The 288358-nt window shown below is 38.1% G+C and overlaps 1 protein-coding gene and 1 non-coding gene across 4 annotated transcripts; both read left to right on the forward strand.

Moving 5' to 3' along the window:
- The first annotated feature begins 34911 nt into the window (after positions 1-34911).
- On the forward strand, positions 34912-224633 carry PARP8 (poly(ADP-ribose) polymerase family member 8). Of its 3 annotated transcripts, XM_049863559.1 has the most exons (28): positions 34912-35475; positions 35562-35663; positions 36613-36667; positions 129126-129233; positions 137860-137897; positions 144535-144624; positions 145142-145212; positions 146718-146795; positions 148316-148410; positions 161283-161343; positions 161787-161877; positions 169590-169656; positions 171444-171569; positions 172146-172710; positions 174072-174122; positions 174220-174315; positions 198203-198295; positions 202965-203090; positions 204290-204355; positions 206685-206752; positions 209764-209812; positions 210990-211102; positions 211304-211376; positions 212827-212896; positions 216739-216812; positions 217925-217994; positions 219200-219284; positions 224258-224633. In XM_049863559.1, exons 1-28 carry the CDS (start codon positions 35373-35375, stop codon positions 224358-224360), a joined length of 2787 nt encoding a protein of 928 aa, XP_049719516.1. In that variant the 5' UTR covers positions 34912-35372; the 3' UTR covers positions 224361-224633. The 3 variants fall into 3 exon arrangements, with proteins under 3 accessions (XP_049719516.1, XP_049719525.1, XP_049719509.1); XM_049863568.1 differs by lacking the exon at positions 129126-129233 and having other exon boundaries at positions 34915-35475; XM_049863552.1 differs by lacking the exons at positions 34912-35475; positions 35562-35663; positions 36613-36667 and adding an exon at positions 121417-122440.
- On the forward strand, positions 79947-80018 carry TRNAH-GUG (transfer RNA histidin (anticodon GUG)). Its single transcript has one exon. It is a non-coding gene; the product is annotated as a tRNA-His (tRNA).
- Positions 224634-288358: the final 63725 nt, after the last annotated feature.

The raw sequence follows: 288358 nt of genomic DNA on the forward strand, positions 1-288358 counted from the left end.
ACAGTCTTATTACCCAGAGGTAGCTGCCATTAAGTTCTTGTTTATCCTTTTATGTGTTGTGCTTTCTTTTTTAAAAACAACACTACAATGAACACCCTTTCATGTATATTATTGCAAGTACATCATAGCAGTTTCTCTCTCAAAGAGAAAATACACTGCTAATTTTGATACCACTAAACTGCACGACAAAAAATATTTCATCAATGTACATGCTCTTCAAGGATGTGTGAGCATAGCCCTTGTTCTCAAGCTATTGAGCAAAGCGGATTCCATCGAGTTCAAACTATACCACCAGTTTATTAGTCGAAAAATGGTAGCTCGGTACTATTTGGACTTGCATGCCTTCAGCTATCAATGAAGTTGAGCATCTTTTCCTACACAGATAGTCCCCAACTTACGACATATTCAAGTTATGACGAACTGCACTCATGACCGTCTTTTTTTTTTTTGGTACATATTATTGTTAGCAATATGTACTACATACAATGTTGCAGTGTATAATTTGCTGATAATTTAGTTCTGAGATGTAATGTTTCCAACTTTCAAGGACAAATAAAGATTGGATTTACAAAGATACTAATAATAAAAGGCAACAATAATGAAAACTAAAAAAAAAAAAAGATGTTTAGCTTGCAACGGAACAGACTTATGACAGAGTAGTCATTGGAAGGGAAACCCATGGAAAATCAGGGACTACCTATGTTCATCTGCAATATATTTTTTTCTGTATAATATTAGTCCATATCATTTACACTTTCATATATTGAGTTTTTTGTTGTTTTCTTAGCAATTTATAACAAACCAGCTCTTTATCTGTTGTATATAATTCTAATAATTTTCCTCAATTTCTTTTTCTTTTAGCAATGATTGTGATACTTATTGTTATATATAAAGATTTTTTAATTTTATGTGAACAAATTTTTATTCTTTGCCATTAAGACTTCTAAGTTTGGAATCTTGCTTAGAAAGTCCATTTCCACTTGAAGAGCATAAGAAATGTCCCCACTCCTAGTGTTCAGCTTTGCAATGTTATCCATAATATGTTATGATCCACACAGTCAAATACCTTTGCATAGTCAATAAAACATAGGTAAACATCCTTCTGGTATTCTCTGCCTTCAGCCAGGATCCATCTGACATCAGCAATGATATCCCCGGTTCCATGTCCTCTTCTGAAACTGGCCTGAATTTCTGGCGGTTCCCTGTTGATATACTGCTGCAGCCGTTTTTGAATGATCTTCAGCAAAATTTGGCTTGTGTGTGATATTAATGATATTGTTATATAATTTCCACATTCAGTTGGATTGCTTTTCTTGGGAATAGGCATAAATATGGCTCTCTTCCAGTCAGTTGGCCAGGAAGCTGTCTTCCATATTTCTTGGCATAGATGAGTGAGCACTTCCAGCGCTGCATCTGTTTGTTGAAACATCTCAGATGATACTCTGTCAATGCCTGGAGCCTTGTGTTTTTGCCAATGTCTTCAGAGCAGCTTGGATTTCTTCCTTCAGTACCATCGGTTCCTGATCATATGCCACCTCTTGAAATGGTTGAACGTCGACATTGCGAAGAATGGGAATTCCAGAACACTTAATTGTGCTCATGAGGAACTTTACATAGATCAAGAGGCAGATGTTCGGACAGAACAAGGGGATACTGATTGGCTTAAAGTCAGGAAAGGTGTACATTAGGGTTATATTCTTTCACCATACCTATTCAATCTGTATGCTGAGCAAATAATCCGAGAAGCTGGACTATATGAAGAAGAACTGGGCATCAGGATTAGAGGAAGACTCATTAACAACCTGCATTATGCAGATGACACAACTTTCCTTGCTGAAAGTGAAGAAGACTTGAAGCACTTACTAATGAAGATCAAAGACCACAGCCTTCAGTATGGATTGCACCTTAACATAAAGAAAACAGAAATCCTCACAACTGGACCAATGGGCAACATCATGATAAACGGAGAAAAGGTTGAAGTTGTCAAGGATTTCATTTTACTTGGATCCACCATCAATAGCCATGGAAGGAGCAGTCAAGAAATCAAAAGATGCATTGCATTGGGTAAATCTGCTGCAAAGGACCTCTTCAAAGTTTTGAAGAGCAAAGATGTCATCTTGAAGACTAAGGTGCGCCTGACCCAAGCCATGGTATTTTCAATCACATCGTATGCATGTGAAAGCTGGACAATGAATAAGGAAGACAGAAGAAGAATTGATGCCTTTGAATTGTGGTGTTGGCGAAGAATATTGAATATACCATGGACTGCCAAAAGAATGAACAAATCTGTCTTAGAAGAAGTACAACCAGAATGCTCCTTAGAAACAAGGATGGCTAGACTGTGTCTTTCATACTTTAGACATGTTGTCAGGAGGGATCAGTCCCTGGAGAAGGACATTATGCTTGGCAAAGTACAGGGTCAGCGGAAAAGAGGAAGACCCTCAACGAGGTGGATTGACACAGTGGCTGCAACAATGAGCTCAAGCATGACGATTGTAAGGATGGCTCAGGACTGGGCAGTGTTTTGTTCTGTTGTACGTAGCATCTCTATGAGTCAGAACCTACTCGATGGCACCTAACAACAACAACAAGAGTGCTCAGCTATTAGTGTTGAATTTTAATGTTAAATTCAAATTACATTAAAAATTGTGTATGCCCCTTTGAGATATATTGAGCCACTCTATATAATCAGCTTTAGGGTGATAATTCAGTAGTGTCTTTTTGAATAGATTCATATAAGAACTATTCTAGGCACTCTGCTCAGGACTTTCCATGTAGCATCGTGTTGAATCCATACAATACTTTTCAAGTGTTACTATATGCTTAATTTAAGCACTATAGAAGTGTTCATATTTTGTTATATCATTATCCCTATTTTACAGATAGAAAAATTGAAGTTCAGAGAGCTTTAATTGGCATGTCTATGCACACATGTTGAGGTCACCTCAACATAAAGAAAACAAAAATCCCCACAACTGAACCAATAAGCAATAGCGTGAAAAACTGAGAAAAGATTGAAGTTGTCAAGGATTTCATTTTATTGGATCTACAATCAACACCCGTGGAAGGAGCAGTCAAGAAATCAACAGATGCACTGCATTAGGCAAATCTGCTGCAAAAGACTTCTTTAAAGTGTTGAAAAGCAAAGATGTCACCTTGAGGACTAAGGTGCGCCTGACCTGAGCCATGGTGTTTTCAGTCACCTCATATGTGTGCAAAAGCTTGACAATGCATAAAGAAGACTGAAGAAGAATTAACATCTTTGAATTGTGGTATTAGCAAAGAATATTGAATATACCACGGACTGCCAAAAGAACAAACAAATCTGTCTTGGAAGAAATACAACCAGAATGCTCCTTAGAAGCAACTGTGGCAAGACTACATGTCACATACTTTGGACATATCATCAAGAGGGATCAGTCCCTGGAGAAGGACATTATGCTTGGTAAAGTAGAGCATCAGCAAAAGAGGAAGACCCTCAACAAAATGGATTGACATAGTGGCTACAACAATGGGCTCAAGCATGGCAAAAATTGTGAGGATGGCACAGGACTTGGCAGTGTTTGGTTCTGTTGTGCATAGGGTCGCTTTGAGCCGGAACCAACTAGACAGCACCTAACAACAACGACATGAACACATGTCTACTAAAACAATTACACTTGGAGTACAATCCAGGCTTTTTTACTCCTAATTCTACTCTTTCACCAAATACTGAAGACGATTCAAGTGCATGTTCAATACCTGTCCAGAAACAGCTAATCTTCTCCTTAACCACTTGAGTAGAACACTGAGTCATTCAAGTCTCTAAGCTTGGAGCATGGAACTGAGCATAACAAATATCTCTGTCCTCCCTGCAGACCACTGCTGGGAAATTCTCTTCAGAGAATTTTTTTTTCCCATTTAATTGTTGAGTAAAGATTAAAATTGGCAACGTCTTCAGACCTTTGAGAACTTTAAGTATTCAACTACTAACCCAAAGGTTGGCAGTTTGAATGTACTCAGAGGAACCTCAGAAGAAAGGCCTGGTGATCTACTTCTGAAAGGTCACAGACACTAAAAACCTCCTGGAGCATTATTCCACTCGGCACACATGGGGGTGCGCCATGGGTTAGAATGGACTCAAGGACAACTGATTTTATTTTGTTTTGTTTTTAAGCCTTTGAGACAAAGGGGACTCTCAAACAGTGCAGGCCTTACCCTGAGGACAGTCAAACCAACCACACCTGTCATTATCTTCCTTAGTTTCAGGCCCCAACACAAGCTCTCTCCTTGGCGGTTTACCATACAGAAGTATTCTCTGCTCCTTCCTTCTACAGACCCTCCCTCCTGATCTGTTCTACTTGACTCTCTAAGACCCACCTTCAGATGTAAATAAAATCTCCTAAACTCGTGGCCCCTCACAGAACTCTCTGGATCTACTTGTCTTAACTAAAACTTGGCTTTCTCCCTGGAGACCAATATCCCCATCATTGTCTCTAACATTAAAACAGTGCGTCTGTTTTTTTTTTTAATCATGAAAATGAGATAATTGGGAGTTCAAATTTTACTTTCTAGGTTTTCCCTGTCTGCGTATATAGTACATTTAAAACATGGTGGGTTCGAGAATTTTGACCAAGCCCCATGCTCAATTAGACATGCCGGAAGTCCTTAAAGGGGCAGCTTTGGACAGAGTTAAAAACAAAAACAAAAAAATTCTGTCCTCCTCTTCTCTGTTCTCACCTCCAACTTATTTTCATGACATCATTGTAATCTGGTTTCTACTTTCACCAGATGGGGCGAAGGGGGGATTAACCAGTAAGCAAGGTAAGCTTATAGTAAGCAAGGTACACACAGACTTAATTGTGTTTATTTACTAATCTGTAGTGCACAATTTCACCAGTTTTTGTGGAAAACAGATAAAGTTGTGCACTACAGATTATTAAGTAAGCCTGTGTGTACCTTGCTTATCAGTCCCTGCTCTTGCCACTCAACTGAAGCCATAGTAGCAGAAATTACCAATTATCTGATTAACAAATACAGTACATTTTAAGTTTTCATCTTACTTGACTTTCTGCGACATGTAAGCAATAAACAATTTCTTTCTTGAAAACCTGTAATTTGTGTTGATTAAGGACACCACTTTCTCCTTGTTTTCTTTGTACTTCTCCCATTGCGCCACCTTAGCATTCTTGGCTGACTCCTGGTTCATTGATAAACCTTTGTTATAGAGCAACATCACTGATACTGTTTAAAGTAAAAGCAAAAGAGATTTATTGAGGAACAGAGTGATTTGCGAACTGGGGTAGCAGAGAGCAACCAGGCAGTTACAAAGTGCTCCGTTTTGCTGGAGCTGAGAAGAGAGATTTATAGTCGAATAGTAGCAACATTTTTTAGGGAGACAGTCTAAAGCCCAGGTGGACTAAGGCATGAGACCTCCTGAATGACCAAAACAGAAGAAAAACATTCAGATAAGGGTTGTGAAAGATACATGATTAGCAGGATAATACGGGATGGACCTCTCCTGTTGGGGGTCTTCAGTTTGTCTATTTAAAACATATTAAGTGTTCTTCCCGCAAAATTCAATCAGCGAGATCTCCGGCTTGAACGCAATGCCGTTCCTCTTCAAGTTGTCATTTAGGGCACAGTGAACCATATGATTGTCCGATTCAAAATGATTAATACCAGTCCATTTCAGCTTACTAATGCCTAGGATATCTATCTTTATGTGTTCCGTTTCATTTTTGATGATTTCCAATTTTCCTGGATTCATATTTCATACATTTCAGGTTCCAATTATTAATGGATGCTTGCAGCTGTTTCTTCTCATTTTGAGTAGTGCCACATCAGCAAATGAAGGTACTGAAAGCTTGACTGCATCCATGTCATTAAAGTTGACTGTACTTTGAGGAAGCAGCTCTACCCTGGTTGTATTTTGAGCACCTTCTAACCTGGGGGGCTCATCTTCCAGCACTATATTAGACAATGTTCCACTGCTATTCATAAGGTTTTCACTGGCTAATTCCTTTCAGAAGTAGACTGCTGGGTCCTTTTTCCTAGTCTGTTTTAGTCTGGAAGCTCAGCTGAAACCTGTCCTCCATGGGTGACCCTGCTAGTATTTGAATACCCGTGGCATAGCTTCCAGCATCACAGCAACACACAAGCCCCCACAGTACTACAAACTGACAGATGTATGGGGGCACACACAATCAACGTCCGTGGAAGCTAGAGTCAAGAAATCAAAAGACACATTGCATTGAGCAAATCGGCTGCAAAAGACCTCTTTAATATGTTGAAAAGCAAAGACGTCACCTTGAGGACTAAGGTGTGCCTGACCCAAGCCATGGCGTTCTCAGTTGTCTCATATGCACGCAAAAGCTGAACAATGAGTAAGGAGGACCGAAGAAAAATTGATGCTTTTGAATTGTGGTGTTGGCAAAGAATATTGAATTTACTATGGACTGCCAAAAGAACGAACAATTCTATCTCGGAAGGACAGCCAGAACGCTCCTTAGAAGCGAGGATGGTGAGACTACACCTCACATTCTTTGGACATGTTATCAGGAGGGAACAGTCCCTGGAGAAGGACATCATGCTTGGTAAAGTAGAGGATCAGTGAAAAAGAGGAAGCCCCTCAACCAGAGGGATTGACATAGTGGCTGCAAGAATGGGCTCAAGCATAGCAACAATTGTGATGATGGTGCAGGACCAGGCAGTGTTTCGTTCTGTTGTACATAGGTTGCTATGAGTCAGAACCAACCGACAGCATCTAAGAACAACAACAAGTGTTCTTCCTAAGAGCAAGCTACCCCTCCATTGTTTATCCTCAGTCATTTGCTTTCTCAGAAACAAAAGTGGAGCCTAAGACAAAATGAAGTCCAAGCCAGGCTTTGTGCCAGGCATTTTAGTCAAACCAAATCGCTCAGTTTTAGGGTGCCCTCACACAATATCCAGTGAGAGAGGAGGAGAGCCAAGGTGTCCTATCCTTGGCTCTCCTCCTCTCTCATTGGATATTAGTGTCTTCTGTGGTCTTACCAATTCTTGTTGCTTTTTTTCACCATAACCAGATGACTCTTAAATTCAAGATCCATGGAGAATCTGCACCTCAATCTCAACATTTCCAATACTCAACTCTTTAACTTTATTCTTTCTCTCCAAAATTATTCCTCTTTCTGAGTTTCTATTTACCTGAATGGCATCAACATCCAGTCATCCAAGTCAAATGTGGAAATTCTTCTGGACTTCTCTCTTTCCTTCACACCCCATTTCTATTTGGCTAACAAGTTATCAGATTCTTGTTTTTAACTTTTCTCCTGTCCATCTTCCACTATTTTAGATAAAGTTGCAGGTACTTACACACTATCTCCTTGGAGCCCTCATGGCATAGTGATTAAGAGCTCTGCTACTAACCAAAAGGCCAGCAGTTCCAATCCACCAGCTTCTCCTTGGAAACCCTTATGAGGTAATTCTAATCTGTCCTATTCATCCTATCCTACACGGTCGCTGTGAATCAGAATGGACTTAATGGCAGACAACAACAACTTACACTATCTCCCAGGAGAGAATGGATATCTTCTTTGGTGCTTCTTTTATAAACTAATTTACAGTCTTTGAGTATTAACTTAATGCAATGTGGGTAAACTTATTCACTGGATAATGGCATATAATCCTTATCACAATCCTATGAGATAAGTGCTGTTTATTATCCCTATCATACAGATAAGAAAACTGCTGCTCAAAGACTTTAAGTAATTTGCTCAAAGTCACAAAGGCCAGAATTCAAATCTAGGCAATCTGAATCTGAGCCTGAGCACTTAGCCGCTACAGTAACTACCTTCTGTTTAGATTTATATCACAATATCTACAACATTTTAGGATCTTTATGTTTATTTTATTTTTTTTATGTCCCTCTCCAAGAACTCTTTTGGAGGTTAAGGAGTTCAACATCACCTTTGCATTTCTCTACGAATAGCGTAGGGCCTGAAAAATAGAAAAATGATGGAAATATTCACTAAAATAATTTTTTTTTTCTATGATAGTTGTTATAAACATTTGACTGATTGTTAGTGCTTGAGCGGTTACTGCAGAGGAACACAAACGAAGTAGAAAGCAGAGAGCTTTGCTCAGAGAAATTATAGCTTACTTAGAAAGGTAAACGATAAATACTTATGAAAGACAGGACTATTAACAAAATTATCTACTTAAACCCAAAAAGACCCTTTTAATAATAAAGGAAATCAAGTTTATTCCTAAATGACTGAGTAAATAAATGGTTTTTCTACTCATGCCTTTTTTTTTTTTTTTTTAAGTGTCAAAACAAATTTCTAACAAGAGAAAACTCAATGTGAGCCTTAGATTTGGAAACAAGATATTATGAGAGGAAATTCAGGATTAAGGTCCAGTTTTTCTTGCAATTACACTGACATAGAAAAGCCAGATTTGCAGCTCAGTTCTCTTACTAAGTGTTAGATTTTATCCTAAGCGTTTAGGGTATGAAAAAATGAGACATATCTAATATGTTACTATTCCATGCCAAAGTGGGTATGCCATATTTCACCCCTGGGGGAAAAATGATAACATCATACAAAAGCTTGACTTTTTCATATTATTCCCTAAATTGATTTCTCTCTACTCCATTGTTGTGTCAAACCACCAAAAAACAAACCCACTGCCGTCGAGTCGATTCTGACTCGTAATGACCCTATAAGACAGAGTAGAACTGCCCAACAGAGTTTCCAAAGAGCACCCGGCAGATTCAAACTGCCGGGCTCTTGGTTAGCAGCTGTAGCACTTAACTACTATGCCACCAGGGTTTCCAGGGCAGTCACAATTCTTACTCATGTAAAAGGGATAGTGACCTGACGGTTTTCCTTCAATTCTCATTTTCCCTATAGTGAGAAAGTTAATCAAGGGATTAAAATTATATATCTGTATCACTTCTACAGATATATATATAAGGCCAACAAGAGGAAAAAAATCTCAAATCTCTTTTCCTTCCTGCTCATTTTGGATGGTATCCTCTTCTCTCATAAATATAAAAAGTAATACTGTTGACAGATTAAACAAACAAAAAAATATTTTTTTTTTCTCTTAGTGTTTTCTAAAATTACTGAAATGTGGCTTTTTATTTAAATTGAAATGTTGATGTTTGGCATGTTTACTAACATAGAAGAACCCACTTCTACTCCAGCCACATAGAAATAATAGCCCAACTATGACAGAGAATTCTTTTTAAACAAAAATCATTTGCTGTCCAGTTAATTTCGACTCCTAGGGACCCCAAGTGTACCAGAGTAGACTGAACCATAGGGTTTTCAATGGCTGATTTTTTTAAAGTACATTTCCAGACCTTTCTTCAGAGGTGCCTCTAGGTAGACTTGAACATCTAAACTTCCAGTTAACTGCCAAGTATGTTAACCATTTGTACCATTTTTAAATACAGAGATGAATTAGAATAATAGAAAATAACCCCTGCCCCCCACCAAGTGAAAACCAAGCATTAAGATGGGGCCAAAGAGGCCCAGGTTGCTATTAGATCTAGGTCAAAAAGCTGAAAATTAGGATATATACTGAGAGAGAGAAAGAGGAAATGAGACAAATGATAATAATAGTTGAATCAGCATAAAGGACGTAGGGGTGTTACTTGTACTTTTTTTTTCCTTTTTTAATTCCAAATTTTATCTGTAAATTTGAAATTATATCCAATTAAAACTGTTTTTACAATTAGAAAAAAAAAAGATGTTTCGTGGGAACATTTCTTTGTCAGATTGAGGAAGTATTCCAAGCTCTGAGCAAGATCAGTAAAAGAAATCCATACCTAGACATGCCGCGGTAAAATTGCAAGATACTGAAGGCAAAAAGATATCTCAGAACCAACCAGAAAGGATAGGCAGATTTACATGCAAAGGAAGGACAACTACATTACCCTAGATTATTGCAGACTTCTCTTCATCAACAATGAGAACAGGGTAAGAGGAATAGTATCTTGCAAGTTGTGAGTAAAAACAACTGTCTACCTAGAATTCTATAACCAAATTAACTATCATTCAATGGAGAGGGATTAAAGATATAACCAGACATATACAGCGAGATTTAACTCAGACTTCACTGTAAATTTGATTGTTGAGATGTGGTAAGTGGGCATCTGATAAGCTTGGGAATTAATTAAAAGTTTGTCAAAGCCGAGGTCATCGTCCTCAGCAAACACATGACATTTTGACTTTATGTAGAAGGATCTCTGCTTCTTCTCCAAAGAAATTGCTGCAACCTGAGTCCTTCAAGGGTAAGAACATATCTTCCAGTTCTGTTCTTGGTCTCCATCCCCTACTTAGGTATATGCATATGTGCATAACACAAGGGCTTCTCTTTTATTTAATTCTAGAAACTGAAACTGTCTCTTTAAAAAATCATTATATTCTCACTGACCACAACCTGATAGATGGCTGCATTGACTGAATTCCAGCTGTTTGGTGGGTACATTTTTTTTTTTTTTTATTAACTTTTATTAAGCTTCAAGTGAACGTTTACAAATCCAATCAGTCTGTCACATAGAAGTTTACATACATCTCACTCCCTACTCCTACTTGCTCTCCCCTTCTTGAGTCAGCCCTTTCAGTCTCTCCTTTCCTGACAATTTTGCTGGCTTCTCTCTCTATCCTCCCATCCCCCCTCCAGACAAGAGTTGCCAACACAATCTCAAGTGTCCACCTGATATAATTAGCTCACTCTTCATCAGCGTCTCTCTCCCACCCGCTGACCAGTCCCTTTCATGTCTGATGAGTTGTCTTTGGGGATGGTTCCTGTCCTGTGCCAACAGAAGGTCTGGGGACCATGGCTGCCGGGATTCCTCCAGCCTCAGTCAGACCACTAAGTCTGGTCTTTTTATGAGAATTTGGGGTCTGTATCCCACTGATTTCCTGCTCCCTCAGGGGTCCTCTGCTGTGCTCCCTGTCAGGGCAGTCATCTATTGTGGCCGGGCACCAACTAGTTCTTCTGGTCTCAGGATGATGTAGGTCTCTGGTTCATGTGGCCCTTTCTGTCTCTTGGGCTCTTAGTTGTCGTGTGGCCTTGGTGTTCTTCATTTTCCTTTGCTCCAGGTGGGTGGAGACCAATTGATGCATCTTAGATGGCCGATTGTTAGCATTTAAGACCCCAGACACCACATTTCAAAGTGGGATGCAGAATGATTTCATAATAGAATTATTTTGCCAATTGACTTAGAAGTCCCCGCAAACCATGTTCCCCAGACCCCCGCCCTTGCTCCGCTGACCTTTGAAGCATTCATTTTATCCCGGAAACTTCTTTGCTTTTGGTCCAGTCCAATTGAGCTGAACTTCCATGTATTGAGTGTTGTCTTTCCCTTCACCTAAAGCATTTCTTATCTACTGATTAATCAATAAAAAGCTGTCTCCCACCCTCCCTCCCTCCCCCCCTCATAACCACAAAAGTATGTGTTCTTCTCAGGTTTACTATTACTCAAGATCTTATAATAGTGGTCTTATACAATATTTGTCCTTTTGCCTCTGACTAATTTCGCTCAGCATAATGCCTTCCAGGTTCCTCCATGTTATGAAATGTTTCAGAGATTCGTCACTGTTCTTTATCGATGCGTAGTATTCCATTGTGTGAATATACCACAATTTATTTACCCATTCATCCGTTGATGGACACCTTGGTTGCTTCCAAATTTTTGCTATTGTAAACAGAGCTGCAATAAACATGGGTGTGCATATATCTGTTTGTCTGAAGGCTCTTGTATCTCTAGGGTATATTCCCAGGAGTGGGATTTCTGGGTTGTATGGTAGTTCTATTTCTAACTGTTTAAGATAACGCCAGATAGATTTCCAAAGTGGTTGTACCATTTTACATTCCCACCAGCAGTGTATAAGAGTTCCAATCTCTCCGCAGCCTCTCCAACATTTATTATTTTGTGTTTTTTGGATTAATGCCAGCCTTGCTGGTGTGAGATGGAATCTCATCGTAGTTTTAATTTGCATTTCTCTAATGGCTAATGATCGTGAGCATTTTCTCATGTATCTGTTGGCTGCCTGAATATCTTCTTTAGTGAAATGTCTGTTCATATCCTTTGCCCACTTCTTGATTGGGTTGTTTGTCTTTTTGTGGTTGAGTTTTGACAGAATCATGTAGATTTTAGAGATCAGGCGCTGGTCGGAGATGTCATAGCTGAAAATTCTTTCCCAGTCTGTAGGTGGTCTTTTTACTCTTTTGGTGAAGTCTTTAGATGAGCATAGGTGTTTGATTTTTAGGAGCTCCCAGTTATCGGGTTTCTCTTCATCATTTTTGGTACTGTTTTGTATTCTGTTTATGCCTTGTATTAGGGCTCCTAGGGTTGCCCCAATTTTTTCTTCCATGATCTTTATCGTTTTAGTCTTTATGTTTAGGTCTTTGATCCACTTGGAGTTAGTTTTTGTGCATGGTGTGACGTATGGGTCCTGTTACATTTTTTTGCAAATGAATATCCAGTTATGCCAGCACCATTTGTTAAAAAGGCTTTCTTTTCCCCAATTAATTGACACTGGTCCTTTGTCAAATATCAGCTGCTCATACATGGATGGATCTATGTCTGGGTTCTCAATTCTGTTCCATTGGTCTATGTGCCTGTTGTTGTACCAGTACCAGGCTGTTTTGACTACTGTGGCTGTATAATAGGTTCTGAAATCAGGTAAAGTGAGGCCTCCCACTTTCTTCTTCTTTTTCAGTAGTGCTTTGCTTATCCGGGGCTTCTTTCCCTTCCATATGAAATTGGTGATTTGTTTCTCTATCCCCTTAAAATATGACATTGGAATTTGGATCGGAAGTGCGTTAAATGTATAGATGGCTTTTGGTAGAATAGACATTTTTACTATGTTAAGTCTTCCTATCCATGAGCAAGGTATGTTTTTCCACTTAAGTATGTCCTTTTATTTCTTGTAGCAGAGCTTTGTAGTTTTCTTTGTATAGCTCTTTTACATCCTTGGTAAGATTTATTCCTAAGTATCTTATCTTCTTGGGGGCTACTGTGAATGGTATTGATTTGGTTATTTCCTCTTCGGTGTTCTTTTTGTTGATGTAGAGGAATCCAAGTGATTTTTGTATGTTTATTTTATAACCTGAGACTCCGCCAAACTCTTCTATTAGTTTCAGTAGTTTTCTGGAGGATTCCTTAGGTTTTTCTGTGTATATAATCATGTCATCTGCAAATAGTGATAACTTTACTTCTTCCTTGCCAATCCGGATACCTTTTATTTCTTTGTCTAGCCTAATTGCCCTGGCTAGGACTTCCAGCACGATGTTGAATAAGAGCGGTGATAAAGGGCATCCTTGTCTGGTTCCCGTTCTCAAGGGAAATGCTTTCAGGTTCTCTCCATTTAGAGTGATATTGGCTGTTGGCTTTGCATAGATGCCCTTTATTATGTTGAGGAATTTTCCTTCAATTCCTATTTTGGTAAGAGTTTTTATCATAAATGGGTGTTGGACTTTGTCAAATGCCTTTTCTGCATCAATTGATAAGATCATGTGGTTTTTGTCTTTTGTTTTATTTATGTGATGGATTACATTAATGGTTTTTCTGATATTAAACCAGCCTTGCATACCTGGTATAAATCCCACTTGATCAGGGTGAATTATTTTTTTGATGTGTTGTTGGATTCTATTGGCTAGAATTTTGTTGAGGATTTTTGCATCTATGTTCATGAGGGATATAGGTCTATAATTTTCTTTTTTTGTAATGTCTTTACCTGGTTTTGGTATCAGGGAGATGGTGGCTTCATAGAATGAGTTGGGTAGTATTCCGTCATTTTCTATGCTTTGGAATACCTTCAGAAGTAGTGGTGTTAACTCTTCTCTGAAAGTTTGGTAGAACTCTGCAGTGAAGCCGTCCGGGCCAGGGCTTTTTTTTGTTGGGAGTTTTTTGATTACCATTTCAATCTCTTTTTTTGTTATGGGTCTATTTAGTTGTTCTACTTCTGAATGTGTTAGTTTAGGTAGGTAGCGTTTTTCCAGGAATTCATCCATTTCTTCTCGGTTTTCAAATTTGTTAGAGTACAATTTTTCATAATAATCTGAAATGATTCTTTTAATATCATTTGGTTCTGTTGTGATGTGGTCCTTCTCGTTTCTTATTCGGGTTATTTGTTTCCTTTCCTGTATTTCTTTAGTCAGTCTAGCCAATGGTTCATCAATTTTGTTAATTTTTTCAAAGAACCAGCTTTTGGCTTTGTTAATTCTTTCGTTTGTTTTTCTGTTCTCTAATTCATTTAGTTCAGCTCTAATTTTTATTATTTGTTTTCTTCTGGTACCTGATGGATTCTTTTGTTGCTCAGTTTCTATTTGTTCAAGTTGTAGGGACAGTTCTCTGATTTTGGCTCTTTCTTCTTTATGTATGTGTGCATTTATCGATATAAATTGGCCTCTGAGCACTGCCTTTGCTGTGTCCCAGAGGTTTTGATAGGAAGTATTTTCATTCTCGTTGCTTTCTAAGAATTTCCTTATTCCCTCCTTGATGTCTTCTAAAACCCAGTCTTTTTTCAGGAGGGTATTGTTCATTTTCCAAGTATTTGATTTCTTTTCCCTAGTTTTTCTGTTATTGATCTCTAGTTTTATTGCCTTGTGGTCTGAGAAGATGCTTTGTAATATTTCGATGTTTTGGACTCTGCAAAGGTTTGTTTTATGACCTAATATGTGGTCTATTCTAGAGAATGTTCCATGCGCGCTAGAAAAAAAAGTATATTTTGCAGCAGTTGGGTGGAGAGTTCTGTATAAGTCAATGAGGTCAAGTTGATTGATTGCTGTAATTAGATCTTCCGTGTCTCTATTGAGCTTCTTACTGGATGTCCTGTCCTTCTCCGAAAGTGGTGTGTTGAAGTCTCCTACTATAATTGTGGAGGTATCTATCTCACTTTTCAATTCTGTTAAAATTTGATTTATGTATCTTGCAGCCCTGTCATTGGGTGCATAAATATTTAATATGGTTATGTCTTCCTGATCAATTGTCCCTTTTATCATTATATAGTGTCCTTCTTTATCCTTTGTGGTGGATTTAAGTCTAAAGTCTATTTTTTCAGAAATTAATATTGCTACTCCTCTTCTTTTTTGCTTATTGTTTGCTTGATATATTTTTTTCCATCCTTTGAGTTTTAGTTTGTTTGTGTCTCTAAGTCTAAGGTGTGTCTCTTGTAGGCAGCATATAGATGGATCGTGTTTCTTTATCCAGTCTGTGACTCTCTGTCTCTTTATTGGTGCATTTAGTCCATTTACATTCAGGGTAATTATAGATAAATAAGTTTTTAGTGCTGTCATTTTGATGCCTTTTTATGTGTGTTGTTGACAATTTCATTTTTCCACATACTTTTTTGTGCTGAGACGTTTTTCTTAGTAAATTGTAAGATCCTCATTTTCATAGTGTTTGACTTTATGTTAGTTGAGTCGTTACGTTTTTCTTGGCTTTTACCTTGAGTTATGGAGTTGTTATACCTTTTTGTGGTTACCTTATTATTTACCCCTATTTTTCTAAGTAAAAACCTAACTTGTATCGTTCTATATAGCCTTGTATCACTCTCCATCTGGCAGTTCAATGCCTCCTGTATTTAGTCCCTCTTTTTGATTATTGTGATCTTTTACCTATTGACTTCCAGGATTCCCTGTTATGTGTATTTTTTTTTAATTAATCTTAATTTGTTTGTTTTTGTGATTTCCCTATTTGAGTTGATATCAGGACGTTCTCTTTTATGACCTTGTGTTGTGCTGATATCTGATATTATTGGTTCTCTGACCAAACAATATCCTTTAGTATTTCTTGTAGCTTTGGTTTGGTTTTTGCAAATTCTCTAAACTTGTGTTTATCTGTAAATATCTTAATTTCGCCTTCATATTTCAGAGAGAGTTTTGCTGGATATATGATCCTTGGCTGGCAGTTTTTCTCCTTCAGTGTTCTGTATATGCCGTCCCATTCCCTTCTTGCCTGCATGGTTTCTGCTGAGTAGTCAGAACATATTCTTATTGATTCTCCCTTGAAGGAAACCTTTCTTTTCTCCCTGGCTGCTTTTAAAATTTTCTGTTTATCTTTGGTTTTGGCAAGTTTGATGATAATATGTCTTGGTGTTTTTCTTTTTGTATCAATCTTAAATGGGGTTCGATGAGCATCTTGGATAGATATCCTTTCGTCTTTCATGATGTCAGGGAAGTTTTGTGTCAGGAGTTCTTCAAATATTTTCTCTGTGTTTTCTGTCCCCCCTCCCTGTTCTGGGACTCCAATCACCCGCAGGTTATCCTTATTGATAGAGTCCCACATGATTCTTAGGGTTTCTTCATTTTTTTAAATTCTTTTATCTGATTTTTTTCCAGCTATGTTGGTGTTGATTCCCTGGTCCTCCAGATGTCCCAGTCTGCATTCTAATTGATCGAGTCTGCTCCTCTGACTTCCTATTGCTTTGTCTAATTCTGTAATTTTATTGTTAATCTTTTGGATTTCTACATGCTGTCTCTCTATGGATTCTTGCAACTTATTAATTTTTCCACTATGTTCTTGAATAATCTTTTTGAGTTCTTCAACAGTTTTATCAGTGTGTTCCTTGGCTTTTTCTGCAGTTTGCCTTATTTCATTTGTGATGTCTTGAAGCATTCTGTAAATTATTTTTTTATATTCTGTATCTGATAATTCCAGGATTGTATCTTCATTTGGGAAAGATTTTGATTCTTTTGTTTGGGGGGTTGGAGAAGCTGTCATGGTCTGCTTCTTTAAGTGGTTTGATATGGATTGTTGTCTCCGAGCCATCACTGGGAAACTAGTTTTTCCAGAAAATCCGCTAAAAAAAAAAAATGCAGTCAGATCCCTATCAGAGTTCTCCCTCTGGCTCAGGCTATTCGGATGTTAATGAAGCCGCCTGCGTCCAGTCCTAATCCCGGCGGGATGGTTCCCCGGCTGGGACAATGCTCTCCCTGTTCCAAGACCAGTCACTGCCTCCCGGGGACTTCTTCTATAGGCTGCGTCCCATGCCGCCCGTGGAACTGGCTGGTCCCCCTTCTGGGGTTAGTTCAGGGGGGTGGAGCAGCTCTCTGTGCTTGTGCCGTACCTGACTGGTACGCTGGCTCCAGGCTCTGAAAACAATCGCTGCTTCCCCGTATTAGTTCGTTCTCCGTCTCTAAATCTGTGTTTGTTGTTCAGGGTTCGTAGATTGATATGTATGTGATCGAGTCACTTGTTTTTCCATGTCTTTGGTGTAAGAGGGATCCGAGGTAGGGTCTGCCTAGTCCACCATCTTGGCTCCGCCTCCGTGGTGGGTACATTTTTACTTTATAAAAAAAAAAAGTGAAAACTTAAGACTTAGATGGAGAACAGCAGATAAATTCAGCTAGGGACTATTCCCCCTTGCCAGTCTCTGGAAACTTTTAGACACAATCCATCTTCAATAAACAAACAAAAGAAAAAGTATCCATAAATGTAATTATTTTGATCACGCTTTTTTTTTTTTTCAGATGGTATATGAGGTAGCCAACAGGAGGCAAATAATATTCAGGAATAAAAGGTTATTTCTTCAAATTGGTGCTGGAAAATAGCAATGAGTGAAGCGTGAGGAAGTATGTGGGAAAACCCTGAGCACCGATAGATTTACGTTTTTATTAAAAATCTGTCAGCTAAGCATTCTCTAATTGAGTAGTGGGTAGGACATCACACACTGTCTTCCTTAGAGTGTCTGACGCAACTGCAATGGCTCATTGCCTAAAGTAAAAGTTATGTGAAAGGGCAAAACAAGACTCCAAGAAGCTGGGGTTTTTAGATGGGGGTTAACACTGTCGGTCTGAAAGCAGCAGGAAAATGAAGTGGGCTCAGAGTACAGGGCGTTTATGGTGCTGCAGAAGGGCTTGTGGTGTCCTTCTGGGGACAGCTGGATTTTGGTTAAGACAAAGGAAAAGAATAAACTTTCAGTGGAGAAACTGAAAATACAAGAAGGTTTCTTAATTATAGAAGGATAGAGAGACCACTGTGAAACATTTGGGAGAGAGGAAAACCGTGAGAGGAAGGGGTCAGGGAAGAAAATGATGAGCCATGAGATACTGAGAGTACACAAGAAGGTAGATGCTTTGTTCAATTTAAGGATGCAGTGAAATCCAAGGCTGTGAGGCTTGATGATATTAGTTGGCTGCATATTTTTCAAAATGGTTAACCCCAGCAGACCCTTCCTTGGACGCTGAGGAAATGAGTCTTGTGCCACCAGGGCTCCTAAAAAGTAGTACCACCCCAAACCAAACCCACTGCCTTCCAGTCAATTCGGATTCATAGCGACCTATAGGACAGAGTAGAACTGCCCCACAGGGTTTCCAAGGAGAGCTCAGTGGAATTGAACTGCTGACCTTATGGTTAGCAGCCATAGCTCTTAACCACTACAGCCACCAGGTTTCCAAAAAGTAAACCAAAACCAAACCAAACCCATTGCCATTGAGTCGATTCTGACTCGTAGTGATCCTACAGGACAGAGTAGAACTGCTGCATAGGGTTTCCAAGGAGCACCTGGTAGATTTGAACTGCCAACCTTTTCATTAGCAGCCATAGCTCTTAACCACTACACCACCAGGGGTTCCCGCCAAAAAGTAGTACAGGTAAACAAAAATTATGAAGGTATAATGTTTTGAGAAACGAAACTATGTTTTATATATAAATATAAAAGCATATATATATATATATGACAAGATACTATACCCGTTGCCTTTGAGTTGATTCCTACTCATAGCAACTCCGTAAAACAGCGTAGCACTGCCCCATAGGGTTTCTAATGAGCCACTGGTTGATTCGAACTGCCGACCTTTGGTTAGCAGCTGAACTCTTTACCACCGCCACCACGGCTCCATAACAATATAGATATACTTATTAAATTATGACTGGACCCATGGTGGCACCATGGTTAAAGTGGTCGGCTGCTAACTAAAATACCAACAGTTTGAAACCACCAGCTGCTCTGAGGGAGAAAGATGTGGCAGTCCGCTTCCATAGGGATTTATAGCTTTGGAAACCCTGTGGAGCAATTCTACTCTATCCTATAGAGTTGCTATGAGTTGAAATCGACAGTGGATTCTTGGGTTATTAAATTACAGGAGTTCCTGGGTGGCACAAATGGTTATGTGCTCACTCAACTAATAATGGAAAGGTTGATGGTTCAGGCGCACTCAGACTCCTCAGAAGAAAGGCTTGGCAATCTGCTTCTGAAAGGTCACAGCTATGAAAAGCATATGGAGCACAGTTCTAGTCTTCAACATATGCAGTTGCCACGAGTCAGAATCAACTCCGTAGTAACTGGTTTGTTATTTTATTAAATTATTAAACATACATCTTTGTCTATCTACTCGTTGCTCTAACTATATTTTCTTTAATTTATTTCACTTTTTTCACTCTCCTTCCACCCATTCCTATGAGTTATCTTCTAGACCACCCAGTGTTCCATGTCTCTGAGGAGGGATGCGATAAGAAGAAGCAGAGAAAAATGTTTTTCTGGTTTTGGTTTCTAAAGTTCTAAGCTTTTGGGAAACTGACAATTGAATTTTATCCAGAGTGAGGGCTGTGACAGCAAAGATCGGAGTAAGAGGTATTGTTGAGGGCCCAAGGGAGCTGAACCTGAGTCACAGTCAGACAGCCTTCACTTGCATAAGCAGAATATGTTGCCTAACCACATGGGTGATGCTAGCTGAACTTCCCTCTCTGAGCTATAAAGATCTGCCTTCAGGAGGAGGCAGCATTGTGCCTGAGGATCAGAGGTGGCCTATGTCAGTGCTCCAAGACCTGCTCCACAATTGAGGGTAATGACACTCCCTAAATGCCCTAGATAAAAAGGTTGTGGGGAAGGAGTGACATGGAAGAGAGCCACGAACCCTGGGAAAGCACACCCCAATTACAGAGCCTTCCACTAATGTCAGAGAAACAATATCCAAGTGTGCCCTTAGAGACAGTGTTTTGCAGAAGTTCCTTTAAAAAGAAATTCTTCTTTTAGAATAAAAAAAAAAAAAAAATGGAGTAAAAATAAAATAATTGACTTATTTAGTGAAGTATAGCAATGTTAACTTTCCTTTTTTTCTTTTTGTTAGTTATGAAATTCCCAGTATGGGGAAGTAAGTGATAATTTAAAACTCTATGATTTGAAAATCTCCCACGTGTCTGTCAGTTTGTCGTACTGTGGGGGCTTGCTTGTTGCTGTGAAGCTGGAAGCTATGCTACTGGTATTCAGATACCAGCAGGGTCACCCATGGAGGGCAGGTTTCAGCTGAGCTTCCACACTAAGACAGACTAGGAAAAAGGATCCAGCAGTCTACTTCTGAAAGGAATTAGCCAGTGAAAACCTTATGAATAGCAACGGAACATTGTCTGATATAGTGCTGGGAGAGGAGCCCCCCAGGTTGGACGGCACTCAAAAGATGACTGGGGAAGAGCTGCCTCCTCAAAGTAGAGTCGACCTTAATGACATGGATGGAGTAAAGCTTTCAGGACCTTCATTTGCTGATGTGGCACGACTCAAAGTGAGAAGAAACAGCTGCAAACATCCTAATTATGGATAACATTGTGAAGAATGGGAATTCCAGAACACTTACTTGTGCTCATGAGGAACCTTTACATAGATCAAGAGGCAGGTGTTCGGACAGAACAAGGGGGTACTGATTGGTTTAAAGTCAGGAAAGCTGTGCGTCAGGGTTGTGTTCTTTCACCATACCTATTCAATCTGTATGCTGAGCAAATAATCCAAGAAGCTGGACTATATGAAGAAGAACAGGGCATCAGGATTGGAGGAAGACTCATTAACAACCTGCGTTATGCAGATGACACAACCTTCCTTGCTGAAAGTGAAGATGATTTGAAGCACTTACTAATAAAGATCAAAGACCACAGCCTTCAATTTGGATTGCCCCTCAACATAAGGAAAATAAAAATCCTCACAACTGGACCAATGAGCAACATCATGATAAACGGAGAAAAGATTGAAGTAGTCAAGGATTTCATTTTACTTGGATCGACCATCAACAGCCATGGAAGCAGCAGTCAAGAAATCAAAAGATGCATTGCATTGGGTAAATCTTCTGCAAAGGACCTCTTTAAAGTTTTGAAAGGCAAAGATGTCACCTTGAAGACTAAGGTGCGCCTGACCCAAGCCATGGTATTTTCAATTGCATGTGAAAGCTGGACAATGAATAAGGAAGACCAAAGAAGAACTGACGCCTTTGAATTGTGGACTTGGTGAAGAATATTGAATATACCACAGACTGCCAAAAGAAAGAAAAATCTGTCCTGGAAGAAGTACAACCAGAATGCTCCTTAGAAGCAAGGATGGCGAGACTGCGTCTTACATACTTTGGACATGTTGTCAGGAGGGATCAGTCCCTGGAGAAGGACATCATGCTTGGAAGAGTACAGAGTCAGTGGAAAAAGGAAAACCCTCAACGAGGTGGATTGATACAGTGGCTGCAACAATAAGCTCAAGCATAACAACAATTGTAAGGATGGCTCAGGACTGGGCAGTGTTTCATTCTGTTGTGCATAGAGTCGCTATGAGTCAGAACCAACTCGACAGCACCTAACAACAACAACAACAATTTGAAAATCAGGCTAATTTGTTTCATTTAAAATAAACCAAAATATTTTGAAATTATGCCAGTAATTCGTGTCATTATTGAAAAACTCCTAATAAATAAAAATGTCCATAATGCCACCATCCAGACATAACTACTCGTAACATTTTGGTATAAATGCTTTCCAGACACATTGTGAAATATAGCCATTCATATTTCAATAATCTGATTTTACAAAAGTTTGATTTCAGGCTCTCCCTTCACCTCACAAGGCCTGGACTGAACATCACAAAATGGGAGCAATTTTAGAAGACTCATGCAGAGCACACAATGGGTAAATCAGGGAAACCTTAGATATCACCAAACACCTTGCGGGATGAAGTTCCTAGGCTAGAAGACAAAGAACCATAGACCCGGGGGACATCTACATCAATTGGCACAACATATCACATGAAGTCAACGTTCTGTATCCTACTTTGGTGAGTAGCGTCTAGGATCTTAAAAGCTTATGAATGGCCATCTAAGATAAAACTATTGATCTCTTCCCATCTGTAGCAAGGGAGAGTGAAGGAGACCAAAGACTCAAAGGAGTAATTACTCCAAAGGACTAATGGACTATATGAAACACAGACTACATGACCCCAAGAACAGAAAAACTAGGTGGTGCCAGGATACCATTACCCATTGCCCTGACTGAGATCACAACAGAGGGTACTAGACAGAGTGGGAGAAAATTATAGAACAAAAAAATCAAATTCAAGATAAAGACTGGACTTGCTGGTCTGACAGAGACTGGAGGAACCCCCAAGACTATGGTCCTAACATACTCTTTGACCTGGAAATGAAGCCATTCCAGGAGGCCACGTCCCAGCCAAACAATAGACAAGCCAATAAGATAAACAATAACACCGGAGAGGAACGTACTCCTTAGAATAATCAATTATAAGTTGAGAAGGCAGGACAGGGTAGATAATCAGGACAAAAGAAAATTGAGAAACCAGGGCAGAAATGGGGAGAGTGCTGACACATTGTGGGGAATGAAACCAGGGTCATGAAACACTATCGAATGGGAAACTAATTTGCTCTGTAAACTTTCTTCTAAACCATAATTAAAAAAAAAAAAAAAAACTGGGGATGAGTTTCTGGAGTTGAGGATGTGCCCCAAATATGGGTGCAGCCAGTGATGGTCAGATGTCCTCCAAAGCCAGAGTTCTAAGCAACAGGGCAGGGAACACAAGTGGTGTTAGGAAAGGGGATGAAAGTGTGTGTGTAGAAATACAGTTCTCATTAAAAAACATTTGCTCCCTTCAAAAAAAAGCAAAAGAAGAAAATGAGTTATAATGATATGAATAAATTTGATATCTATTAAAAAGAGAAAGAAAAAAGAAAGTATCTCTGCAGTTGTAAAGCTGGTGATTATCACATCAGAGTTTCTTTTAGAGAAACTCACAGTTTTCTAGTTTATACAGAGGTGTTCTGGGAACCATTTGCCTAATTTTGGTTGACTTGTTTTGTCTTTGTTTTTTTTTTTTGTCTTTACTGTTTGTACCAGACGGTAACTGCCACGAGAGTGCTGAGTAACAAATACACTCCAAACGTAGTGGTTTAAAACAATAATCACTTATTCTCATTCTTTGTCTGTGGCCGATCTAGGCTGGGCTAGGCTGGGCTAGGCTGGGCTTGGCTCCAAGTTGCAAGCTGAATCCAGGTCTGTCCTACATGTTTCTCACTCTTCTGAAAACTAGCAGATTACCTAGTATTTTAGTTACCTGGTGCTGCCATAACAGAAATAACACAAGCAGGTGGCTTTAAAGAACAGAATTTTATTTTTTCACGGTTTTGGAGGCTAAAAGTCCAAATCAGGGTCTCTGCCATGATGACTTCTTCTGGGGCTTTTCTGTTAGTGTCTACCAACAAGTTTGGTGTTCTTTTGCTTGTAGATGGGTACTCACATGGCACCTGTCTCCCCTGTGTGTGTCTGTCTATTTTGCTCTTTTTATAAGTCACTTCTCTGAAGTGATTAGTTTTAAGATCCACCCTCCTCTGTTATGATCTAATTAACATAATAGAAAAATTTCTATTCCCAGAGTCACATTCACAGATACAGGTGTCAGAGCTTCAGCAAAACTTTTTGGGGAACACAATTCAACCCATAACACCTCAGTTATATTCTTTTCATGGTAGTGGCAGAAATGCAAGAGAGCAAGTCTAACCGCATGAGCACATTTCAAGCTTCTACTTTTTTCACACCTGTTAACCTACTGGCCAAAACAAGACAATGGTTAAGTCCAAAGTCAAAGGACAGGAGTGTACACCCCACTTGCCATGAGGCCAAAGACAGTCATATATCCAAGTACATATTTCTCCCATGAAGAATTGGAGGCAAAGAGAATTTTTGAGTAATAATTTAATCTATCCAATTAAATTTCAATGGAATACATTGTCTAAAATACATTTGCTTTGTCAATTCTTAAAGTAATTGTATACTATTAATATTAATGTTAATTACATTTTGATTTATAACAATTTGCTCTACAATAATATTTCATGGATGACTCACTTTCAGAAGATGGAAGCAGAAAAATATGTTTTTAATGAGTTTATCCTCATCAGGTTGTTCTGTAACTGGTTTTCCATGACAGTAACTAGAGATAGAAGTAATAATTCTAATTCCTGATTCTGTGACAAATTTTCTTTGTAAACTGTAAGAAGCTTAAAAAGGTAGAAAAGTAATTTGAAAACATGAAGCATTCCCGAGAAACGGTAATATAAAGCCCAAAGGATTCCCATCAGACATCGCAAGAAGAGAGAGGCAGATTTAGACCTTTTAATGGCTCTGTAGGGGAGTCCCTGTGTGGTACCAATGGTTAAGCCACTTGACTTCAGACTGAAAGGTTGCAGGTTCAAGTCCACCTCAGAAGAAAAGCCTGCTGATCTACTTCCGAAAACTCAGCCATTGAGAACCCTATGGTGCACAATTCTGCTCTGACACTCATGGTTGCCGTGAGTTGGAGCTGACTTCAACACAACTTTTTTAAGGTTCTGTGGACTGCTTTTAGGGATCAGAGACTAGACAAAGAAGACGGCGCTTCGATTGTTGTGATGTCAAGGAAGAAGTTTGTGAGCGTCTATCCACTGATTAACACCCAGCATTTCATAAAAGCACTACCCTAAACAGAAAACAACAAAGTCACTTTAAAAAGAGCGCTCCAGTATGCGCAGTTCCTCGTCTCACCCAACTTACATGTGCTGTTGCAGCTTTTACCTTCTCATGAATTTCCATGTCAACGACCTGGAAAAAGCACCGCTCCTTTTTCCAACAGGTGGGATACTTCCTGCTCAAACGTATTGTAATTTTCTTCTGTCTTTCCTTCCTTTTTTATCTTTCTAAACCTTTCTCTATACAGTACTGATTCATAAATTTGGAAGCAATGTGAAACTCAGTTCATACTTCTATTATTAGGTAGGTCCAGACCTCAAATAACCACACCTAAGACAGTGACCGCACTGGGTTTTTTTTTTTAAGACAGGAAAGGAAGCGCTGGGAGTGTAACGGTTAAGTGTTATGGCTGCTAACAAAAACCCGGCAGTTTGAATCTGCCAGGCACTTCTTGGAAGCTCTATTGGGCAGTAGGACTCTGTCTTATAGGGTTTCTATGAGTTGGAATCAACTCGAAGGCAACGGATTTGGTTTTGGTAAGATAGGAAAAAACAAGTATATATATATACATATATGGCTATGGCTGGAAATCTTTTTTTTTGTTCTTAGCTTGCTAAGGTCAGCATTTCAGGAAGCTGGTATGCCAGGTGACCTGAGGAAACTGACCTGTATTAGATGATTATATGGATAATATGAGCTACTGAGTGTTGATTTAAAGTGGTAGTGCTGTTGTGGCCACACCTGGTCCTGATGGAATCAAGCTTAGATTGGGCTTGGCATAGTTCTAGGCTGAGCTATAGACTAAGATTGATTTGCTAAGACAGGCAATGACTTCCCTAAAACTGCAAGTATTTAATAGAGGATGACTACATATGTCAGAGGAACCCTGGTGGCTCAGTAGCTAAAGGGCTTGGCTTCTAACCAAAAGGTTGGTAGTTCTAACTTACCAGCCTCTCTCCAGGAGAAAGATGTGGCAATCTGCTTCTGCAAAGACTGACAGCCTTGGAAACCCTACCAGGCAGTTCTATTCTGTCCTATCTGGTTGCTATGAGTCGGAATCAACTTGATAGCAATAGGTTTTTTTTTTTTTTTTTAATATGTATACATATTCTACCCACTGCCAAGTTTGCCATACAAAACTATTGTTGAAGAATTCTAGCCAGCGGATATTCAGCAAGTTGTATCATGTCATTTCCCTTTCAAAATCTTTCAGTGGCTAAGAAATTCAGATCTCTGTGCTCAACATACAAGTTCCTTCATGATTTGATTCCTGAGTACCTTTGTAGCCTCATCTATAGTTATACTACCACTAGTTTTATGCTACCATACAGTGGTGTAGTACGTGTTTAACAACTGGCTCTCTGATGAAAAAAGAGAAGCCTTTCGTAACAGAAAAAAGAGAAGTTGGCTTTATAATGCTTCTCTCTTTTTTTTTGTTTTTATTTAACTTTAGATGAAGGCTTACAGAACAAACTAGTTTCTCATCAGTTAGTACACACATTGTTGTATGACATTGGTTAACAAGCCCACGACATGTCAACAGTTTCCCTTCTCAACCCTGGGTTCCCTATTACCAGCTTTCCTGTTCCCTCCTACTTTCCATTCCCTGCCCTAGGGCTGGTGCCCCCCTTTAGTCTTGTTTTGTTCCATGGGCGTGTTCAATTTTTGGCTGCAAACTGAACCTCAGGAGTGGCCTCATTATTGAGCTGAAACGGTATCCAGGGGCCATACTCACAGGGTTTCTCCAGTCTCTGTCAGGCTAGCAAGTCTGGTCTTTCTTTTCGGGTTAGAAATTTGTTCTACATTCTTCTGCAGCCCTGTCCGGGACCCTCTATTGTGATCCCTGTCAGAGCAGTCAGTGGTGGTAGCCGGGCACCATCTCGTTGTAGTGGACCCAGTCTGGTGGAGGCCGTGGTAGATGTGGTTCATTAGTCCTTTGAACTAATCTTTCCCTTGCGTCTTTAGTTTTCTTCATTCCTCCTTGCTCCTGAAGGGGTGGTTTTATAATGCTTTTGATTTCTATGATGTAAATACTCCCACAATGGCTACTAACATAAAGTTGCTTATCATGGAGTTGGGAAGAAATGCACAGGATTGGCTCTTGTGAGCTTATGCCAGTCAGCTGTAATGCACCACTGCCTCCGTGACTTCCACTACTAGAATGTCCTTCTCCACTTTCTTCACTCTTACTCGTCTTTTACTTCTTAGCTTTGCTGATATTCCCACAGCTCCCTCCCCCAGCTCAATCTGAATTATATGCCTCTACTCTGTGTTTCTGGTGTAGCCTGTGGAGGGGTACTATGATGGTTTATTTTCTGTGTCAAGTTGGCTAGGCAATGGTGCCCAGTTGTTTGGTCAAACATGAGTCTAGATGTTGCTATGAAGGTAGTTAGATGTGATTAAATTTATAATCAGTTGACTTTCAGTAAAGCAGATTAAACCTGGTTTAATCAATTCTGACTGATATTGACCCTATAGGACAGCATAGAACTGCCCCATAGGGTTTCCAAGGCTGTAATCTTTTCAAAAGCAGACTGCCACATCTTTTCCCTTGGAGTGGCTGGTGGGTTTCAGTTAGCAGTCAAGCACTTAACCACTGTACCACCAGGGCTCCTCTAAAGGATATTTTCCTCTATTAAGTGAGTGTGTCTCATCCAATCAGTTGAAGCCTTTAAGAACAAAAACTAAGTTTACTGAAGAAGGAAGGAATCCTGCCTTAGGAGTGCAACATAGAAATCTCGCTGAGTTTCCATTGTACTGGCTTTTTCTTCGAATTTCAGCCTCAAGACTGCAACATCAATTGTTACTTAAAGTTCCAGCCGTCCAGCCTGCCCTATGAATTTCATACCTGCCAGTCCCCAGCCCCAACCCAGCCAATTTCTTAAAATAAATTTCTCCTTCTCTCTCTAGATACATACATATATGTGTATATACGTATATATCCTATTGGTTCAGTTTCTCTGGAGAACCCAGAATGATACAGGTACTACAGTTCTCTAAAAAAAAAAAAAAAAAATTACTGAGTGCTCTCAGTGCTTCACACATTAGCATAAGTACAGGAGAACCACTGTTGAACAGAACAAATTACTCAGGCTCTGAGCACATTTGCTCAGCCTCTTAGGAAAGGAAGACAATCAGCAAGTGTGGTAAAGTATTATTGCGCTACATACAGAAGAACCAAAACCACCTGCTGTTGAGTTGATTCTAACTCATGGCGACCCCATGTGTATCAAAGTAAGAGGGGCACCAATAAGGAGCGTTGTCTGAAACTGTAATTATTACTACTCTGTGAAAATAAAACTGAAAGAAATCAAAACTGTGAGGAATAAAATAATCCATTTTTAGGCACGATTCACCCACAAAAAGAACAAATGGCCACCCAAGATCTAGAGGAATGCAGTGAACGGATATTAGCAAATGATTTTTTGACAGATCAGCAAGAGACTGGTAAGTGACACATTACCTTCACCTTTTCCCACATGCAGCCATGGCTATAGGAATGGGTACTTGATATGGGCCTGACAAATTGTCTAAAATATAAACCTTAGATCAAAAATGGGCAGCTAATTATAATTTTTTAACCCTTGGATTAATATGTAGATCCTGGGGAAAAGAAGTTATCCTTTCCCCACTGAGTTTATTAAGCTAGAATAGGTTTAGGAATAGCAGCAGACCATTTTCCCTGTTACTGGAAGGTAAGAAGATGCCAAGCAGAAATGGAAATGAGAAGAGAATAAAACTTCTTGTTGAGCTGAGTCACAGGTTTAAATCCTTGAGCCCCTGGTTCCTCCAGCTCCTGCTTTGGTGGGCTAGACCACCCACAAATTCTTGCTACTACAGGAGCTAACAAGTCAGTACTTACCTTTGCTGGTTTGAGTTAGAGTTAGTTCTGTCATACATACAACCAAAGGCTTCCTGACAAATATAGTAACTCTGGATGCTTCAAGGAAGCAAGACTAGACTGTGACTGCAAGTAAGAAATAGTACCTCCAGGAAGGTTCTTGTTTTGCCGTTGCTTCAACTCCTCCACATGTCAGAAATTAAGCCAACAGGAAGCCCTATGACAGATTCTGAGGGAGGCCTGTAGCCTGTAGGCTCTCAAAATAGCCTTTTTTTGGTGGCATTTATATTTCCTTTCTTTGTATTGACCTTCCTTTCCCAAATGGCCCAATCCTTTGTAAAGTCTTGTGAAAGCTTAAAGTTTGACTTTAGCTATTTCATGGGGAATTAAGAAAAGAGGTTTAGCAAAGGGGAGAATAAAAAACCAAAAACCAAACCCATTGCTGTTGATTTGATTCCGACCTCTGTAGCCTCCTGCAAATGCATGATGGTGTTATCAGAAGCAGACGCCCATGCAGTGCCCAGCACACAGAACTTTCTTAAACCTGGAACCACTTTTTTGGGAAACTTCATTAATATAATGTGAAATTAATGTTCCACGGAACACTTGTTGGGAAGTTTTTCTCTGTACTAAGAAACATGTAACGTCGAAGGTCAGTACAAAATAAAATCAGTCAAACTATAAGCTTGTACTGTGTGTATCCAATGTACATAGCCCTGTTCCAAGGGCTATTTAGGGGCAGTAGAAACAAAGAATAAGTAACGAGTGGAATCAAAATTTCAAAGAATTTAAAACAACAGTAAAAGAAAATAATTGACTTCAAGTCAATCTAATAATGTCCATTGATCTACTTCCGTGTATTTTAAAATTGTCATGATCATAAGCTCTGTGGTAGTTAGTAATATGAATAAAAATAGTCTCTTATTTCAAGGAACTTCTTGTTGTTAGGTGCCATGGAGTCGGTTCCAACTCATAGCGACCCTATGCATAACAGAACAAAACACTGCCTGGTCCTGCGCCATCCTCACAGTCAGTGGTATGTTTGAGCTCATTATTGCAGCCACTGTGTCAATCCATCTCATTGAAGGTCTTCCTCTTTTTGACTGACCCTCTACTTAACCAAGCATGATGTCCTTCTCCAGGGACTAAACCCTCCTGATAACATGTCCAAAGTATGTGAGGCATAGCCTTACCATCCTGGCTTCTAAGGACCATTCAACACACTTACAGTCTAGAAACTTACCTGTTCTGGGAAGAAGGAAGATTAATGAGTTGGAGGATTTAGGAAAGATTTTTTGAAGAAGGTAGCATTTGATCTCAAGGAGTTAGCTTTTAATTTATTTATTTTTTTTAATAAATAAAAATTTAAAACTTCTGTATGACTAAAGAGTATCTATCAATAACAGAAAAGGGATTGCTATCCAGAATATTTAAAGGCCTACTACAAAAAAAGAATAAAAACCAGGAAATCTAATAGGAAAATAGAGAAAGAATATAAGCAGGCAATCATAGAAAATATACAAATTGCCAAGAACCACTTGAAAAAATGCTCAACTCGACTAATAATCAAGGGAATACAAATAAAAACAAGATGAATAATTTTCACCCAACTGATTGGAAAGGAATGTAAAGACTGATAGTAGCTATTACTGGAAATCTTACAGAAAATTAGGTATTCTCAAAAACAGGTGGTGGAGTGTAAAATGACAAAGCATTCTGGAGAACAATTTGCTTGTACCTATCCAATTTTTAAATTGTGAGTTTTCTGAGACCCAGTAAATCCACTTCTAACAACCTATCTTAAAGAAACTGCTGAAACCGTGCACAAAGCTGTGCATTTATTGCAAATTGTTTTAACCACAGAACATTTTGAAAAACCCATCATGACTGCAGAGGCATGGTTAAATATATATTATGGTGCATCCATTCAATACAATTTTCTGCAGTGGCTAAAAGGAATGAGCTACATCTCTTTGCACTGATACAGGAAGTTCTCCAAGACAAGTAGCAAAATCAAGTTGCAGAGGAATATGTATTATGTGATTCCATTTAAATTAAAATGCATATGTATAAATCTACGAACATATGTATATTTGTGTGCAGATAAATGAATGAAAGAAAGGAAGGATTCCTTCATAATTATTAATGGTAGTTAATCGTTGGGGTAAGGAGTGAATACGGGTTAGCATGGGAGTGAATTTCCACATTTTACTCTCCACATACTAATGTATGTCTTAAATAGTTTGCAATGAGAATATACGCATGCATTATTTGTATACTTTTAAAAATAAAGAGGTATGGAAACAATGTAGAATTAATGTGAGTACAAGCTGAGAAGAATGAGTTTGTTGGCATGGGATAGTGCGGCACCTAATCTAACTAGGGCTGAGGATGCTTTTATGGTAGAAATAGAAATGAAAGTTTAGTGAGAGAGAAATGGGACTAAATTAAGGAGAACCTTGGAACCAGAAAGGGAAGTTCAGGTTTCTTACAGTAGCTTTGGTATTAGTAAGATTCATTAAAGTTGCTAAAACGGGGCCGTAAAATCCCAATGCGACCACTGTGCTGCCCCATTTTACGTTAGTTTAGAGACCTGGTAAGAACCAAATTGAGATAAATTTTACATCCAACCACCTAAAATTCCCTTTCACTGTGCCCAGTTTGTTCAAGCTTGACTTTGGTTTGCTCATCCTTTGATTTTTATACCTACCAGATGAGGTCGGGATTAGTTTCTCTCAAAACAAAACTACTAACAGCTTTATAAAGAAAGGATTACCCGTCACTTTATTTAGAAGAGGCCAGATGGCCTAGCAGGCATAGAATTTTAAGGATTTCTTTCCACAGCCATCAAAAGGATTTCTATAGAGAAGTAATACAAATCTAAGAACTGAAAAGAACATTTGAGATCATCTTCCATCCAATGGGTTCCTATTTCACTCATAAAATTCCACTTCCTTCCATGGCTTTAAAAAAAAAAAAACCCTTGCCGTTGAGTTGATTCCAACTCACAGGGACCCTATAGGCAGAGAAGAACTGCCCCATAGAGTTTCCAAGGAGCCCCTGGTGGACTTGAACTGCTGACCTTTGATTATCAGCCATAAAACTTAACCACTACACCAGCAGGGTTTTCAAACTTAAAGGCCCTTCATGATTTCTTCCCAAGGCCAACCTGCAGACCCACCCTCACCTTCCTTCACTCTGCTTCTGCCACACAAGTAAACAGTCATAGCTCTGTTTCCATGGCCAACAAAGGCTCTACTGAGCACTCCCACGGGCCTCTGCTACTGATAACACCATCGTGCATTTGAGAGGGGAGTGTTTTTCTCTTTGCTAATGCTCTTTTCTTAATTCCCAGTGGAAAAGCTGAGGTCAAGCTTTTACTTTTCTCAAGACTTTACTAAGGGTTGGGCCATTTGGGAAAGGAAGTCCAAGGCAGGAAGGGAAATATAACTGCCACTAAAAACAAATCAAACGCATTGCTGTCAAGTACATTCAGACTCATAGAAACCTTATAGGACAGAGGAGAACTGCGCTATAGGGTTTCCAGGGCTGTGATCATTATGGAAGCAGACTGCCACATCTTTCTACTGTGGAGGGCCTAGTGGGTTCAAACCACCAACTTTGGGTTAGCAACCGAGTGCTTAACCACTGCTTTACCAGGGCTCCTTAACTGCCACTAGAAAAGGCTATTTTGACAGTGCACAGGCTCCAGTCCTTCCTCAGAAAACATTATAGGGCTTCTTGTTGGCTTAAGTCCTGGTCTGAGGCCATTGGTGGAACCAGTTAACTCCCCAGTGAAACTTCTGCACGTTTATCTTCCTTAGAGTTCATTTCAACTGCCGAAAAGTTTAAGGGGAGGACGTAGTTCATTGCAATCTATGCCCCATCTTGGATGAGTTAATTAGCCCTCCTGTTCCTCAGCTTCCTCTTTTGTGATATACAAATAATAACACTAACAGCTATTGTATAGGATTATTGTGAATATTAAATGAGTTAAAGCATTAAGAATAGTATCTGGCGCTTAATAAGTACTTATCAAGTGTGAGTTATTACCCACCTTACACAGTTGGACTTATTTTACACTTCTTCAGTTTCTTTCAGTGTAGGTGAATTCACATTTTTTCCTCTAATAAATTCCACCTTACTGGTTTGAAATTATGTTTCTAAAGTGGTGGGGGCTTCTGATTCAGCTCTATCATCTACCATATAGATAATTATCTTTAGTTTTCTATGTCATGCCAACTGATTCTTCGCTTGTGTTAATGATGATTAATTTTTGTTTATTTAACAAGCTGATTAAGGATCTACGCATGTGAAGGTGTATGTGCTTGTGCATGTGGGTGTTTAAGGCCAGGATTTCAAAGGCGCATTTAATTTTAATAAGGAGGGAGATTGAGTATAAATAATCTAAAGATTTAAGTGAGAGTGGGAGATGGAGTAGGTAAAGAGGGGCCACTTATACTGGCCAGAGTTTGAAAGAGTCATGTCATTAAGGATGGAGCATGGAACGGTGACGTTTTGGTATAGTTTTTATTAGAGAAACATGTCTTGCAGAAATGCTTACAGGAGAGAAAGCTTAGCTTTTATTTTTTATCTTATTCTTTAATATTTAAAAATGTTTAAACTATCACACCTTAAGGGCATGAACAGAGTAAGGTTATCTTTGCTTAACAAAAACAGGGTAGTCTGTAAAGCTTGGAAAAACCAAATATAGGACAAATCACAGAAATTCCTCTTTTATGGAATGAGTAGTAAACCAAGAGGTGATCCAGACAGAAAACATTTGGTAGCTTTAAAAATATTACAAATGTATTTATAGTAAGGGTTCTACCTTGAGAATGTAAGCCTTGGGATATGAAGAAATTCTTGTGAGTGAAGACTTTGTAAGCACTTTAGGGAAGTTAGAGCACAGAATGGAAGAAGGAAGTACTCATGAGACTTTGCTGGAGTGGAAGAGAAGAAAGTGTTTTTGGTAGCCAAGGGGCCTACGCAAAGCAGTATACCCAGGAAGGACCTGAACCTGCTCTGTATTAGTCAGGAAGAATTTCAGGAGAGGCCTGAGCAGGAGATGTGCTACATTACAACAGTGATTCTACTGCATCAAAGGCTGCAGTGGTCCCTTTGATAACTCACAACGAAGGTGGTGTGTCTGAAGCTGTACAACAAATCACTTCATAATGTTTTCTTCTCTGTAAGTTGGAGCAGATGACTGCTGATCGTTTTCGACGCCCTAGAAACTTAAAAATCCATCAGAGGTGATAGTCATTCCTTCTCTCGTAAACATGACGTTACCACTGTTGGAATCGGAACTGGACTGATTAAGGGTCTGAGCCAGTTTGACAATTTTTGGGCACTTATGCTGAAAAAGAAGCTGATTAAAACTGGGGTGCCTATAAAGAAAAGAGGCTGGAAGGAAAGATCATTCTTTCATTGAGCAAACATTTAGGCCTTCCTCCTGTATTCCAAAGGAGCCCTGGTGGTACAATGGTTAAGCATTCCACCATTAACGGCAAGGACAGCAGTTTGAACCTACCAGCTGGCCCCGGGGAGAAAAGACCTAGTGATCTGCTTCCATAAAGATTACAGCCTAGGAAACCCTGTGAGGCAGTTCTACTCTGTCCTATAGCATGCTATGAGTGGAATCGACCTCATGGCACAACAACAACAATCTGTATTCCAGGCACTACGCAAGGAACTGGGAATGCAAAACCAAATGAGGTATGGTCCGCCCACACAGTTTTGTCAGTGGAGAAATGATCAACAAGAAAACTGCACATATTGTCAACTGAGTTTTCCTGGAGACCTGTCCTAGGGTATGTGGCAACAGAGAAGTGGGGCAGCTACATCAGCCTGAGGTGTATTTTAGGCAGAACTGACACTGAGGATCAGGGCAGTATCTCATTTTTAAATAAGGCAACAGGGTTGGAGCAGTTTTTCCTTGACTTACTGGCACAGGGGTGGCTTCTTAAAAACAGGTCAGATAGACTTTAGGAAAACCTTGGCACGTGCCAGTTGATTCTGCCAATACCTAAGAGGGAAGAACTAGAGAGTTTTTGGAAGTGAAGAAAGTCCCTCAAAAGGGGCCCCGTTTCATGAAGGGCTGAACTACTTTCATCCAGGGAAAAAGATTCAGGCATTAAGGGACAGGAGGGTGCCTGCCTGGAGTAATTTCAAGGCTCTTTTCATCTTGCCTCATGTGACAACAAGAAAAGACTTTTTTAAAAAATATTTATTTATTTTTTTTAACCTCCATTCTCCCTCTCCCAGACACTCCGGTTTGGGTTTTCCATATGACTCATAATTCCTTTCGAAAAGAGGAGTCGAATTCATAAAAGTGGTGGATGAGGTGGAGCGAAGGCTGGGCGCCCCAGGGAGTCTTCATTACCTATACCCTCCCTCAGCCCCGGGGCGAGCGGAGGTCAGGGGTGGGGAAATCCAGTCAGCGCCCGGGATGGCAGATACTATTAAAGCCCTGGCGTCCCGCTGCCGGGCTGGGTGACTGCCTGAGCGGCGGGCGCGGAGGGCGCGGGAGGGTCTGTGGCGGGCGGCGCTGCAGCAGCTTCGGCCCTGCAGCCGCCGCTCTCGGGCGCGAGTGTGCGCGGGTGTGGAAGGCCGGCGTGCGGGCCGCGAGGGGTGTGCGCGCGTGAGCCGGAGAGGGGCTCGCCCCTCGCAGGCGCCCGCCGCCCCGCCGGTGATCGCTCTCCGGCCGTCCCCAGCACCGTCGGCCCCCCACGGCCGTTGGTCCGGGCGGGGGAGGGAGAAAGTGAGACTCCGTGTCATCATCATCCATTGTCAGGAGAGGAAACTGGAATCCAGCAGCGGCGAGCAGCAGCTGGGTGGTCACATCTGGGAATGCAAAGCCGACCTCCCCCCCCTCCGCCTCCTCCACCACCTCCTCTCTCACCCGGGATCACTTCCGAAACCACTTCAGCTTCAGCCCCTGCCTCGGCCAGAGGTTTCATTTTTAACTGAATATTTACAAAAGCTGGAAGCGTGCGAGGGGGTGGGGTGGGGTAGAAATAGCGGCTGCTTCTTTTCCAGGGATTTATTTCATGGGGATGTGTTCAAGGCAAGAGCGAATTCAGAAGGATATCGACGTCGTGATCCAGAAGTCTAGAGCCGAGAAGGACTGCCTGTTTGCAGGTGAGTTTTCGCTTTTCCACAGCCTCGCACCCAGAGCCAGCTTCCTCGGCCCGCCCGTCGCCTCCCTTCCCAGTTTTCTGACCGCGACGTGTGTGATTGGGGTGGGTTGCACGTCCCCATTCCGGGGTTCCTTTGGCAACAGCTGCTGCAACGAGAGCAGGAGCCAAAAGGGGTGGGGGCTCCAGCCTCAGCTCCCCTCACCCTCCCGGCTGGGGCAGCCAGCAGTTTCGGGGCCAGAGCCCGGGTGGCCGGAGTGGGGGTCTAGGCAGAGGGGCAGTGCAACATATTTTTAGTCTCTCCCCGCACGAGTCGGGGAGCGTCCCAGCTCGTCTCCCCGTTTCCAGCAGCAGCGGCCGAGCCAGGCGGGCTGGACTCGCTGGGTTTGCGCAATGGGCTGAGTGGCGGCGGCGACGGCCGCGAATCTGAGCCCTCTGTGTTGCGCGGCGCTCGCCGGCTGCGCTCGGCGCCGAGGCCCCCGGGGGAAAAGCGCTGGGCAAATCTCCGGCCCCTTCGACTCCCTGCAGCCCCCTGCGACTGGAAATGCGTTGCCTCGGAAAGAGAAGGGGTTCCCGGGGTTCCCGAGGCGCCTAGCGCCTTTGCCTGGGGGGTCGCCTTTCGTCCATTTTTCTCCCCCGGGAAAGGGACCTGATCTTGCTTTTGCAGTCGCGAGCCCGGCGGGGGCTGCTTCCGGCCGCCCCGACCGGGAAATTCCCGCCGTTGCCATGGCACCCGGCACTTGTTGCGGGGGGCGGCCTCCCGCGGCACTCGGCTGGGGTGCGCCGCGTCCCCTCCCGCAAAGCGGGGAGAGGGGACCTCGCGGCTGTCTGGCCCCTCGCCACCCGCCCAGCCAGGCCTTCCTTTGGTTCCTGAAAAAAACAGGGGCCCGGATCATGAGCAGAGTTAGAAAATTCACGCAAGGGGTAGCTTTTAACAGGACTTTTTGTTTCAGATTTCAGATACTCAGACTCCACCTTTACTTTCACCTACGTTGGCGGCCCCAAAAGGTATTTCTGTGTATACAGCTGCTTCATTTCCTGTTCACACGCTTGTGTTTCCTTTGTTCTTAGCTTGTTCCGCCTTTGAGTATTTTTTGTTGTTATTGTTGTTCTTCAGCCACGTCCCACGTCCCTCGGTTTTAAATAGCGGAGGGGAAATAAGATCGGTTCAGGTGTTTGTAAGACCACGCCACAGGCAATGAGCAGAACTCTTACACTCTCGATGTGAAAGTGTTCGACCACAGTAGTACTGTGGCTGTTGAGGCGTTTTGGGGTTGATATAGTCAAGTGGGTGCAAAGCTGGAATACTCGGTATGAAGTGAAATGCATAAGGAGATAAGATGTCACAAAATAGTTTGATTTCAAGTAATGATCTTTGTGGGCAGTTGGGGCTGCAAGTTTCTGTGTTTTCTGAAGGTCGACATGTAAACATACAGTTTGCCAGTTTTCCATATATTTTTTTTAAGAAATGGTATTTTGGTAGTCACATTTAGTTGTAGGAAAGAATTTGGAGAGGTATATGTAGCTAGAGTGTATAGCCCTTCTCTTTTGGGGGAAAAATGAGATGCATATTTTAATATTAAATTTGTAACAGTTTGGAAGAAGCCCAAACCCGATTTTGTATTTAGGAAGCTGAATTAAAATGAAAGGTAATCATTAAAATATGCTTGCTGCCTTTAAGTATGAAGTTAGAATTTTCTCCTTTAAGCCTTTGGGGACACAGTGGTTTAAAAGAGCAGTGGCCACATAAGAGGACTGTCAGAGATTGAGCCTCAGAGGACTCCGGTGACCTTCCGCGCTGTTAGGACTTGACATCTAATATTTGCTCACATTCCAAAATATGTCTTAGCTATTGGCAACGTTTAAGAACACATAAATTGCAAAAGAAGCTTTTTTCTGTAAATACGTTTTTAAAAAGCTGGGAATTAATGTGAACCTTTAAAACAGGCAGGATTTGTGTTGCATTCTACTTTTCCTCAAAGAAGCTTTAATTATAAATGGTATCAGGTTATTTTTGTATGTATGTAAAAACTCCTAAACCCCAGGGTTGTTTTATTGATTTGATGATTGAAAATACAACAGTAAATCACTGTACTTACTTACCTTAGTATGTAGTTTATTGGGAGAGAATAAATTACAGTATATCTTCATTTCCTGTTGTACTACTGTACTATTGTCTTTGTAATTAGGAATACAAAAATAATTAAATTAGAGGAGAATCAACTAAATTAATGCTGCTTCTCCGTATAATATCCTCTTGGATAATTTTAACAGTTGAAAAATATGCTACTCCTGAAGTGGCCCATTGAAAATATTCCTCACGCAATCAGGTAGATATCTGCTCTGATTGTTTCACAGTTGTTGCTGTTCATCTGGTGAGAAGTGTGGGGTCATGGAAAGCCCTGTGTGGGCTTTTCAACTAACCTGCTTTCTGATTTAGATAAAATACTTGAGTTCTTTAGGCCTCAGTTTACTTACATGCGCAAAGAAGGGGTTGAACCATATGCCTAAACTGTAAAGTCTGTTAGGTTCTGCGCTAAGATTCTTTATCAGCAAATTATTGAAGCAGTAGTAATATAGCAAGACATGGAGAAGGTCAGAGACCTCCAGGAGCAAGACCTGGGGGTTGGAATGAAAAATTAACTAATTAAGGTAACATCAGTTTTCACTGTAAGAACAAGTATGAGGAAGTACCATGGCTGCTCTTAAAGAGATGCTTCCTTTTCTATGTAATCCTGTTGAGGGATAGTATTTTCTTTTGTTCCTGGTTTAAATTCTTAGAACTTGGCTATCTAATGTGGAACAGTCTGTAAAAGGGGAAAGACAACTGGTACAACTGCTAGCATGATTGCTTTGTCTTCTCAAAAGTCTGTTTCCAGTACAATATATAAAAGGTTTTGTAGTAAAAGGGTCGCTATGAGTCAGAATCGACTCGACGGCAGTGGGTTTTTTTTTTTTTTTTTAGTAAAGATTGGTAATCCATTTGTGGTTTGTAGCTTGTGGTAGTGAAAACATTTTCCTCAAAAAACAAAAACATATATGTGTATGTGTTGTTTTCGTTACCTACATTGGAGTCTGGTATTTATTACCCATTTGCCATTCGGAAATGTCAGACATTTAAAATTAAAATAATCCTCCTCTGTTTTGATTTAATGTTCCTACCAATTTATAATGTTCAATTAATAGTGTCATTGCAGGTAAACTAGACTTACTTTACCATATGAAGAAGGTGAGAGTCCTGTGGAGAGATAATACATGATTATCTTTAAATGTATTTAACTGCCATTTCATCTAAACCATTGAGAACTTATTTTAAGAATAATTTTCAGTTCAAGTTGTAGATAAAAATATATCATTTCCTGTCTGACACTTTTCAAGAGTGAATTATACTTTGTTCTAAACACAAAGGTTGTTCTTATAAGCTGCTATTAAAAACATAATCAGAACCTTTTTTTTTTTTTGTATGTACGTTTCTTTTATTTCTGTGGATGAGAGGAAATACCAAGAGTGTTTTGCCAGCGCTGGCCAGTGGCCTAGTAAATTGATCTCTTATTTGGAGGTCCTCTAAGGGACAAAGTGCTTGCTAAAACCCGTTTTCGTCCAGTTGATTCCGACTCATAGTGTCCCTATAGGACAGAGTAGAACTGACCCACAGAGTTTCCAAGGAGCGCCTGGTGGATTCAAACTGCTGACCTTTTGGTTGGCAGCCATAGCACTTAACCGCTACACCACCACAGTTTCCAAGTGCTTGCTAGTGTCTGCTATTCTGTCTTGATGGACTTCAGGTGAGGAATGAGGGGAAAGAGATGGCCAACTGGAAGACCCATAACCCCATTTTCCCTAATGGGCAAGCTCATGGACTTATTATTTTTGCATGTGCAAACAGGCTCAGAGTTTAAGACTCATGCTCAAATTCACCCAGTTAAGTGATAGACTTACCCGGTAAACCTTGTTCTTGCAGATTGCTGGGACCTGTGCTTTCTCTACATCTGTATTACCAACCTTTCTGAGCAGGCAGATACTTTTTAACATCATAAATTATGCAGATACTTACTTGAGAGTTGTAGTTTCAGTGTCTGTTGATGAGACATACTTAATGAAAAAGAACAACTGTGAATTCCTTAATTACGAATTTGATTATTAATAGCACCTACATATGTTTGAAAAATTATGGCTTTTTTTTTTTTTAATATGGCAAGAGTAATTCTGTCTATCTATGATGCTTTGGAAACCCTGGTGGCATAGTGTTAAGAGCTTTGGCTGCTAAACAAAAGGTTGGCAGTTCCAATCTACCAGGAACTCCTTGGAAACTCTACCTACGGGACAGTTCTACTCTGTCCTGTAGAATCGCTATGAGTCGAAATTGACTCAGACAGCAACAGGTTTGGTTTTGGTTTTATGATGCTTAAAATACCCCTGGTCTGTTTGGGATAACTGCACAACCATCAGTGGTTCAGGGCCTACCACAGGCTCCTACCCTTTGCTGCCTCCCAATTTTAGGGGTGTACCAAGAGCTATAAACCAGAGGCCTTAATTGTACACAACTTGTAAGATTATGCAAAAGCTATTTCTTCCATAAACTGTGTCATTTTTGTCATCTCCTGTCTCTTTTTTCCTTTATTTATTTCTCTACCACTGAGTTTACTGACTCGTTAAAATCAGAAAGATTCTGGATTTGGGTTCTTTATCTCACTTGGAATCAGATGTAGAGTTAGGGATAAAGTAAGTGTGAAGACTACTGGGCTGTTGAGGGGGGATAGGAAAGCAAGTTGAGTCCCTGGGGCCAGTGGTTAACAAAGATAAGGAAAGTGTAAGGAGAACCCAGTAGGCCTGGTAACAGACCATTCTGGGATTCCCTTATTGCAAGCTTGAAACAAGGAAAGTATTGTGAAGATACAACCCTGAGGGTTTAAAAATACATAAATAAAAATTGTTTATTATAAAAAAAATTAGAGAAATAAGCAAAACCAAAACCAAACCTCTATCTTCTATTAACATATTAGAATATTCTTTTAGAATTTCTACTTCTATATGCATATAAGATATATGTATTTCATAGATTTGTTTTTCCAAAGATTCTATTATGCTGTTTGAGACTTCGCTTTTTTTCACTCAAGGACATAACATTAACATCTTTCATACAGAAATGATGTGAGAATAAAGAAAAATGTTTACTAAATTGAGTGCAACTGCGTGATTTCTTGTTTAATCTTTGGCAGAATGGTGAGTCGCATGCACCTGTTGTTGTTAAGCGCTGTCGAGCCCGTTCCAACTCATAGTGACCCTGTGTACGACAGAACGAAACACTGCCCGGTCCTGTGCCAGCTTCACAGTTGTTGCTATGTTTGAGCTCATTGTTGCAGCCACTGTGTTAATGCAGACACTGACTCATCTGTCAGTTTGCTGTACTGTGGTGGCTTTTGTGTTGCTGTGATGCTGGAAGATATGCCCCCAGTATTCAGATACCAGCAGGGTCACCCCATGGTGGACAGGTTTGAGCGGAGCTTCCAGATTCAGACAGACTAGGAAGGAGGACCTGGTGAGCTACTTCTGGAAAAAAAAAAAAAAATTGGCCAGTGAATACCTTATGAATAGCAGTGGAACATTGCCTGCGTATGTAAAGTTCTTATTGTATGAATAGACACTCTTCTGTATAGTCATGGGTAGATGGGAATCTTTTGAAATATGACCCCTTGTTTTAGGGGTTTCTGTCCAAATGTTTCAAAGCATAAAGTGTACAGCTCATAACAGCACTCCAAGGGCACCGTGCTACCTCCTTATTCTCCTGAGCCTTCGCATTTGCTGCCTGGAACACCTGTCTTTATCCTACCTTCCTACATGTCTCCCCACTTCAAAGTTAATCAGCCCTTATCGTTGTGATCTTTGCTAAGCCAAATTCTCCTCTGAGAAGCCTTCCCTGGCATTCTGTTTTCTGGTATGATTCTACTATGTGTTTCTAAACCTGTCACACTGTATTGTCATTGGTGGTTTGTTTACTGGACTGTCTATTTGATTTTGAGCCTCTTGGAAACAGAGACTCTGCCCTATTCATTGTGGATTCTTCAGTCCCTAGCACACTGCCTGTTGTTGGTTGCCATCGAGTCAGTTCTGACTCATAGTGACCCCATGTGACAGAGTAGAACTGCCCTGTAGGATTTCCTTGAAGGAAACAGAAGCAGGTTGCCAAGTCTTTCTTCCAAAGTCACTGGGTGAGTTCGAGCCGTCAACCTTTCAGTTAGCAGCTGAGTGCTTAACAGTTGCACCACCAGCACTCCTAGTACTGCCTAATACAATATAATTCCTCAATAAATATATGTTGAATGAATTACTGAATGAATGGTTAAAGATCTTCTCGCAATTTCCTAACCAAACGACCACGTATTGAGATACTCAAACACTTCAAAGAGCCCCTGATGTGGTGATGTCACTTCCAATGAAAGTTTATATTAATCCAGGATGACAAATTGTCTAGCAAAATTATAGCCCTGTTCACTGGATCACACGCTCAAGTGCTTTCAGGGGAGCGAGATAATACAGTTGTTTAGGATTATAGGGAGCTATGGGGACTGTTTTATTGACTATACAAAGACATTCTACTGTGTGAATCATTACAGATCATGGATAACATTACAAAGAATGGGAATTCCAGAACAATTAATTGCGTGCATGAGGAACCTGTACACAGATCAGGAGGCAGTGTTCGGACAGAACAAGGGAATATTGCGTGGTTTAAAGTCAGGAAAAGTGTGCGTTAGGGTTGTATCACTTCACCATACCTATTCAGTCTGTGGAAACCCTGGTGGCATAGTGGTTAAGAGCTACAGCTGCTAACTGAAAGGTCGGCAGATTGAATCCCCCAGATGCCCCTTGGAAACCCTATGGGGCAGTTCTACTCTGTCCTTTAGGGTCACTGTGAGTTGGAATAGACTCGATGGCAATAGTTTTTTTTTGGTTTATTCAATCTGTATGACCAAAATAATGAGAAGCTGGACTATATGAAGAAGACCGGGGTATCAGGATTGGAGGAAGACTCATTAACAACCTGCATTATGCAGATGATACAAACTTGCTTGCCAGAAGTGAAGAGGACTTGAAGCACTTACTGATGAAGATCAAAGACCCAGCCTTCAGTATGGATTGCACCTCAACATAAAACAAAAATCCTCACAACTAAACCAATAAGCAACATCATGATAAATGGAGAAAAGATTGAAGTAGTCAAGGATTTCATTTTACTTGGATCCACAATAAACAACCATGGAAGCAGCAGTGAAGAAATCAAAAGACACATTGCATTGGGTAAATCTGCTGCAAAGGACCTCTTTAAAGTGTTAAAAAGCAAAGATGTCACCTTGAAGACTAAGGTACGTCTGACCCAAGCCATGATATTTTCAGTCACGTCATATCCATGTGAAAGCTGGACAGTGAATAAGGAAGACTAGAAGAATTGATGCCTTTGAATTGTGGTGTTGGAGAAGAATATTGGATGTACTGCCAAAAGAAGGAACAAATCTGTCTTAGAAGTACAATCAGAATGCTCCTTAGAAGCAAGAACGGCGAGACTGCTTCTTAATGTAATTTGGACATGTTGTCAGAAGGATCAGTACCTGGAGAAACACATCATGCTTAATAAAGTATGGGGTCAGTGAAAAGAGGAAGACCCTCAACAAGATGGATTGACACAGTGGCTGCAACAATGGGCTCAAGCATAACAATGATTGTGAGCATGGTGCAGGACCAGGTATTGTTTCGTTCTGTGGCATATAGGGCTGCTGTGAGTCGGAACTGACTCGATGGCACCTAACAACAACAACATGAGGACTGTGGCAAATTGCAGAGTTAGGACTCGAAAAGTATTTAATTCACTTTAAAAAAATCACGAGCACTCTGGTGATCAGACTTGCTGGGGACCCAATTCCACCTGAGCTCCAGTGTGTAATTTGCTAACTCATGGGATGCCATGGATAGAGACAATCTACCTGATTGCCAAAGTGCGTTTTCTTTTGTTTCAAAAATGAGAAGTGTATGCCTGTGTATATTGGAGGAGGTGGGTTGGAGGAGTAGAGAAGTAATCCCATCATCTTAAAAAGATTAATTACTTTTTATCATGAAAGAAATACACACTCATTTTAGAAATCTTGGAAATATGCAGTTATTTTGAAACCATCAAGTGCTCCTTACAGTGTCAAGGAGAAAAGTGATCATTTTTTTGCATCGAAGATTAGTATATTCCTTTTGGCAGTGGTGACTTGATCAGCATAATTACACATTACATCAATTATTATCCAAAATACTGATTTTTTTTTAATTAAATCAGTCCACATTTACATTGTTAATAATTAGGTATGGTATTCTGATTGCTGAAAGAGGTACTAAAGAAGAGATGTTCTTAGAATGCAGCTGAGTCCCCTTGCATAACTCAAACGTAAAAAATTCAGATTCATAGAAATTGAGGTGTTTGCTGTAACACTATGCATGTTTTAAAATAAATCATTTTATTCTACAAAGTCAGGCACTAAAAACAACAGGGCTTGTGGGAAAAGAAGAATTGGGAGAAAATACTGTTTTTTTTTTTTCTTTTTCTTTAAAGTGTGTTCCTTGGGGCCCTTGGAACCTACCTTAATCCCAGGTGGCAGGGGGCGGGGGTGTGAAGGAAACTGAAGAGGTGAATAATCTGGGCTTTGACATCCCCTTTTTAAATAAAAGCTGCACTTGCTCTTCTCTGTTCTGTATAAAAATTTCTTTGAAAAAGCTTTCATTGTTAAATGAGTTTTAAAACCACTGAACTAAAATTACCACAGTTTTACGCAGGTATAACTTTATTGAAGCTTATATATTAAAGCATATATTGAAACTCCATTGATTTCATGGATTAAGCTAATACTACTAATGACATATATTGAGCCGGTAACAGTCTCTGTGCTTTATTCTTCACAACAAAGACAAAATTGGTATTTTGTCTGCTGTTTTACATTTTACAGTTAAAGAAACTGAGGCTTGGGTAATTTACATGATTTAGAGCTAGGGAGAGGCAGTCCAGGGATATATTTCAGTGTAAGGTAATGTTTATGTAAGGTTTAAGGGGCATTGGTTGAACTGGCATGACTAGAATAGTTGGAAATGTTTGGGGTGGAGAGGAATTGCTAATGGGATGTCTGCCAGGGACAGTACTGAAAATACACTGGTTTTCAAGAGAAGTGCCTGAGCCCAGTGCTGAGCATAATAAATCGGAAAATTATGTACATTGGCTGTGGAATCTTTATGCAAATATTGGGCCAATTCATTTACATTCCTCATCATTTCTCTGTGCAGCATTTAAAAAGATCGTATAAATGGAATTTCATCAATCTCAAAAATATTTTATAATTCTCTGCACAGATTTGCTTTTGTGTAGATTGGGCAGTAGTAGATAAATCTTTGCCTTAAGGTAGCTGCCACTGACTTAGTCTGGAATGTTGGTCAAGCGTTGATGTGTAATCTTCCCTTTTTCACTCCCTGCATTTCTTTTTTCTTCCATGTACCCCGGGAAAGACTAATAAGAACTGTGTTTTTTGTTAGTAAGGCTTGTCTTCCCACTTTCATTGTGACATAGTCAAGGTTTTCTGTTCAGTGATATTTGAATGCTGGACACTTCCAGCTCAGTGTTTACAATCCAATACATCAGCACAACCCATAGTTTCCTCTTTAAAAGAACCATCTCTTCCCAGCCGTTCCTTGTTTTACTATCACATTACTGGAGCCAGGCACCAGGGTCAGAGTCTCAGATTTCACGTGACCAGCCTTCCTCTTCACCTCTCCCGAAGCTCTCCTGATCTTTTCTTTGAAATCAGTGTTGACATTATCATCCCTCCCTGTGTCAACACTGGTTACCTTGACGTTACTAAAACCCAGAGTGTTTCCAAATTCTTGATTAACAGCTCTTACCCATCAAGTCCATTTCTACCTGTATTCTTTAAGCATGAATATAATCATCATCATTTATCTGTCCAGAAGCCTTTAAACGTGGCACTTGTTTTCTCCATGCCAACCTTTAACTTCTGCTCTTGACTTTCAAGAGCCACCTTTCTATTCATATGTATTTACCAGGCTTCCAGACATCAGTTTATACTGTTTCCCAGCCAGGTTCGCTTCCATGCCATTCCAATACTCGGTGAATTCCTGCCTTTTTCCTTCAGCACAAGGAATATCTTCCTTTCTATCTTTGGTCTAAGTAAATCTCTTTAAACTTTCAGGGATCACTTTAAAACATCTCCATGAACAGTTCTCAGAATGGTCCAGTACTCACTGCGCTCCCTCTCCCTGCTTAACAGCAGTTTGTATTAATTTAGTGCATTAAGTGTACACAGCTGTTCCAGGTTTATTACTTGATAACATCTGTTTCATAATACAATTGGTTTGGATATCAAGATCATGGTTTTTATTATGGCAGAGACCAGTTAATTTTATCTTTTCCTTGACCACAGTGCTGTTGCCTTATTTGACTCTTCAGTTCTTAAAACTGTATGAAGTATGTGTGCTCAGGAGGACAGAGTGAGAACATGAGTGGAACAAAGTAATCACGAGAGGTCAGAGTGAAATCTGAGGAGGAAAGGATAGGAATAGAAAAAGATGATCTTCAGTCCATTACAGAATAACAACAACAATAAAAGTCTTGAGCATAGTTTATACATCAGTGATATTCCAATTCGTGACTGATGCCTTGTCAGTATTAAATGGAGGATCACAAGTCATTCAATGTTAAATTTACGAGGGAGACATTCTCTAAAACCTTTGTGTAGATCCATCACCATAACTGCAGACACACAAGAAATTAGCAGAAAGCCTGCTAGCTGACTTCCTCCAGAGTGATTTCTTTTCTGAACATTTTGTAACTTAGACTGCAAAGACCTTACTAATGATCTGACTAGTGTTTTTATGAGTTGTCCATCAAATCTGTAGTTATTTGTATTTCCATCATGGTTATTTTGTTTAAAAACAAACACATGGTGTTATTATTACAGAATCACTTATAGAATATTATATTTGAAGAATAGAATGGAGGCAGAGCCTTATATAACTACCTTTGTTAGGCTTTGACATCTTGCTGGGAAAAAAATACAAGCAGGAATGGGAAACAACAAAATACTGTTAAGCATAAAAAAAAAAAACAGGTTTTGACATCTTGCTAGGAAAAAAATACAAGCAGGAATGGGAAACAACAAAATACTGTTAAGCATAGAGTTGTGTAAAAGACTTGTTATAAATCAAGTTAAAAAAATAGTCATGCAAAAATAAATGAATATTTCATTTAGTAACTAGGAGAGTGCCTGTTGTTGTTGTAGGGTGCCTAGAATATAGTGAATACCTTCTAACATTTCTTAAGCGACAGAGTAACATTTCTCTTATGTTATGTGATAGCATTTCCCAAACTATTTAATTAGATGTTGGGTCTGTGGCCAAATATGTTTGGGAAATGCTTAAACAGTATTAGACAGTTTCAATGGTTGGTTTTTCAAAGCCTTTTATATATTGGTGTTCATTATGCATTTCCAAGAGGTGAATGAAGTATTCAGAATCTTTCAGGCTTATTTAATTACAGATCTGGACTATCTCAAGAGAGTTGTTTTGTGGAAAACACTTTGGCACACTTGCCAAAGTCTTATTCATTAAAAATAGTTTTTGGGTAAACAGCAGTATAATAGAAATGGAAATTATTGATTCACATGGAGCCCTGAAGAATTTATTTTCAGCAATTTTTATAAAAGTTGCTTTTTTTTTTTTTCCATGCCACTGAGTTTTCTACACGAGAGGGAACATTTTCTTCTGGCCCTCTCACCCTTTCTCCGTTGTGTGGAATCCCTTTATGATGAAGACTTTCAACTATTCTTATTCATCAAAGCCCTGAAGTTAGCAGAGCCCTCTTTGGTACATGAGTAGAAGTTAGTCTTACAAGGAAGTGTGTGAGAGATAGATAATGATGCTGTGTAGCAGAAGTACCCACTATGTCCTCTTAAATTCTGTCACTTTGATTGCAGTAAAGCCACTTAGTGAGTAAGCTTTGATGGAGTACACTTCTGAGCTCATGGTGAGGGAAATCTGGAATTTATCTAAGTTTCATTTATTCGATAAATTACATTAAAAAAATCAATGAGGATATCTATTTTATAAAACCATTACCCCCTGAGAAATTTAGTGAAAGATTTCTCAAAATTTTTCAAGATCAGCCAAGAAACAAACTCACTTTTCCTAGGCAGAATCAGTCATTAAACTGTAAGAAGCTACATGTTGCTTTTGGTAAGACATGAGTGGAGAATGAAGCCTGTGCTATCAAGTGCACTCATGTGGACACAGGACACATTCAAACTCATGTTTAAAATGATTGGCCTTAACGGTAGACATATTCTTATATGAATATTCTAGAGTTTGTGAGGCAGTGAAACCAGCGGAATCTCACACTTAGCCAGGAATCTAGTAAATTCTGGGTTTACTTACTTGGGAAGTTAGTGGGCACAATTGTAACTGGGTAATTTCCTTATTGTAACAATGCATTTGTCAGTCTGTATGAATCCGTGTTATTGATCTTCTTAAGAACAGAGTCTTAGATATTGACGTGTGGGGTATCTAAGTAGAATGCTAAAATCAGCTTCTTGGATAAAAGCTGATGCAGTCATCATTTCTCATTAAAATGCACCACGGCTAGATAGGCTGCAAAAAAAAAAAAAGGCTCTCCAGCTGAAAAGCAGTCATTACTTTATTAACACCGCAGAATTTGAAATGATCTCTCTAGTGAACCAATTCATTTTAGCAACTAAGAAAAAAGTTTGACTAGTTCACTGCGAGCCAATTTTTTTTTTTTTTTCCCTTGGTCCTTTCTGGGTTTCAGTACGTTTCAGTCAGGTGATTCCAATGAGAATTGCAAGTGCTTGGCTGGATTTGGCTCCGAAATAATGATAGTTGGGCCGAGAAAAGTTTTAAACTCAATTTTTTAAAGCCACAGTCATTTGATTTAAAATGAGCCTCTGATGTTGACTTCCTATGTCATCGATTTAAAATTTCCAGTATTCTCAAATCTTGGTGTCCAATATAGAATCCTTTCCAACTGTAAGTAATTAGCAGGGAAAAATTTAATTAGGGCAGTAGTTTCACAAAAGGTTTTCAAAATAGAAATATTGACATTTGCAGCTTTTGAAGTGCATTCTGGGAAATGTTACATTTGAACTGAACCTTTTAAATCCAAAGATAGAATCTTGCCAAGACTTCTAGATAAAGAATATAAGAATTCTGATCTACAAAAATACTGTTTTTTTTTTTTTTTGCATTGCACAGGCATATAATCAAGAAATATAAAATTAGATAATTATTTCTACTAAGTAAAGAAGTGCCTTAGCACAAAATTAAAAAAAAAAAAATGATACATGGATAACCTGTGGTATGGTCTGTTTCAGCATGTAACTAATTACATGGAGGTAGATCACAATTTTATATTAATAAAAATCTATCAATTTTCAAATATATTATGAAACTGTATTAAGAAACAAGTTATAAGTATTCAAAGAAATATTAATAACATTACAAAATTCATGTGATTAATAATTTTATCATCACCATAAACATAAAGTATTTGATAATGCTGGCTGCCCTTCCCAAATAAAACCAATTAGAAGAATTGAATTACTTTAGAAATGTTTATTTTTGTGGAAGGTGGTAGGTAGGCAAGGAGTCCTGGTGTCACAGTGGTTAAGCATGCAGCTGCTAACTAAAAGATTGGTGGTTTCAACCCATCAGCTGCCCTGCTGGAGAAAGATGTGGCAGCCTGCTTTTGTAAAGATTACAGTCTTGGAAACCCTGTAGGGTAGTTCTGCTCCATCCTATGGGGCCGCTGTGAGTTGAAATCAACTTGATGGCTATGAGTTTGGTTTTTTTTTTTGGCTTTGGCTTTGGCAGGTAGGCAAGGGACAGTGTATGTTTTTAAAAATTTCCTCAGTGATTCTGATACCACATTCCAGCTTTTAGAACACAGATATACCTAAAAATGTTAATGAATTAGGTTGGACTGAGTTTAAAGATTATAGTCTAGATATTTTTAGAGTTTATGAAATTACATTATATGTTTTCCAAAAGAAATGTTGCAAATGTTAGTTAAGTTATATGGTTATTTAAAAAATTCTTTATAACTCACAACATTATAGTATGATGCAGCAGAAAACAGATGGGAATTTTTTCTAACTAGCCAGTCAAATTACTTAACCTTTCTTAGTCTCAGTTTTATCTTCTGTGAAATGGCAGCAATAACTTTGCAGGGTGTCGGGATTGCCATGGATAATATGCCAGACAAGGGAGTCCCCAAGACCACCCTCAGGCTCGATGGTTCACTAGAAGGATTCACAGGACTCGCAAGAAGCTGTTATACTCATGGTTATGGTTATTACAGCTAAAGGGTACAGACTAAAATCAGCAAAGGGAAAAGGCACACGGGGCAAGGCCCAGGAGAAACCAGGCGCTGGCCTCCAGATGTCCTCTCCCAGTGGAGCCAAAGGGACATGCATAATTCTTCCAGCAACAGTGTGTGACAACACTTGCAAAATACTGCCAAGGAAACCTCCCCCAGGTCTTGATGTCCAGGTTTTTTTTGGAGTCAGTTATGTAGGTCTGCAGTGCCTATGTGACTGACCTCAGCTACTCACACTCCAGCTTCCCAGAGCAAAAACAGGCGTTCACCATAAATCACATTTGTTAGCGTAAATTGTCTGATCAAACTGACACTGTGTGGCCCAGGGCCTCAGATACACAAATACGTTTTTATTAGGCAGAGTATTCTAGAGGCTCAGAGCTTATTTTCCAGGAGCTGGCCACGGGCCAGTCCTGAAAACAGACCTTTCTTGGGAACGTGCAGGGTTTGGGCAACTAAGGCCTGCTCAGTGAACCCTTTCTGCACGTACACAGCGTCCATCACAGGCTCTGACAGAGAAGGGCAGTGCCTGTCATCATTCACACCACTGGCCAGCTTCTAGACCCTGGGGACTCTGGAACACATGAGCAAGGAGGATAAGGAAAAAAAAAAAAAAATCTCTTTTATAGTCTCAAAAAAAAAAAAAACCCACCCTAACTGGTTTGGAAATGTGGAATTTTCTGGATTAAAAATGGCATTGATTTGTAAGATGCATTTTATTAAATAACAGCTTTTGATAGAAAATTACATCAAATGTACACATAAGTTAAAAAAGTTATTTAAAGATTAGAATGGATGCTATTATTTTTTCCAGTGTCACAAATTCCAAGCCTATACCTTTGTCATTTTTAGAGCCTAAAGACTTTATACCATTCTTGGCCATTGTTGGATCATCACGGTGTTCTGGTGGCATTGTGTCCCCTCCCCACTATGTGTTCCATGTTCTCCATATTCACCTGTAACCTCTTTAAAATAGACAGCATTTTTTTTAATTTGAAGAATTCTAGGTTTTTGTCCATGCAAATGCTAAGTTTTTGTCTAGTTTTTGTATTTCTTACTTGCTTAAACTTATATTCTTTCCCTTTCTGTAACTGAATTATGTATCATTGAAAAGTGAGTAGTTTCTCTGAAAGTCAGCTGCAATCCGTCACAGGAACTTCAAAGGAGCACTTCTCTTGATAAGCCCCTCGTGTTACACCAGCCTCCCCTCTAACTGAAAAGCCTGGCATACATTCTGGTAGATTTGAAATTTTTACTGGCTTTTCTTGCATTGTCTGACACGTAACAGTCCTCTCCACAGGGGGAAGATCTTTTTACTTCAGGGCTGCATCAACAGACACATGGTGCTTCCAATGACGTGACTCAGGGGTGACAGTCAGATGAAGTGAAATAGTCTGTTTAGGGCTAAGTTCTCACTTTTGTCAACAGTGGCAGATAAACCTCACAACTTCCTCCTGCACGGTGGTTAGAAAGTTCCTTTTGACATATTTTAGACACATAAGTAAAGAACTGTTATAATCAAGAAAATTCACTTAACAAACGCTTACTGAGCACCTCATGTGGGCTAGGTAAAGAAAAAAGAAATGACACTGAATTCCTGATTCCAAATTGCCCACACGTTTTTGTCTCGAGCAAATTTCTCACTCCCTGTAAAGGATATCTGGAAGCTGTTGGAAGGAAATGATGGCTAGGACTGACTTTATACTTACTGATAGCCTTGACCACCTTAATTTTAATATTTTTATTTCAAGTATCTGATAATTTAGAGTCCTTTTAAGTAGCATAATAAAAGAGAAAGGTGCTCAGGTTTTGTGAGAGAGGGTATTGTGGAACCGGATGTTGTCATTACACTTGCAGCCTCTGCCTTCTTCGTCAGCCTAGGACTAAACCACCAACCACTGCCGTCCAGTCGATTCTGACTCATAGTGACCCTATAGGACAGAGTAGAACTGCCCCATAGAGTTTCCAAGCAGCCTAGGACAAAAAAAGGACAGTGCCCTTAAATTACTCTTGTTTTTTTACACTGCTCCCTCCCTTCTACTTCTGATATCCTGTGGGTTCTCTACAAGCTTCTGTTTTTTTGTTTGTTTTTCACAATGAGTTTCCTGGTTTTCTTAGGAGGTGCTGTGATAGGCAAGGCGCTATGACAGGCAAGCCGGGGAAACAGAAAGGATGAATGAGTGTAGAGGCTGTTTGTAAATTACAAAACCGGCTGTATTCTTAATGCGCCTCTGCTCTCTCTGTGTCTGTCTGTCTCTCTCTCTGTATTTACAATATATAAAATATATGCACACATATAGCTCTACAAGTTTTATACAGCAAATATTATCATAGCTAAAGCCTCAGGAAATCTGTTTGTAAGGAAATATGAATTGATTTTTTTCCCCTAAAGCTTGCTTAAGTGTGTTGATGCCATGTACCTAGTAAAGACAAAAACATTATCATTTCATAAAGTATGTTTTATTTTCATATGCTTCAGATATGCCAGTAACTAAAGCTCACCATTTTTTAAAAAATTTTTATTGTGCTTTAAGTGAAAGTTTACAAATCAAGTCAGTCTCTCATACAAAAATTTATATACACCTTGGTATATACTCCTAGTTGCTCTGCCCCTAATGAGACACCACACTCCTTCCCTCCACTCTATTTTCGTGTCCATTCGATCAATTTCTGACCCCCTCTGCCCTCTCCTCTCCCCTCCAGACAGGAGATGCCCACATAGTCTCATGTATCTACTTGATCCTAGAAGTTCACTCTTCACCAGTATCATTTTCTATTCCATAGTCCAGTCCAATCCTTGTCTGAAGAGTTGGCTTTGGGAATGGTTCCTGTCTTGGGCTAACAGAAGGTCTGGGGACCAAGACCACCGGGGTCCTTCTAGTCTCAGTCAGATCATTAAGTCTGGTCTTTTCATGAGAATTTGGGGTCTGCATCCTACTGCTCTCTTACTCCCTCAGGGGCTCTCTGTTGTGTTCCCTGTCAGGGCAGTCATCGGTTGTAGCTGGGCACCATCTAGTTCTTCTGGTCTCAGGTTAATGTTGCCTCTGGTTTATTTGGCCCTTTCTGTCTCTTGGGCTCATAATTACCTTGTGTCTTCAGTGTTCTTCATTTTCCTTTGCTCCAGGTGGGTTGAGACCAATTGGTGCATCTTAGATGGCCGCTTGCTAGCTTTTAAGACCTCAGACGCCACTCTCCAAAGTGGAATGCAGAATGTTTTCTTAATAGATTTTATTATGCCAGTTGACTTAGATGTCCCCTGAAACCATGGTCCCCAAACCTCTGCCCCTGCTGCGCTGGCCTTTGAAACGTTCAGTTTATTCAGGAAAACTTCTTTGCTTTTGGTTTAGTCCAGTTGTGCTGACTTCTCTTGTATTGTGTGTTGTCTTTCCCTTTACCCAAAATAGTTCTTATCTACTATCTAATTAGTGAAAACCTGTCTCCCTCCCTCCCTCCCTCCCTGCCTCCCTCCCTCCCTCCCTCCCCACTTTCGTAGCCATTAAAGAATATTTTCTTCTCTGATTAAACTATTTCTTGAGTTCTTATAATAGTGGTCTCATACAATATTTGACCTTTTGCAGCTGACTAATTTCACTCAGCATAATGCCTTCCAGATTCCTCCATGTTATGAAATGTTTCACGGATTCGTCATTGTTCTTTATCAATGTGTAGTATTCCGTTGTTTGAATATACCGTAATTTATTTATCCATTCATCCATCGATGGGCACCTTGGTTGCTTCCATCTTTTTGCTGTTGTAAACAGTGCTGCAGTGAACATGGGTGTGCGTATATCTGTTCGTGTAAAGGCTCTTATTTCCCTAGGGTGTATTCTAAGGAGTGGGATACCTGTAGCAGCAAGTTTACGTGATTGATTATTCTTATAATAGCTGTGAATTGTATAAGAGCTTCATATTTAACTTTTAATATTTAATTTAAACTAGTTTTGAAGCATTTGATCTAAAATAAAATTAAAATTCTTTCGTCAGTGTTGTAGAGGAGACTCACGAATCAGAACCACCCCATGTTTTTTTAAGCAAGCATCTGTGAGTTGAAGGATTAAGTAAAGAGCATGCCATATAAATGTGATCATAAAGGAGAAATTATTGCCTGTGGCTACTACTGTGACCTGGTTAAGGAACACTCTAAAATTTAATCCCACTTTCTGCCCCCAGTCTCCCCACCCCCTGTTCTAATTTTTTTAATTTGTTATTTATAATATGATGTGAATGGAATCCAAATAACCACGGTCTTAGGAATATGTCTAAAATGACAAGGACTTTGTTTGAGGACCAGAAGGAATGTAAGGATATGGCCTGTGACACATTTTTTTGATATTTAAAACCTTTTTGATTGTTGTGTTTCTCTTCTGTGCTTAACTTTATAGTTACTATTTCGCATCTTCTTAGAATTTGGGCTATAGAGCATTATAAATGTTGTTTAAAGTACCATTTTTTCACATTGGCAGGTGGCAACGTATAGATGTTGCCCCAGGGTGGTGCAAAAGATGGTTAAGGGCTTGACTGCTAGCTGAAAGGTTGGTGGTTCAAACCCACCCAAAGGAGCCTTGGAAGACAAGCCTGGCGATCTACTTCCAAAAGGTCACAGCCTTCAAAACCCCGTGGAGCAGTTAGACTCTGCACACATGGGGCAGCCATGAGTTGGAATTGACTCAATGGCTACTGACTATCTACCAAATCTGTAGCCTTCAAGTTGATTCCAACTCGTAGCGACCCTCCCTATAGGACAGGGTAGAAGTGGCCGATACGGTTCCCAAGGAGCCGCTGGCTGGTGGATTTGACCTGCTGACTTTTTGGTTAGCAGCGGAGCTCTTAACCACTGTGCCATCAGGGCTCCAGGGTTTCGATAGATGGTTAACATTTTGCTGTTTGATCAAGTCTGTGCCACTAGAAACTTGTTATCCCAGATAATCAGAACTTTCTTCACTTTCCTGAATGGAAAACCTAGAACTGAGCTGAGAGTGTAATTGAATACACACCAGGGGGTCTAACATTTGATTCTACTTCTTTTGATTGTAAGCTGTTAATGTCATTCTCTGAATATGAGTGAAAAGGTTTTCTACCAAGAATATGAAACTAACGTTTTACTAAGCTAAATTTTAATGAAATTATTTGGATTTATTTATAGTCAGTATTACCATTTTCAGTTCATGCATTAATATTAATTACAGTTACTGGTAAGAAAGTACAGAAATGGTGTTCAGTATGATAACCACCTTGTCACTGCAGAAATACGGACATTTGGTATTTTAAATATCATGTCTTAAGTTGAAAAAATTATCACAGAGAATCTATGCACTATCTCCTCTTTCTCTTATAAAATTGAGCCTAGAGACCTTGTACTATTTTAAATTTTCAGATTCATGTCATGTAAATGTTGCATTGGGCTTCCAGTTCATGCCTGTTATCCTCACAAGTAGTGACGATAAGGGTGTATTTACGGCCTACCAGTTGTTTAGCTGTGGACTAGAGGTGAATAGAGGACAATAATGGTATTTTCAAATTTTGTTAAGCCATTTTTCTTGATCTCTTATATACAGCTATGATTACCCCTCTCCCCCCCTTTTTTTTGTAACTAATATTGGAACATATGGTCTGATAATTGTGGGTTCATTTGGGGAGGGTAAGATAGAATACTTCAAATCAGTACTGACCTGGAAAAGCATTGGTCTCAGTACTTGTGGACTAGGAAAGAAAGAAGCTAAAAAACAGACATTAGAAGCAAATGAATGGTAAGGCGAATAGATTGGCATCAAAACTCAGAGATGCGCTGTGAAGATATTGAGAAGAATTCCTCATTTAATATAGCAGGAGCTCAAGTTGAAAGCTATCCACCTAGGATGTGATTTAAATATCCTGGTCGTAGCTGGGTTTTGAGGAAACCCTGGTGGCATAGTGGTTAAGTGCTACGGCTGCTAACCAAAAGGTTGGCAGTTCGAATCCTCCAGGCGCTCCTTGGAAACTCTATGGGGCAATACTACCCTGTCCTATAGGGTCGTTATGAGTCGGAATCGACTCAAGGGCATTGGGTTTGGTTTTTTGGGAGCTGGGCTTTGAACGCTTTATTTACTTTGAGGAAGTTGTTTGACCCTTCTCAAAGATGCCATCAATTTCAGAGTAATGTAAATACATTTTCCCTTTGGCTATTTTACAAGGACATTGAGGATTAATTAAATATAAAAGAAAGTAGTGCATGGAGGTCCCTGGGGACCAGGAACTGTTTATCATTTATCTCATCATTCATTTCTTACTTACTCATTTTACAAATATTTGTTGAATACCAATTATAATGAAGGCTCTATGCCAGGTGCCCTAATTGGGAGTACAAAAATGAATGATGAGGGTGGCTTCTGCTCTCATTATATTGTGTGTTCATATTTTATTTAAAAAAATTCCCTTTATGAGTGTGCCCAACCTGTTGCAATTGAGTTGATTCTGACTTGCAGTGACCCTGTAGGACAGAGCAGAACTGCCCCATGGGGTTACGGCTGATACGGCTGCCAACCAAAAGGTTGGCAGTTCAAATTCACCAGCCGCTCCTTGGAAACCCTACGGGGCAGTTCTGTTCTGTTCGCTATGGGTTGGAATCGACTCGACAGCAATGGATTTGGTTTCTTTTTTTTTAATCTTTATGGAAGCAGACTGCCACATCTTTTTCCCAAGGAGTCACTCACTAGTGGGCTCGAACTGCTGACCTTTGGTTGGGTTAGCAGCCTAGAGCTGTAACCATTGCATCCCTGGGGCTCCTTAACATGAGTGTGCAGGGATATAATATTGTCAGTCTCAGAAACAGTTAATCATTGACTAGCATCACTTACACATATTTTTTCTTTATTCATTTTCCACTCTAAATTTAAAACTACTCTTCAATTTTTATTGCAAAAAGTGCACAAAATAATTTCATATTTTTTCTGTCTTGTAGTCGGTGCTATATGAACTATTTTTTCTTGCAATAAAATCATACACAGGTTATAAGAGCAAACCAAAATAAGCCCCGTGCACATTACCTCTTCCATTAAAATATACCTGATCTTATTTTAAATTGACACCTTCAGAATAATTTTGACCTCATATTGTTATTTGTGAAAATATCTTTAAGTAGAAATTTTTGAAAAAGAAAGCCTCTAATATATTCATACCCTAGCAATGAAAAAGCATAAATTAGTCCACAACTTTGAATTAAAATATGATAATTACCAAGGATGTGAGTATGGGATGGTGAACACAGATGTTTTCAATAAGCAATTATAAGTTCTTCTAGCAGAACAGTGCACGTTCTTTTGCAATGAAGCTGGTGAAGGTTTCCTAGCATAGGTGACTTTTCAGCTGGTTTTTTAATAATAAGTATTTAAATGAACAGTTTTGACTACCAGCCTGAACAAGGAGAAAACATGTTAATCTTTAGTTTAAGCCTGAGCAAGTGAAACTAGATACGTTCGTAATAATATCCCTGATTCTCCTTCTGAGTTTGAAAAGAAATACTCTACTTCCTAAATTAATACAGGAAGGAGGAAAATTTCTTACTCTGATTTATTTCTCAATTTGGATGTGTGTTTTTGGAAAAGAATAATAACAGTCCTGGGTTCAGAAACCTTTATCACTGCCAAATAATGTACTTCTTTTTTTGTTGTTGTTCAAACATCTTGTATGAAGCAATACAGTTAGGCATGCACTCTTATATACAAATCTGTAAAGACATATGAATGCTGAACTAACTTGAAAATTATGGGCTGAAAAAATGCTGGGTTAGGAATAATGGTGACAACTAAAGTTGTATATAAATTTTCATATATTCTACTTCTGTTCACCTTACGTGTTATCATAAAAATGATAAAACACCAGCATCCAACTTCTGCTTAAATCACTTGAGCCTATCAGAAACCTTATGGAGTATTTTAGGTCTAAGCTCTAATACATTATTTGTGAATCAGTGTCGGGATTGATTTCCAGGACTCACTTTACTTGACTGTTTATAGCATGGACTTTTAAAAATGATTATCATCAGTATAGCTGCTTCAAAGAATATGTCAAAAATGGCACATATTTGTATTCCTGCCTGCTATTCCTTTCTCGCAAGTGGGGCATGGGATGCCAATGACTTAAGTCTTTTTTGGAGGTGGTGAGCTTGCTGGGCAATCTGGTTGTGCTGTCAAGTCATTTAAAGCCAGTTTTGGCTCAGCCATCCCACTTGTTAAATAATTATTCTATACTTGTATCTATCTGTAAGCTTCTTTTCCAGAAATATAGATTTCATGATATTCCTGAATATTCCCTTTGGAAAAAACCCTGGTGTTGTAGTGGTTAAGTGCTATGGGTGCTAACCAAAAGGTTGGCAGTTCAAATCCACCAGGCACTCCTTGGAAACTCTACGGGGCAGTTCTACTCTGTCCTCTAGGGTCACTATGAGTCTGAATCAACTCGATGGCAGTGGGTTTGGTTTGGTTTTGGATTCCTTTTGCATTTAGTTAAAAAATGTTATTTGTAATTGATTAGAGGATGGGGATAAATAAGCCAATATTTCAGAAACAGGCCACTGTCACTGGGTGTGCAGAACCACATAGGAACTTGTGTGTCTCCACATTTATGTATGTCAGGATGCCCTCATTTGCTAATCACTGAATACCCGACTTAGACTGGTTTAAACAAAAGGTGATTTTCTGGTTTACCTAACTCTGGATTTAATGGCATTGCACTCAAAGCTTGAATTTTTTCTTCAGTTCAGCTTGAGAAATGCTGAGTGTGTTCTTCTGTTTTGGTTTTCTATCTCCAGGTTTTTGTACATGTCATCATAATACTTTACTTTGTCTTCTGGAGCTACCCTTTGAAATTTTCTGTTCAGCTCTTTTGCTTCATCATTTTTTCCTTTTGCTTTAGCAGCTACTCAATGTTTGAGAGCAAATTTCAGAGTCTCTTCTGATATACATTCAGATCTTTTCTTTCTCTCCTGACTTTTTAATGACTTCCTCGATGTCATCCCGTAACTTTTCTGGTCTCTGGTCATTAGTGTTCAATGCCTCAAATCTATTCTTCAGATGGTCTCTAAATTCAGGTGGGATATACTCAAGATCATACTTTGGCTCTTGTGGACTTGTTCTAATTTTCTTCAGTTTCAACTTGAACTTGCATATGGGTAATTGATGGTTTGATCCACAATCGGCCCCTGGCCTTGTTCTAACTGATGATATTGAGCTTTTCCATCATCTCTTTCCACCGAAGTAGTTGATTTGATTCCTCTCTTCCGTCTGGCAAGGTCCATGTGTATAGTAGCTGTTTATGTTGATGAAAAAAGGCATTTGCAATGAAGAGGTCATTGGTCTTGCAAAATTCCATCATGTGATCTCTGGCATTGTTTCTATCACCAAGGCCATATTTTCCAACTACTGATCATTCCCTTCTTTGTTTCCAACTTTTGCATTCCAATCACCAGTAATTATCAATGAGTCTGATTGCATGTTGGATCTATTTCAGACTACAGAAGTTGGTAAAAATCTTCAATTTCTTCATCTTTGGCCTTAGTGGTTGGTGTGTAAATTTGAGTAAAAGTCGTATTAACTGGTCTTCCTTGTAGGCGTATGGATATTATCCTATCACTGGCAGCATTGTACTTCAGGATCGATCTCGAAATGTTCTTTTTGATGATGAATGCAATGCCAATTATTTTCAAGTTGTTCTCGGCATAGAAGGCCATATGATTGTCCAATTCAAAATGGCCAATACCAGTCCATTTCAGCTTACTAATGCCTAGGATATTGATTTTTATGCATTGCCTTTCATTTTTGATGATTTCCAATTTTCCTAGATTTATACTTCATACATTCCAGGTTCCAATTATTAGTGGATGTTTCCAGCTGTTCTCATTTTGAGTCATGCCACATCAGCAAATGAAGGTTCCAAAAGCTTGACTCCCTCCATGCCATTAAGATTGACTACTTTGAGGAGACAGCTCTTCCCCAGTTGTATTTTGAGTGCCTTCCAACCTGGGAGGGCTCATATTCCGGCACTATATCAGACAATGAATGTACTGCTGCTATTCATAAGGTTTTCACTGGCTAATTCTTTTTAGAAGTAGACTGCTGGGTCTTTCTTCCTAGTCTGTTTTAGTCTGGATGTTTAGCTGAAAACTGTCTGCTGTGGGTGACCCTTTGAAATACTGGTGGCATAGATTCCAGCATCACAGCAACACACAAATGGTAAGAAATTTGGAAGACAGTTACCTGGCCAGCCAACTGGAGGATATTCGTATTTTTGCCTATTCCGGAGAAAGATGATCCAGCAGAATTTGGAAACTATCAAATAATATCATTAATATCCCATGCAAGCAAAATTTTGCTGAAGATATTTAAAAGAGGCTGTGGCAGTATATCGACAGGGAACTGTCAGAAATTCAAGCCGGATTTAGAAGAGGATGCAGAACCAGGGGTGTCATTGCTGATGTCAGATAGATCTTGGCTGAAAGTAGAGAATATCAGAAAGATGTTTACCTGTGTTTTATTGACTGTGCAAAGGCATTCGACTGTGTGGACCATAACAAATTATGGATAACATTGAGGAGAATGGGAATTTTGGCACACGTAATCGTGCTCATGCGGAATCTGTACATGGATCAAGAGGCAATCGTTCGAACAGAACAAGAGGATACTGCATAGTTTAAAGTCAAGAAAGGTGAGTATCAGGGTTGTAGCTCTTCACCATACCTATTCGATCGGTATGCTGAGCAGATAATCGGAGGGGCTAGACTGTATGCAGAAGAACGGGGCATTAGGATTGGAGGAAGACTCATTAACAATCTGTGTTATGCAGATGACACAACCTTTCTTACTGAAAGTGAAGAGGAATTGAAGCACTTACTGATGAAGAACAAAGACCACAGCCTTCAGTATGGATTACACCTCAACATAAAGAAAACAAAATTTCTCACAACTTAACCAATAAGCGACATCATTGTAAACGGAGAAAAGATTGAGGTTGTCAAGGATTTCATTTTAGTTGGATCCCCAATAGACAGTCATGGAAGCAGCAGTCAGGAAATCAAAGGATGCATTGCATTGGGCAAATCTGCTGCAAAAGACCCCTTTAAAGTGTTGAAAAGCAAAAAGTCACCTTGAGGACTAAGGTGTGCCTCATGCAAGCCTGTGTGTTTTCAGTCGCCCCACATGCATGCGAAACCTGGAAATAAGGAAGACTGGTGAAGAACTGACACCTTTGAATTCTGTTGTTGGTGAAGAATATTGCATATACCATGGACTGCCGTAGAACGAGGGAAACCCTGGTGACATAGTGGTTAAGAGCTATGGCTGCTAACCAAAAGGTTGGCAGTATGAATTCACCAGGTGCTCCTTCGAAACTCTATGGAGCAGTTCTATCCTGTCCTATAGGGTTGCTATGAGTCGAAATTGGCTCGACGGCAGTGGGTTTGGGGCCATAGAAGTAACAAATCTCTCTTGGAAGAAGTACAACTGGAATGCTCCCTAGAAGCAAGGGTGGCGAGACTGCGTCTCACACACTTTGGACATGTTATCAAGAGGGATCAGTCCTTGGAGGAGGACACCTGGCTTGGTAAAAGTAGAGGGTAAGTGAAAAAGAGGAAGACCCTTAACAAGATGGATTGGCACAGTGGCTGCAACAATGGGCTCAAGCATAAGCAAAAAATGTGAGGATGGCGAAGGACTGGGCAGTGTTTCATTCTGTTGAGCATCAGGTCACTATGAGTCAGAACTGACTTGACAGCACCTAACAACAACAGGAACAGATGTAATGGTAAAGGTTCAGGGCTTAATGATGTCTGCAAGGGCTTGGTGTCTTTTCAAAAGGTTGCTGTTGTCTTCCATAATGTCAGCTAGTGTTATTTGTCCGTGGGTTTGCAAGATACCTGCAAACAACTCCAGTGGGTCTTCCTCTTCGATACGCAGAGGGAGGTGTGGTGCTTTCAGAAGCTGATTATTGTTGTAGCCTAAATTCAGTGCCGCATCTCTAGAGTCAAGGATAAAATTAGCTATTCCGAAATTATTTACACAAGGAGGATGTGGTATAGTAATGAATATCAGGAAAATTTCTAAGAAAAGGTACAGTAGATGCTTAGGTGGCAATCACCAAGGCCACTGGAGAGAGAGTTTTCCATTTTATCCTGTTTTATAATTCATTTTCTCCTTGGCCTCTAAAATCTAGGGAACAATTAGACTTCTCTGAAAAAAATGAACCGTGGTACGTGAGAATAGTTTACTCTGACGCACAGTTGCAACACAAACAAAATCGGCTCCTTGATTTGAGTGTTCCCAAGGCAGGCTTCTGTAACCATTATCGGTATTTCTGCCATGAACTTCAAAGATCCCTAGGGAGCAAGCTTTGCATAAGAAGAGGCCTCACAAGAGATAGAGATTCACTGAGAAATATATCAGAATATGCCTTGATGAACCACCCTGTTCCAGTGTAGATGGAAGGATAATGATAGGTAAATATTTTACTCTTTTAGACAATACTCTAATATTTGTTTTGAACTTGTATTATTGATGTAGGTTTCAAACCCACATATATGATATAAAATATGTATTAATAATTTAAACCAATAAAGATAAAAAAATGATAAATGATAGGAATTAAAAATCAGATCATTCTCATCTCTGAGTAAAATGTAATTATGAAAGTTCTCAATTAATATTTATGTAATGTTTAGAAGGTAATTCTAGCTTGACTGATGAAGTAGCACTTAAATTCTTTATTGAAAGAAAACCACTTATATATGATGAGTGGTTACATACATTTTATTGCTTTTATTATATAGCCTTGGCCGTTAAAAAGTTAAGTAAGTCATGCTGTATTATTGGTTGAGCTGTGGCTCAGGGCGTGCTCAGTCAAGAAAATAATGGCCTAGGTGCACTTGATCTTGGACTGATATCATCATTTAGAACTACTTCCTTGTTTGTGCCAAAGGAATGGGGTGGTTTGGGAAGACATTTAAATATGAATAATTTTTCTTCATGTGTTAGCTCTTCAGTGGATCCTCCATTGCTCCTGGGAGCAGTTATGACCCTCTGGTCTTCTGGGGAAGAGATTTTATAATTCACCAGTTATCTGAGGTATGATTTTGCAGGAGACTGGGCTGTTTTGAAACTTCAAAGTAGCTATTCTGCCCTTTTCTTCAACCCCTGTACTCTTTTTTTTTTTTTTAGTATTTTGTTGTTTGAGTGAAAGTTTACAGAGCAAATTAGCTTCCCATTCAACAATTTATACACAGCTTGTTTCGTGACATTGGCTGCAAATCTCTGAATGTGTCAGCACTCTCCTCCCTTCCTCCCTGGGTTTCCCATGTCCATTCACCCAGCTTTCCTGCCCCTACCATCCTTCTGAACTTTGCTATTAGACAAATGCTGCCCTTTAGTTCTTGTATTGTTGATTGTTCTAAGTTGTATGTTCCTCACTGGTGTTATTGTTCATTTTATAGGCCTACCTATTATATGGCTATAATGTGATCTCTGGAAACCCTGGAGGCCTAGTGGTTAAGTGCTACGGCTGCTAACTGAAGGGTCGGCAGTTCAAATCCACCAGGTCCTCCGTGGAAACTCTATAGGGCAGTTCTACTCTGTGCTATAGGGTCACTGTGAGTCGGAATCGACTCGAAGGCACTGAGTTTTGGGTTTTAATGTTATCTCTAGGAGTGATTTTAGGTCCAAGTCTGAAGGGTTTCTAAGAACCATAGTCTCGGGGGTTCTACCAGTCTCTATCAGACCAGTAACTCTGGTGTTATTTATGAGTTTGAATTTTATTCTACATTTCTGTCCCACTTTGTGCATGACCTTCTATCTGTGGATGACCTACATGTCTACTATCTAGTTAGTGGCCACCTCCCACCCCCACCCCTGGTAACCATTAAAGAATGTTTCCATCTGTATGAAAACCTTTTCTTGACTTTTTATAATAGTGGTCTCATATGATATTTGTCCTTTTGTGATTGACTTATTTCACTTAGCATAACGTCCTCCAGGCTCATCCATGTTGTGAGATACTTTATGGATTTGTCGTTATTTTTTAACATTGTGTAATATTCCACTGGGTGTTTGTGTCACAGTTTGTTTATTCATTCTTCTGCTGATGGGCACTTAGGTTGTTTCCATCTTTTTTCTATTGTAAACATTACTGCAGTGAACATGGGTGTGCATGTGTCTATTCGTGTCATGGCTTTAATTTCTCTAGGATATATACCTAGGAAGTGGAATCGCCAGATCATAAGTATTTCTATTTCTAGCTTTTTGAAGAAGTGCCATATCATTTTCCATAGTGGTTGTACCATTTTACATTTCCACCAGCAGTGTATGAGAGTTCCAATCTCCCTACAAGCTCTCCGGCATTTGCTCAGTGCCATTATTACCTGTGTGAGATGGTATCTCATTGTAGTTTTGATTTGCCTCTTGCTGATGGCTAATGACCATGAGCATCTCTTCATTGGCTGCCTGGATGTTTTCTTTAGTGAAATGTCTATTCATGACCTTTGACCATTTTTTAATTGGGTTGTTTGTCTTTTTGTTGTTGAGTTGTTGGAGTTTTCTATACATTTTAAAGATTAGACTCTTGTCAGATATGTCTAGCCAAAAAAATTTTTTTCCAGTCTATGGATTCTCTTTTTACTCTTTTGGAAAGTCTTTTGATGAAGATGAGTATTTGGTTTTCAGGAGGTCCCAATCACCTAGTTTACCTTCTGCTGTTTGTGCTTTTCTGGTTATGTTTGATAGTCTATTTATGCCATAAATTAGGGCTGCCAGGTTTGCCCCTATTTTTTCTTCTATGATATTTATGGTTTTAGGCTTTACATTTAGGTCTTTGATACATCTTGAGTTAGTTTTTGTGTATGATGTGAGGTATGTAACCTGTTTCATTTTTCTGCAAATGGATATCTAGTTTTGCTAGCACATTTGTTAAAGAGACTACCTTCCCTCCATTTAATAGATTTCGACCCTTTGTCAAAGATTAACTGTCCATAGATGAATGGGTTTATTTCCGGATTTTCAATTCTGTTCCATTGGTCTGTGTCTTTTGTACCAGTACCAGGCTGTATAGTAGGTTCCGAGATCTGGGAGTGTGAGACCTCTTTTCTCCTGCAGAGCTGCTGGTGGGTTCGAACTGCCAATCTTTTGGTTCACAGTCCAGCACTTAACCATTACACCACCAGGGCTCCTTCTGCTTAATTCTACTCAGGTTTCTTTTTGACTCTGTACCTATCTTTGGGTAGTGTCATCCTCTGCTCACTATAGTCACTTGGAAAATCAGATTGAAGGACCTCCGTATTTTATCTGCATTACCTTGAAACACACCCTCCTTGGTCTGTATTTCAGGAGAAGACAGAAACTGGAGAATTCTGCCTGGACCTTTCTTTCAGTGACTCATCCCAGAAATAACACATATTACTTCCTCTCACATTTCATGGGCTTACCTTAGTCATATATGCCTGCCCAACTGTAAGAGTTGCAATGAAGGGGAGCAAAAGGAGTATTTGGTGAGCATTACTATACCTGCTACAACTTTCTGTGATCCAGAAAAAATATTGCAGATTCTGAATATCTGGTTAGATACCTGGGAACTAATGTGTCCCCTTGCCGTCTGCTTCATTTGGTTGAAGAGTCTCTTACAATCCACATAATTTCTCTAAATGAAGCATAGATCCCAGCATGCACATGTATTGTGGGTATTTTCTATTGAAGGATTCCGTTGCAGACACTATCATTCCAGCCCAAGGCTGCTAGTGTTGGCATTTTTGGGAACACTCCAGTACATGTCACATTCATTCTTGGTTCCCGCTCAATATCTAAGGTTCTCTGGTCATCCATCCTTCTTACAGTCTCTCATTCCCTTGCTCTTCTACTTCTCCAGGAACCCAAGCGGACACCACACTATACTTTTGCATTAGGAGTGATTGAAAATCAGGGTTTGGGGGAGCCTGAGGTGGGCAAGGATTACCCATTCCACAGGTGGACTGGGACCACAGACAAAGGAGAAATCCCCAACCTCAGATCACTAACAGTCGCATGTGCTGGACACCCGCCCTCTTATCTTTATCCCTCGCAGGCTCTGTCAGCACCACCAGCAGAGCTCCTATATCAAGTCAGTGCTGAGTGGCCCAGATAAGGATACCATGCAAGAGGCTGAACCCATAGCCTGAGGTCCTGGAAACAGTGTGGATCCTGTTTAGGAGAGAAGAACGACCCTGGTTGGCACCGTGGACTCACTGTAGTAGTAAAATGCTAAGACACTCAGGGGCTTAACCAATAGTATCCCCAAGGATGCTGATGCCCTAAGGCTGTTGTAGTCCTCTGCTTATCACTGTGCTTTACTTTGATGCTAGCCAGGTACGAGTGGAGCCTACATTGGAAGGTGGACTGCAGTGGGAACCTGTGGGAGCCTAAGTGTTGGCTTTTTGGGACTCCTGCTAATGACGCTCTCTTGCTGCAGCCTGTTAACAACCTCATTATGGGGAGAAATTTGTCACTAGTCACCACTGGAACTCCTACTACCTCCCCCAAGATAGGAGACAGCAACCATATCACAGGTAGTTAATCACATGCAACAATACAAAAAAGAACATCCTTTCTTTTTTTTTTTTTTTTTACCTCCTGAAAGGGGTGCCCATATTTTTGCTCCTACTGCTATGCCGAGGCCCAGCAAAATTGTTAAAACATCAGAACTCTTCTAGAGCAGGAAGATCAAGAGGAAGAAAAGGAGAAAAGGGTGTGAGATCGGCAGGTAGAGTGGGAACAGTGAAACCAAGATCTGGCAGTCATTTTTAGACTCTTTTTTTTTTTTTTTTAATGTGCTTTAAGTGAAAGTTTACAAATCAAGTCAGTCACTCATACAAAAACTTATGCATAACTTGCTATGTAATCCTATCCGTTCTCCCCCTAATGTGACAGCACACTTCTCCTCTCCACCCTGTATTTCCCATGTCCATTCAATCAGCTTCTGTCCTCTTCTGCCTTCTAATCTCATCCCCAGATAGGAGCTGCCCACATAGTCTCAAGTGTCTACTTGAGCCAAGAAACTCACTCCTCATCAGTATCATTTTCTGTCTCATAGTCCAGGCAAATTCGCTGTTTGAAGAGTTGGTTTCGGGAATGGCTCCAGTCTTGGGCTAACAGAGGGTTCAGGGGCCAGGACCTCTGAGGTCCCTCTAGTCTCAGTCAGACCGTTAAGTCTGGTCTTTTTATTAGAATGTGAGGTCTGCATCCCACAGTTCTCCTGGTCCATCAGGGATTCTCTGTTGTGTTCCCTGTCAAGGCAGTCATTGGTGGTAGCTGGGCACCATCTAGGTCTTCTGGTCTCAGGCTGATGTAGTCTCTGGGCTTTGTGGCCTTTTCTGTCTCTTGGGCTTATATTCACCTTGTGTCTTTGGTGTTCTTCATTCTCCTTTGCTCCAGGTGGCCTGAGACCAATTGATGCATCTTAGATGGCTACTTGCTAGCGTTTAAGACCCCAGACACCACTCACCAAAGTGGTATGCAGAGTGTTTTCTTAATACATTTTGTTACGCCAGTAGACCTAGATGTTCCCTGAAACCATGGTCCCCAGACCTGAGTCCCTGCTACTCTGGCCTTAGAAGTGTTTGGTTGTATTCAGGAAACTTCTTTGCTTTTGGTTTAGTCCAGTTGTGCTGACCTCCCCTGTGTTGTGTGTTGTCTTTCCCTTCACCTAAATAGTTCTTGTCTATTATTTAATTAGTGAATACCCTTCTCCCTCCTTCCCTACCCTCATAACCATCAAAGAATAATTTCTTCTGTGTTTAAACTTTTTCTTGAGTTGTTATGATAGTGGTCTCATACAGTATTTGTCCTTTTGCTACTAATCTCACTCAGCATAATGACTTCCAAATTCCCCCATGTTATGAGATGTTTCACAGATTCATCTTTGTTCTTTGTTGTTGTATAGTATTCCATTGTGTGAATATACCAAACCGAAACCAAACCCAATGCCGTCGAGACGATTCTGACTCATAGTGACCCTATAGGACAAAGTAGAACTGCCCCATAGAGTTTCCAAGGAGTGCCTGGCGGATTCAAACTGCCGACCCTTTGGTTAGCAGCCGTAGCACTTACTACTACGCCACCAGGATTTCCGTGAATGTACCATAATTTGTTTATCCATTCATCCATTGGTGGGCACCTTGGTTGTTGCTACCTTTTTGCTATTATAAACAGTACTGCAGTGAACATGGGTGTGCATATATCTATTCGTGTGAAGGCTTATTTGTCTAGGATGTATTCTAAGGAGTGGGATTGCTGGATCATATGGCAGTTCTATTTCCAGCTTTTTAAGGAAGTGCCAAATCGATTTCCAAAGTAGTTGTACCATTTTATATCCCACTTTGTGACTCTTGGCCACCTTGTGGGAAGCAGAAGAAGAATGCTACCCTAGCACTAAATGTGCAATTTTACATCTGGCTTAATATAATTGATGGACATGGATTTTGTTATATTGCCTGAGGCCAGACCTGCCCCTACTCACATCGAGTGGGCACAGTAAATTCAAGATAAATTCAAGGCATGGCCAGCAGGGCAACCCACACAAGTGGCCAAAAGGCCTTGGAGGGCTAAAATGGTAAACAGAACATGGAGGCAAGGCTTCAGACACGTTGCTCAACAACCTGAGAACTAGGCTGTCTGGAAATGCATTAAAGACCATTAGATGCGCATGGTCTGGGAATTTTTTCCACAGTCCCCTGAAGTCTTGTTCTGCAGATGGCTGAAAGCTAACCCTGATTGGATTCAGCTGTGAGAGTGTGGGTGCCTTGGTGCAGTTACTCAGTTGTAGAGAAGGCTATCAATTCTAAGCCTTAACCACTGCCCTCAACCCTGACTGACTTGATATGTTTTTCAATGCTTTGAGACCAGAAGCCCAAGCACGGTGTTACAGTATTGTAAAGTTTGCCCAAGGTCAAATTCACTACCCTCTAACTGCACTTAAAAAAAAAAAAAAAGAAAATTTTTTTTTTTTTTTAGCAAATATGTAAGTGCCCAGACTTAACGCACCCTCTCCAGAAGCTGCTTGCAACAACCCAACATCACCACCTGTTGGCCCTGGGATATTACGAGTCTCAGCAAACAGGAGTGTGTGTGGGAGAAGGACAGTGCCACAAAGTGCCTTACCATCCCACCTGGAAGGATATTTACTGGTGCATCTGCCCCTGGGTTGCTTGGAGTAGCTGGAGCACCTACATCATCTGTTCCACCTGGGAAACATCACAATTGTGCATATGGCGAGAAGCCATACAGCACGGGGAGCTGAAGTCACTGTTTTTCTCACCTCCAAAGGATGGCAAGATGGGCAGCTGGGGCCATAGTGACAGCTAACGTAGGGACAGTAATCTTTGTTCTGTTTCCTGATTCAGCTCTTTCTCCTGTTCTTGGAGTTGTTGTTAGGTGCCTTTGAGCTGGTTCCAGTTCATAGCAACCTCATGTACAACAGAATGAAACAGTGCCTGGTCCTGTGGCATCCTCACAATCGTTGCTATGTTAAAGCCCATTGTTGCAGCCACTGTGTCAGTCCATCTCCTTGAGGGTCTTCCTCTTTTTTGCTGACCCTCTAATCATAATGCCGTCCTGCAGGGACTGGTTCCTTCTGATAACATGTACAGAGTACGTGAGACGAAGTCTCGCCATCCTCCTTTCTAAGGAGCATTCCGGCTGAACTTCTTCCAAGACAGATTTGTTCTTTCTTCTGGCAGTCCATGATATAGTCAATATTCTTCATCAACACTGTAATTCAAAGGCATCAGTTCTTCTTCAGTCTTCCTTATTCATCATCCAGCTTTTGGGTGCATATGAAACGATTGAAAACAACATGACTTGGGTCAGGTACACCTTAGTCTTCAAAGTGACATCTTTGCTTTTTAATACTTTAAAGAGGTCTTTTGTAGCAGATTTGCCCAAATATAATGTGTCCTTTAATTTCTTCATAGTTGTTACTTGAAATGTTCTCTGTCCTTCCACCGCCTTCCGTATTTATCCTCCTCAAACTTATTTCTCCACTTCCCTACAGATGACATTACATTAAAATTCACATAAAAATTAGTAACCGACAGATAACAACTGTTTTTATTTTTTGCCAGATGCCTACAACTCTTTGTCTTTGCTCATCCTGTCTTCTTTCATCTTCATTCAATGTCATTGTCAAGGAGTCTGGCGTAACGCCTCCTTTGTGTCACCTGGTGCCTGTCCTTTCCATGATTTATTTCCCTTTCATCACCTTTTCACTAACACCTATCTGTGTTAAAAAAAAAAAAAAAGCAAACAAAAACTCTCTTGTTTGCCCCTTTTTTTTTAATTTGCCCCTGCTTTCCTGTCCTTTAAAGCCAAGCTCTGTAACATTGTGTTGTTCTTTACACCCTTTGCATTCCATTTTCCATTCAGCCCATTGAATCAGACATGACCTCCAGTACTTCACTGAAGCAGCTCTTATTTTACTTGGATGTATGTAGCCCTTGCTGCGATTTCCTGCTTTCGGAAATGCTCTTCGCCCTTGGCCTGTGTGATGGGACTCCTGGTTTGTGCCTCGCATCTCTGACTGCTGTATTCCTTTTATGGACGCCACTTCCTCTTATAATCCCTTAAATGCTAATGTACTTTAATGTTCCTTCCTGTGCTCCCATCTTTACCCACTGGACAAACTCCGAGAAACCTCTGTCACCTTCCTTGTATTCAGATACAAATTGTTATCATGTCTCAGAGATCTCCTGAATTCCTGACCCTTTGTTTTTTAACTCTGTTGTTTTTCTGTAAGGTGGTTCAGCCCAGATCTAGATTTATGTTCTCTATATCTACCTGCTTACTGTACATCACAACCTAGATATTTTAAGAATCCTCAAAGTCATTATATTAAAAATGAAACTCATCTCCTACCCTCCTTCTAAGTTTCTCACCCATATTTAAAAAAAAAAAAAAAAAAAATTTTTTTTTTTTTTTTTTAATTTACCCATGTCAAAAACCTAGGTGGCATCCAAGGCGCCTTTGTCTCTCATATCTACAGTTAGTCACCACATTCTTATTTATTTTACCTTCTTAATATCAATCAAACCTAGTGCCTAATTTCCATCCCATCTGCCTCTACCTTCCTTCTGGTCACCAACATTTCTTACTTTGTTCTAAAAGCCATTTTTCAAATTCGTTTCCCTTCTTTTGGTCCTTATTTGACCCATAGCAAAGTGATCTTTTAGTATAAATCTGATCACATTACTTCCTCCTTTTCAAGCCCTTCCTAGTTTCTCTACTGACCACAGAGTGAAATCTAAACTCTTCACCAAGCCATTCAAAAGTGCCTTGTGATGTAGCATCTCTTGATCTCCCCAGCTGTATCTCACCAATACCCACCACTTTTATTTTTAATGTTAATTTGTACTTTGCATATTTACTCCTGTTTGTTCTTGAGATTTCAGTTTAGATGCCGTTTCCTCTAAAAAATCTTCCTCGGGACCCTCACAATTAGATTGAACGTCTTTCCAAGATGCAACCTTAGCCCTTGATACTTGGTCATATGGGGATAGAGATCACATGATTCAAACTCCCTGTTTATGGCTCTTTGTAGCTCCCTAAAGGCAAGAATAGTGCCTTTTCTACTTTGAATCATGCCTGACTTAAAGAAGGTACTCAATAAACACTTTTGATTGAATGAACGAATGCTCTTGGGACCTAATGAGACAGGCCTACTGATGTAGGGTATTTTCTTTGTCCCCATAATTCCTTTTTTCTTCCTTTGGCTCGTAAGAATTAATACTCTTTATCTCTCTAATTTTAAGACTTAGCTTAAGTTGTCTTTCTTCTTCTTAGTCATTCCCCTATCTTAAATGCCTTTACTGTACCCCCGACACCCTATGTTTATTTGCCATACCACTTAAAGCAATAATTTATAATTACTGATTTTCTTACCTGTATTCACCTCTTGACTTTAAATCATTTGAAGCAGGACTTTATAGTGTTCTTATCTTTGTTTTTATACGCTTCTCCCAAGAAAAGAGGAACTCTTAAAATATTTAATGTAAAGGTGTTGGGGAGTAGCCACAGAATTCTTCGTATAAGTTCAACACAGGGGTTCTTAAAGACAGTTTTCAAACTAAATGCCTTTGGTAGATTATAAGCCAAGTTATCAGTTGATTATAAGAGGATGGAGAATTTTAACTGCTTTTTGACTTGCATTTATTTATTTATTACAACCGACTATAGATTCCCCTAGATTTTTAAATGGCCTGTCTCAAATAAAATTTGAATGAGCATGGGAAGCAGCTGTTATGGTCCAATATTTTCTCATCTTTTATTCCATTCACTTAACAGTAGTCATAGAATGAATTACATTAGCCAGCATTTTGGATCTAAGCCGTGTTCTGAAGCCATTAGGAAATTAAGTCTGTCCAGGTGTTGCTCATCGTGCTGTGATTGTTTTAGGAGACCAGAACTTATTTCAAAGATAGAACAGAAGTACATTTATAGAAGAACACGTTCAAAGTCTAGGGTAATACAGAATTCTAAGCATTTTTGGTTTATTATATTTACATCTACACTGCTCCTGGTTTTTACGAAGCTATGCATTATTGTCGTTAGGTGCCATCAAGTTGATTTCAACTTGTACTGACTGTACACACAACAGAACGAACCACTGCCTGGTCCTGTGTCATCCTCACAGTTGTTGCTATGTTTGAGCCCATTGTTGTAGCCACTGTGTCAGTCCATCTTGTTGAGGGTCTTCTTCTTTTTCACTGACCTTCTATCAAGCATGATGTCCTTTCTGACCCCTCCTGATAACATATTCAAAGTATGTGAGATAAAGTCTCGCCATCCTCACTTCTAAGGAGCCTTTGGGCTTTACGATTTCCAAGACAGATTTGTTCATTCTTTTGGCAGTTCGTGGTATATTCATTTTATTCTTTGCCAGCACCATAATTCAAATGTATGAATTCTTTGGTCTTCCTTATTTATAAGGAAACTATGCACAACTTATTCTAAAAAAAAAATCTTGACAATACAGAAGGGTATGAAGAAGAAAGTAAAAATCACTTATAATTTTCAGAACCCAAAGATAATATATTAATAGTCTGATACACATTTCCTTTCAACCTTTTTTCTGTATCCACATGCGCACATACACATATATGCACACTTGTTCTCTCTCTTACTTTCAAGTTTTTATTTATTATGTAAAAGAAGGATTATGCTAAACTCCTAGATGTGTGTTGCAAGTAGCCTTTCTCCCTTAAAAATATTGTTACAAATGGATAAATTATGGTATATTCACACAATGGAATACTATGCATCTATAAAGAACAATGATGAATCTATGAAACATTTCATAACATGGAGGAACCTGGAAGGCATTATGCTGAGTGAAATTAGTCAGATGCAAAAGGACAAATATTGTATAAGACCACTATTATAAGATCTTGGCTTTCAGCAGGCAAGGTTGTGTCATCTGCCTATCACAGGTTGTTAACGAGCCTTCCTCCAGTCCTGATGCCACATTCTTCTTCATCTAGTCCAGCTTCTCAGATTATTTGCTCAGCATACATATTGAATAAGTACTGCAAAAGGATAACAACCCTGACACACACCTTTCCTAACTTTAAACCACACAGTATCTGTCTTAGTTATCTAGTGCTGCTGTAACAGAAATACCACAAGTGGATGACTTTAAGAAAGAGAAATTTATTTTCTCACAGTCTAGTAGGTTAGAAGTCCAAATTCAGGGCATCAGCTCTAGGGGAAAGCTTTCTCTCTCTGTTGGTTCTGGAGGAAGTCTTTGTCCTCAATCTTCCCCTGGTCAAGGAGCTTCTCAGGCACAGGGACCCCATGTCCAGAGGACGTGCTCTGCTCCTGGTGCTGCTTTCTTGGTGGTTTGAGGTCCCCAACTCTCTACTTGCATCCCTTTCCTTTTATCTCTTGAAAGATAAAAGGTGGTGCAGGCCACATCCCAGGGAAATTCCCTTTACATCGGATCAGATATGCAACCTGGTAAGGGTATTACAATCCTGCCCTAATTCTGTTAACATAAAATTACAATCACAAACTAGAGGACAGCCACAGAATACTGGGAATCATGGCCTAACCAAGTTGATGTACACATTTTTGGGGGGGACATCATTCAATCCATGACAGTATCCCCTTGTTCTGTTCGAATGATTATCTTTTGGTCTGTGTACAGGTTCCGCATGAGCACAATTAAGTGTTCTAGAATTCTCATTCTTCGCAGTGTTATCCATAATTTGTTATGATTCACACAGTGGAATGCCTTTGCATAGTCAGTAAAACACAGGTAAACATCTTTTGGTGGTGTAGTGGTTCTACGGCTGCTGGCTAAAAGGTCGGCAGTTCCAATCTGCCAGGCGCTCCTTGGAAACTCTACAGGGCAGTTCTACTCTGTCCTATAGGGTCGCTATGAGTCGGAATTGACTGGACACAGTGGGAAAACATCTTTCTGATATTCTCTGCTTTCAGCCAATATCCATCTGACATCAACAGTGATGTCACTCATTATACACCCTGTTCTGAATTGGCTTGAATTTCTGGCAGTTCCCTGTGGATGTACTGCTACGGGCATTTCTGAATGATCTTCAGCAAAATTTTATTTGTGTATAATATTAATGATATTGTTCCATAATTTCCCCATTCTGTTGGATCACCTTTCTTTGGAATGGCACAAATATGGATCTCTTCCAGTTGGTTGGCTAGGTAGCTGTCTTCCAAATTTCTTGGCATAGATGAGTGAGCACCTCCAGCGCTGCATCTGTTTGTTGAAACACCTCAGTTGGTATTTCATCAATTCCTGCATCCTTGTTTTTCACCTTCAGTGCAGCTTGGATTTCTTCTTCACAACCATCAGTTCTTTATCATATGCTAATCTCCTGAAATGGTTGAACATAGACCAGTTCTTTTTGGTACAGTGACTCTGTGTATTGCTTCCATCTTCTTTTGATGCTTCCTGCAGTGTTCAGTATTTTCCCCATCGGATCCTTCAGAATTGCAACTTGAGGCTTGAATTTTTTCTTCAGTTTTTGGAGCTTGAGAAATGGCAAGCAAATTCTTCTCTTTCTTCTTGAGCCGTCTTTTGAAATCTCCTGTTCAGCTCTTTTGCTTCATCGTTTCTTCCATTTGCTTTAGCTTATCTACGTTTAAGAGCAAGTTTCAGAGTCTCTTCTGACATCCATTTTGGTCTTTCCTTTCTTTCCTGTCTTTTCAGTGACCTTTTGCTGTCTTCATATGTATTGTCCTTGATGTCATCCCACAGCTTATCTGGTCTTCGGTCATACGTGTTCAGTCTATTAGCGCATCTAGCCTATTCTTGTGGGATACTCTGAAGGTCATATTTTGGCTCTTGCACACTTGTTTTAACTTTGTTCAGCTTCAGCTGAATTTGCATATGAGCAGTTGATGGTCTGTTCACTAGTCAGCCCCTGTCCTTGTTGTGATTCATGATATTGAGCCTTTTCATTGTATTTTTTCCAGAGATGGAGTCGATTTGATTTCTGTGTATTCTATCTGGTGAGGTTCACATGTGTAGTCACCTTTTATGTTGGTGAAAGAAGATGAAATCATTGGTCTTGCAAAACTCTATCATGCAATCTCTGGCATTGTTTCTATCACTAAGGCCATATTTTCCAACTACAGATCCTTCTTTGTTTCCAACTTTTGCATTCCAATCTCCGGTAAAAAAAAGTGCATCTTCCTTATATGTTTGATCAATTTCAGACTGCAGAAGTTGGTAAAAATCTTCAGTTTTCTCACCTTTGCATTTCTCACCTTTGTGTACATTTGAATAATAGTACTAACTGGTCGTCCTTGTAGGCATATGGATATTATCCTATCACTGGCAGTGTTGTATTTAAGGATAGATCTTGAAATGTTGTTTTTCGGGTTTAAAACAACACCATTTCTCTTCAACATTTGTCATTCCCAGCATAGTAGACCATACTATTGTCTGATTCAGAATGGCTTTACCAGTCCATTTCAGCTCACTAATACCTGGGATATCCATCTGTATGTGTTCCATTTCATTTTTGAAGACTTTCAATTTCCCTAGATTCATACTTTGTATATTCTACGTTCCAGTTATTAATGGATGCTTGCAGCTGTTTCTTCTCATTTTGAGTCATGCCACATCAACAAGTGAATGTCCCAAAACCTTGACTCCATCTAAGTCATTAAGGAGCCCATCTTCTAGGGGTATATCAGGCAGTGTTCTGCTGCTATGCATAAGGTTTTCACTTGCTAATTCTTTTCAGAAGTAGACTGCCAGGTCCTTCCTGATCTTAGTCTGGAAGCTCCGCTGAAACCTCCCCACCATGGGTGACCCTGCTGGTATTTGAACTACTGGTGGCATAGCTTCTAGCATCTCAGCAATACGCCAGCAACTACAGCACGACAAACCGTTGCCGTGGTGGCACTTAACAATAGCCATAAATAATTGTCTGTAACTCCTTTGTATGGGTGAACCTGTTTGGGAACATTTCTTTTGCTCCCAGTATCTGTCAGTAAATAAGGATCCTTGTATTTACATTTTTTGCAAGTGTCTATTCGCTCATGGAGCTCTGGTGGTGCAGTGTTTAAGAGCTCAGCAGCTAACCAAGAGGTCTGCAGTTCGAATCCACCAGCCACCCTTTGGAAATCCTATGGGGCAGTTTTACTCTGCCCTATAGATTCTTTATGAGTTGGAATTGACTAGATGGCAGTGTCTTTGGTTTTTCTTTTTCTTTTTGGTTATTTACTCATAATATATTCTTACCCAACCCAGTAACCTAGTGCCCTTGAGTCGATTCCAACTCATAGCAACCTTATGGGACGGAGTAGAACTGCCCCATAGAGTTTCCAAGGAGCGCCTGGCAGATTCGAACTGCCGACACTTTGGTTAGCAGCCGTACTCTTAGACATGAAAGTTCTGAGCCATTTGTCACATGTTGTGAAGTTTCCTCTATGAAAGCAACATCAATTTACACTCCCACGAGCACTTTCATAACTTAGCTCATCCATGATATTAGAATTCTTTTCAGTTTTTGCCAATTTCATGTATACAATGTTGAATCTCATTATAGATTTAATTTGCAATTATTAATAATGAGTTTGAATATCTTTTCATGTTTATTTTATTCTCCTGATATAAATTCGATGATTTATGACATTTTAGGTAGGGTGGGTTCTTCAAGAATATCAGTTTTAACTAAAAGCTTCACAGTATAGCCTGAGATAATACTCCCTCTCTGGAAACTGGAACCACGTATACATGGTTATGTAGACTCTGTGGAGCAAGCAGCACTCAAGTGTAGACTAAAAATGGAATAAGAATATTGCATTGTGGCAACTCCTTTGCCAATAATACTGAGTTGTCATTGCTTATGTGGGCCTGAGCTATAAGTGGGACATGACTTCATGCAGCACCCCCAGTGTGTAGAAAATGGAGAAAGTATCAACCTGGGCCAGGCTCATGCCTGGTTATTTAGGCCTCCTAAAGTAGTGAACTAGGTTGAAAATGATTGTTGGAGTCTGACCAGTTTAGCTAATTGAACGCTTATTGACACATTTCATAAAAGCAAATGGGTAGGTTTTGTAACTTACAGTAATAATGTGCACTAATGAACTAATGATCGTTATTGTCAATAAAAGACTAAACACATTTGTATAAGCCATTCTTTTATTTTTTTAAAAAGAGTCATAAATGTGTTCATTTTTTTCCCTTTGGTCAGTGTTCAAATTTTTTTTTTTAAATTTCTGTATCCTTCTTACACTGTATAGTTTAAAAAAAATAGTAATTGAATATTTCTAAACTTTTTAGGAGATAAGGAATTATTATTTCCCAAATCTCCACAAATTGATTTACTCTTGAGTATTCAAAATTCAGGCTTTAGTGTACTTGAGCAATGTTTTGGTGATTTAGAATTCCTGTGGGAATTACAAATTTCAAAAATTGTGGCTTTGGTGAATCCAAGGTAATGTTCTACTATGACATTACCTTGATCTATGTCAGTTGAATTTAGTATTTAGTTTTGAACAAGAACTTGATTTAGATGAAAGAAATACATGCTCTTTATTGTTATGAATTATGTAAATGTTTTACTTAAGTCTGTAAATCAACACTTAGAATAATTTAATCCTTTATAAAGGAGAGAAGATTGTGTTTAAATGAGGAAATGAGAAACAGTTATTTCTAATTTGTTTCAGATATATAATGTAGTTAGGGTTTGGGGACAGCCAGGTTATACTGTTCCTTCTGTGACTTATTCCTTCCCTAGTTTATAGTTACTTTTTTGGACTGTTGGGTCTGCCTTGTTTTACACAGCAAGAAGGACACAAATTAAATCAGAATTGTTTAAAGCTTTACTGAAACCTGTTGCTGCTGAGTTGATTCTGACTCATGATGACCCCATGTGCACCAGGGTAGAACTGTGCTGCATAGAGTTTTTAATGGATGATTTTTTGGAAGTAGATGGCTAAGCTTTTCTTACAAGGTGCCTCTGGGTGGACTCGAACCACCAAACTTTGAGTTAGCAGCTGAATGCCTTAACCATTGCACCACTCAGGGACTCTTAAGCTTTACCTGGAGGAAAACTTAAAGTTTGATTCTAAGATTGAGTTAAACTTGAGTAACTGAAAAGTTGTCCCACATTTTAAATTAAACTTGTGCATCCAAGGTACCATATCTCCCCTCCCCCTGCAAGCTACCGTATTTTAATGGTTGTGAATATGTACATTAAATTTCTTGATCAGCCTCCTGGAATCTTCAGCTCGAAAGGATGAAAACTATGAGGCAGCTATTATTATATAAAAACAAAGCAGTGACCCTATTTCATCCACTAGTTTCTTTTTGTCTTTTCCTCTATAGCCATGTCTCTACCACTTTATCCCCATTTACTGTTTAACTCACTGAAATTTGTCCTCTGCTCTCACGACTCTAATTGGTCACTTTCTGCTTTGTGTCTTTTGCAGTCTGATTCCCTTGACTCTACTAACATCAGTCTTAGATCTGTTCCCCCCGCCATCACTTCTTTTCAGGAATCTAGATTAGTATTTCTTCATCTTAATTCTGTTGCTCCTTTCTTAATTTACTCTGTATATGGCTTTCTGAATTTTTCTTTTGCCTTCCTAGCTATCAGCCCCTGAGGCTTTAAGCATCTAATCTCTTTACCCTTGGATTTACTGCCCTCGGCTTGGGTGTTCTTATTCTCCTTTATTACAGTATGACACAGGCCTGCCACTGTAACCGTGACTCAGTTAGGGCATTAAGAAGAATGGATCTGAAAACCCGTTCTAGAGTTTTTGGAAAGTTATTGAATAGAATGTCAGAATCTTATCTGGAAATCATTGCTCTTTTTTTATTTCAATTCTTTGCTGACGGTATTTTAAAGAAGAAACTCTGTACTCCAATCAAGATGTTAATACCTAAAGTAAATAAATAAAAAGCCTTGTTGAATTGAGGAGTCGGGGCGGGGGGCGGTGGCAGCAAAGTTATTTGTGTTTTTTTCTTAATATCTATGTTGGTGGTAATGTTGGTGGTAATAGACAGTGAATATTCAAAGCTGTATCTTATTCTCATTTTTCATCAGTGAAGTACTGTATTAGCACATGTGTTCTAATCTTCTGTCTCTTAGGACCAAGGAGCCCTGGTGGCACAGTGGTTAAGAGCTCAGTGGCTACCAGTTTTACTAGTAATGAAAATAATCTCTACATTGGACCAGGGAAACTTCCTTCTTCCTCTCCCTTGTACCCCTCAAGTGTCACTCAGGAGAGCCTTCTCTGTCTCTCTCTCTGACTTTGTGATTAGGCCACATCCCCCGTTAGAGGTTTCTCATCATATTACAACTGCAGTTTTACACATTTACGTGTGACTTTGTGGCATGCCGTGATCGTACAGTGGTTAATACTCTGCATTGTGGCTGCAGCAACCTTGGTTCAAATCCAAGTCATGGCAGTGTCATGGTGCCTACCTTGGCTGAACCTGGTGTATCTTTGGGAAACCCTGGTGGTGTAGTGCTTAAGAGCTACAGCTGCTTAACCAAAAGGTTGACAGTTTGAATCTACCAGGCGCTCCTTGTAAACCCTATGCGTCAGCTCTACGCTGTTCTTTATGGTCACTATGAGTCAGAATTGACTAGATGGCAATGGGTTTTTGTTTTTTTATTGGTTAAAGTCTAATTTCATTCTCTGGATCATGATCTCTAGGAGGACTTTTGGTGTCATGTCTGCATTGGCTCACCATTCTCCAGGGCCTAGCACAATGCCTGGTACACAGTAGGTGTTCAAGGTATATTTCCTGAGTGTAAGTGAATACATGAGTTGGTGCTTCATGCTTAAATTGGAGGTTTATGTAAGAGAACCTCAGAATACATACAAAATGTGTAAAATGTTTACTAATTGTTGTATTCATCCACCACTACAGCAGACATAGGCACTAGGGAAACAAAGACAAGTAAAACATGGCCCTTGCACTTGAAGGATCCATGTTAATCTAAAGCTACTCCTGTTGTTTTCAGGGCTTTCTGAGAATTCTAGAGCATCTGTGAATATTACAATTCAAATTAATTGTCTCCAGCAGGTTCTTAACAGCTCTTCTAACCTTTAACATCTTTTCACTTCCCATTGCTGTGGTGAAATGACCCTTGGCCTTATATGAAGTCAGAAATTATACCTGAGAGTTTTATAAACAGCAGAATCCCTATGTAAATGGGATGATACATTCTTTTTTCCCCCCACAGTGCAGTGATGAGCAGCAAAAAGGCCAGAAACAATTAACCAATCAAAGAATAATCAGTCTCTTATTCTATTGAGACATTCATTTTATCCCTTCTTGAATGGAAGGAAAACCCATTGCAGAAACTAAAAGGAAAATAGAAAGAAACATCTCAAAAGGAAGCTACACAGTCAAGGGTTCCCTGAAAGGAATCAGGAAATGACAAGGATTAGAAGGGAGGTGGTTTGTAAGATGTGTTTGCCAGGGAGATCTTTAACTTCTCACTAGCAAGTTAAAAATGTACCAAGTAAATGTATTCAAGATATGTTACTCCCACCCTGGGGAAGAGTTAAAGCAGGATTTTCCTAAGTTTCACAGGAAACAAATGAACAAAGTTTCTTTGAAAAAAATTCCACCTTTGCCCCAAAGAACTTTGGCGAGAAGACATTTTTCTGCAGTCCTTTGTTCAGGAAACAAGGACATGGTGATGTCTCTGGTTATTGGATGTAGTGCTGGTAGAGGATGGAGCCTGCTTCAGAGCCATACTAATGTAATTTCCATACAGGAAGGGCATGTTTGTCTTACTTTCCTTTGACTCTATCCCTGCCTGTAACATGGCATGGCACAGAGTTAGTGCTGAGTAAGTACGTGTTAAATGACCGACTGAATCAGTGGAAGACTGAGAAGACCCTACAGCACTGGAGCATGGGAAGGATTATGGGGTTTGTTGACCCTTTGATTCCTCCCTTGCTAGTAAGCTTATTACCTAAAGAACTTGGATCTTAGCAGAATTGGAATCTTAGTACTAAGAGTTATTTTAAACTACCATTTTCAAAATGTTTGTACCTACATTATTCATATAATCCCATTTCTTTAGCTGCCTGAGTTTCCCAGCCTGCTCAAGAGCAGATTAGTGTAAAGAGGTATTCAGATCAGAGCAATGTGTATTCAGCCATTTTCATTAAAGCATCCTTACCTGTCTAGGACTACTCCCACATGCTGTTGTAGATAGACTATTGTGGGTCAGCCAAATTATAGTGCCATCTATATTATCAATATGATAAAAAAGAAAAAAGATATTATGTATTAAATCTCAAACCTTAATGGGCATAGGAATCAGTTGGGCATCTGTTGAAATGCAGATTTAGATTTAGTAAGTCTGGGATGGGACAGGATTGTATATCTTTAATATACACCTAGGTGAACTGATGCTGCCAGGTAGACCATATTTTGAGTGGTAGCAAGTTGTTGGAACATTAGAGGTCTTTGGATATAGCTAAGACCTCTCACTGGTTCTTTCTGACTGATTACATATTTGGGAGGATAACATTAGAGGGCAGTGATGGTTCAGTGGTAGAAATCTCACCTCCCAAGCGGGAGACCCAAGTTCAGTTCCCCGCCAATGCATCTCAAGCTCAGTCTGTCATTGGAGGCTTGTGTGTTGCTATGATGCTGAACAGGGTTTAGAGGAACTTCCAGACTAAGACAGACCAGGAAGAAAAGCCTGGCGATCTACTTCTAAAAATCAGTCACTGAAAAACCCCACGAATTGTGCAATGGGCTTACCATGAGTTGGGCTGACTTGAGGGCAGCTAACAACTAGATAACATCGGTCAGTTATGTCTGGCCCTTTTTGTCACCCATTGGATAAATTTAAAATTGCATTCACATGGAGAAAGACAGATAGCATGACTCATTGAAAACCAAACTAAATACAAATCCATTTCTGAAAGTTCAGTTGTAGACATTGTGGTGAGACAAACAAGTGTTTCTTGTTCAAGATCGAGAAAATAGTGAGATTGGGACTTAACACACAAGGTCTTAAGCCATGAACATTTGTCTTCTTTCTACTATACCATGGGCCAGATGTGCCACAATCAGCTTCCAGGAAAAAAAATTGCACTGGCTTATGAGTGAAAAGAGCTGGTTTTTATTATTATTATTTTCTAATCTGTTGCCACTGTGCTGAAAAGAGAACTTTATATGGTTTTCCTCTTTAAAATTCTTCGAGAGGATAAAGCTTTTTTCAAGTTCCACCTATTAACTATTCTGTAGATAACTTCATTCGCAATGGGAGACAAGATAAACTTGCACATAAAAACTTTTTTTCTTAAGTAGCCTGTGGTTCCCAAACATAAATTTCCGTTTTGCTCTTCTTTAATGCAGTGAAATTGGAGACTTAATTTGATGAACTGCAGGAAAATAAACATAATGTCATCTAAATTTACTAAATAACTCTTTAAGGCAGATATTTAAATTAGTGAAAATTGGAATATGTGTTTGATTTTCTCTTATTTTAACTGTTTGCAGCCTCTTGACTATTGCTTATATGCTACAACTGAATATTTAAATCGGGGGGGGGATCGTTTTTCAAAATTATGTTTCCTTCCCCTGAATACAGTGTTAAATTAATGTAGAAATGCTAATTCAGCTACTGTTTCTTAAACTTCTGAGTCTGTTTTTTTTTTTTTTTTTAAATGTGGCAGCAGTCTCTCAGGATAATCATTGGCTTTAGTAATTCTCATACTCATACTTTAAAGTAGCTTCTAGATAACCCTCCAAGTAGCACTCCATATCCATCTGAGTACTCATTAAAACACTTTCTGTTGGTTTTGGAGTTCCTGAATTTCTTTATCTGAGACAATGGAAGTTCCCCAGATTATGCCTTGGGGAATTTCTTATGTTAGAATTTATATGCAAGTCTTACATTATTTGAATAACCACATTCTAATTTAAATATGATTTTTCTATCATTTACTTTTAATGACTAACATGGATGCAAGTGACAGATTTTTAATTTTGGAGTTCATTTAACCTTCCACAGATTGAGCATTTGACAGCCTATGTTGTTGTCCCCTTCCCTGCACTTTTTTTCTTAGGAAAAGGGTGAGATGGAACGTGTTTTATATAGGTATCTTAATAGAAGGCTGTTGTAGTAGTGGCTATAAGGATGGGACTATTTGGATGAATTTAAAAGATATTTAGTGGCTGAATCAGCAGGGTCTGGTGTTGACTGGATGTGTGGGGTATGGATCAAGGGGAAGCCACTGTGAATTTAGTTACCGGGGCATAAAGCTTTTAATCCTGCTAACAAAAAGAATGTGTTTTGTATCTGAGGAAACCCTGGTGGTATAGTGGTTAAGTGCTACGGCTGCTAACCAAAGGGTTGGCAGTTAAAATCGGCCAGGTGCTCCTTGGAAACTCTATGGGGCAGTTCTACTCTGTCCTATAGGGTCGCTATGAGTCAGAATCAACTCGATGGCACTGGGTTTGGTTTTTTTTTTTTTTTTTGTATTTGAATTCCCCTCATAAATATTAATTTGCTTTTTTTTGGCATAGTTTGTGTAAGTGGGGGTATAATATATGTGACATTAACGTTATACAACTACATTTACAGTTTCAATGATCATTTTAGAAGCAACTTTTGTTAATAAGATTCGTTCTTCTAAAATTTTGAAGATTTTTGAGGCTGCCAAAGTGGTAAAGTTAACTTGAAAAAAACCATTTAAAGCCTTTATTCATTAATAACTCCAAAATAAACTGTTCACCCTGATGGACAGATATAACTGCATCCTAGGAAGATCTTGTCTTGCTCAAGGGACTTCAGATAAGGTACATGTGGAGGTTTTTTTTTTTTTGGTTAGTAATATGGTTATGCATAAGGATTTAGAACTTTTTCCTTTCTTATTTAGAAAGCACAAACCTTTTGTGTCATAATTTTATTTTTTAAAAAATTCAAGAATTTGACCTTGTTCTTAAAGCTCTGACTCATGAAAATAATGAGTGTAATTTCAGAGTTGTGATTGTTTTAGTTCGGAAATATAAAACAATATTTTTTTCTTGTTTTGGCAAGTGACCTTTTTAATAAAATGATACGCAGGTTTTCTGCTTTTAGGGACTAATTGAAGAATATGTAATTTGAAACCTGATGACAATATATTCATTGTGCAATTTATGTAAGTGTTCCTAAATTTGGTTCTTTTCTTACTGAACTTTTTTTAAATTGTGCTTTAAGTGAAAGTTTACAGATCAAGTTAGTTTCTCATACAAAAATTTATACACATATTGTTATGTGACCCTAGTTGCTCTCCATGCAATGTGACACCACACTCCTTTCAGCCCCGGGTTTCCTGTGTCCATTCAACCAGCTCCTGTGTCTCTTTTTGCCTTCTCATCTAGCCCCCGGACAGGAGCTGCCCATTTAGTCTCATGTATCTACTTGAACTAAGAAGCACACTCTTCGTGAGTTTCATTTTATATCTCATAGTCCAGTCTAATCTTTGTCTGAAGAGTTGGCTTTGGGAATGGTTTTAGTTCTGGGTTAACAGAGAGTCTGGGGGCCATGTCTTCCGGAGTTCCTCCAGTCTCAGTCAGACCATTAAGTCTGGTGTTTTTATTAGAGTTTGGGTTCTGCACCCCACTTTTCTCCTGCTCCGTCAGGTACTCTCTGTTGTGTTCCCTGGTGGTAGCCTGGCACCATGTAGTTCTTCTGGTCTCAGGCTGATAGAATCTCTTGTTTATGTAGCCCTTTTTGTCTCTTGGGCTAATATTTTCCTTGTGTCTTTGGTGTGCTTGATTGTCTATTACTAAACTTCTTAACTTATGAATTAACATTTAGCTTTAACTAAATCTTATGCAATTTCCCTAGGAAAGAAAAGTAAATTGTGTTTTTTAAAAAGATAGGTATTATACCACATTTGATCATACAATTGTAATAATTTGATCTAGTTTTGAGTAACAAGAAGTAGCTTGAGCAGTGACTGATAAAGTATTAGAAGTAAAGTAATGATGTAACTACCCACTGCCATCGAGTCAATTCTGACTCATAGCGACCCTGTAGGGTAGAGTAGAGTTGCCCCATAGAGTTTCTAAGGCTGTAAATCTTTATGGAAACCAACTGCTACATCTTTCTCTCAGGGAATCACTAGTGGTTTCTAACCACTGACCTTTTGGTTAGCAGCCCAGCACTTGAACCACCACACCACCAGGGATCTTTAGAAGTAAAATAATGATGTAACTAGATAAGTAAATTCCTGCTTTATTGCTGGCTTCTAGAACAAGACCAGCCTTAAACTCATTCCTGCTTGTAGAAAGTATTATGAATGACAATTACCAAGGCTTCTCATTTTGTTACATGATTTTTTCAACATAGTTTTATTTTCTACAGAGTGATTTAAATTCAAAGTCAGAACCCTCTAGTTCATTAAAACTAAGACCTTAGCAGGTGAGACCCTTGCTTTTGACATTTCATTCTTATCTCTATAAAAAATAGGTAATATTCAGGATCCCGTTGCGGCAGCACTGCTTTTCCCTCCACCCAGTTTCTCTCTGAACTTTTTTCAACAAAAGTAGCAGGAATTGTTTCATTTATTAATATGGTATCAGACTCCTTAATCCTACTACAGAAGTAATTAAGGCACCAAACAATGCTAAGTGGAAAAGGATTAAGGAACACATCAGTTGCACAGAAGAGGAAACAAATATGTCTTTCATTCTTGTAGTCATTTCATGGATGCTTCCTACATGCCAGCCAAGGTGAATATAGTGGTGACAGGCTGACTGGGACCCTGCCTACATGCAGCTTACAGTCTAAGTGGAAAACATAGGAAAAAAAAAAAAAGTAGAAAACATAGACAATAGATAAATATACATATAAATAAATCAGATAATTATAGAAGATAGAAGGTGTTGTAGAAGCAGGTTAACAGGAGGATATGTAATCTCTGGGAAATGGCATTTCTGTTTAAGGAAATAATAAATTTTTTGTTCTGTACTATTTAGTCCAACTGGCCAACTCAGTTCATTACTTAAAACACTTCTTGGGAGTTGGATTTATCTCTAGAAAGATTCATGATATTATCACTGAGACAGTTTATCCCTCCCACAAATATTGAGTGCCTGTTGAGGTCACTATAAGTCGGAGTCGATTCAGTAGGTACAAACGGTTAACACACTCAGCTACTAACTGAAAGGCTAGAGGTTCAAGTCCTTGGAAGAAAGACCTGGTCATCTACTTCTGAAAACACCCATTGAAAACCCTGTGGACCACAGTTCTACTCTGACACACATGGGGTTGCTGTGAGCCGGAATTGACATTACAGCAACTGGTTTTGAGTATATTTTAAGCTCTCTCTATGGAGAACAAAACAGTAAAATTTCTCATTGACTTTGCCATTTGTTCTCTACTCCTGACCCATGCCATGGTATTTTCAGTTACCTCCTATGCATGTGAAAGCTGAAAAATTAGTAAGGAATAATGGTGTTGGCAAAGAATATTGAATATACGTACCATGGATTGCTAAAAGAATGAACAAATATGTCTTGGAAGATGTAAAGCCAGAATGCTCCTTAGAAGCCAGGTTGGCAAGACGTTGTCTTGCTTACTTTGAACATGTTATCAGGAGGGACGAGTCCCTGGAGAATGACAGTAGAGCGTCAGCGAAAAAAAGGAAGAAGCTCAATGATATGGATTGACACAGTGGCTGTAACAATGGGCCCAAACATAGCAAGGACTGTGAGGATGGTGCAGGACCAGGCAACGTTTTGTTCTGTTATACATGGGGTTGCTATAATTTGGAACTGATTCGTCGACACTTAAAAACAACAGTGAGAAAACTTGCCCTCAGAAAAACTGTCTGGAAAACTTCTTTTCTCACAGAAGAAAGCCTTCAGGGGAGGAGACTTATGGGCATGGAGTCAGAGCGATCTCACTGTGGAAATTTACGTATACATTTGTACACTTCATCAAGCTTCAGAAACTGTAACAAAAGAAGTGGTCAGAGAGTAAGATTTTGGAATTACTCATGCCTAGGTTCAAAATCTATCATCATATTATCCTAGCTTTCAGACCTTAGCCTATTACTTAATCTCTCAATCCTTAGTTTCCTATTTGGACTGTAAAACGATGGCAATAAAAACTTTTTTATCAGGTTGTTGGGAGGAATAAATGAGTATATGGTAAAAATATGTAATCATTGTGATCATTAATAATGGCAAATAACAGGAATTATGGTTAATATGTTGATCATAAGTGAATAGAGGGAAAAAGACTGGGGGCTGGAAAACTCCCAATCATCTGTCAAGCATTTTGCCATGAAACCATAGAGTTTTTGTATCTTAGGAGCATGGGGCCATTTACTGTAGTATTTCAAACAAAGAAGTCACACGGCCTTGAGAGATGAAGTGGAACCATGAACTGGATTTTTAAATCGATATAATTCAGAAAAGGGTCAAGGAGGATTTCCACAGAAAAATAGCAGAAAAAATGGTTAGCACTTAGTGAACACTCAGATTTACAGGAAGTTACACACATCCACAAACTCATACCTGCAGGCCCAAACACATACATGATTTTAGGGGACATTTTCAATGTTTGTTTTAACTTTAAATGATTCTGCTAATGTTTAATACTAAAACTTTGTAGGGAGTTTCTCTTTCTCTTTACTACCACCTCAGTTGTATCAGAAATGTAATGAAAATGAATTAGTAGGAAAACATGAAAAAGCTATGTTGTAGGAAATTATGTCTAATTAGTGTAATGCAAGGAAATTCCAATTTAATAGCTGTTAGTAAAGAAAAAATGAATGTAAAATTTGGAACTTTTTAAAGACTCTTGGTAGATATTTAAAAATTGTTGGCTTTGTATGTCAGATTACCTATGTCTTAGGCTGGGTTCTCTAGAGAAGCAAAACCAGTGTAGTGCGCACGTGTGTTTGAGTATACATATAGAGAGATACAGAATGAGAGAGACAGAGAGAGAGAGAGATTTATCTCAAGGAAATAGCTCAAATGGTTGTAGAGACTGGCAAGTCCCAAGTCCATGGGTCAGACTTCAGGCTGGAAGCTTCTCCTGACTCACATAGCTGCAAGGGCTGAAGAACCCAAGATCCACACGTCAGACAGGAGGCTGCTGGCTCATGGGCTGCAAAGGCTGATGATTCCAGTATCAGCAGGTAAGATGGTAGGCTGCTGGCTCAAGTCCCAAGAACCAGAGGTCACATGTTGACCAGCCAAATGCAGGATCCAAAGCAGAGCAAAAGCCAGCAAGCTTTGCTAGAAAGTTCACGTATATTGGATGCAAGCTATATGCCCAAAGAAGCTCCCTTTCAACTGATTGGCTATTCACAGCAGATCTCATCATGGAGGTGATTACATTATATCAGCTGTCATCGTGGAGGTGATTGCATTATTACCCATCTGCCAAACTACATCATAATTGCCAAACCTCTGAGAACCATCACCTAGCCTAGTTGACACACAACCTTAACCGTCACAGTCCACCCCTTTTCAACTTGACACCTGTACACATTTCCTTAAACCATACATAATCCGTAAAGACAATTATAAAGTCATACTTGCACCTAACATGGTAGCACTAACACATGTACAACTGAAAATGCACAAGGCTTGCTTACATCTTGTATTTCATAAGTGAAGAAAGCAAAAATATTTGATGCATACATACAAGGAAGAAATACTCATAACAATCAGAACTGGTCACGTGGCCATAATTGGTATTTAGAACTGCCATCTTCCACCATCTATTCTGTATTCCCTTTACCCTCAGCAAGCACCTCAGCCTGGTGGGGTGACCCAAACCTTCATTCCTGAAGAACCTGAACCATTAGTAGTCATGTTAGAATTGGGTTGCTGTAGTTTTCCATTGACTTTAATCACAGGGCATCATAGTACTAAGAGATGACCTAAGGGATCACCTGTATTTCAGACATACTCTCCTTTACCTCCAGCATGTAATATCAGTTTGATTTCTTCTTGGTAATCAGGATCAATCACATCAGCCAATACTGTACTTCCCTTGTTTGCCTGTTGATCCAGAGACATAGGGAGCCCAAAGTGGCTAGGTGGCATTCTTACCTTCCAGTTCAATGGCATCAGTGTTGTGTCTCCTGGTGGGAGCATTCCTCCCTTTGGAACTAAGAATTCTAGACCTGCAGAGCCTAGAGTCTTGGGGTCGGAAGTAAAAATCTTATGAGTGGGTCGCTACAGGTAATGGTGAGTGGTGGCACACTCATTTCCATCCCTTCCTGGACCCATGAATCCTGGCTATGGGAGAAACAGCAGCATATATCGGACATTGGTTTAGAGCATATACTGCCTCTGTGAGAACGTGGCCCCATCCTTGCAAGGTATTGCCACCTAGCTAGTGCAGTAATTGTATCTTCAGAAGGCTGTTCAGCAAGCTAGCTGCACCGATAAGTGCCCAGAGGCACCCCCTTCCACTAGGAAGTCTCCTGCCTGAAGGCACTCACCTCTTTTGCTCCGTGGATTGGCTCCTGTGCCATCTCGTGCCAGTTTTCCTGGTTCTGCTACTGCTGTTTCTCTACTGCTACTTCTTGCCATCTGTGCTGTCTCCAGTGTTACAGCTCTCCTCATTTCCTTCTGATCTGTCAGCAGAACTGTCTTTGATGTTCATAATTCCACCAGCAGTCTCTTCAAGGTAATCTAGGCTTTTGCATTAGGCACTTTAAACTCTTTCAGCCTCTACCCATTACTTGGTTCCAAAACTGCTTTCACATTGTAGGTATTGTTTAGAGCAGCACCCCACTCTTGGTACTAAATTCTGTCTTAGTTAATCTAGTGTTGCTATAACAGAAATACCACAAATGGATGGATTTAACAAACAAATTTATTGTCTAGTAGTTTAGGAGGCTAGAAGTTCAAATTCAGGGCACCAGCCCCAGTGGAAGGCGTTCTCTCTCAGTTCTGGGGGAAGGTAATTGTCATCAGTCTTCCCCTGATCTAGGAACTTCCCAGCACAGAGACCCTGGGTCCAAAGGACACACTTTGCTTCCAGTGCTTCATTCTTGGTGGTATGAGGTCCCTATTCCCTGATTGTCTCTTTTATCTCTCTTTTATATCTAGACAGAGATTGACTTAAGGTGCAGCCTAATCCTGTAGATTGAGTTCTGCCTCATTTAACGTAACTGCCTGTAATCCTGCCTCATTAACATCATAGAGGTTAGGATTTACAGCACAAAGGATACTCACTTCAGATGACAAAAGTGGTGGACAGCAACACAATACAGGGAATCATGGCCTGGGCAAGTTGATAAATGTTTTTGGGGACACAGTTCAATCCATAACAACCTCTAAATTGCTAATTGTTCCAAGTGCTGCTTCTACTTTTCATTTTTAGTTGAAAGTTTAGAATGCTGAGGAAGTAAGGCTTTTCATTACCTCTTCTATACAAATGTTTGTTCTTGGGGAAAAGGCAGACATGTCCTAGATTCAGCATTTGAACAGGAGCAGTTCTCTGCATTAGACAGGCAAGAGCCCTGAGATTCAGAGTGTAGGGGCTTGCCTCAGACCAACTAACCACCTTGTCATACAGGGACCAGAATGGTGTACAAAGCCCCACTGTCTTAGTCACATGAAGACTTTTTCCACTACGCATGTCTTTTTTGTGGGGGAGAAAAACATCTAAGAAACATGGATCCCTTTGATTTTTTTATTTCTATTTTTTTCAGTTTTAGAAACTAAGCAGTCTACTTATTGTAAAAAACAACACTGAATAAAGGAACTTAGGTTTCTTAATTTTTCATTTTGGAAAAGATACAAAATCTGGGAGTAAAATCATGGTCTTTTTTCTCATATTGGTGGAAAGAGTGAAGAAAAAAAACTAAAACTGTAGCAACATTCTGTAGAGGACTTTGAATTTGCTTTATTGTCAGTGATCAAAACGGAAAGTTTATTTAGTTTTGCATTTCAGCTCAGAAAATTTCTTTCCAGTTAATATTGTGCTTGTTTTTAGTCTCTCTAGATTTTATTTTCAAGTTCAAACCTACTAACTGCCCCAGCCTTTAATTTATGGCACATCTTCCATGGCCATCTCAGTCAAACATCGTTTTTTGACATCATCTTTGAAAATCTGGGTTTTTCAGCTCCACTTGTCTAAGAGCATGACCTTGTCAGTGACATTGTCTTGATTCTGCCTGCAGGCATGCCTACCAGTTTTTTAATAATTTGTTTCATCACAGCTCTTATTTATTCTCTCCACATCTTATGTGGATCTATTACAATACTGAAGTTTGGGAAAAATCTACATAAAATTATTTTGAATTACCTGTAGTTTGGTTTTTGAGTTAAGCACTAAATCAAAAGTAATGAAGTCGCAGGAAGGAGAAGATGTAAGATCTGCTGTGGTGGTTGTTAGCTGCCATTGATCCAGCCCCTGACTGATTCCTGGCGACCTTATGTGTTACACAGCAGAACTGCTCCACAGGGTTTTCTTGTCTGTCACCTCTGCGGAAGCAGTTCACCAGGCCTTTCTTCTGTGGAGCCACTGGGTGGGTTCAAACTGCCAACCTTTAGGTTTGCAGCCAATCACAAACCGCGTGTGCCACCTAGGCTCCTGATCCACTGCTACACAGAATTCTTTTCTTTTTTTTTAAAGTCAAATTTGCAAGCATGCTGTCTAGTAGTGGGTAAGCTGACTTGGTGTTGGTTCAGTGCGTGTGTCCAGGTATATCCAAGATTTGGTGTCATAAGAACACTTAACCATTGTCTATAAAATTATAACCCCTATATTACGCAGAGCTCCATGAGAAACAAGAATCCAGTTGTGATAATGGCAGTAAATTTGCTAGTGTCCAGGGATTAGTGCCTCAACATTTCACGACTTCTCTTGTATGAAGGATTCTGTATTAGACACTTAAGGCTTTTCCATCCCACTCAAATTTTATAACAGTCTGAACATTTATTCTATTTCTGATTGCTTTTTTAATGTGACAATTTAGTATTACATATGTGATTTGCAGTATATGTCTTTTGGTCAGTGCTGCTTTAAAATAGCAATGCTTGCAGAGTGTTTCAAAATGGTTTTTGAAACCTAGATTTGTTGATTTGTTTGCAGAGTTACGAGCTTGTGTACAAGGTTGTGTAAATTTAGTGCTAGTTCACGATTAATAATTTATTTTCTCATAAAGTAAAGCTTTAACATTGCATATTGGAGGATGGAAATGACTTCTCACACACCTGGACTTCTGCCAGACTTCACAGGATAAGGGCACAGTCCTCCATAAGAGTGTCTTACTTTAGACACCAACGACAAGATCAGAGGTCCCTAGGCCGGGTTCACTTCTGGCCAAAAAAAAAAAAAATAGCTGGCTACAAATTTGGAAGCTCCCATTACCCATTCAGGTTCAGTCATTTTCTGGAATGATTCATAGAACTGAGGAAGGTGCTATACTTACTGTTACAGTTTTATTATAGTAAAAGGATACAAATCAGAATCAGCCAAAGGGATTAATGCATAGGGCAAGGTCTGGGAGGTTCCCAAACTTAAAGCTCCTGTTCTCCATAGGGACGTGTCACCCTTATGGCACATTGTTGAATGACAGTGTACAGAATATTATCAACCAGAGAAGCTCATCCAAGCCTCAGTGTACAGAGTTTTTATTGGAGTCTCATTACATAGACATGATTGATGGAATCACTGGCCACGTGATTGAACTCTAGTTGAATCTCGAGCCTCCCTCCACTCCTCAGAAGTTAGGCTGATATCACCTGGCTCAGAAATCCAGCCCTCTAAATCATATGGTAATCTTTCTGGCCCAGCCAGACCCTTCCAGAATCATCTTGTTCGCATTAAACTAGCTGGTGTGGTCTGAGGAGCTCACCATGAACAGCAAAGACACTGTAGTCACTCCTGAAATTGCAGAGGCTTAGAGGTTGCATCCCAGGAACTAGGGACAAATTAGCCACATTCTTTATTACACAGACAGATGTGACACTTACGAATGGATGAACTTCAGACTGGCCAAAGCAATGCCTTTACTGCCTTCCCCATCATCTTCTCAACATAGGTGGAGACTATTGTAAACACTGGAAAAGATTTGGTGGAAATTTTAGTCATCTGACTTTAAAAAAAGTATTACTTTAAAATTGGGGTATTGACAAAGTAACATTGTACAGGGGTTTGTTTTGAGTCTCTCTTATGCATTGATGAGCTTCATGATCTGCACTGATGAGCTTTGTGAAGCCAAAGTAAATCAAAAGGGGCTTATTCCTTTGAGTTTTACTGGCTGCCTTAATTATAGGAGAGCAACCACAGTAGCTAATTGGCTGGCTTCTTTTTAAATTGTAATTACCTAAAGTGTCAAGGAGTGAGATAAGGAAAATACTAATTTTATAAAGATATCTGACTTATTTTTAGTTAACTGGGCCCGTTTTAATTTTAAAATCAGTGCTGCAATAAACAAAGCAAGGACTGGGAACAATTGTATAAGAAATTATTTATTGAAAATGACATTTTTAAAGCAAGTACTTTTATTACTTTCAGCAGTAGTTTACTGATTAATACAGTTGCTCAATCTCAGGCAACTTTTCTGAGGAGAATGTGTGATCTTAGAAGTAAAAGATGAAAAGGACATGGTGATGGTGTTTGGTCAAACGTCTAGGCGCTATTTCTGTAATATCTGGCTCAGCTGTGGAAGGTAAGGGGAAGTCAGGTTACTGACAAAAAATTGAAGGAATAAGAAACGTGATTGGAGTACACCAAGGACGAAACCAATGGAAGAACTGAAAACAATTGAAGGTCTGTAAATATAATGTAAACAGTGCAAAGATGATAAATTAAGAAGATATAAATGATAGAGAAATAGCCGCCAGAAGAACTAAAAATATGTTTAAGAGAAGTTGGTGGGATTCAGCTATGACTTGATTTTCGTCATAAACTTGTGTGTAAAATTTAATTTGTCTGTATTTCTTTGATATATATTTTTACTTTGGTCTACGGTAGGGTTTCTTAAAATGTGGTTCAGGGTTCCCCTGCATCAGAATTATTGAAATGCATGCAAGATGCAGATTCCCAAGTTCCACCTCAAAGCAACTGAATCATGTTTTCTGGGCATGTGGCCTGGAAACCTGGTTTTAATTTGCTTCCCCATGGACTCTTAATGAACTGTAAAGCGCAAGAACCTCTAGGAGGTTAAATTTTTTGATGAATGTAATTACTGCACAGTATTCCAGTAAAAAGTTAATAAATGCATGTTGCAGTTGAAGTTTGTTATGATTGGCATCATATACAATTTGAACCAGCCCTGTACAGCATAATATTGGGATTTACAAAATGTTGTTTTGATAGTGGTGATGGGGGACTGCCTATTCCTCTGCCAGGTATTCTGTATCAGTAAGATTATTGGCTCCATACTTCTCAGCTGTTGGGGCTAAGCAAGTCTTTTCTTGGTGTTTTGTAATTGCAGCATTGTGGGCAGCATCTAGAGGTATTAACCCTAAACAAAGTGTTTTTCACTGGGATGGTTGTATCTGCTCTGATCATATCAGGGATGGTATCCTTGTCTTGGAGAACTCGTGGTGCAATGGTTAAGTACTTGGCTGCTAACTGAAAGGCTGGTGGTTTGAACCCACTCAGTGGTTCCATTGGAGAAAGATCAAGCAATCTGTGCGGTAAAGATTACAGCTGAGAAAACCCTATGGGGTAGTTCTTCTCTGTCCCATGGGGATGCTATGAGTTGGAATTGACTGGACAGCACCCAACAACAACATTCTTGTCTCAGCCAGGTTGAGTTACCAAATAGACATACCTTAGACACTGTATCAGCTGTTGTATTTTGACAGCAAATAGCAGAAACCAGGTCTCAAACAGGCTTAAGTGTGAAGGGCATTTATTATCTCATATTACTGGAAGGCCACGGCTACAGTAAGCATCAGTCAGGACAAGTCAGGGGCTAAGTGATGTCATCAAAGAACCTAGTTATGTTGGCTTTGTCCTAAGGCTGGTTTCCCTCCTCATTTCAAGATGGCTACAATTAGCAGTTAGTACCTTGCATGCTTCCTTATTCCGGTTCAGCAGAAAGAGTGGATGAAAAACTTGTCATCCAGGCAAGGCATTTAAGTCCTTTCCTTCATTATGATTGGCCAGTTTGGAGCCAGAATGGGATCATCTTACTGTGAGTGTAAAGGGACGGAGGAATAGATACTTGGAAGAAAAATTTTGTTTTTGCTTTTTGTTTTGTTCTGGTTATTACTTTATTTTTTTTGGAAGGAAGAAAGGACACTCTAGGCAACTAACATGTCCACTATAAAGATATTTTAATGTATTTCATTGAGGGGTATTACTGGCAGTTTATAAATTGAATAATGCAAACTTTGTGAATAAATGATACCCAAACCCAGTGCACATAATAATTGTTGAACTACCTCCTGAAAGGTTGAACATCGACCAGTTCTTTTTGATACAGTGATTCTGTGTATTCCTTCCATCTTCTTTTGATGTTTCCTGCATCATTCAATATTTTGCCAGTAGAATCCTTTGGGATGGCAATCCAAGGCTTGAATTTTTTCTTCAGTTCTTTCAGCTTGAGAAATGCCAAGTGTGCTCTTCCCTTTCGGTTTTCTAACTCCAGGAGTTTGTACATTTCATTATAATATTTTATTCTGTGTTCTTGGGCTGCCCTTTGAAATTCTCTGTTCAGCTCTTTTTTTCTTCATCATTTCTTCCATTAGCTTTAGCTACTCTACATTCAAGAGCAAGTTTCAGTCTCTTCTGAAATCCATTTTGGTCTTTTCTTTCTTTCCTGTCTTTTTAATGACCTCTCACTTCATGTAGATGTCCTTGATGTCATCCCACAACTCTCCTGGTCTTCGGTCAATTGTGTTCAGTGCTTCAAATCTATTCTTGAGACAGCCTCTAAATTCAGATGGGATATATTCAGGGTCATACTTTGAACTTGCATATGAGCAATTGGTGGTCTGTTCTGAGGTTGGCCTCTGAACTTGCTGTGACTGATACTGAGCTTCTTCATAGTCTCTTTCCACAGATGTAGTTGATTTGATTCTTACGTAACCCATCCAGTGAGGTCCATGTGTATAGTCCTTGTTTATGTTGTTGAAAAAAGGTATTTCTGATGAATAAGTCATTGGTCTTGCAGAATTCTACCATGTAATCTCCTGTGTTGTTTCTATCCTCAAGGCCATATTTTCCAACTGCTAATCTTTCTTCTTTTCCAACTTCGCATTCCAGTCACCAGTAATTATCACTGCATCTTGATTTAATGTTTGATCAATTTCAGATGGTGGAAGTTCGTAAGTAAAAGTATTTGATTTCTTCACCTTTGGCATTTCTTCATTCTTTGGATTTCTTCATTTTTGACCACTTTGAATTTTCCTTGATTCATCCTTGATTGATTCCATGTTCCAATTAGCTATTATCGCATGCAAGCAAAATTTTGCTGAAGATAATTAAATTGGCTGCAACAGTACATGGACAGGGAACTGCCAGAAATTCAAGCCAGATTCAGAAGAGGACATGGAACAAGGGATATCATGCTGATGTCATGTGGATTGCAGAGAATACCAGAAAATTGTTTAACTGTGTTTCATTGACTATGCAAAGGCATTTGACTCTCTGAATAATAACAAATTATAGATAACATTGCAAAGAGTGGGAGTTGCAGAACACTTAAATGTGCTCATGTGGAACCTATACAAAAACCAAGAGGCAGTCATTCAAACAGAACAATGGGATACTCTGTAGTTTAAAATTGAAGTACAAGGTTATATCCTTTCACTAGACTTATTCAGTCTGTATGCTTAGCAAATAATCAGAGAAGCTGGACTATATGAAGAAGAATGTGGCATCAGGATTGGAGGAAGACGCATGAACAACCTGCAATATGTGGATGACACAGCCTTGCTTACTGAAAGTGAAGAAGGCTTGCAGCATTTACTGATGACGATCAAAGACTACACGTAGCCTTCAGTATGGATTACACCTCAACATAAAGAAGATAAAAATCCTCACAACTGGACCAATGCAACATCATGATAAATGTAAAAAAATTCTGTATTAGTTGTCAGTGTTTCGTTTTACTTGGTCAGCAGTCAGGGGCCAGGGAAGCAGCAGTCAAGAGAACAGATTTGCATTGGGCAAATCTGGTAAAAAGACCTCTTTAAAATCTTTAAAAGCAAAGATGTCACTTTGATATTTAAGGTGCCCTTGACGCAAGTCATGGCCTTTTCAAATCTGCTTTGGAAGAAGTACAGCCAAAATGCTCTTTAGCACTGGGCAGTCTTTGATCAGGAGGATTAGATAAAGATTTTTGAAGGAAAGTGAAAACCGTATGTAGTGGCACTGAGAACTGAAGATGTGGCCTCTTTGAGATAATATAAGTACTTCATTTTGTCCTGAGAAAAGGACCAAGAGGAAAGTGATAAGAGATTAGGTTAGACAGATACTTTTGGAATGTCTAAATTTTTAAGATTTCTTGAATTTAAGTTTTATATGTATTGATACATGTTCAGGATATACTTGTTTGTGGTGTGGACCAGAGTATTTTTATCCTTTAAAATTTTGAATTTTAGTGTAGATTTAGAATCCTTATTAATTCAAGACCGTTGACTCTAATAATATCTACATTTACTGAAACAGATTCTCATTATTCACATTGCCGTGTCTTCATTGCATCTATGTAAAATAATTCTCTAATGATACTAGCTCTATTCAAAGAAGAGTATGGAATTGGAATAAAATTAGTAATGAATCATTATATTCAAAATGAAGACCCTATATTTTGAGCACAGCATACCAGAAACACCTCTTTTCCATAACACATGGTATGTATCTACTTTTAAACCTTTGAATTACCTGCAGTTCATGTCACTGTAGTGGCATCATCCTGTTTCCACTACTGTATTGTTTCAAGTTGGTCTAGGTACGTGTTCTGTTATTTTCTAACCATGTCTCTCTTATGTTATAACCAAGTCACAGAAAAATAATTAGTGAACATAATAATCTTATCTCTGAGATTAAGTAGATATCAACACTCTTTCCACATTTGTTTTAGATAACTTTTTTTCAAAAGAAATAAAATGTTACAGATACAGCTAAAGCTCTTCATTTCTTTCCAGAGGTAATCACTGTTCTGTAGTTGTTGAAGATCATTTACAAGTATATTTTTATACTTTCATTACACATGTTTCATACATGTATGGTTTTGCAGCATATATATCTCATTGTAAATTGCATTTTTGCTATTTGAGATTTGCCTATAGACAAACATCGATCTAGTTCATTCAGTTTAATGGGTATATTTTTTATTGTGTGAACAAACTACGATTTATGTACTCATTCCTATACTGAGGGATGGTTAGGAGATTTCCACTTTTTAATTATTTTGCACAGTCTTTCAGTGAACATCATTGTACAACTCCTGAGTACTTGTAAGGAGCCTAGTGGCGCAGTGGTTAAGCGCTTGGCTGCTAACCAAAGGCGGTTCTAACCCACCAGCTGCTCTGCGGGAGAAAGATGGGGTAGTTTGCATCCTTAAGGATTACAGTTTGGAAACTCTGTGGGGCAGATTTACCAGGTCCTGTAGGGTTGCTATTTTGTAGGGTTGCTATGAGTTGCTGTCCACTTGAGGGTAGTGGGTTGTATACTTGTGCTGGATTCTTTCTAGGGTAAATTTTAAAAGTGGCATTGTTGGATTAAAATGGGGTATACGCTCAACAATTGCTCCGTAAAGTGGTTTTATCAATTTATACTCCAGGCACAAATGTATGAAAATCACCATTTTCCCCATTCTTGTGAATAACATTGTTAATTTGTATCAATATTATTGTGTTAAATCATACCATTGTTATTTTAATTTGCCTAAACTGATTATTAATGAGTTTTTTTTTTTGAGCATTTTTATGTTTATCAAAAGTTTGGAATGTTACTTCTGTGAATTTTAGTTTCCTTTTTTTGCATATATTTCATTACATTTTTAATATTTTTCCTAGTGATTTTAGGAGTTCTTTATATATTTTGGAAAATTGATTTTATGGGGTGCAAAACTTCTCACTTGGTTTGAGTTTTCACTTTGCTTATATGTCATAGTTTCTTTATTACCAATTTTCTTTCCTTCTACATGCACAATCGTTTAATTCTCATCCTATATGACTATACCTGGGGCTCTTTAATTGTAAACTACTTGTGATGATTAATGTCAGAAGCAAGTCTACTTAATAATTTTAGTGGTTAAGATCAGGGTTTTTAGAGTCCAAAAGTTTCCGTTTGAATACAGGCTTTTCATGATCTTGGGTAATTACATATTTTTCTAACATTAAATAGCAATAATAACTTGCAGTAATACATGTGTGCACCACGCACACACATGTGTGTGTACACAGACAAATAAGGTAATGCTTGGAAGTGTGCCCACAATAAGTTCAAATAATAGAATAAGAATGAGGAAGAGGAGGAGGAGAGAAGTGGAACAGCAGGAACAGTACAAGCAATTTTCCTTTTGTCAAATACTGTATGTTTTCAGAGTGCTATTATTTAAATAAACCTGTTAATCTGAGCATTACGTAATGCAGATTTTAGTAGTCCATTAGGATGCTAACATACAGTGATTGATTTCTGCAATTTTCATATACTGATACATATATATCTTGCTTACGAAATCACTACTCAGGGGTTTCATAATTTATACAAAAATCTATATAGCTTCTTTTTTTATTGGGCCGTCTTGTCTCACTGTCAGATTTGCATATATTTATGTACTTCATTAAATCAATATGTTCTTTGTAAAGTGATGTAAAATATTTTTATGCACGTTTGTAAGATCATTGATTTACTAAATCAGATACTTGTCAGACACGCCTCAGTGTAAATTGTTGTTTATATGTATATAACATAAGCATAGTTCTTTAGACGGCAAACATAATTCATCATTCAATGAATATAAGTATGTCATCAATCAATAGTTTATCTCTCAAGGCCCAGACCTCGTAGAAAAGAAACTTTTGTGTGATACATGGAAATTACAGTTGTTGATCATTTGATCTTCCTGAGGTGTTTCTGCATTTTGTAGGTGTTTTAAATTTAGATTTTCTTATTTAATTGTAAGAACTGAATGGACTGACAGCTGCTAAGAATATGTGATCTTTTTCTCAAAAGCTGTATGGCAAATTATGAAGGTTTGATTAAATTTATGAAGGGTTGATTAAAATTCTTAAGTCATTAAAAATAACCTTTAAAAATCTGATTACAATTATTTGAATGCTGTTCAGGCTTACCCTTTGGAAGGTATCCCAATGGGAGAGAGATCATAAGACTACATTCTGCTAGAGAGAGAGTGAGAGACAGAGAGAATGAGAATATATATTCAGTGATGATTGTGAAATGTACTTAGTGACCCTTCAGTAGAGAAAAGCTTTGTTTAGATTTTGGCCAGAAAAAAAATGACAGAGAGAAAATTCCTATTAATACTTTTCTGGGGTTAATTATTATGTTTTTATTTCATTATACATCATTACTCTCCTGAAATACTCCTTTTTCAGTTATTTAAAGGTGCTAAAATGAAAGCCCTCCACCAGCTCATTAATTATAGGCACATTTCTGCTACTGTTAGCACAGGGAGATTCATTTGCATGCCTGGCTCAGCCTGCAGTAGAAATAGAATTTTTGGAAATTGCAGGTTTCTTTGCTAGGTTTCTCTCTTCTACTGGCTTTTATCTGTGTTTGAGATGATTTATGGTGCAGTGGTTGCTGTTCCTTTAGAACTTTGTCATCAGTAGTAATAGAGAAGTAATCTTTCTCATTTATATTGTATTGAAAAGAAAATCTTTGAGTCAGAAGAACCAGAGATTAGAATGGATTTCATACTCGTATAAAATACCAAAGAGGTATTTTATAAGAGTACCTGGATTTCACTGGGTCCTGCTGATCCTCATTTCTGGTCTACTCTTTTGTTTTGGTAGGAAAGTTTTCAGAGAAAGATAAGGAACAGCTTGCCTTTTTGTGCTCCTTTCTGTGTGCAAATTTTTCTTGGAATTCATTCTCCTTTTGGAAAATTTCAATATTTAAGTGTGACAGATTTAGCAATGTAACTCTGCTATTGACTTTTCAAAAAGAACTCAATTTTGTTGCCATGTCTGCAGTCTACATATGTGATTAAAATTAATTATATCTAATAGGATCTAGGAGCCCTGGTCGCTCAGTAGTTAAGTGCTTGGCTGCTAACCAAAAGGTTGGCGGTATGAACCAGCTGCTCTGCGGGAGGAAGATGTGGCAGTCTGCTTCTGTAAAGATGTACAGCCTTGGAAGCTCTACGGGACAGCTCTGCTCCGTCCTGTAGTGTCGCTATGAGTTGGAATCGACTCGTCAGCCATGGGTTTGGTTTTGGTTTTTAATAGGTTCTGGTTTATAGGGTTGCTATGAGTCAGAATCGACTTGATGGCAACAGGTTTGGTTCGGTTTGGTGGTGTAAATGATTTACCTAGCCTTATCTTTCTCTCTCTTTTCCCCTAACCCCCTCCACAGACTATGTGTGTGTACATTCAAATATATACCTGAATTTCCTAGCCTCAGCATAAATTTACAAAGGTACCTTTTAGAAAGTGAATTGTTACTTATCATCTGTAAAACGACATCTTAATTGTCCTCTGCTAAATACAGCTATGTTATTATGAACCTTTCCTCTCTCATCTTACCTCTGCAAAGCTTGGTCATTTGGCCAATTGTAGAGCTAACTCTTTTGACATCCCACCTTACCCGCATTTCAGACATTGTTGTCTATCAGGTATCCATTCCTGCCTTTTTTCACGCACAGAGAAAAACAGTATTGTTCAAGAAATCACTCCTTAGTGAAAATGGCAAGGTAAAAGTATCTCTTACGTACCTTCCCCTTCCTCCCCCCACCTTGATTGGCTCAGAGCTGGTTATGGGACCCACATCTGGCCACTGAAACGTGAGGAGTCTGCTGTGAGGCATCTGGGACTGACCCCCATGCTCTTAAGAAGGAAACATATAGGAAGCCTCTTGTCCTTCAGAAATTCTTATGTCTGGTTATAATGCTTGCAACCTCAGCAACCAGCTTGCAGCCACACAGGGAGATAACCCAAAGGCGAAACTGGCATCTAAGAAAGATGGGGGGGAAGAAAAAAGGGAGAGAATTTGGGTCCTTGATGACATGGTTGAGCTACTGAATTAAACAATCGTGGAGCATTCCTCTCTCCCCTTCCCAGCACAACAATTTCTGCACTTCAGTGTCTTTATTTTTAAAGTCATTTCAGTTTGGGTTTTTAACAGTTGCAGCAAAAAGCATCCTTGGTGAAACACACCCCTGCTTTACCTTTTATTTCCACTTTCTATAGTGATTTTTAACACTTGTTAACTCTACCTTTGATTTTAAACCAGTGGAGTAAACCAAGTTATTTTTATAGCATTACTGTGATAAGGATAAACCTTCAGAGAAACAAATGCTAAAGGATTTTTCTGCAGAATTGATTTACCTACTTCCCAAAGGATCTCATCACTTCTTGCCAGCCCTGACAAAATATTTATGGTACAATATGATTTCCTTCTTTATCAATTTTAGGAGGAATACCTTCATTAATCTTCATTTTATTCAGGATGGTTTGAGAAAGATTATAAAGTGGAATGGCAGAAACTAAATTATCTTATGTCCAAAATAGTAAGAACACACAGAGCGTGCTGACCTTTGGTTATTGATTACCATTTTGTAGACTTTTCCCACAGTTATTCATATAAAAGTAGATATTTGACATTTTAGGGAAGAAATTCAGGAAGGTGTTCTATTTCTCTAGAGTAAACAGGTACTGTTTTGTGAACCATCTATAAAATGACAAAATGAATTGTTTGTGTTTCTGATGCTTTGGTTACTCTTCTGTTGATTATAGACGCAAAATAAACAGGAATGTGTATTCAGTTCCATATTCATTTTATGCTAATGTCATGCAATATTTTATTGCAAGAAATGTGCAAAATGATATAGTCAATAAAGATTCTTGCTGATACAGTCTGTCAGGTTTTTAAATTATTGTTCATTATTTCTTCACTCATTCAAAAAACACTGAGGACCAAGCTCTATAGGACATCCTAAATATAGGAAGATGAAGTCTCACCCTCAGGGTGCTCACAGGTCAGGGAAAAGCTAAAGAGGCAAACATTATTGTATATTAAGATGTTATCGGTAAGATAAGTATAGGAGTAAAGAAAGTGAGGAGGAGAAGAAAGATATTTTGGTATAAGGACTGTTAATAGAAAGTAGGGGGAAGTAAGGTGTTAGCAGTGAACAAAGCAAGTTGGGCAGGAAAAAGACATATGGGGCATTTTAAGAAATTCGATTTCTAATTATAAGGGAGGCAATTGGAAGATTTTAAGCAGGGAAGTTACATAATTTGTAAATATGTAGTAAATTATGAAATTTGTAAGTAGATCACTCTGGCTTCTCTATACAATGGATTATTTGGATGGGGCAATGTTTTATTCTGTGGTACATGGGGTTGCCATGAGTCAGAGCTTACCCAAAGGCAGTTCTCAACAACAAAGATAGGGAAGTCTGGAGAAGACCAGGTTTAGGTAGAGAATGAGATATCAGTCAACAGTTAGGTCAAATAAAATGTTAGATTTCTAGTCTGGAGTTTAAGGGTAAGGACAGGGTAGGAAGGATAGATTTGGAATTAATTGGATGATGGCAGATAGAGCAAAGAAGGGATCCCAGGACTGAGCCCTGGAACACCCCCATAATTTAAAGGGCAAGCAAGAAGATGGATTCAGAAATGGAGAGCTGGCACCATATGCATGGAAACTGAGAGACAGGATGGCTGGGACAGTGTATTTTTCTTAACTGGGATAGACACACTGGATGCAGATTTGCCTTCCCTGAATGCAATGCTTCTGCCAAAGCTACCATTCGTGGACTGACAGAATGCTTTATTCATTGTCATGGTGTACCACACAGCATTGCTGTGCAGCAGTGAACTCACTTCATCGCAAATGAAGTGTGGCAGTGGGCCCATGGTCATGGAATTCACTGGTTTTCCCATGTTCCCCATCATCTTGAAGGAGCTGGCTTGATAGAACAATGGAATGATATTCTAAAGACAAAATTACAGTGCCAGTTACATGGCAATACCTCACAGGGTTGGGGCAGTGTTCTCACAGAGGTTGTATGTAAACCAGCATCCAACATATGGTGCTCTTTCTCCCATAGCAGGATTCATGGGTCCAGGAATCAAGGGCTGAAAATGAAATTGGCTTCACTCACTAGTGACCCACTTGCAAAATTTTTCTTCCTGCCCCTGCAATCCTATGAGTCTAGAAGTCTTAGTTCCAACAGGAGGAATGTACCTAAGAGGAGATACAACACTGATTACGTTGAACCGGAAGTTAATAATGCTACCTGGCTACTTGGGGCTCCTTATGCCTCTGGAACAACAGGCAAAGAAGGGAGTTACCATACTAGCTGGTGTGATTGATCCTGATTACCAAGGGGAAATCGGATTGATACCACATAATGGAGGTAAAGAAGAGCATGCCTGAAATATAGGAGGTTCTTTAGGATATCTCTTAGTACTACCGTGCCCAGTGATTAAAGTCAGTGGATAAACCATAGCAATCCAATTCTGACGTGAGTACTAATGGCCCAGACCCTTCAGGAATGAAGGTTTGAGTAACCCCACAGGGCAAAGAACCACGACCAGCTGAAGTGCTTGCTGAGGGCAAGGGAAATACAGAATGGGTGGTGGAAGAAGGTAGTTCTTAATACCATTTACAACCATGTGACTAGTTGCAATTGTTCTGAGTATTTCTTCTTTGTTATACGTGTGTGTGTGTGCAAGTCGGAATAAGCTCAACAGCAGTGGGGTTTTTGTTTTTTTTTAAAGATACGCATGTATATGTATACACACCTATACCTCACTCTCGGCCATCTCATTATCCAACGTTTCGTATTTACGACAATAGTAAAAAATCTGCTATTTGACTATTTTGTGCATTAACGACCTCACTGACCTGCACACTGTAGCAGCATGCAGCTGGTCCAGGGTGTGTGGAGGAGTAGCACCCTCCCCTGGGTATTTAAACCTAGCCTGGACACGGGTGCCCAACACTTCAGCTCCTCCCAGCTTGTGCCTCTGCTCCCTCCTCCTGGCTCTCTCTGGGCAAGTCCCACCCTCCACTCTGGGCTTGCTTCTCACGCAGGCACACAGGCATAGGCCAGTGGATGCTAGGAGCAGGGCATGGGCAGTCGCTTGTGGTGCCCAGCTTGCCACACCTTGTGCGTCACGGAGCCCAAGCTCTAGCAGTCTGTAGCATGCCAGTGAGCAGAGCAAGGGCAAGCCTTTGACTGCTGCAGGTACAAGAGGGAGGGCTGGCATTGGGGAGGCAGGGAGTGCTGGGGCCAGGAAGTCAAGAGTACTTGGCATAATACTGATTTTTGCTTAATGACCTGGTCTTTGGAACCTGACCATGTTGTTAAGTGAGGAGTGTGTGTGTGTGTGTACTTGAAAACCAAACCCATTGCAGTCAAGTCAATTCCAACTCTTAGCGACCCTATAAGACAGAGTAGGACTGCCCAATGGAGTTTCCAAGGAGCACCTGATGGATTCAAACTGCCCACCTTTTGGTTAGCAGCCGTAGCGCTTAATCACTATGCCACCAAGGGTTTCCATGTGTATGTATGTACATATATATAGCAAATATCTTTGTTTTCTCCCCTCCCTTATTCCAGTACTTATTATAAAATATGTCAGTTATGCTAGTGTGTTTTCAGTTTTATGCATGTTAGTTGTATTACGTTAGGTGCAAGTATGATTTTATAATTGTCTTTATTTACAGATTATGTATGGTTTAAGGAGATGCATACAGGGGTCAAGTTGACAAGAGTGGACTGTGATAGTTAAGGTTACATGTCAACTTGGCTAGACCATGATTGTCAGTGGTTTGGCATATATGATGTAATCATCCCCCATTTTGTGTCTGATTTAAGCAGCCAATCAGTTGAAAAGGAAGTTTCCTTGGGGATGTGCTTGCATCCAATATATGTGGATGTTCTGGCAAAACTTGCTGTCTCTCGATCCTGCCCCTGACTCGACATCCTCTGATGTCTGTCTGGTTCTTGGGATGTGAGCCAGCAGCTGCTGCCTGACCTGCAGATTTTGGGTTTGTCAGCCTTGCAACCACATGAGTCAAGAGAAGCCTCCACACTGACGCCTGACCCTCAGATTTGGAGCTTGCTAGCCTCCACAACTATGAGAGCCGTTTCCTTGAGATCTAGCTATCTATCTATATATGTACTTCACTGGTTTTGCTGCTCTAGAGAGCTCAGCCTAAGACTTTTGCTTATAGAAGCCAAGAAAATAAAATGGTTCAGAAAGGGGAAGTTGTTAACTGTCCAGTGCTTTTGAGAGGTTAATCATAAAGAGAGAAGTGGCCATTGGATTTGGGAATATGTAGATTCTTATCTCAATAAGATCGAAGCGCAATTTGATTGGTTTGAAGACAAAATGGGAGCTACAAAAGGGGAAATAATGACTATGGGCAATTCTTTCAAGAAATACTCTTAGGAAGTAGAACAGAAATAGGACGGTAGCTTGAAAAAGTTCAATATATATATTACACCAGCTGTTTGGATGCTGATGGAAAGGATTCAAAAGATGGGGAGAATTTGATGATGACAAAGAGACTAATTTCACAAGTGAAGTTGCTGACAGTGAGACTATAATCTTTAATTAATTATGCAATTGTGACCAATTACAAATTCATATTAAATTCTAGGAATTTGACATTCGGTAAAAATTTTGATAAAATCTAGTTAGTCATTGCATACCAAATTTTCAAAGTGATATGGGTAAATTGAGCTTATTACTTCTTTCCCTCGAAGGAGCAATTTTCCTTAATGTCTTCTTGATGAAAATATAATTTACTGAAAAAAAAAAAAAGAAAATGCTTCTAAAACTCTGAAGAAAGCTTATATATATGTGTGTATATATATATATATATTTTTTTTTTTTCTCTGAAAGTGTGCCAATAGGAATTTGGCTATGGTGGTGGTTGTTAGGTGCTGTCTAGTTGATTCCGACTCGTGGTGACCCCATGTGACATTAAAACTATCTAATAGGGTTTTCTCGGCTGTAATCTTCTTTTTTGGTTGTAATCTTTAAGAAAGCAGATTTCCAGGTCTTTCTGCCACGAAGTTGTGTAGTTTGAACCAACAGACTTTCAGTTAGGAGTCGAGCACTTAACCGTTTGCACCACCAGGGCCCATATTAAAATTTGTGCCCTTTCCTCTCAGAAACTTAGTAGTTGAAGAAGAATAAACAAGGAACTGATAAAAAGAAATAATATTTTCACAGCTTCTCCAGAGAAAGAATATCCCTTGGAAACAAAAACATGCAATGCATGTTTAGAAATGCTTTTCATCATGACAAGCCAGGTCTACTCTAGATCAGTTTCAGGCAGGTAAATGAACTTCTAAGAGACTTAACAACACTGTGGTGTCTTGTCAGATGTAACTGTTATAAACTACAAGTTCCTGTGGCAAAATTATTTGAAAATATCTGACCTATTTCTGTCCTTGTTATTAATGTCACCAATAAAAAAAACAGCAATAGAATATATTAATTTTTATTAGTGGAGAACCTTTCCAAAATGATACCTTCAGAAATCTTCCATGTCGGTCCAAATGTGTACTTTGCCCTGTTTGCATGATAAGATACACTTCATTTATCACTGTCAGGGTCCAACCCAGGCAGGAGGTTGCAGTCAGTAGGGATCTAGGTCCTTACTATCCCTTTTTGTGTATTCTTGCCTCAGCTCCTCAAGGTCCAGTTCCTTTCACACAGCAATTTGGCTGTAATTAACAAACAAACAAAAACAAAAACCCCATAATAACATGGCTTAAATGAGAATGAAGATTTTACACTTTCATGTAGGTTTTTTAGGTCTGGTATGATCACTTATCACGTGTATGCGAAAGCTTGACAGTGAATAAGGAAGACTGAAGTAGAATAGATGCCTTTAAATTATGGTGTTGGTGAAGAATATTGAATATACCATGGGCTGCCAGAAGAATGAACAAATCCGTCTGGAAGAAGTACAGCCTCAGTGTTCCTTAGAAGTGCTCCTGAGAAGTGAGGATGGTAAGACTTCATCCTCACATACTTTGGACATGTTTTCAGGAGGGACCAGTCCCTGGAGAAGGATATCATGTTTGGTAGAAGAGAGGGTCAGTGAAAAAGAGGAAGACCCTGAATGAGATGGATTGACACAGTGGTTGCAACAATGGGCTCAAGCTTAACAACAGTTGTGAAGATGGCGCAGGACCAGGCAGTTTTTCTTTCTGTTGTACATAGGGTCACTATGAGTGGTAACCGCCTAAAGAGCATCAAGCAACACCACCCCAGTGTATGGAGATTTTCCAATGGCAGCATCATACCTTTTAAGGGAAGTCTGTCTTAGTTTAGAGTTTTTGATAGCTTGCTGCAGTGGGTAGGCGCCTTTGTTTCAGAAAACAGGTCATGGAAACACCAATGGATACAGGAAATACTAAGGCTTTTGTACAAAGGCAGAGTTAGCTTTGCAGTGTGATTATACCCTGATAGGTGGTTTATTGGAATATGAAAATTGGTCAGGTATTTAGGAAATATGAATTGTGACTTCTGTTACAGTTCATGCATTCAGTAATTTTTGGAACTACTTGAGAGAGAAAATCCAATTCAATGGATCCACCCTTTTTTTTTCCTTAATTGCAAGTCAGGTGTGACTTTTTAAATATTCAGTTGTATTGTCATGTACACTGTCTTGTACGTGAATGTTTAGTTCAGATGGATGGAACATAGTTGGAATAATAAGTAGTAGTATTGGAAGGAGATTGTAATATTCTGTTGCTGAACCTGTCTCTTCCTATAATTGTTTAGCTTTTTTTTTGAAGACGGTCGTGTCCTATTGAGCAAGAAAGGGTAAATGAATTAATGGAAATGTTTTCTTATTAGTGGGGGGAAAAAAAGTTCCTGTTGGTTGGTATGAAATCAGGCCTTTGTATAAAAATGTAATGATAAAACTTGGTAAGATTCTTCTGATGTTTATTTTTTTTTTCCCCAGACAGTTCATCTAACCTACTTTTTTTTTTTTTTTTTTAATGTAGTTTATGTTCTCTGCGTATCTGGATCGTGTAGCTTTGTAATAGTATTAAGAAATGTGACTGGGCAGATGAATCAGATTTGATTTTTCATGCCCAAGCTGCTCCCTTTTTCTTTGTGTCTAATTAAAATATGCTATGGTTTTCTTAGTGTAATATCTAAACAGTGAAGGACAGCTGTACTAAACAGTTATTTTTGAGAAAGAATTTTGGGGGTTATTGAAATTGACTTTAAAATTACCTGTATTTGCTTTCCTCTGCCACTGCCATTAATTTATAATAAATGGCACTATCGTTGAAAGCTCAAGTCCCTGAGTGTTGCAGAAGGTTAAGTGATCGACTAGTAGTCAAAAGGTTGATACATTTGCTTCTAAAAGGCCACAGCCTTGAAAACCCTACAGAGCATTTCTACTCTGCACACATGAGGCCACCACGACTCAGAATCCATTTCAAGGCAACTAACAACAACAATAGTTAATGAAAGAGTTTTAAAATTAGATTTTGCAGTAAGCCAAATGTATCAATAATGTTAAAAGATGTAGTGATACAGGCTTCTACGTGTTCATCAAATCCCTTTTGCCCCTGACACACAGCTAGACTGCATTTTCCCAGCCTCTCTGGCTGTTAGGCTCCGTCATGCACCTTGGTTTCAAGAAATGGAATGTGGAATGTGGATGGAAATGATGTATGCCATTTCTGGGCTTGGCCTGTGAAACCATTCTGCTTGACTTCTGTGTTCTGTATCCTGACCATGTGATGGTTGGACACAGCAGTGTCCTTGTCAGATGGTTGGACTCAAGAGTGAAGAAGTCTAGGTCGTTCAATGACCGTGTGGAGCAGAATCTCCCCTTCCCCCCCACAGACTGTGAAAATGGATGAGAAGTAAACCTCCATTGTGTTAAGCTACTGAAATCTGGACTATTATAGTATTTATCTACCCTAATAAGAGAATTAGACCAAAATGCTAGATAGTATATGCTTCTGTGGAATCCAGCCCTCTTGCAACCATGGAATCCATCTGTGTGTTCAGCAGGAAATGGAAATGGAATTTGGTGAACCCAGAGCATCACCTCTGCCTGAGATAGTTTTGCCATATTTTCTGGGCATGCATGTTTTATGTGCTTAAAATATTCAATGCATCTGATATTATCCAAGACATTTCTTATCCTTGAAAAGTGATAGAAGTTGTATTAAAAAAACAAACAAACCAAGCCTCTTGCTGTTGAGTCGATTCCGACTCATAGCGATCCTATACGACAGAGTAGAGCTGCCCCACAGAGTTTGCAAGGGGCGCCTGGTGGATTCAAACTGCCGTTCTTTTGGTTAGCAGCGGTAGCACTTAACCACAATGCCACCAGTGTTTCCATAAGTTGTATGTTCACCAGGAATGTTTGGGGCAGGCCAGCGTCAAGAAGTCATTTCAGTTCACTCTAAATCATGAATATTTCTGTAGCAGATAATTAACTTTGTTAATTGTACTGTTTTATAGCCAGCTTGAAGCCCTGGTGATGCAGTGGTTAAAGTGCTTGGCTGCTAACCCATAGGTCGGTGCTTTGAACCCACCAGCTGCTCTTCGGGAGAAAGATGTGGCAGTCTGCTTCCATAAGGATTTATAGCCTTGGAAACCCTACGGGGCAGTTCTGCTGTGTCCTATAGAGTCCCTATGAGTCGGAATCTACTTGACAGCAATGAGTTTTGCTTTGGTTTTATAGCCAGCTTACTGGTAAGGTCTGTAATGTGGCGTGGTAGCAGTCAAGAGTTATCTGATAACTGATTAGAGATAAGGGTTATTCTTACCCAGTGGTTTCACCTGTTGAATGCTAAAGTGTATTCTTGTCTCTTAAGTATGGTAATAGCAAATATTGGCAGTAAGCTAAAAATTCCTTTCTCTTCAGAATCAACTTCGGATGCCTTTAATGGTTGGTGACTCTAAAACAAGACAAACAAAATGTTATTTAGTTCTCAAGTGCTTGTTTTAAACTTAAATTTGGAAGTCTGATGCTTTAAAAACTCTCCCTTCAGAGTGCTGGGGTGAAGTCCTGATTTAGGAAGCAACATAGAGACATTAAATTTCTCTGTCTTGTACTCTTGGGCAAGTGTTCAGTCGGTGTATCCTACACTAGGAATAGATTGTTCTCTCTCAGTTCCCAGATCAAATGGTTGCCCTCTTAGGGCAACTATTTGATGATTACAATATTCATATGATTGAATGTTTGGATATCAAATGCCAAGGGGCCTTTCTTTTCTAAAAGAAGTGGTTGCTAGTTCTTGGTTGATTCGTATTTAACTTCTTGCAGGTAGTTTTGGTTCTGGGTCTGCGCTGGTTCTGTTACTCTTTTGTCGGGTGACATCACAGTTAGGAAACCCTTTAAAGTTCTAAGACACTATGATTCATTAAATTTATTATTTTTTTTGGCTATCAATAACGTTTACCCTTGGAGTAGGTAGGTAGTAACCCTACAAACAGAGGAAGGAGTAAGCTGTTGAAGAAAGCATTTAAAAAAAAAAAACTCAGAAAATCAAATGAGAAAAATAGGGAAAGCATAAGAAACAAAATGTGTCAGTGAGGAATATTTTCAGAGTTCCCAAAGCAAGTTTTAATTTTAAGAAAAAAAAAAAAAATCTTTAAGAGGACAGAAGGGGGAATTTTAAAAAAGTTTCCATGTCTTAGTCAAACTTTTAAAACCTTTACATTGAAATATTTCGTAAAACTCATTTATGGGAAATTTAGTCTTCCTTTTGAATTTTAAATAGAGATTTTGAAACCCTCCAGAAGAAATTCTTCTCTTTGGGCCACCATCCATCTCTGTGTTCATATGCCTATAAATATTCTTCACCATCAACTGCAGAAATTCTTGAAAATATTGTTGTCTATTCAGATTACATGCTTTTCCTTTCTGCTTTTGGAGCAAACAAACAAATACAGCTCAGTGAAATTTTATTGTGTGTATGAAAATTGATTCTTTTCTTTTACATACCATATTAAGCATGCCAACTGCTAACTTTTCATTAAAAAAATTATGCATTGAAAATAAATTATAGCTAATCAAAGTGATTTATTTCCTTTTAAATAACACACTGTATGTGCCAGAAGAGCAAAGGGAAAAATAAAAATTAGCTTGGTTATCTTTTAGTGTAAACAGAAGTTCGTAAATGAAGTTATAGCCACATGAATTGATATCAATGTGTAGATGAATAAAGATGACGACTGTGTCAGTCAGAAAGGGCTGCTCATGACAAGGTGAAATGTAAGATAATTCTTCCCTCTAAACCCTGGTGGTGTAGTGGTTAAGTGCTACGGCTGCTAACCAAAAACGGTTGCAGTTTGAATCCACCAGGCACTGCTTGGAAACTCTATGGGGCAGTTCCACTCTGTCTTACAGGGTCGCTATGAGTCGGAATCGACTTGACAGCACCGGGTTTGGTTTTTGGGTTTTTATTATAATCATAAGTTACTTGGTTTTTGTTGTTTTTTTTTGGTTTTTTTTCAAAAAATAATACCTATTACAATTTTGGCTGTTTTGTCATAGTCTTACTTACTGTTTTCTATATTATAACCAGTTAAAATGTCTTTGAACTTTTATGACTGAAGTAGTAGTTTAATACCACTGAAATGGATTTAATTATTTTTTATGTTTGTGTATGTGTCTATTAGAATAGCTGGAGGCAAATGCTAATGTCTGAAGTAAGAAAAGACAACTAGTGAATTACTCACTTATTTGCAGTTTTAATAAGATACATATTATAAACACAGGCTCAAATAAAGTTCTTATATTTGAATCATCATTGTTAATCTGAGAAAGTGTTGGCTAAATATTGCTCCCTAACATGAATTCATCAAGGCATATCTGTGAAATTCAAACATAATTTTATCTATTTGCTGCTGATAATGGCTGTTAATTAAAGCAAAATTAGTAGGCTAACTGACATAGATTAAAGGATAATTTGTTAATTGATTTTTTCCATGACAGATATTTTACATTGTTCATACAGTATATGAAATTGGTGTTAGGGCTAGTGACTAGAATTAATTAACATGCAATAGCAGTAGAAGATCTTCTAGGTATTGAGCCAGTCTTCCTAGAATGTAATCAGTGTGCTCTTCTCTGTTTCTGTATTTCAAAATGCACTCCTAATGTTTGCATCATTAGTTTATAAGCAATAATACATAGATAGTATACTAAATTAGTGTTTCCAATTCTATGTATGTGTGCAAGATTTCCTTCAAATCATGACTGTAGACGCATTCCTTAGAGCCTGAGCTGTTTGTTTACTCCTGTGCCACCTACTCCTATGGTATTTCCATGCCTCTTTTTTAGAAAGTTGCCAATTTGATTGCTCTATATGTGGCTATTCTGTAGCTGTGCCATGTTGCTGCTTCAAGTTGCTCACCAGCCCCAAATCTTTTTTTCTTTTATAAATCTCCTACTTGGCTGTGAACTTGGACTTGAAGCTTCATTTTTTTTTTCTTTCAGTAACACCGTGACTTTGGGAATGTTTCTAAACTTGAGCGCCTCTGTTTCCTCAACTGTAAAATGAGAGCGACTTTACAGTGTTTTATTAAATGACATCGCTAAGTTCCTGGTACAAAATAGGGGTTCGGTAAAAATCTACTGAATGAAGAAAGTTCACGTCATCTGTTTCATAGCTATCTTCCAAGCTTTAGTAATTTTTTTCGCATTTTATAAATACATTTTTATTGATACGAGTACCTCAGATTTTATCTCAAAGTCAGAGAGGCAAATCTACTTTTTCCTTGTTAATCACATTGATTAGCATCACTAATCACTGTAAAGCATACTGTGTATTGCCAATGATGTCTCAATTTAAAAAATTCCCTGGGAACACATCTCCATTTAATAAAGTTGGCTTGGGTGCAGGCGTGATAGAGAAAATTCTCTTTCCCCATGCAGGTGAACCCCCAAGGGAGCTGTTTCACACACTGGCCTCCTGTAGGCTTGCTGTCTCCTGGCAGAGCTACCACGGACTGTGCTGGCTGGACATAGGCACTGCCTGGGTTTGTCACTGTGTGCCTTCTCTGTTCCTGTGCTGTAGACCATTGCCAAGAGGCAGAAGCCAGGCCCCTCTGCTTGGGTCCCTTTGTTTAGAGTAAAAGGGTGGAGTTACGCTGGGAAGGGAGTTTGCATCTTAGAATAATGCATTCCTCTGTCTCCTATATTATTTCCTTCTGTGAAAACCAACCAAAGTGTGTCTTAGAAACTACTCTCTCATTTAAGGAGGAGGTAATCTCATGCTATGTGATACGGATGACATTTGTAGTAATATTTAAAAACCATCTGTCTCAGGCCTTTGAAGCTTTCGAGAAATACACAGGCTACAAGTAGTAGCTGGTATGCCAGTGATGGAACATTGCGCTGGGGATTGTTTTTAGTAATCGTTTTATAGTTTGCTTTCTACCTATAAGCAGGGCTATAGTATTTTATGGGGTTCCCTTCCCCTTTGTAAAAATGAACATATGAGAGATTTCCTTGCACAAAGAGCTGTCGGCACATTTAGAGCCTGCGTGAGTCAGACCCGGCTCTCCCGTGCCAAATACACCCTTCTGTCGTTGGAGTCAGCCCAGTCCTGCGTGGACCGCTCCTGCTTCCCACAGTGTTTGGCTTCCTTCTGAAAAGATGAGCGCTAATCTACTCAGGCTTCACCCCCCTTTTTCATGTTCTTCTTGTTTCGGTTCTGTGTTAAGTGCTGTGATCAGATTTTGAGGTAGATGTGGAATATATTTTTTGAAAGTAAAATACATAAGGTATTCTACATCATACGGAGGCTTGTTTTCAGTTCATTTCAATAAAATGTGTTAAGGGCTATTATGGTTTGCACCTTCCACTGAGCCAGAGACTAAAGGTACATACCAAACCTGTTGCCATCGAGTCAGTTCTGACTCATAGCGACCCTATAGGACAGAGTAGAACTGCCCCATAGAGTTTCCAAGGAGTGCCTGATGGATTTGAACTGCCGACCTTTTGATTAGCAGATGTAGTTCTTAACCACTACGCCACCAGCGTTTCCACAGGTACATAGAGGAATCAAATAAAGTCTGTGCCATGAGGAGGTTTAGATTCTGCATTAAATTTGGAAACCAGGCGGCTAAAAAATGAAAATCTTTAGAAATGAGAGAGATGCATTTGAATTCCTCCTACCCTTTTCTTTCACCCATCTACACATTTCTGCCTGACCATCACTTCCTTAGGAAACTTTTCCCTGTACCCTTTTGCAAGTCATGCCTCCTTGTTTTATGGTGTCGCCTTCCTGCAGTGCATTTATCACAACAATAATGTTCATTTATTTTGGTGTTTTCCCCCCTGGACTAGAAACTTCCTGAGTTCAGGGACCTTATTTTTATTCATCCCCCTTTTGGGGGGCGTAGAGTAGAACTTCAGTAATCATTTGTGAATGGTTGATTGAGTGGATGAATGAATCCTAGCTATTATTGACTGGTGACAACTCATTATTGAATTCAGGTTATATTACTTCTTTTCACTATGAATGTGAATGTCATTTCTGTCAGTGGCTCATTGTCATATTTATAAAAACTCTTGTGTGTCTTTGAAAGTTCTCACTTATTTTGTAGAATTTTTAGTCATCATTGGATGATAACTCCGAATTACTCCCCCAGAGTCGTGTGTGATTATTGGAATGTGTCAGGGTGGTGCATGTTTGAGAAGGAAGGGCTTGGCCCTGGAGCTACCCAGGTAGAAATATTGCCAGCGTTGATTATTAGTTCTGTGTCGTTTTTCTAGGTGGAAAACTTATCCTTTCAACTCTAATGACTTTATTTCTAAGCCATTATCCTGTTCCGGCTACTAAATGACAGCATCCAGTAAAGAAGCTCCATTGATATTTGCGATTTTAGGTATCAGGGTGGGTATAGGTGATGAAATGATGCTGTTGCAATTAGACTGGCATTAAAAATGATGTGACTTTGGATTCAACTGTGAATCAACACATCAAATATGGTAAAAAATGAAACCTTTTTTTTTAACATTTTGAATTTTGAGAAACTTAATGTCATTTTGATATTTTCATTCGGTCTTTTAAAATTGACATTCTCATGTTCTTCTTTCTCTGTAATATTCTGAGTGCAATTTAACTGATGATTACCTTATCTCAGCTTCACCTTTGCTCCTTATCTGTCAACCTTTTGTTGTTTTTGTAGGAATCGCCCTTTCGAAACTCAGGTAGCACAGTTTCCTCAGTCTTAAAGAACTATGCGGACATTTTTTTTTGGGGGGGGAAGGGGGCATCAAGTGTGGGTTGTTTGGGGCAGGGGTCCATGTGAGACACTAGGTTACTGCCATCCTGGAACCAGTTGCCTTTTCTGTCCTGAGACTGCCTAATATAGAAATACTTCTAAAATAGAGAGCAAAACTGATATTTTAATATTTTAAATATTCTAATATCAAGGAAATTAAATATTTTTTGAGTTGAGAGTTTGTCCAACAAAGTTTAAAATGTTGCATAATTTATAAGGTATGCTTTTTATTTTTATTTTATTTTATTTTTTTGATTAAATCAGCCCCGTAGAGTTTCCAAGGAACCCTGGTGGATTTGAACTGCCGACCTTTTGGTTAGTAGCCATAGCACTTAGCCATGACATGACCAGGGTTTCCAAAGTTTAAAATATTGCATAATTTATAAAGGATGATTTTGATTAAATCATTAAAATATTAAGTAGTTTCGAGTTTTTCCATATCATTTTGTTTCAGAAATATGTTTATGTTAACTTTAAAAAATAGTCAGTGTGATGAGACAAACCAGAGATTTTTACTGATGTAGACAAGAGCAAAAAAAATCGCTTAATTTTATTCAACCTGACTGAATTTACTGAGATCCAGTCTTCTGGTGCACATGTTAATATTCAGTTGTTGAAAATTATTCCTCTTCTCAAGTGAAAACCTGGGTCACTTTAAAAAACCTAAAAATTTTGCTGTCCTATTGTTTCGGCAACTCTGAACCAAGCAAAAATACATTTCTAAAAGGGTTACCTCATTATTACAGGAACTCTGCTTTGATAACCAATATCAGTTTGCAAAATTAATGCCAAGTAGAGTTAAACATGCCACATTTCACAGAAGTTGCTTTGCTAAGGGAACAAAAGACAGTGGAAAAAATAACCTTATTTTCTTATTTGGCCTTTAAATACGTTTTGTGATTGGTTTAAATTGATTGATCTCTGACTTGGAGCAAGGGCTGGTGTTCTGTTGCATGTAAGTGTTACTAAATATGCCGCAGGAATTTAATTTATTCAATTGTGGAAATGATAAAAGCTACTGAAAGGCATCTGGACCAAGGAGACCTAGGCCAAGTCCTGGACCCAGTGCTGTGTAACCCAACCAAACAAAAAACCCATTGCCCTCAAGTCGATTCCAATTCACAGTGACCCTCTAGGGCAGAGTAGAGCTGCCCCACAGGGTTTCCAAGGCTGTAACCTTTATGGAAGCAGACTGCCAGAGCTTTCATCTGCAGAGCGGATGGTGGGTTCAAACCACAGACCTTTTTTTGGCTAGCAGCCGAGGGCTTAAGCACTGGGCCACCAGGGATCCTTGCTGTGTAACTTAGGCAAATGAATAGACCTCTCTGAGTAGTTCCTTCCCCGTGAAATGAGAGGACTAGATAGATGGTCCATTTTATGGCTCTAATTCTATGAGTGTTATAGGAGTAAATTTTATTTTTCTTTGCAGTTTAGAACACTAATCCTTTTGAATTACTTCTTTTCTGTTCGGTACGATTATCTCCTGAAGGCATCTTCCATCCATCTTTTCCAGATTAGCTGCCTCAAATGTTTTTCCTTCTCTTTCTTACTGATAAATTTGGACTCCTTCTTGACACTGATGACAACTTTAGTATCCTTCTTGTCATCTTGCAGTCTTTAAACAGAAAAATGCTTATTGGTTTTTAAAGGGGGAAAAATGTATACATAAGGACTGGTGCCTTTTATTAAATGTTCATTACCCGAGCGAATTTGTTTTAGAATGTAGAATAGGAGAAGTAGAAAGGAGCTAAATGCGTTTGAAAATGGAAATGCAGTTGAAATTAACCATTTTAAACATTTTCGTAATGGCATCAGAAAGTGTCTTTGCTTGTCTACTACTAATTAGGGCATGTACCTGGGTATATTTCCTCTTCTGAAACTGAAATCAGTTTATAAAAACGTGATTTTTAGAATCATCAGTACAGAGTGTAGAAGGATTTTAGCCAGATTTTGTTTGGCCTAAGTTTTATCAATTTCTATTTCTGGAAGAAGCCGCTGATTATTAACCAGTACTTTAGTAGCTATGAGTTGTTTTGTTGTTGTTGTTAGTAGCTGAAGTATTTATCCAATGCCCAGACATCATTGATGTATTTTTGTGGTTATCTTTGAAAGTACCTTTTATGCTTTTAGATAAATATCAATAGTTTCTTTGGCTAATAATGACTAAGGGTGAAATACAATAGATGAATTAACTGCATGAATTTAGGCATATTAATTAGAAGCCAAGGCAGTAACTGTGAGGAAAAAGGCAGCCTTTGGAGTTTGGTTCACACCGAGGCAGTCACTTTATATGTTGATTTTATGTTCAGAAATATGTTGAGCAAGAAAGATGAGATCTTGTCACAGAGTAATCAGAAGTTTCTTGCCATAGCAAAGCTCAGCGTGAAAAAGCACAGGCGGCCAACTGACTCAGAGGAAGATGTCAGAAGACTGGCCTGAGACTGGTTTCTCGTGGAATCCAACGAGCCTCTGAGCCTCTATAAGTTTGTTTCTTCATCTGGAAAATGAAGGGTTTGCGCTAGGTAATTTCTGACTTCTGTTACAGTCCAACACTATGAAATCAAGATCATGTTATGTACGTATGTTTTTCCATTTCCAAAGCCTTCTATCCTTTAGTTGGCCTTTCAACAGTGATATCAAAACAAAACTCTCTTCATTTTGATTTTTTTTCCCAATTGATTTATCTTTTACTCTTCAGCCCCAGAGACTGAGTACGTTTGTCTATTGAATTTGAGTCCAATGAAAATGTAAGATAGGTAATACGTTTGCCTGTATAGGGCTGGCTTCAGTGAATCTGGGAAGTCTGTTAGAGTTTTTCAATTTATTTATATGCTAAAGAAGACAGAGATGAGTGAAGAAAGGGTCACTAGACAGCTTTTTGTTTGTTTCTATAGTGAAGATATGATTATTGCAATCCTAGTATGGTAACCAAAAAAAAAAAAAACCCATTGCGGTCGAGTCAATTCCGACTCATAGCGACCCTATGTTTATTATCCTTTTCAGATACAATTTATTTTGGATGGAGTCATTGGGAAAGCATAAGGTATAGTACTCAATGCTTAGGTATTTATGTGCAGATAAAAAAAATCAATTATATGTTTGCTTAATTACAGAACTGGACCTAATGATTTATCCTTTTAGGTATTAAAACTTGAAAATACAGGGTGTGTATAATTCCTTATCTGGTTACATTCTAAATTTAAGAAGGTCTGAAAGTGGAAACAAAATTATTTTTTAAATTTGGCCCACACGTAATTTGGCGGCAAAACTGATCTGAGCTGGCATGAGGTTATTTCTAGGCAGGTAGTAGGAGTACTCCTTACAGATGTATTATTGTGTCTGATGAGGAGGACCCATACTCTGTTCTCTTTTGGGGGTGTTCTGTAAGATATGCACTATGTTACCTTTCTAAAATATAAAAAATTCTGAATTTGGAAACAAATCTGGCAAATAGGGTTTCAGTTCAGAGGCCGAGAGCTGTGTCATCACAAGTATCCCCAAAAGATTAGCGTGTGAGTACAACAGTGGCTTCTTTTTCATTATCGCTGGCAGTTGACATACAATGCAATAAATAAACAATACTTTAGTGATGGCTCCTAATAAAAGTAGGAATTAGTACCTGAAAAAATGAACTACATACGATGTGGAGGAGAACCTTAAAAAACACAAAACATATGGTAGTGCTTATCCACGGAAATTAGTTATTTGTTTAAGTTATAAATGCAAATGGTGTTTCATACAGATTTGCAAAAACTGGTTATGAGAAATTCTGAACAGAGATAGTTGATGTGCAAACTGATATTTGCATTGGAAGCTAATTAAAGCACTGCTTGGAAACATTCAGTATGTTGCTGAGAAATTTGGCGGTGAAAAAGTAGTAGTAGTAGAAATTGTTATTTTAATGACAAATGCAAGTGACACACAATGGCTTTGACTCAGCACCTTGTATCTATTTTCTATTTTTTTGTGAGTAACTATAGGAAATGAAACTGTGAATAGTTTTCACATAACAGTGCTTTTTTTATTTCTGATCTATGGTCTTAGACGACTGATTCAGAACGGGTGTAAAACTTGCTGCCGACATAACAGATGGTGCCTATCTGATCTCTTGTGGGCAACTTGACTTTTAAAAAAGAATGGAAAATTCAAATTGTTAATTTCAGTACTCTAAACAATTTTTTTCCCCTTAACTGGTAGCTCTTTCCAATGTGTAATATCCACCCTGCTCCTAGGAATATACCACAGGAGCAGATATGTAGTATCTTGACGTTAGGTATAGTACCCTTTACTGGGGCTGTGTTCATGGTGGGCAGATGGGAAATAGACATACTGAGTGAATACCAATACATTTTAAATGATACACTCTTTTGCCTAAAAAAATCCTTTTTCACATTTTATAATTCCTGATGAAATAGTTCCCCCCCCCCCCCCCGCCCCAGGCTTGGTCAATAAGCGTATTGTCTTTCCCTGAAAAATCTTCATAGATAATTGTGGTTTGGTTTAGCTCCCAGCAGCCCGCTCTGAGCTCTGAGGAAGATTGCCTTCTTCTGAGCTACCCGATCTTTCTTCTGGGCAAGAGACATTTTGGGATGATTCCACCTCTTCTTTTTAACATCTTACTTAGGTTTCTCATAAACTGGATCCTCTTGTATAACAACATGTCCTTTCTTATACATCTCCTCCATCGTGTCTGGAGTTACGGGGTTCTTTGTATATTTAGAGAATTGTTTCTTGTAAGCATGTTCATCTTCTTCCATTAAGTAACGCATATTATCTGCAGTGTTCTCACCAGTGATGTGTTTGTTTCCAATGTGCCTCTGGACTGAACTGCTTGTTTTCTGAATCATAACCAAGGATTTGTCTGGCATTGTGAGGGATAAACAAATCTCCATCCAGAGCTTCTTCACAGCCCTCAAAATGTTATTTCTATGAGTAGTCCTGGCAAGCCCTGCATCCAAATAGCAGGTGAAGACACCAGGTTGACCATCAGTGCTTTTCCACATTGTGTTCATCTCTGGTTACCTGCACTTGGCCATCATAGATCTTGTCCACGCCAAACCTATTGAGAAGCCTGCAGGCCAGCAGTAGGTCAGTACAATATGCGGCAACATAATTTGTCAGGCCAACTTTCACACCAGACTTTGGGAATTCATGAGCATAAACTGCACAGAGTATCATATTTCCTTCTACAGGGGCATAAGCAATCTGACAAATGGTATCTCTGTTGTTTACATGAACTATCTTGTATTTGGGTACGTTGTACTTATTTTTATCCTGAATTACCAAACATTTCTGAGAATAGTAATCAGTTTTACCCTCTCCTCCTCTTCTAAATTTCACTTGGTATCTCTTGAAGTAGGCCTTGTTCTTGACAACTTTCACAAGCCCCATCCTGCGGAACAGAAGTCAGCATCCATGGCTCGCCACAGACCTACAGGCCCAACAGCTCTCTCTGCAGAGCAGAGGGTGTGGGGTGTAGAGAGGTAATTCCTGGTGAAATAGTTTTAAGACTTTTAAATGATTCCCTGATGATTGACTTTTTAACTTAATATTTTTTTTTAAATGTCATTGCTGTTACATGCCACCTATTAGGTTCCGGCTCACAGAAATCTTATGTACAACAAGACAAAATGCTGCCTGTTCCTGCACCATTCTCACAACGTTGCTATGTTTGAGCCCATTGTTGCAATCATTCAGTCAATCCATCTCATTGAGGGCCTTTCTCTTTTTCCACTGAGTCTCTACTTTACCAAGCATGATGCCCTTTTCCAAGGACTTGTCCCTGCTAATAACATATCCAAAGTATGTGAGACAAAGTCTCGCTGTCCTTGCTTCTAAGGAGTATTCTGGTTGTACTTCTTCCAAGACAGATTTGTTCATTCTTATGGCAGTCCATAGTATATTCAGTGTTCTTCTCCAACACCATAATTCAAAGGATCGATTCTTCTTTGGTCTTCCTTACTCATTGTCCAGCTTTCACATGCATTGAGGCAGTTGAAAATACCATGGCTTGAGTCAGTTGCACATTAGTCCCCAAAGTGATATCTTTGCTTTTTAACACTTTAAAGAGGTCTTTTGCAGCAGATTTGGCCAATGCAATGCTTCATTTGATTTCTTGACTGCTGCTTCCGTGGATGCTGATTTTAGATCCCAGTAAAACGAAATCCTCGACAACTTCAACGTATTCTCCATTTATTGTGTGTGATGTTGCTTAGTGGTCCACTTGTGACTTTAAGGGCTATGGTATGCCAGACCCAAGCTATGGTAATTTCATTCACCTCATATGCATTTGAAAGCTGGACAATGAATAGGAAGACTGAAGAAGAATTGATGCCCTTGAATTGTGGTGTTGGTGAAGCGTAGTGAATATATCATGGACCGCCAGAAGAATGAACAAATCTGTCTTGGGAGAAGTACAGCCAGAATGTTCCTTAGAAGCGAGGTTGGTGAGACTTGGTCTCACTTACTCTGGACACGTTATCAGAAGGGACTGGTCCCTGGAGAAGAACATCATGTTTGGTAAAGTAGAGGGTCAGCGAAAACAAGGAGGACCCTCAATGAGATGGATTGACACAGTGGTTGCAACAATGGGCTTAAACATAGTGACTATTGTGAGGATGGCTCAGGACCAGGCAGTGTTTTGTTCTGTTGTACATAGAGTCATTATAAAATGGTACTGACTCAAAGACACCTAATAAAAACAACATCAACATATTTACTCTGATGTAAAATTAAGTCTCCTGTCCTATTTTATGTTCTTAGAACTTTTTCAAATTGCAAATGTCCTTAGAATGGCTGGTGGCTAATAGTTTTTTCTGTCTCAGACCGACTGAACAAAGACAGTTAAGCTCTCTCTGCTTATCTTTGCATTTTGTACCCTGAGAAATTTTGTCATTGACTTGTTGGGAGCTAGAAGTGTATCTGTTTTTAGATATACTTTCAATGGGTGTTGGAGTTTTTCTTTTTTCTCCAGTGATTCATAGTGCCACAATTCAATGATGCCAAGACACAGTATTCTTTAATGGTGTATTGTTGGGTTGCCTAGAAAGGGAAGCTGAGATTCAGTGGGGATGGGGGAGATGGGGGTGGGAGAATTGTGCCTATTCTAAAATCCAAACCAAAACAGGCAAGATTAAAATATGTAGAATCGAGTGTTAGACAAACTATATTCTAGAATCTCAATATGATTTGCATCTCTACAGCATATTGCTGTAATAGAAATTTATCATGGACAAAAATTATGCAATTACTGGAAGAAAATTTTTATAAGGCACGTTGGTGGTTGCTTCTCTCAAGTGGTAATGCTGTAATAGGATCCCAGTATACATTTATTTGGCTCCTGGTAGCTACCCATATTTTCTGTAACTTAAACATATTTGCATGACCTCCAAATATTGACATTTCAAGACCTTGAAGTGCTCTTTGCTGTTTGTGTAGATTTTAAAATCAATGTTGCAAATATCAAGTGTAACATTTTCGTAGGTTTGGGCATTAACAGCACATGTTAAATTATTGATGAATGTGCTTGAACCCTCCGCACTTAATGTATAAATGGAGACAATGTGACTCCCTTATTCTCACTGTACAACCTTATACAGTATAACAAGATTCCATTATAATGATTTGTTTCATGCCGGGGCATTATAGGCCAAATTAAGTCCATTAATGTCTATGTAAAAATGTGTCCCATGAGTCAAAGGCAAATGTTATGCATCTCTTCCAAAATCAAACATAAACAGTCTTAAGTTGATTGGATTTAGGTTGTATATCTTTGATAAGACATAAAATATTTTCTATTCTACCATATTTTAAGAGTCATTAAATGTACACGGGAAGGGAGCTGTACTTATATTTTGAGCACCTCTTAGTATACAACATGCATATATTTTGAGCACCTGAGACACAGCAGCAAATAAGATAGACATAGTCTCTGACCTTGGAGAAGTTAGATATAATGGGGGGAAAAAAAAGAGCTGTAGTGGTACAGTGTGGTTAAAGCACTCAGCTGTTAACCAAGAAGGTCTTTAGTTTGAATCTACTAGCTGCTCTGAGGGAGAAAGATGTGACAGTCTGCTTACTTAAAGATTACAGACTTGGAAACCCTATGGGGCAGGCCAACTGCATCCTACCGGGTCGCTATGAGTTGGAACCAACCCAATGGCCACAGGTTTGTTTTTGGTTTGGTTTGGGAAAAGAAGCACTAATCTCATAGTCACCCAAGTTACAGAGGTGACAAGGTTTACAAGGGATTAGTAAAGGGCCCTACCAAAGTGATAGGGGGACTTAACCTTGTCTGGTGGTGCAGTGTTCAAGCATTTGGCTGCTAATCACAAAGGTCATTGGTTTGAACCCACTAGCAGCTCTGAAAGAGAAACATGTAGCAGTCTGCTTCCATAAAGATTACAGCCTTTGAAGCCCTATGGAGCAATTCTACTCGATAGGGTCACTATGAGTTGGAATCCACTTGATGGCAGGTTTTTTTTTTTTTTTTTTTTACCTTGTCTGGGTCAGGTGGGACACTGGCGTGGAAGCTGGTAGAGAGAAAACTTGAGAAAGTGAAATTTAAACTAAAGACTGAAGTATGAATAGGATCTAGCCAGGAGTCCACCCCCATTTCATTACTGAATATTATGTTATTTGAAGTATAGAATATAATTTTTACATTAAATCTAGTAACTTTCCCTATTATTTTTTTAATAAATTTTATTCCAGAAAAATAACAGGAAAGCAATCATCATCCAATAATCAGTGAACCAAGTAATCTCCTCCCAAAAAAGCATATTCCGCTCCCCACAATAAGACCCATACAACTGTAAATGCATATAGAGTGGCTTAAGTGCTACGGCTGCTAACCAAAGGGTCGGCAGTTCGAATCCGCCGTTCGAATCCGCCAGGCGCTCCTTGGAAACTCTATGGGGCAGTTCTACTCCGTCCTGTAGGGCCGCTATGAGTCGGAATTGACTCGATGGCACTGGGTTGGGTTTGTTTATACTATTTTTACACACACTTTTCTGTGCATATGTGTGTATTTGTATGTATATTATTTTGAACAAAAATGGGGTTGTAGCATTGATAAGTGTTACATCCCTTTTAATGGCTGCAGCGTTTCTTTGTAATGGGTATGCTATTATGTAGTTATTCTTGAGAGGCTCTATTCTTGAAAGTTATCTCTAACTTTTCAATAGCCCAGAAGTATTTTAAGCCAAGTCTACTGTGTTTATAATATTGATTTAATAACTTTAGCACCTAAATTAATCTGAAATAAGGAGACATTTATCAGTTCCAGAACTTCTTTTCTTAAGTTCACATATTAAAGATGGTTCAAATGAGAATTTGAGGTTCAGACATTAAACTTACTGAGATTTAGATTCCCTGTCAGACAGATTTCATTTGTATCCTGTGAACAGGAATCATTTGCATTCTTAGGGAAGGAAACATTTACATTATTATCAATTTTCTATAACTTCACTTTTATCCCTAGAGAGTGGAAAAAAACAGAGGCAATCAGACAGCCCTTTACTTTAGAATTAGGTATTCACTGGAGGGTCAAATAAACAATTCCTAGCATTTCACTGGTGGAACACCCAGGGTCTTTTTTGCCCACTTTCAAATTCCGGGCACTTTTTCATTACAGTCTCCTTCCTGTGATCATACATAATCTTCAAAGGCAATTCTTCATGACAGAAAGCTGCAGCATGAATGTTAGACATGTAGGCCTCCTTGGGTTTGCGACTGTGGAACGATGCACTGTTGAGGGTTCCCTGGGTGGCACAAATGGTGAAGCGCTTGACTACTAGCCAGAAGGTTGGTGGTTCAAACCCCCCCGGAGAGTCCTTGGGAGACAGGCCTAAGATCTGCTTCCCAAAGTTCACAGCCTTGAAGCTCTGTGGCACAGTTCTAGCCTGCCCGTGTGGGGTCGCCAGGAGTCTGAATTGCCTTGTCAGCAATGGCAACTAACAACAACTAATGTGGTAGTTTTTCTCCATAAATTTTTATAAGAAGTCTTGGATTGGATTCACTTCTCTGAAGCTAGAAAAACAAAACCAAGAAACTTCACCAGATTTCACCTTCAGTGCCTGTGTAATTGCGTGATTCTGTCTAGCCAAGGCTCCAAAAAAATCTGATAATTTTCCTAGCTGGCCAGAAAGCAATCTTTCTCACGATGACCATTACATCTGGGAGCCTATCAGCCAGGAACTAGGGCAGTTTTTCTGGAAGGTGTTTGTAAGTGCTAGTTCCACAAATAAAGTCAGTCCTTGTTCCTTAATGGTTGCTTGTCATTCCTGATTAGATGAGATTCATTTTCAGATATGATACTTCAGATATAACCTTGGTTGCACAATCAGTTTGTCCAGTAACATCCTGGCAGAAAGGGAGGCCACAGTCTTATTGAGCCTGTGAAATTAGTTATAAAGCCAAGAAATGCATGAACACTCAGTTTCTGAGATTCCAGGTTGTGAAATTTTTGAGGGATCTGTGAGGATTAGATGCTGTTTAATTTGGTTTAAAAACCAAAACCAAACCCCTTGCCATCGAGTCGATTCCGACCCCTAGTGACCCTACAGGACAAAGTAGAACCGCCCCACAGGGTTTTTAAGGAGCGGCTGGTGGATTTGAACAGCTGACCCTTTGGTTAGCAGCCATATCACTTAACCACTGTGCTCCAAATTTAGTTTAAGTTTACAAAATTGAAAGTCAAATATAGCTTAAAAAAAAAGACGATAAAGGTTTTCTTTATATGTCTGTCAGAAAATGAAATACTAAAACAGCATCAGCTTTATCCAAACAAAAACCACAATTAAATGTCCCTCATAAAAAAAAAAAAAATTTTTTTTTTTTCTTTTACATTAGTCTTAAGTAATTCTTCTTTCCTTGGATTTTGGGTCAGCAGTCTGCCTTAATGGAGCTGACTGCATCCACACTAAAAATCTACATGCTAACCGTTAGCTGAGACAGACATCTGTTCAAAACTGGTATTGTAATTGTTTTCTTAAACTGCCTTCTTTTTTGGGGTAAAACCATACCATACACATGGCTATCTTTGTGTTGGAGTTCTTGAGGGGTGCAAATGGTTAACACGCTCGGCTGCTAACCAAAAGACTGAAAAAGTTGATAAACAGTGAAAGGCTAATGGATTGTAGTAAACGTTTAGAAATAGGATCCTGTAGTCTAAAAGTGTTGGCACTCTCGTATATTTAGCTGCTGTCTTTCCAGAGGCTGTACTACAAAAAGAAACAAGAAAGCTAATGGATGGGACTGTGGCTTTCCAAATCCAAGTTCATATACATATGCTATTGAAACAAAGTAAACTCAGTGCCTACCTAGGATTGAAAAAGTATTTTAGCCACTAGGGGAAAAAAAAATGGAGCCCTGGTAGCGTAGTGGTTAAGAGCTCAGCTACTAACCAAAGGCTGGCACTTCAAATCCACCAGCCGCTCCTTGGAAACCCTATGGAGCAGTTTTGCTCTATCCTATAGGGTCACTATGAATTGGAATTGACTCGACGGCAAAAAAAAGTTCAACCTTAAAACAAATGACCTTAACTTTGGTGAACAGTAAAATAATAAAACCTGTGCACCTGCAATTTTTGTTGCAAAGTTTATGTATATGTGTCTAATTTATTACAATTGATTTTGGTCATAATTTCTATAAAATTTATGATAATTATTTAAATCCCTAAATAAATCACTAATATATTCTGTACTTTAAAATAATTACACAAAAATTATAAAATTAAATCAAGCCTGTATGTCTACACTTAGTTTTTAATCTTAATAGCTTGTAAAGATTCACATTAAAACGTCTCAAACAGTTTAATGTGTCTGTGAAATTAATTAGGATGATTTCTTTTGCAAGAAACAAAAATACTTGATTCTGGCTTAAACAGTAAAAGGAAACGTATTTGTGCATTTGAAAAGAACTTCACTGATAAATGCAATTTAAGTTCGGTCTGTTGGAGACTGTCTCTCTGAAACTTCCTAAGTTCATTGTCAGTCCAGCTTCCTCATGAGTGTAAGAAGGTTGTTGATTTTGTTAGCTGCCCTCAGGTTGGCACCCAACTCATGGGGACCCCATGCACAATGAGACCAGACCATTGTGATCCATAGGGTTTTCACTGGTTGATTTTCAGAAGTAGATCACCAGACCTTTCTTTCTATTCTGTCTTAGCCTTGTTCAGCATCATAGCAACCAGCAAGCCTCCCTGACAGACTGGTGGTGGCTGTGCTTGTTGAGGCTCATTGGCTGGGAATCGAACTCACGGTTCATGCATGGAAGGTGAGAATTCTTCCACTGAAGCCCCACCGCCCCTGTAAGTAGGTTACCAGCAGAAATTAGGGCTATATGCTTCTTCATTCATATCCAGAAGGGGCTAGTGTCTGTTCCACAACCATTAAATGAAAGTCCCAAGCTTTACTGTGATAAGTCACCCTGAACCAACCCTGAGGCCAAAGTGCAGACCAGCATAGACTTAGACCATGCCCCTTTCCTACCGTAGAAATTGGATGGGTTACTCTGATTGGCTTATCCACTCTCTCAACACTCCCACTTGGGAGAAGGAATTTCTCTGTGCAAACCTAGGAGCTGTTGTGCAAAACCGGGAAGAGAAGGTGTGGAATGTAGAGGCCTTGCAATGTCCATCACAGACTTATTTTGCTTCTGCTTGTTTTTGTTTTTTTTTTTTTTGCGGGGGTAGGGATTTGGGAGAAATCATTCTTAATGATTATTTCCTCTCATTATACAGTTATTTTCTTTCAGTTGTTTCATGTAATCCTCTTGACAATCCCAGGAAGTAGATACTATCTTACAAAATTAATTTCCTTGGGGGCACTTAGCTAGTAAGTTCAAATCTCTCCTGCTCCAAAGCCCGTGCTCTTTCTCCCATGCTCCTCGGGTTATAAACTAATTCATATGTGCATAGTAATTCTGTGATGAAGGATATTCAGAGTTGGAAGATCAAAGAAGTTATGAATTTTTAGTAACTATGGATTCCACCATTATTTTTGTAGTATTCCTACTGTGTGTTAGGCATATGGTACATGCTGGAGATAACAATGATGAAGAAAGCCAGAGGTGCCTTCTACCCTATGGATTTAGTGGGGGAACTAGACATTAATAAATTAATAAGTTTTTTTTATGATGACAAACCGTGTAACTGCTGTATCATAAGAGCTGATCAAATCGGGGAAGGGTGATCAGAAAGTTTTTCCTAACGAGGCCATGTTTGAGTCATCCGAAGGACGGGTATGAGTTAATCAGGCAAAAGGGAGTGGGTGGAAAGTATCGGCAGAGGGAACATGGTGTTGAAGAAGTGAAAGTCCTTTTTGTTGGAGCAGAGAGAGAACGCAGGAGAATGGTGCAAGGTGAGACTGAGACAGGGAGATGGATAGATCCTATAGTGTCCCCAGAATATATTAAGAATTGTTTGATATTCTGTTAAATATTTGAGAAAGTTGCTGGAGTAGTAGTGTACTCTCACAATTATCTCTCTAAATATTTAATAGTATTTTCTGAAAACACATATTCTTGCCTCAGCAAAGCCTTACTTCAGTTAGTTATAAAAGTTTTTTCTATTATAATATGCACTATTATATTCAGTTTTTCTAAGCTGTGTGTATCATTTAAACTTTCTATAACCATTTATAACTTGAACTTAGATATAAAATAGTAAAAGCACTTATGTTTTAGTGAATGTTGAACAAAAGAATATTTAATTGGTTATGGTTGCAAGCTGCAGAGAAGAAAAGTCCAGAGACATCAAACTTTTGGAAAAGAAACATGGAAATAATATTTAGATATAACTGATTTATTGGATGTCAGTTTTCAGTGATTTGACATCATCTAAAAAAAAAAATTTTTTTTTTTTTTTTAAGCACTACGCTTGTCTTGTTGGAATTGATTTCTGTCCTCTTTATTTTTGTTTATAACAAAAAAACTGGGAGAGGCAGAATTCTATTTTAATGTAATGTTGGGTCTTGCATGGGACTAAGACAGTGTATAAAAGAAATATTTCCATCCACTAATTTCCTTAATAGTATAAATAAAGCATGCACCTATGTTACTAATCAAAGTGGAACTTAGGCCTTTCCAGTTCAACCCTGTTGAGAAGATGGCTTACTTGGAAGTCTAAGCATTTGATTGATGGTAAAATATTTAAACATAGAAGGTACTAACTTGGCCATTTTCCTAAAAACAATTAAAACACACACACATATCACTTTTGTTTCTATTACTTTACTTGCTGAAAGTATATAACTTAAAAAAAAACCAAATAAGTTATTAAGATAGGGACACAGACTATTGAGAGGCTAACTTACTGTTTAAGGAGCCCTAGTGGTGCAATGGTTAAGTGCTTGGCTGCTAACCAAAAGGTCGGTGGTTTGAACCCACCCAGGGGCTCCTTGGGAGAAAGACCTGGTGATCTGGTTCCGTAAAGATTACAGCCTAGAAAACCTCATGGGGCAGTTTTCTGTCCTTTAGGGTCTCTATGAGTCAGAATCGACTTGAAAGGTGTCAGGTTTGGTTTTGGTTTTAACTTAGTGTTTACTGGGCAAACATCTTTATCCTTTTACCTCTGTAACAACAACAACAAAAAAAGTAACAGGTAGTGTAAATTGCCCTACATCAACAATTTAGTTCACTGGTGGGTAAGATGTGCTTTCTCTTCTGGAACGAAAACTTTATTCTCTGGTTCCATGTTCAACGGTATTGAAGAAGGGTCTCTTACCCCACTGCCGTTGAGCCAAATCCGACTGAAGAAAGACAGGGGCAGGTATCTGTAGAGTTGATATTAGAGGCCTTCAACGAAACAGGCTTGTTCATTGCAACAAGTTCCTGCTCAGCCTTTTTTCATACCACTCCCCTCTTTTGTCTGGGAGAATCGACCTTCGCCTCCTTACATATACTTTCAAGATAGGCGTAGGTTAAATAACAGGTTTTATGTGTAGTGTTCTTTTGACTAGTAAACTAGTAAGTATTTTGAAATGCTAATATTTTTACTCTTTTGTATTGAAAATAACTGGTTCTTCCCTTTTTTTTGGAGCATCTCAGAGATCTTCTATATTGTCATTGAAGTTCAGCTCATACCATCGAGAGTGCTAAATAATGCCACTGTCACCCCCATAATATAGATTTGAAACTGAAAACTGTAGAGAATCCACAAGACCTGGACACTCAGAACTCATTCTACCTTTGTCTATAACAAAAAACATGAGAATGTGATGAAAGGACCAGAGACTCAACATGCATCATGGTGTGTACCCACAGGGAGAAGTGTTGGCTACCAGCATTTAATCATTTTAATCAGATTTTTGAACACTTGCCCAAGTAGTAGATATTCTGCCAAGGACCGTCATGATATACCCTCAAGTAATTTTGGAAGAAGATATGATTTGTTCATTTATTCAGAAGCTATGTATGGATTTATAAGTCACTGTGTCAGGGCTCTGGGAATATGAGGATGAAAACATTGGTCTGGTCTCTCCCTTCAGTCTAAGAGACAGTTAATGTCAAGATGAGGTGGGTACTTAAGGGAAGGAGCTCTGAGTCTGCCTGGGGAGTTGGAGAAGTTTTGTAGGAATTTGTCTTTGAGATCGAGTCTTGAAGGAGGAGTGGAGAGTGCTCCAGGGAAGGATGTGTAAGAGTAAATAATCATGATGATATTAATGAAGCAGCTGACTGGCAAGTGAACATAAAAATTTCAGGCCTTATAAGCATTTTTGCTAGGGGGGAGGACTGCTTGCCATTAGTAGCAATTTTTTGTTGCTAGTTTCTTCATTTTGCTTTTTCTCATGTAAAGTCTGATCTAACTGGAAGAGATGAGAAATAAGGCTACAATTTATTGGAGGATAAGATAAAAGGACATTGTGCAATAAAATGTTGGTGATTTTTGCTCTGTCACAAATGGGTGTAGTTGAAAAGTATGAGCTTACGATTCAGTAGTGCTGAGTTTCATTACAAGAATAAATGACCTTATGAATCATTTTAAGTTTAGAAAATATGTCAGAAATAAACAAAATATAAGATTAGGTAGCTATTGAACACCTGAGGGTGCCCCTAGGAAACTCCTTGAGGAGCTCTTGGCTAGACAGATGCCTTTGGTTGGGCCAGATGTTTCTCCTCCATGTTCACCAGTAATTAACTACAAGACAACAAGCAGGGCTCCTGCGTACGTACTACTAGCTTCCTCTGTAACCTTTCAAAGGAATTAGAGTTGGATATAACTGTTTTGCTCAATACATCTTTTTCACAGTTCTGTTTTTTCTTCTTCTTTTTATATTTTGCTTAAAGTGAAAGTTTACAATATAGGTCAGTTTCTCATACAAAAACTTATACACACATTGTTAATGTGACCCTAGTTGCTCTCCCTACAATGTGACCGCACACCCTTCCTTTCTACCCTGTATTTCCCGTGTCTAGTCAACCAGCTCCTGTCCCCCTCTGCTTTCATCTCGCCTCTGGGTAGGAGCTGGCCACATAGTCTCATGTGTCTACTTGAACTAAAAAGCGTACACCTCACCAGTATTATTTTATGTCTGATAGTCCAGTCTAATCTTTGTCTGAAGAGTTGGCTTCGGGAATGGTTTTAGTTCTGGGCTGACAGAGAGTCCGGGGACCATATTCTCTCCGGTCCCTCCAGTCTCAGTCAGACCATTAAGTTTGGTCTTTTTAACTAGAATTTGAGTTCTGCATCCCACTTTTCTCCTGCACCATCAGGGATTCTCTGTTATGTTCCCTGCCATGACAGTCATCGTGGTAGCCTGGCACCATCTAGTTCTTCTGGTCTCAGGCTGATGAAGTCTCTGGTTTATGTGGTGCTCAATACATTTTTGAGATAATAGAAATACATTACAGAGTCTAGTTTCAAACTTGTGATTTTAGAACCCAGTTTTTTTATAGTGCTGTGCATATTGACTGACCTGAGTTTTTCTGGAGAAGCAGCTCGGTTTAATTGTAATTTAGCCTATTCCAAAATTCTAAAGGCGTATTTTCCTGAATCTGAATTCAGAGCTTGCTCCAGGTTTTTTCTTCGTTCTCAGGTTCACCTTCTTTCACTTTCATTTCTCCACACTATTTCTGTCTGCTTTATAATATTTATTATGTTCAGTACATAATAACCTTACTGTGAACTCTGTTTCAGCTTGGTTCTTTCCTCATTTTTTGGCCCTACCTATTAGTCCTTTAGTTTAATCATCCATGTCTGCTTGTACTAGATTGTTTCCCTAAGTACTCTGTAAGCCACAAAGTGAAACTGATCAGGATTTTATGGCCCTGGTGATTTTCCTTCTGGTATCCTACCAAGAAAATGCTATAGCACGTAGACCTGATAAATTATTTTGTAGGGCTTTGGCTTTCTATTTTGTGTTTGAAAAATTAGATATGGTCATGAACATGGAAACATGTGGTAATGTCATGAGCATAATGCAGTAATAAAATAAAGTCTTCAGTGTTAGCATTGGTATCTGGTAAATGTGATATTGTATTTTTAGTAAATTGAGTTCTCCAGAGAACGTTCATTCATGTAAAATCTCACTTCTGTAAATTTTAATTGCTTGTGCTGGAAGCTGAACTAAAATTACTCAGCGCCTGCTGCTATGTGTCTGGTATTGTCCTAGGGGCCTTACACCTGTTAAGTCATTAAATCATCACAGCAGGCTTGTAAGGTAGGTATGATTTCCTCCATTTTACTGAAGAGACATTGAACTGGGTGTCTTAGTAACTTTTGTTAGGCCACCCAGCTGTTAAGACTCAAAGTTGGAATTTGATTTCTTTCTGTCTGTCTCTAACTACAACAGGATCCCTAACTGGATATAGACAAAGGAGTGAATTAAGGCTTCATTTTACATTTAGAAATCAGTTTGGATGGCAAAAAAAGCCAACTACTTTTGGTTCAGATTGTGAACTGACGGGGATTAATTCAGTTTGATACTGAGTATAATCTGTGATGAGGTGGCAGGCTTCCATTGGGTCAGATGGTACTGCCAGATCAGAAGGGTTGGTCTGCTCATCAGTCGTTTTATTTCTATAAAACACAGTTCTACTCTATAAGGGAGAGAATCGTGGGGAAATAAATCCATATGGGTCATAATGTGTATTTCCCCCAGCTTTTATTTGAGGCACAGCTGCCATGGATAATATCTTCTGATCCTTGGCATTTGATTCAGGACCACGGTTCCCTAGGAAGTATGGGGTCCAACATCTGCCGCTTGTTCCTGCTGATTCTGGTTACATACTGGACCAGTGATAATTTGCTTAAATTTTACTACTGTAATAGCCTCTTAGTTTGGTTTCTGTCTTCTTCAGTCCCTCCTAAATATTGTCTTTATCAGAGTAATTCTTTCAAAATACTGATTGTGCCTTTAAATGCCATCATGCTCCACACTCTGTGATTCCATTTATGTATTATTCTTGAAATGAAAGCAATTAGAAGGATGGAGAACTGGTTCATGATTTAGGGATGTTGGAGTGAAGGAATGTGGGTTTGAATCTAAATGATAGCATGAGGGAAATCTTTGAATGATGGAATAGTTCTGTATCTTGTTTGTGGTGGAGGATGCATGAATATATACATGTAATAAAATAACAGAGTATACACATACTCTACATCAATGTAAATATTCTGTATCCTGTTCTTTTTTTTTGAAGTTGTACTACAGACACATAAGATGTTCGCCTACTGGGGGAAATTGAGTCAGGCATACATGGGATTTCTCTGTACTCTCATTGCAACTTGATGGGAGTTCATAAATTATTTCAAAATAAGAAGTAAAAAACAATTGCTATGGTGTCAAACTATTCAAGTTAATTTGTTTATCATATTCTTATATGTAGTTTAATTTTCTCTGTTTCCCTCTGAATTAATTGTCCAAATTTAGATCCTCTGATTTTTTTTTTCTACCCAACTCTTGTCATTAACACAGTGTTTGGCATATACCAGATTATAAAAACAAATGCTTGTTGAGTTAATAATTGAACAATTGAATATGTTTTATGAATGAACAATGTATCAACATCTGGCCTCCTTGTTAATCATCCCTTTTTTTTTTTTTTTTTTCCTACTCATCTACTTAGTCTTTCTTGTATCTGTCTCATCTCTTTCCAAAGACTGAGCAGCATGCTAAAGACTTACTAGTGAGGTCCTGGGGACCTGACCTGAATTTGAGGGTTGCATTGCCTTGTGAGTACAGTCTAAGTCCAGTTACAAGACTTAAAAGGGAGTTACTTTTCAGGAATATGACTTAGTATCATAAGCCAGGAAAGCCAGGGTGTAAACTATGATGAACTTTGTCCATCCATCTGTTTGGTGAATATAGCATATGTACTTCAGTGTTTTATGAAAATCAATTTCAGACCTTCTGCCTTTAGTTATTATTATTTTTGGTTCTATAAATTATTCAAACTATAATTGTAGTGTTGTCTATTTCTCCCTTTAATTCTGTCTGGTTTTGCTTTATGTATTTTGATATTCCCTTAGTAGGTGCATGTGCATATATGGCTGTCTTCTTCCTGATGAATTGGCCTTTTTATCATTAGGAAAAATTCCTTTTTTATCTACGGTATTATTCTTTGTCTTGAAGTCTTTACCATTAATTTAGACATTTCAGTCTTCTTATGCTTACTGTTTGCATTCTTCTCTCTCCTCCCTTTCTACAACTGTAATTATACATATGTTTGTTCTTTTGTTAGTGCTGTCCAAGTTTGTGATGGTCTGTTTTTGTCTAACTCTTCAAATTCGATAATGCTGTTGACCAATCTCTTTAAGTTTCCTGATTCTTGCCTTATCGCCAGTATGCATTAAGCTCATCAACAATTTTTTTTTTTTCCATTTCAGATATTGTATTTTAAGTTCTGGAATTTCACTTGGATCTTTTTATAGTTTCCATTTTTTTTTTCATTCATTATAAGCATATCTTTTTCTTTACATCCTGAAGTATACTTGTAACTGCTTTAATACCCTTGTTGGCTAATTCCAACAGTTAGGGTCAGTCTCCTGTGATTATCTCTTTTCTTGAATGTAAGTTACTTTTTCCTGTTTGTTCATACATCAAGTAATTTTGGATTGTATACTGCACTTTGTGAATGATACCTTGCATAGATGATTCAGTATGTTCCTTCAAAGAGAATGGATTTTTTTAGTGACTCCTCAGTGGTGAGCGGCAGCTTCATTCATCCATTTAGAAAGCTAATATTGAACAATTCTGTATGCTAGGCACTAACATAGATGACTGAAATAAAAATACAAATAGATATAGACCCTAACCTCAAGAGGCTTGTAGTTATTTTTCAAACAACTCAATCATTTGAACACAGTTGATAGGCCTTTTACATTTTATACATACACACAAGTTGTATGTAAAGTATATATACTGATGAAAGATTGACTGATGAAAAATACTTATTAGTCATACTTTCATCATCATATTTTGCTAATTCTTTGAAGAAAAGGATATTTTTTAAAAGCACAACATATTGTGAGGAAGAATGTTAAAAATACATATTTAAATTCTTGAGTTCCATACTAAATAGGAGGAATAATTTTTTGGGGGGGGGGAGAGAAAATATAATTTTATGAAATCATCTGAACAAACAACAAAAAATGATCATAAATGTAGGGATATTAGACACTGCTGAAATGAAAAAGACTTATGCTAAAAATCATCACTGTTGGGAAGATGCATTTGTATTTTAAACCTGTTCTGGAAAGGCATTTGGACTTAGTGAATGTGAATGTTACAAAACCTGTTTCCTGTGTCAAATATCAAAGTAGTTTTCTAATCCATTTTGGATGTTATTTGTTTATACTTGTATCTATATAAATAAATGGGTAATATTGGATTAGTTTTTATTTTCTAAAAGTGTACCTGTCTTAGCAGTAACTTGATCCCTTTTTTCCCTCTTTTCACAGTGTATCCTACTCGATACATGTATCTGAAGATTACCCAGGTATGTTTTCTTCTTCTTTTTGTTACAGATACTCATGTCATGACTCCTTTGAATTTTTTCTTTCTTCTGGAGATATAAAATATATATAAATATTTCTAGGAGTGAAGCATTGACAGGGTAAGACTAAAAGAAATACTAACATTTCCTTAATTGCCTGTGAGGTACTTGTTTTATCCTGAGACTTGCCCTTACCCAGAATCAAAATAACTTCCCAATGAAAAGTAGTTTACGTGTGCCCATATGAGAGCTTCAGCCTATATACTTATATCATTAAAACGAAAATAAAGATGCTCTAAACTTTATAATTTGGTATAGGGTTGCCTTAGAGATTTATCTAGTGCTGCTATAACAGAGATACCACAAGTGGGTGGCTTTAACAAATAGAAATTTATTTTCTCACAGTTTAGGAGGTCAGAAGTCCAAATTCAGGGTGCTAGCTCTAGGGGGAAGGCTTTCTGTCTCTGTCAGCTCTGGAGGAAGGTTCTTGTCTCTTCAGCTTCTGGTTCCTGGTTCCTTGGAAATCTCCATGTGTCTTGGCATTTATCTTACCCCATCTCTGCTCGCTGGCTTGCTTGTTTAATCTCTTTAATATCTGAAGAGATTGACTCAAGACACACCATACACTCATCCTGCCTCATTTTAACATAACAAAGGCAACACAGTCACAAATGGGATAATAACCACAGGCATAGAGGTTAGGATTTACAACATATTGGGGGACAGAATTCAATCCATGGCAAGGGATATTTCGTCAGTTTTTAAGCCAAGTATTTACTTCCTGTGGTAGTTTGTGTTATGCATTTAATCTTTCCACAAAATTAAATATTACATTTAAAAATTTTTTAGAGTATAAATTTCCAATTATTTTGCAATAAAATATCCATTTGTGTTAAGCTTAGTGTTCTGTAAAACTACTGTTCATTTATACAATGAAGCTTATTCATTATTATGGATATGCTCATTTTTTAATACTAATATAAAAAGCATTCTAGGCAGGTCTTACTGGGAGCACTAAGACAAGAAATACTTATAAGGAAAAATATTTTTTGTAGGTGGTTATGTAATTAGCCCTCTCTCTTATATGTTGTGGTGTGTTTCTGATATTGAATATTTGCTAAATAAATGTGTTAGAAGAAAGGTCCCACTGTTCATGGTAAATATGATTACAGTTTGTGCTTCTCGTTAGAAACAGCTTCTAGAGATGTCAGCCATGACAAGAGCATGGCTTTAAGTCAAGGTGACAGAAAAAAATGCCATAAACGAGGAGGAACTTGAGGACAGTCGTGAAACTGGTCAGTAGCAGACTAAATATGGTAGAAGAGGCCTTTAGTAACTAAGTGAACCAACTTTTTAGCTCCCTCTTGTGGCCAAGAGTTATTATTCTGGCTTTTTCTCCTAGTTAGGGAGCCCCTCTTGGAAATACCGTATGTAAAAATTTTAAAATATGGAATTGGTTATCATATCATTTGTTCTCTTTTTACTGAATTCATTCCCTTCTTGGAACAAGTTATTAGTGAATTCCCAACATAATTTTATTCTGCCCCCCCCAAAGAACTAGGAATGTAAGTATATTTTATATTTGATCTACTTGATTTATGTATGCCACAATAATCACAAGGGTGGGAAAGGAAGCCTAGTGCATTCTGGTTTTAAATACTAAGGCAGAATTGTGACTGATGCAACCTGGACACCACAATACACTGTATAGTGCACAGCACACCAGGTATTTCCACAGCCATAATTTCATTTGATTCCAACTGCCAGTCTTTGTGATAGGCAGAGCAGGGGCCATATTGACGTTTCACATTGGAAGAAATCTGCTGAGAGAGGTAAAAGAATATTTCCCAAGGCCACGTAATTTCGCAAAACCAAGTCTGTAATTCAGTTCAGATTCCTGTTGTTTCTGGGGAAGAGGTAGTTATTAGTATTTTCATGGAGCTTTTCTTCAAAGTGAACAGTAGCACGATGATATTTATCTCATTATTAAAATTTTAGTAGTCCACATTTATTTGTAATCAGAGTTGTTCAGCTAATACTCTTGAATTAATTACAGTTATTCAATTACAGTTAACATTATAATACCGTATAATAAAACAATGTTTAATTTTCCTTTTCAAAATTCCTACTTGTGTTTTTTTTTCCTTTTCTTGTACTGGCTAGAACTTCCAGAATAAATTGTAATAATAAGAATGATAGTCAGCAAGTCTCTCCCTTTTTTCAGAATGCACGAGCACGCTTCCAATTGCTTTCAGAAAAAGAAGTATCATTCCTTTCCTAATTTGCCAAACTTTTTTTTTTAAAGAATGAATTTTAAACCTTTATCAAATTTCTGTTTAGCATCTATTGAGATGTCATATCTATTTTCTCATTTGAACAATAAGTGGCATGCTGTCTTGAGCCTGGTGCCATTTAAGGCATGGATCTGGACGCAATTGTTGATTTTTCTGCCATGATTATTCGTCTCTTGTTTTTCTATTTCTTAGTCAGTTTTTGAAGTGTGTTCTTCTTGAAAGTCTACTACGTTGATGAAATGTCCTAATTTGTTAGCAGAAGGTTTTATATAGTAGCCTATTCTGTCTGTAATTCTAAAAATCTTTGGTGTTTTTGTTATTTCTTCTTTCACATTCCTATTTTATGTTTGTTCTTGTCTTCCCCCCACTTTGGTTTGACTTCTAAAATTTTTTTTAAATACTTCTTTCAGATGATTAGCTCTAGTTGTTTTTAAATTTCTAAGGCAGTAATTTTCATAGTATCTTTATCAATTCCTTCTGCTAATGCTCTTTAAGGTTGTTTTCCTGTCTTTTCCCTGGATTATTTAGTTCAATAATTGGTCATCTAAGTTTGAAAATATGAGATTTTCTTTGCCATTCAGAAGTGTGCCAGCACTATCTTCCAAATTCAGCCAAGACTTTTTATGTGACTCTGTCTAATTACCCTAGAACCGACTTACCATTTTATAAATTTTAATCTATTAATTGTCCTTTGCTGTCCTTTGAAATGTAGTTTATGCATTCGAGTTTCAGGTGTACACAATAACATGTATATAAATGAAATACTAAATGATGTGTTGACTCTTCAAAATAAGGTGAAATGGGGCAGGCTTCAGGTTTACTTGTACTTCTTGTGGATTTTATGCTGCAGACAGTGTTTTTTTTTTTTTTTTTTTTAAGTTAACGGATCAGAGAATAGGTATGTGTAGTACAAATTCATTGCCATTGAGTCGATTCCAACTTGCAGGTTACAGGTAATTTGCTCTGCTGTAAAAAGACAACAGAATTCTTTAATTCTCATCAGCTCCCACCTTTAGGAGGCTTACCTACTGGTGGAAATTAATTCTCTCATCTCTTTTACGTGCCTCACTAGAATCTAGAGGAATGGGGAGGTAGTTCCTGATCCTCTAGTACCTGTGAGTCCAGTCTGGACCTAGGTGCAGATACTTGGGCATTTTGTGTATCCTTGTGTGTGAACCATTTAACTGAAGACTAAAATCCTCTATAGTTTATATCAAATTATAGCCTCTTTAATTTTTTTTGTATTTAATGACCATTTATATTTTACAAGATATTATAATTTTTTTTCATATTTTCTGAAAATAACACATAATATACTGAAAAACATTGATCTTTGGAGTTAGACTCAAGCTTCACACTTACTAGGTGTGAAATTACTCAACTGCATAAGTAATGTGGACAAATCACTTAATTTCTCTGAGCCTCAATTTCCCCATCTTTAAAATAGAGATAATAATTGGTCGGTTTGGGAGGATGACAGGAATATTACATACTAAATTCAGGAAAATATCCAGAATATGATACAAAATTAATATAATCATTATTTATAGTTATAATTTGCACTAAGTTGTATAAAAAAAAAAGTTGTATAGTAATGAAAAATTCAAAGACTTGGCTTGAATTATTTTGCATTTGAAAAAAATAAAAGCAATAGTTCGAGATGTTTTACATAGCTTTCTACTCATCTTTCTGCAGTTGGTCCATGGAAGTGCTGATAATCCTTACATAGTCTAGTGTGAAAGTAAAAAGAAAATATTCATATTGTTAGCCTGTAGCAAGGATCTATAGGTCCTATATAAAACATACATGTTAAAGAGCCTCATTACCCCTGTAGGCTAAAAAAAAATTGGCACCCTGAAATCGAGTGGGAGAATTCCAGTGAAGGAATTTGAGTTTGAAAACATTCTTATTCTGTCAGTGACTCATCCTGTTACCTTAAATGCATTCCTCACCCTTTTATGTCCTACTTCCCCGTCTCTGAGTAAGATGATGTTATTATCACAGATGTCAAAATAGTTTGAGGAAGATTTAGAAGAATTTAAGCAACAGCAAAGAACAAAAACATAGGTCCGTGAAGCTGGGAAGATCCATAAGAATCTTCAGTAAATCTCTTCATTTTATAGCTAAGAAGACCTTGGTTGAGAGTAAAAAGGAACAACACCAAATTGGTAGCAGAGTCTGGATGAGAAATGCCTTCTCTACCCTCTTTTGCTTCTGCTCGTGTCTTGTGCATCCTTCTGTGATGTGGCCTGTATTATGTCATAATGGCAGTGGAGTAGATAGTGTCATGAAGCCTGAGAACATTTTGGGTCAGAACACAGTAACCCAAAAACAAATTAAAAGTGTTCTAATGTCTAAATGCTAATCAAAATACAAACTGTGAGATGAACTGAAACTTTTTTAAAGCTGATAATGTTAGAAAGTTAACCTGTTACTTCTCTATTCCTTCAATGTTGTGATAGCAATGTTATTAAGATTTTGCTTAAACTGGGATTCCTATTAAAATGTCTTAGAAAATATGCTTGAAGGCGTAATCCTGTCCCTCAGCATTAAGCAATATGTATCCACCAAACTATGTTCTCCTGAATGATATCTTACTGCCTTCCAGCATCAGTGCTTTGGCAAGCCATTTTGATAGAAAATCTTTTGAATTGAGTTATTCTCTGTTTTCTTAAACAGATGGTCTTAATTTACTTACTTGCCTCTTGATGATTTAGATTCCCATTATTCCATGATGCTGTGATATTACTTGGTTCTGTGTCTACTTTATGAATTTTTTTAAAATTTTCCCTTCTGTTTGGTGGTCATCTCTTCCTTCTGTTACTTTAATGTGCCCTTCTCTTTGGGCTTGCTCCCAGGAATCCATCGAGCACAAGGAAAACAGATACCTAGGTTGGTTAAGTATCAGATAACTTAATCAGTAAGTTATGAGTGAGGGTTTAGGAAATAAAGAAACTGGATTTAATAGAGGGGTTTAAATATGAGGTAACTGACAGAAGAGGCTGTAGATAAGAAGTCCAAGCCTTAGCCTGTAAGATGAGATACTTAAAAATAAATTTATAATAAATCAGTTTCTTAATCTGTGGTCCCACTTGATAAACATAAAAATCTTACACCTTTCTTGCTGGTATTTGAAAAACTACATAAAGCAAAGTTTGTGGTTAGAACAGGTGAGTGTAGTATGACAAATTTGTGTTTTGTTGCAAAATTAGTCCACATCCACCCCCTCTCCCCATTCTGAATCCTATTAAAGCCTTAAATCATATTGAGAGTCTTTTGAGGCTAGGCTGTGACTAGAGATCAGTTTCATTTACTCATTACTCAAGGTCTAAAAACAGTACAGATGTTTCTTTGGAAATAAGGTAATGATTTAGATTTCTATCAGTTAAGAGTCATGTTCTCACTTTGCTGACATAATATTGTGAAAACTGGGCTCAAAAAGATCTTTTATCGTGTATTCAGTCATTCATTGCAATGCTAAATTTCCCTTAGCAGGAATTGATACAGGCTGCCATTATTTCTTGGGGATATTTTAGACTATTTAGTATGCCAACAACAAGTGCATTATCAGACTGATATTGAAGAATTGGCAAGGTGTTTGTGAAGGAGCTCTATCACAGATGCCCTGCAGTCATCAGTGAGCAAAGCAGAATAGAAAAAACTGTGTTATATTAATTTCAGACTCATTAGCCTATACTTGGGAATCAGTATTTATCAGGGAAAAATGTTAACTTTGTAAAAATACTATTTTTTTTTCCAGGGGAAATATAGTGAATAATGAAGCTTAATGTTCTATACATTCAACTTGTCTAATGTATTTAGATAAAATTAAATCATGGGAGAAGGATACTTCTGAGACTTTACATCAGTTTCAAAGTATCTATTACAGCAATATGGGAGATATGATTTACAACATCATCATCAACTGATATTCTTTAATGACCTGATCTTAAATTTTCTTGATTGTTCCAAGTCCTCCACTTTGCCTTCTCTCTCTACTACTAAACCTGCTTCTCATAGTTGATATTGATGTTGGGAAGGACCTTGGTCGGTGATTTGGGCCAACCGTTTCCATACCACATGGGATATTAGAGATGTATTGGGAAGTCTGTACTGTCTCTGTTTCTCTGGGAGATGCAAACATTTTTAAGTAGGTCATTTAAAATTAAGTCATACATACATGTACAATCAACTTCATACATTTTTTCCAGAGTTTTATCAAAACAGTAATGTGTGCTTGATTAGTGTTGGAACTAAAGTGATTTGGACACAACCTGAACTTTTTTTTAAGTAAATGATGTATTTTTCAAGTTACAGTGTCTTTAATAATCCATCTGTCTTTGCAGACAATACATATGTGTCAAGCTCAGAAAACGATGAAGATGTATTAGTTACTACAGAGCCAATTCCAGTAATTTTTCATCGAATAGCAACAGGTACTAGGAATACAAATACTTTCTCTTCTAGGTTAATTTTTTTTTTTTTTTTTAAATTATAGGTAGCATTCATCTTCAGCATCTGTAAATCTGGTTTACTATACACATTTTCTATTTAAAGGACATTAGTTTATATTTTTCAAGTGTCTTTGAATGTCTAAATATACTGTTTAAATGCATTATGTTGACATATGCTGTTGTGAAAATACCTCCTTGCACAGTGATACTGCTAGACAAACTGAATATTTTAAAAGCACGTTTCGGGCAAAGTAGATACCATAAAATATGTGATGAGAGCTAAAGGATTCTTCAGTTTGACCATATTTTTATGGACAAGGAAAAGTCAGACTAGCTTGTGAATTTTGTAACTCTCCACCGTGATATAATTTCAAAATATTCGTTAATTCCTCTTGCAAAAGGGGTATCACCTAAGAGTGTTTTTATACTGAAAGCCATTAATATTTGGTAAACAGCCACTGAACACTAAAATGATTTTTTAATTATAACTTTCTTTCAGAATTAAAAAGAACAAATGACATTAACTGTTGCTTATCCATAAAATCAAAACTACAGAAGGAAAATGGGGAGGTATGTCGATTATATTTTATATTTCTTTAAAACGACAAAGATATATTTTAAATTGACTATGTATGTGTAGTTAATATCACCATAGTTATTTAGACGTAAATTGTGTATGGTAAATGAAATGAAGCTCAAGCTTCTGGTTTAGGAGTTTTTTTTGTGTGGTAAGGGGAATGGCCTAAAGTTAACTCTGAGAAAGGCATTGTCTTTAAAATCATAGAAAAGAATGTCTGGTTTAAATGTAAATCAAATGGTTGCACAACAATTTACTCTCTTCTTTCATCAAATAATGTAGTTGACTGGGGAACAATTAATGTAACTTATAGAACTATACATTATCATACATAATTTTGATTGGGTCCTTAATATTTCATTTGTAAAACGTGATCTTTTAGTCAAAGTAGCACATAGTTGCAGTGCAGCCTTAATGTTATAGGGCAGTATTAAAAAGGAAAAATGTCACACCATACCCGCCCCCTCAACTTTTAAAAAGTTTACTTGAAACTGCAATACTAGGACTGTACACAAAATGAGTCCAGTTCGACCAACATTTCTTTGCTTTCACAGCTATGTATTGATACAGCGTTCTCTCCCCATTTCTACTGTATCCATTCTTCCCTTTTTTATCTGCATTGAGAATCACTGATTTGGCAAAACTGTTGCTAAAACCAAAAACTGGTAGCATTCTATAAACCCAAGCGCCTTTTTCTAGGTTTTTTGTTTTCCTAAGAATTTGCAATTCAACCTAGAGATTTAGGGATTACTACAAAGCATTGGATGAGCGGATCCTTATGTACAAAGGAAGCTACTTTTCTCCCGACTACATTTATACGACAAGGGATAGGAATACCACCATTAGCTTAATTAATATCTTTTTATTTCAGATGAATTTTCATTGTTTTCACTTTAGACACACAACTGATGTGGCTCAGTTAATTGGAAACCCAAATTTAAATCATATTTAGAGAAATATTGTTTTGAAATCTGAAATACAAAGCAAATAATTTCTGTAAACTGAAACTGTTCTCTTCGTAATGTGATCCATATTTCTTTTTACAATTCACATATTATTGGATTCAAAGTTCCTTCTCTTTCATTTCATTGTGTAGAGTTGCCTTGTAAGTGAGAACAGTCTGGGATAAATAATGCTGAGGAACGTTTTGATGGCAATTCAATCAGTATGAGCTGGTTAAATGTTTTATGAGGATAAAAACAAAGGTGTAATTGCTTATACTTAGGTTTTTAATATACATCAGATATTAAATTGCACAACTCACTCAAAGGTCAGTGAAATAGAACTTTTAAAAAAGATGAATGCAGAGCTGAATGTGCCCACAAAACTTTTTACCTCTTATGACCTTTTTTGGATTGTATTGTACCAAGAATATTTTTTATATAAAATCCACATAATCTGCACAAGAGATACATATTACAACCATTTGTTGCTTTCTTTAGAAAGGAGGCAAGCTAGTTTGGCCATTAAAATTGTCTTTTTACTCCATCATTTTAAGGAGTCAAGACAGAATAGTACAGTGGAAGAAGATTCTGAAGGTGATAATGACTCTGAAGAATTTTATTATGGAGGACAGGTAAGCAAAGCTACCCTTCTAAATATACACTGTCAAGTTTAGCAATAGCTATATAAGTCCTAGTGAAAACCCGTGCTTGAGAATTTGGAGACCTGTGTGTTGGTCATGGTTCTGTTACTAAATAGGAAATACATATAATTAATCTGTTTCTCATTTTCTACTTAATTTTCGGAAATTAAGGTTACCTTTGAATTCTTTTGTTAGCTGTAATCATTCATTACATTGAAGTTGACTTGATTCATTACAGAGATTTTGCAGGCAGCAAAATTTTTTATGCTTTTAAATTTTGTATTATTGTGCTTTTAACTTTTATATTTCTTAAGCATATTGTACGTAGTTAATGTTTTGAAATGATGACACTGAACAAAAACATAGAAGGTAATTATGAAAAATTGAGTTTCTAATTATTGACCGTTCCTTGTTAATGCTTTATTATTGTTCCCCTTTATATTATATTGTTCCCCTATGTTAATATAAAATATTTGCTGAAAAATTATGATGAAACATCATAAATACACAAAAATAGTATATCTAATAATGTGTGTGTGTGTGTGCATGTGTATATATATATAAGCACCCATCAGAATTTTCAAGATAATGTTAAAATTTAAAATTGAGCAATTTATTTTAGCATATGGCTCTGTAATATGCCTTGTTCTGTTTCTGTAAACCCTTGATCAAATATGTTTTATAATTTGAATAGTATAATGGGAGGGTAATCAGTTAAGGAGAGATATTAAAGCCAAAGTTGTTGTTATGTAAAATAATACAAATGAATTTATTCCTTGAGAATCAAGGATTAGTAATTTGTCAGTCAAGGATATTTGAGGCAGCAGAGATAATGGAAGAAGCCCTGGTGGTGCAGTGGTTAAACACTGGGCTGCTAACCAAAAGGTCAGCTGTTCTAACCCACCAGCTTCTCTACGGAAGAAAGCGTGGCAATCGGGTTCCGTAAAAGCTATGAGTAGGAATCAACGTGGCAGCAGTGGGTTTGGTTTGGTTTAGAGATAATGGAGGTAAATAAACCTAGATTTTTTCTCAACGCATGCCTCTTTAGCAATGAGGTGTTTTTCGTAATCAAATGATTCTTTCAACTATGTAACACTAACATTTATGCAAAAGGATCCTTCCAGTTTTGCTTTCTGAGGGAAATATATAACTGCATGTCTCATTTGTTTACACAGTTTATTCTTAGAGAGGAAAAGTAAATGTTTTCCTTTAGTCTGGATGTTCAGTTTAGAGGTTTTCCAGGTTTTCTGCTGTGTACTTGTTTTATTTCTTTTTGACATCTTAATTTTCCTTGTATTAGAATATTTTAGTTTTACTTTTTAAACATAATGTATTTTCCTAGATCTATGTGAATGTGAAAGCTAGTCACTACACTGCTGAATTATCTTTTTCCTTTTTTTATGAATCCGACAGAGAAAATACCTATAGCAGAGCCCACAGGGTGATTTGTCCAAGAGCATGTTTGTGTTTGATTCTTTTGAAGTCATTTCTAAATCATCCCTTTTCATCAGGTGAACTATGACGGAGAGCTGCGCAAGCACCCCCAGCTGGAAGCTGATTTGTCGGCAGTGAGAGAGATATATGGACCACACGCAGTTTCTCTCAGGTAAATAAATACCTTCAGTGAATAAAAATATTATTTGGTAAGTCATTGGGATTTTCTGTTGGAATAATTTTTCTTGGCCTTCATTATATCTGAAAGTGCTTGAGAAATTCTGTTGTGTGTCTGTTTGTAGAAAATAGCATAATTATGGCAGTATGTATATGTTTTTTCGGTACACGTGATTTAAGATTATATTGATTGCATTAAAGACATTGGTTATTTTGGAGAGTCAGTTTAATGAAGTATCAGTCTTAAATAGTGTCATAATTTTTTCTAGTAATAGATTTAGCCAGCTAAGCCCATGTTGAACAATAAAAGCAAATAACGTATAACCACTGGTATCCAAACCACATGGTGATATGTGATCTGAACCTTAAAAAGGAAAAAGAAAACATAGTTTTGCACAGTGTTTTATTCGAATAATGTTTACATACTATTTTATTTGATGATAAACTTCCAGGACATTTTAAAATCACTTTTAATCATCCAAAGATTGCACCATTCTTATTTACTTTTCTCTCCTTAATGTAAGAAAAACATATTTACTGTCCTTGTACTAGCTTCTAAAAGTCAGACCTGATTATTTCAGATTTCTGTTTAAATTCTTTGAATGGTTCCTTGCCTACAGGGTAGTCTCCAAGTGAGCATGGAATTCCAGACTCCTCTCAGAGTCTGACCTCAGTCTCCCTTGCCAGTCTCTTATCTACCCAAACTGGAATTAACCCTGTTCTCAGATATACCATATTCCTTCTTGACTTGTCAAGGAATGCTTCCTCCATTCAGGACCCATTCCAAAGGTCAGATTTTCTCTGGGCCTTCTTAGAATTCCTCTTCTAGATTATAAATTCTGTGACTGGTGCAGTAGAGGTTTTTGTTGCTTGTTGAATTTTTGTTTTTAGTCGTTCTTGTATTCCAGTGCTTAGCATAGCCTGTGGCATACATGGAATACAGGCTGTGGGTTCTTGATGGTTTTCAGTGGCAACATCCATGAAAGATGTTGACGTTATCTCATTACACTGTCTTCAATGGACATATCCAGATTTTGAGAGGGCAAACAAATACTTTTAATTCAGAAGTACACCACAGCTATAATTTATAATTGCCAAAATGATTCATTTTAATTGCAGAAACAGAAGCTCACTACCACCTACAGCATAAGTAAGCTGGGGTTGTGTGTATACCAAACCTCCCTCTGCCACCCTTGCAGGGATGTCAGGCTACAGTTGAGTAAGTGTGATGAGATTGTACTTGGAAAAGCAGATCTTCACAAACCCAGCAAATCAGCTGTGATCACCTGCCAGCTGATCTCTGCTACAGCTCCAGGATAGGGAATATGGAAATGCAGGAGATGTTACAGAACAAGTAAATAAAGAAGGTCATAGAGATTATCAATAAATTGTCCAAAAGAATTGCCCTTTAAGATTTTAATTTAGCTTTACTTGGAAGTATAATATTTTGGTTTTAAGTACCATATTTTGACTTCCCACAAACAAACAAAAAAAAGTCTGTGGGGAATAGTTAATAAGTATAATACAGCATGGAATTAGACTTACATATTCATCTGAAATGCGTATTTTGTATAGAGGATTATTTAGCACGTATTGGTTGTTTTTATGGTTAAATTTTTTTTTCTTACACATTCTTTTCCATGCTCTGTAGGCTCCAATCTTACTGTCATGTGGGAGTTTTTCTTCTTTTTTTTTCCAGCATTTATTAAGCACCTCTGATTAGCTGTTGAAATTAGAGAATTATTTGAAATTGTTAGAAAAATGAAATATCAAAAGTCACAAATGGTTTTGATTTTTCCTTGCTTATAACAGTTTTGATCTAATTTAAATCTTAACGAATGCAAGCCACGTTCTTGCCTGCTTCAGATTTTCTCTAGCTGCAGAAGATGTTTCCAGAATAAATAACCTCCCAGAGGCCTCATGGTATAAAGGTCAATCACAGCAGGACTAGTTTGATTCACTTAAAATAAATAAGAAAGAATTTACTGTCTAGCCTCAAATACTAAGGCAGGGACACATGGGAAAAAAGGGTAGTTAGGCATAAGGTCTTAGAATCATCCTCACTGCCAAGTTCTAAGTCTATTGAAAACAGACTGTTCTAATTAGATGTTCTTTTACTTAATTGAGGCTTATAAGAACTTAATGGAGTCTGAAGAGCAAAAGTACCTCAATATGCACAATAGGCTATTTGATGTCATTTTTTTAAGATGGCATCTAATGAGAAAGGCAGCTAACCACATCTAAGTTCTCTATAAGAGTTGGAAATAACTGAAATTGCCTAGACCGAGGCAAAACAGACCTTACATAGATTGAAAGAGGGTATAGAAAATGTGACTGGTGATAGATTTTAATACTGAAAAGTTTGAGTAGATAATGACAACTGTACCTGACCATATCATGCAGAAGCAGAATACTGGATGTGTTGAACCATTTGGATTTGTAAGCTCTTCTATAGGAGGTATATTAGGTCTCTGGGGAAACGTAATTAATGCTATGATCAGTCTGACTATGTCTCATCTTGAATCATGAAGGTTTTATGTTTTTCTTTGTAAAAGTACTCCTATAGTCATGAATTTATAAAGAAATATCGATCAGTGCCATTTGTTAACAATTTGAGATTAATATTTTTAGAAAGATGAAAATTATGGGTCATAAAATTCTCATTTTGTTGGGAAAGAAATAATTCTAAGAATTTTCTTGGGAAATTTAAAACTTCTCTCCCAGATAAAACATTTTTTCCTTTCTGATCATACCATCTTTCATTTTTAAAATGGAAACAATCTGATTAACAGTTCAACCTTTTTGTTATGACTAATGCTTCCTGCAGACTGGGAGATCGCAAGATTGGGACTGTTCTGCCATTCAATCACTTCTGCTGGGTGAACAATTTTAATAGGGCTGTTCAGAGTTGATATTTTGGAGGACAAGGGAGTGTTAAGGAATTTCTGGTGGTTTGAGACTATACTTCATTAACTGGATCCATACTCATGCCTACCGCTTATGTCCTAAAATAATATAAAAGGAAGAAAAAACTAACACAAATCAGGATGGACCAATTTAATTTCTCTGGATTTCCATTCTTAGTGGCCATTGGGACTGCTTATGGATCTTCTGGTTCTCCTCTTCTACATATGTGGTAGGATTGTATTTTAATGTTAGGCGTGGACACACAACTTACTTGGTCAGTGAAGTGTGAGCGGAAGTCCACTGTGTGTGAGTTCCCATGTTCCCCAGCCTCTGTTACCCTGGCTTGGTCCTTTAGTGACTGTATTAAGATGTACCTCCTTACCATTCCATGTCAACCACATAGCATAAGTTGGATATGAGTCCTTCTTTTGTGTTAAGCCACTGAGATTTTGAGGATGTTTATTACCACAGCATAACTTAGTCTACATTGAAGGATATCATTCATCAAAAGAAGATCTTGGACTGAGTGTCGTAATATCCTTTTCAGCATATTAATTCTCTGCCCATTGCCTCTAGAACCTAGGAGAGAAAACATTCTGACCCTGAATATCAGGGGAAAGTAATGACAAGAGACACACAGAGGAAACAAAGAGGAGAGTGTTTTCCCAAAAACCTGGAGCATAATGTAGATGTAAGCTTTAGAAGCTGAAATCCTGGACAGCCATCTCTGCTCTCAAGACCTGTACTTGGTTCAAGCAAGGATTATTAAACCGAGGGCAGCCTGGTAACAACTGTTAATACTGTACCTCTTACGCACTGTCTTATATGAGCTTCCGTCATTAACTGGATCTAATTTTTAAATTTTTCTCAGTCCTGTTGTCCTTTAGAGAAATTTGTAGCTACCTTGGATACAGTCTTGCAAATGCTTTAATCTGCCAAGATTTCTTCCTGACTACTGAATGTGCACGTTTCTTGGCCCGTTCACAAACATTTCTCCCACACTAGGCAATAAACACACATTGAGTAGGCATGCAGAGATAGACATTGAAGCTATTGAGCTTCAGCCATGAAATAGTATATGTTTCATCACAAATATATTTCTTCTTAAAATAATACTTGTTAAAAGCAGAAATAACTAAATAGTAATAGAGGCTTATTACCCAAGAACTAGTTTTTTTGTGGTAGGGTTTCATGTGGGCGTGTACATATAATTTCCTTGAAAGTCGATAAGGAAAGGCTAGATATCTGAAACATTTTATTATTATAACAATTGCTGCTATTTTTTATCAGATTATATTATAAAACATCACAACAGCATATTAAATAGCCCAGTTATACAGAGAAAGGAGAACCAACATTGATGATCTAACATTTAATATATTATTCTATATCTGTGTCTTATTAATAAGAATTTTGTCTGGAATAGTTTAATAAAAAAAAGGAGAACAAATTGGCAAGAATTCTTACACAGAGTGCCCTCAAAAATACAAGTTCATTGAAAAAAATATTTCATATCTATGCCTTTTTTTAAAATTGTGGTAAATATATAACCTGTCTTCACTTATTGGCATGGTTAGGTTCCAAAGACCAGGTTGTTAATGTGTATGCGAAAATGGAGGACGACCACATCAGATAACAAAATGGAGAATGACTGCATCATTACACAACTGCCAAATTATATCATTACATAACTGCAAAACCACTGAGAATCATGGCCCAGCCAAGTTGGCATATAATCTTAACCAACACAGCCAGCAGTACACTTGCCTAGCATCTTGGCGTTCATTACTGCCAGATGTCATTAATGTGCAAAATAGTTAGATAGTAGATTTTTTTACTATTGTTGTAAATGCTAGGGTCGGAGAATAAGATAGTCGATAAGTGAGAAGATGTATATATAACAAAATATTCTTCATACATACAATTTAGTGGCATTAATTGTGTTTATTGGGTTGTGCAATCAGCACCACTGTCCACTCCCAAATTTTCCATCACCCTTACCAAAAGCTCATTGTCCCTTAAGCAATGAGTCCTCCTTTCCCCCTCTTTCCCATTATAAAACCAAAAAATCCATTGCCATCAAGTCAGTTCTGACTCATAGTGACAGAGTAGAATTGCTCCACAGGGTTTCCAAGGCTGTAAGTCTTTACGGAAGCAGACTGCCACATCTTTTCTCCTGCAGAGCAGCTGCTGTGTTCAAACTGCTGATCTGTAGTTTAGCAGCCAAGCTCTTAACCACTGCACCACCAGGGCTGCTCCTCCCCTGGTAACCACTAATAAATTTAGTTCTCTCTACAGTTGTCTATTCTAGATATTTCGTATCAGTGGAATCTGTATTTATCCTTTTATTACTGACTTTTTTCACTTAGCATGGTATTTTCCTACATATATTCTTGAGTAGACTGGGTCCCATGTAAATTGCCAGTTGTAGATATGTTGCTTTAAAGATTGCTGCAACTGAGATTGGAAGTATCACTGGAGATCAGGCGGGAACATTTCTGGAGCAGTTCTTCGAAAACCCTCTGCTCCAGAGGGAACAACTGCATCAGATCACTTACTTGGGTGCTGTTTCCTTCATCTTAAAAAAGTATTCAAGTTTAGTTTGTTTTCTTCTTTTCACAGTGAATAAACATAGGCAGTACAAGAAATTATTTTGAGTTATTATAAACTCACTACAGCATTGAGGGCACAATCCGATATCTAGTTTTATAATTCAAGTTGCATTCATGTTTTAGGCATTCAACTTGATTTTGCATTTGCTATTCATGAGATCCTGGGCCACTGAAAGTTATTCAGATATAGAAGCAGTCCTGATGATTGTGTCGCTGTACTGGGCAAACTGTAATCACACTTTGTAATCTCTCAGCGGGAAACATGAAATTACTGGCATTAAATAAAAAAGGCATCACAACGGAAATGGGTTTGCATATACCCAGTGTTGTTTGTGAATTCTTTGAAGTGTGGCATAAAAACAAAACAAAAGTGTAACTATTTACAGAGCTGCACCTGCAGAATGTAGTTAATTGCAAGCTTTTAAGACCTCTACCTCCTTAAAATTCTGTATTTATGCTCTGTGGCGCCCAAGGAGATCACTGGTAACCCTTTATTTTCTCTTTTTTTTTAAAAAAAAGAAATTGTGAATTTTAGATGTGGAAGGAAGATACTAATTTAACAGGAAAAAATATATATATGAAACCAGTGCAGAAGTTTTAAAACTGTATGGTAAATTCTGTTGAACTATTTATGGAGAAAGCAGCAGTGGGTAAAGGTTCTCACTGGAAATTTTTGTTATCTTTGATTTCTTTCTCTCTGCCTCTAAACATACCAAAGTCTTGCCAATGTAAACATTACAAAACAAAAGTTATTCTCCCCTAATAAATTGGCAAAGATGGGAGAAAAAATGCCTGGTGATAATGAGGACTTGGGAAATGGTCCCTGTCATAATCTGACTGGTGTGATTATAAATTGATATAATTTATTAAAACAGTGATTAAACAATGTTGTTGTTAAGTGCTGTCGCGTTGGTTCCAACTCATAGTGACCCTGTGTACAACAGAACAAAACATTGTGCAGTCCCGCGCCATCCTCACAGTCATTGTTATGCTTGAGCCCATTGATGTGGCCACTGTGTCAATCCATCTCGTTGAGTGTCTTCCTCTTTTTCAATGACCCTCTACTTTACCAAGCATGATGTCCTTCTCCAGGGACTGATCCCTGCTTGTAACATGTCTGAAATACTTCATATGTGAGACGAAGTCTCACCATCCTTCTTCTAAGAAGAGTTCTGGATGCACTTCGAATAAAACCAAAACCAAACCCAGTGCCATCGAGTTGATTCCGACTTATAGCAACCCTATAGGACAGAGTAGAACTGCCCCATAGGGTTTCCAAGGAGCGCCTGGCGGATTCAAACTACCGACCCTTTGGTTAGCAACTGTAGCACTTAACCACTACGCAACCAGGGTTTCCTCCAAGACAATATATATATAAAAATCCTAAACATAATCATACTATTTGACTCAGAATAGAAATTAATCGATTAGAAGACAGATGTACACAGATTTTTATCCAGAGGATTATTTATCAATATGTACAATGTTAAAAAAAAAAGTAGCCTAGTTTTTTTTTTTAATTGTTGTAGAAATATATGTAACACAACATTTGCCAGCTCAGTGTTTTCCACATGTACAATTTAGTGACAGCAGTTACACTAATTTCGTTGTGTAACCATCACCAATCTCCGTTGCTAGATTTTCCATCACAATAAGCCGAAACCCAGTGCTTCCTAAACAGTGACACCCATTTCTTCCCTCCCTCTCATCCCTGGTAACCACTGATAAACTTTGGTCTCTATATATTTGCCTATTCTAGATATTTCATGCAAGTGAGATCATACAATATTTGTCCTTTTGTGATTGACTTACTTCATTCAGCATAATATTTTCAAGGTTCATCCATGTTTTAGCAAGTATCAGGGCTTAATTTGTCTTTATGGCTGAGTTATATTTTATTGTACCATTGTATGTATATACTACATTTTGTTTATCCATTCATCCAATGGATATTTAAGTTGTTTCCACCTTTTGGCTATTGTGAATAGTGCTGCAGTGAACATTAATGTTTATGAAAGCAACCTAATGTTTATTACACAAGTGCATTTAAACAAATACAGCCATTCACAGTTACGGTTTTGAAGAATATTCTACAATACGGAAAAACACTCATAATGAGTGAAAAGCAGGACCCAAACCTTTATATACCATACAATCATACATATATATGAAACAAACAAGAATGAGACATAAGTAAAATGTTACAAAGAATTATCTCCAGGTGGTGGTATTAGCAGTGACATTATTTTTTGTGTGTTTTTCTATTGCCCACATTTCACATAATGATCCTATATTATTTTTGTAATCAGAAAAAGTAGATATATATTATTAGAAATTACATAAATTATTTTTTATGTAAGGTTTACCCATAGTCAATAGGTAATAATTCAGTACCTTTATTGGTTTTCTATTTTTTTAATAAAATAAGGCATTTTAGTTTCGATGCTTTTTTGTAATCTGCTTATTCACTAAATAGTATATTTGAAAGTTTTTCCTTAGGTTATTAAATTTTTTTTTTACCAACATCTTTAGTTGATGTTGATCATTTTTTCATCATATCAATGTGCTATAAGTTATTTAAATATCTCATTATTTAACATTGCTTCCACTTATTGCTTTCACATCCATCCTTCTGGGTGGAACTTTGTTATTTTCTTAGGATTAATTTCTATAAGTGGAGTGATTGTAGTCAAGGTATATGTATGCATTAAGTCAGCATATTTTACCTTGATAATTAGAGAAGGGCTAACAAGGTTTTTTAAAAATATATTTGGAAGAAAAAATCCTCATTAACTGCTTGTCTCAGTATATTATCGTTTCTCCTCATCAACACCAAACTCGAATTCTAGTGCCTCTTTTAGTCTTAGTCATTGTTTTCTGTGAAGTTCAGCTTCTGCCTTTTTGTCCTCATAAAACTTCTCTTGAACATCGTTAGTAATCTGTCCTGTTCATTGAATTTAGTACCCTTCTCTTTTAACATGCCTAACAATAAATATTTGACCTTTTGTATTTATGAATTACACACTCATTCAGGGTCAACAGGCTGTGGGACCTATTTTTAAAGAGCACAGGAGCTAAGAATGGCTTTTGTCTTTGTAAAGGGTTGTGAAAAACAACAACAAAAAAAGAAGAATATGCAACAGAGATTGTATGTGGCCTGAAAAACCTGAAATATTACTATCTTGTCCTTTAGAGAAAAAAAGTTTTCTGAACCCTGAAGTTAAAGGAATAGAAGAAATGATTCATTTGCTTGGTTCTTATTTTTGCCATACTCTATGTATAATACCATATCTAAATTTGTGTGTCATTTTTTCCTTTCTGAATAACACAGATGTTTTGACATCTGTGATTTTTTTAAACAGTGGGTTCCTATGTGAGTAATTTTTCTTCCTTCTCTGTAACCTTTAAAATTCTACCACAGAAGAATAAAAAGTACAATTTCATAAATAATGAAAATGTGCTCAGTGTTTTGATACATGTTTGAGGGGAGATGGGAGAAAACACAGAGGTTAAGTTACAGTCTAGGATGCTGCCTTCTTTGTCATAGTGATCGGAAAGCAAAAGATGGGGATTAGCTCATGCGTCAATTTATACAAAACCATTCAGTCATTAAGATTTGTTCTCTGAACCCTATTAAAGTGCCACACTTTTTTACTATTATTAGTATCACATATATAATACAGAGAAATACTTATTAAGCACTTACCATGTGCCATGATAAACAGAGAAAATATTGAAGTCGTCAAGGATTTCATTTTACTTAGATCCACATTCAACTCCCCCCCCACTCTGGGGAAACATCAGCCAAGAAATCAAGGAACATATTGCATTGTCAGATCTGCTGCTAAAGACCTGTTTAAGTGTTCAAAAGCAAAGATGTCACTTTGAGAACTAAGGTGCACCTGGCCCAAGCCATGGTATTTTCAGTTGTCTCATATGCATATGAAGCTGGACAATGAATAAGAAAGACTGAAGAAGAATTGATGCCTTTGAGTTACGGAGTTGGTGAAGGATATTGAATAATACCATGGACCGCCTGAAGAACAAACAAATCTGCCTTAGAAGAAGTACAGCCAGAATGCACCTTAAAATTGAGGATGGTAAACCTGCGTCTCATGCACTTTGGACACAGTATCAAGAGGGACCAGTCCCTGAAGAAGGACATCATGCTTGATAAAGTAGAGGATCAACAAAAAAGAGGGAGACCCTCAGCGAGATGGATTGACACAGTGGCTGCAACAGTGGACTCAAGCATAACAAGGATTGTGAGGATGATGCAGGACCCAGCTGTGTTTCGTTCTGTTGTACATAGGGTCACTATGAATCAGAATCAACTCAATGGCACTTAACAACAACGTGTGCCAAATACTGTCTTTTATGCAGTTTTGAAATTAAATCTGCATTCAATGCTTGACTTCCCAATGACTTATTTAGCCTTTGGCAACCTATTGTACTTCTTTATCTGTAAAATGAGGATAATAATAGTATCTACCTCATAGGGTTATGATGAGGCTTTAATGAGCTCACCCATTAGCATTTTTTTTTTTATTGTACTTTAGATTCAGGTTTACAGAACAACCTAGTTTCTCATCAAACAGCTAGCACACACATTGTTCTATGACATTGGTTAACAACCGCAACAAGTCAACACTCTCCCTTTCCAATCCTGGATTCCCTATTACCAGCTCATCTGTTAACATTTAACCTGGTTTCCAATATAGTCATGTTTCATTGACTAGTGAAGCAATTAAGCATTTTCTAGCCAAATAGGATGTATGTATGCAAATCCTGGCATTGTTACAGTGCGATGATGGATAAGTTACTTTATTTTTCTGGGCTTCAGTTTCTGCATATATGAAATGGAGATAGTAGCAGTACTTATATTATTTTTATTAAATGAATGCTTGTACATGAAATACTTAGAACAATTTCTAGTACATACCAACAAACCATCAACCAGTTGCCATCCAGTCGATTCCAACTCATGGCCACCACATGTGTTTCAGAGTAGGCTGTGCTCCTACCATATGATTTTCAATAAGTGCTCAGTAAATATTGGCTATTGTCTTTTATCATTTCAGTTATTTTTATAGCTTTATCTCAGACTATATATATAGATTTTATAGCTTTAGTATTTTACAAAAACATTAAAAATGGGTGTGTATGTATGCTGTCATTGTTAGGTGTCATTGAGTCAGTTCTGACTCATAGCAACTGTATGTACAACAGAATGAACCACTGCCCTGTCCTGCACCACCCTCAAAGTTGTTGCTATGCTTGAGGCCATCGTTGCAGCCTCTCTTTCACCACATCTCATTGAGAGTCTCCCTCTCTTTCGCTAACCCTCTGCTTTACCAAGGATGATGTCCTTCTCCGGAAACTGGTCCCTCCTGATCAAATGTCCAAGGTACATGAGACAAAGTCTTGACATCCTCACTTCTGAGGAACATTCTGGCTGTACTTCTAAGACAGATTTGCTCGTTCTCTGGTTGTCCATAGTGTATTCACTATTGCTTGCCAGCACCATAATTCAAAGTCATTAATTCTTCTTTGGTCTTCCTATTCATTATCCAGCTTTCACATGCATATGAGGTGATTGAAAAGACCATGGGTTGGGTCAGGCGCACCTTAGTCCTCAAAGTGACATCTTTGCTTTTTAACAGTTTTCAGGAGGTCTTTTGAAGTGGATTTGCATAATGCAGTATGTTGTTTGATTTCCTGACTGCTGCTTCTATGGGCCTTGATTGTGGATCCAAGTCAAATGAAATCCTTGACAATTTCAATATTTTCTCCCTTTATCATGATGTTGCTTATTGGTCCAGTTTTGAGATATGGTCGCTATGAGTTGGAATCAACTCGACAGCACTGGGTATTTTGTTTATGTTGAGATGTAATCCATACTGAAGGCTATGGTCTTTGATCTTCATCAGTAAATGATTCAAGGCTTCTTCGCTTTCTGCAAGCAAGGTTGTGTTACCTGCATATTGCAGTTGTTAGTGAGTTTTCCTCTAATTCGAATGCTTCATTCTTCTCCATATAGTCCAGCTTCTCAAATTATTTGCTCAGCATACGGATTGAATAAGTATGGTGAAAGGCTACAGCCCTGATGCACACCTTTCCTGATTTTAAATTACACAGTATCTTCTTGTTTTGTTCAAATGGCTGCCTCTTGGTCTGTGTACAGGTTCCTCATGAGCACAATTAAGTCTTCGGGAATTCCCACGTGTATATAAAACCAAGCCAAACCCCTTGCCGTGGAGTTGGTTTCGACTCATAGTGACCCTATAGGACGGGACAGAACTGCCCTATAGGGTTTCCAAGGAGCAGCTGGTGGATTTGAACTGCCAACCTTTTGGTTAGCCGCCAAGCCCTTAATCACTGTACCACCAGGGCTCCATGTATGTACAGGGAGACTAATAAAACTAATTTTCCTGATTTTTTTTTTTTTTATGTTCTTTCGTTAACTTAAAAAAAAAAAAAATGCTGGGCTGTACAAAAGTTGGTCTTTGCAAAGCCTTGATGTGGAACATATTATAGCTTTTTGATTTGGATATGTCAGTTTTAGAACTGCCTATCTAAACACAGCGATATCCGGGTTGCATAGTACCTGGATAAGTTTCAGAACCACTGATGTTATCTACCTTGGAAGGAAATTTCATGGGAACATAATTGTGGCAGTAAGTTATCCTTCCATCCCTTTCTCATGTCTGAAATTCCTTTTTTGATTTTAGAAGTGCCTCTTTATCCTCAGAGTGCAATTAAAACAGAGTAGCCGCATAGCAAAATTTTTTAATTTGCCACAGACATCTGGGAACAACTGTGAACTCCTGAATTTATAACAAATACAAGCATAATACTTTTTACAAGTGAAAATGGTGAGACTTCGACTACCTTACTTTGGCTGCATCGTCAGGAAAGAAGACCAATCACTATAAAAGGGATATGGTTGGTAGAGTGTCAGCAAAAACGGGAGAAACCCTCCATGAGATGGCTTGACACGGTAGCAAACACAGTGGACTCAAACACACCAACGATTATGAAGATAGCACAAGATCAGACAGCATTTCCGTCTGTTATACCTAAGGTTGCCGTGAGTCATAACCAGCTGCAAGGCAACTAACAACAATAAATGTGTGTACATAAAATAGAAAGATTTCTGTGTGGTATAAATAGGTCACAGAAGATGACAGTACAGCTAGGTTGAGTTAGTTAATTCATTTCCACAGTCAGTTCTGAGCTATCTCGGAAATCAGAAATGAGAATTAGGGATTGAATTTTTAATTTAAAATATCTAAGAAAATCTATCTTTTAAGGAAAATGAAAAATGAATGTTAATATTTGCTTTCAGGGAATATGGAGCCATTGATGATGTAGACATTGATCTGCATATTGATGTTAGCTTTCTTGATGTAAGTATCCGTTTTATGTAATGACTGGTACATTTAAAATACCTTGATTCTTATTCTTGGAAGAAATTTAATTATATGTTCTCTTATGTTTTGACTTTGTTAAAGTGATTTATGAAGAAATACTATAACCCACTGAAGACCCAAAGATTATATTTTTATTTTGCCATGGTTCTTTTAATACATTCTGAAATTTATAATTTCTTATTATAGTACTTCATTATATTTTAAATTCTCGCTTTTAATGTTTTTACATAATAAAAAGGAGTAATTTGACCTTGTTTTCACAACACACTGGGTTTTGAGATAATATGTACACTGTCATGATTTATGCATTTCTTTCTTCAATGTGTTTTTAAAAAAAATTTTTTTTTTTCATTTTGAAAAAACTCAAGAACACTACTAAAAGTTGTTGACTAATTCATCTTTTAAATATATTTGTGCAGGAGGAGATTGCTCTGGCTTGGGAAGTAATTAGAACAGAACCTATAATTGTCCGACTACACTGCTCACTTACCCAGTATTTAAATGGCCCAGGTTGGTTTATTTGTTTTTTTTCCCACTGTTTACTATTTTGAATATTAAATGAATTGTGCACTGTACAATAAGCATATTTGGTAATTCTGGTGTTTAAATGTGCTCACTTCCTAATAAAGGTGATTAATTACCAATGTAACTTATGAAAATAGATTTTGAGATTTAATTTTAGGGTTTCTTTATCCCACCTTTGATTACTGATGAATTTAGCCTACTTAAATGCAACATATTTCTGTGTTTGTAAATGGAAATCCTAATAGTGTTTTTGTTTTCCAAGTCTTTAAGGGATGATTTTACTGTAACTTAACTGATACCTGCTCTCAACAAAGGACTCTTCTAAATCTTGCCAAGACTTACTGTGTTAAATTTTCCCCCAGTCTACTAAGACTTGCAAGGATACGCACACACACCTGTACTCGTTCATATTGTTCTAGTTGTCTACCCTTGAGTAAAAATAGCCCCAAAACCTAGTGACTTAAAAAAAAGGACAGCTTATTATTATCTTTCATTCTTCTTTGGGCTTAGCAGGGCAGTTTTTTTTTTTTTTTTGATGTTGTAGTCAGTTGGTGGCTGGGGACACTAGGATGGATATTAAAGATGCTGGACTTCAGATGGCTACCATCTGATGCATTTGTCATCAGGAAGCTCAGCTGGGACTGTTGGCTGGCGTGCTTGTCTACACTTGGCTTCTTCATCTGGTTTAGGACTTCTGGCAGCATGGTGGCTGGGGTCCAAAAGTAAGTGTTCCAAGAGACGAGAACTAGAAGCTACCCAGAAAAAGGCACAGCGAATCTTCCACTGCATTTTGTTGATGAACAGAGCTAGCCCAGAATCAAGAAGTGGGGAAGTAGACAGCATCTCTCTAAACTGTGGCCATCTATAATCTGCTAAACATACTTTAGTACAATCTCTGCAGATTTTTCTCAAGACATTTCAAGTAACATACACCTACTCTTAGTTTTCATATAAAAATAGCATCTGTGCTTTCAATTTTATGAAACATATAGTGAAATCTTTCCTTCTGAGACTCTTTCCATAGTGAGCCTCACCTGTTTTCTATTTTAGATAATGCATTGTATTTAATTAAATTCTTAACTCTTGGTATAAATAACATTTACTAATATTGTTTAATGCTAGACCAGGAAAAACAGATGTTAAATATTTGTTTTCTGATTATTGCAAATATTTACAAATGAAATAAAGAAGAAAAATAAAACTTACTCATAATCTTTTTATACTGAGAAAATTGTAGTTTGCTGTTATTTCTCTTGTCTATTTTCTGTCACCCATTTTTTTAATAAAGTTGACATTGAATTGTATAAATTGCTATGCATCTTGCATTTTCGCTTAACATTATAAGACTTTCCTCAAGTCTAAAATATTCCAGAAATAAATGAGGTATGATAATCTGCAGAATATTCTAGCCTATAGGCCTATGCATTTTTGCTGTTCTCCCACATATTGTGCTACATGGCTAACTTTTTTCTTTAATGATTTAGGAATTTGACCATTCAGTTTTCCCCTGATGGTGGTTAAAATTCTCATGCCTGAACTTTTTTTTTTTAATTATGAAAAAAAATTTTTTTTCAGTTACGAAAATTTGTTCAGTTAATCTACTCATCTGAGCCCCATTGGTGTGAGATGAGAGTGTAGCATGCTTTTATGTAATCTTGTCATTGCTACTTATTTTTAAATATAATCTTGAATTTTAGAGCTTTTCCTTCACATTGTTATCTCACTGAAGTTTTTTTTACATTTGAATGTAGGAAACATATTTAAAAATATGAAATGTAAAAATGTTTAATTGTGTATTTAGACGATTTTATTCTTCAGTATTAAAATCCATCCATTCTTTTTTTTTTCTTAATCAATTTATTGGTTGATTTACATATTTAAGTAATTTGTAAATCAAGGAAACATGAGAGCTGTACTCCCAGTTTTTTCATACATGAGAGTGACTTTTTGTTTTGTGAATGAGACCCAGAATAAATTTTTGAGATCATAATAATTTCCCCCCCAAAGGCAACAATGCTTTAGAAACTTCTAGTTGAATTAAGTCTGAGAGTTTCAGCTTGTCTCATTTGTAAGAAAGCTGTTTTGGTTTGTTTGAGTTTTTATGTGTACTTGTTGGACTAGGAAACCCTGGTGGCGTAGTGGGTAAGTGCTACGGTTGCTAACCAAAGCGCTGGTAGTTCGAATCTGCCAGGCGCTCCTTGGAAATTCTGTGGGGCAGTTCTGCTCTCCTATGGGGTCGCTATGAGTCAGAATCGACTTGATGACACTGGGTTTGGTTGGACTATGTTTTCTTTTTCTCCTTGATACTGACTTGTTTGTATTTACTTTTGCAGAATATATCTAGGTCTTAATTACACTTCAAGAAATGTTTATGCAGTTATTCATTATTCCTTCTTTATCTGATTGCCCCCAGTATGTATAGATTGTATCCAATTGCACTGTCTTCCATGTTCATTCTTTCTCTCATCCTTTCTCGCTGTTTATCCTTCTCTGAGTTCTTTGTAAGTTTTTTCAGATATGTCTTCAACTTAATTTTTTTTCATGATTTAGTCTTCTATTTTGACGCCTGGTGGTACAGTGGTTAAGAGCTCAGCTGCTAACGAAAGGTTGGCAGTTCAAATCCACCAGCCTCTCCCAAATCCTTGGAAATTCTATGGGGCAGTTCTGCTGTGTCCTATAGGGTCATTTTGAGTCGGAATCGACTCCAGGAAATGGATTTTTTTTCTTTTAATTTAGTCTTTTACTTAATGTCCCAATTGTATTTTAAATTTGACAGCTATCTTTGCTGATTTTACATTACTCATCAGTTGATTTCATTTTATGTATGCATATCATTTTGACTTTTGTGGTGAACATTAGTAGTCCCAGATTTATAGTTTTATAGATTGAATGTATCTTTTCTCAGTATTGTATTCAAACAGGAATTAACATTTATTTCTTTCAGAAATAACCTTTTTTTTTTTTTTTCAATTAAGAAGGGAAAGAAAGAATTCTTCATTTACTTCACTGTAGATTCATTAGTGCCAGATGCGACATTTGGTGAGAGATTAGCAGTGGACTCTCTTGGTACCATGTACAGATTCTCTCAGACATTTTTTACCAGCTCTGTGCTCCCATCCTCCATGTTTTTTTGCTAACGGCTCTGCTGTTATAATCCTCACTTAGGGTCTGCCTCTGGGCAGACTTCACCTAAGATGGTGGGCGGGGGGCAAGAAGTAGGTCAACACCTTAAGCAGTCACAGTGGTAATCTCTGTACAGGAGAGTTCTTTTTTTTTTTTTCACTGGATTTGGTGTGAGTAGACCCAGAATCAACCTTGGTAGTAACCATCCCCTGTGTGTTCTGGCTGTACAAGAGTGGAGGAACACATTCCTACACCAGCTTCTGAGTGAGAAGTCATGTTAGGCTGTCCATTTGTTCCTGCACTGCTACTCCTGGAGGCAGCCCCCCTGGGGTACACTTCCTGGGTCATCTGCTCCTTCATTTGGAGGTATGTTAGTAGTGGTCAGCAGTTTGCTTTCTTATCTTTTGAATTCACTATTTGGTTCCATCTACACTATTTGTAGCAAAAATCACTGGAAGCTTCTCACATGGGGATGGTATTATTAAAAATTTTTATCCTTTTGCTGTTTTTCTGCTATTTCTGTAATGCAGTGGTTTTGAATTTACTACTTATTATATTCTATGGAAAAATGGAGGGAAAAAATATAATTGAAAATGGGCAGTAATGTGTAAATACATGACTAAGACTAGAGATGTTACAAAAAGGAAAATTTATATTTTTACAGAAGAAAAAATTATGTTTTATTCAAGTTTATGCCTTGGATTATTACAAGCAAATAATTTAAAAACAGAAGGTAATAAAGTAATTTCTTGAAGGCTGTTTTATATGTCTTTGTAGGTATCAGCATTTATGGTAAAATGAAAGTAGGGAAGATGTATGACTAATCCAAGGTTTAGACTGACCTAGTTAGCAGTTCTTTAGAAAAGCATTTATTCTTAGGTTTCAGAAATGTATGAATAACACTTTTCTGAACTACAACATTTGTCTAGGGCCAACATGACAGTTACCTATGAGTGATAAGAATTGGAGAAATGCAACTTTTTATCCACTTTGAATTTAAAGATAAGATTTTTTTTTTATTCACAGGGAAAATGTAGTTTAAATAAAATGAGTTGATATTGTTTAGTATGATTCTTATGATAAATATATTTTTTCCCAGAATTCCTGAAATCGAAGTTCAGTTTCTGACCACAACAACAGGGCTGTCTTTAGTTTAGAATGATAGACAATTAACCTTACTTTGAAATGTTTTTCTCTCCTAATCCTCTTCTCGGAAACCCTGGTGGCATAGTGGTTAAGTGCTACGGCTGCTGACCAAAAGGTCAGCAGTTCAAATCTGCCAGGCGCTCCTTGGAAACCCTGTGGGGCAGTTCTACTCTCTCCTGTAGGGTCGCTATGAGTCAGAATTGACTCAACGGCAGTGGGTTTGGTTTTAGTTTTTGGTAATCCTCTTCTCATTGGTACCACTACATGGTCAGAGTGTTAGTGTAATTTCTACATATCTTGAGCAGCCCTCCTCCACTCTCCTCCCAAGGTAAATTATATCAGATGAGAAGAAAATTGAATAACCTTCACCTCCCTCATTCCCTTCCTCCTCAAAAAGAACTCTGTAGGGAATTTGATTGTGTCTGAGGTAAACTTGTAAATTTGAGAAGTGTAGACATGTTTACAATACTTACTATAAAGGATCATTTGTTTACAGTGTCAAGATTTATATATCTGTACAGTTTTCTGTTTTGTTTTTTGGTTTTTGTTTCTTTGTCTTTTGCAGCAGTCATTAATTTTCACTGAGTTTATTCCTGAGTACTTTGGTTGTCATTATCAGTGGGACTTTTATATTTTATTTTTAACTAGTTATTAAAATTAATTTCTAATAACTTTTTGTTTTAAGAGTTTTAGATCTACAAATTGCAAAGTTACTACAGAGAGTTCCCATATACTCCATACCCAGTTTCCCTAATTTTTAACAACTTACATTAATATCGTATGTTTATTATAATTAATGAACCAATATTGATACATTATTAACTAAAATAGATAATTTATTCAGATTTTCTGAGTTTATATCTAATGTCCTTTTTCGGTTCCAGAATCCCATCCAAGATACCATATTACATTTATTAGTCAGGCCTCTTTAGACTTCTTTTGGCTTTGACAGTTTTCTCATATTTTGATTACCTTGACAGTTTTGAGGAGTTGTGGTCAGACATTTTGTAGGATGTTCCTCAACTGGAATTTGTCTGATTTTTTTTTTTCCCCCCTCATGATTGGACTGGGGTTATGCGTTTTGGGGGAGGAAGTTAACAGAGGTGAAGACCGTCATATCAAGGATATCATAACAGTTGACAGTACCCTTAATCATCTGGTTGAGATGTTGTTTGTCAGTTTGCTTCACTGTAAAGTTACTCTTTTTCCCTCTTTCTATACAGTATTCTTTGGAAGGAAGTTAGTTTGTGCAGCCCATATTTAAAGAGTGAGGGGTCGTGCTCCATCTCTTTGAGGATGGAGTATTTACATAAACTATTCGGGGTTCCTCTGCATGGAAGATTTGTCTATTATCCCCATTTATTTGTTTATATAATCCAGCATTAACTCATGAATATTTATTTTGTTGCTCAAATTGTTTGTTTTGGCCATTTGGAGCGCTCATGTTCATCTATTAAGATATGTTTCCAGCAAGCCTCTCTCTCCTTCCAATACTATTCATGCCTCTCTCTCTCCTGAGTGATTCCCATCAGTAAACAAGTATTTCTCTCATCTTAAAAAAAGAAGAAGAATAAAAAAAAAAACACAGAAAACCTCTTTGGCTATTCAGCTATGACCCTAATACTCTGCTTTCCTTGACTATTAACTTTCTTTACTGAAATGCTCTCTGTCATCTTAATCCATGTTCTTTCTTCTTCTCTCCTGTGAATTGACTTTAGTCAGGTGCGGACCCATCATTTCACCAATGCTATTCTTGTCAGCATCACCAGTATTACTTTAGTGTCGCTAAATGACCCTGTGGTCAGTTCTGAGTCCTCATCTTAATTGACTTAACAGCATTTGATGACCGTTGTTTATCCTGTCCGTGAAAAACTTCTGTGAATTTGTGGTTCCTATGAGCCGCATTCTGGTTTTCTCCCATCCTCCTGGCCATTCCACTTCAGCCTTTTTTGTTGAGCCTCTGAATGCTAGGAGATTCAGGGCCTAATCCTTAGACTTCTCTCATCCATCTACACTCATTCAGTTGTTTGTTTTTTGTCCAGCCTCGTGTGTTTAAATACACATACGCTGGTTATTCTGAATTTGTATCTTTGGCACATTACTCTCACCTAAATGCGAGGATACTGGACTTCTCTATCCAACTCAAATTTTAGATATCCAGAGTCAAATAGCTGATCTTGCCACCTTGCCAAACCTGCTTCTCCTGCAGCCTTTTACATGCTGAGAACTGGTAAGTTTCATCCTTCTAGTTGCTCAGGCCAAAATTCTTGGATTCAACCTTGACTCTTTTCTCTTGCGCTTCAAATCCAATCCATCAGCAAAACCTGCCACCTCTAACAGAGAGCATGAATCCAAAATATTCACCACCTCCGCTGATGCAAGCTACCATATATTTTGCCTCAGTTGTTGTAATAACTTCCTGACTGACCTTTCTGTTTCTAGCCTTGTCCTTTCACCAAGAGATCATCCTGCACATTCTGATCCGTGGTTCTTCTCTGATCTATATCCTAATAGCACTGCACTGCAGTCACAGTAGTTGGCTTACTGTTCCTAGAAGGTTTAAGCCTGTTTCCTCTGGCTAGACTACTTTTCTTCCAGATGCCGACATGCCTGTCTCCTTCAAATCTTTCAGGTCTTTACTCACATATCTTCTCAATGAGTTTTTCCTATTCATCCTATCTAACATTGACGCCTGTGTCCACAGAACCTGCAGTTTCCATACCCTTTCCCTTCTTTTTTTTTTCTCCAGAGCCTTGATCACTTTCTGGCATTCCATATATTTTCTTACCCATTTTTGTTTGTCTCCTCCCACAGGACTGCAGAGTTCAGGGGGGTGGGGATATTTGAGCATTTTTTTTTCTTAAATTTTTAATTGTTCTTATATGTAGTGCTTGGCACGATGTGCACTCAATAAATTTCTCTTTAAATCAGTGAATAAATAATGAGCAACTTCTTGGAGAGAAGTTGTTACTAATCTTATAAGCATTGTAATTATTAAAAAAATGCATAAACCTGGTGAAAAAAAAAAAAGGAACCAGATAAGAGGGTATGCAGTAGGAAGTAAGTCTGCTATGCCTTACCCCCATCCTGCATTTTTTTTCCCTAATAAAGGTATATGTCTATACAACATATGTGTCGTTGCCACTTAAAAATTAGCATACACACTGTGTGCTATATTGTTATTCACACTTTATTTTGAAGATCATTCTCTATCAACATATAATGATGGAGAATTATCTCAAATATATACATTAAGTATAGATAGTGCGTAGGACTGTGTGTACCCTGTTTTTAAGTGTATGTATAATACATTACACACACGTATTCATTAATACACACGCTTACTACTTCATCTTTTTACTGGCTGATGGTCCAGTCTTGACTCAATATTTTACTTTGATTTTTTTTTTTTTTTCTTTCCCTTGCAGTGCCCACTGTTGATGTGTTTCAGATCTCCACAAAAGAGCGATTTGGTTTGGGACATCAGCTGAAAAAGTAAGTTTGCAGGAGTGTAACAAATAAATTCCTATTAAAGAGAACTGAGTTCTCATTTTGCTCTTTGCTCTTTTAAAATTTATAAGAGGTTTTTTGAGGTGAGCACCTCAGGAGAGGAATTCATCATGATGTTAAAAAGTTAGTTAAGAGGAAATCACCGTAAATAATTTAGGTATCAGAGCTTACCTTCAGGATTGGGCCAGCATCCTTCTTTTTCCACCTCATATCTGCTCCCCTCCTACCACATAGCACTCTGCCCTGGGAAAATGACCTGTGTGGATGCAGCCTCTTGTGTCTCCGTGTATTTAATTTGACCAACGCAGGGAGGAAGGAGAGTGAGATGTGAATATTTATTGTCCTGCCTTTTTCTTTATGAGGTCACACTGGCTCACTAGCCCTTCAGTTAAAGCCTCCTGGGATGCTCTAGGCTGCAGCCTTTACAGGACTTTCTCTGTTGCAGGATTCTGTTAACATTCCCTTGCTTATTTCCTAGGGCCTGGAGGTAGTAACAGTTTAGCAGCCACTGGCCCTGGTCTACTGTGTGATCCTTGTTTGGATCCTGGCTAACATAATGACTCTATTTAACTCTTGTAAATTAACTTAGTTCTTTAGAAAATAGTGTGTGTAATTAAATAGGTATGTACATTCATTATTAGTACTTATAGCACTGTGTTTATATAGTCATTAGCTTTCTGGCAAACTTTGGTATTTTTAATGGACCCAAACTAGAAATTCATGAAAACGGCTTTTGAGCATCAGGAAAAAATGTGAATAAAGTTTTTGCATATTGCTTCATAAAATTTCACAAAGACTTTGTGATAACTTTTTCCATTGTTCAACTCTAGTTTGCTTTGTTTTCTGATATTTAGGTCTTTTTTTGCATAAAAACCTGTTTTTTAAAGACAGAGAACACTGATAGAGCCAGATACAATGGCAGCAGAACAAAATTACATCTTAAAATGAAGAGAAAAGTGATAAATTACAGACACAAGGATTCACCAACTTTCAGCTTTTTCTAAGATGAGATTATCTCTGGTATGAGCTAAGGAAAAGATTTTTGGGGCCCATCTCCAGTGTTTTGTTGCAAATCTAGAGTGGTTGCGGTGATTTTCCCTGAATATGATAATGATGCTGTCCACATGGTCCCCTTTGGCGACCTTCCACGCAAGAAGGAATGTGGTTTCTTCTTTAGACACAGAGTCTGGATGGGTCGTGACCTTTCACAAAAGGACGTGCAACTTAGCCCAGTTGAAATGACTTTCGAAACATAGAGATATACTTCAGTTAGCCGTGGTCAAAATATAAACTTGAAAAATATTATAGTTATCAAAATATTAGCTTTAAGAATTAGTACGCATGGAGAATTCCTGAAAGATTATTCATTCTGAATATGCACCTTTTACTGAAATTTAAATTTATCAAGATAGACCGTCAGGTAGGTAAATACTTAAAAGACCCTTCGTTACAATGCTTAGATGCTTTGTTACAATTCTGTCCATATGTTCCCCTTAATTTTAGTGAACTTTAATTTGGCATCATGCATTGACCTTTATTGACCAATGTTCTAAGAGAAAACTCTTTGAAACGAGTTATTGTACTTACTAAATAAGGAACTTTCTACATGATGCCCTCCTCCATATGAAAACATCTTGTATGATTTTATATTTACATCTGACTGATTACTACATGTTTATTTCCTTTGATAAATGCATTCTCTACATAATAAATACAGAATTAAAAAAAATGACACTGGTACTGTGATAACAGAATTATCTTTCGATTGACAGAATCATGCAGTCGTTTGTTACACAGCAGTGGAAACAGAGCAAAGAAAAATCCAATTGCCTGCACAATAAGAAGCTGTCAGAGAAGAAAGTGAAGTCTCCCCTGCATTTATTTTCTACCTTGCGCAGGTAGGTAACAGGTGACTTAATCATTGTCTTAGCAAATGCTGGGCGTGTGATTTTCCATTGTTACGCAGTTCAGAGTACTATTCCTATATTCTTGACATCTGTTTATTTTTCCTCTCAGGCTTCAAAGAAAGATCTAAGTTACATGTATTCTCTTGCTGTAAATGACTGGTTCTGTACATAAAAACAGACATTCTAATATGTGTCTAGAGTTTTCATTTCTTTAACATGGGTTAAATTCACTTAAATTTTATTCTTTTTGTTTTCTAATCACATAGAGCCCTTCCAGCCAAAAATAGTTCCACATGGGGATTTGGGATATGTGTCAAGTGGATTTTGTAGGAGAGGGAGAAAATTCTTAGAACAGTTTTTTGGTTTGTTTTTCATGGAAAATATAGTTTGCTTTTGATTTCAGTTTTAACTGGTTAGACTCTATTAAAATGAGTTAGCAAAATGTTTATAGCAGTCTCTCCAGACTTAGCCAGATCCAGTGTTCATAGCTAAGTTTGAGCCCGATGAGATTTCTCAGTGGTCCGTTATACTCGTGATTTGCCCTGTATTAATTGTTCGTTTTTGAAGGTCGCCAAGTTATCCTCCCCCTGGTTGTGGTAAAAGCAAATCCAAACTGAAATCGGAGCAAGATGGAATCTCCAAAACGCACAAGCTGTTGCGGAGGACTTGTTCCAGCACAGTCAAAACCGATGACGTGTGCACCACGAAGTCACACAGGACCTTTGGGCGCTCCCTGTCCAGCGATCCCAGGGCTGAGCAGGCAGTGACAACAATTAAATCGCACAAACTCTTGAACCGCCCCTGCCCTGCAGCTGTTAAGCAAGAGGACTGCCTCACTCTGAAGTCGCATAAACTATTGACTAGATCTTGTTCCGGTGATCCACGATGTGAGCACAACACCAACTTGAAGCCGCACAAACTGTTAAGTAGGTCTTACTCCAGTAATCTCAGAATGGAAGAATTATACGGACTGAAGAACCACAAGTTGCTCAGCAAGTCTTACTCCAGTGCCCCCAAGTCATCCAAAACGGAGCTTTTCAAGGAACCTAACTCAGAGGGCAGGAGGCTCTCTCTTACCTCAGGGCTTATTGGTATCTTAACACCATCTTCATCTTCATCTTCCCAGCCTGCTGTGCGTAAATATTTTCATCTTGGATTCTTAATTAAATGTTAGCTAAGGTGCAGTAGACTTCTTTGTAAGAAGCAGTAGAGAAAAGAAACAAGATTGTTTTTCCACTTACTGACTTTTTTTCTTTTTGAATACTGTTTTGCATCCCAGACATTTGCAACTGATACTGAAATGTTAGTTTTGGTTCTCAAAAAAAGTATAGCTATTGATTCAAGGTCTTGCACAAAATTCTATCGTAGCAATGAATGCTGCTAAAAAGGAAAGGAAAACAAGTAGATTTACAAAGCCTTTCCTTTTAAGCAAGCATGTAATTTTAATGTTTTATTACATAAGCTTACCTAATCTTTGTTTTTTTTTTACTGAGTAGTGAAGGACAAGGTTTGCCTTATAACTAAAATTAAGAGTAATCTCCTTCTTGTTATATATAAGGAGAGGACTTTGCCCATGAATATGGTTACTTGTAGAGAGAAGCAACATTTGCCAGAACCTCACTTAAAGCTGTTCTTAGTTTCCTCTGTTACTGGTCACTTTCTAGGTAAAAAAACAGGTCTTATGAATATCATTTACATATTCAAAATAGTTTAGATAAAAAAGCTTTTGTTTGCATTTACTAAATATGTATGTGGGGAGTATTTATTGCTAATCATTAATATGGATACATCCAACAATAAATATTGAAAAAAAAAATGAGTAGGTAAGTTACATTACTCTTGTACAGATTTATTTCTAAAATTAAGTTGTAAATTATACTGTAAAATTTTATTTTAGAAAATTTATTTGAGTATGCTGATAACTTTGAGTGAACATCTATCCATGAAGCCCACTTCTTTTCAGAACTAAGCTTTACGGGCTTGGAGAAAATGATTTAGAAGAATTATGTAGTGGAAATTTTCCCATGATAGTTTCAGATTTTCTGCAAAAGCAAGGGTCATAATTACCTCCTGTATGGTTAGGAATAATACATAGTTTAGTGTTATGCCACTTTCTGTGGCTATCTCATATTTCCATGGAGGATGAATTGTATCTAATTGTAAAATGAGCTTGAAATACTATAAATGAAGAGCCTGCTGAATTTGACGATGAGAAATAGAAGAAACACATTTTTTGTGATCATGTAAAGGTGCCAGTCATTTTTATTAGAAGATCAGACGCTAAGAATGCTATTTAATTTAGACAAAGATTGAAATACAAAGGGTATTATAGAGTGAATTAAGAAATCCTAAAATCAGTGACTGAATTCATATTACATGTGATCTTTCTAAGAGCACACCTGTATTCATTGTTTCAAAAAGTGAAAGACCATAGTTTATATTTTTTCCCAATTAAAAAAAAGGTACTTTGTTCTTTTACTTTGCTTTTTATAGCCAAATGGTGCAAAATGCGTTCCAATACGAGACCGCGGCTTCCTAGTCCAGGTATGAACAAAGACTTCTTCTGTTATAAAAACACTAGTGTGTTTTCTTGTTTATTAACTAACTCCACCTAATTGTTTTTCTTTGTTGTTGCCTTCAGACAATTGAGTTTGCTGAACAGAGGATCCCAGTATTGAATGAATACTGTGTGGTTTGTGATGAGCCACACGTGTTTCAAAACGGACCCATGCTTAGGGTAAGTCCTCACTGATAGAATGTTTCAGCTGATTTAGAATATAAAAGCAAAAGGTTAAGAGATAAAAATAAGTAAGGTTTAAAATAAGTCCTTTTTATTGAGCAAATTAATTCATACACTGTACATAACTTTGACATATACAAATAATGTCAACACTCTCCCCTTCTCTACCTCGGGTTCCCCATTACCAGCTTTCCTGCCCTCTCCTGGCTTCTCGTCCTTGCCCCTGGGCTGGTGTGCCCAGTTAGTGTACTTTTATGTTACGGGTCTTTTTTTTTTTTTAAGACCATATGCCAGTTAGCAGAGGTACAGAGTGGCATATGTAGAATCAGAACAGATTCCTCCAAATGCTAACTCATTGACACATTCAGAGCATTGTCCAGGGAGTACAGAAATAAGAATCAAGTATTTGGAGAGAATTACTCAAAGTTTTTTTGCTTTTTTTTTTATTGCAATATTTTCTTGAGATAAAGCTCATGTAATATAAAATTCACCATTTTAAAGTGCAAAGTTCAGTGTTTAGTATTTACAATATTGTATAACCGTCACCACCGTTTAATTCCGGAACACTTCCATCACCCCAAAAAGAAACCCTGTACCATTAGCAGTCACTCCCAGTTTCTCCCTCCTTTACGCTCTGACCAAACCAAAAAATCTGTTGCCATTGAGTCGATTCCAGCTCATAGCCACCCTATAGGACAGAGTAGAACTGCCCCATGAAGTCTCCAAAGAGAGTCTAGTGGAGTTGAACTGCTGACCTTAGAGCAGCCATAGTAGCACTTAACCACTATGCCATCAGGGTTTCCCACTCTCGGAGAAGCACTACTATATTTTTTTCTTATGGATTTGCCTTTTCTGGATGTTTCATTTAAATGCAGTCATACAATATGTGATCTTTTATGTTTGACTTTTTCACTTATCATAATGATTTCAAGGTTCATCCATGCTGTATCGGTACTTTACTTTTTTTTTGTTGCTGAGTAGTATTCCTTTATATAGCTATAAAACCCATGGCCATACCACATTTTATTTATCCATTCATTATACGGTTGACGTTTAGCTTGTTTCTACTCTCTAGCTATTGCGAGTAATGTTGCTACTAACATTATTGCTGTTATTTGCTGTTGAGTCAGCTGTGACTCATGGTGACCACATGTACAACAGAATAAAATGTCTCCTGGTCTTGTGCCATCTTCATGATCATTAGTATGTTCGGGTCTGTTGTTACAGCCACTCTGCCTTGTGAGTGCCTTCCAACCGAGGGGCTTGTTTTCTAGCACTGTATTGGACAAAATTCTGTTGTGATCTACAGGGTTTTTATTGGCTGATTTTCAAAAGTAGATCTCGAGGCCTTTGTTTCTATCTGGAAGCTTTTCCGAAAACTTTCTGCCATGTATTTAATTTTCTTAATAATTTTTGGTCCATTCAAATCTATTTCGTATTGGGTGAAATGAGATAGTTTGTGCTTTTCATGAAATTTTTCTATTTTCTCTCACTTGTCACATTTATGTATTCAGAGTCGTTTCTAGTATTCCCTTATTATCCTTTTGATGTCTGCAAAGTATATAGTAATATCCTTTTTTTTTGTTCTTCATATGAAAACTGGCAGATGCCAGACTTCTCTTTTTTTAAATCAGTTCTTCTGGAGATGTATTGATTTTATTAATCTTTTTAAAAAAGATGTTCTTTGTTTCATTGATTTTTCTCTATTGTTTTTCTTTTTAAGGTATTGATTTTTTTCTTTATGCATTGAAAGTGGGGTGTTGAAGTCCCCAACAATTGTTGTTGAATTGTCTATTTCTTCCTTCAGTTCTGTCAATTTTTGCTTCTTGTATTTTAAGTATCTGTTGTTAGGTGCATATATGTTTATAATTCCTATATCTCCTTAATGTTTTGAGTCTTATCATTATGTAACATCCTTCTTTGTCTCTAATAACAATTTTTATCTTAAATTTTATTTTGTCTGATATTAGTATAGCTACTCCAGCTCTCTTGTGGTGCTTAGAGTATCTTTTTCCATGCTTTTACTTTCAAGCTTTTTCTGTTTTTGACTCTAAAGTAATTTTTTGTATATAGAAAATAGTTGGATCAAGTTCTTTTATCCATTTTGCCAAGCTCTACATTTAAACTGGAGAGTTTAATCTGTTTACATTTAACGTAGTTAACTGATAAGAAAGGACCTATTTACCACAACTGGACTAAGCCAAAAGCAAAGAAGTTTCCTGAATAAACTGAATGCTTCGAAGGCAAGTGTAGCAGGCGCAGGGGTTTGGGGACCATGATTTCAGGGGACATCTAAGTCAATTGGCATAATAAAATTTATTAAGAAAATATTCTGCATCCCACTTTGAAGAGTGGCCTCTGGGGTCTTAAACACTAGCAAGCAGCCATCTAAGATGCATTGATTGGTCTCAACCCACCTGGATCAAAGGATAATGAAAAACACCAAGGACACAAGGTAAGTACGAGCCCAAGAGATGGAAAAGGGCACATGAACCAGAGACTACATCATCCTGAGACCAGAAGAACTAGATGGTGCTAGCTACAACCAATGACTGCCTTGACAGGGAACACAACAGAGAACCCCTGAGGGAGCAGGAGAGCAGTGGGATGCAGACCCCAAATTCTCATAAAAAGACCAGACTTAATGGTCTGACTGAGACTAGAAGGGCCCTGGTGGTCATGGCCCCCAGACTTTCTGCTGGCCCAGGACAGGAACCATTCCCAAAGCCAACTCTTCAGACACGGATTGGACTGGACAATGAGTTGGAGAGGGATGCTGGTGAGGAGTGAGCTTCTTGAATCAGGTGGACACTTGAGACTATGTTGGCATCTCCTGCCTGGAGGGTAAATGAGAGGGTAGAGGGCATTAGAAGCTGGCGAAATGGACACGAAAAGAGAGAGTGGAGGGAGAGAGAGCGGGCTGTCTCATTAGGGGGAGAGTAATTGGAAGTAAGTAGCAAGGTGTATATAAGTTTTTATGTGAGAGACTGACTTGATTTGTAAACCTTTACTTAAAGCACAATAAAAATTATAAAAAAAAAAAAAAAGAAAGGACCTATTTCTGCCATTTTGCTATTCATTTTCTTATCTCTTATTTGGCCCTCAATTTCTCCGTTAACTGCCTTCTTTCATGTTGGATATTGTCTAGTGTGCCCTTTTAAGTCCCTTGTTGTTTCTTTTACTATTTACTTTGGAGTTGTTTTCTTAGTGGCTGCCCTGTAGATTGTAGTTAACTTCTTAATTTATAACAAAGTAGTTCAGGTATGGAGCTGTGGTGGCGCAGTAGTTAAGAGCTATGGCTGCTAACCAAAATGTCAACAGTTCGAATCCACCAGCTGCTCCTTGGAAACTGTATGGGGCAGTTCTACTGAATCGACTTGATGGGAGCGAGTTTGGTTTGTTTTTTTGGCTTAGTTCGGATAAATATCAACTTAATTTCAATAATATTGAAAAACTTTGTTTCTATATAGCTCCATCCATCCTCCTTCTTCCCCCTATTCATACTGTTCTTATACATTGTGTGCCCATCAACATAGATGTATAATTATTGCATTATGTGGTTATCTTTTAAACCAGATAGAAAAAAAAGGAGTTAAAAACAAAAAAAATATACTTCTAATGTCTTTATATTTTCCTGTGTAATTACCTTTACCAGTGTTCTTTATTATCTTGGTATAGATTTGAGTTACTGTCTACTGTTCTTTCATTTCAGCCTGAAGGACTCTTCCCTTCATCATTTCTTGTAGTATAACTCTGCTAGTGAACAGCTGTCAGGTTTTATCTGGAAACACCAATTTGCTATTCATTTTTTTTTTTTTAATAATTTTTATTGTGCTTTAAGTGGAAGTTTACAAATCAAGTCAGTCTGTCACATATAAGCTTATATACACCTTACTACATCCTCCCATTTACTCTCTCTGTAATGAGTCAGCTCGCTCCCTCCTTCCAGTCTCTCCTTCCATGACCGCTTTGCCAGTTTCTAACCCTCTCTACCCTCCCATCTCTCCTCCAGACAGGAGATGCCAACACAGTCTCAAGGGTCCACCTGATACATGTAGCTCACCCTTCATCAGCATCTCTCTCCAACCCATTGTCCAGTCCCTTCCATGTCTGATGAGTTGTCTTTGGGAATGGTTCCTGTCCTGGGCCAGCAGAAGGTTTGGGGACCATGACCGCTGGGATTCCTCTAGTCTTAGTCATACCATTAAGTCTGGTCTTTTTATGAGAATATGGGGTCTGCATCCCACTGTTCTTCTGCTCCCTCAGGGGTTCTCTGTTGTGCTCCCTGTCAGGGCAGTCAACGGTTGTGACTGGGCACCATCTAGTTCTTCTGGTCTCAGGATGATGTAAGTCTCCAGTTCATGTGGCCCTTTCTGTCTCTTGGACTCATAGTTTTCCTGTGCCCTTGGTGTTCTTCATTCTCCTTTGATCTAGGTGGGTTGAGACCAATTGATGCATCTTAGATGGCCGCTTGTTAACATTTAAGACCCCAGACACCACACTTCAAAGTGAGATACAGACTGTTTTCATAACAGAATTTATTTTGCCAATTGACTTAGAAGTCTCCTTAAGCCATAGTCCCCAAACCCCCACCCTTGCTCCGCTGACCTTCGAAGCATTCAGTTCATCCCGGAAACCTCTTTGCTTTTGGTCCAGTCCAGTTGAGCTGACCTTCTCTGTATTGAGTATTGTCCTTCCCTTCACCTAAAGTAGTTCTTATCTACTAACTAATCAGTAAATAACCCTCTCCCACCCTCCCTCCCTTCCCCCTCTCATAAGCACAAAAGAATGTGTTCTTCTCAGTTTATACTGTTTCTCAAGATCTTATAATAGTGGTCTTATGCAGTATGTGTCCTTTTGCATCTGACTAATTTCGCTCAGCATAATGCCTTCCAGGTTCCTCCATGTTATGAAATGTTTCACAGATTCGTCACTGTTCTTTATCGATGCGTAGTATTCCATTGTGTGAATATACCATAATTTATTTAACCATTCATCTGTTGATGGACACCTTGGTTGCTTCCATCTTTTTGCTATTGTAAACAGTGCTGCAATAAACATGGGTGTGCATATATCTGTTCGTGTAAAGGCTATTATTTCTCTAGGGTATATTCCGAGGAGTGGGATTTCTGGGTTGTATGGTAGTTCTATTTCTAACTTTTTAAGAAAATGCCAGATAGATTTCCAAAGTGGTTGTACCATTTGACATTCCCACCAGCAGTGTATAAGAGTTCCAATCTCTCCGCAGCTTCTCCAACATTTATTATTTTGTGTTTTTTGGATTAATGCCAGCCTTGTTGGAGTGAGGTGGAATCTCATTGTAGTTTTAATTGGCATTTCTCTAATGGCTAATGATCGAGAGCGTTTTCTCATGTGTCTGTTAGCTGCCTGAATATCTTCTTTAGTGAAGTGCGTGTTCATATCCTTTGCCCACTTCTCGATTGGGTTGTTTGTCTTTTTGTGGTTGAGTTTTAACAGAATCATATAGATTTTAGAGATCAGGCCCTGGTCAGAGATGTCATAGCTGAAAATTTTTTCCCAATCTGTAGGTAATCTTTTTACTCTTTTGATGAAGTCTTTAGATGAGCATAGGTGTTTGATTTTTAGGAGCTCCCAATTACCTGGTTTCTCTTCGTCATTTTTAGTAATGTTTTGTATTCTGTTTATGCCTTGCATTCGGGCTCCTAACGTTGTCCCTATTTTTTCCTCCATGATATTTATCGTTTTAGTCTTTATGTTTAGGTCTTTGATCCACTTGGAGTTAGTTTTTGTGCATGGTGTGAGGTATGGGTCCTGTTTGATTTTTTTGCAAGTGGATATCCAGTTATGCCAGTACCATTTGTTAAAAAGACTATCTTTTCCCCAATTAACTGACACTGGACCTTTGTCAAATATCAGCTGCTCGTATGTGGATGGATTTGTATCTGGGTTCTCAACTCTGTTCCATTGGTCTATGTGCCTGTTGTTGTACCAGTACCAGGCTGTTTTGACTACTGTGCCTGTATAACATGTTCTAAAATCAGATAGAGTGAGGCCTCCCACTTTCTTCTTCTTTTTCAGTAATGATTTACTTATCCGGGGCTTCTTTCCTTTCCATATGAAGTTGGTGATTTGTTTCTCCATCACATTAAAAAATGTCATTGGAATTTGGATCGGAAGTGCCTTGTATGTATAGACTGCTTTTGGTAGAATAGATGTTTTTACTGTGTTAAGTCTTCCTATCCAGGAGCAAGGTATGTTTTTCCACTTGTGCAGGTCCCTTTTGGTTTCTTGCACTAGTACTTTGTAGTTTTCTTTGTATAGGTCTTTTACATCTTTGTAAGATTTATTCCTAAATATTTTATCTTCTTGGGGGCTTTGGTATTGATTTGGTGATTTCCTCTTCAATGTTCTTTTTGTTGATGTAGAGGAATCCAAGTGATTTTTATATGTTTATCTTGTAACCTGAGACTCTGCCGAACTCTTCTGTTAGTTTCAGTAGTTTTCTGGAGAATTCCTTAGGGTTTTCTGTGTATAAGATCATGTCATCTGCAAATAGAGATAATTTTACTTCTTCCTTGCCAATCCGGATGCCCTTTATTTCTTTGTCTAGCCTAATTGCTCTGGCTAGGACTTCTAGCACAATGTTGAATAAGAGCGGTGATAAAGGGCATCCTTGTCTGGTTCCCGTTCTCAAGGGAAATGCTTTCAGGCTCTCTCCATTTAGAATGATGTTGGCTGTTGGCTTTGTATAAATGCCCTTTATTATGTTGAGCAATTTTCTTTCAATTTCTATTTTACTGAGAGTTTTTATCATGAATGGGTGTTGGACTTTGTCAAATGCCTTTTCTGCATCAATTCATAAGATCATGTGGTTTTTTTTCTTTTGTTTTATTTATATCATGGATTACGTTAATGGTTTTTCTAATATTAAACCAACCTTGCATACCTGATAATAAATCCCACTTGATCGTGGTGGATTATTTTTTTGATATGTTGTTGAATTCTATTGGCTAGAATTTTCTTGAGGATTTTAGCATCTATGTTCATGAGGGATATAGGTCTGTAATTTTCTTTTTTTGTGGTGTCTTTACCTGGTTTTGGTATCAGGGATATGGTGGCTTCATAGAATGAGTTAGGTAGTATTCCATCATTTTCTATGCTTTGAAATACCTTTAGTAGTAGTGGTGTTAACTCTTCTCTGAAAGTTTGGTAGAACTCTGCAGTGAAGCCGTCTGGGTCAGGGCTTTTTTTTGTTGGAAGTTTTTTGATTGCCTTTTCAATCTCTTTTTTGTTATGGGTCTATTTAGTTGTTCTACTTCTGATTGTGTTAGTTTAGGTAGGTGGTGTTTTTCTCGGAATTCATCCATTTCTTCTAGGTTTGTAAATTTGTTAGAGTATAATTTTTCATAATAATCTGATATGATACTTTTAATTTCAGTTGGGTCTGTTGTGATGTGGCCCATCTCGTTTCTTATTCAGGTTATTTGTTTCCTTTCCTGTATTTCTTTAGTCAGTCTGGCCAATGGTGTATCAATTTTGTTAATTTTTTCAAAGTACCAGCTTTTGGCTTTGTTAATGCTTTCAATTTTTTTTCTGTTCTCTAATTCATTTAGTTCAGCTCTAATTTTTATTATTTGTTTTCTTCTGGTGCCTGATGGATTCTTTTGTTGCTTGCTTTCTATTTGTTCAAGTTGTAGGGACAGTTCTCTGATTTTGGCTCTTTCTTCTTTATGTATGTGTGCATTTATCGATATAAATTGACATCTGAGCGCTGCTTTTGCTGTGTCCCAGAGGTTTTGGTAGGAAGTGTTTTCATTCTTGTTGCATTCTGTGAATTTCTTTATTCCCTCCTTAATGTCTTCTATAACCCAGTCTTTTTTGAGCAGGGTATTGTTCAGTTTCCAAGTATTTGATTTCTTTTCTCTGATTTTTCTGTTTATTGGTTTCCGCTTTTATTGCCTTGTGGTCTGAGAAGATGCTTTGTAATATTTCGATGTTTTGGATTGTGCAAAGGTTTGTTTTATGACCTAATATGTGGTCTATTCTAGAAAATGTTCCATGTGCACTAGAAAAAAAAGTATACTTTGTAGCTGTTGGGTGGAGTGTTCTGCATAAGTCTATGAGGTCAAGTTGGTTGATTGTAGCAATTAGGTCTTCCGTGTCTCTATTGAGTTTCTTACTGGAAGTCCTATCCTTCTCCGAAAGTGGTATGTTGAAGTCTCCTACTATAATTGTGGAGGTGTCTATCTCACTTTTCAGTTCTGTTAAAGTTTGTTTTATGTATCTTGCAGCCCTGTCATTGGGTGCAGAAATATTTAATATGGTTGTATCTTCCTGGTAAATTGTCCCTTTAATCATTATGTAGTGTCCTTCTTTATCCTGGATAAAGTCTATTTTGTCAGAAATTAGTGTTGCTACTCCTGTTCTTTTTTGCTTGTTGTATGCTTGATATATTTTTTTCCATCCTTTAAGTTTTAGTGTGTTTGTGTCTCTAAGTCTAAGGTGTGTCTCTTGTAGGCAACATATAGATGGATTGTGTTTCTTTATACAGTTTGAGACTCTCTGGCTCTTTATTGGTGCATTTAGTCCATTTACATTCAGCATAATTATAGATAAGTATGTGTTTAGTGCTGTCATTTTGATGCCTTTGTGTGTGTGTGGTTGACAATTTCATTTTTCCACTTTTTTGTACTGAGACGTTTTTCTTTGTAAATTGTGTGTTTCTTATTTTCATAGTAGTTGTATTTATGTTTGCTGAGTCGTTATGTTTTTCTTGATTTTTATTTTGAGTCATGGAATTGTTGGACCTCCTTGTGGTTACCTTAATATTTACCCCTGTTTTTCTAAGTAAAAACCTAACTTGTATCATCCTATATCGCCTTGTTTTCCTCTCCATGTGGCAGTTCTATGCCTCCTGTATTTAGTCCGTCTTTTTGATTATTGTGATCTTTTACATAATGACTTCAATGATTCCCTATTTTGAGCATTTTTTTCTTTTTAAAATTAATCTTAATTTGTTTTTGTGATTTCCCTATTTGAGTTGATATCAGGATGTTCTGTTCTGTGACCTTGTGTTGTGTTGGTATCCGATATTATTGGTTTTCTGACCAAGCAATTTCCTTTAGTATTTCTTGTAGCTTTGGTTTGGTTTTTGCAAATTCTCTAAGCTTGTGTTTATCTGTAAATGTTTTAATTTCACCTTCATATTTGAGAGAGAGTTTTTCTGGATATATGATCCTTGGCTGACAGTTTTTCTCCTTCAGTACTCTATATATGTCATCCCATTGCCTTCTTGACTGCATGGTTTCTGCTGAGTAGTGTGAACTTAGTGATTCTCCTTTGTAGGAGACCTTTCTTTTATCCCTGGCTGCTTTTAAAATTTTCTCTCTATCTTTGGTTTTGGCAGGTTTGATGATAATATGTCTTGGTGATTCTCTTTTCGGATCAATCTTATATGGGGTTCAATGAGCATCTTGGATAGATATCCTTTCATCTTTCATGATGTCAGGGAAGTTTTCTGCCAACAGATCTTCAACTATTCTTTCTGTATTTTCTGTTATCCCTCCCTGTTCTGGAACTCCAGTCACACGCAAGGTATTCTTCTTGATAGAGTCCCACATGATTCTTAGAGTTTCTTCATTTTTTTAAATTGTTTTATCTGATTTTTCTTCAACTATATTGGTGTCAATTGCTTTACCCTCCACCTCCCCCACTCTGCATTCCAATTGCTCGATTCTGCTCCTCTGACTTCCTAATGAGTTGTCTAATTCTGTAATTTTACTGTTAATCTTTTGGATTTCTGAATGGTGTCTCTCTGTGGATTCTTGCAGCTTATTAATTTTTTCATTATGTTCTTGAATAATCTTTTTGATTTCTTCAACTGCTTTATCAGTGTGTTCCTTGGCTTTTTCTGTAGATTGCCTTATTTCATTTCTGAGGTCATCCCTGATGTCTTGAAGCATTCTGTAAATTAGTTTTTTATATTCTGTACCTGGCAATTCCAGGATTGTATCTTCATTTGGGAAAGATTTTGATTCTTTAATTTGGGGAGTTGTAGAAGCAATCATGGTCTACTTCTTTATGTGGTTTGATATCGACTGCTGTCTTCGGGCCATCTATATGATATTGTCATGATTTGTTTTATATTTGCTCACTGAGTCTTATCTTGTTTTGTTTTCTTTCAATATATGTAGATGGGCTACTAGATTGCGCTGTCTTGATTGTTGTAGCCTTTGAATCACTTATGTCCTATTACTAGCTGGTTTGGGCTGTTACCAGATATATAAGCCTAAGAGCCTATTCATTATTCTTGAGTAGAATCTGATTTTTGGCCACCGTGTGTGTTGTAGACTGTCACCTATTCACTTAGAAGAGTAGTGGTGATAGTTGTGTGCACCAGATTCTAGTAGCAAAAGGGCATCACACTCCAGGGTGGGCAGGATGCTGACAGGCTTCCCCCAAGTGCCAGTGAGGTAGGTGTGTCTCCATTCCTAACGCACTTTGGTGGGTGGGCTCTGCAGCTGTACTTTAGGCACCCAATGCATGTACCTCTACAGATTGGTAGGTGTCACTATCCTCAGACCCCTATGGCAGGAGGCTAAGTGGTTTGGGTGGAGCTTCAGGCCTCAGTTCCCTGTTGTGGATCAGTGAGGGCTCTGTTCAATAGGTGGTGATATCAGACCTGGGAAACTTTTCTTTCCAGTAATCTGCTAAAATAATTAGAGTCAGATCACTATCAGAATTGCCTTTGCATTATAATAGCCACCTTGTTGCCTGTAGGGATGAAAGCCCAAGACTGTGGATCTCATATGCTTGGCTGGAGCTTGTTCTGTATTTTTAGTCCAATTTCGGGAAGTCAGGGAAGGATTTTCGGTCCTTGGGTTTTTTGTAGCTGCTTCTCTCAGGGCAGGAGAATGGGTTAGGAAAAGCCAAAAAAAAAAAAAAAAAACCACAGAGCACTTCACTCCCTGGCCCAGGAAATTCCAATGTTAATGAAGCTGCCTGGGAAGGGGAGGGGAGGGATCAGATAGCTAGAAGAGAGTAGCACCCAGGAATATAGACAAAGTTACTTATCTTGCTTGGTGATGACTGTTTTATCTGAGATTCCCGAGGGGTGTGTAGCCTGTGTGCGTTGGCTGGGTCGAGATTGCCCCTGGGGGTCAGGCTCATTACCTGTGCTTGTGCTGTCTCAGAAGCCGTGGTCAGTTCCTCCACTCCCAGTCCAAAGCCCAGCGCCGAGGTTCCCCGGATGGGATGCCGCACTCCAGGCTCCAAAACCCTTCGCTGCCTCCCAGTGACTTCTCCTCCTGTCAGCCGAGTCGCTGTACTGCCTGCGTACACTGGCTGGGCTTCCCCCGAGGTCATGTCTGGGGGCTAGGGCTACGTCCTGTGTTTGTGCCGTCTCAGGATGCCGTGCTCAGCTCCCCTGCGCCCAGTCCAAAGCCTGGTGCCAGTGTTTTCTGACTAGGACGCTGGCTCCAGGCTCCGAAAACAGTCACTGCTTCCCCGTGGTTGCTCGTTCTCTCATTAGCCCCGTTAGTGTGCAGCCTGCTTGCGCTGGCTGAGTCTATACGGTGGTTACCCCAGGGGGCTAGGGGTTAGGGCTGTGTACTGTTCCTGCCTCACCTCAGCAAGCCGCAATCAGCCCTGCCGCTCGTCACCTGGGAACCGCAAGGGCTCAAGGCTGTGGCGTGGGTCACCGGTTCCAGAAGCGGTAGCTGGTTCAGGATGCAGCTTTTTGCTCCCCTGTCACTCAGGTCAACTCTTTAGATCTGTGTTTGATGGTCAGGGTTCGTAGATTGTGATGTATGTGATCGATTCACTTGTTTTTCCAAGTCTTCGTTGCAAGAGGGATCCGAGGTGGCTTCTACCTAGTCAGCCATCTTGGCCCCGCCCTAGAATCGCTCTTCATTTTTTGAAGAATAATTTAATTGGATATGGAATTTTTGGTTGAATTTTTTTCCCCTTTAAGTCTTTTGACTGTTGTATCCCACTGTCTTCTGACCTCCATGCATCCGAAGAGAAATCAGCTGATGATCTTACTGACAATATCTTGTACATGATGATTTGCTTTTCTCTTACTGCTTTCAAGATTCATTCTTGGCCTTTAGCTTTGGACAATTGAATTATGATATGTCTGGGTATGGAATTCTTTGAGTTTATCCTGCTTTGGAGTTCATTGTGCTTCTTGTATGTGTAGATTAAAAATTTTCATCAAATTTGGGATGTTTTGGCAACTATTCTTTCTAATGTTCTTTCTATCCCTTTCTCTCTGCCCCTTTGAAACTCTCATTATGCATATGCCGGGATGCTTGATGGTATGGCACGTGTCTGTTAGGCTTAATTCATTTTTCTTCATTTTGTTTTCTTTCTCTTCCTTAGACTGAATAACCTCTATTGACCTACCTTTGAGTTCACTAAATGTTTCTTTTACCTGTTGGAATCTGCTGTAAAGAACCTCTAAAAAAAATCAAACCCATTGCTGTCAAGTCAATTCTGACTCATAGCAACCCTCTAGTGAATTTTAATTATTTTAAAAATTTCAGTTATTGTACTGTTCAACTTCAGAGTTTCTGTTTGGTTTGTTTTTATAATTTCTTTTTATTGGTATTCTTTATGCAGTGAGATTGTTTCCATAGTTTGTTTTAGTTATTTAAACATGGTTTCCTTTAGCTCTTTGAACATATTTAAAATAGTTGATTTAAAGTTTGTGTCTAGTAAGTCTAACATCTGTGCTTTTACTCAGGAATAGTTTCTATTGATTGCTTTTCTTCTCCTGTATATTGTCCATTCTTGTTTCTTTAGATGCTTCAAAATGTTTTTGTTTGAAACTAGATATTTGAATACAGTAATGTGGCAACTCTGGGAATCAGATTCTCTTCTGCTCCCAGGATTTGTTACTGATGCTGTTTGTTGCTGTTCTTTGTTTAGTGACTTTTCTAATTCTGTGAAGTCTGTATTCATTGTTGAGTGTGGACACTCAACTTTCTGTTTAATTATTAGGTAATTATTGGACAGACTTTCCTACAACACCAAAATTAAAAAAAAAAAAAAAATCTCCCAATATTTTCATAGGGACTCTGTTCCTGTTGGGATATGCCTTTACATTCAGCCAGGCAGTTTACAATTTTGCTTTTGCCTTTACTTCCTGCTTGCACAGAGACTCAGGGTCAGCCAGTGGTCTTTCTTGAGCATGTCCACAATCCTGGGCATGCATATGGTCTTCTGGATTACCAGGAATACATTGGAGTGTTGCACAGCTTTTATGGACATCTTATTCCCCAGCCTTCCCTCAGAGGCTTTTTGGTTAGTGTGTTGTTTGCCTCAAATTTTATCCATTGCCTCAGGCTGCAGCAACTAATATATTTGCTTGTAAATTGTTTAATGCCCCGGTGTTGGCTTTAGCACTGGTTGATTTCTAAGACAGTTTTGAGTTTGTCTTCCAGGGAGCCACCAGACAAATGAAATAATGACAATTTATTGTGAATGAGATCTGTTATTCTTCCTTTGGTACTCGAAATGCAGGCTGTTATTTTCTAGGCTACCACTGAGCTTGGGGTGGGGGATGGGATTAGGGTAATTTAAAGTGTCAAATATCTCACAGTTCTTACTCAGATCCATCTGCTTTTCCTGAAGCTTCCTGGGTTGCTGCAGGCTTTTGGTTAATTTCCAGAATTCATAAAAAGTTGATTCTGACAGTTTTTTCTAGTTTTGTTGTTGCTTTCATGGAGAGGTGGAATTTCCAGGTTCTTTTTTTTTTTTTTTAATCTGCAGTGTTTGCTAACATCACTCATCAATTCAAAGTTTTAAGCAAGCAGTGCATTTTACCATACCTGCGTGCTAGTTAAAATCTGAGAAAAAATAAAATGTAGATAAATAAGAAGATAGTAATTCATTCAGTATCTGGTACGGTTAACAGATGAAAGAGGCCCTGTGCAAGATATTTTGCATGGTGCATACTTATTCAGTTTTCACAAAGCCACGTGGTTTAGGTACTTTTGTTCCCTTGGTACAAAAAGAGATATTAAGATTCACAGAGGTTAAGCGATTTGTTCAACACCAACTGGTTAGTATGAGTAGAAGATGGTCTTTGAACTTCATTCTGTTTGATTTTAAAATTCTGCATCATAAATGCATATTGAAGGCTTGATAAGTTAAGGCGCTATGTGGGATTCTGTGTTAAATTTTTTTTAATAGAAATTAGTTTGCCCTTAGGAACGTATGTGTGAAAAATAAATCACAAAGCTTTTAGGTAAAAGTTCAGGGAAAAAAAATAGAAGATACAAGACATATATTCCTATTTGAGATTTGCCAAAATTATTCAACATAATATACATGTTGTTATAGGATGAGACAGGTAAAGTTAATTTATAAAATATTTTTATTAAGGACTTTAATTAATTAATCAATCATATTTTCAGGCTTAGTGAGATCATATATATATATATATATATATATATATATTTTAATCCTTGCAAAATGAAATCTAAAGATCGAACATTGTTATATCTCTAGTGCTTTGTTCAAGGAGTGTTGGCAGAATTTTCTTATTGCAAAAACTTCCCCAAAGAGAATATATAGGAATGCATGAATTGCTCATTTATATAGAATGTATAGGCTTAGATTTGGAAATTTGGTATTTTTTTTGATCTCTAAATATCAACAGACACACATCTAAGAGGAACACGGCATAGAGCATTTACACTTGTCCCTAATGGAAGTGTAATATTTTCGTTCAAATTAAGGAAAGTAATTAAGGGCAGTAATTTTTTGTTTTGTTAAAAAAAAATGTAGTATTTCTGTTGGTGTTATTCCAGTGCAGATATTTTACAACAAATCTAAGTAGCATGGTAGATACTCTGTAACCGTATATGTCTTTTAATTCTACACCTTTGTCTTATTTTCTCTAAGGACTCCAATTCCTTTTTATTTTCGTGAAACCATTGAAGACAAGCACAAAAGATCAAGAAGAAATTGAGCTTAGTGCCCAAGAATTTTGAAATGCCTAAAACCAAAACCAAACCCGTTGCTGTTCCGACTTATAGCGACCCTATAGGACAGAGTAGAACTGCCCCATAGAATTTCCAAGGAGCGCCTGGAAGATTTGAACTATCGACCCTTTGGTTAGCAGCTGTAGCACTTAACCACTAAGCCACCAAGGTTTCCTTGAAATGCCTAGAAAGTGAAAATTTTATCAGAAATTTTTTTGTGTTTTGGGGTTTATACTTTAAAAAATATATAGAATATATATATATTTCATATATATATATATAGAATAGCCATTTCATGGACATAATCATCTATCAGGTGTTTTGATATATTTGTTTTTGTTTTATTTAAAGGAACATAATGGAAACCCTGATGGCATAGTGGTTAAGTGCTATGGCTGCTAACCTAAAGGGTTGGCAGTTTGAATCCGCCAGGCGCTCCTTGGAAACTCTATGGTGCAGTTCTTCTCTGTCCTATAGGGTCGCTATAAGTCGGAATAGACTTGATGGCACTGGGTTTGGTTTTTTTTGGTTTTATGTGAAAAATAGTTTTGTAACCCATATGCTATGTTTTTGTCAGTTAACTTCTCCCTCTAAGGGAGATATTTTTAGTCTGAAACCCAAATCGACTAAATCAACATTTATTTATTAAATATTTGTGCAGATTTTGCTATTTGATACCTGGAAGTGTGTAGTTATGATAAGAATGGGGAGAATCTTTTGGCCATCTCAACTTATCCTACTTAGAGGTACATTTTTACTTGGTTGATGTTCATCTGTTGATCTTAATCTGTTAATTGCTTGATTCATGACAGCACAATTTTCAGAAAATAATAGCAATGCTCTCAATAGCAAAAAAACTTTTTCACTGCCTTTTATGTGACTAGAACATGTTTTAAGAGTTTTACATGGATTATGACATTGAATCCTCGTAATGAACCTGTGGGCTAGACTATTATTATCCTCACTTTACTGATCAGGAAAACAGGGATTTGTTCAAAGTTGAAGTGATAGAGAGTCTCCATCCATGGCAGAATGGCAACAATACCTGAGTTCTAAGCCACTCGTGTACTTGAACAGACTATAGTCTATTAATTTGATTCTTCATCCATGTCTGGAAATTTACTAACACATTGCTGGGAGCTCACACTTGGTGGCTTAATGGTTGGCAATTCATTCCTATAGTAAGTGATAAAAATATCGTAATTGCCATTAGGATTTTCTGTGCTTTACTCCAAATTTTATTTGACTTCATCTGTACCATTCCACATCATTGAAATTTGGCATCTTTCCCTAGAAGTTGAAGTACTTTTATGAAGAAGACAGAAAACGTTTTCTAAATAAATACACAGTAGCTGGTTATTAGTCTGTTTTATGTTGGTCGGATTCATACTGATATCTAAGGGACTGAAAGCTTCTTTTGGTTTCTTAAATAGTAACATAAGTGACAAATGAAATCAGATCACGAAATGAAAATCAAAGAAACTTTTCATGTTCAGAAGCAAACAGAGGTAAACAGAACTGCCTCTTGATTATGTTAAACAGATGTTTCACCTAAGTCAAGCAGACTTATATTTTTATATCTCATATTTATATTGTAATATGTCTTACTGTAATTTTAATGGTAATATATGGAAATGTTCTTAGAAATATAATTTCTTATGGTGCATTAATCAGTAAGCTGATTCATTGACCATTTATTCAGCCCATGTAACATGTTACAAGCTGTGATAAATCTCAGAGATATAAAAAATATAAATTATAACCCAGTTTCTATGATTAAATACATTAGATAAAACTTGGTTTCTGTAGAGTTCTGTGTCTAATTTTTTTTTCACGTTTGTTAGATGCTTTTCTCTCCAAATTCAAATTGCTTCCTTTTTTTCCCTCTTTTCTCCAAGCTTGATTCCTTTTTAGATAAGAGAAGTCCACTTTTACCCCAATTTCCCACATGTTCTAAAATTTTAGTGACTATTTTCACTATTCTGACACTTTACTCAGAGTCCTGGGTACATGTGCCATACCATGTTTACTTAGAAACATCATAAAGATCTTATTTCCTTTTTTTCTTTATAGAGTTTGTAAATGTCACCCTCAGGGTTGAGTCCTAACATGTAACACTTTGAATCTGCATAAAAGTCCCATTAACATCAGGGGATTGTGCAGAGTCCCAGATTTTCAGTTTGGCGATGCAGTTTGGTTTGTCATCAGAAAATCAAACAAAATCCAAATAAGTGGTTCTCTATATATTATAATCTACTAGAGTGTACATCCAGCATACTGTTTTAGAGATGCTTTGAAAATATTGAATTTGTCTTCATTAGATGTTTTTGGAAAGCAAGAAAACAAAGGATTTCTTGCCAAAAATGCTGCAGTTTTATCAACCTCTAAGTTCATAATACCTTTCTTTTTATTATATTCACCTTAATTACTCCAGTCTTGATTCAGTGCAATAGTTTGTCTTCTTCCAATCCTGCACATGAGCTGCTGTAGAGAAACTTGGTTGTCATTGATACTTGCCAATCATCGAGTGAGTCTCTGGTTACTAGACTTTCCCATTTCCCACATCACCATATGCCGTAAGAATTACAATCTTTCTCTTCTCCTTCCTTGTGAAAATGTCCTAAGTTACTTGCTATGAGTGGATGGATCAAGCCTGAGATTCTAGCCCAGTGGTTCCCATATAATTCTGCACAACTGTATCACTCATTTAGAATAATACACCCTTACCTATTTTTTTACCTACTGAAGCAGAATTAATTGAGAAATCCAAGAATCTATATTTTTATGTACCCAGCCTTACCTTGAGCCTAAGACAATGTTTGTAGCTAAGATTCTCATTTCTGAGTGAAACTAATAGCACCCAGTTATAATCCGGTCATAATATAATAGCTTAAGGCATTCCCATGAAAAAGTCATGAGAAACTGAGGATGAGGGTATACCCGGGCATCTTAGTTTCTTAGTTTGCAAGTGCAGCTGTAACAGAAATACCACCAGTGGGTGGCTTCAACAAACAGAGGTTTATTTTTTCACAGCTTAGGAGGCTAGAACTCAGGGTGCCGGCTCTAAGAGAAGGCTTTTGCACTGTCAGCTCTCGGAGAAGGTCTTTGTATCTTTTCAGCTTCTGTTTCTGGTTTCTTCAGTGATCTTCATGTGTTCTTTGGTCATCTTCATGTGGTGTGTATCTTCCCCTCCCTTTGTGCTTCTTTCTTTTGTGCCTGATCTGCTCTTTTATATCTCAAAAAGTGATTGGCTTTAAGACATACCCTCCCTGATGTTAACAAAGAAAACCAAACTATCCCCAGATGGGATTATACCTACTTGTATAGTGGTTAGGATTTACAACACGTATTTTGGGGGACACAATTCAATCCATAACACCGAGATATCCCACTTAACTTTCCAGAAAGTAAAATCACAAGTCTTCTTCTGTGAAGGTCTGACTTTAATATTTGAAGAATAGATGAAAAGCATGTCTTGTACTTCCCCTCCCCAAAGCCATCCAAATTCAGATTTCAAGTTCTGAAATATAGGTTGAAGATTTAAAATTAATAATTTTGCCAAAGCATTTTAGTTCCAGTAGGATTTTTTTAGTAGAATTTTTTTTTAACACGTTCAAACTGAGTAGAAATTGGTTTTAATGCTAAAGCAGCATTTTTCGTTGTGTGAGACATTGTGTTGAGTCCTCATCAGACTTGATCCTATCTTACTGTGGATCCTGGTTTTGAACCCACTGTGATTCACCTCTTTTAATTGACAGTAAACCATCCCCCACACTTGAATGTGTCTCTCTTCCAAACCACGAAAGAATCATTGACTATAAAACAGGAATCACAGAAAATTAAAGTCTTGTGGGTTTTGTGGTTCTAGTAGAGATATATATATACACACATGCTCATATATATATGTGATTATTCTCAGAGCTTTTGACACCAGTTTTTGAATCAAGAATTTATATTTACATTGCTTATTTCTTTTTTAGCAAGAAAGGTTTTAGCAATAAGAGTTCCGATAAGTTTTGTCATGAAAATAAAAGTACTACTTCATACTATGCTTCAAGAAAACTGTGTATTTAAATTTTTTTTTTTAATTTTATTTTTTGTGTGTACACATTGGGTTAAAGCAAGTCGTTGAGGCAGCTTATTTAGGTTACCTATATGGTTAATATTTAAACAGCACTGTTTACCTCAAAAGGAGATTTTACAAACTTTATCTCACTTGGTCTTCTTGTTAACTTGTTGAGTTGATGTTTTTATTCCCGTTTTACAAATAAAACTGAATACACATGTGCTCCAACTGAAACAAGCTCTACATTTGTTTTGAGCTTGCAACGAAATATTTTGTTTGAGAAAAAAGTACATGACAAAGTTTGAAAACCAGTAACTTACACCATCCTTATCTCTTTATACAAATAAATAGCTAAATTCTCTAAGTTGTATTATTTTTATTTTCAGTAGGAAGTAATTTGTATTCACTGAATGAATACACACAGGTTTCTAACATGCAGTTAGGTTCCAAGATGTTCTTTAGGGCTTGAGAAAACATTTTTGAAACATGTTTCTGTTGCTTATATTTAAATTCATGTGAATCAAATAAAAGTAAAAATATATTCATCTTGGCTTAAAAACTTCTAAAATAAGTATCTTTGGGACATATAAAGTTTCCTTGTTTTTAAGTGATGCATAATAAATAAGGAAACCCTGGTGGCATATTGGTTAATTGCTACAGCTGGTAACCAAAGGGTCGGCAGTTTGAATCTGCCAGGTGCTCCTTTGGAAACTCTGTGGGACAGTTCTACTCTGTCCTATAGGGTCGCTATGAGTCAGAATCGACTCAACAGCACTGGGTTTGATTTTGGCTTCGGTATAATAAATAATGTATTACAAATATATTCTGTGTATGTAATGGCAAGAGGGACTTGGCATGGATTTACAGCCTTAAAATAGGGATTAGTTGCTTGAAGGCAAGCGTGGATATTTAAGATTATATAATTACATAACATTGAGAATTCTCAAATGTCAGGAATTTGAATACAAATTCAAACAGTAATAGATTTATTGTAAACTTTAAATGAATTGATGAGTAATATACATAGTTATATTTAGGCGTACCTAATTTGTATTAAAGCATGTGAAATAAAACGTCATTACATTTATTCTGGTAACAGCTGTTATAATGATTATACTACATTTTGAATTGATGCTGGAATTCTGTGTAATAACATAGCAACAGAAGTATTTGTTGGCACCAGAGGTGGGCTGGAAGTTCGAGGTAGCGAAGAGTTGGTTCACAATGTAAGTACTTTACCATTTATTAAGGAAGAGTGATTTAGTTAGTCTTCCTTGAGTAGGATATCCGTTCTGTGAGCAATGAGACACCAAATCTTGATCACCTAATATGATTTGGGAACATTTCATCTAGAGTGCCATCTTGTGTTGACATTTTGAACTTCTCTCAAATAAATTGTGAATAAATAAAGAAGGGGGCAAGTACTAAGTATTAGCTGTATGCTTCAGAAAGGTCGCAATCTTGAAGACTCTATGGAGTAGTTCTACTCTACACACATGGGGTCGCTATGAGTCAGAATTTACTCAAGGGCAACTAACAAGTCTATACAAGCTAGTTTGAAATGTTTACTTCGAAATTAAATGGATTCACTCCCTGAATATTCTCTTAACTTTATAGTAAAAATGAGAGGAAGATAAACAGTAGTTATTAAAAACTTTGCTAGCACTTATTTGTTATTGAGTTGGTTCCAACTCATAGCGAACCTATGCACAATAGAACAAAATACTGCCCGGTCCTGAGCCATCCTTACAGTTGTTGCTATGCTTGAGCTCTTTGTTCTAGCCACTGTGTCAGTCCACCTTGTTGAGGGTCTTCCTCTTTTCTGCTGACCCTGTACTCTGCCAAGCATGATGTCCTTCTCCAGGGACTGATCCCTCCTGACAACATGTCCAAAGCATGTAAGACGCAGTCTCGCCATCCTTGCCTCTAAGGAGCATTCTTGTTTTACTTCCAAGACAGATTTGTTCATTCTTTTGGCAGTCCGTGGTATATTCAATATTCTTCGCCAACACCACAATTCAAAGGGGTCAGTTCTTCTTCGGTCTTCCTTATTCATTGTCCAGCTTTCACATGCAAGCATTTATTTAGTATGATTGTATTATGGAATATAAATTAATCATATTACATCTATATTTGTTACTTTCTTTTCAAAGAAGGGAAGATAAGATTGTTATAAGAATGTAATGTGTACTTTTACTTCTTTTCAGTATTATGGCACAACTTTCTTTCCAAAAGAAAGGTTTTGTAGTGTACCTGATTTCCTTCTTCAAACAGTTGTGGTAACAGGATATTCCCAGATATTGGTTGCATTGCAGAATGAGAGGAAGGACCACTTTTGAACCAAAGAAATGGAAGAAAGAAGAAAAGTGTTCATAAAGGGATCAAGTCATAGCTTTATCATTAGGAATGTAGGCTTATTATTTAAAATAATAAGTAAAGTTGGAAAGTCAGTGTGGTTTAGAGATTTAGAGGTTAAACTATAAACAGGTCTGGAAAGGGGATGAAACAAATGCAGAAGAAAGTATTACGGAAAGCATTGAAATTTTGCTGATTTTTCTCTTGAGTTAGAGAATTAGGAGGTCTAGGTGAAATTGCTAAAAATTTTTTGAGACAAAGTCAGGTACACAAATGCCTAGGATTAGAGACAAAGTATGTGAATGGAGATGTGTCCATTGCATTTTTTCTTAAGTCTTTGAAATTTTTTCTGTTAATTTTTTATTAACTTTCCTACCTTGTGTAGCAGGATATTTTATCTTCATTATTTAAAACAAGAATTCAGTACTGAAAAAGATAGTATCTGTTGTTATATTCCCTAGAGTGATTGAGTATGTGTAGGTGTGGGTATGGGTGTGTGTGTTTATAGATAACATGTTTGCATGATCACAAAGTAATCATAGTTGTTTGTCCATAGTTCAAATAGAAAACATCCCTTACGAGTATTTTTTTTTTTTTTTGATTGGACTATTATTAAAAACAAAGTACCTTCTATGTCACTGTTTACTTCCTCAGTGAACTTTGGGTAGCTGGTACGTGAATAAATTCCTACCACCCTTTATTATTTCCAAGATTAATCTTCCTGCATTCTTGTTTATGTATTTACTCATTATACTTTAAATGAGATTTAAAAAAAAAAAAACATGTTGCCATCAAGTCAATTCTGACTCATAGTGACCTTATAGGACAGAGTAGAACTGCCCCATAGGGTTTCCAGGGAGTGCCTGGTGGATTTGAACTGCCGACCTTTTGGTTAGCAGCCCAATTCTTAACCACTACACCACCAGGGTTTCCATTAAATGAGATAGCACATATAAAATGACCAATATAGTGTTTTACACTATGGTAAATGTGCAACAAATTGTTCACATTATTTCAGACCATATATTATTCTCTAGGACCCAGAAAATGAAAAAAAAAAAAAAATCCAATCCAGTGTCATTGGAGAAATTGAGTGTACAACATATATATATGCACATTGATGCACACAGAAAATGCAAAATGATTATGTATAGATTAAGCACTCAAGTAAAAATAGAAATTGATCAGCCTTCTCTACATATATCTAAATATATATGTGTGTATTTGTGTAACAGTGTATATATATTTATATGTGTGTGTGTATGTATATATATAAGCAGGCATAGCTTGAGTCTGGATGAAGAATTTTCTTCAGTTAATTTACTCTCACTCACAGGTAGTTTTCTGGAAATTGGAATCAAACTGTACTTTTAAGACTGACAAAGGAAATAGATCAATCTGTTTTTCTAAAATTCTCTTTGGGGAAAGTCAACCAGAAATCTTTGTGGTTGGTCAGGCTTTACATCTATAAAGGGTGTTCAGAATGGGGCCATGCTTCCCACTGGTTAAGCAATAGACCAAGTTGTCCTCTGAAATGAACGAGCGCAGGAGCTGTGGCACTAACAAATGCCTTTTGTCTGCTGTGCGGAGCAGCATCATGGATTGCATCATGTTAGGCTTCATCAGCTACCTAATGCAATGTAACTCAGGAGATAAGATAAATCAATTGGATGACACCATATTAGATTTGAAAGATGAGAGCTCTTCCAAAGCAATTGCAGAGTGTATATTTCAGTGCTGTTGACTTCAGGAGGTTATTGAAGTCAAAAGACTTCTCAACAAAACCCATCATTCAAGAGCTAGCTAGCAAGTAAGCACAGTCATGCTATTTCTTCTGAAGAAAATTACCTAGGAAAAAGTGGAAATTTTTTTTTTTTTTGGTGTATTTGTTTTATACAGGTTTCGTGTTTAACCTCATATTTTATTATGCCACCAGCTTGGGTATTTGTCTTTTGCAGGAGAGGTGGACTTTCGCATTCAAGGATATTTTTATCTCTTGCTAGATCATTCTGGCTGCAGGCGCATTCAACTAATTGAAACACATAATTTCTTTTTGTATTTGTGACTCTATATTAGTAATTTATTTACTCTTTTAAAAAAAATTTTTTTTTTTTTTTTTAATATTATTTGGAGCCTTGGTGGCACAGTGGTTAAGAGGTTGGCTGCTAACCAAACAACTGGGAGCAAATTCGCCATGTGCTCCTTGGAAACCCTGTGGGGCAGTTCTACTCTATCCTATAGGGTTGCTATGAGTTGGAATGGACTCGACAGCAACCGGTTTTTTTTTTCCTTAATGAATATTTATTTACTATATTAGAATATTAAAGACTATTAGTAGTTATAAATTTAACTTTTACCAAATAAAATGGCATGGTTTTCTTTTTGCTTTAATGCCAGAATCATATATTTTCTATTTATTATGGGGAACGTCATAAATTTAGGAATTGGGAGATGGGAAAAGCGTGGTTACTGATTCCCTTTTGTTTTGTAGCCTACCGTGTGTGAACGAGAGCTGTGTGTATTTGCTTTCCAAACTCTGGGAGTAATGAATGAAGCTGCTGATGAAATAGCAACTGGGGCTCAGGTAGTAACACGGGATACTAATTATTTCTTATTTTGATTTGGAAAATTTGTTCCAGTTTACTAATCTTCTCTATGCTATTCTTTTGGGCAACTTTTTGACAACTTACTATTAAGTTAAAAAGCAGACTGACATTTTATATTTTTTAGATAGAAACCAAATTTTCCTCTATTTGTATAGTGGGTGGTTTGCCAAGATGAGAAATTAACCAACTTTTCTTGTTTAAAACGCAATTGTTATTCTTATGCGGTGAAGTTAAATTATTGAAACCCTTGCGCGTGTAAAATTTATTTTACATTTGTAAATTTACATTGCCATAAAATGGAAGCCAATTTATTTTAAACACTTAGGTAGAAAGATAATGGGCAGAACCTATAATAAAGAGAACATTCAATTTAGCTTAACAGTATTTATGACGTAAAGAGTAATACAAAGACAAAGAAATAGCTCAGAAGTAGAGAAACATTCTGTGTTTTTGGAATGGAAAAATGGAAAGAGCCATAATTTATTTATGTAATTCCTATCAAAATTTCTGTTAATTTTTTTTTTTTTAATTTATGGAACATGTCCAAACTACAAATTCATCTATAAGAATAAACTAAATAAAATTTCAAAAGACAATGCTAATTAAGGAAGATAAGACCAACCATATACAAAAACATGTAGCTCACTATACTATTTTAACAAAATACAGTGTTGGCAAAAGAATAGAATGGCAGGTCAATGGTCATCCCTAAATGGATCAAATTATGAATAAATCTAATACACGATGCAGGAAGCATCACATCAATTCATTAAAAAAAAGAATTCTGTAGTAAGTGAGGTGAGAACAAATGACCTGCAACATGGTGAGGGGGCGTGGAATTATATTAGCTCTTTACCTTACAATGTACACGCATATACAAAAAAAAAAAAGATTCCAAACGGACTAAAGAATATTTTATAAAAAGTATAAAAATCAGAGGTAAGTAAAATTAGTGTTGTAGTGATAAATTTATGCAGTTAAAAGGAATCAAAGGAAAATATGAACAGATTTGAGTCCCTATATACATTTTTTACTTGAAAAAATAGTGAGCATTAATATCTCTCAAGTTTATTTTCAAACAATTATCTAAAGAGCTCTTAAAAATTTAAATGAAAATCAGAATAGATTGAGGAAGTGATTCTAAGAGGAAAATATTAAGTGACGTAGGAAGCATCAAAAGAAGAAAAAACAAACAAACCTGTTGCTGTCGAGTCGATTCTGACTCATTGTGACCCTGTAGGACAGAGTAGAACTGCCCCCATAGAGTTTCCAAGGAGCACCTGGTGGATTCAAACTGCCGACCTTTTGGTTAGCAGCCGTAGCTCTTAACCACTATGCCACCAGGGTTTCCATCAAAAGAAGATAGAAGAAATACACAGAGTCACTGTGCAAAAAAGAATTGGTCAATGTTCAGCCATTTCAGGAGGTAGCATATGATGAACAACCAGTGGCACTGAAGGAGGAAGTCAGGCTGCACTGCGGGCACTGGTGAAAAACAAGGCTTCAGGAATTCACGGAATATCAATTGAGATGTTTCAACAAACGTGCAGTGCTGGAAATGATCACTTGTCTATGCCAAGAAATTTGGAAGATAGCTACCTGGCCAACTGACTGGAAGAGATCCATATCTGTGCCCGTTCCAAAGAACGGTGATACAAAAGAATGCAGAGATTATCAAATAATATCACACACAAGTAAAATTTTGCAGAAAATAATTCAAAAGCAATTGCAGCACTACATCAACGGGAACTGCCAGAAATTTAATCAGATTTGGAGGACAGTGTGGAATGAGGGATATCATTGCTGATGTCAGATGGATCTTGGCTGAAAGCAGAGAATACCAGAAAGATGTTTACCTGTGTTTTATTGACTATATGCAAAGGCATTCGACTGTGTAGATTGTAACAAATTTTGGATAACATTGCAAAGAATGGAAATTCCAGAACACTTAATTGTGCTCATGAGGAACCTGTACCTAGACCAAGAGGCAGTCATCCGAACATAACAAGGGAATACCAGGTGGTTTAAAACCAGGAATGGTGTGTCAAGGCTGTATCCTTTCACCATACTTAGTCTTTATGCTGAGCAGATAATCTGAGAAGCTGGAGTATGAAGAAGAATGCGACATCAGGATTGAAGGAAGACTCTTTAACAACCTGCGTTATGCAGGTGACACAGCCTTGCTTGCTGAAAGTGAAGATGACTTGAGGCACTTACTAATGAAGATCAAAGACTACACTCTTCAGTATGGATTTCACCTTATCATAAAGAAAACAAAAATCCTCACAACTGGACCAATCAGCAACATAATGATAAACGGAGAAAAGATTGAAGTTGACAAGAGTTTCGTTTTATTTGGAGCCACAATCAATGCCCACGGAAGCGGCAGTCAAGAAATCAAAGAATGCATTGCTTTGGGCAAAACTGCTGCAAAAGACCTCTTTAAAGTATTAAAAAGCAAAGATGTCACTTTAAGGACTGATGTGCACCTGACGCAAGCCATGGTGTTTTCAGTCATCTCATATGCATGTGAAAGCTAGACAATAAATAAAGAAGACTGAAGAAAAATTGATGCCTTTGAATTATGGTGTTGGCAAAGTGTACTGAAAATACCATGGACTACCAGAAGAACAAATAAACCTGTCTTGGAAGAAGTAAGTGAGAAAGCTCTTTAGAAGCAAAGATGGCAAGACTTTGGCTTACGTACTTTGGACAAGTTATCAGGAGGGCCCAGTCCCTGGCAAAGGGCATTATGCTTAGTAAAGTAGAGGGTCAGTGAAAAAGAGGAAGATCCTCAACAAGATGGATTGATACAGGCTGCCACAATGGGCTCAAGCATAACAACAATTTTAAGGATGGCACAGGACCAGGCAGCGTTTCAATCTGTTGTACATAGGGTTGTTATGACTCGGAATTGACTTGACGGCACCTAACAACATGTACACAAACACACAGTAAAAAATCTTCAAGTGGTACATTTAAGTATTGTGTGTTTTATTGGATGTAAATTATCCCTAAAATACTTGTGAAAGGGAAAACATTAAAGCCTAGAAATAAGAAATTATTGATGAGAAGGAAAAATGATCATGCAAACTGTAGGGCCTATCGTTAGTAGAATAATAGTCTTTTTTTTTTTTTCCTCTTACAGATGAGTCTTCAAAATAATTTTTTAAAATTAATTTTGAAATGTGTAGTGAAATAGGTATAAAGCGCACGTGTTTGGTCAGATCAATCAATTTAGCATTTCAACTCTAAAGATCAAGATCCAAAGATCAGAGAATTTTGTGATTCTATTCCAAAAGGGAATATTCCTTTCACTGCTTTATTCTGCCCATATATTCTGGTCATACTCCTAAAGATGCCATGGAAACTAATTATTTTTCTAAAAAAAATATGTATTCTATATTTGTGAAATAGTATGTCAAAAGCATACTAGCTGTTTCAGCTCTAGTGTTTTCTGGATGAGTCTTGTGGGTATCTATGTCTGTGTCCTTTGGGTGGTGTTATTTATAGGTCTTATTTTTATGCCCAGTGACTTGAATGAGGTCACCGGAAATTCTGGGTACTGTGATTGGGTGGGTGAATTTGTGAATACACAACACCAAGTGCTACTGTCTTTAGGTTACGTGCCCATCTCATAAAAACTGGTGAAATCAAAAATTGTTCACTCCTACTGTGCATTTGTTTTTAAAAATGCCCGTTTAAAAACGTTCTGGAAATAGCTTTCCCTTTAAAGAATAAATCTGCTTCTTCCTTTTTAAGTCCCTGTGTTCACACTGTAGATATTTTTGTTCTGGTGAGCTCTCTCCTGAATTTCTAAGCATTTAGACATTATCAGTTTTCCTGATTCAGTTGCCTGCATCATACTTGGTTTGAGGACTGGAGAAGGATGCCTGGTAATAACTGTCTTCAGAACTGTGCTGTTAACTGCTGTGTAGCAATTTTAGTAAATTCTGCTAAGCAGTTCTAGGATAACGTAGGAATAAAGTCATTGTACTTAGCAAATTGAAGGTCACTGATGACTTTTGACAGCATAGGAAGAGATAAGATAATGTCAGGAGATTTTCTATTCCTGTAGCAGTCCACTCTCATTTCCTCCATTTTTGGTTTCCCTCACCTGGAATGGTCTCCCCTCCACATATCCCCCACCCTCACTTCCTTTGAGAGACCTTCCCTCGCCACTCTAAATGAAACAGCACCCCCTACTGACTCAGTCTCTAATGCCAGCATTTAACACTACTAGAAATTCTATGTAAGCATGTATTTCTTTAGCAGGTTTTTTTATTATGCATCTTCTCCATTAGAATGTAGACTCTACAAGACCAGGGATCTTGTCTCTTTTGTTCACTGCCTAATCGTAGGGCCTAGAACAATTTTAGCACATAATATGTGCTCATGACAGAGACATATTAAAAAAAAAAAATTTTTTTTTAGGACATGAATAATTGTGGGCACCATATATTTATTATTTTAAATTTGTGATCAAGTTCATCAAATTTGGTCTAAAGTCATGAATTACAGACTTGAGAAACTGGTAGCACTCCTGAGGGTCTTCTAATGAACTTGTGCTACCATGAAAGGGAGAAACGATGGGAAAGTGCTTGATACAATCTGGAGGATAGTAATTATTTCTCATGTAAATTCAAGGTGGTAGATCTTCTGGTATCCATGTGTAGATCTGCATTGGAATCTCCCAGGAAAGTTGTCATTTTCGAGCCATATCCCTCTGTGGTCGATCCTAATGATCCTCAGATGCTGGCCCTCAACCCCAGGGTAAGTAGTTATCCTAGCATATCAATCACATGTTTCCATTCACTATCATTGTGATTTTAGTCTGCTTTCTTCTTTCGGTCTAAATCTCTGCCTCACCAACCATATCTGTGACCTGTCCCAGACTCTGCCTTCCCTTTAGTAATTATGACTCTTCTTCAACGAACGTTATTTGTTTCTACTTTCAGTCTTTCACATATCCTCTCACTTCCCCCTTTTTTCTTCCTTTAAAATCATTTCCAGAACTTCATTCTCATGAAACCAGGCCCAGTTAATCTCAAATTTTGATCTTTACACAACCTATCCTCATGACAGCTAGATAAATAAAAAGATAGATAAAAAGCTGTACCAGTATGATTATTTTTTTTTCTATTTATATATTTTTTGGGATTCTAGTTTATGTAACCTTATTTTCACCAGCCTACATGAAGGAACCAGTTTTCCCTTTTATTTTGTATTTTCACTTCATGCACCCTTGCCTCACTGCCACCAGCACACTCACAGTTATCTGGATAAAGTGAAAGTTGGATTCACACTGTAGATGAACTGGTGTTTCATGGGGAAACAGTTTTATAAATAGTCATGGAGATTAGGCAAACTCCTTTTGAAATATCAAAATTTTCAAATCTCATGAGAGCTAAAATTAACCTTGGTGTCTTCTTGAAATTGTTTCGTAGAAAGAGTGACTATATAAAATTTCCTCAGAAAAAAATTTCCTTCCTTCATAATTGGCATCAATGCACATAATTATGTTTAAAAATGAATTACCGGTTAAGTGGTGTCAACTCACACTTTTCAGCCATAATCTTTTGGTAATAATCTTCCAAACAAAAGGAAATATAAAAAAAATTAACATTGTAAGATTTAAAGTGAATTTTTATAATTTGGAAGGTTTCTGTGCTTACTTTATTCATCCTGTCTTGATATTTTAGTGACAAAAACCAGAACCATGAGCCCAATATCTATTTTGTATTTGTAGCTTTTTTCCCCCTGTGAGCCAAACATGATTTTGTTCTGGCTTTGTTTCTCTTTTCTGGCTTTGTTTCTCTTTCTTCTTACTCAGTTATAAATCCTGTGTCCTCGAGCCAGCTTATGGCAGTCTTTCCTTTTATGCACACATAATAGTCACTGCTCTCACTGCCCCTGATGGAAATTCACAAATGCTTAGAAGTGAATACTTTTTTTTTTTTCCATTCAAACAGAAGAAGAACTATGATCGAGTAATGAAAGCACTTGATAGCATAACTTCTATTAGAGAAATGACACAAGTAAGTATGTCATCTTGTGGTCTTTTACAGTTCAGTTTTGCTTGAATAAAATCATATTTTAAGAATGTCTGAGAGTACTGACCATGTCGTGAGATGTACAGTTTTCTATTACATGATATATTGGTATGAAGTTTGTAGTTGTGCTGTACGAAGATGTTTTAATTAAATTATATTGGTGCATTGACATGCTGCCACTGTGGCTTTTTGGAATGTAAATTCATAATTATCATCTTATTTTCCTGCTCTTAAAGTCAGTGAAAGCCTTGAGTATGTGAAGGTATGTCAGGGGATATTTGAGTTGAGAGCAGAGGTTACCATTTTCCAAGAAAGTTAATTTGATTGATGGTAGTCATTTTGAAATATTTTAATGTTGAAATAAAAACAAATATTCTATAAAATGCAAATTTTGCATAAATATTGTAGATCAAACACAGAACCTCGAAACATCACTGGAAGACCCCAGATTCCCTGAGTGTATGAGCTTATATTTTTGTCCATTAGCGAGGCTTTTTGGGAAAGTTTGACAAGCAGGGAGCAGGGTTCATTATGGAAGTCCAACACATAACTGGGCTGTATGTGGAAAAGCACATGTTATTGAATTATTAAATTATCCATTGCCAATGATTTGGAGGCAGGTATAAAACTTATCATTGTAAGCAGAAATTTATAGTTAGAAATTGACAACAGTACACTGTGTGTGTGTTGTATATGGTGGTTTCAGGGCTTATACTGCCCCTAGAGATACTTGGGGTTTTATAATGAGCATCACCCATTCTCTGCAGAAAAAATAGGGTAATTCTGTGTCTTGGACCCACAAAGCTCCTGCCCCTAATCTACCTTATGATCTTTATCTCACTCTTTCCCAGCTCTAGAGACCCTCAGTTCTTTACCTGTAGGTCACTCACCCCTTGTCAATCTCTGTAAAGAGGACATCCTGTTTTAGTTCTTAGCAAGAATATCATCTCTACTTCTCCTTTGAAGACAGTGCTCCAACAGCGCATTTTTACATTCTCAAATTGGCTTCTCCTCTCTACTTGCCTGTTTTCTTCTGTCACATAGCTTATTCACTATCCCAGTTCAAAATCTGTCCCTGTCACTTATTAAGTCTCTGACTTTGGCGCCTGCTTCTCATCTTCTTCAAAAGCTTGAGGTAAAAGGGAGCATGTTTCTTGCACCCAATCTGGATTATAGAGGACCATTAAAAAGAACTAATTTCTTTTGATAATTTATTTTTTCATGTATTTAAAGTTATTCATGCATTCGCTAAATAGTATGAACACCTCCTGATTTTCAGACAATGGCAAATAAAAGATCCTTTAATTCACAAGTTATTTGCTTAAAATCTACCATCCCTTCTGGTTGTTTTTCTATGCCCACACCTTCCTGTATTTTCTGAATTCTTTGCCAAATAAGCATTGTCATTTGTATAGGAAAAAGAACACTATAAAATACGTTTCCACTTAAGGGGGAAAAAGAAAACCTATTGCAGTGTCTTACAGAAAGTTATGCAAATGTTTTTAGTCATGAAAACAATTTTGATTTAGTATACTTAAACTGTGTGGTAGACCCTGATCATTCTTGGATATATAAATAGCTACTAACTCTAACTCTGGGATGAGCTCTCTGCCAAAAATTGCTACCTTTACATTTCTGGGTCATGTGTAAGCTATTTTAATAGGAGACGATAAGAGAAGATGGAGCATCAGCCTAGGAAGTTAGAGGCCACAGTTGCATAACTGGCTCGTCAGTGATGTTCCTGAACTTGGACAAGTTGCCTAATTGCTTGATGCCTCAGTATCTTCACTGTCAAGATGAAAATAGTAACCCTGAATCCTTTTTCACTCTATACTTCATAGGCATGCTTTCAGGTTTTATTATATCAAATTCTTTTAACTGTGCCAAATAAATATAGTGTTATCTTATCCTATTTTCTAGAAGTACTGCCTTATAGATAGACCTATATTGTCACAGAGATTGAAATGGTTAATTGGGCCAATTTCATTAACTACTTTTTAGAGAAAAGTTATTTTTATGTATATTTTGACCAATTTTCTTCATATAAAAATGTACACCTAAGTAAATACCCTCGCCTCACATATGAGCATGATGAGTAGCTGTCACAAAATTATTAATTAAAAGTTAAAAATAGTAATCTTGAGCAACAGCTAGGATAGTTGTTGCTGTTACCACCATGTCAGGCAGCAAATTTTCAAGTTTAACCAGATTAAGCATACTATTAAGCCTAATATTCCTTTTGTAAAAATGAAAACAGCGGGGGAAAAGTGGATTTTTAAGGGAAATCAAGAAGTATAATGACTTTTTTTTCCAGGCGCCGTATCTGGAAATCAAGAAGCAGATGGATAAACAGGACCCCCTTGCGCATCCCCTACTGCAATGGTATAAAATTTTAGTTTTCCTCTTCTTGAAAACAGAACATGGTTTTCTGCTGCCTGCTTTAAAAAAAAAAAAAAGAAAGAAAAACCTATTTTAGAAGACTTGCAATGCTACAGTTCTTCTACAAGCTTATGAGGCCTGGTGATTTTACAATCCAGGAGTCCTTAATGACTCTCACTTAATTAAAACTTCTACATCGCAAGGGGAAGAAGATGCTGTCACATGTACCACAAGGATATACAATCTCATTTGACTGCAGTTTGTCTATAGTTTTTAAAAATATAGCCAACTGGCTTAGGTGGCATTTCAGTTCGTTTAATTTTCTAGTTATGTGAAGACTAAGTGAAAAAAATTTATTGATTCATCCCTTATTATTGAAAATCTTTCTAAAATGTGTATTTTGTATATCCTTAACAGAGGTGGTATAAATTTGATTTAACTCTTTGGTGACTGCAGATGATGCAGTGTTTCTTAGCGAGCCTGATGAGGGACACAGCGTTATCCAGCATAGATCATAGAGGGAGGACTAGACTGAGAATAGGAGACGTGGGCTGAGATCTCAGCTTCCTACAATGTCTCCTTGAAGTAATTTATCCTCTCAAAATGAAGACAACAGTATCTATTCAGCATACCTTATAAGGGCTTCATGAGCATGTCTCTTTGAAATCACTTTGAAAACTCTCAAATGTTATGGAATTTACCACTCTTGTCATGCAATAATACAGATGTAACGATTATAAGAGATTGGTCTGAATGAGTACTTATTCCGTGCCACAACCAGAAAGTTGCTTTAAAAACCTGTGAAGATGGGCAAAGGAGACAGAATCTGGCTACCTCAGGATTCTGATTACTTAACTTTCAATTAGTCAAAATTTTATAATACACATTTAATTTAGTCTGCTAAGGCCATGACAGAATTTAGGTTTAGAAGCCTTCTTCTTTGTATATTTGTGCTCTATTATTAAAATTCTGAGAAATTAAATAAAATTGTACTTAGTTTCCATTTTAACCTTTTAAATTCTTACAATAAGTCATAGTCAAAATAGAAGGTAAAATTCTCATATCTAATCTGTTGGGTTTTTTTTTTTTTTTTCCCTGAAGTTAGTCTGACTTTTAACTTTATTTGTGATTGTTACCTTCAGCTTTGTAGTAACTCTTCTTTCAAGTGAAAGAAAATTTACCAAAATTTTTCCCAGTTTCTCTTATTATTATTGAAAAGTATGGAATATTCAGTTCTTCACATACCTGAATTTAATTTTTTTCATCTCTATTATCTGTGTTGAATAATAATTTGAATACATTGTATGTATCAACCCAAAGACATCCTCAAATATTATCAGAATAAGAATCTTCAGAGCCATTTTTTTTATTGTGCTTTAGATGAAGGTTTACAGAACAAATTAGTTTTCATTAAACAATTCATACATGTATTGTTTTGTAACCTTGGTTGCCAACCCCGCGATGTGTCAACACTCCCTCCTTCTCTACCTTGGTTTCCCCATTTCCATTTGTCCAGCTTTCCTGCCCCGTCCTGCCTTCTTGTCCTTGCCCTTGGAGTGGTGTGCCATTTAGTCTTGTATACGTGGTTGAGCTACGTGTATTACTGTTTGTTTTATGGGCCTGTCTAATCTTTGGCTGAAAGGTGAACCTCAAGAGTGATCATAGTACTGAGTTAAAAGGGTGTCCGGGGGCCATACTCTCAGGGTTTCACCAATCTCTTTCAGACCATTAGGTCTGATTTTTTTGTGAGTTAGAATTTTGTTCTACATTTCCTCTCCAGCTCTGTCCAGACCCTCTATTGTGATCCCTGTTAGAGCAGTCAGTGGTGGTAGGTGGGCACCATCTAGTTGTGCTGGACTCAGTCTGGTGGAGTCTGTGGTAGTTCTGGTCCAGTAGTCTTTTGAACTAATCATTTCCTTGTGTCTTCCATTTTCTTCATTCTTCCTTGCTCTAGATGGGGTGGGACCAAGTGAAGTATCTTAGATGGGCCGCTTACAAGTTTTTAAGACCTCAGATGCTACTCACCAAAGGGGGTGTAGAACATTTTGTTTATAAAACTATGCTTTGCCAGTTGAGCTAGGTGTCCCCCAAGGTCATGGTCTCCAGCCCTCAGCCCAGTAATTCTGTCGCCTTGCATTGGTCAAGCTGTGCTGACTTTCCCAGTATTGTGTACTGTCTTACCCTTCACCAGAGTTACTACTTACCTATTGTCTAGTTAGTGTTTTTCCCTCCTCATCCTTCCCCTCCCTTGAAACCATCAAAGATTATTGCTTTTTGTGTGTAAACCTTTCCATGAGTTTTTATAGTAGTGGTCTCATACAGTATTTGTCCTTTTTCGATTGACTTATTTCACTCAGCATGATATCTTCCAGTTTCATCCATGTCGTGAGATGTTTTGCAGATTCATCATTTGTTCTTTATCATTGCGTAGTAAGAAGAATTCATTCTTAATTAGGCAGTGTAGGAGGAGAGAAGGAAGCTGATTCATAAATCAACTTCTAATCTTTGTATTTAGATTAGCTTTATTTGAAAATATATACAGAAAGGAAACCCTGGTAGCATAGCAGTTAAGAGCTATGGCTGCTAACCAAAAGGCCGGCAGTTCGAATCCATGAGGCTCTCCTTGGAAACTGTATGGGGCAGTTCTACTCTGTCCTATAGGGTCGCTATAAGTCAGAATCAACTTGATGGCAACGGATTTGGGTTTTTTTTGGTTTTATATACAGAAATGTTAATTTTGATAATATTTGGATTGTGATTAGTGAATATTAAGGTTTTTTTTTTCCTTAGGTTTTAAGGAATCTCAGTGTGTTTCTCAGATTAAAATATTTTCTTTTTTGTTAGAGAAATTCTTTAAATGTTTCAGGAAGCAAAACAAAATTATGTGATTAAATAAAATTATTACAGAGTTTATGATATAGCAAAAATAAGTTTTACTCTCTTTCCATCTAAGAAGAAAAACTTCAAATATACTTGGCATGTATTTGTGACTGATGGATTAATTTTAATTTCAGGGTTATTTCAAGTAATAGGTCACATATTGTGAAGCTGCCAGTTAACAGGGTAAGTTTTTTCTTTTTTTTTCCATGTGTATAAAACTGTAGTTCAGAAATGGAATACCTATAAGTTGTGTGAATAAATAGTTATTTGTTGGGAAAGCTGACCCCTATGCTTTTTTGTTAGTCTCTCCAGGAATTGCAGTAGATCCAGGTTAAGTCTAATATTTTCAGTTTGAAATTGCCATTTGTGCACTAGCTGTAAGCCTTTCCAGTATATTCAATTCAAATTCACACTGCTGCTCTTTAAATAAATAAAAGAGTCAATATGAGATCAATTAGTTATTCCATAAGTGATAGAAAGTGTATTGCCAGGGACTGACCAGAAGAAAGTTAATGTGCTTTTTATCATTGTTGGTTTCATGTTGGCACATCTCCACTTTCTATATCTGAGAAGATACTCTCTTCAGATATCTACTTATCAGCCTAATAAGCTTTCAGAAAAGCTGCTGGAACTGTTATTTCTGTTCTCATCATGATCTAAGAGCAGCATCCAAAATCTCGTGTTTCTGTGAATCTTTAAATTGGCACACCCCAAATCTTGCCAAGAGTACCCTTTTGAGACATGAATGGATATTTTTGAGCAAGTATGTTCCTAGGTGAAAGGGAAATAATTTAGAAAATTTTGTCCAGTAACTATTCAAAAAGTCTCTGTTTTAATTTCTTTCTTTGACCAAAGGGGAAAACCGCATTTAAATGCAGGCAATTTCCAATTTTATAAACCTATGCAAATAAAGCTTAATGCTTTTGTAATTTAGAAATCTTGAACTAACTTTTCTTTTCTGCCCAGCAAATGCTCAGAATATTTCCTCAGTTGAATAGTTAGTGTATACTTAGGGAATTCAGTAATAAAAATCTTAAAAAGAAATGTAATTAGGAAGGCAGGTCTGCTCGGACATGATTACATAGTGTATTTTAAAACGAAATACAAATGACTTTGGATTGTCTGTATTCCTGTCGCTTTCCCGTTAGTCTAAAGAATTATCCTTTGTATCAGCAATTCCATACGACTTATCATTTGTGCAGAGTCTGTTTTTAATGCTGTGAATTGGCCTGTTAGTCTGATTAGCCTAAAGTTACTATGGTTTGAAACTGGATAATTTTTAAATCAGTAAAATTTGAAACTGTCATGGTTATATGTTAAATTTGACATGTTTTTATTTGTCATTATTTTAAAAAAACAGCAGTTGAAGTTTATGCATACACCGCATCAGTTCCTTCTTCTCAGCAGTCCACCAGCCAAAGAATCCAACTTTAGAGCTGCCAAAAAACTCTTTGGAAGCACCTTTGCATTTCAGTGAGTACAGCTTGATGTTAAGGGAATATGTCTCCACGTCAGTCTTCTGGAAATGTGTAGGGAAAGGTTGGGAATTAATGCTGAATAGTCGATGACATCATTCTTGGACACTCAGAACTTTCAGAAGGTAGCATTAGTTATTATACCATGACCACTTTAAAAGACCTTTAATTTTCTGGTTTTGGTTTTTCCTGGTTCTAGTGGCTCACACATTGAAAACTGGCACTCCATCCTGAGGAATGGTTTGGTTGTTGCTTCTAATACAAGACTGCAGGTAAATTTTCTGAATGCTTGAACAAGACCTCATTGTTCTTCAGTATTGAGGTTAGGCCAGCTGTCATGGTTCTCAGCCTTTATGTCCAAAAAGGGAAGGATAGGTATGTAGAAAAACTACATGGAGTGTCTAATAATCATAAGAGCATTTTTGTAAAATAACAAGCAGAATTGATGTATATACAATGTAGGAATGAAAAGGAAAAGAAAACTAATTACTTAATTTAATTAGTTAAAAAGAGAATTAAAATTCTATGAGACACAGTAAAATCAGACTTTGAACATAAATAGAAAAATATTAGCAAACTCAAACTGTATAAATACTCTATTCATTAATTCAATACACATTTATTGAGTACTGCGCCTTAGTGTGACTCCTTCTAGAGCTGAAGAGATAGTGTTAAGAAAAAGCAAAGTGGAGGCTGGACACCAGAGACCCATCTGATACCTGCATTTCAGCCTCCAGGAGAGCCCCTGGTGTTAGCAGAATGTTGTGGATATAGTTCCTATTTTTACTTAGGTCCTTCATCCCTCGCATCCTTCTTCATTCTCGTGCAGCTGGTTTTCAAATGACAGTCTAAGGAGGGCAGGAAATGAGATGTTCCACCTAATCACCTGCACTAAACCGAAAAACCAAGCCCGTTGGCATCGAGTCGATTCCGACCTGTAGCGACCCTATCTATAGAACAGAGTAGAACTGCCCCATAGGGTTTCCAAGGAGCACCTGGTGGATTTGAACTGCCAACCTTTTGCTGTAGCGGTTAACCACAATGCCACTAGGGTTTCCTCACCTGCACTAGACCTCTCAAAACAATGATATTAAGGTGATACAATTAAATGTAAATGTCTTTAAACGCACATTTATCAAACTAGCATTCGGTTCATACTAAGAAGGGGTGAGAATTCTACAACATAAAGATACTAAGAAAGAAATTTAGTTGTTCCAAGTTGTTTCTTAAACCAGTCAGAGAGTTTCAGTCAATAAAGCTCTCTGTAACTTGGAAAATTTAGAGGAGGATAAGAATCAGATGCCAGAGAGTACTGCGTTATGAAAATATGACTCAGACTGTATACTAGTAGGTGAATCTTGATCACAATTCCTTCATGTGTATTTCAGCCTTCACCTGAGATGGGGTTTTGTTTTCAGAATTTTCAACTAGTTAAAATAAGACACTACTACAGTACTTTGTAATAAATGATTCTGACTCTGGTGGTTTGGAAAACCTTCATCGTGGATTTTTTCCTCTTGCTATCATTTTTCATATAGAAACTTACTCTGAATTTTGAGCACAAGGATATTAGTATTATTTTCAAATAAGACCTTGGAAGAAGAGCTCCATCATTTTCTAAAACTTAATGTTCCAACATGAGATTGATTGCCTTCTTTTGTAAAATATTAACATTGGAAACCATTGACTGACCTTTCTCTCTCCCACCTCTTCTGATTTTAGCTCCACGGTGCAATGTATGGAAGTGGAATCTATCTTAGTCCAATGTCAAGCATATCATTTGGTTACTCAGGTAATCCTATATTTCACTTCTAACCTCAAATTTGTTTAGTTTTAATTTTTTGGTGCTAAATATTCTAGGCACAAGTTTGTGTCAGGTGACTAAGGCTTATTTGATATTTTTGTATGAAAGTCACTTGGTAAATATCAGAAGCAAAAATAAAGCACAAATGTCAAGGTGAGCTTACAATACTTCGCCTTGTATATAAGACAAGGAACCCTGGTATCACAACTATTAAGTGCTTGGCTGCTAACTGAAAGGTCAGTGGTTCCAACCCACCCAGTGGCTCTGCAGGAGAAAAGACCTGTCAATCTGCTCCTGTGAAGATTACAGCCTAGAAAACCGTATGGGGTGGTTCTGCTCTATTCTGTAGTATCCCTGTGTGTCGACTCGATGGCACACAACAACAACATATTTTTTAAATTTATTCGTTTTGAGTATTATCTTCCTTCATTTTTTTCCTCTAGTTTTGTATAACTTTATGCTGTATATGGATTTATTAAACCAGTTATCATAAACTTTGTCATTGCTAATTCCCATCTAGTAAAGTTTTAATACTTTAAATGTAAAATAGTAGAAGGAAAGTAAGTTAAGGATAGCTCTATCACAAAAATTTTGTTTAACTTCAGTTTTTTCACCTGTAAATTCGTTTAGCATATGGCCATGAAATATTAGACTACAAAATATTAACTGACACTCTTGATCCTTTAAATATACTTTCAATTATAGTATTATTAATACTCCATAAAGAAATTTGAGGAGTACTCGATGGCAATGGGTTTTATAGAAATTTGGAGGGAAGTGAAAAAAAGCACCCTGATAATCATCGTACATATTGATATCTTATTAATATTTTGGTGAGATTGTGGGAAAAAAAATCTTGAAATAAATGGAAAGTATGTTGAGGGAGCCTGGTAAATTCAAAATGTGGAAAGAATGATCACCAAATTGTAAACATTAATTATTCTTGGGTGGTGGGCTTTGGAATGATTTCTTCTTTGTACTTTTTTATTTTTGGACCTTTACACAGTGATTAGTATTACTTTTATAATAATTTACCTATTCTCTTTAAATGCAAAGTAATTCGCTCATTGCAAAAAAGGTATTCAGACTACACAGTCTTCTATAAAGTAACAAATGATATTTTCCTACAACTTCAACGTTCAATGTATTTTTCTTCAGTCTTTTTATTTTTCAGTTTTTATTGTGCTTTAAGTGAAGTTTACAAATCAAGTTAGTCTCTCACACAAAAGCTTATATACACCCCTAATTGCTCTCCACCTAATGAGGCAGCCCACTCGCTCCCCCCCTCCACTCTCTCTTTTCATGTCCATTTTGCTAGCTTCTCTCTAACCTCTCATCTCCCCTCCAGGCAGGAGATGCCTACATAGTCTGAAGTGTCCACCTGATCCAAGAAGCTCACTCCTCACCAGCATCCCTCTCCAACCCACTGTCCAGTCCAATCCCTGTCTGAAGAGTTGGCTTTAGGAATGGTTCCTGTCTTGGGCCAACAGAGGGTCTGGGGGCCATGACCACTGGGGTTCTTCTAGTCTCAGTCAGACCATTAAGTCTGGTCTTTTTACGAGAAATGGGAGTCTGCATCTCACTGCTCTCCTGCTCCCTCAAGGGTTCTCTGTTGTGTTCCCTGTCAGGACAGTCATCGGTTGTAGCCAGGCACCATCTAGTTCTTCTGGTCTCAGCTTCAGTCTTTTTAAAAATGATTTTATATTCATATACCTGTATATGTAGAACTGGAATTATAATTAGAAATACTAAAAGGAATGGGGATTACAAATCCTGTCAATTACGTAAATTTGTCTGGGAAGAGAGTCCATAACTTTTCATCAAATTCTTGAAGGTCCTTGATCTGAGAAAATGTTAAGAATTACTATAACGAGATGAAGTAGTTTCTGTAGTTCGTTTTGAGGGCTGCGAGTCTGGGAATTAGAGGACAGAACTGACTTTTAGCTTTCTAGTCAATTCAGACTCACAGTGACCCCATGTTGGCTCTTGTGTATGCTAGTGTGTGTGTGTGTGTGTGTGAGAGAGAGAGAGAGATTCTTTGATCACATTACACAACTCTAGGAATTATTGTTCACATGGTGCCTGTATGGTAAGTCTTAATATCCCATATTAAAGAAAAGGATAGAGAGGTTTAATAACCAGCAGAATGCTAACCAGGCCTGCTCCTCCTATGCAAAGTTCATGCCCTCTCAGCCATAGCAGGTTGTTTGTCAGTGATGGGAGAGTAAAATTGAAACACTTAAAACTGGAATTATAATTAGAAATACCAAAAGAGAATAGCAACAGTAATAAAAACTAAGATGATTAAATGCTGAGGGAAAGAAAATTAAAAAAAAAAAAAAAATTAGAAGTCTGCAAGCTAACATAAAAACTAAAACTGGAATAAGAACTAAAAACTGGAATAAAAACTATGTAAGGAAAAACTAAGAGAGAGCATAAATACAGATAGGTATCCCAGTTACAATTGCCATATAAAAAAACTGCCCCAGACTCGGGTGTAAAACAACAGCTTTATTACACGTCTGGGTTCTTGGGTTAGGAATATATGACCCAAGTTGGCTAGGATTCATGGAGAGGAATGCAGATTACAAATTCTCTGAATCATGTAAATTTTGCTTGTGCATATGTGCTTTTGTCTGGGGAGAGAGTCCATAACTTTCATCAAATTCTTGAAGGTCCTTTATCTGAGAAAATGTTAAGAATTACTATACTGAGATGAAGTAGCTTCTGTAGTTCGTTTTGAGGGCCGTGAGTCTGGGAATTAGAGAGCAGAACTGACTTTTACCCTTCTAGTCAATTCCGACTCATGGTGACCCCATGTGTGTCAGAGTAGAATTCTATAAGGTCTTCAGTGTCTGATTTTTTAGAAGTAGATCAACAGGGCTTTCTTATGAGGCATCTCAGGGTGGACTCTTAAACTGCCAGCCTTTTAGTTTGCACCACCCAGGGACTCCTCTGCATATAATACCCTTTAGTTTTCATCAAAAACTGCTTGTTGGAAATCCTAGGCCTATTCCTCACCCTGATCCCAGCCATTTCTGCACCTTTAGGAGACTGCCTGACTTGGAAAGGGTTAGATCCAAGCCATTTGCAATTTGGTAAGCAGGCTTTGCCTACACTCATTAACTCTCTTATTGAGACAACTTCAACATAATAACACAACTTTTGATATAGATGAATATTTTCAAATAAAATGTAGATGCAACAAATCTACCAATTCTAAAACCAATAGGGATTTTAGTTCTGTATTTCTAAAATCTTCTGGAGTAAGAAATCATGGCATTAACAGAGTAAGCTAAAACTTGTAGATATCATGGGCAAAAGAACTTACATGATTTCCCTTAAATAGAAGAAATAGTTTAAATTCTAAACAGAATTTAGTATGTATCAGTAGTTCAAGAAGTTAAGTGTCAGTGTTCAAGAAGTTAAGTATTTCTGCGATTGATCATATCTCCCCACCCTTTACCTCTCCCTCCTATTCACCAAGTGGTGAGAATTAAATTTAGGATCTAAAAGTCATTTAAAATCAAATTTAAAAAATTTTCTAAATATATCAATTTCATGCAAAAGAATGTCGTATCCTTATTTTTAATGCAAGGAATAACCAACTGGGATTTCTACCTTGTAGCTTGACCAAGAATTCTAAAACCCACTGACTTTCAATCCCAGGTGCTGAGGCACAGCCAGCTGCGTCTTCAGAAGCTCATTGTGACCATCTCTGGCCTCATACAAACATTTGCCTAAAGTCGAACGTTGCACCAGGAGAGACTGTATTTTGAGCTGACCTGTACAGCTTTGTTCCTCAATTATTATTTTGCTGATGTTTTCAGGGATGAACAAGAAGCAAAAGGTGTCAGCCAAGGATGAGCCAGCTTCAAGCAGTAAAAGCAGCAATGCATCACAGGTATTGTAGCAACCCGAGTGACTGTGTACGATTAATGAGCTATAGCTTTATTAAACTTGAGGGCTTTAATAAATGCTCAAGCTTTTTAAGTGGCCGTTTCTCATAGAGAAATAAAACTCACCCTAACATGTAATAACCAAATTGCCTTTATTCACTAAGTATTTATTGGGCTACTGCTATATGCCAGAGACTCTCTTAGACATTGGGGATATGGTGAAGATCAAAAACAGATAAAAGTTCCTGTCTTCTTGAAGCCTACATTCTAATAGAAGATACAAACAAATTAGACAGATTGATAAGTAGGTCGATATAGATAGATAATGCAATATGGTGTTAAATATTATGGAGAAAAATAAATCAAGTAAAAGGAATGGAGGATGCCATTGTATGGAGGAGAAGACGAGATGAATGTTGAATGGGCTGGTCAAGAAAGGAATAAACACCTCTAAGTAGTGAGTGAGTACATGAACCATGTGGCTCTCTGGGAGAAAGAACGTTCCAGACAGAGAAAAGAGCAAGCATAAATCTGTTGTTTCAGAGAGAAAAAAAAAAAAATACACTGGGAAGATGAAAAATCTATCAGATGAACAATGTGACTTAAAATAAAAAAAAATAATTGTATCTTTCCAACCTTCTACTCCCCCACAAAAAAGTCTTCTTCTACGTGAGATGTTTCTGACTCTGTGCAGTTTAGTAAATGATACTGTAAAAATGAGTTGGTTTTGGATAGTCGGATGATCTGGAGTAAAATGGGTTTTATTGTTTGAAAAGATCATGCAAATTTAACTTTGTTTATCTTGAAATAAAGATGCCAGTCCTCCAGTGAAAATAAATTTGAGGTCTAATTTATCTGATGAGAATATTGAGGTCTAATTTAGTATTAATTTTAATTCACTCATCATGAGAGTGATTTAATAATGACGATGTACAGAACTTAAATGATACTATGTATATAGCTTGATATTAAAAGAGAGCTGAAGGATATCGCTGACTGCTACTAGTCTCGATAGGCTTTTTTTTTTTAAAGCTGGAACCATCTAATGACTGTAATTTTTTAATTAATTTTTGAGTGCCCATTTTCACTCTAGTTTTTAAATTCTTTTGGACTTCAGTCACAGAAAAAAGGGCAACAATCCCAATTCCTGCAAAGCCGCAACTTAAAATGCATAGCTTTATGTGAAGGTAAGTTGAATGTTTTACAAACCTCATCATGTTAATTCTCCGTCTTATCTGTATTTTAGAATTCAGGTATATTTACTGGATGCTCATAATGGAATAGTGAAAGCATTGTAACTTATGACCATCTCTAAGGGTGTATCTCTGATGGTATAGTGGTTAAGAGCTACGGCTGCTAATCACAAAAGTTGGCGGTTCAAATCCACCAGCCATTCCTTGGAAACCCTATGGAGTGGTTCTACTCTGTCCCATTGGGTGGCTTTGAGTTGGAATCAACTAGATGGCAACGGGTTTGTTTTTGTTTTTTTTAAGGGCACACAAGGAAAACAGATATAATAAAGACCATAAAGGTTAAAACCAAAGAGCAGAGTTGGCAAGAATTCAGATAGCGCTAAGTTTTACTCTTGGCAGATGTCTCAGAATAGTAATTATATCTTTCTGATCAAGTAATGCTCACTGCTTTTGTTCAAGATGCCATCTTCCTCTTAAAGTTGGTGTTTGAGCTAGTTATATCATGAAAAACTTGAAAGATAAGCCAAGCACTGAGAAAATAACCCAAGAGGACTTTCTGTTTCTACACTGAAATTATTCTTCTGTTATGAACTTACGACAAAAAAAAATTGATTTTGCAAGATCATATACTTGTTCTTGCTTTAAAATCTGACTCAGCTAAAAATTCACTTCTTCTTTCAAGAGTTTGCTATTAGCTGTCTCTCAAGTTTTCGACACTTGATAGTTATATAAACCCGTGAAGTCGATTCCTACTCATAGCGACCCTATAGGACAGAGTGAAACTACCCCATAGGGTTTCCATGGAGCGCCTGGTGGATTTGAGTTGCTGGCCTTTTGGTTAGTAACCGTAGCTCTTAACCACTATGCCGCCAGGGTTTCCTGATAGTTCTATAGAACATTTAATTGCTCTCTGCATAGTTCCCAAGTCACAGGGCTTGTTTGTTTTTGATAATACACAAGTTACTTCCTTCCTAGTGTTATAGTATTTGTTGTATATCAAATCATAAGGTTGTTACATGGTAGTTCATTGTTTTTATTTACATTTCTTGTTAGCTAATAAGGTTGAACATCTTTTGTATGTCTCTTTATGTCTGTGTTTTTGCTTTTCAGTTTCTGAAGAGAAGGGATATAGTAACTTGGATGGACTGGGGTTTCTTTAGAGAATAAAATAGTTCTTTAATTTTATCTTCCACATACAGTGATCACGTCACCTGATCTGCACAAACATGGAGAGATATGGGTTGTTCCAAATACTGATCATGTCTGCACACGGTTCTTTTTTGTGTAAGTGGCAATGCTTAATTAGTATGTTATTGCCTTCTCCGTGAATGAGGTAACAGCGACTACAATATTAAGTGGCCGCTTTAGCTGCCAAAATAAACTCACAAGTAATTCAGTTTTCTGTTGAACTTAGTGATTTTGTTTGATTTTCAGAAAGCTGGGGAAAAAAAGTAATGTTTAAATGCTGTCAACTTAGAACTGAAAAGAAGCATTCTCTCTGTCTCTGATCATCTCTCTTTGCGTGTGTGTATGCGTGTGTGTGTGTGAATAGCTCCTTGTACACATGTGTGAATGTATATATACACATATACATACAGCTTTGTGTGTATTTGTGTGTGTATAGCTCCTTGTGCATATATATACATGCAAAGATGGGTGTGTGCATGTGTGCGTATACATCCACACACATACACTTTATAGAGTTTTCAAAAAATATTAGAACTAAGGATAAAGAATAGCGAGAAGGTGCTGTGTCTATACAAGATTGGTCTACATTCCATATAATATAGGCTGGCAGTGTAAGGCATATTAATGTGGATTTTTTTAGAGCTAGTTATATCATAAGAGCTATGTTAACATATAAGAACATTATTTTTCATTCGTAAATAATGGGTGCGGTAGACCTGCCTGATTTTCACCCGACCCTGACCCCCAAACCTTTTCTCATGTGTTTTCCCACCTAGTCCGTGATCCTGTCACTAAAAGAATCTCGGGGAAGACTAGGGGATCTCTGCTTTGTACTTTATGTCGTTTTCTAGAATGAAGGTGAAAATTACACTGGTTTGTTTAATAAGGCATGTCAAAATGACTGCATCAAAATGTTTCAAAATACCATGAATTCATAGTACTCTGTGCCTTTGGTATTTGGTCCATTAGTTCTACAGTTATTCACAAGAAAAATACTATGAGCTACCTGGTTTCCTTTTGTATGGTATGAAAATTGTGATTGTCTTACGATACACATTTATTGGCTGTAGATTTCTTGCTTAGTGGTCAGGAAACAATAAGTGTAGTGGAAAGAACCATACCGTTGAGTCAAGACAGTTAGAATCCTGGCCCACCAGTAAGGTGACTTTAGCTAAGTTACATAACCTCCCTAAGTTTCATCTCAAATGAGAGTAATGTACCTCCCTGTATATCAGTCAGAATCCCAACAGGTCACAGATGACTCATGCCAAATATGATCATTTCTGCCATCTACAGTTAGGTCACTTATAAAGCCATGGGTATAGTAGAACTGCAGATGTAGTAACCTGAATCATTTTGCACCAGAGCTCTTACATCCATAGGGTCAGAAGGACAAGGGGAGGAAGCAGTTACCAGAACCTAGTAGGAGAGTCCTTTCCAGTTCAGCCTCTTTGAAAGGAGCCATGGCCTTTAGCTGAGAAGCATAGGCAGTCCAAGGTGCATTTGGAGGGATGGAACCAAGATAATTAACACCCTGAATTCACCTTCCAACCAGTGTCTTGCTTGGACTCCTCATTGGCCAATCCTACCAGAAGCTAGAGGGCCAGGGAGCATATGGATGTAGCCTCCTGGGACAGAATGCAAGGTGGAGAATGTGCCAAGTGAATCTGGAAGCTCCAGGGGAAGCTGTCTGGCACGCTACTTTTTATGAGGATTAATTTGGGAGAATGCAGTTCTCTGTTGAAAGGCACTTAGTAAATACTTTCCCTCTTCCTTCTTGATCATCTTGACTGTTACCCACTGTTAGAGAAGCTCAGCCTTCCAAAAGAAACCTCCAGTGACAATGTTATTTCACTGAGGAATCCTGAGACTTTGACAGAAAAGCCCTGTCATCTAATTAAGTTAATCTACCATTTTTGGCTTCTTGTTTAAATTCATATTTATTGAGCTAAATAAACAACCTTAGGTCCTTAAGAAAGCAATAGCCATTTCTAGTATACTTTCTTGGAAACTTTATATAAAAAAAAAAAAAAGTATTCAGAAAATAAACCTGTAGGGATGGATAGATGTATAAGGTGTGTGTGTGTGTTTACTGCAGAGAAGGATGTCTGCATTTCATAAGAAAAAATTGAGGAAAGATCATTGGGGGAAGATAGAAGAAATACTTTGAGTATACTCAATTACTTTACAAATAATATAAAGGGGAAAAACCTATTAAGATAATGATTTTCATTGCTTTATAAACAAACGAGATTTCGTTCGTTTTCTCTTCACCCTCAGGAGAGAAGAGACTAATTAAGGAAAATTGATAAGATTAAAAAACAGATCAAAAGGAGAATCTATTCACTAATTATTGTACATTCTAATTACAGCCATCAGTTTCTTGCTTTATACAAGATGGTCACAAAGTTCTGCTAGTGGTGTCTCCCTAGTGAGTGGTATTATGTAGGAAAAAATAATGGAAGAGAATGGAGTAAGCTGTCACAGATACACAGTTATCAGATGTAAACTTAATTTTTATTCTTTTTTTATTCTCATTTATTTTATGTTGTATGATCCTTACTGTAAGAAGCTTGGTTTAATGACTAGAATATAAATTAATGTGATCTCATATTTTATAGTAATATTAAAAATTAAAATAGTTTCCAGGCTAATCTGCTTCCCAGAGTGAGGATAATAATAAAGAGATAATAAAAGTATTTAGTATACTAATCACAGTCTTTCTTCCAGTAAAAAACAACACAGAATGAGAGAAAATTTGGGAAGAAATTTTAGGGACCAGACTACTATATCAGAAAAATTTAAAGTAATATTTAAAGAAAGGTATCACTGGGGGGGGGGGGGGGGTGGAGGGGAAGAGAGGGGGAATGAGAAGTTTGAAAACATTTTGTTGGGAAATTCCAAAACGAGTAAACTTAATTAAAAATAAGCGCTCCAGGCAAAATGTAATAATTCAGATGTTATGACCAGATTCTAGCCAATTTCTAGTGCCTAAAAATTGTTGACAAAGCCTGATTTCATTACTGACCTTAATGCATGTATACAAGGACATTAAGGCTCATAGGTAGAAATAAGGCAGTTGTTTTAAAAATGGCCAGATGCCGGGCTCAAGCCAGGGGATGTGAAAAGCAAACACATATTGTGCACAAAAATGTTTACCACGCACTGAATGAATAATTTCAGAGCTGGAGAAGAACGCTCACTATTGGGATTTTTCCTAAGTAGGATAAAATAATAAAATCCAAGAGAAGGTAATTGATGATTTGGCAAGATAACAGAATAGGTGTATCTAGTGCCGTGGTCTTCCCCAAGCTCCCGCCACTGCTGTAGTGAACAATTTAGAGATAGGAGTATATCCTCTCTCGCAGCTGTTCAGGGACTCAGGCAATGTTAGGAACCATTGGATGTGCTTTATCCTGCTCATTTGATGTAAATATCTACATGTTGAATGCTTTGATGTTTCTTTGATTTAGAGCAGACAAATGTACAAATGAATTATTTACATATTCTGTTTATTGAATAAATGTATGTGCCCCCTTCATTTCTCAGAACATTTTAGGCAGTTCCGAAATTTAAGAACAGGAAGAACCAAATAAAACAGATCACCTGCAGAAAATAGGACAGAGTATTGCCAGGTACCCTAGTCAAGGAAATGACAGTGCTAAATAAATATCAGGAATTGCTATCCAAATCTATTTTATCTTTCAAGGTCTAGTTCAAATACCACCTCTTTCATGAAACTTCTGGTCAAAGTTAATCTCTCTTCCTGGTGTTCCTAGCTCATTGCAGAACTCCATTTAAAATTCATTGAATTCAACTCTTCACAAGGCTTGAACTCCTAAAGGCAGACTCTTTCCCTCGTCTTTTTCTACCCTGCATTTTCTGCCACACCTTGTACAGTAAAAACATATGACATATAATTTAAATATACTTAATGCTAGTCTAGGTAAATTGCAATGTGCTGAGAAGATCTGAAAGAGCAAACTTGTAAGAATTAACTAGGGTTAACAAGCAACCTTGGGTCATTAGTTGAGAGTCTGTGTTTGATACAATTATATGTAGGTGTTTAAGCAATGGATTATATAAGAAACTAAGCCCTCATTGCTGTATGTCATCCCTTTCATTTTCCTGCATTGCACTATTTCAGGAGAATGTAAGCTGGTGAGGAAAAGACAGTAGCATGCCTTAATCTTTGAGACAGTGCTTACCCACCGCCCCGCCGCCCCCTTTATCTATTTTGAAGTAATTACCACTTCTCTAAAGCTTCCATCTTGAAGCCATTTTTGTGAAATAAAATTAATTCTTCACCTCTTCCACCCTGAATATTATCATGAAAGTTTAAAAATTCATTCTTGGGAAATTCTTATTGCCCAAGTAAGTTTATTTAAGGAAATAAATTATTATCTGAAATGTAATTATTTCTTTCTAAAGGACTTAATAATTGCTGTCCTTTAGTATTATACTTTCATGTCTATTGCTTAGCTAAAGTTAGCCGGCCTGGAGTCTTATGTGAAGTACCAGCATAAATAAGAATATGTTATAGTCAGACCAAATAGAGCAAGTAGTGATAAGAAAAAATGAAGCCCTTGATTACAGCCGAATAATAACTAGAAGGCGGGCATGGTCAAGTGGTAGAAAATGAAGTAATTTATAAGAGTGCCACCAATCAGAAAATAAATAAATGATTGAAGTAGAAGTGGAGCTAAGAAGTCCATTACCTAAGGGCCATAATGTCGAAGTTGGTGTATTGGTTCACAGTAGGGTTCCTAACAGCTATGGTGGAAAAATGCTTGTAAGGCCAGACACTGAGATGCTTCCTGCAACTCAGGCAGTGCTTTGTTGTGGATAGAAAAGTTAAAATTTAAAGGGAAGCAGTAGGCAAATTAAGGCATGAAGTTGAATAACGGGCTTTTTTGTGTTTAGCAACATGAACAACTTATTAAATACAACTGAAACATAACTGTATCTTTCCCTTAGGCTATATATTAGGTATCAAATAGCATTTCCAAGCTGTTTTAAATGCTGTCATTTTTATGAATATTTTTTTGATTCTGTGTTTTGTGTTTTAGCTATGAAGATGGCCAAGTGGGAGATGCAAATATTAACACACAGGAAGGAGGCATTCACAAAGAGATCCTTCGAGTAATTGGTAATCAAACTGCTACTGGTTAAAGGACCACCATTTAATTAACATGATTTGAAAGCCTTCCTCGGGTTCAAAGCTGGATTTTGAACTGAAGAAGATGATAAAATAATTTATTGTTATTATACACAGAATTAACCCTTTGAATACTGATTTTTTTCTTAGTATTTCTAAGTATCTCATTAAATACCTAAAATGGTATAAAATTTATCAGTTGTAGGGGTTATGGAATCTAGTAATAAAATTAAAAAAGCACTTAAACTGAAGTTTGGGCTGCTCACAATAAACAGATTTAAAAAACAGTTTTGTGCTGATATTTTTATATTAAACTCTTTAATTGGACATTTGGAATTATATACCGACATTTTAGGTAACCGAAATAGAATTGAGAACATTTTATAATGTCATCTAAATCTGTAAGATACTTTGCAATAAGTATCGTGTTTGCACATTCTGATGTGCTATATTATTAGCGGCATGAACATTCGAATGTTTTGGGAGGGATGTTCCCTATGCTACTGTTATTTTTCCTTATACAAAACCAGCTAGGTCTTAGAAATAGCGCTTTGCCCAAAAGTATGTAATATACATACCTATAGATTCATGCATCAAAATGTGTGTTTGTGCATATGTTTGTGTATACACACACATAGATATTTTGACAACAGAGTTGGTGCAGATGGTTCACAGTACTAGCTTCACTTGTTGAAAAGAAGATGCTATTCAGTAAGCAGTAAACCTGGACATAAACCAAGATATGAGCCAAATTTTCCACTGTTCATTCACTGAAAATATTTGCAAACAAGTTTTCTATTTGTTTTAAGAAATGTCCCGTCTGTTAAAATTCAGCTCTTTTAAGAGGTTTTCTAAAAATCATAATTTGGGGAACATGAATGCCCTTGGTAAACTAAATCTGTATTCAAATGATTGTATGTTTAAAAGAAACGCCTCAGAATTGAAACAAACAGTATATATATTTTAATTTCCTACAGTGGAACTTTTTTTTATTTCTACCACACCAGCATTTTTATACTTTAATTTTTTTTCATATTGAGAAAGAAGACAAACTTTGAAACTTCTTTTATATTAAAAGAACACAAATAAGTTTATAGAGAACAGTAACACCAGTTCTCAGCATTCAGCCTTCAAAAGTCATGTGCTCATCAGAATCATTTCTATTTCTTTGGGTCCAAGAGTTCTTATTCACTTCAAGTTTTAGTTGACGGTGTGTTTTTCTCCATGATGTTTTTGTAATAAGGTGATTCATGAAAGCAGTTTAATTTGGGAGTCTACCACTTTATTCAAACCCTGAATCAAGGCTCATATCTGATTGTAATTTACTTAGAAAGAAAAAAATAATAAAAATGTATAGCCATTTGCAAGCATAATGTGATAACTTCTGTGTTTATTTCCTTTGTCTGGCATAAAAGGTGAGAGAAATGGTCATACATGTTGTTAAGGGCTGCAATTTAGAAAGTAGTTACTAATCATTTATTTTTCTTATATTGTAAATAATTGATATCCCACTTATTTCTGAAACTAATAGGCTTGACATTGTTGGGGTGTTGATCATTTTGATAAATTTTGATTTTGATAGTATCCACTTAAAACATGGATCTGTTTTGATTTGTGCCTGTGAACCCGACAGACTGAGGGATAGTATTAGCATCATAAGGGCAAGATATAGTATCTTCTTTGTGTTCTCTGACCAGGTATTTGGAGACATTATATGGAACAAGAGGACTCCGTACTTTCTGCCAAGAATCCCTAAGTCCCCCAAGTCGCTTTAACTGTTTTAAAAACATTTTTAAGCAACTGAATTCTTTTTTCAAATTTACTTTTGTGGGATATCTTACATATGACATAAATATGAAGTTGCAATAGCAGGATTTTGAAGTAGAGAGTCTTGGAACCCCATCTGTTTGACTACCAAGATCATTGAGGCTCCTTATTAACTCTGTAATTGCCTCCGAGCATAATTTAAACACAACTGACCTGATCCATTACCTAACAGTTTAGCGATCTGTAAGGAGCATAGTTTCAGAATCTGAACTGTAAGGGTGACTTGTAGGATTCAAGAGGGACTGTTTAAGGGAATAAAAAACTGGCATAATGTAAACCTGCACTGCCAACTTAAGAATAAAATTAGATTTGCCTGTCATAGGAAGGAAAGTAGTTGATAGTTTAATGCTTATTAAATATTACAGAGCAATCGACATCTTTTATGATACTAAAGTAAGATGTCTTCTAATGATAATTGAGTGATACTTCAATGCAGAATGCAGATCTTAACTTTATTTCCCAAAATTAAGGGTCAGAAGGAGAGCCCATCTTTTAACTGAGCTTCTCGAAATCGAGAATACTGTAGCATACTGGTATAGATGCATATATTTATTTCTAAAGAATCTAATTTCAGTTCAGACTATCAATAAATTAATACCATGCCTTCAAAATCCAAACAAGTACTTAAAATTTAGAGGTGTAAAGACCATTATCATGCCTTGATTCAGTCACCCCAATAAAATATTACCAGTTGGCTTATTCAGTGATTCCAAACACTTGATATTATATTGTTTTTATAATCATTTAAAATCTGTTCACTGATGCTTTGTAATAGTTATATCATGTAGCCATTGTTGCTAAATATGAACCTGAGCAAAGGCAGTCATTTATTTTCATTCTTTAGTAGGAGAAGGAAGTTCTTCACTGACTAAATTGATTCAACTTTTTCCTGCATTAGGGATTCTGTAAGCAGTTTACTAAGAATAATTTGTCCTCTTTCAATGTCCACTGTATAAAAAAGGGAAGAAAATGATTGAACATTCGAGAAGGGAAAAAAGTAACAATGTCCATATAACATAATGCTGTAGAATGCATCTGGTACGGCCCTTTGGGTGCCTTAGAGTGCGTTATTCAGAATGACTTTTATTTTTGTTGTTCACCGAATCTCACTCAAATGGTGGATTTGAAGGGGGCTATTAAAAAAAAAAGGAAGAAAAAAAAATTTTTTTTTTAAAAATTTAAAATCCAGACAGTGTGCCACATCCTTAAATTTACTTTCAAATACTGTGTAGTATAAGATACAGATCCAAACTATTATTAATGCTGTGCGTGTTTCTCACTAAAAAAATTGGGGGTTTAGAGAAGAAATTCCTCTATTTTTCTCCCTTTTGCAAAATGAAAGGAAAACTTGCATATGCAAATCTATAAATCTTTATATTAATATCACTGAAATCATTTTAGCAGTACTTTATACGAGATCATAACTTGCCTTTAGGCATGGAGCTTCAGAAAGTGTTAAGGGAAAATTCATCATCCTTGTTAGAGTCCGGGTAGTTTCATCAGATGATAATTTAACGTGTCATAAAGGGTCACTGAACCTGGGACTGTCTGCCCTCTAAATAAATGCGGATTTCACAGTGGCATTTGAAGCACATGTTAAGAACATTAGGATGTTATTCTGTTCTGCTGAATTCTTTTTTATTATAACACTACCTCAAGACAACTGATAGGCTGTTTGTTAAAGTAGGTTCCTAGAGTAAGGAACAAATTACATTTTACAGATGGAAGGTATCAGATAATTCAGCAGACCATGCTGGACATAGATATTGTTGATTATCTCTTGACAACACATAACACGAATATTTCAGTCTCTGATGACAAATGACATATCATAGTTAACAGCTAATGAGTTGTTGGAAAGAGTTTTAAGTTGCAAAATTTGAAATTAGTTCTTTTTAATATTGATTTTGTACATGAATCCATTTTATGTCCATTCACCTAAAGCCACAAACGGTTGCCCACCGTAAACAGTTAAAGGATTAAAATACCCAACTGCTAGGCCAGAATGGCAGAGTAATTATTCAAGTATTTTGGCATTTAATGCTTGCTAAATTTTGTTAGATTATATATAGATTCGATGTATATTATTACCCACTAAATTTCTCTTGGAAATTTTTAATACACTATGATAGGATAGGTTTTTGTAGGTCCAAAGAATTTCAAGTAGTTTTTAGAGAAAACATATGAAGAGTGTGAAAAAGCTGTGTTGATGAATAGATTACATTACACATTTGCCAGCAAGTCAGTAAAAAAATAGTGCTTATTTACATAGTCAACATAATTTAATGTTCTAAAAATAATTTATTTAATCTGCCCAATATTTAATGTACCACTGGAGATTCTTAAAAAAATGCAGCCCCTCCTTTATGTAAACATTTAAGATATGCCTATGTTTTTTTCACTGTACAGCCTTCCTTACAATAAATTTCTTGACTTTTGTGCACAAAATAGGATTGCAACCTGCTATTTAGCCTTCGGTGCCTTAGAGTCATTATAAATATTTAACAATATGTACATAATGTAAATACTGCCAAGAAATCACTAAGGCCAAATATTTTCTCTATTCACTTTTTATCGCACTTGCTTTCTATTGCTACTTAAGCCTCTTTTATCCAGCTTTGTAATAGTTCTAACATTGTAGCCAATGTAAATGTTGACTTTCAATAAATCTGAATTTGTTCAACAAGTATGGTATATGTGGCTGCGGGCCCTCTGGCATGCAACAATTTGTGTTAAATGGCGTGACATGGCTTCCAACTCTTCTGCAGTGTAACCAGACCTAGGCTTAAAACCCTGCGCCTGTGACACCTGCCTACCTTCTGTCTGGAAACAGCATGCCCCCGGCCTGGAAACTTGCCCCTTCCTCCCCTCCAGTGAGCTAGCCCCCAGACCAAATGCACTCCAGGCCCAAGGTGGGGCCCTGCCTGACCACCACACTCGGTCCATAACTTGGTCCAGTAGCCCTGCGGTGGGGCTGTTGGGTGAACTCGGTCATTCGGTTTCCACAGTCTTGTGCCCTGGGGCCAGGGTGCAAAAAAATGCAGGAACGGTTTTGGGGCCAAAGAGGCCATAACTGTCATCTGCTTCATTGATGGGGGGGGGCACAGGCAAATGAGGGTTTATAACAAGCCTCTGCTGCTAATTGCATAATTACTTTGAAAACACGGTTAGGCCTTAGATGTTACTCATGATAAATCTTGCTTTGGGCGACTATATATTTGAAGATCTCAACAAATTCTAAAAATGTCCTTGATACTTATAAAATACTTTTAAAAGAAAAGAAAAAGAAAAAAAAAAACTTGCCAGTATTCCCCAAATAGTTGTGATAGATTTAATTGTGTGAATGCCATTTTAATTTCCAATTCTGTCAAGAAGTCTAGGACTGAAAACAAAAAGTTTTTGTATGTTTTGGATGCATGCTCTATTTATAATGTCTGGGCATCATATCAAAAGGAGAATGTCAAATGAACCGTCCTGAATTTCCTAAGTGTTTCTGACCTGATTAGTAACTGGGAATGATTTTTAAAGCAACACTCTTTATATAATGCATCTCATTAACTGAACAAGACTTTAGTCCATAAAAAATATGGTTCTCTAAACACATTAGTAGTAAATATGAGGAACTAAGATTATATCCCCATAATAAAATCATCTTGTGATACATTTATAGCTTAGAGTCTAGTCTGTATCTGGACAACAAACAAAAGGAATAAAGAGTATTAGATTTTGTGTTACTTTTAGGGAGCTTTAATAATCTCTTTGGGAAAAGAAAAGAAACACTTTGGGGGGAAAAAACTTAATAGCACAAGGCCAGTGATGCTGAAAGGAAGAGACCATAAATGCAAGCGACACTTAGGGAAGGAAAGAAGAGAGAGATTACAGCAGTTGGAAAATGCTGTGAAGGATCCACGGTGTTAGCTATCCAATAGACTCCCCAACCTGGGGATAAAAGTGCAGGGCCTTGAAAACAGTGATGGAAACAAAATTGGCATATGAAAGAGAATAGGATTAAAAGGAAAACGGTCTTGGGTGAACCTACAAAAAGTCTTGTAAGTGTATTCGCATTCACTGGAATAAAACAGCACCCACAAATGACATTTTGAACCTTTAAATTAGTACTAAAGAGCAGTGCATTATTTTCATTTACTCATTCACAGTCTTTTTACATCAAAGTTACAATGAGATGTTTGTGTATTTTTACTTTGTTGTAGATAATACATATAGCACTTTTTTGTCTGATTCTTCACCAAAATTTTTGATGACGTCCTTTTGATCTCATTCCCTCTGTCGCCTTATTGTCTACGTCCTCATAGAAGCTTCCCAAAGGGTAGTTCAAAGTCTAAAGTTAATTTACCTTTTCCAGTGCCCACCTCCACCCTTTTAGTGACTACTGTCTACTCTGATGCAAGCATCTATATTTTTAAAGATTTGCTTTATTGGAAGGCCCATATTGAAAATCATTGAGAATTTGTTGAGGATTTATTTGGCCTTTCTTTCTCTTCCTAACTTTCAGGTCCCTCTGATTATTTCAATATAGTTAGATTGCAGGGACTTGACAGTGACTTGTAACTTATATGTGTGAAGACATATATTTTTAAACATATCAAATATATACAGTTTAAAAAAATCATATTCTTGAATTTCAGATAAGAGGAATTTGTTTTATATGGTGATGTTGTTAGGTGTTGTCGAGTTGAACTTCGACTCGTAGCAACCCAGTGTGACAGGGTAGAACGGCTGCATAGGGTTTCTTAGGGAGCAGATCACCAGGTCTTTTCACCCACCGAGGGGCTGGTGGGTTCGAACTGCCAACCTTTTGCTTAGCAGCCAGGCACTTCACCATTGTGCCATCAGAGCTCCTTTTATAATTTGGAAAGCGCTTTCACATAGATTGTCTCATTTTCTCTACAAAATAATGCTATGAAATGTGTTAGCAGATATCCTTGTTCAGGTGTAAATGAGAAGTTAAATAGCTTGCCAGAAGGGTCACTACCCACCCACTCCTAGGGTCAGGGTTTCTGAGTCTCATCTCTGCTCTTTCTAAGAAATCATGTTCTGATGAGATCCCAAGCTGGCAAAACAGATGAACAGAGATAAGAATGACGATAGACTGGTGGAAAAAGTCAATGAAGAAATAGATCTGATTGTCCTGAAAAGCTCTATCTGGGAGATGTGAATACCATTGCATGGGCTGGCTATGATTTTATTGTAGAGAACCTGGGCGGAAGGAAAGAAGTCTGCACTTGATATAATTGGCAGTGGAAAAATCGTCGTCAGCCCTTGAGTGAGTGACATCATGAAAGGGATTTTGGAAGTTTGCTGGCAGCTGTAATGAGAAAAGATTTCTGAGGAGATGCAGAAAGCTAGAATTGTTAGGAAACTACTGTAATTCGGACAGGAATGAAGGCCTGGACAGAAGGAACTGGACATAAGAAAAAAAGGAGCTATATCAGGCAGTGAGAGAAGATCTGGGAAAAAGCAGTAAATTAGGAATCAAAAGACTCAATTTATATGTTAAAAAAGAGAAAAGATACTATAAATTGAGCCTAATTTTCCCTTGAGTTTCCAAAGGTATAACTTTCAGTATTCAGGAAAGAGAGGACAGACTGACTGAAGGCAATGGCCTAGTGATGTTCCTGTCCATGCCAAGAAGCCTTGAAGCAGACATTCAGCCATATAGGGAGGAAGCATAGGGAAGGGGTATTCTGAGATATCATGGGAACATATTTACCCCAGCATTTCAGGAACCTCTCTTCCACCTATAAAACCAGGTTTGCGAAATAATGAGCTGTGTTAGGGAAGGGTGCAATAGTTGACTAATTTTCATGTCTGGTTTAACATGACTTAACCATTTCCTGGATCCTTCAAATTTCAAATTTGTGTGTGTGAGAGAAAGACAGATGTACTGTAGCCTGGGGAACACGTAGACTCACTGTCCAAGATGGTGACACCTTATACTCTACTTGGATGACACATCCAATCCACCATGCACAACTCCAACTCTTACCTTTAGTCTAACAACTGAATCTGCAGCTCTTGCTCCTATCTCTCCCTGAGCTTCCAATTCATATGATCAAATAATTCCAACAAACATCTCTTCCAGGATGTTCCAAGGATACCCCAAATAGACTCTAACCAGTATCCCAACCCAGCCCTTCCCCAACAATCCCTGTCATCCTACTCCTCCCCTTTCAATCTTATTGATGAACCAAGGAAAGGCAAAATCATTCACCTGTTTATCCATGCCAGGAGACTTGAAGTCATTCTCTATCCCTCTACCCTTTACTGAATCCCCATCATCCAATCAATGTCAAGCCCTATTAATTCTGCTTGTTCAGTATCTTGTGTCTACTCAATTATCCTGATCTCCCCTGTGACTTCTTTATACAGGTTTTGTCTTTTTTCATCACCGCCATCCTCACACTCCGCATTGTAACCAAACTGAATCATTGCAGATCCTAGGTCAGCCCCTTGTTTCTCTCCTCACATGCTTTTTCTCTCAGCCTGAGGTAGCCCTACTTCCCTTTCTCAACGTCGCCTTCTCTTGGCTTTCAAGTCTGTCTTCACGTCTTTCAAAGTATTCCATTATACTTCCATCCTGGAAGAGATGGTCCTAAATCTCAGAGTTCTCTGACCATAATTCAGCCATCTCACTTAGCACAGTTTGAAACGGTTTATTGATTTGTCTGCCTCTTTTCCTCCTGCCCACCCCTCCTCCATCCCACCAGACACAGATTATTTCCTCATTAAAAAAAAAAAAAAAAAAAATTGCTGTCAAGTCGATTCCAACTCATAGTGACCCTATAGGACAGAGTACAACTAGATTATTTCCAGTACCTGGTAAATGCTTAGCAGTTAGTAGGTACTCAAAAAAATGAAGTATAAAAATGTCTCTGGTAAAGATGGGCTTCAAATAAAATGTCATTATACGAGAAAATCTTTATGTCTTCTAATTGGCACATAGTATATTGGTAAATCTAAACCACTACCCAGAAAAAGTGGGCAGGGGTTGGAGAGGAGAATACAACAAGCCAAAGCTATCATCATCGTCATGGGCTCCAGCTCCAGCTCTATCATCTGCAAGAAAAGTAGCTGTGGTAACAACCACTTTATGTCACCCTTGAAGTATGTGTTTTCATCTCCACATTATTCATCTTAACTTTAGATCAAGTAATATTTGGTTTGGAAGGTCATTTAGAGGGCTCAAAATAAAACATAAAACTGGATACTTATAAATTAATAATTTAATATCAGTAATTTACATAACCAAAGGATCATTGCTTTGCTAAATAATTATCTTAAATAATGAGCTTCCTAGCATATGTAAGAGTTCATTTACAGTCTTTAACTGCTTGACATACAAGGTAGAAAGATACTATAAGCTAAAGTAGTATTCATTACCAAGAAAAATCAGTTACAGAATTAAACAAGGAGCCCTGGTGGTGCAGTGGTTAAACATATCTGTAATTATAAATCAGTGGGAAAATAAGATTCCTTCTAAAAAGAATTGCATTCTTCTAGATGGTATAAATTGTAAACAACCTGAATTTTTTTACGTATACTTAGTACTTGGGTTATACTTACTACTCTGTTATGGATTGAATTATTTCCCCTCCCTCCCAAAATATATGTTGTAAATCCTACCTTCTATGCCTGTGGTAGAAACCCTGGTGGCATAGTGGTTAAGAGCTATGGCTGCTAACCAAATAATCGGCAGTTCAAATCCACCAGGTGCCCCTTGGAAACTATATGGGACAGTTCTCTTTCCTATAGGTTTGCTATGAGCTAGACTCTACTCAACTGCAATGGTTTTTTGTTTTTGATGCCTGTGGTTATAATCTCATCGGAAAAGGATAGTCTTTGTTATGTTAATGAGGCATGATTAGTGTAGGGTATGTCTTGAGTCAATTTCTTTTGAGATATAAAGGAGATTAAACAAGCAAGCAAGAGAAATTGAGATGGGGGAAGAGAGATGCCAATCTGCATTAAGATTGCCCAGGAGCAGAAGCTCAGAAAGACAAGGACCTTCTTCCAGAGGCATCAGAGAAAGCTTTCCCCTAGAGCTGGCACCCTGAATTCAGACTTCTAGCCTCCTAAACTGTGAGAAAATAAATTTGTTTGTTAAATCTACCCTCTTGTATTTCTATTATAGCAGCACTAGATAACTAAGATATATTCCTTGACATCTAGTTTAATTTTTCTAGTTAGTGAGAACATTTTTATTCTTTCCTGGTTAACTCCTGGGATACATATTTCTTAATAGTTGTAGGCTTACAGCACATTCAATTTTCTAGTTCTAATATGTTGCAGCCCCAAAACTATAGATTTCCGTAGTATATTATTTGGAATTTTTTTTCTTGAGTCTTTGACTGTTGCAAATAATTCAAGGCCAAGCTCACATACCCTCAAGTACATGAATACTTCCTGGTTCACTCAGACATAAGTGATGTCTTTCTGCTCCAAATTCCTACAACGCTTTGTAGTTCTCTTGGGGAACTGACTTACAGTTATTACTATTTCTAGGGCTGTACGTATAAAAACCGCATTCCTGAACATTGCCCTCCTCCCACTAACGCCAATAGTTGTTGTTAATGTTATGTTTAAGTCCACAAATTTAATCTGTTAAATATTCAGTGTTTAAGTATTTAAAATTTAGTAATTAACTTTTAAGATTTCTATTAATATTATTGGCAAAAGTGACAAAGACTTTGGACTGAACGTCTTTTCTGCCTCTTTTACAACTTTCCATCTCTGCTACCCAACCAGGATGATTTAGGGGAAACGGCACTGGGTTTTTTTTTTTTTTTTTTTTTAATAGGGCAGAGTCACCATTTATCTGCAATAATGTAACAGTGTAATGAACCATAGATCCACCATTTTCCATCCTCTCTTTGGGAATTTCCTTACTTGGTGATGAAGAAAGAGCTGGCCACCCATTGGAAGGGAGGCAAGTTGATTGTAAGCTGCACACTGACATTCAAAAAGCATCTGAGAAATGCATGATTCATCTTTTACAGAAAGTTTAAAAACAATAGGTGTAAACAAGCGTGAAATTTCATAAGCTATCGATTGTATTTTGTAACACTGTCTAATGACATCTGTTCACAGGGATCAGGCATGCTATTTCAGTTTATGTAATCCTGAGAATGAGAGTTCGGACAAGTGTGTCAGCACATTTTCCCATCAAAATAGCAATGCTGGTCTCTTACTGGCCACCTTATTTCTGTTCAAGTCCCTTCCATTCCCAAAGTCACAAGGTAGAAAACCTCTCTTGTCCACCACACCCACTAGGTCTCAAAGAACTGTGAAGTCTCCAACCAAACTATCTCTGACTTCCCTGGACTGCTACAATATTTGGTAGCCTAATATTTTTATTTATCTGTTAAAAATTATTTTAGGGGGCGGAGCCAAGATGGCGGACTAGGCAGACGCTACCTCGGATCCCTCTTACAACAAAGACACGGAAAAACAAGTGAATCGATCACATACATAACAATCTACGAACCCTGAACAACAAACACAGATTTAGAGACGGAGAACGAACTAATACGGGGAAGCAGCGATTGTTTCCAGAGCCTGGAGCCAGCGTACCAGTCAGGTACGGCACAAGCACAGAGACCTGCTCCACCCCCCTGAACTAACCCCGGGAGGGGGACTAGCCGGTTCCACGGGCGGCGTGGGACGCAGCCGTTAGGAGAAGTCCCCGGGAGGCAGTGACTGATCTTGGAGCAGAAAGAGCAGCATCCGAGCCGGGGAACCGTCCCGCAGGGATTTGGACTGCACGCAGCGGATTTTCTGGAAAAACTAGTTTCCCAGTGATGGCTCGGAGACAACAATCCATATCAAACCACTTAAAGAAGCAGACCGTGACAGCTTCTCCAACCCCCCAAACAAAAGAATCAAAATCTTTCCCAAATGAAGATACAATTTTGGAATTATCAGATACAGAATATAAAAAACTAATTTACAGAATGCTTAATGATATCACAAATGAAATTAGGATATCTGCAGAAAAAGCCAAGGAACACACTGATAAAACTGTTGAAGAACTCAAAAAGATTATTCAAGAACATACTGGAAAAATTAATAAGTTGCAAGAATCCATAGAGAGACAACATGTAGAAATCCAAAAGATTAACAATAAAATAACAGAATTAGACAACACACTAGGAAGTCAGAGGAGCAGACTCGAGCAATTAGAATGCAGACTGGGACATCTGGAGGACCAGGGAATCAACACCAACATAGCTGAAAAAAAATCAGATAAAAGAATTAAAAAAAATGAAGAAACCCTAAGAATTATGTGGGACTCTATCAAGAAGGATAACCTGCGGGTGATTGGAGTCCCAGAACAGGGAGGGGGGACAGAAAACACAGAGAAAATAGTTGAAGAACTTCTGACAGAAAACTTCCCTGACATCATGAAAGACGAAAGGATATCTATCCAAGATGCTCATCGAACCCCATTTAAGATTGATACAAAAAGAAAAACACCAAGACATATTATCATCAAACTCACCAAAACCAAAGATAAACAGAAAATTTTAAAAGCAGCCAGGGAGAAAAGAAAGGTTTCCTTCAAGGGAGAATCAGTAAGAATATGTTCTGACTACTCAGCAGAAACCATGCAGGCAAGAAGGGAATGGGACCACATATACAGAACACTGAAGGAGAAAAACTGCCAACCAAGGATCATATATCCAGCAAAACTCTCTCTGAAATATGAAGGCGAAATTAAGATATTTACAGACAAACACAAGTTTAGAGAATTTGCAAAAACCAAACCAAAGCTACAAGAAATACTAAAGGATATTGTTTGGTCAGAGAACCAATAATATCAGATATCAGCACAACACAAGGTCACAAAACAGAACGTCCTGATATCAACTCAAATAGGGAAATCACAAAAACAAACAAATTAAGATTAATTAAAAAAAAAAAATACACATAACAGGGAATCATGGAAGTCAATAGGTAAAAGATCACAATAATCAAAAAGAGGGACTAAATACAGGAGGCATTGAACTGCCGTATGGAGAGTGATACAAGGCGATATAGAACAATACAAGTTAGGTTTTTACTTAGAAAAATAGGGGTATATAATGAGGTAACCACAAAAAGGTATAACAACTCTATAACTCAAGACAAAAACCAAGAAAAACGTAACGACTCAACTAACATAAAGTCAAACACTATGAAAGTGAGGATCTCACAATTTACTAAGAAAAACGCCTCAGCACAAAAAAGTATGTGGAAAAATGAAATTGTCAACAACACACATAAAAAGGCATCAAAATGACAGCACTAAAAACTTATTTATCTATAATTACCCTGAATGTAAATGGACTAAATGCACCAATAAAGAGACAGAGAGTCACAGACTGGATAAAGAAACACGATCCATCTATATGCTGCCTACAAGAGACACACCTTAGACTTAGAGACACAAACAAACTAAAACTCAAAGGATGGAAAAAAGTATATCAAGCAAACAATAAGCAAAAAAGAAGAGGAGTAGCAATATTAATTTCTGACAAAATAGACTTTAGACTTAAATCCACCACAAAGGATAAAGAAGGACACTATATAATGATAAAAGGGACAATTGATTAGGAAGACATAACCATATTAAATATTTACGCACCCAATGACAGGGCTGCAAGATATATAAATCAAATTTTAACAGAACTGAAAAGCGAGATAGATACCTCCACAATTATAGTAGGAGACTTCAACACACCACTTTCGGAGAAGGACAGGACATCCAGTAAGAAGCTCAACAGAGACACGGAAGATCTAATTACAACAATCAACCAACTTGACCTCATTGACTTATACAGAACTCTCCACCCAACTGCTGCAAAATATACTTTTTTTTCTAGCGCACATGGAACATTCTCTAGAATAGACCACATATTAGGTCATAAAACAAACCTTTGCAGAGTCCAAAACATCGAAATATTACAAAGCATCTTCTCAGACCACAAGGCAATAAAACTAGAGATCAATAACAGAAAAACGAGGGAAAAGAAATCAAATACTTGGAATATGAACAATACCCTCCTGAAAAAAGACTGGGTTATAGAAGACATCAAGGAGGGAATAAGGAAATTCATAGAAAGCAACGAGAATGAAAATACTTCCTATCAAAACCTCTGGGACACAGCAAAAGCAGTGCTCAGAGGTCAATTTATATCAATAAATGCACACATACAAAAAGAAGAAAGAGCCAAAATCAGAGAACTGTCCCTACAACTTGAACAAATAGAAAGTGAGCAACAAAAGAATCCATCAGGCACCAGAAGAAAACAAATAATAAAAATTAGAGCTGAACTAAATGAATTAGAGAACAGAAAAACAATCGAAAGAATTAACAAAGCCAAAAGCTGGTTCTTTGAAAAAATTAACAAAATTGATAAACCATTGGCTAGACTGACTAAAGAAATACAGGAAAGGAAACAAATAACCCGAATAAGAAATGAGAAGGACCACATCACAACAGAACCAAATGAAATTAAAAGAATCATTTCAGATTATTATGAAAAATTGTACTCTAACAAATTTGAAAACCTAGAAGAAATGGATGAATTCCTGGAAAAACACTACCTACCTAAACTAACACATTCAGAAGTAGAACAACTAAATAGACCCATAACAAAAAAAGAGATTGAAACGGTAATCAAAAAACTCCCAACAAAAAAAAGTCCTGGCCCGGACGGCTTCACTGCAGAGTTCTACCAAATTTTCAGAGAAGAGTTAACACCACTACTACTAAAGGTATTCCAAAGCATAGAAAATGACGGAATACTACCCAACTCATTCTATGAAGCCACCATCTCCCTGATACCAAAACCAGGTAAAGACATTACAAAAAAAGAAAATTATAGACCTATATCCCTCATGAACATTGATGCAAAAATCCTCAACAAAATTCTAGCCAATAGAATCCAACGACACATCAAAAAAATAATTCACCCTGATCAAGTGGGATTTATACCAGGTATGCAAGGCTGGTTTAATATCAGAAAAACCATTAATGTAATCCATCACATAAATAAAACAAAAGACAAAAACCACATGATCTTATCAATTGATGCAGAAAAGGCATTTGACAAAGTCCAACACCCATTCATGATAAAAACTCTTACCAAAATAGGAATTGAAGGAAAATTCCTCAACATAATAAAGGGCATCTATGCAAAGCCAACAGCCAATATCACTCTAAATGGAGAGAACCTGAAAGCATTTCCCTTGAGAACGGGAACCAGACAAGGATGCCCTTTATCACCGCTCTTATTCAACATCGTGTTGGAAGTCTTAGCCAGGGCAATCAGGCTAGATAAAGAAATAAAAGGTATCCGGATTGGCAAGGAAGAAGTAAAGTTATCACTATTTGCAGATGACATGATTATATACACAGAAAACCCTAAGGAATCCTCCAGAAAACTACTGAAACTAATAGAAGAGTTTGGCAGAGTCTCAGGTTATAAAATAAACATACAAAAATCACTTGGATTCCTCTACATCAACAAAAAGAACACCGAAGAGGAAATAACCAAATCAATACCATTCACAGTAGCCCCCAAGAAGATAAGATACTTAGGAATAAATCTTACCAAGGATGTAAAAGACCTATACAAAGAAAACTACAAAGCTCTACTACAAGAAATTCAAAAGGACATACTTAAGTGGAAAAACATACCTTGCTCATGGATAGGAAGACTTAACATAGTAAAAATGTCTATTCTACCAAAAGCCATCTATACATTTAACGCACTTCCGATCCAAATTCCAATGTCATATTTTAAGGGGATAGAGAAACAAATCACCAATTTCATATGGAAGGGAAAGAAGCCCCGGATAAGCAAAGCACTACTGAAAAAGAAGAAGAAAGTGGGAGGCCTCACCTTACCTGACTTCAGAACCTATTATACAGCCACAGTAGTCAAAACAGCCTGGTATTGGTACAACAACAGACACATAGACCAATGGAACAGAATTGAGAACCCAGACATAGATCCATCCACGTATGAGCAGCTGATATTTGACAAAGGACCAGTGTCAATTAATTGGGGAAAAGACAGCCTTTTTAACAAATGGTGCTGGCATAACTGGATATCCATTTGCAAAAAAATGAAACAGGACCCATACCTCACACCATGCACAAAAACTAACTCCAAGTGGATCAAAGACCTAAACATAAAGACTAAAACGATAAAGATCATGGAAGAAAAAATTGGGACAACCCTAGGAGCCCTAATACAAGGTATAAACAGAATACAAAACATTACCAAAAATGATGAAGAGAAACCCGATAACTGGGAGCTCCTAAAAATCAAACACCTATGCTCATCTAAAGACTTCACCAAAAGAGTAAAAAGACCACCTACAGATTGGGAAAGAATTTTCAGCTATGACATCTCCGACCAGCGCCTGATCTCTAAAATCAACATGATTCTGTCAAAACTCAACCACAAAAAGACAAACAACCCAATCAAGAAGTGGGCAAAGGATATGAACACACATTTCTCTAAAGAAGATATTCAGGCAGCCAACAGATACATGAGAAAATGCTCTCGATCATTAGCCATTAGAGAAATGCAAATTAAAACTACGATGAGATTCCATCTCACACCAGCAAGGCTGGCATTAATCCAAAAAACACAAAAGAATAAATGTTGGAGAGGCTGTGGAGAGATTGGAACTCTCATACACTGCTGGTGGGAATGTAAAATGGTACAACCACTTTGGAAATCTATCTGGCGTTATCTTAAACAGTTAGAAATAGAACTACCATACAACCCAGAAATCCCACTCCTCGGAATATACCCTAGAGATACAAGAGCCTTCATACAAACAGATATATGCACACCCATGTTTATTGCAGCTCTGTTTACAATAGCAAAAAGATGGAAGCAACCAAGGTGTCCATCAACGGATGAATGGGTAAATAAATTGTGGTATATTCACACAATGGAATACTACGCATCGATAAAGAACAGTGACGAATCTCTGAAACATTTCATAACATGGAGGAACCTGGAAGGCATTATGCTGAGCGAAATGAGTCAGAGGCAAAAGGACAAATACTGTATAAGACCACTATTATAAGATCTTGAGAAATAGTAAACCTGAGAAGAACACATACTTTTGTGGTTACGAGGGGGGGAGGGAGGGAGGGTGGGAGAGGGTTTTTTATTGATTAATCAGTAGATAAGAACTGCTTTAGGTGAAGGGAAAGACAACACTCAATACATGGAAGGTCAGCTCAATTGGACTGGACCAAAAGCAAAGAAGTTTCCGGGATAAAATGAATGCTTCAAAGCTCAGCGGAGCAAGCGCGGGGGTCTGGGGAACATGGTTTGCGGGGACTTCTAAGTCAATTGGCAAAATAATTCTATTATGAAATCATTCTGCATCCCACTTTGAAATGTGGCGTCTGGGGTCTTAAATGCTAACAAGCAGCCATCTAAGATGCAGCAATTGGTCTCAACCCACCTGGAGCAAAGGAAAATGAAGAACACCAAGCCCAGATGACAACTAAGAGCCCAAGAGACAGAAAGGGCCACATGAACCAGAGACCTACATCATCCTGAGACCAGAAGAACTAGTTGGTGCCCGGCCACAATCGATGACTGCCCTGACAGGGAGCTCAGCAGAGGACCCCTGAGGGAGCAGGAGAGCAGTGGGATGCAGACCCCAAATTCTCATAAGAAGACCAAACTTAATGGTCTGACTGAGACTGGAGGAATCCCGGCGGTCATGCTCTCCAGACCTTCTGTTGACACAGGACAGGAACCATCCCTGAAGACAACTCATCAGACATGAAAGGGACTGGTCAGCGGGTGGGAGAGAGACGCTGATGAAGAGTGAGCTAATTATATCAGGTGTACACTTGAGATTGTGTTGGCAACTCTTGTCTGGAGGGGGGATGGGAGGATAGAGAGAGAGGGAAGCCGGCAAAATTGTCAAGAAAGGAGAGACTGAAAGGGCTGACTCAAGACGGGGAGAGTAAGTGGGAGTAGGGAGTGAGATGTATGTAAACTTATATGTGACAGACTGATTGGATTTGTAAACGTTCACTTGAAGCTTAATAAAAGTTATTATAAAAAAAAAATTATTTTAACCCTGAGTATATGCTAGGCACTGTCACAGATGCTCTCTCCATGTTCATCTTTTACCTTCAAGATGTGGTTCTTGCCTAAAAGAGGTTCTGGTCTAGAAAAGAGTATGACATACAAGTGGTAATCACAATCCAGTATGGTGAATGGTAAGAAGATAGATACATGGAATGTAGCCCCTCACCTAGCATTGAAGAGTGAGGAAAGCTGCTTTGTCAAGTGACTATCCTGCTCAAAAGGTCCTGTGGTTTCACAACAGAGAATCACTGATGGAGCAGGAGAAAAGTAGGATGCAGACCTCAAATTCTAGGAAAAAGACCAGACTTACTGGTCTGACTGAGACTGGAGGGACCCCAGAAGTCATGGCCCCCAGACTCTCTGTTAGCCCGATACTAAAACCATTCCCAAAGCCAACTCTTCACACAAAGATTAGACTGGACTATAAGCCATAAAATGATACCGGTGAGGAGTGAGCTTCTTAGGTCAAGTGGACACATGAGACTATGCGGGCAGCTGCTGTCTGGAGGTGAGATGAGAAGGCAGAGGGGGACAGGAGCTGGTTGAATGGTCATGGGGGATACGGGGTGGAGAGGAGCATGCTGTCACATTGTTGGGAGAGCAACTAGGGTCACATAAGAATGAGTGTATAAGTTCTCGTATGAGAAACTGACTTGAATCATAAACTTCCGCTTAAAGCACAATTAAAAAAAAAAAAAGATCCTGTGGTTTCTCATTATTATGTGGACCACGTATCCTAGCATAGCATCTGTGAAGAGACTAAGTATTTCTCCATCTGTCTGTATTTATGACAGAACACTTCACATACGTTTATTATACCAAACCAGGGTCCCCATTATTCCCTGAATCCACCAAACCTTGGGATCTCTTAATTCTATGCCATTCCTCACCCTGCTTTCCTTTGATTGGAATTCTTCTACTCATTCTCACAGTCAGCTCAGTTGGTTAAAATCCTTTAAATCTCAAAGGAAATCCTACCTCCTCTCTGAAGCCTGTCGGCCACATGCAATCTCTTTCTTCTTTGCAATCTCATAGCCATCCTTTTGAGCATTTCTTGTGCACTCGGTAACAGCACCAGGTTTGGCTTGTTTCTTCCAGTAGAAGCTCCACCAGATAAAGAACTGCGTAGATTTTTATTTTTGGTATCCTCTACTACCCCAAGTAAGTAAGCAGTAAATATTTTTGACTGAATAAATTAACAAATGAATTTGAAAGCTTCAGCAACAAAAGCACTATTATTGGTGCTGTTAGGTGACATTCAGTCAATTTTCGACTCACAGTGACCCAACCTGGCAGAGAAGAACTGCCCCATAAGATTTCCTAGGCTGTAATCTTTGCTACTAGAGCAGATCATCAGGTCTTTTCTCCCACTGAGAGGCTGGATAGGTTGAACCCCCAACCTTTCAGTTAGCAACCCAGCGCTTAACCGTTGCACCACCAGGGCTCCCTATTGTATGCTGTATGTACTCCCTTTGTGATTTCTGCCCTTCCATTCCAGTTTACCAGACTGCATACTGAGAGTAATATATCTAAACTATGTTTTGCAAATTCAACGTAGAAAAATAACAATTTTTGTGTAAATTGCAATTAGAAATCCCCTTCTGGAAAAATTTTTTTTTTTTTTTTTTTTGCACTTCAACCTGGGATCCTGGTTGTTCTGATGTTTCCTGTTTTGCCTTGAGCATACAGCTACATGGTACTTTCCTCACAACCTGTTTCTCATATTAAAGTCTGGCCAGCATTAGTATGTTTTTGGTCTACTGCAGTGAAATGAAAAGAGGAGGGTAAACCCTTAACACTCTCCTTTTCCTGAGAGCTGTGTAACCTCCTGTCTCCACTGGTCTCTGTCCTCATCCTCATTAGGCGCAAACTTCCTGTGTCAGCGTCAGTTATGAAATTCCCAGGAGATTCACCAAGGCAGAAATTTCCTTGGATATTAGATGAAGCTACTTCATTCTTTTGCATATCCATTTTTTATGTGGCTTAGGATGAAGTCCTTTTAACGATTGGAAAAGTTCTCAGAAAATCTGAGAAAAGCAGTCATGTGTTTTTCTTTATGGATGTGGAGTGACAGGGTGAGCACTGCGAGAGAAGTTAAGAGGCCGCCTTCCATTCCTTATTCGGCCAGCAGAGGATAGGAGCCATGTGAGTAGCAACGATGAGGGGCAGTGGGAAGGCAAGCAGGCACCCCTTTATTCCCAGACCTGTTGGTAATCTGGGAATCCTCCGAAACCAAGAAGCATCTCCAGACAAATTTATTTCTTAGCTTCTGGAAACTTACTAACCCTCACTACCCCCAAATGAATTTCTCATGCTACCTTTTAAAAACGGCATTCAATTTTTGTTTAAAGTCTTACTGATTTACTTGTTGTTTTTTTTTTTTTTCCTATTGCTCTGTCACTGCTATTTCTTTCAAGGCATCTACTCAGGTCAAAAACGGTATATGTTTATTTTTCTGTTATTTGTATAAAAAAGCATTCTCTTCAGCATGACAGCAACCACATCCCTACCCTCCACTACCGTAACTACAAACTTGTGTTGGTATTTTAAAAAATGTCAGTCTAGAAGGTGACAAGGTGAAAGGTTGGCCCGTACTGAGTTGTGACACTGTTGACAAGGTGTCGTCATCATAGGAGTTGCAGACAAAAGGTGAGGAACATGAGCACAACTTAGGAATCCAGGTAAACCAGCATGATTTTCCATCTGACCACCAGAAGACCTCACAACAACAGAGAGATCAAAGTGAAAATGTTTAAAGGCAGTGACAGGCACTGACATTTAATAAAGGTGACAAAGACAGGAAGTTAAACATTAAGTCCAGGCTAGAAGATAGCAACTTCCCTTCACAACAGAACTATCTAGTGTGTTCAGTTTGTCAAAGAAAACCTGTAATTCATTCATTAGCCCTGTGTTTTCCCAGAAAGTGCAGAATGGGGTCCTGGGCACAGAGTAGGGTCTAGATACTCCAATGAATTGTACTCCCCTCCCCCCAAGATTTCTAGGCCCTGCGTAATTTTACCTCTCCCATGAATCCAACCTTATCTCCCACCATCTCTCTCACCCTGAGTTCAGTCATTCTTTTTTCTTATGTCCTGTCAACACCCTGTCAGCCTCTCATGAGGTCCCCAAGTAGTTCCCCTTGTTTAGAAGACCCCCATTCTCCAGATATCAAAATCCTATTCATATCTGTAGGCCCAAGCTAAGCCTTACCTCCTCCATGATTTCTTTTCTGATCACTTTAGGACTTACTATGACCTTCCTTTTCTGGACTCATTACAACAAGTTAATTATTTTATGGAAACCCTGGTGGTTAGGTGTTATGGCTGCTAACCAAAAGGTCAGCAGTTTGAATCCACCAGGCACTCCTTGGAAACTCTATGGGGGGCAGTTCTACTCTGTCCTATAGGGTCTCTATATTGTTTATAGGTGGTTTATGAGTTTTATTTCCTCCGCAACATTATATAAGGTCCTCAGAGGAAAAAAAAGTATCTTTTATACTTTAGATTTCTAGAAAGTTCATCATATGGAAAGTACTCAGTAAATAATTACTGAATTGGCAAACTGAATTGAGCAGTTGAATTGAGTGCTAAGAGAAAAGAATAAGAAAGTTAGGATTTAAGAAAGACTGGCAATGCAGCCAAGACAAATCTTATATTAATAACATTTAGTAACGGCTCACACAGCACCCATACATACTTCCGTTTAAAGTTGTCTCACGAATATAACTATTCATTTACATTGATGTATGTTTGTTTCTTCTGAGCCCAAAGCCCTGGAGTTACTCATCTATCTCATGCACCTTAGCCCAGTGCCTGCTACTGAATAGGCATTCAATATACCCTAGTAAAAGAACTAGTTACCCAGCACAGAAATGAATTATGAGTGGAAATAACAAGATCAAATTTGGAGGCCTCTAAGAAATACCTAAGGAGCCCTGGTGGCACAATAGTTAAGCGCTCAGCTGCTAATAGAAAGGCTGGCGGTTTGAACCCAGCAGTGGCTCCACAGGAGAAAAGAACCAGGGATCTTGCTCCTGTAAAGATTATAGCCTAGGAAGCCCTGGGTCACAGTTCTACTCTGTCCTATAGGGTCACTGTGAATCAGAACCGACTCAATAGCACACAACAACAACAAGAAATACCTACTCAAGCCTCACATGGAATTTTTGCACTTCTGTGAAGGAAATAGAGTCCCCAGGTGGTGCAAACACTTAGGGCACTCAGTTGCTAACTAAAAGGTTGGTGGCTTAACTCTACCCGGAGGTGTCTCAGAAGAAAGTCCGGGTTGCCTACTTCTGAAAAATCAGTCACCGACAACCCTAGGGAGCACATGTATGCTTTGACGCACATGAGGTCGTCATGAGCGAAACTGACTCTGTGTCAGCTGATGAAGAAATGCTGCTATGGATCCCAATATCCTGGGATCAGCAAAAATGGGTGGGACATGAGTGCCTGGAGGAAGGAGGGGTAGGTCTTCTCAGCAAAGGGAACTAACTACATGAGGGCCCACATTAAAGCAGAAATGCCTATAGAGGGTGGAAGCTTTGCAAGAGGGAGTACGATTTTGCATTAATTTAATTCCCCTTTGGTGTCTGGATTTTTGTCTTTTTTTTTTTTTTTTTGGTGTCTGGATTTTTGTCTTATTTTGAGCCTAGTCTCATTTAGTTTGAATTTGTCCTTCTCATCTCTGTTTGCTTCCCTTGTCTTCTCCACTCTCCAATTACCTTCAAATGCTAACTAAGGGTGAGTAGCAAGCAAGAAAGCCACGAGATGCTCTAGAGACTGAAGTGCTGTATATAGTACAGATTTCCTGTGACTGAATGAATCAGGGATGTATTTGTGGCCTTTGCTAATAGGGTATAGTAAGTAACTTGAGGCATTATATTATGTCTGGATGTAACTCAAAAAACAACAAAAAAGTCAGTGGCTACTGTGGTCCAGATACTCTGCCGAGTACTGGATAGATACAAAGATGAAGACACCATAAGCCTTGCCTTTCAAGAGTGTACAGTCTCTGGAATGCTTATCAACAATAACAACAATTGTCATGGATTGAATCGTGTACACCAAAAATATGTGTCAACTTGGTTAGACCGTGATTCCCAGTATTGTGTGGCTGTCCTCCATTTTGTGATTTTCCTATGTGTTAAAAATCATAATCTCTGCCTATGGTTAAAGAGGATTAGGGTGGGATGTAACACCCTTGCTCAGGTTGCGTCCCTGATTCAATGTAAAAGGAGTTACCCTGGGGTGTGGCTTGCACCAACTTTTATCTTACAAGAGATAAAAGGAAAGGGAAGCAAGCAGAGAGTGGGGGACCTTATACCACCAGAAAGCAATGCCAGTAGCAGAGTGCATCCTTTGGCCCTGGAGACCCTTCACGGAGAAGCTTCTAGTCCAGGGGAAGATTGATGAGAAGGCCGACAGAGAGAGAAAGCCTTCCCCTGGAGCTGATGCCCTGAATTTGGACTTCTGGCCTACTAGACTGTGAGAAAATAAATTTCTCTTTGTTAAAGCTACCCACTTGTGGTATTTCTGTTATAACAGTGCTAAATAACTAAGACAACAATGATTATTAACACTGTGCAAGACATTGCCCTCACCATTTCACATCTTACTTCATTTCTTACTTACAATAACATATAAGATGGATACCATTATTGCTCCCATTTTACATATGAATAAACTGAGATGGAAAAGCCCAGGGATTTGCCAAAGATCACACAGTCAGTGAAAGGCCACCCATCTGAAGTTCTTGCTCTTCTCTGCAATATTGGTGCCCTTATCCTCTGCTTAGCACAGTTCCAAACACAAAGTCAATACCCCAAAATGTTTGCTGAACTGAATCACTTTATATGTGGTGGTCATGAACTCCTTGTCCATGCCTTTTCAACTAACTTTGCCATTTATAATGACCCTAGTCAGCAAGACTATCTTTATAGGAATGAATGAGAGGAAATGTTGTTCACAACACTTTGACTGTTTTACCAACAAGTTCAGCAGGATCCTGGAAGTGTCTGCTCCAGAAGAGCTTGAGAGCCATTCAGTCGTTTCAGTGTCTGCCCAGGCTGCAGAAGGTAAATCTAAGGCTTTGTTCACAGGATGTTGAGTGCAAGAAAGGCTGTAGGGAGAGGCTAAGTCCTGAAAAATACATCAGAATGAAACCCAGAAACTGTCACAACAGTTCACATGAGCTGGAATACAGTCATCTTGATAATCCTCAGGACTATAAAGCCTTGGAATAACATCAGAGTAGTGAGATCCAAAGCAAAAATGCAATATGTACAATGGGACTCACATATACCAGTGAGTAATACCCTATTTGTTAGGTAGCAAGTGATAAAGCTGGCTTCCAAAGTATTTTCTCACAAAGCAGTTAGAGTTGTGACAAACATGAGATCATAAAGATGATTTACACTGTATAGTTTTTTTCATTCTTTACTTAAGGCATTCGGATATGTATATTGGCCACTTATTATGTGGACTCACCATATAAGGAGTTGGAGTACAGAGAAGAAAGAATGAAATGCTCATACTGTTCATGAAGGTGGAGTCCCTGAGTGGTGCAAAGAGTTAAGTGCTTGGCTACTAAAGGAGACATTGGCAGTTCAATCTATCCACGGACACCTCTGTAGAAAGGCTTGGCAATTTACTTACAGAAGATCACAGCCACTGAAAACCCTGTGGAGGTGTGGCCATGAAATGGAATTGATTGGAAAGCAACTGTTTTTTGTTTTTTGGTTTTTTTTTTAATTAATGAACACAAAGAAATATTTTCTGATTTGTTCACTGCTGTGCCATTCCTGAGCATGTTTGCCTTCAGATCCATTCCTCGCTCTGCCCTGTATCACAGGATAACCTGAACCTACAGACTGCATTTCTTAGGCTTCTGCATTAGCTGGCTACCAGGTGAATTTGGACAATGGAAAGCACTAGAGGAGATAGGAGAGCGGGAGGAGGGAGAAGCTTGGGTGTTTCTTCTATTTCTTCCTCTGGTGTCCTTTCTAGCAGAAGCTGATTCTCCTCCAAGGCTCCATCTTTTGGGGGGCAGGTTTGCCATTGTTCCTGTTTCCAAAGGATGACCCTGGCTTCGGTAACTTTTGTAACACCTCCTCCTTTTTTAGCCTCTACAGTCTCAGGATCCTGTGGCTTCCTGAAATTATTAACTTCTAGATTGCCTCCTCATCCTTTGTTTGTATTCTCAGCTTCTACATTACTCGAGTAACCAAGAAAAAAAAAAAAAAAAAACAACCAATACCATGCATTAAATCCCTTCAGTTGCAAATACTCAAAGTGCTTTGTGTTTTAGACCCTGAATAACTACTGTATTCCCTGTGCCTAGAACAGTGCCTGGCACATGTTTATTTCTTAATATTTGTTAAATAAACAAATGAATAAATGGAAAGAAAAACAAGTGCACATATTATTATAATATACAAGCTTGTTGTTATTAGGTGCTATCAAGTCGATTCCAACTGATAGAGACTGTCCTGGTTATGCAGCGCTACTATAAAAAAATACCACAAGTAGATGGATTTACCAAACAGAAATTTATTTTCTCACAGTTTTGGAGGCTAGAAGTCTGAATTCAGAGCATCAGCTCTAGGGAAAGTCTTTCTCTAACAGCTCTAGAGAAAGGTCCTTGACTTTACAGCTTCAGCTTCCTAGTTCCTTGGAACTCTCCATATGTGTTGGCGTCTATCTTACTCCATCTCTCCTCTGCTCGCTTGTTTAATCTCCTTTATATCTCAAAAGAGGCTGACTCAAGATATACCTTACAAGAATCCTGCCTCATTAACCCATTCCCAAATGGGATTATAACCACAGGCATAGAGATTAGGATTTACAACACATAATTTTGGGGGGCAGAATTCAATCTGTAACAGCAACCCCCTATACAACAGAACAAAACACTGCCCAGTCCTGCACCATACTCACAATTGTTGTTATGCTTGAGCCCGTTGTTGCAGTCACTGTGTCAATCCATCTCATTGAGGGCCTTCCTCTTTTTCACTGACCGTCTATTTTACCAAGCATTATGTCCTTCTCCAGGGACTGGCCCCTCCTGATAACAAGTCCAAAGTAAGCTAGATGAAGTCTAGCCATCCTTGCTTCTAAGGAGCACTCTGGCTATACTTCTTCCAAGACAGATTTGTTCATTCTTCTGGCAGTCCATGGTATATTCGATAGTCTTCGCCAACACCATAATTCGAATGTATCAGTTCTTCTTTGGTCTTCCTTATTCTTTGCCCAGCTTTTAAATGTGTATGTGGCAAATGAAAAACCTCACTTGGGTCAGGTGCACCTTAGTTCTCAAGGTGATATCTTTGCTTTTTTGCAGTTTCAAAGAGGTCTTTCACAGCGGATTTGCCCAATGCAATATGTTGTTTGATTTCTTAACTGCTGCTTCCGTGGACATTGATTGTGGATCCGAGTAAAATGAAAACCTTGACAACTTCTATATTTTCCCCATTTATCATGATGTTGCTTTTTGGTCCAATTGTGAGGACTTTTGTTTTCTTTATGTTGAAGTGTAATCCATACTGAAAGTTGTAGTCTTTGATCTTCATCAGTAAATTCAAATCCTCTTTGTTTTCTGCAAGCAAGGTTGTGTCATCTGCGTATCACAGGTGTTAATGAGTCTTCCTCCAATCCTGAAGCCCTGTTCATCATATAGTCCAGCTTCTCAGATTATTTGCTCAGATTATTTCAATAAGAAAGGCGAAAGGATACAACCCTGTAGCACGCTTCCTCTGATTTTAAACCATGCAGTATCCCCTTGTTCTGTTGAAACAACTGCCTCTTTGTTTATGTACAGGAGCACAATTAAGTGTTCTGGAGTTCCCATTCTTTGTAATGTTATTCATAATTTGTTATGATATAAATTAGGTATGATAAAAAGATATAAACTGTAGGAAAATAAAAGAAAAAGTAGTTCTAGATGTTTTGGAAGACAAAAAGAAATGTTCAAGGTGAAAAGTAGGTAATATGCTTTCCAAGAATTAGAAACCTCAAGAATATAATTAAGGAGACAAGGAAAAGAAAGGTACGGTGGTCAGGGATTTTCTTAAAATTTTTTACGGATAGAATAGAAAATTAGTTCCTGGGAATTATAGAAATTAGAGCAAAGGGTGATCACGTTTGGACTACAAAGACCCTCACGTCCGAACTAACAAAACCAAAACCAAACCCAGTGCTGTCGAGTCGATTCTGACTCATAGCGACCTTAAAGAGTTTGGATTTATTCTGCAGAACCACTGAAAAATTGTAAGCAGGAAAATACACAAGCACAGAAAAAAAATCTCAAATCCATGATATGCCTATTGTAAAAACAAAACAGGCATTTTAGAATTACTTAATTTCATCTAGTTTTGTTTGCTGTTTATTTTGTCATAAAAAGCAGCTCTTACAGAAATATTTTATGTAATAAAAATGGATTTCAATAGCAACAGATGGTTCAGTTTGAAGATGTTTTTGTGAATACCAATTAGTTAATAACCTCAAGGTCTGTGCTGCTCCATTACAATAAACATCAACCACTTTTGTTTTGTCTTTAACCACTGATGCGTCAGCTTATAACGTCAGAGGTGTATTTGTTCACAGGCTGCCAGATGGCTGCAATGTGCCAATTGCTTAAAATTCTAGACAAGTGTCTTCTACAGACTAGAATTATGTAGAAATTGGAAAAGAAATTCTCACGGTTATCAGAAAGCTGTGTTTCTACAACGGCATTAATCTGAAACCTTTGGTAAGAATACTTTATAGCCCCAACTGCCTGTGCATATGAAAGCATAACGGCAAATAATGATGACTTGGATCTGTGAACCACAACAGATTCTGTTGTCGTTGTGTGCCATGGAGTGGATTCCAACTCATAACCCGTGGCCGTCATTCGATTTTGACTCATAGCAACACTATAGGAAGGAGTAGAACTGCTCTGTAGAGTTTCCAAGGCTGTAAATCTTTTCAGAAACAAATTGCTTCATCTTTCTCCTGAGGAGCAGCTGGTGGGTTTGAACTGCTCGCTTTTTGGTTAGCTGCCGAATACTTAACCATTGTGCTACTGTACCATCTGTTCTTAAAGAATCCAAAAAACATTTTATGCATACTCCAGATGCCTTTTTATCCCTTGAGTTTTTATATATGATTGGCTTAAGCACCTAGGTGAACACTTTATGGAAACCCAAAGTCATCCTCGAGATTTCTGTGGATTGTTCATGTTAACAGGGTCACTTCTGCCTCCTGGATCCAGGCAGGGAACTCTGCCCTTTCCTCATTTTACATACACATTGGGGCAGGCAGAGTGTTGCAGTACAAATGACATTTGATTCAGCCTTAGCAAGTTTTTAAGTCCTTTCAGCCTCCTGCTGAAGGTGTCCTCATTGGCTCTTCACCAGATACCCATGCCACTACCCATGCCACTACATTTCATCTTCCTCACCAGGAGTCTTGACAAGGAATTTACTTGATAAAATTTTGAGCTTCTTATTCCAGCTTACCCACCAAGGCTCATCTTAACCCAAGGAGTTTCAGGAAGAAACTTCTTGAAGGAGTTAAGTCAACACAAGGGATCAACATAAGTGATCTTATCAGTGAAAATATTGCTATGATTTAAGCATCTTTAGGTCCTGGACCCCTTAAGAATCTAATAAAAGCATTTGATCCTTACCTCAAAAATATTCACATGGAAAAGCATGGAACTGTGAGACCTAATTTTTGTATTTACATATCTGGGCATGTGCGAAAAGCCTTTTTCATTATTTTAGCTTACTAGTTCCAGTTTACTACTAACTTCATTTTGTAGCAATGCTTTTGTGCAAGCATTTCCAGGTAGCATACCAACTAATGGAGTCAGGATGATGGTGAGCAGACCTTTGGGAACAGCAGGGCCAGTTTCTCATTCAACACCTGTCCATGGTCTTCACAGTGTTAATCTATGGTTGGGCTTCAGAAAGGTTCATAATCTGCCAAAACCATACAGACAATTTTGTTCCCCTGATCCATTTTGAGTTAATTTTTGTGTATGGTATGAGGTTTAGGTTGAGGGTTTTGGGTTCATTTGTTTTTCCCATGGATGTCTAATTATTCCAGCACCATTTGTTGAAAAGGAGTTTTGTCAAATATCAGTTGGACATATATGTGTGGGTACATTTCTAGAGAGAACATCTTCAACTCGATAAACAGCATTTACAAACAACCTACAGCCAGCATTATACTTAATGTTTAAAGGTTGAATGATTTCCCTAAGATTGGGAAAAAGGTAAGGTTTCTGTCCTCACCACCCTTAATTCAGTATAGTGAAGGTCTAGTCAATACATAAGGCAAGACAAGAAATTAAACAGAATATAGAGTGGAAAGGAACAAATAATATTATCCTTATTTGCGGATGACATGGCTGTCTTTGTAGAAAATCTACGTATATACACACAAAAAAATTGAAGATGCCTTCTTGTGAGTTACTTGAATATTTTTCATAAGTCCACTTTTATTTATCTATAGTGTTTTTTGTATATCTCTTTGTACAGCTTTTTTAGTGGTTGGTCTAGATATTACATTATATGTGCATAATATATCATAATCTGCTAAAGTCATCATTTGACTAGTTGGAGTGAAATGTAGATATTTCACCTCCCTTTACATTCACGTACCCTCTCCATTTTTGGAATAATTGTTTTAAATATCTTTGCTACCTATGTTTAGAACCACATCAGAGAGTGTTATAAGTTTTGCTTCAACCCTAAAGCATAATCTAGAAAACATAAGAAGAGAAGGAAAGTCTATTGTTTTAACTGTATTTTGCTTACTGTGTGCTTTCTTTCCATTCAAGAACTTTATTTGCTTATTTATTTAGCCTTCCTTTGAGGCCTTTTGGTAACAAATTTTGTTAGTTTTCCTTTATCTGAGAATGTCTTGATTTCCCCTTCATTTCTGAAGGCTAGCCTCACTGGATATAGGATTCTGGGTTAACAGTTCCTTTCTTTCAGCACTGGGAAATTTTTGCCACTTTCCCTGGCCCCATGGTTTCTGACGAACCCTCCTCTCTTTCTCTTCTCTTCACAGACTCTGATGACATGAACGTGAGATCTTTTACTATAGTACCATAGATCCTTAAGGCTCTGTTTTTGCTTCCCGCCTCCCCCCACCCCCAGTTTATTTTTTCTCTGTTGTTGAGATTGTGTAATATTTATTGTTCTTTCAATTTACTGATCCTTTTCTCTGTCCTCTCCATTCTGCTGTTGGATTTTTTTTTTTATTTTAGTTATTGTATTTTTCAGTTCTAATATATTCATTTGGCTTTTCTTTATATCTTCTGTTTCTCTGCTTAGACATTCTATATCTTTGTGAGACTTATTTTTTTCATTTGTTTCAACTGTGTTCATAATTGCTCATTCAGGCATTTTTTTCACAATGGCTCCTTTAAAATCTTTGTCAGAGAATTCTAGCATCTCTACCACTTAGATGTTGGCATCTATTGTCTTTTTTCAGTCAGTTTGAGATCTTTCTGGTTCTCGGTACGAAAAGAGATTTTCAGTTGAAACTTGGACATAATGGGTATTGAATTATGAGACTCTAGGGCTGGGAGGTCTTATTTAAATCTTCTGGGTTTTTTTGTTTGTTTGTTTTTGAGAAATGTCCTAATTTAACCATCATATTTGAATGAGAGGAAGCCCTGGTGGCGTAGTGGTTAAGTGCTATGGCTGCTAATCAAGAGGTCGGCAGTTTCAATCCGCCAGGTGCTTCTACTCTGTCCTGTAGGGTCGCTATGAGTAGGAATGGTTTGGTTTTTGGATTTGAATGAGAGTTTTGCAGGACATATGCTACCTCACTACTGCTGGTAGGTGGAGAAGGTGATAGATCTTCAGGTTCCCCACTTGGCCTTCCAGACGTATGGACAGGTGGACCCCTAGTAACTGTTGGATGGTGATGGGAGTTCTGGCTCCCCACTAGGACTCCACTAATACCTCCTTGAATGGGAGGGGTAGGAACACTTTGTTACTGCTCCCCTCATGACCTCTACTGAAACCATGGAGCAGTGTGTGTCCTCATTACCACTGAGCAGTGATGAAAGTCCTGGCTCTAGGCCTTGTCTGACACTACCTCAGGATTGTTGTTGAGTTGGGGTGGAAACCTAGGCTCTCCACTTGGCCTTTGCTGGCTTGGGCAGGTTTGTGGCCACTTTTTTCTGTGGTGCTTGGCTAGAATAAAGAGGTTATTGTCTATGAGTTCTCTGTTTTACTTTGCTGCACCTTTCCTGGTCATTTGCCTAGAGAGAATAGGGTTTTGTTGGAGGATTATTTTGTCTAGAAAAAGCAGGCTTTTGTTGAGATTCTCTTTTGTCTGTGAGTTTTGATGTCTCTGGGCTGCTGGTTACTTTAGCTCCAAGTCTGGGGCACATAAGGCAACAAGAAAATGCAGGGAAATCACCATAATTTTGAACCTTGGGTCTCCAGGTCCTTATCCAATCTGTCTTTTTTTCTCTACATTTGTAGACCTCTTTTTATGTTTGTTTTATGTAAAATATCCAGGCTTTTAGTTGTGCTTAGTGGAGGAATGGGGAAAATATTTCTGCTCCATCTTCCAGAAGTAGAAGTTCACTTTTTTCCATGTTTGTGAGATTTTTTGTTTTTATTCTTTCATGAATTTTCTGTGTATGATCTTTACATATTTAGTTATTGAATTATCATTGTTATTTTTATTTCATTACCTATTTATAGTTTAAGATTATTAGCAATGTCATGTTGGTGGCAGATATTTTGCCAGTCTCTTAATAGACTTTTAATTTTGCTCATAATGTTAACATACACAAGTTTTAACACTTTATGTAGTCAAATCCATTGATAGTTTTCCATGTGATTTTTCCCTTATCTAAAGCTTAAAAATCTTCCCGTATACAAATATCAAATAAACATTTGCACGTATTTTCTTTTAGAGTTTTAAAACAACTTTATCATTTTCTTTTACTTTTGTCTCTTATCCATTTAAAATTTAGAGGAAAAAATTTTTAAACTATGGTTTAGGGGAGGAATTAATGATTTGAACATGTTCCCACATATCCTTAATTCCAGTACAAATCCTTGCTTTAATAACCAGAAACTGTGCCATTTTATTTATTACGTGGATTAGCAGGGCCAGTCCTGCTAATCTGCATTTACCTCAGTTCCTGTTGAGGATGATGGGGAAGGGAGCCTTGCCTAAGCTGTCAGCAATGGCTTCACCATCCCCAGGAACATGACCAAGCTGAGCAGCCCATGTGGATGAGGAAGGGTGCCCTGACCTGGGCTGTTGGAGGATACGGATTGAGGCAGCTTGGTAGGCCTCCTATCATTCAACATGCCATTCCAGACTCAACAACAGAAAGTAGCTGTGCTGAATTATTACTGGAGTGATTTACTTCAAGTGCAGTGACTCAAATTTGGTGTGATTTGAAAGACTAATAAGTGTGTGTTAAGGGAGACAAGGTTCTTTCTGTTTCCCTCACAAATGTCTGTCTTTGTTAGGAACTCTAGGGCTCCATCAAAGTCATTTTTTGCCATTAATTTGGAGGCCAGGAGACTAATCATCTCCCAGAGTACAAATGGGCCAGTGTAGTGCTGCCATCTTGAGACAATAAGAAGGACTAAAAATAAATCCTTTTGTGCTTTCTGCCTTTGCTTTTTTTTTTTTTTCTTGATATGCTGAGCTTCTAAGGCTTCATCAAAACCACAGACTGAATAAAAGAACAGTTCTCTACTTAATGCATCAGATGACCAAAACCCAAACCAAACCCGTTGCTGTGGAGTCGATTCTGACTCATAGTGACTCTATAAGACAGAGTAGAGCTGTCCCACAGAGTTTCCAAGGAGCAGCTGGTAGATTCAAACTGCCTACAGTTTGGTTACCAGCCAAGCTCTTAACTACTGCACCACCAGGGCCCCATAAAACTCATAATTCTGCATCACTGAGCATAACTCAGAAATGGAGTCCAAAAAGGAATGTCATTGTTGAAGAGAGAAAAAAAGTTGTGTTACAAGAGCTAGACAGCTGTACTTTATAGCAGCATGGAAGATATTTTACGTTAAGTTAAAAACAAAAAAAAAAAAAGCAAGATACAAAATAGTATGTTTACCTTACTAGAAAATAAACACCAATTGTGATAGTAGTTGCGTTCGGGTGGCTTTTTCCCCTTCTTTTTATTAAACTGTATGTAATATTGCATATTTATGAGCTAGCCTACAAAAGTACTTTCACAGTTTTTATTTATTAAGGGAGAATAATTATATAAAGGAGTTGCCTTGGTACACGTTGTTTTTGGCTTCCTAGAGTTAAAGTCATTTTAGAGTAAGGCTTACTTACACAGGCTAGTTTCACAGGAATGAAATACTGCCTTATTGAAGATTGCCTTATCATTGCTTGGATCTTTATTACTAGATAAACTCAACAGTGGATTAAAAATAATTCAAATGTTATAGCACTGTGTAAATTTCAGCTTTGTTCTGCAAGCAGTGATCAGAGGCAGCGGACTGTAAGATGAAAAGAGCTTCTGCTACCTCCCAAAGTAGCTCCCTTCTCCTCTCACTGAGCTGTGAGAGGGCAAGTACAAGCAGAGGAGGTTTGCTTCTTCACAGTGTGCTTTTCACAGAGGTACTTTGCCAGGAAACCCACAGGACAAAATTTCTTTAGGGCTTCAGCTATGCCAAGAAACAGTTGGGAAGAAAACCCCAGAAGCATTTGGTTCTCCAGAGAGCAGGTTTTGGTGCAGACGAGAAGCCGACCTGTGGCAGTGTGTGTGACTCCAGGGCAAGTGAGTTTCACACTTCACAGTAAAAACAGTTAGCAAAGCCCAAGAGTTGTTTGCAAGCTGGGAACAAAAACCTATTCAAATAGTTGTAAGTCAAAAGAAAAGAGAAACTTCAGATTAGAAAAGAGAGTTCAAGTAATACATGAAAAATAAAACACAGTTGTTGGCCCAAACACACCACTACCCCCACATACTCACATACAAACACACAACTCCAGGGGGATGTGTGTAAACGTATTTGACAAAGAGAAGAGAAAGCCCTCTGAAGCCAGGAGAGACTTAAGCAATGCATAAAAACAGAAGAGAGAGGGAACAAAGAGAATATAAATTGATAGTAGGGCTCCCGTGAGGACTATATAACTATTCATGGAGTCCCTGGTTACTGAAAGGTTGGAGGTTCATGTTCATTCAGAGACACCTCAGAAGAAAGGTCTGCTGTCCTAAATAATAAAAAAAAAAAATCAGCCATTGAAACCCTATGGAGCACAGCTCCTCTGACACATGTGGGGTCGCCTTGAGTTGGAATCAATTCAAGGGCAACTGGTTACCGGCGTATTTATTCATATTATTATATTTGTCAAGCAAATCACTATTTATTATAAGTCTTGGTTAAGAATTTTAACAAAGGTCCATAAAAACTTGGAAATTTGGGGTGCAAACTATCATATCATTGAGTTGATACCCAGGGAATACCAGATGACACTTAGAGAAGAAAGAGAAGACAGAAGATTGGTGTCTTGAAAAGGAAGACTTCACATTCCAGTATGTTATCTTGATGACCCTAGTTGCATTATTGTTAGCACATGACATGGGAGACATGCAACATAACATAGGAGTCATAAACAAGACAAAGGGGGCTCATAGGCCTTGATCACTTGCCCAAGGCTACTGTCTAGAGCAACTGAGCTAGGAATCAGAGCACAAGTTTTTTGCTCCCTGTCCTCAAGACAGATTTAATGTACTAATGCTCCCACTTTCTGCTTCTTAAATCTTCCCCCTGCCCCCAGAAAGAACACTCTGTTGTCATTGCTCCAGGCACTACTTTGGAGGGGACAGTCGTCTGGTAATGATCAGTAGGAACCAATGACAGAACACAGCAAATTCTCACCTCTGTGTTGTGTCAGCTTCCACTGATGTCATTTTAACTCTATAGCTGGTCCTTTCTTTTTAAGTTCCCTGTTGGGTAATTTAGGTGGCAAACCAATGCATCCTATTAAAAATATGCACATACATTTTTACAGTAAAACTGCTCTACATATTTTTAGTTTAGAAAAATGAAAAGGGAAAATTTTCCAGACCACTATTTCTCTCAGACAGATTTACCTACTTTTTTTTTTTTGCTTGCCTTTCTATTTATCCATATTATGGTAATCCCTAAATGCCAGCAGTATTCTGGTGTGCGTCAGTATTCACCGGACTCTTTCTTCTGGACGGGACAGTCCATTTGCAGGCAATTGTTTGTGTCTCTATCAGATTCAGCAAATGTAGTGTCTGTCACAGTAACACTCAAATAAGAAAAGTAAATATTGGAAGCTTGACGCTTGAAAAGTAATTAGGGAGACACTTTTTCTGTAACCTTTTTTCATCTTAAAAACATTCACATTTCTATAGGCCTAAAGTGAGTTTTACGAAGAGGGTAAAAGCAAGAGAGAGGATGGTGCTTGAAGAACGTTTTGTCTACGCAGTTTCGCCTCCTCCTACTTTTGTATTTTCTTCCTTTCTTTTTATTTCCTTTATCAAGTTTCCCCTAACAAGGTATTCTTTGTAGGACATTGAAAGTGTATTATCTGCAGATCTTTGAAAATGAAAAGTTGACAAATATATTTGTTTCCATAAGACTCAATTTTTCTTACCTACGGTTAAAACGGTTACATGAATTGAATTCCTAATACAGCACTATTCCTTAGATTTATCATTCTCTTGGTCTTAGCTCAGAAAAAAATATGTGGTTACATCTGCAGATTTAAAAAATGCATTATGGATGTTGTCCTGAACTGCGTGGGACTTTGGAGAACATCCTTTCCATAAAACATACAAGCATTTTGAGGCAAGCCTGGGGCTTAAAGATGGTTCACCATTCTTGGGCTCAGTTCCTCCTGTGATCTTGCAGAGACCCCAGGTTGTCGTGTGGCACATTTCTTTGCACATTTGATAGTGTGGAGATGAATGGCATACAAAATAAATGTTGGGACAATAGTGACAAGTGGAAAGGAAAGAGAATAGTAGAAGGTTTAAGGTTAAGATCCTAACATGCCCCTACAGACTCCTAAGTCACTCTAAAGATGTTTATTGAATTTTACATTCCTGGCATGGAGCACATAGAAATGGTTGCCCGTTATAACAAATTATGAATGTCCTTAAAGAGTTTAGACTCCCCCTAAGTAAAATAAATTTCTTACAATATTGTATTTGGACCGCAGGAAATAACTCACAACAATTCCATGTTGAAATCATGAAAGCTTTGCCTGTTGTGGGGAACCAAGATGTGCAAGGAATATGTAATCTTTCAGGAAGGCATACTGCTGGTTCTTCCTACTTGTGATTATCACCGGTTGTACAGTATTTGGCTGGTAGAGTGATAGCAGTAAACTCTGTCGCTTTGCCTGGTTTTTGTTTACTGAATTTAGATGATATTTATCTCCCATATCTCCTCTTTCACTTTTTTTACACAGTCTAAAAGGAAATGGGTCAAACATATTCTTATATTCTCTCTCCAGTGCAAATCAACTTGACCATCTTGGGTTTCAAACACTGTTTTGTTTTTGCTGGTGTAGGTTTTGCTGCATACTTTTTATCGGTTTACAAGTAGAGGCCTCACTGTGTGAAAGATTCACTGAGAAGAAAGTTGTTTGCCATCTTTCTTATCTGGTTTGATTCAATTAGGTGACATTGTATCTGTTTCCCTAGCCAACATTCCTCAAGGTGTGGTCCATGTACTCTTCTAGGTCCCTGAGAGTCTTTCAGGAGATTTATGAGGTCAAAACCATTTTCATAAAAATAATAATAATATGTTGTTTGCCTTTTTTACTCTCATTCTTTTGCAAGTCTATTATGGAGTTTCCTAGAGGCTGCAGGTGTGTGATATTGCTATAGATTGAATGCAGAACCAGATATGAGAATCCACCTGAATTCTATTCAGTCAGATATTAAAGAGATTTGTAAAAGTACAGAACGCCACTCTTCTATTTTTTATTGGAAAAATATAGTTATTTTTCATTAAAATGTTATTTATATTAATAAAACCCAGTGCCGTCGAGTCTAATATGCAATATTAAAGTTATTTTAAAATGAATTAATAGATGAATAATTAAAACTTTTCATTTCAATTATTATGGTAAATATGGATGGATAAAACCTGCATGAATGAAAGCTTTTTGAAATTAGTGGTGGTTTTGAACACGTTACAGTGAAACCAAAGTTTTGAGAATGACTGCTTTGAGTTTGGAGTCCTGGTGTTGCAGTGATTAAGAACTTGGCTGCTAACCAAAAAAGGTCAGCAGTTTAAATCCACCAGCCGCTTCTTGGACACCCTATGGGGCAGCTCTACTCTGTCCTGTAGGGTCGCTAAGAGTCAGAACCAACTTGACAGCAACGGGTTTGGTTTTGGTTTTTGCTCTGAGTTTTCTCTATCCTTGCTTAGTCTCTTCTTTTTTATAATTTACCTTTGGGTGGCTGAATCTTATTTATGAGGTACACACTAAATCTTTCTCTTCTATTTTGTCCACAAACTCCATCTCTTCCCCAACCACTAGTCTCCCTCACAGAGCATAACCACATAGGTTTAAGAAAATGAAGAAAAAGGATAGTGTAAAAAACAGCACAGGGTGTAGCCACCAAATGTGAGCACCGGTCCCCCAATGAGAAGAGCAAGCTAGCGTCCCTTGTCTGTAAGATGAGAAATGAGATATGTTATTTTCAAACTGTATTCCACAGAGCTTTATGGTTCTGAAGAGATGGCAATGATGGGAAGTAAGGAGGCTGGACTTCCCTATTTCAACCAAGACAGATCCACTACCAGATTGTCTTACAGATCAGAATTCAGGGTAAGACCTCATCTGACGTAAGAATTTTTTCAGTGAAAACGTTTAGAAACCATTGGACTAGATAATTTTTGAGCCGTAAATTGACAGAGCTGTGCCTGTCATTGGAAAATTTGTATGCTTCTCCTAACAGAATGTAATTTTGTTTTTTTAGTTCATATTTTGTGAGTTGAAGAGGGGCCTCAAAGGTATTTTAGAAGGAAGCTGTGTGCAGATCCTAAGTGAAGGATCTGTCCTCTACTCATGATCTGTGCTGGTTTGACATATGAACACAATCTTCCGACCGGAATCTCACTCCAAAACTTGGCTACACTCTCTTTAACAGGGTGGCTAACTTCAGAGAAGCAATTTTACCTTCATCTGATAGAAGACGATTCAGTAGAAAACGTAGGAACCTGTCAGAGAGGCTTCCTTTATCCACTGGAGTTTATAGGATATTTGCTTTGCTGTTGAGGTTAAAAAAGGAAGGAAGGAAGGAAGGAAGGAAGGAAGGAAGGAAGGAAGGAAGGAAGGAAGGAAGGAAGGAAGGAAGGAAGGAAGGAAGGAAGGAAGGAAGGAAGGAAGGAAGGAAGGAAGGAAGGAAGGAAGGAAGGAAGGAAGGAAGGAAGGAAGGAAGGAAGGAAGGAAGGAAGGAAGGAAGGAAGGAAGGAGAGAAAGAAAGAGAGAGAAAGAGAGAGAAAGAGAGAAAGAAGAGAGAGAGAAAGAAAAGAAAGAGAGAGAAAGAAAGAAAGAGAGAAAGAGAGAGAGAGAAAGAAAGAGAGAGAGAGAGAGAGAAAGAAAGAAAGAAAGAAAGAAAGAAAGAAAGAAAGAAAGAAAGAAAGAAAGAGAGAGAGAGAGAGAGAGAGAAAGAAAGAGAGAAAGAAAGAGAGAAAGAAAGAAAGAAAGAAAGAAAGAAAGAAAGAAAGAAAGAAAGAAAGAAAGAAAGAAAGAAAGAAAGAAAGAAAGAAAGAAAGAAAGAAAGAAAGAAAGAAAGAAAGAAAGAAAGAAAGAAAGAAAGAAAGAAAGAAAGAAAGAAAGAAAGAAAGAAAGAAAGAAAGAAAGAAAGAAAGAAAGAAAGAAAGAAAGAAAGAAAGAAAGAAAGAAAGAAAGAAAGAAAGAAAGAAAGAAAGAAAGAAAGAAAGAAAGAAAGAAAGAAAGAAAGAAAGAAAGAAAGAAAGAAAGAAAGAAAGAAAGAGAAAAGAAAGAAAAGAACTCCAAGGTCTAAATAACTATAGAAATGAAGTAGATTTATAGATTTTTATGTATTTGCAGATTAATTCATAGATTAATCAGAGCAATAAAATATTTCAATAAAGTAGCTTTTTTTTAACTTTAGTCTTTCTTACATGTTGTCTTAGTTACCTAGTACTACCTTAACAGAGGAAGACCCTTAACGAGGTGGATTGACACAGTGGCTGCAACAATGAGCTCAAGCATAACAACGATTGTAAGGATGGCTCAGAACTGGGCAGTGTTTCGTTCTGTTATGCATAGGGTTGCTATGAGTCGGAACTGACTCAACAGCACCTAACAACAACAACAACAATCACCACCACCTTAGCAGAAATACCACAAGTGGATTGTTTTAAAGCACTGAATGTATGTTTTCACTAAAAGTCCAATTCAGGGTCTCAGCTGTGTTGATTCTTTCTATGGGTCTCTCTCTTAGTTTCTGTTGTCTTCCGGGAATCCTTGGCATTTCTTTGCTTGTAGATGAATCCACACATGATGTCTGTCTTCTCCCTGTATGTGTCTCTATGCCTATTCTGTTCTTTTTATAACTCAGAAGTGATTAGGTTTAGGAACCACCCTACTCTGGTATGACCTCATAAACATAACAAAAGAAAACCCCTATTTCCAAACAGGATCACACCCACAAGTATGGGAACTAGGACATCAATATATATTTGGGGGAACACAATTCAATCCATAACATATGTTATTTCTTTTCCTCAACTTGATAAAATATTTAGACAAGATACCATCTCCATTTAATGACTTAAAAAAATTGAGGCGAGATATGAAATAACTGTATTACTTCACTAGAAAGAGGTACAACAAAAGAGACAGAGTTACAGTGGAACACTTTGGCTTATCACCTGGGTTCCTTGTTTTATAGTCAGGAGAATGGGTTGTATATATATTACTAATTATACCAGTATGAGGTAGTGGCCTAGGAATATATTTTCACAACACAAAATATTTTCATATGAAACACTTCTCCTGGGCAGAGCCCTCCTGTTTTCATCTCTGGCTCACTTTCCACCCTAAGAATCTAACCCCTCAACTTTAATGTCAATAAGCATCTAACATGTTCTAAGTGAAATAGTTTAAGTAGTGGTGGTTTAGTGGTAAAATTCTAGCCTTCCATGTGGGAGACCCCATTTGATTCACAGCCAATACACCTCATGCACAACCACTACCATCTATTAATTGTGTGTTGCTGTGATACTTAACTGATTTCAGTGGAGCTTCGACACTAAGACTGGGATGAAAGGCTTAGTGATCTACTTTCAAAAATCACCCAATGAAACCGAATAGATCACAATAGTCCAATCTGCAGCCTATCATGGGGAGGCACAAACAGGGCAGCATTTCATCCCTTTGTGCATGATGCCATCATGAGTTGGGGGTGAGTCAACACAGCTAACAACAAGAAGCAATAACTGCCATTTGTATGGGAGGGAAACTTATAGTTTTAATATTCTTTCAGAAGTTCTAGCATTTTCAAAAGCTTATAGTTAAAACATAATGGAAATGCACAGATCTTTCTGTCCTAGGTTCCCCTTGGAAGAAGGCAAATAGGAGATATTCTATGACATTCTATGTCGATCTCAATTCCAGGTAAAATAGTGTTTGAATTAAATTTTGCTAAAAGGTGGAACCCTTACACTCGGAGACACTTTTAAAAAACAGTTGTACTTTTGTTAAGAACAAAATCACAAGGTTTAAAAGTTTTTGATGAAAAATTGTTCACAATGGTTTTAAGAGTTTTTTTTTTTTTCTCATCAATCACATTTGTTTCACTTTCAAGATGTGTTTTCCAATAAAGCTGTTTATAGATTTATGGTATTCTCTATATTTTGTTTCTCTTCTCATGTAATGAATGCTCCATTTTTCATTTGAATCATTAAAAAAAAAACTCTTGAAAGATAAACTACATTGTGCAATTACCATTTGCAGTTCCACAGAAACTATGAAAGGGTTAGTCATTTCCTGCAATTATTAATGACTTCATTGTGATCATTTGATGAAAGACATGCTATCACAGTCAGCTGTATATATATATATATATTTGGTTTTTTGGTTTTTTTAGACTAAATTACTTAATTTATGTCTGCTCTTTCAGCTGTAAGTTACATATAACCCATTTTTGTGGGCTTATCTGAGAGCAATCCATTATTGACTTAGTTTGGGGTAGACATAATATACTAATCTTAGTTTGTGTTTAGTCATCAGAAATATACTTATAGAAATTTTCCATTCTCTTTATTTCTCAAAACAGACCACTCTGAAAAGCTCTTATCTACAAACAACAGAAAGGAGTAGTTTCACACTCTAAGAATTCATCATGAGTCACTGGAGAATTTGACATATCCTTGTGCACCTAACTTATCTGCCTGGAGTATATTTCAGAATCAACTCTTAGATAATTAAGTGAAATCCACTCAGCAATTTACTTGCGTAGTTTGATGGTTCTATTTTGGAAGAAAAAAAAAATATATGGGCTCAACTGCTGGTCTGACCCAAAACAAAACAGAAACACTTCAAGTTTTTCAAATGCTTATAGAAGATTTACAATGGATATGAGTTATTGCTTCCCTGTTAAAGCTTTATCTTAATTCCTCACTTTTATTTTCTCTTTCACCCCTCCTCTCCTGACTCAAAACCACCATCTAACTTTGGCCAATCTGCTGCTCTTTATCATATACAGCGTATTTGTGGGGGACTTTAAATCATTTTGGAACAGGACATTATCCACTTCTTTTTGCATCCCTCTTCTTTATCATCGTTCCAAGGAAATGCAAAATAAAGAATAAAAAGACAAAATTTATCTGACTGAATATTCCATCATCTGAAATGATTGTCAGGACTCTACCAGGAGAAGATCTTGAAAAAATATCAAGTATTTCATGCCCTAGAGAAGTATAGTTTTAAATAGGACTTTTGATTTTTCCTGTATTTTTTGGTACAACCCACATCAGGTAGCTACAACAATCTGCTCTAGCACGGTCTGGTTTTCTTACCATATATTATAGTTTGAATTGTGTCCCCTAAAAAGATATGTTGAAGTCCTAACCCTCGTAGCTGTGAATGTGACCTTGTTTGGAAATACAGTCTTTGAAGATGTTGTCAGTTAACATAAGGTCACACTGGAGTAAGGTAAGTCCTAATTCAATCTGAGTGGTGTCTTATAAAAGAAGAGAGAGACAAAGCAAAGGCGGCCATGTGAAGATGCATATTCACACACCAAGAAACACCTGAGGCTACCAGAAACTGAGAGAGACATGAAAAGGATCTTCCCTAGAGCCTTTGGAGAGAACACGGCCTACCTACTACCTGGATTTGGACTACTAGCGTCTAGAACTGTGAGACAATAAATTTCTGTACTTATAAGCCACCTAGTTTGTGACACTTTATTATGACAGCCCCAAGAAACTCATATACCATATAAACCCTAAAACGCCCATTACCCAGTGCTCATATCTGGGATGTGCTTATTGTTGTTGGGTGCCACAGAGTCATTTTCAACTCACAGCAAACCCATGTGACAGAGTGGAACTACCCCATAGGGTTTTCTTGGCTATAATCTTTACAGAAGCAGATAGACAGGTCTTTCTCCCACAGAGTTGCTGGCTGGGTTAGAACCACCAACCTTTCAGTTAGCAGCCAAGTGCTTAACCATTTGGACCACCAGGGGTCATCTGGGATGTGGTATAAAACTAAAACCAAACCTGTTGCCATCGAGTCAATCATGACTTACAGTGACACTACAGGACGTAGTAGAACTTCCCCACAGGGTTTTCAAGGCTGTGATCTTTACAGAGGCAGACTGCCACACCTTTCTCCCACAGAGTCGCTGGTGGGTTCAAACCACCGAGCTTTCAGTTAACAGTTGAGTTCTTAACTACTGTGCCACCAGGGCTCCTTTTGGGATGTGGTAGGAGTGGCATTATCACTGGAAACTGGAAAAGCTTTCACCTTTGTCCTACAATTTATTTCTAGAGGGTACTGTGGATTCAAAATTACTGTTCTGAGTTACTTTAAGTAATACCATATTTTAGAAAGGAGTTAACCAAGGAGGGAGGGCTACTAAATTCAGGTATTGAAGACTTGTTGGTCTTCTAAGTTGTTCACAACATACCTGATTAGAGGCCTCTATATTGGAAATGAAGGTTCACCCTTACCAGAGGGAGAAGCTAGATTAGAAGTTGCTATCAGCTAGGTTTTGTGGATTTTGAAAATACATGATGGCAAACTTATTGTTGGCTCATATTCTTGTTGCAAATAGGCTGCTGTTTGGAATCTAATGAAGGTAGTGATGTCATACAGCCATGTTAATGTGGGAATGGTCAGTACTGTAATGGTCTCCCCTACTTATTAATATGATCAGTTAATACAACTATTATTCAAATTTATGCACCAACCACTAAGGCCAAAGATGAAGAAATTGAAGATTTCTACCAAATTCTGCAGTCTGAAATTGAGCAAACACACACAGTCAGGATGCATTGATAATTACTGGCATTTGGAATGCGAAGGCTGGAAACACAGAAGGATTGGTAGTTAGAAAATATGCTCTTGGTGGTAGAAACTACACTGGAGATCACATGACAGAATTTTTTCAAAAACATAAACAGTGACTATACACATGGACTGTGCCAGATGAAAAATGCAGGAATCAAATCAACTACATCTGTGGAAAGAGATGATGGAAAAGCTCAATATCATCAGTAAGAGCAAGGCCAGTAAAATAATTCTAGTATGAAAACATTCTGCATCCCACTTTGAAATGTGGCGTCCGGGGTCTTAAATTTTAACAAGCGGCCATCTAAGATGCATCAATTGGTCTCAACCCACCTGGAGCAAAGGAAAAGGAAGAACACCAAGGTCACACGATGACTAAGAGCCCAAGAGACAGAAAGGGCCACATGAACCAGAGACCTACATCATCCTGAGACCAGAAGAACTAGTTGGTGCCCAGCCACAACCGATGACTGACCTGATAGAGAGCACAACAGAGAACCCCTGAGGGAGTGGGAGATCAGTGGGATACAGACCCCAAATTCTCACAAAAAGACCATACTTAATGGTCTGACTGAGACTAGAGGAATCCCGGCAGCCATGCTCCCCAGACCTTCTGTTGGCACAGGACAGGAACCATCCCCGAAGACAACTCATCAGACATGAAAGGGACTGGTCAGCGGGCGGGGAGAGAGATGCTGATGAAGAGTGAGCTAATTATATCAGGTGGTCACTTGAGAGTGTGTTGGCAACTCTTGTCTGGAGGGGGGGTGGGAGGATAGAGAGAGAGGGAAGCTGGCAAAATTGTCACTAAAGGAGAGACTGAACGGGCTGACTCAATAGGGGGAGAGCAAGTGGGAGTACGGAGTAAGATGTATGTAAACTTATATGTGACAGACTGATTGGATTTGTAAACGTTCACTTGAAGCTTAATAAAAGTTAATTAAAAAAAAAAAAGCAAGGCCAGTGGCTGACTGTGGAACAGGCCATCAATTGCTCATATGCAATTTCAAGTTGAGGTTGAAAATCAGAACAAGTCCATGAGAGCCAAAATAGAACCTTGAGTATATCCTACCTGAATTTAGAGACCATCTCAAGAATAAATTTGATGCATTGAACACTAGTGACCGGAGACCAGACAAGTTGTGGAATGACATCAAGGACATCATACATGAAGAGAGCAAGAGGTCATTAAAAAGACAGGAAGAAAGAAAAGACCAAAATGGATGTCAGAGAGACTCTGAAACTTGCTCTTGAATACCAAGTAGCTAAAACAAAAGAAAGAAAATGTTAAGCAAAAGAGCTGAACAGAAGATTTCAAAGAGTGGCTGGAGAAGACAAAGTAAAGTATTATAATGAAATGTGCAAAGACCTAGAGATAGAAAACTAAAAGGGAAGAACATGCTCAGCATTTCTCAAGCTGAAAGAACTGAAGAAAAAATTCAGCCTAGCTTTGCAATATTGAAGGATTCTACGTGGAAAATACTAAATGGCACAGGAAGCATCAAAAGAAGATGGAAGGAATACACAGAGTCACTATACCAAAAAGAATTGGTTGACATTCAACCATTTCAGGAAGTAGCATATGATCAAGAATCGATGGTACTGAAGGAAGAGTTCCAAGCTGCACTGAAGGCATTGGTGAAAAACAAGACTCCTGGAATTGACAGAACGCCAATTGAGATGTTTCAGCAAACAGATGCAGCTCTGGAAGTGCTCGTTCGTCAATGCTAAGTCCGTCTCACATACTTTGGACATGTTACCAAGAGGGATCAGTCCCTGGAGAAGGACATCATGCTTGGTAAAGTAGAGAGTGAGTGAAAAAGAGGAAGACCCTCAGTGAGATGGATTGACACAGTGGGCTGCAACAATGGGCTCAAGCATAACAATGATTGTAAGGATGGTGCAGGACAGGGCAGTTTCCTCCTGTTGTACATGGGTTTGCTATTAGTAGCACCGACTAGGCTGCACCTAACAACATAATTATCTCCTCCACATGCACACCATCTATCTACTGATGGCCACACAAAGAATGAATATGCATTATGAATGGTCATTTTCCTGAAGGCACAGACCCATCCAACATGACTTCTTAACACTAGTTTAGCTTTTTGAATCTCTTGTAGATCACTGAAGATATGGTCTCCGCCCCATCATTGTTTTAAAACAGTGGGTTCATGCTTTGGGGTTGAGGGTCTTCTGAAACCTGTCTTCAAAGGAAGTATTTGGAATATTAACAAATGAAATGAATGAAAACAACAGTGCTTTGGTGCCAGCGATTCTTCATTCTTGGCACTCATCCCTACCCTCATGGTTTTAAATACTGTAAATAAAAGGGCATATATCTTGTGCAAGGTCATAGACACATCCAAATTCCCTGAGGGACTGAATTGCTAAGCTGAGGGCTGTGGGGAACATGGTCTCAGGGAACATCTAGCTCAATTAGCATAATAGTTCATAAAGAAAATGCTTTACATTCTACTTTGGTGAATAGCATCTGGAGTCATACAAGCCTGTGAGTGGCCATCTAAGATACTCCACTGGTCTTACCCCTTTGGGAGCAAGGAAGAATGAAGAAAACTAAAGACATGAGGGAAAGATTAGCCCAAATGACTAATGGACCACAACTACCACAGTCTCTACCAGACTGAGTCCAGTACAACTAGATGGTGCCCGGCTATCACCACTGACTGCTCTGACAGGGATTGCAATAGATGGTCCTGGACAGAGCTGGAAAAAAATGTAGGACAAAATCGTAATTCAGAAAAAAAGACCGGACTTACTAACCTGACAGAGAGTAGATTATGGCCATTGGACAACCTTTTAGGTTTAGTAATGACGTCACTCCTAAGGTTCACCCTTCAGCCAAAGTTTAGACAGGCCCATAAAACAAAATGAGACTAAAGGGGCACACCAGCCCAGGGGCAAGGGCTAGAAGGCAGGAGGGGACAGGAAAGCTGGTAATAGGGAACCCAAGTTCAAGAAGGGAGAGCGCTTGACATGTCATGGGGTTGTTAACCAATGTGATAAAACAATATGTAAAATAACTGTTTAATGAGAAGCTAGTTTGTTCTGTAAACCTTCATCTAAAGTACAATTAAAAAAAAAAAGGAAATACCTTGTATTTCTGTAGCTCACATGCTGGAAAATCAAATCTTCAGAATACAGTTCCCAAACCCCTCAAAAAACTAAAATTTCTCTCACAGCCCAAAATAGTTATAGCAAATCTTCTGCTCTATAATGTAGCATTTTAGTGTTTCAGCCATTGTGTGTGGCCTCACTTGTCCTAATTTATTATTCCATTCTTCACCAAGCTCTGTTAGGTCTGCCTTCTCGGTCCATAACATATTGTGATGGTGAATAAGGTTCTTATTTAAAAAGTGAGGATACACACTAGACAGCCTCTTAGGGCTTCTCCCTCAGAGAATGATGAAGGCAAAAGTGGGGAGGTCATAGGACAATATTACTGCTTGGTGATGGTTGTTTGTATTGATAGTGATGACTCAGAACTAATTTAAATTATATTCAAAAGCCTCTGTTTAAGAAAGCAGTAGAGTATTTTCAAGAGCTTCCAAGCAGATTGGTTAACATTTTTTTAAAAAGGTTTTTGGGTACATATGGGTAAAAGTCAGTTTTGAGAAACTTCATTTACATAAAAAAGAATTCTGACTAAATAATGTGTTTATTGATATGATTATTTTACAATAATCTATGAAAGAAAGTCTTTTTTTCTGAGTCAAGCTCAATTTCAGAATTTGAATACTGCGGCTCTAGCCTTTGATGACTTTTCACTGTAGAGGCTGTGGTGGTCCCGTAGTGGAATTTCCGCTTTCCATCCAGGAGACTGATTAAATTCCCGACCAATGCACCTGATACACAACCACCACCCGTCTGTCAGAAAAGTTTCAGCAGAGCTTCCAGACTAAGACAGACTAGGAGGAAATTCTTGGTTATCTTCTGAAAAACCTGTCAGTGAAAATCGCAATGATCCAGTCCTGCTGTGCGTAAGGCCCCCATGAGTCATGGGCTCTATTCTAGGCACTGGTCTAAGCATTTTATAGTGAGAAATTTTTTAATCTTCACAATTCTGAAGTAAGTAATATTATTATTCCTATTTTATAGCTAAAGAACCAGAACATCGGAAGTTTAGTAATTTAAGATGCTGCTAATAAGTAACAGAGATAAGATTAGATGTCAGCAGTCTGGCAACAAACTCCACGCTCAGGTAACCATAGACATGGAGGAAGCAGCATCCAGAGTTTACTCAGCAAAGGCTGTGGATAAGGTGGCTCTTAGTCCTTGAAGGAGGGAGATGCAAGTAGTACGAAGATAAGAAGAACTACACTTTGAGAAAGTAGCAAAAACCCCAGAGAAGATGGTGCAGTAATGTGCTGGGAAGAGAATTCTTTGGTTAGAGGCAAGGTGTCTCATGGATAGTTACAGCAAGGAGCTGGTAGAAAAATGGAAGAAACAGTTGATGAAGGATCTTAAATTGACAGTCCAAGTTTGGGACTTAATTCAATAGGACTAATCATAACACATTAGAGGCTCATGAGTATGGGGGAAAGTATAATGGAAATGACTTTGGTTCTTGGTAACTTGGTGCCACACAATGGAGAGAAGCTGATCCAAGGAAAGACCTGGACTGTGGCAGTGCCTGCCTTGAATGCTGTTTGCTCTGAATACACAGGTTAAGATTTACATAAAATTTTCTGTAGCCTACTAGGGCTGTGTCTCCCAAACTTTGTGCCAAGGGACCCCAGAGCACCTCTGGGAACTCAAAGGCTCACAGCAAAATATTTTAAAATTTCAAGGGGAAAACCTCAGTACTTAACATCTGTCAGATACAGGCAAATTATTGCCTTAGGAGGTTCACAGTTTCAGCATCAGATTGTGCTACATTCCTTTTAGTGATGTCATATCTTTGAGACGCTGAGCTTTCCAAAGTTGCTGCGAGAAAGCGAGTACCATGAAGAAAATCAGTATGGAACGGGAGACGAAGATAGCGGTGTCCAATCTGATTCCAAGGCTTGGGAAGATATGCAGTGCCCAAGAGGCACGTATGTCCATTCCATTAGTAAGTAATTGCGGTTGTTTAAGTATGAAATAAAATATCATTTGCCTTTCAATTTATGCAAATACATGTTGTTAGTTGCTGTAGAGTCAATTTCAACACATGCAGACTCCGTGCGTGCATCAAGGCAGTGACTGTTTGGAAACAGCTTGCCAGGTCTATCTTCCTAGGCACCTCTAGGTGGATATGTATTTACATGTATACGTAAGTATATATATGTGTGTATATATATGTATGCACATATAATATAAAATATATTTAAATGGCTGCTAAGCTGTTGGAACATAAATACTTAATTTGTTTGAACCAAACTACTTAAAAAATGTTAGGTAATTCTTTTTGCCATATTGTTGCCTTGACAAAATTTCTGAGACACCGAGAGTATCATGTACTGAGGAAGTCTGTAAACCTCTATGCTAGGGATTATGGCCTGAGTCGTGGCCAACCCAACGACAACTAACAACAATCAATTGGACAGTGAATTGCCAAGTGTTCTAAGTCTAAATGTGTAGTTTCCCATACGTATATAAAAGCAAGAAAGCACACGTGCAAAAAATGAGAGAGAGAGAGAGAAAGGGGAAAGTTTCGCGTGTATTTTGACTATATGATGCTTAACCTATTTTTAAAAAAGGCTATTTACATTTGGGAAACCCTGGTGACATAGTGGTTAAGAGCTACCGCTGCTAACCAAAAGGTCTACAGTTCGAATCCATCAGGCACTCCTTGGAAACCCTAAGGGGCAGTCCTACTCTGTCCTACAGGGTCTCTATTTACATTTGAGAAGCACAGCTATGTTTAATCTCAGTTCAAAATCTCCTGCCCGTTCCTTACCTAGTTTTCTCCATCTTGGTAAAAATGATATCACCACTAAACAGGAAAACTAAGCATTAGCTTTTATTCTTCCCTTCGTATTGCCCTCCACAGTGAATCTATCACTGATTCTTGTTTCCACCTCAACGTAGATGTCAAGTCTGTCCATCTCTCTCTGCCCTCACTGCTACCCCCTTGCCCAGACCATCTCCTTCCTCTCCTAGACCAGGATCACTGCCACAGCCTCCAGTTGGTCTTCTGTGTACATCCTTCCCCGCTTTCTTTTTTCCACAAAACAGCTTCAATAATTGTTTGAAAATAGAATAGGGTGACTCTTTTACTAAAAATTTATTAACTTCTTATTTCACTTCATTAAAAAAAATAAATAAATAAGCGATTTGCCACGACTTAAATCGTGCACCATCTGTCCCTTCTCCACCTCTCTGACGTTCACCTTAGCGCATCCTGTCCTCAGGCACCATGCCCCAGCACACGGGCTTCTTTCAGCTTTGCAAAGACACTGAGCTCCTCTCTGACTCAAGGCTTTCATACCTCTCACTGGAATGCCAAACACTCCCTTACAACCATCACCAATTTACCTGGCTCCTTTTATCCTTCAGGTGACTACCGTGACTTCCTCAAAAAAGCTTTCTCTGACCACACTAACTTAAGTAAAATGCTTCCACATAACTTTAAGTAGAATCTCTTTCATGGCCTGAACTAATCACAGTTTTTATTTATATTTGCCCACTTCCTTCCTAATTGTTTGATTGGTCCCACTAAATTAAGCTAGCTAGCTCTGGTGGTCCAGTGGTTAAGAGCTTGGCTGCTAACCAAAATGTCGGCCCTTGGAATCCACCAGCCGCTCCTTGGAAGCCCTGTGGGACAGGTCTACTCTGTCTTTTAGGGTCGCTATGAGCCAGAATTGACTTGACAGCAGCGAGTTTGGGTTTGTTTTTGTTTTTTTGGGGGGGTTTAGGGTAGATAGTAGGAATTCCTGGGAGGCACCAACAGTTAAGCCCTCAACTACTAACTGAAAAGTTGAAGGTTGGAACATAACAAGATGCACCTTGGGAGAAAAGCCTGGTGATCTGGTTCTGAAAGGTCACAGCCTTGAAAAACCCTATGGAGCATAGTTCTACTCTGCAACACATGGGGTTGCCTTAATTCAGAATCAGCTTGATTACAACTGGTAACTGGTAGGGTATGTAACCATCAGTGTGTGTCCAGTACCTAACAGAGTCTCTGGAGTCCCGGGCGGTGCAAATGGTTAACGTGCTCGGCTGGTAACTGAAAGGTCGAAAGTTTGGGCCCACCTAGAGGCACCTCAGAAGAAAGGCCTGGTAGCCTACTTCTGAAAAATCAGCCATTGAAAGTCCTATGGATCACAGTTCTACTCTGACATACAAGGGATCGTCATGAGTTGGAATTCACTCAACAGCAATTGGTTTTTAACAGAGTCTCTGGCATTCAACAGCAATTATGAAACAAATGAATGAATGGGAGAATGCACTCCACTCCACCAGATGGCTGGGATGAGATGTAAGGGGTGGGGTCCACTTAGTCTGTCCTACTCTTCTGGACATTCCATCTAGCCTGATCTTGTCCTGAATCATCTAAACCCAAACTACAGAATGGAATTTTAAAGTGGCTGGATAAGGGTATAAGCTGAATGTAAATTTAGGGACACAAGGAAGCAGCGTCTCTTTTCCTCCTGAATAACCTTTCGAAACCCCTAAATTAGTGGTAGCAAACAAAGATTTCAGATTGTCTTTCTTGGATCACTCTTTTTACCGTTCTATGAACTTGACTATTTTAATACTTAAATGATTTAAATATTTCCTGTATATGAGAGATTTCCTGAGTGACTACTTCCTTGTGCTAAAAATTCTATTCTGGCTTTTCTGTTTATAGAAGTTCCAGTAATGATGTTCATATGGAAGACACAGAAGCAAGATTTCTTGGGATGTCTGCTACATACGCATGGAAGATGTTGCAAAGCAATATTCCAGTCTTCTGAAAAGAAATCCTATCCCAGCTTTCTACTCTATTATGGTCATTATGGTCCTAGATACTGGAAAAGAACTGTCTTTTAGTGCCTGAAAATTATTAGAAATTTGTGTAAAGGTGTACCCTGACTGCTGGATAGTGATTTTGGAAGAACATATATATGTATTGCCTGTATTCAAGATGTTTTATTAGTTTTGATTTTCATAGTCTTAGTGAAGTATGTATGTGTATTATCATTAATTCAACATTTTACAGGTATGTGAATATTTATTTCCTAAATACTGGGAGTAAGGCTCTCTAGTAAACAACAAAGAGAAAACAAAGTCATACCCACAGGGAGTTTGACTTTAGCTGGGAAGAAAGACATGTATATGCATGCTATTGTTGTTGTTGGTAGGTGCCACAGAGACAGTTCCAACCCACAGTGACACTATGTACAACAGAATGAAATATTGCTGTGTCCTGTGCCATCCTCACTATCTTTGCTGTGCTTGAGCCCATTGTTCCAGCCACTGTGTCAGTCCATCTCATTGAGGGTCTTCCTCTTTTTCACTGACCCTCTACTTTACCAAGCATGATGTCCTTCTCCAGGGACTGATCCCTCCTGATAACATGTCCAAAGTATGTGAGAAGTAGTCTTGGCCATCCTTGCTTCTAAGGAGCACTGTGGTTGTACTTCTTCCAAGACAGATTTGTTCATTCGTTTAGCAGTTCATGCTCTATTCAATATTCTTCGCCAACACCACAATTCGAAAGCATCAATTTTTCTTCAGTCTTCTTTATTCATCACCCAGCTTTCCTATGCATATGAGGTGATTGAAAACACCATGGCTTGGGTCAGGCATACCTTAGTCTTCAGGGTGACATCTTTGCTTTTTAACATTTGATGCATGACTATACTAAGATGTTATTTGGAATATGATTTATATGTGCAGAACTGATAATAAGTGCTATAAAAATATGGGTAAAGGGGGATTTTCTTTGAAGTCTTTTAATTAGTGGAAAAGTCTGGAAAAGATGGGATGTTTACTTGCCCTGAAAGACTGGATAGAGTTTTTATAAATAGATTTTCTTTTTAATTAAATATTCTATATAGAAGGAATGGACCAAGCATTATCCTGGGAGAGTATTAGCAATGGACAAAGAAAGGCAGCAAACTTCAGAGGTCTCTGTTAGTTGCTTAAGATGGAGGATGGCCCAAATGATGAGAAATTATTTGCAATTGGTAGTCTCCTCATTCATCAGGGGTACATTCAGAACAAAGTATGTCCTGGAAGAAAATTAAAACAAGTACACAAGAGCCAAAGGACAACCTTGAATATATTCCATTTGTATTTAGAGACCATATCAGGAATAGATTTGACACACTGAACATTAATGACCCAAGACCAGATGAGTTGTGGAATGACATCAAGGACATCATACATGAAGAAAGCATGAGGTCATTAAAAAGATGGAAAAGAAAGAAACAAGTAAAATGGATGCCAGAAGAGATTCTGAAACTTACTCTTGAACATAGAGTAGTGTGTGTCAGGGTTGTTTCCTCTCACCGTACTTATTCAGTCTGTGTGCTGAGCAAATAATCTGAGAAGCTGGACTAACATGAAGAAGAACAGGGCTTCAGGATTGGAGGAAGACTCCTTAACAACCTGTGGTATGCAAAGGACACAACCTTGCTTGCTGAAACCTCAACATAAAGAAAACAAAAATCCTCACAACTGGACCAAAAAGCTACATCATGATAAATGGAGAGAAGATTGGAGCTGTTCATTTTACTTGGATCCACAATCAACACTCATGGAGGCGGCAGTCAAGAAATGAAAAGACACATTGCATTGGGCAAATCTACTGCAAAAGACCTCTTTTAAGTTTTAAAAAGCAAAGATATCACCTTGAAGACTAAAAAGTGTGCCTGACCCAAGTCATGGTGTTTTCAATCCCCTCATATGCATGCAAAAGCTGGACAATGAATAAGGAGGACAGAAGAGGAATTGATACTTTTGAATTGTGGTGTTGGTGAAGAATATTGAATACAGCATGAACTGCCAAAAGAATGAACAAATCTGTCTTGGAAGAAGTACAACCAGTGTGCTCCGTAGAAGCAAGGATGGTGAGACTATGTCTCACATACTTTGGACATGTTTTCAGGAGGGATCAGTCCCTGGAGAAGGACATCATGCTTGGTAAAGTGGAGGGTCAGTGAAAAAGAGGAAGACTCTCAAGGAGATTGATTGACACAGTGGCTGTAGCAATGGGCTCAAGCATAACGATAGTGAGGATGGCACAGGACTGGGCAGTGTTTTGTTCTGTTGTACATAGGGTTGCTGTGAGTTGGAACCGACTCAATGGTGCCTAACAACAACGGCCTCCACAATTGCGTGAGACATTTTATGGAGATAAATCTATCTCTATGTGGCTCACTGGTTTTTTTCCTCTAGAGAACACAGCCTAAGAAAGCAAATAGTACAAGAAGCTGGACTATGTGAAGAAGAACGTAGCATCAAGTTTGGAGGAAAACTCATCACAACCTGCGATATACAGAGGACACAATCTTGCTTGCTGAAAGCAAAGTAGACTTGAAGCACTTACTGATGAAAATCAAAGACTACAACTTTCAGTATGGATTACACCTCAATATAAAACAAAAATCATTGCAACTGGACCAATAAGCAACATCATAATAAAAGGAGGAAAGATTGAGGTTATCAAGGATTTAATTTTACTTGGGTCTATAATCAACTCCTGTGGATGCGGCAGTCAAGAAATCAAATGGCACATTGCATTGGGCAAATCTGCTGCAAAAGACCTCTTTAAAGTGTTAAAAAGTGAAGATGTCCCTTTGAGGAATAAGGTGCACCTTACCCAATCCATGGTATTTTCAGTCGCCTCATATGCATGTAAAAGCTGGACATTAATAAGGAACACTGAAGAATTGATGCCTTTGAATTATGGTGTTAGCAAGAATACAGTCATCCCTCAGTATCCACAGGGGATTGGTTCCAGGACCAAAATCTGAGAACACTTAAGTCCCTTATATAAAATGGTGTAGTATTTGCATGTAACCTACTCACGTGCTCCTGTGCTTCCGGATACTTTAAATCATCTGTAGATTGCTTATAATACCTAATACAATGTAAATGCTATGTAAATAGTTGCTAAAGTTTATGCTTAACACTTAATGCTTTCTCAGTCTTTGTAAGAACTTTCTCGCTAACAAGAGAGACTATTGTTGCCATTGTAGGGGCAGGACTAACATTCCCACAAATTTCAGCTTCCTTCTGCTGTATCGATTGTGCGAATGCTGGATTCGTTCTTAACAACCTCACAGCCCACTTTGGCAAGTGACATGCCACTTTTCAAAAGATTCAGGATTTTTATTTTCTCCTCAAGAAATGAAATATCACTTTACACTCCTTCTTATCCTTTGAAGGATTGCTTCAACCACTGAATTGCTTTTTAGGAGCCATTTTTCACAGAAACAAAGGTTTCACACAGCACAAGTAGCAGATGATCGAGACGTGAGGCGAACAATGCTCAAACAACCAGTGCTGAACAGAGACTGAGGGTGTGTGAAAGAGTGGGAGGCTACAACAGGGGATGTTTACACATCACTTCATTCGTGTGCATTCAGCGTGGTGCTCAGTGCGGGGCAAACGCAAGTTTTGCTTTATGAAAGTTTCTTTTTTTTTTTTAGAATATTTTTGATCAGAGGTTTGTTAAATCCAAAGAAGCGAAACCTGCAGGTACAGAGAACTGACTGTATTGAATATACCACAGAATGCCAGAAGAATGAACAAATCTGTCTTGGAAAAAGTACACCCAGAATGCTCCTTAGAAGTGAGGATGGTGAGACTTTGTCTCACATATTTTGGACAGAAGAGACCAGTCCCCTGGAGAAGGACTTCATGCTTGGTAAAGTAGAGGGTCAGGGAAAAAGAGGAAGACCCTCAGCTAGATGAATTGACACAGTGACTGCAACACTGGGCTCAAACATAGCAATGATAGTGAGGATGGTGCTGGTCCCGGCAGTGTTTCATTCTGCAGTACATAAGGTCCTTATGAGTCACCTAAAAACAATAGCCCTGGCCCTCTTATCTTTTTCACCACCACTCAGCAGAACACTGGTCCTTCCCCTGGCACTCTCCTGCTTAGAAAATAATGGAAGAAGTTGAGCAGATAGAGGGTCACTAATTAATTTCCAGAACATAGAATATTTAGTAGGGAAGACACTGGATCTCCCCTCTGACTCTTGCCTATAGATTGTGGCCTCCTGGCCCATGTTACTGCGTGATGACTAAAAACCCCGAATAGAGAATGCCCCTGAACAGATAAGTTTCAGTGACCTAGTATCTACCAAGTGTTTACCTTAATAGCATTTAGCCAAAGAATCCTGGATCTGTCTCTCTCAGCGGGAGCTTCCACTTACCCTCCTAGAAGATTGTTCCGATTAGGGAAAATTGTTTCAGAGAAAGGGACAAAGTCAGGTGAAGCTGGCAACAGAGTCAATCATTGCTGACTACAACTTTTATTTTAGGCATGACATAATTTTGTCTTCTATTTTGCCTAAAATATTTTAGATTTAACTCAAAGCTGGAGATTTAGCATTTTATAAAAAGATCACTGAAATTCAAAATGGACTCCACAAAATGAAGAATAGTAAATACCATTGTGCTTATGCCCTGCAGTGTCCAGTTGTAGGATTCAATTTATTAAATCTAAAAAATGCGATTAAAATGTAAGTGCGCCCAATTTAAGTCAATAGGCAATAGATGTTACTATGTAAAAAAAAAAAATGTCTAAGGCACCATAAAAATAGCTGTAGAGGAATTTAAACAATTCAATGCCTGGTCTCTGACATCGTTGGGAAGAGGAGGCATAATCACAGAAAGCACAAAATGTAAGGCAATATGTATGCACCAAGCTAAGCGATTCAGCAATTTAAATTTAAAGACTGCAGCCTCATTTTAATTGCAAATTACATAATTGCATTTTCGTGTTTCACAAAAAGTGAGAATTTCTGTCCAAATTCCTCTTCTGTAGGAGAGGCTACTTGGCCCGCAGAAGTCCAGTGCTGGTGAGAGTAGCGTTATTCTGGGGCCACACAACCTCATGTGTACTTTCAGGGTTGGGTGGACTGAAAAAAGGTCTGACCCAAAGACAAAATATGCATTATAATGGATGTCTAAGTTACGAGATAAAGAAAAGCTTTCTTCTTCACTGCTCTAGAAAATGAAATCCTGGTGGTGTAGTAGTTAAGTGCTACAGCTGCTAACCAAAAGGTCAGCAGTTTGAATCCACCAGGTGCTCCTTGGAAACCCTACAGGGCAGTTCTACTTCTGTCCTATAGGGTCGCTATAACTCGGAATCGACTCGATGGCAACGGGGAGGGGGAGCACTAGAAAAACAAGTTATATTACCCCAGGAAATAAATGGGAGAATTGGTTTGTAGGTAATTACACACTGGTATTTAAAATTACACTTGGATATTTGAAGTATGTGGACATGGAGGGGAGCTATGTCTCAAATGTACGGTTAAACGTCTAAGAATTTAAGGTGGATTTGGTACAGTGCAGAAGGTGTGGCTGTTTGTCAAGCACACGATAATTTAAGTCAGTATTGACTTTGGGGTATTTTCTCTGACACACAAGAGAGCTGAACAGTGCAAGTGAGGCTTGTGTTCAAGTTATTGTATCAGATGAAATTTCCTGGGTAAACTGTCCAGCTATTATTTTAAATATTGGGAGATTAATGTATTCAGTGAGTCAAGCATAAACCCTGGTTCAGTGCACTGCTGGAATTCAGAAGTGTGCAGGGATGTCTGAGAATTTGATAAAATAGATGGCACACCATATTTATTCATATTCTTTAATTTGCACTAAAATCCAGTTGCTGTCTATGTTCAGAAGTAGATTGTCAGGCCTTTCTTTTGAAGTGTCCCTGGATGGACTTGAACCACCAACCTTTTGGTTAGCAGCCACGCTGCTTAACCATTTGTGCCACCCAGGGACACTTTGCACAGGGGACAGTGTTTGTGCAGAAAAAGTAAGGGGAGAGCTGGAATAGTCACCATGAGGTCTGATTCAGGTAAGGGTCCAGTACCGGAACCATTTGGGTATCTGCTCAGCCGTGGTCATTCCCCTTTTCTTTGAGACTTATTCCCATCCTTGGCAGCTGATGCCCTGCAAACACATTTGTATTTTATCAGGCCAGGTCTGATTGGACCTATAGGGTGGATGAATATCTGACTCCAGATGGGTTATTCTGATTTTCTTTCTTGAGAATCTGAATTGAAATTCAGGAGATCTAGGAAGCCTCTAAATGGGACTGGACACTGTAAACCTTTGACTGGTAGTTACAGCTATATAGCCTGCCATGAAAAAGGTGCAGAAAAAGCTGGTAAGCAGAGAGACATAGCAGAAACCAGAGGTTTCAAGTTGTGTACCTTTGGTTCCCAGTGAGAAAGGGTAACTCAGTGAGCAGAGACATTTTTACACTTTTTGTGTGTTGTAGATGCAGTGTTCTAAGAGAGGCTGCATTGACTAGTGGTAGTGGAGGGGCACTCAAAATTGGCTTTGAAGGTCAGGTCAGTAGCTGCCAATGGTGCTGACCAATTGACTTAGGAATATCGCCTGGAAACTCCAAGAGGTAATTGAGTAAGGTTCGTATCCATGAGAAGAGCAGAGTAGTGAGTCGCTGAACAATGGGTAACAATGGGTAACAATGGGTAATTCATATTAAAGTGACCTCTTTAGTTCCCATGATTGGTTAGGCCTAAGGGATCTTGTAACCATATAATATTAAGGGGCCCCACTTCCAGAGTACTTGCTTTGTAAATAGTAACCAAGGAATAGTGCACAGTGGTTGTTTTTCATGTCAGATGGACTTGTATGCTGGAATAAGAAGTGTCATCCAATGACTAGGTAGATAAATAGATACACAGACCGACATAGATAGCTGCCTTCGAGTCAACTCCTACTCATGGTGCCCTTATGTACAACAGAACAACACATGGCCTGGTCCTACATCATCCTCATGATCGCTGGCAGCTACTTTTTTATTCCATCTCACCAGAGGCCTTCCCTTATCTTCATAGGCCCTCTACTTCACCAAACATGATGTCTTCCTCTATAGACTGATCCCTCCTAATGATGTGTCCAAAGGCAAGTGAATTGAACAATGTTCTGTTATGATCCAGAAGGTTTCCACTGACTAATTTTTGGAAGTAGATTGCCAGGCCTTTCTTCCTAGTTTCAGTCTGGAAGTTCTGCTGAAACTGTCCACCATGGGTGACTCTGCTGGTATTTGAAATACCGATAAAATAGCTTCCAGTATCACAGCAACATGCAAGCCACTATAGTTCAACAAACTGACAGATCGGTGGTGGAATGACCAGGTAAACCCAACCCATTGCCGTGGGTTGGGTTTTAAATCATCTTCCTCCTCTGGACCTCATTTGCTTATCTATAAAATAAAGCTCCTAGAGAAGATGATTTATGTGGTTGCTTTCAGGTCAGAAACTGTTACCAGAATAAGGTTCTTGCCTCTCACTGGTCAAGAATGAGCAGGTAAGTCACGTAGAGTTTTCCACAGGAGCAAAGCTTTATTGAAGAGGCTTGCAAGCGGAGATGAGGAGCGCCTAGGGCAACACTTACCCTCATCCCACAGAACAAAAGATAGGCCTGAGTTTTCAAAAGTTCTGGGGCAGGAAAAGATTCATGTTTATTCAAAGGCACAGAAGGGGATGTGTTAACTAAGGTTCCGGCGCAGCAGCTTTCCAAGATGACTCCTGTCCCAGAGGCCTCTGGGATTCGTAGCAGGATTTATTATGGGGTGTCGCACCTATGCAGTCTCTTACTCCACAGGTTCGATTCCCTGGCTGGGGCTGTAGCCCCTCACTACCCCGGTGGAAGGTCACACAGTGGTCACAGGTGGATGTTCTGTGCATGTCCCTGGGCCTGGTTTTCTCCAGCTGCTTCTGAAAGGCAATTTTAAAGACATTTTAGATATCCTGCCCCATTGCTCTGGGGAATGGCTTTGTTTCTGGGCCCTGACCCATTTCTTGTTAATTTGTTTGCAGATTTGGGGACCCCCGGTTCCTTCTTTTACTAAGTCTCTAGGTTCCACACTCAACCCGCTATTACCTCCCTGATACATAACCTATTTCTCTTTTACTTGCTTCTTCTCTAACCACACCGGTCTCTTCGCTATTTCTCAATCAGGCACCCTCCGATCTCAGGGCCTTTGTTCCCTGTTTTAAAACCTGTGTTTATGTGAAGCTATGAATATCTTGTATTTGTTCTTCTCCTTCTTCAAAAATATTCACAAAAAATATTTTGTGATAGTCATTTTATTTAGTTTTTTTCTGTGCTTAAAATTGCATATTTATTATTATAAATTAATATTTATTACAATCTTTCTTACAAGCTGAAGTGCAAATGAGCAGTTTTCTTAAGAAAGGACTACAGAACAGTTTTTTACATAGCTATGGGTTCTTTTTTTTTCTTAAAAGGTAGTGTGCTGAAATGAATCTTTAGTTTATGAGCTATGGGACCAGAAAGCTATTATAACATGCCTCTGGTACATGTCAGTGACTCAGCATTGGAAAGAAGCAATTTAGCAGTTGTTGAAAATCTAATTTGTGTTTGCTGAGGTGTTCCATGCACCCTTTGTATGGAAACCTTCCTGAGGCTCTTACTGGTAGTGGAAGTTCTCCAACAGAGGCCTGAGAAATGAAAGGCTGGTGAGAACAGTGGGAGAAAGGGGATAATAAATACACCTAAATCTTTGATAGGCTATGGAGGTTATGTCCATCATAAATCCTAGCTTGGCAGAGGAGGGGAAAAAAAAAAAAAAACAGTGGAGACACAAGAATGTAGAATAACAAATTTCTACTAAGAGAAGAAAAAGGGAATCAGAAATAGCAAAAAAAAAAAAAAAAAAAAGCTATTCTTTCTATATACTATCCATCCATCCATCCATCAAAAGACCTCTTAAGAGTGATAAAAAGCAAAGATGTCACTTGGAGGACTAAGGTGCACCTGACCTAAGCCATAGTGTTTTCAGCTACCTCATATGTATGTGAGATCTGGACAATGAATAAGGAAAACTGAAGAAGAATTGATGCATTTGAATTATGGTGTTGGTGAAGAATATTGAATATACTATGGACTGCCAGAAGAACAAACAATTCTTTCTTGGAAGAAGTACAGCCAGAAAGCTCCTTAGAAGTGAGGATGGTGAGACTTCATCTCAGATACTTTGGACATGTTATCAGAAGAGACCAGTCCCCTGGAGAAGAACTTCATGCTTGGTAAAGCAGAGCATCAGTGAAAAAGAGGAAGACCCTCAATGAGATGGGTTGAGACGGTGGCTGCAACAATAGGCTCAACCATAACAGTAGTGAGGATGGTGGAGGACTGTGCAGTGTTTCATTCTGTTGTACATAGGGTTGATAAGAGTCAGAATCGGCTCAAAGGCACCCAACAACAACACATGGAATTAGACGATTATTCCAAAGTTTAGGGCTAAGCTTAGGAAAACATTGAAGGAGATAAAATGCATTTGGAACCATGATCATTTTCCTCTAAGAACTAGAGCACTTCTCTTTCAAAACCTAATTTTTGTATTAAAGCACCATCGTGCATGTATGGATGTGGGTTGAAAATAAAAAGCCTGTTTTAAGTTTGAATTGCAAAATCATAGCTTCTGCATTAGGAACACAGTTCCTCAATATTTTTGAATTTTTCTTTCTGATGGAGGCACAATGTCCATGCATTTTCTAGAAATTCTTAGATGTAATTATTAGGTGCTTTAAGGTAGTAGATGAAGGAAGGGAGGGAGACATAGAGAAAGAAATGAGAAGGGGAAGAAGGGGCAGTTTAGAATAAGAAGAGGTATCAGGCTGTCTGGTAGAAACATTCAAAAATGTGATTTAATTTTGACCATGAAAGAGATGACACTGAATGCTGAGAATCAAGTGGAATAAGCATCTGTCCTCAGACAACGTATTGAGTGTCGGGAGAGACAATATTACATATTGGTTAAGGACATGGCCATGGGTTTTGGAGATTGGGAGATGTGGGTTTAATTCTTACTTTTTAAAAAAGTCTCCTTTGCAAATGAAAAAACTGAGACTCCATTTTGTTTTAATTTTATTAAAATATAAATAAACATAAAAATATATCCAACACTCATGTTAATATACAAAATATATTGTTATGGATTGAATTGTGCCCCCGCAAAATGTATGTCAACTTGGCTAGGCCACGAGTCCCAGTATTGTGTGGTTGTTCACTATTTTTTGATCTGATGTGGTTTTCCTATATATTGTAAATCCAAACCTCTATGATGTTAGGTGCATGAAGACTAGGGCATGTCTGATCCAAGTCATGGTGTTTTCAATTGCCTCTATGCATGTGAAAGCTGGACAATGAAAAAAGAAGACTCAAGAAGAATAGACGTCTTTGAACGTGGTGTTGGTAAAAATGTTGAATATACCATGGACTACCAAAAGAATGAAAAAATCTGTCTTGGAAGAAATACAGAGAGAATGCTCCTTAGAAGCAAAGATGGCGAGATTATATCTCAAGTACTTTGGACATGTTATCAGGAGGGATCAGTCCCTGGAGAAGGACATCATGCTTGGTAAAGCAGAGGGTCAGCAAAAAAGAGGAAGGCCCTTAAGAAGATAGATTGACAAAGTGGCTGCAATAATGGGCTCAAGCATAACAACGATTGTGAGGATGGCACAAGACTGGGCAGTGTTTTGTTCTGTTGTACATAGGGTCACTATGAGTCAGAACCATCTCCACCGCACCTAACAGCAACAACAACATGATGTTAATGAGGCTGAATTAGAAGCAGTTATGTCAGTGAGGCAGGACTCAATATATGGGATTAGGTTGTATTTTGAGTCAATCACTTTTGAAATATAAAAGACAGAATCAAGCAGAGAAGAGAGGGACCTGATTCCACCAATAAAGAAACACCAGGAACTGCTGACCTTTTGGTTAGCAGCCGAGCTCTTAACCACTATGCCGCCAGGGCTCCATAATAGCACCCTAGGAGGCGTGAAGTGATATTGTGATTTTGATTTGCATTTCCCTAATGACTAATGACTGTTCATCTTTTCATGTGCATATTGGCATTTATGTATCTTCTTTGTAGAAATGCCTATCGAAGTGTTTTGCCCATTTTTAAATTGGGTTGTCTTTTTGTTGTTGGGTGAGGCTCAGTATTTCAGCCAAAGTCACTCACATGTAGTAAGTGGTAGAACCAAGGCTTGAATCCAGGCTGAAACCAGCAGCTTTCCTAGTATAACATAGCAGTTCAAGAGAGTTTTGGAGGGAAGCAGCTATGATATAGATGAACTAGAAAAAAGAAGAAAACATGTAAAGGAGAAAAAACAGGGGAAAAAAATCAGTGAAAAGTAGGGGGTCTAAGAGGTTAGGCACTTGTGGTTGAGGCAGATCAAACCTAGAGAACCATCTGGCCAGAACTGGAATCTCAAAGTGGAGATCCAGGTCAAAAGAACTTGTTTCTGTAGGGCCCAAAGGAGTTTGAGGAATGTTAATTTTCTGACTGAGAACAAAAGCCAGGTGCTTTAAGGAAAACATAAGAGACATCTCAGCTAAATAAGCATATGAAGACATAGAAAGAGAAGGTCCCAGGTGGGTCCATGAAGACAATCAGAAGCAAAGTAAATAAGATTTCTCTTAAGATAGAGATAAGTCAGTGCAAAAGCTGGCGGGAGAATGGCCTGTCACTTCTGTATCTCTCCTCTTTTTACCACTCAATCAAAGGTCCAAGTGTCCTCATGAAGCTGGAAGTGTGATATCAGGACTGTCCCTCTTGGTAGTAGCCCTTGAGTAAGTCCCCTCTCTTTTTCCGGCTCCTTCAAATTGACCTGTGAGCTATCCACTGAGTGAATGCTGTATATCATCAAGAACTTAAGGGAGAAGTTCATGTCCAGACACTATCCTATGATAAGATTAGAGGACTACCACCTCTACCCTCAATGACAAGACAGCCTTTAATTCATCTCAAACTATTTCAAGGATTCAAAATAAATTTGAAAGTTCTTGAAAACTCCAAAGCTTTGCATTCTGATAATACATCCTCGATCTCCATGCACAGGGTTATTCACTAAACCAGTCACCACTAGCGGTGTTTACCTGACAGCATATTTGCTGCTGTTGTTGTGAGCTTACAGCCCACAAGTTTGGGAAGCAGACCTTTGGACCAGGCTGGTACTGGATTATTCAGGTTGGCTTCTTCCTCTTCAACCAATCGTCCAGTGTTTATTGAGTATCTCCTATAAGCTCGACACTAAGATAATAGAAAAAAAAAAAAAAAGAAAACCATAAAATGCCATGGTCCTGACCTTGAGGACTTTAGAGAGTTTCCAAAGGAAGGAGGTAGGGTAGGGAGATGGTAGAGACATCCATGACTGTTTGCTGCTGTCTTTCAAATAGTTCTTAATTATAGGACTGATTCAAACAAATCACAATCAGGAAATGCTAAAGATTTTTGTTTATATTTAATTTCTTGATTGTATTAGATATTGTAGCAACAGAGAATACCACTAAACAAAATCTAGGGATCCATAAAGA

The sequence above is a fragment of the Elephas maximus genome, chromosome 2 (assembly GCF_024166365.1).
Source record: "Elephas maximus indicus isolate mEleMax1 chromosome 2, mEleMax1 primary haplotype, whole genome shotgun sequence".
Lineage (NCBI taxonomy): Eukaryota > Metazoa > Chordata > Mammalia > Proboscidea > Elephantidae > Elephas > Elephas maximus.

Excerpts from the sequence above, each read along its gene's own strand:
- PARP8 (XM_049863552.1), top strand. The coding sequence starts at position 122,109 with ATGAGCATAAACTGCACAGAGTATCATATTTCCTTCTACAGGGGCATA. Across the intron at positions 211,377-212,826 it reads CTTCTAATACAAGACTGCAG|CTCCACGGTGCAATGTATGG; the intron begins GTAAATTTTCTG and ends TTCTGATTTTAG. Across the intron at positions 219,285-224,257 it reads TGCACACGGTTCTTTTTTGT|CTATGAAGATGGCCAAGTGG; the intron begins GTAAGTGGCAAT and ends TTTGTGTTTTAG.